The 284,721-nt window shown below is 47.4% G+C and overlaps 2 protein-coding genes across 3 annotated transcripts; one reads left to right on the forward strand and one right to left on the reverse strand.

Moving 5' to 3' along the window:
* The first annotated feature begins 11,033 nt into the window (after positions 1-11,033).
* On the forward strand, positions 11,034-19,662 carry SVIP (small VCP interacting protein). The gene is made up of 4 exons (XM_063946362.1): positions 11,034-11,208; positions 12,416-12,466; positions 13,827-13,946; positions 18,960-19,662. The coding sequence occupies exons 1-4, from the start codon at positions 11,146-11,148 to the stop codon at positions 18,972-18,974; spliced, it is 249 nt and encodes an 82-aa protein (XP_063802432.1). The 5' UTR covers positions 11,034-11,145; the 3' UTR covers positions 18,975-19,662.
* A 28,249-nt stretch (positions 19,663-47,911) lies between these two features.
* On the reverse strand, positions 47,912-233,721 carry GAS2 (growth arrest specific 2). Of its 2 annotated transcripts, XM_063946363.1 has the most exons (9): positions 233,670-233,721; positions 232,387-232,488; positions 134,200-134,360; positions 130,215-130,339; positions 121,730-121,871; positions 108,880-108,943; positions 88,255-88,402; positions 86,762-86,869; positions 47,912-52,065 (listed from the first exon to the last, which is right to left on the reverse strand). In XM_063946363.1, exons 3-9 carry the CDS (start codon positions 134,342-134,344, stop codon positions 51,847-51,849), a joined length of 951 nt encoding a protein of 316 aa, XP_063802433.1. In that variant the 5' UTR covers positions 134,345-134,360; positions 232,387-232,488; positions 233,670-233,721; the 3' UTR covers positions 47,912-51,846. The 2 variants fall into 2 exon arrangements, with proteins under 2 accessions (XP_063802433.1, XP_063802434.1); XM_063946364.1 differs by lacking the exons at positions 232,387-232,488; positions 233,670-233,721 and adding an exon at positions 227,471-227,598.
* Between the last annotated feature and the right edge of the window lie 51,000 nt (positions 233,722-284,721).

The following is a 284,721-nucleotide window of genomic DNA, read 5'->3' on the forward strand; positions in this document are numbered from 1 at the left end:
CCCCAGGGCCAGGGTGTCTCTTCTGTGGTGGCTACAAGGTGCTTACCTCCTCGAGGGCCGCAGATTCGGAATACAGGACTGGGTCCTGGTGACCACGGATGCAAGCCTCCGAGGGTGGGGGGCAGTCACTCAAGGAAGAAACTTCCAGGGGCTATGGTCAAGTCAGGAGACTTGTCTGCACATCAATATCCTGGAACTAAGGGCCATATACAACGCCCTGAGTCAAGCGGAGCCTCTGCTTCGAAACCAACCGGTGCTGATTCAGTCAGACAACATCACGGCAGTGGCCCATGTAAACTGCCAGGGCGGCACAAGAAGCAGGGTGGCAATGGCAGAAGCCACCAGGATTCTTCGGTGGGCGGAGAATCACATGCTAGCACTGTCAGCAGTGTTCATTCTGGGAGTGGACAACTGGGAAGCAGACTTCCTCAGCAGGCACGACCTCCACCCGGGAGAGTGGGGACTTCATCAAGAAGTCTTCACGCAGATTGCAAATCGATGGGAACTGCCACAGGTGGACATGATGGCGTCCCGTCTCAACAAAAAGCTAAAAAGATATTGCGCCAGGTCAAGGGACCCTCAGGCGATAGCTGTGGACGCACTAGTAACACCGTGGGTGTTCCAGTCGGTCTATGTGTTTCCTCCTCTTCCTCTCATACCAAAGGTGCTGAGAATTGTAAGAAAAAGAGGAGTAAGGACAATACTCATTGTTCCGGATTGGCCAAGAAGGACTTGGTACCTGGAATTGCAAGAAATGCTCACAGAGGACCCATGGCCTCTGCCTCTCAGACAGGACCTGTTACAACAAGGGCCCTGTCTGTTCCAAGACTTACCGCGGCTGCGTTTGACGGCATGGCGGTTGAACACCGGATCCTAGCAGAAAAGGGCATTCCGGAAGCAGTTATTCCTACGCTGATACAGGCTAGGAAGGACGTGACAGCAAAACATTATCACCGTATATGGCGAAAATATGTTGCTTGGTGTGAGGCCAGGAAGGCCCCTACAGAGGAATTCCAGCTGGGTCGATTCCTGCACTTCCTACAGTCAGGTGTGACTATGGGCCTAAAATTAGGGTCCATAAAGGTCCAGATTTCGGCCCTATCCATTTTCTTTCAAAAAGAACTGGCTTCACTGCCTGAGGTTCAGACGTTTGTTAAGGGAGTGCTGCATATTCAGCCCCCTTTTGTGCCTCCGGTGGCACCTTGGGATCTTAACGTGGTCTTGGCTTTCCTGAAATCCCACTGGTTTGAGCCACTTAAGACAGTGGAGCTAAAGTATCTCACGTGGAAAGTGGTCATGCTGTTGGCCCTAGCCTCAGCTAGGCGTGTGTCAGAATTGGCGGCTTTGTCATGTAAAAGCCCCTATCTGGTTTTCCATATGGACAGGGCAGAATTGCGAACTCGTCCGCAGTTTCTGCCAAAGGTGGTGTCATCTTTTCATCTGAACCAACCCATTGTGGTGCCTGCGGCTACTCGTGACTTGGAGGATTCCAAGTTGCTTGATGTAGTCAGGGCTTTGAAGATCTATGTTGCCAGGACGGCTGGAGTTAGGAAAACTGACTCGCTGTTTATCCTGTATGCATCCAACAAGCTGGGTGCTCCTACTTCAAAGCAAACCATTGCTCGCTGGATCTGTAACACGATTCAGCAGGCTCATTCTGCGGCTGGATTGCCGCATCCAAAATCAGTGAAAGCCCATTCCACAAGGAAGGTGGGGTCTTCTTGGGCGGCTGCCTGAGGGGTCTCGGCATTACAGCTTTGCCGAGCTGCTACTTGGTCGGGATCAAACACATTTGCAAAGTTCTACAAGTTTGATACCCTGGCTGAGGAGGACCTGGTGTTTGCCCATTCGGTGCTGCAGAGTCATCCGCACTCTCCCGCCCGTTTGGGAGCTTTGGTATAATCCCCATGGTCCTTACGGAGTCCCCAGCATCCACTAGGACGTTAGAGAAAATAAGAATTTACTCACCGGTAATTCTATTTCTCGTAGTCCGTAGTGGATGCTGGGCGCCCGTCCCAAGTGCGGACTTTCTGCAATACGTGTATATAGTTATTGCTTAACAAAGGGTTATGGTTATGTAGCATCGGTTGAGTGATGCTCAGTTGTGGTTCATACTGTTAACTGGGTAAGTTTATCACAAGTTGTACAGTGTGATTGGTGTGGCTGGTATGAGTCTTACCCTGGATTCCAAAATCCTTTCCTTGTAATGTCAGCTCTTCCGGGCACAGTTTCCTTAACTGAGGTCTGGAGGAGGGGCATAGAGGGAGGAGCCAGTGCACACCAGATAGTACTAAATCTTTCTTTAGAGTGCCCAGTCTCCTGCGGAGCCCGCTATTCCCCATGGTCCTTACGGAGTCCCCAGCATCCACTACGGACTACGAGAAATAGAATTACCGGTGAGTAAATTCTTATTTTTCTATTTGCGTCTGCTACTCTGCTCATTGTACAAGCTGCAATCCATTGGGAGCTTATTATCTGCTCTATCCGGCCATTAGCTGTAATGTGTTTCCAGACGCATCTCACCCAGGTACGACAGGAGGAGGGAGCCGCAGATTAAGCACATGCAATGAACTCTGAATAGGTCACAAAGATGCAAATGTTTACTGCTGACGCATTTTGCAAGGGTCTGTGAATAAAGCCCTTAGTCTCCGACTGCTTCATTACATCAGGAAACTTAGTTATGGATCATTTGGCTGTTCATCAGGATATGCTGTAATAGATTACTCGATTATATTCTAGACCACAGAATCTCAAACTCTGTCCTCAGGATCCCAAACAGTTCATGTTTTCCAGGTCTCCTCACAGAATCGCAAGTGAACTAATCAGCTCCACCTGTGGATCTTTTAATATGTATCAGTGAGTAATGAGTACACCTGTGCACCTGCTAGGTGATCTGGAAAACATGAACTGTGTGGGGTCCGGAGGACCGAGTTTGAGAACCACTGTTCTAAACTATGGACTCCGTGCCCCTCTGATTACACTGACAGCTTGCATTTAATCCAGCGTTCCTTTCTCTGCCTTGTTATACAACGCATGAATAATTCAAGATGGATTTTCATAAGAAAATAGACTGAATTATCCTTCAAAAATTTTTTCTCAAATCCTACAATGTATGCATGGGACAGCCGCAATATTTGGCTCTGGCTGCATTGTAATGTACCTGAATAGTAAACAGAAATCTAACTGATCAACACAAGGTCACTGTATTATATTATTATATTATGAGGAGTTGTAGATGCTGCACACTTATAGCATAGGGCCAGCGGCCTCATCTGCGGTGAGATGACCATAATAGATGATAACATTATAGAAGCCTACGCACAGCAATCCCTTCTTCTCAGCCCTTGGAGCACTACAACTCCCATCATGGCAAGATATGTGAATTTGATCATCAGATGTATGTTTTGCAATTTTCTCCATTAATAAATACCAGTTTTTGCCTTGTCACCTATGGCTTGCAATAGAAAATCATTTAATGCTGCAAAGTATTGCAGGCGCAGTGAATCCGGTGAATGCTATACCTGGCGAGGGTCGCTGTAACCAGCTTTCATCCCTTGTTGTATAGGGCGATGCCTTGTCGCTGGCTTAAATACCTTTTTCACCGTAGCACTTTGAAACAAATCCTGTATCGGGCTTTGCTGCTTAGTGCCCAAAAGTGTAATTGCTTTTTGCCACATATATTATAAACCTTGTTCCCACTGGACAACCTCACGCTATGTATTACAGCCCCGTCTGGGCTCGGTTTCTCCCCCGTCCCCTGGGCATGACTCAGAAAGCTTTGGGCAGATTTAGGCAGATTTGTTTTCCCCTTTTTCCAACCTCAACAACTATGTAAGTGCTATGTATTGTATGTTGAATTTTGTCTCTGCTCATGTGTGAAGCTGGGTACACTACACACCTTCCAACGGTGCGACCCAGTGACGCAGTGTGACGATGCATCACATCCGCTGTGCGCACTAAACAATTCGCTGTATGACGGTGCAATGTAACATTGGGGCAGATGTATTAACCTGGAGAAGGCATAAGGAAGTGATAAATCAGTGATAAGTGCAAGGTGATAAACGTACCAGCCAATCAGCTCCAATATGTAAAGTAACAGTTAGGAGCTGATTAGCTGCTGCCTTTATCACCTTGCACTTATCACTGGTTTATCACTTCTTTATGCCTTCTCCAGGTTAATACATCTGCGCCATTACATGCAGCATGTAACAACACCGCGTCGCCTGTGGAATCGTCCCGTTGGCCGTGCAGCCTCCTCAGGCCGTAACCTATATCACTGCGCTTCCGTGCGACATATGTTCCTGGTCTCATCTATAGCAATGTCCCAATCATCAGGCTGTAAGGGTTAGCTGTTCCTTTTCTTGTAATTATTTCCTTCTTTTTTAAACGTAATAATTCTGATAAAAAAAAATAAAAACCCTATGGTTAAATTGCCCCGATACTAATTATTGCATTAAAATGGTGGAAACAGCTGATATATAGGCTGCCATATCTCTTATTTATCTTCACTGCAATGGGTAAAGTTACTATAGCTTCTAAAACAGAGAATTAGTGATGTTGCCTATAGCAACCAATCAGATGCTGTCTATCATTTCTCTATTGCTATGGGCAACATCACCAAGTCTCTATTTTAGAAGCTTAAGTAAATTTACCCTATGTGTCAGCAAAACCACATCTACCACTATTACTCTAAATGAACTGGTAGGACTACAGAGCCCAGCATAGTGTCATGCCTCACACACAGCTCTGTTTTTTTATTCAATATGGACTAAACAGTGCCTGAGGTGGAATTACTGGGACCTGTAGTTCCACAGCACCTGGTGCCACAGGCTGCATAGGGCATACACAAAAGGTTGATTCTATTTCGGAGTGGGAGAAGGGACCTTCTGACGTATCTAGGGGAGGAGACACGTCACCAGGGGGAGGAGCTACGTGCGAACAGGGTACCCGAAAAGTACCCTTGCGGGCTCGCTTCGCTCGCCACGCTTCGGGCTCGGTGGCTCGCTCCGCTCCGCTCGCCACCTGATTACTAAAGGTAATAGTTGGTGGCGTGGACAGTAGAGGAACTATCCCGCTGGCCTAGCTCCTCCCCCTTGTGTCGTAACTCCTCCCCCTTACGGGAAAATAAGAATTTACTCACCGGTAATTCTATTTCTCGTAGTCCGTAGTGGATGCTGGGGACTCCGTAAGGACCATGGGGAATAGCGGCTCCGCAGGAGACTGGGCACAACTAAGAAAGATTTAGGACTACCTGGTCTGCACTGGCTCCTCCCTCTATGCCCCTCCTCCAGACCACAGTTAGGAAACTGTGCCCGGAAGAGCTGACACAATAAGGAAGGGATTTGGAATCCCGGGTAAGACTCATACCAGCCACACCAATCACACCGTACAACTCGTGATACTATACCCAGTTAACAGTATGAACAATAACTGAGCCTCACGAACAGATGGCTCATAACAACAACCCTTTAGTTAAGCAATAACTATATACAAGTATTGCAGACAATCCGCACTTGGGATGGGCGCCCAGCATCCACTACGGACTACGAGAAATAGAATTACCGGTGAGTAAATTCTTATTTTCTCTGACGTCCTAGTGGATGCTGTGGGGACTCCGTAAGGACCATGGACCATGGGGATTATACCAAAGCTCCCAAACGGGCGGGAGAGTGCGGATGACTCTGCAGCACCGAATGAGCAAACTCAAGGTCCTCCTCAGCCAGGGTATCAAACTTGTAGAATTTAGCAAATGTGTTTGAACCCGACCAAGTAGCAGCTCGGCAAAGTTGTAAAGCCGAGACCCCTCGGGCAGCCGCCCAAGAAGAGCCCACTTTCCTCGTGGAATGGGCTTTTACAGATTTAGGATGCGGCAGTCCAGCCGCAGAATGTGCAAGTTGAATCGTACTACAGATCCAGCGAGCAATAGACTGCTTTGAAGCAGGAGCACCCAACTTGTTGGGCGCATACAGGATAAATAGCGAGTCAGTTTTCCTGACTCCAGCCGTCCTGGAAACATAGATTTTCAGGGCCCTGACTACGTCCAGCAACTTGGAATCCTCCAAGTCCTTAGTAGCCGCAGGCACCACAATAGGTTGGTTCAAATGAAAAGCTGATACCACCTTAGGAAGAAATTGGGGACGAGTCCTCAATTCCGCCCTATCCATATGGAAAATCAGATAAGGGCTTTTACATGACAAAGCCGCCAATTCTGACACACGCCTGGCCGAAGCCAAGGCCAACAGCATGACCACTTTCCACGTGAGATATTTTAGTTCCACGGTTTTAAGTGGCTCAAACCAATGTGACTTAAGGAAATCCAACACCACGTTGAGATCCCAAGGTGCCACTGGAGGCACAAAAGGGAGCTGAATATGCAGCACTCCTTTAACAAACGTCTGAACTTCAGGCAGTGAAGCCAGTTCTTTTTGGAAGAAAATCGACAGAGCCGAAATCTGGACCTTAATGGAACCTAATTTGAGGCCCATAGTCACCCCTGACTGTAGGAAGTGCAGAAATCGACCCAGCTGAAATTCCTCCGTTGGGGCCCTTCTGGCCTCACACCACGCAACATATTTTCGCCATATGCAGTGATAATAGTTTGCGATCACCTCCTTCCTAGCTTTAATTAGCGCAGGGATGACTTCCTCCGGAATGCCCTTTTCTTTTAGGATTCGGTGTTCAACCGCCATGCCGTCAAACGCAGCCGCGGTAAGTCTTGGAACAGACAGGCCCCCTGCTGCAGCAGGTCCTGTCTGAGCGGCAGAGGCCATGGGTCCTCTGAGATCATTTCTTGAAGTTCTGGGTACCAAGCTCTTCTTGGCCAATCCGGAACCACAAGTATAGTTCTTACTCCTCTCCTTCTTATTATTCTCAGTACCTTGGGTATGAGAGGCAGAGGAGGGAACACATAAACCGACTGGTACACCCACGGTGTCACTAGAGCGTCCACAGCTATCGCCTGAGGGTCCCTTGACCTGGCGCAATATCTTTTTAGCTTTTTGTTGAGGCGGGACGCCATCATGTCCACCTGTGGCCTTTCCCACCGGTGTACAACCATTTGGAAGACTTCTGGATGAAGTCCCCACTCTCCCGGGTGGAGGTCGTGTCTGCTGAGAAAGTCTGCTTCCCAGTTGTCCACTCCGGGAATGAACACTGCTGACAGTGCTAACACATGATTTTCCGCCCATCGGAGAATCCTTGTGGCTTCTGCCATCGCCATCCTGCTTCTTGTGCTGCCCTGTCGGTTTACATGGGCGACCGCCGTGATGTTGTCTGACTGGATCAGCACCGGCTGGTGTTGAAGCAGGGGTCTTGCCTGACTTAGGGCATTGTAAATGGCCCTTAGTTCCAGAATATTTATGTGTAGGGAAGTCTCCTGACTCGACCATTGTCCCTGGAAGTTTCTTCCCTGTGTGACTGCCCCCCAACCTCGAAGGCTGGCATCCGTGGTCACCAGGATCCAGTCCTGTATGCCGAATCTGCGGCCCTCTAGAAGATGAGCACTCTGCAGCCACCACAGCAGCGACACCCTGGCCCTTGGAGACAGGGTTATCAGCCGATGCATCTGAAGATGCGATCCGGACCACTTGTCCAACAGATCCCACTGAAAGATCCTTGCATGGAACCTTCCGAATGGAATTGCTTCGTAAGAAGCCACCATCTTTCCCAGGACTCGCGTGCAGTGGTGCAACGACACCTGTTTTGGTTTTTGGAGGTCTCTGACTAGAGATGACAACTCCTTGGCCTTCTCCTCCGGGAGAAACACTTTTTTCTGTTCTGTGTCCAGAACCATCCCCAGGAACAGTAGACGCGTTGTAGGAACCAGCTGCGACTTTGGAATATTCAGGATCCAGCCGTGCTGTTGTAGCACTTCCCGAGCTAGTGCTACTCTGATCAACAACTGTTCCCTGGACCTCGCCTTTATAAGGAGATCGTCCAAGTACGGGATAATTAAAACTCCCTCTTTCCGAAGGAGTATCATCATTTCGGCCATTACCTTGGTAAATACCCTCGGTGCCGTGGACAGACCAAACGGCAACGTCTGGAATTGGTAATGACAGTCCTGTACCACAAATCTGAGGTACTCCTGGTGAGGAGGGTAAATGGGGACATGCAGGTAAGCATCCTTGATGTCCAGTGATACCATGTAATCCCCCTCGTCCAGGCTTGCAATCACCGCCCTGAGCGATTCCATCTTGAACTTGAACCTTCTTATATAAGTGTTCAAGGATTTTAAATTTAAAATGGGTCTCACCGAACCGTCCGGTTTCGGTACCACAAACATTGTGGAATAGTAACCCCGTCCTTGTTGAAGGAGGGGTACCTTGATTATCACCTGCTGAGAATACAGCTTGTGAATCGCCTCCAGCACTGCCTCCCTGTCCGGGGGAGCTGTCGGCAAGGCAGATTTGAGGAAACGGCGAGGGGGAGATGTCTCGAATTCCAGCTTGTACCCCTGAGATACTACTTGTAGAATCCAGGGATCCACCCGTGAGCGAGCCCACTGGTCGCTGAAGTTCTTGAGACGGGCCCCCACCGTACCTGGCTCCGCCTGTGGAGCCCCAGCGTCATGCGGTGGACTTAGAGGAAGCGGGGGAGGACTTTTGTTCCTGGGAACTGGCTGTATGTTGCAGCTTTTTCCCTCTACCTCTGCCTCTGGGCAGAAAGGACGCGCCTCTAACCCGCTTGCCTTTCTGGGGCCGAAAGGACTGTACCTGATAATACAGTGCTTTCTTTGGCTGTGAGGGAACATGGGGTAAAAATGCTGACTTCCCAGCTGTCGCTGTGGAAACGAGGTCCGAGAGACCATCCCCAAACAACTCCTCACCCTTGTAAGGCAAAACTTCCATGTGCCTTTTAGAATCTGCATCTCCTGTCCACTGCCGAGTCCACAATCCTCTCCTGGCAGAAATGGACATTGCGTTTATTTTAGATGCCAGCCGGCAAATATCCCTCTGTGCATCTCTCATGTATAAGACAGCGTCTTTAATATGCTCTACGGTTAGCAATATAGTGTCCCTGTCTAGGGTATCAATGTTTTCCGACAGGGAATCTGACCACGCAGCTGCAGCACTGCACATCCATGCTGAAGCAATAGCCGGTCTCAGTATAATTCCTGAGTGTATATATACAGACTTCAGGATAGCCTCCTGCTTTCTATCCGCAGGCTCCTTTAGGGCGGCCGTGTCCGGAGACGGTAGTGCCACCTTTTTTGACAGACGTGTGAGCGCTTTATTCACCCTAGGGGGTGTCTCCCAACGTGACCTGTCCTCTGGCGGGAAAGGGTACGCCATTAGTAACTTTTTAGAAATTACCAGTTTCTTATCGGGGGAAGCCCACGCTTCTTCACACACTTCATTTAATTCATCAGATGGGGGAAAAACCACTGGTAGCTTTTTCTCCCCAAACATAATACCCTTTTTTGTGGTACCTGGGGTAATATCAGAAATGTGCAACACATTTTTCATTGCCGTAATCATATAACGAGTGGCTCTATTGGAATGTACACTAGTCTCATCGTCGTCGACACTGGAGTCAGTGTCCGTGTCGACATCTGTGTCTGCCATCTGAGGTAGTGGGCGTTTTAGAGCCCCTGATGGCTTTTGAGACGCCTGGGCAGGCACGGGCAGAGAAGCCGGCTGTCCCACATCTGTTATGTCGTCAAACCTTTTATGTAAGGAGTTGACACTGTCGCGTAATTCCTTCCACATGTCCATCCATTCAGGTGTCGACCCCGCAGGGGGTGACATCACATTTATCGGCACCTGCTCCGCCTCCACATAAGCCTCCTCATCAAACATGTCGACACAGCCGTACCGACACACCGCACACACACAGGGAATGCTCTGACTGAGGACAGGACCCCACAAAGTCCTTTGGGGAGACAGAGAGAGAGTATGCCAGCACACACCAGAGCGCTATATAATGCAGGGATACACACTACACACAGTGATTTGTCCCCTATAGCTGCTATAATACACAGTTTGCGCCTAAATTTAGTGCCCCCCCTCTCTTTTTTACCCTATTGAGCCTGGAAACTGCAGGGGAGAGCCTTGGGAGCGTCCTTCCAGCGGAGCTGTGAGAGGAAATGGCGCCAGTGTGCTGAGGGAGATAGCCCCGCCCCCTTCTCGGCGGACTTCTCCCGCTTTTTTTAGGATATTTTTGGCAGGGGATTTTACACATATATAGTCTTGCTGACTATATTATGTGTTTATTTGCCAATATAAGGTACTCTTATTGCAGCCCAGGGCGCCCCCCCCCCCCCCCAGCGCCCTGCACCCATCAGTGACCGGAGTGTGTGGTGTGCATGGGGAGCAATGGCGCACAGCTGCAGTGCTGTGCGCTACCTTAATGAAGACCGAAGTCTTCTGCCGCCGATTTTCAGGAACATCTTCTTGCTTCTGGCTCTGCAAGGGGGACGGCGGCGCGGCTCCGGGACCGGACGACCGAGGCTGGGCCTGTGTTCGATCCCTCTGGAGCTAATGGTGTCCAGTAGCCTAAGAAGCCCAAGCTAGCTGCAAGCAGGTAGGTTCGCTTCTTCTCCCCTCAGTCCCTCGTAGCAGTGAGTCTGTTGCCAGCAGATCTCACTGAAAGTAAAAAACCTAAATATACTTTCTTTCTAAGAGCTCAGGAGAGCCCCTAGTGTGCAACCACCTCGGCCGGGCACAAAATTCTAACTGAGGTCTGGAGGAGGGGCATAGAGGGAGGAGCCAGTGCACACCAGGTAGTCCTAAATCTTTCTTAGTTGTGCCCAGTCTCCTTCGGAGCCGCTATTCCCCATGGTCCTTACGGAGTCCCCAGCATCCACTAGGACGTCAGAGAAAGGTCCCTTAGCCCACTTGATTCTAGCATCTACCATACACAAAACAGTCTAGCAGGCACAAGTGAATGCAGCAACAGCAGCCACCTCCCATGTCTCCAGTACAGGGGACATTTTCCCGTGGCTGTGAGTATACAGAACCCTGCTGTGCGGGCTACAGGAAAATGGCGGCTGCTGAGAGAAACTGGAGACACTGAGTGATCCCATTACTCCGCGCTCTAGCAGTGTGAGCGTGTTGTTGTGATTGTGCCAGGCCGCTCCCGGGGCACCAGCAGCACCAGTGCCCCCCACCCCGGATCCCTGCAGCCAGGAGGAGGCTGGGAGAGATGGGACTGTGCCTGCCATGTCTAGGGGGTGCTGCTGAGGATGTGGTGGAGACCCCTGATCCCGTGAGTGGGAAACCCCTCTTAGTGTGTTTGTCAGGGTGGGTGGGGTGCTGCTTGCCCACAGGTGGGTGGTGACTGGTGTGCCCATGGGGGCCCAGAGCTGTCAGTCCCCCATGTTACAGCCACATATTACATCCCCTGCATTATATTCTGTGTGATTGTCCTGTAATATTATTATTATTATTATTATTATATCAGCTGTGTGTTACTGACAGTGTACAGCAAGCCGTGCTATATTGTCACTGCGCTGTCATCGGATCACTGACGCGCGCACATTTACTTACATTTTATTTACGCAAATCACGTTTCTCCGGAAGGGGCGAAATTTGTGTTATTTTTATTTTAATTGCAGATGTTATCAACGTATTTATTATTATTATTATTATTATTATTATTATTATTATCCTTTATTTACGTATGTGACGTTTATAATGATACAATGTTCTATATGTGTGGAAGTTTCTGGGGAGGAGGCACAGCAGCAAAGATATTGATACATGTTCCCTTATTCATTATTATTATTATTATTATTATTGTATCCCGTTTGGAGAGAGCGCGCTATATACATACAGTTGTTATTATTCTTTGTGGGCCTGCGCGTCTATTGTTGGGTACACACCGTCACGGCTTTACGGCGGACCCACCGTCGCACCGGCCGATTCAGGTAAGTATGCACACTTACCAATCGGCCGCTTGATGCGTCGGCCAGGACACCCAGCTGAGCGGGCATTTGAATTTGCCCGCCCAGCTGTGATGTCAGCCCCTGCGGCAAGTGTACGGATGGAGCGCCCATACGCACAGCCAGAAGCACCGATATATCTTTACATGTATCAGCCATCGGCGGTGCTGCAGGGCCGGCGCAATATGTCTGTGAATTACGTCGTTCACAGTCATATCGGGCTCGCGGTATATCAGCCGTTCGATATATATCGCAGAGTGCGTTCCCAGCTTTATAAAGTACAGAATGCAAACATTGCATCGATAGTAGAGCATTGGTTATTGTAATAGTGTGTGGCATAGAAAAGTTACATTGGATAGATTAGCTTCCATTGTGTCAACCATAATAAAGTACAGAGATATGACCCCGCAGGGCTCCTGTACACCTGAGGCGGTGCACCAGGGCTGGCCGTGCCGGTATCATCACTGTGTATATGATCTTTCATTGGACTTTGATGTTTTATCACTTTTAATTCATTTTTAACTCCCACAGGACCTGAAGAGGAGACAACTGGCTGAAGCCGCAGAGAAAAGACAGATGGAAGTATGTCATTTATTTGGCAATACAAAATATCACAATAGTGTGTGTATGTATATATATATATATTAGTTACCATAATTTAATTTATATGCAAATTTCCCCTACCCCATAGGAAACAGACCGAAAAAAGCAATTTTTTTTTTCTTTGCACATACATGATAGAGATAACTGGACACCCGTAGAAGTCTGAACGCAGCCACCCCTCCTGTCTGTATGTGCAGGTAGCGCTGGTTCAGTGGTTGCTGTATAACCCAGCCTGCACTAACTATACACTTGTAGCTATAGATTCAGAGTTACCCCATGGGGGCTGGGGTGAGTTTCTGATGAACGTGGGAACCCTGCGATTCTGCCACACTTGTTACCCTCCACCCCAAGTGACCCAAACACCCTAATTCTGCATCCACAGCTCCCTCACCAGCCGCTTCCTGTACACCATTGGGAGCTTGTTATTTGTCCACAAAATACCATTAGTTTTCATTCTAGCACCCTACACCTGTGATATCCCATGCAGTTCCTGTTTCCTGCCTGGGGTGTTGCTCTCTGCACTGGTGCTTCTAGCACACTCTGGTCTGTATCTCAGCACTGTATCCTAAGAACATTCCTTCTTTGTATATAATGTGTGACTCCCAGTATTATGTACTGTATAAAATGAGTGAATCCCAGTGTAATGTGTATAATGGGTGAGTCCCAGTATTCTCCTTGTCCTATCTGACTGATGTCATTGCTAAGGGAGATGTATAGGCTCTAATTACAAGAATGACGGACCCAGATGTGTTTAGATCTCGTGAAAGTGAGTCTATTGCTTCATAGTAATAAATGGATTTTATTTCTGTAGTAATATTAAATCCCAAATATTTTGGTGCTTTGTAAGTGACATGTACATTCCCTTATTGAGAGGACAGTCTGATGTCTACTCAGAAACTCCTTACTGCATGCTTCCATAAATTTGTGACAAGCCATCCCACTTCCCCAGCCACTAACATCAGTACATAAACGTCCCTGTTACCTATAGCCTATGTTACAGAAGAAAGTCCACCCAATATCGTATATTTCTCCCAGTATGCACAGCTAGTACCTACCAGTGTATGAGACATCATGGCGGCTCCCGTTCAGCAAAGTATGAGAGGGTAAAATACATGCAAAGGTATCCTGGGGCTTGTAGTTCAGCAATAGCTGGGAAGCCATAGGTCGCCTGAATCCAGTGTATACGGGCTACATTGATACACACTATGATTGTCACTGCAGAGCTCTTATAAGTGTGGTATATGTTGGTGTTCCCCTGACATGCTGAACTATACGGTATCTAAACTTCACATGCACACGTGTGTAATCCTCATGTAACGGGGTTTCTTATCTGTGATAGTCTGCCGCTCGGGGAATTAAGAATCCCAATTCTGTGGACCACAAGAAAAAGAAGAAGGAAGAGGTTGAGAAGATGATGTCTGACACAGCCCCCCCTGGTGGTGGTGGGGGAGGACTACGGGTAGGTGGTATTCCAGATGCTGCCATTAATGGGGTCATTCAGAGTTGATCGCTAGCTGCCATTGTTCGCTGCGTAGCGATCATTGAAAAAAAGGCTAATCTGCGCATGCGTATGCACCGCAATGCGCACTCGCGTCGTACGGGTACAAAGTCCTTTGTGGTTTTGCACAAGTTCTAGTGACGATTCCAATCGAACAGCTGAACGCAAGGAGATTGACAGGGAGAGGGCGTTTCTGGGTGTCAACTGACCGTTTTCTGGGAGTGTTTGGAAAAACGCAGGCGTGGCCGGGCGTTTGCTGGGCAGGTATCTGACGTCATTACCGTGTCACTCTTCGCAGCAATAATCGCACAGGATAAGTAACTACAGGGCTGGTCTTGTTTTGCACAAAATGTGTTTGCAGGTGCTCGGCTGCACAGGCGTTCACACTCCTGCAAAGCAAAAATACACTCCCCCGTGGGCGGCGACTATGCGTTTGCACGGCTGCTAAAAACTGCTAGCGAGCGATCAACTCGGAATGACCCCCAATGTTCTAACTACACCTAATACATGAAAGAGATAGTCAGGTCTGTCCGCAGATCAGTGGGACTGGTTTATATTATGTAATACTGTGTAGAGGGAATAGTTGTGGGTTACAATAATAATATTAATCTTATAATTATTATTATTATCCTTTATTTATATGGCGCCACAAGGGTTCCGCAGCGCCCAATTACAGAGTACATATGCACATAATCAAAACAGGAAAACAGCAACTTACAGTGGAAGACAATATAGGACAAGTACAGGGTAACTAAACATAACTACACCAGTAAATGACAGAGATAAGTGTCAAGGTGGCCGAGAACTGCTGGATTTGGTGCAGCTGAAGATTATTAAAGTAAGAAAGGATAAGCACATGAGGGAAGAGGGCCCTGCTCGTGAGAGCCTACATTCTAAAGGGGAGGGGTAGACAGACAGGGGTGACACAGTTGGGGTACATAGAGAGCGTGGGACAGAGGGTTAGGATGAGATTTGGCTGGGTTTGGTGAAGAACTGGGTCTTGAGAGCCCGTTTGAAGTTCTGTAGAGAGGTGGAGAGTCTGAGGGGGATAGGTAGAGAATTCCAGAGAAAGGGAGCAGCACGTGAGAAATCTTGGAGGTAGGAGTGGGAAGAAGTAATCAGTAGGCAGGAGAGTCTGCGTGCATTAGCAGAGCGAAGAGGACGGGTGGGAGAGTAAAGGGAGATAAGATCAGAGATGTAGATGGGAGAGGAGTGGGTGAGGGCTTTGTAAGTGAGTGTGAGAAGCTTGAATTGGATTCTGAAAGGGCAGGGAAGCCAGTGAAGGTCTAGTAAGAGAGGAGAGGTGGACGTAGTGCGTTTGGTGAGGAAGGTGAGCCGGGCAGCAGCATTGAGGATAGATTGGAGTGGAGAGAGGTATCTGCCAGGGAGACCAGTCAGGAGGAGATTACAGTAGTCTAGTCTGGAAATAATCAGTGAGTGGATATTGGTTTTAGTGGCATCCTGGGTGAGAAAGGGTCTGATCCTGGAAATGTTCTGGAGATGAAAATGACAGGTTTGTGAGAGGATAATGCTGCCCCGGAAACGTAGGTGCACGCGGCTTCTCATGTGACTTTTGGCATCATCCCTATCTGGGGAAAGGGCTTTGGGCCGGGAAAGAGCGTTACTTACTCTGACTGCACTCTGCTTGGAGTGGGCCATGTCTATAATATTTCACGAGTGGACAGTGTCTTTCTCTGGGATTACCTGAATGCAGGTCCGCTTCTGCTTGTTGGCTTTTGATTAGTAACTTGTGTTGGTCACAGTTTGTGGGTATATTTTAATGGACCTGTAAACCCTTCCTAATTACTTTTCTCTTACCATTCTCCGTTCTCCCCCCGCATTCATAATAGCTACTCCTATTAAGGCAGCCAACTGGGCTTACACTCGGGGGTTCAGAACAACAAAACACTGATCATGTGCGGAATCTTAGTGCTGTCCTGGATGGTGACACTTATACATCAGATATCAGCCACAATAAAGTCCTCATTCTTTCACCTGAGGAACATAGCCAGAATCAAGCACTTAATTCCCTCAGAAGATCTGCTTACAGTCATCCATGCATTTGTATCATCACGCCTAGACTACTGCAATGCCCTCTACCTGGGTCTCCCAGCAAAATAATTGCACCACTCGCAGATGGCACAAAATGCAGCTGCCAGGCTGTTACCCAACCAGCCCCGTTCCAGCCACATAACATCCAGGGTTGGACTGGCCCACAGGGCTACAGGGGAAACCCCCTCTGGAGTGACCCCGTGCCTGAAGGCCCACCCCCTCCACTAGGGATCAGGTTATATTATAATGCACTGGACTATGGTGTATGTTCTGCAGTGTTCTGTTGTTATTAATCTGGTACATTGTCATGCTTGGCCTAGCAGTATTTACTATATTTATTTTAAGCGTCCCAGCCCACACACTCTCTAATAGTTAGCCAAGCCTTTATGGTCGCTGGCCACCCCCCCTCTGGAGACTGACCACACCCCTAAGCATGGGCCCCTACCAATGCATTTCTCCGGTGGGCTCTTCATGCTCCATTGCGATACTGATAACACACATTCTCTACTCCGATGGTGAATCGTTTTCAAGATCGGCTTACTCACTTTCAAAGCCCTACATGACCAGAGCCCAAGGTACCTGAAGCAGCTTCTGATTCCACACTGCCCCACTCGATTACTGCCATGTGTAGATGAAGGACTATTAGCAGTACCTAGCATCTCCCGGAATTCATCTGGGGGTCGAGGTTGTAGCTTTGTGGCTCTGACTCTATGGAACTCACCTCCCCGCACAGTTTGAGAGGCCCCCGCTCTAGAATCCTTCAAAAGCAGGCTTACGACGCATTTCACTAAAATCTATTGTTAATCTTGTTTTGTATTTTGTGCTGTAAACGCAAATGTAAGGCACGATGAGTTCTGTTAGGAGAAAAGTGCTATATAAATAAGATTATTATTATTCATAGTATATATCTCGCATCTATGGTCAGAACCAGAGCATCGCACACTTCCGGCTGCGGTCACAAGATGGCGCTAGAGATTTATCTGGTCAAGGTTACTGTACAATGATATAGAAAGTTGTGAGACGTTCGGTGAGATGAATGACCCGTTGCATGCCTTCCATCTGCCAGATATGGTTGTAGCTATAGATGTAACAGCTCATCTTGTTCAGGGATGTAGCCATTGTGCTAGCGCGGTGCTGTTCACCCTCGCCCACGCAGCGGATTCTGCTCATAGTTACAGGAATATTCCTCAGACACTTCACATCACAGATTGTTCTGATCATCTGGTAAAACCCTGCTCTCTTCACCCTCGGCTGTGCAGCAGGGAGCCAGGGGCTGGGAGCTGTACATTTCCACAGCCTTGCTGAAGTGCTGCTGGATATACACTAGGGGCAGTGATGAGACTTCTGTCTATGCATCATATATCCAGTGACGTCACTTACCGGTCTATCACTTAGCTAGGTAGGGTGCTCATTTTGTCAAAGGAGTTTATACCTTAATCGCAGGATTAGCCTCCCATTACCAGCAGCAAAATCTGATAGCTGACTCATATAGCTCTGCGGTAACTGGCAGACAACACTTACTGGAGGATCCTGTGGTTACCTGGTAGGGTTGGCCATCGGTAGGTTATCCATCGATGGTAGCATTGGTGGATAACCTTGATGGTGTAAAACCATCTGTAAAGGAACCATCAATGGTCTTACCCATTGATGGTTGTCCCTGCATTACTGATAACTGAACTGCGGACCAATCAGAGCCTGGGGGCATGGCTTTGCGGGTGTCAGGGGGCGGGGCTAAGCTCAGTGCCTTGACACTATGAGGGAAGAAAAATAATAATAAAATAAATACAGTAGCACTGAAGCATCAATGACGGGAAACCATCTGGTTCTCTACCATCGAAGGTAAAAGCATGCAACATCGGTCATTTACTGTACCATCGATGATTTCAAATCATCGATGGCCATCCCTACTACATGGTCATCAGCCCAGCCACCATCCATCACACCTGTACAGTGGGGTCTTCTAGCAGTGGAAAGGGTTACTTGTAATTTGGGTGCTATTATTCTTATAGTTTATAAAGTTATTATCGTACACATAAGTAAGCTGTTATAATAGCAGATAGAAGATGGTTCTACCCAAGTGAGCTTACACTCTAAGTGGTGCGCTGGGCATCTAATGCATAAGTTAGCAGGATAATAACTGAGGCTGTTTCTAGGGAGAATGCAGGTGAAGGCAGAGGTCAGTCCTTGGTGAGACTACTCCTCAGCACCATCATGTAATTCCCCGCTATCGCCATTTACTGTTTTTATGTCTGTGAGAAGACGGTTATGTGGATGGCAGGGTACAAGGCTGATCTAGACAGCAGCCAGCACTAATTGCCCCCTCCAGGCTGACCAGCAAAGGGTAATGCTTCTCTGTCTTCCATCACTGTAGAATATGCAAAAGTCTGTTTGTCCTAGATATAGGGGGACATGTACTAAGCAGTGATAAAAGTGAAGTGAGCCAGTGTAGAAGTTGCCCATGGCAACCAATCAGCTGCTCTGTATACTTTTATAGTATGCAAATTATAAATGTTATGTCAATGCTGATTGGTTGCCATGGGCAACTTCTCCACTGGCTCACTTCTCCACTTTTATCACTGCTTAGTATATGTCCCCCATAGTCTGTTGTGTACATACTACTGATTCACACACATCAGCATGGTCAGTAACTTTTACAGCAAATGTTAATGTCATGCTGTGGTTTGCCATTTCAGCTTTTTGTCCTACTGTGTGTCCTCACCCTTCATCACTGTTTATGTCCTGTGTGGGTGTGATTTCATTTTTTTTTCCAGCTGAGCATTAGAGTGAGTCTCAATGATGTCATACAGGGTTGGCACACTGGTGCCCGGTTACAGTAATGCCCAAAAGAGACCCACGTAACTGCTTAACAGTACGTTGTACAAATGTTCTATGACGCTTCTGACGGCTGTGCTTTCTCCCCAGTGGCAGGTTGGCTAATGACACTCGGGGGCAGAAGACACTTACTGATGGCAGATACGGAACATGGAGAACGTCCATTGTCAGGCTGTTGCTGTTTGCATTTGTGGATCCAGAAGAGCGTTGGTGCAGCCATGATTTCTGCACATTGTTGCTTTGCGGTCCGTTGCGGCCAACTGCGATTTGTAACGTACTGGATTGCTTGTGCTAACACGAACCTCCAATACTCACGAATGAAAGAGGAAAATTCCATTTAATAAATATGTTAGTGACTTGCAGTGATGACTGTCAATATATCCCGAAACTCAGTGAAGTTTTGTTTTGAAATGTTCCCGTCACGCAGACACACAGCAGGGCGGCCATTTTGTCAGCCAAACCAATATTCAGCAGATTGCAGCCTCTCAGTTCAGTGGGAACTAGTGACATCACTGAGGCACGAGGCACACGAGACCTCAGTGGATTGATAGGCTGAGTATTTGTTGGGCACACAGAATGGCTGCCTTTGCTTTTTCGTGGGCGACGGTTACACTGTAAGCGCCTCCGTTCTGTAGAATCACAGCGCGTCTCACTTGTAGCTGGGACAGTGCACAAATGCTCAGTGTTACAGGTCGTTATGGGGAATATTAAGCTATTGTGTGTATATAGTTATGTGCTGATGATATAAACCCTTCTGTTTAATTGTAATTATAATAAAATAACCTTTATCTGACGTACACTGAGTGACTGAATCCTTTCTAGGGAGCAGGTGTAGTGTCTCCTAATGACGCTGCCTCCGCAGTCTGTGCTGATGTGTGCAGCTCCTGGATACTTGGTGTGGTGGGTGATTGACTGTACAGTACGTGTAGGGGGTGAGGTGAAGGCAGAGACACGTCCTGAAAACGCTCATGAAACGCTCGTGTTTTCCACGCCACTCCGTGGTACATCCCGCAAACCGGCCCAAGTCTGTAAATCACTTGCTAATAAATCCTACTACTTCTGTCTGACTAGTGTCAGCTAGTATAATGTATGTATGGGCAAATACACAGTACTACTTCTGTCTAATTCCTAGTGTTGTGTATGGGTAAATGCATAGTACTACTTCTACATGACTATTATTCCCAGTGCCTGCTAGTATAATGTATGTACAGGGAAATGCACTACTTCTACATGACTATAATTCCTAGTGTCTGCTAGTATAATGTACAGTATGTACGGGGAAATGCATAGTACTACTTCTACATGACTATAATTCCCAGTGTCTGCTAGTATAATGTACAGTATGTACGGGGAAATGCATAGTACTACTTCTACATGACTATAATTCCTAGTGTCTGCTAGTATAATGTACAGTATGTACGGGGAAATGCATAGTACTACTTCTACATGACTATAATTCCTAGTGTCTGCTAGTATAATGTACAGTATGTACGGGGAAATGCATAGTACTATTTCTACATGACTATTATTCCCAGTGTCTACTAGTATAATGTATGTATGTACGGGTAAATGCATAGTACTACTACTTCTCCATGACTATAATTCCTGGTGTCTGCTAGTATAATGTATGTACGGGGAAATGCATAGTACTACTTCTCCATGACTATAATTCCTAGTGTCTGCTAGTATAATGTACAGTATGTACGGGGAAATGCATAGTACTACTTCTCCATGACTATAATTCCTAGTGTCTGCTAGTATAATGTACAGTATGTACGGGAAATGCATAGTACTACTTCTCCATGACTATAATTCCTGGTGTCTGCTAGTATAATGTATGTACGGGGAAATGCATAGTACTACTTCTCCATGACTATAATTCCTAGTGTCTGCTAGTATAATGTACAGTATGTACGGGGAAATGCATAGTACTACTTCTCCATGACTATAATTCCTGGTGTCTGCTAGTATAATGTATGTACGGGGAAATGCATAGTACTACTTCTCCATGACTATAATTCCTAGTGTCTGCTAGTATGATGTACAGTATGTACGGGGAAATGCATAGTACTACTTCTACATGACTATAATTCCTAGTGTCTGCTAGTATAATGTATGTACGGGGAAATGTATAGTACCACTTCTACATGACTATTATTCCTAGTGTCTGCTAGTATAATGTATGTACGAGGAAATGCATAGTACTACTTCTACATGACTATAATTCCTAGTGTCTGCTAGTATAATTTATGTACGGGGAAATGCATAGTACTACTTCTACATGACTATAATTCCATGATGTGTGTGCTAGTATAATTTATGTACGGGGAAATGCATAGTACTACTTCTCCATGACTATAATTCCTAGTGTCTGCTAGTATAATGTACAGTATGTACGGGGAAATGCATAGTACTACTTATACATGACTATAATTCCTGGTGTCTGCTAGTATAATGTATGTACGGGGAAATGCATAGTACTACTTCTCCATGACTATAATTCCTAGTGTCTGCTAGTATAATGTACAGTATGTACGGGGAAATGCATAGTACTACTTCTCCATGACTATAATTCCTGGTGTCTGCTAGTATAATGTATGTACGGGGAAATGCATAGTACTACTTCTACATGACTATAATTCCTGGTGTCTGCTAGTATAATTTATGTACGGGGAAATGCATAGTACTACTTCTCCATGACTATAATTCCTAGTGTCTGCTAGTATAATGTACAGTATGTACGGGGAAATGCATAGTACTACTTCTACATGACTATAATTCCTAGTGTCTGCTAGTATAATGTATATACGGGGAAATGTATAGTACCACTTCTACATGACTATTATTCCTAGTGTCTGCTAGTATAATGTATGTACAGGGAAATGCACAGTACTACTTATACATGACTATAATTCCTAGTGCATGCTAGTATAATATGTGTGGGAAAATGCACAGTACTACTTATACATGACTATAATTACTGGTGTCTGCTAGTATAATGTATGTACGGGGAAATGCATAGTACTACTTCTACATGACTATAATTCCTAGTGTCTGCTAGTATAATGTACAGTATGTACGGGTAAATGCATAGTACTACTTATACATGACTATAATTCCTGGTGTCTGCTAGTATAATGTATGTACGGGGAAATGCATAGTACTACTTCTCCATGACTATAATTCCTAGTGTCTGCTAGTATAATGTACAGTATGTACGGGGAAATGCATAGTACTACTTCTACATTACTATAATTCCTAGTGTCTGCTAGTATAATGTATGTACAGGGAAATGTATAGTACCACTTCTACATGACTATTATTCCTAGTGTCTGCTAGTATAATGTATGTACAGGGAAATGCACAGTACTACTTATACATGACTATAATTCCTAGTGCATGCTAGTATAATATGTGTGGGAAAATGCACAGTACTACTTATACATGACTATAATTCCTGGTGTCTGCTAGTATAATGTATGTACGGGGAAATGCATAGTACTACTTCTACATGACTATAATTCCTAGTGTCTGCTAGTATAATATATGTATGGGAAAATGCACAGTACTACTTATACATGACTATAATTCCTAGTGTCTGCTAGTATAATATATGTGTGGGAAAATGCACAGTACTACTTATACATGACTATAATTCCTAGTGTCTGCTAGTATAATATATGTGTGGGAAAATGCACAGTACTACTTATACATGACTATAATTCCTAGTGTCTGCTAGTATAATGTATGTACGGGGAAATGTATAGTACCACTTCTACATGACTATTATTCCTAGTGTCTGCTAGTATAATGTATGTACAGAAAAATGCACAGTACTACTTATACATGACTATAATTCCTAGTGTCTGCTAGTATAATATATGTGTGGGAAAATGCACAGTACTACTATCTATGACTATAATTCCTGGTGTCTGCTAGTATACTGTATGTACGGGGAAATGCATAGTACTACTTCTACATGACTATAATTCCTAGTGTCTGCTAGTATAATGTATGTACGGGGAAATGTATAGTACCACTTCTACATGACTATTATTCCTAGTGTCTGCTAGTATAATGTATGTACGGGGAAATGCACAGTACTACTTATACATGACTATAATTCCTAGTGTCTGCTAGTATAATATATGTGTGGGAAAATGCACAGTACTACTTCTACATTACTATAATTCCTGGTGTCTGCTAGTATACTGTATGTACGGGGAAATGCATAGTACTACTTCTACATGACTATAATTCCTAGTGTCTGCTAGTATAATGTACAGTATGTACGGGTAAATGCATAGTACTACTTCTACATGACTATAATTCCTAGTGTCTGCTAGTATAGTATATGTGTGGGGAAATGCACAGTACTACTTATACATGACTATAATTCCTAGTGTCTGCTAGTATAATATATGTGTGGGAAAATGCACAGTACTACTTATACATGACTATAATTCCTAGTGTCTGCTAGTATAATATATGTGTGGGAAAATGCACAGCACTACTTATACATGACTAGAATTCCTAGTGTCTGCTAATATAATATATGTATGGGAAAATGCACAGTACTACTTATACATGACTATAATTCCTAGTGTCTGCTAGTATAATATATGTGTGGGAAAATGCACAGTACTACTTATACATGACTATAATTCCTAGTGTCTGCTAGTATAATATATGTATGGGAAAATGCACAGTACTACTTATACATGACTATAATTCCTAGTGTCTGCTAGTATAATATATATGTGGGAAAATGCATAGTACTACTCATACATGACTTTAATTCCTAGTGTCTGCTAGTATAATGTATGAATGGGAGAATGCACGGTACTACTTATACATGACTATAATTCCTAGTATCTGCTAGTATAATATATATGTGGGAAAATGCACAGTACTACTCATACATGACTATTATTCCTAATGTCTCGTAGTATAATGTATGAATGGGAGAATGCACAGTACTACTTATACATGACTATAATTCCTAGTGTCTGCTAGTATAATATATGTATGGGAAAATGCACAGTACTACGTCTGCCTGACTGTAATTCCTAGTGTTTGCTAGTATGATGTAAGTATGGGCAGATGCACAGTACTACTTCTGCCCTGATGAAGTACTGTACTTACAGGAATAACAGATTTTCCCATTTCTCTAACGTCCTAAGTGGATGCTGGGGACTCCGTCAGGACCATGGGGAATAGCGGCTCCGCAGGAGACAGGGCACAAAAATAAAGCTTTAGGATTAGGTGGTGTGTACTGGCTCCTCCCACTATGACCCTCCTCCAAGCCTCAGTTAGGTTTTTGTGCCCGTCCGAGCAGGGTGCAATCTAGGTGGCTCTCCTAAAGAGCTGCTTAGAAAAAGTTTTTTAGGTTTTTTATTTTCAGTGAGTCCTGCTGGCAACAGGCTCACTGCATCGAGGGACTTAGGGGAGAGAATTTCAACTCACTTGCGTGCAGGATGGATTGGATTCTTAGGCTACTGGACACCATTAGCTCCAGAGGGAGTCGGAACACAGGTCTCACCCTGGGGTTCGTCCCGGAGCCGCGCCGCCGACCCCCCTTACAGATGCTGAAGATTGAAGGTCCGGAAACAGGCGGCAGAAGGCTCTTCAGTCTTCATGAAGGTAGCGCACAGCACTGCAGCTGTGCGTCATTGTTGTCACACACTTCACACCAAGCGGTCACGGAGGGTGCAGGGCGCTGCTGGGGGCGCCCTGGGCAGCAATATTTAATACCTTTATGGCAAAAGAATACATCACATATAACCATTGAGGCTATATGTATGTATTTAACCCATGCCAGATATCTAAAACTCCGGGAGAAAAGCCCGCCGAAATAGGGGGCGGGGCTTATTCTCCTCAGCACACAGCGCCATTTTCCTGCTCAGCTCCGCTGTGAGGAAGGCTCCCAGGACTCTCCCCTGCACTGCACTACAGAAACAGGGTAAAACAGAGAGGGGGGGCATTTTTTGGCGATATTTTGATATATTTAAGCTGCTATAAGGAACAACACTTATATAAGGTTGTTCCCATATATATTATAGCGCTTGGGTGTGTGCTGGCAAACTCTCCCTCTGTCTCCCCAAAGGGCTAGTGGGGTCCTGTCTTCGATAAGAGCATTCCCTGTGTGTCTGCTGTGTGTCGGTACGTGTGTGTCGACATGTATGAGGACGATGTTGGTGTGGAGGCAGAGCAATTGCCGATAATGGTGATGTCACCCCCCAGGGAGTCGACACCGGAATGGATGGCTTTGTTTATGGAATTACGTGATAATGTCAGCACATTACAAAAATCAGTTGACGACATGAGACGGCCGGCAAACCAGTTAGTACCTGCCCAGGCGTCTCAGACACCGTCAGGGGCTGTAAAGCGCCCTTTACCTCAGTCGGTCGACACAGACCCAGACACAGACACTGAATCTAGTGTCGACGGTGATGAAACAAACGTATTTTCAAGTAGGGCCACACGTTATATGATCACGGCAATGAAGGAGGCTTTGCATATCTCTGATACTGCAAGTACCACAAAAAGGGGTATTATGTGGGGGGTGAAAAAACTACCTGTAGTTTCTCTGACGTCCTAGTGGATGCTGGGAACTCCGTAAGGACCATGGGGAATAGCGGCTCCGCAGGAGACAGGGCACATCTAAAGAAAGCTTTAGGATCACCTGGTGTGCACTGGCTCCTCCCCCTATGACCCTCCTCCAAGCCTCAGTTAGATTTTCTGTGCCCGACGAGAAGGGTGCACACTAGGGGCTCTCCTGAGCTCTTTGTGAAAGTTTTAGTTTAGGTTTATTATTTTCAGTGAGACCTGCTGGCAACAGGCTCACTGCATCGAGGGACTAAGGGGAGAAGAAGCGAACTCACCTGCGTGCAGAGTGGATTGGGCTTCTTAGGCTACTGGACATTAGCTCCAGAGGGACGATCACAGGTTCAGCCTGGATGGGTCACCGGAGCCGCGCCGCCGGCCCCCTTACAGAGCCAGAAGAGCGAAGAGGTCCGGAAAAATCGGCAGCAGAAGACTTTCCTGTCTTCAGATAAAGGTAGGCGCACAGCACCGCAGCTGTGCGCCATTGCTCTCAGCACACTTCACACTCCGGTCACTGAGGGTGCAGGGCGCTGGGGGGGCAGCGCCCTGAGACGCAATAAATCGATAGAAAACCTTTTATGGCTAAAATAAATGCATCACATATAACTCCTGGGCTATATGGATGCATTTAACCCCTGCCAAAACATACAAGAAAACGGATGATAAGGACGCCGAGAAAGGGGCGGAGCCTATCTCCTCAGCACACTGGCGCCATTTTCCCTCACAGCTCAGTTGGAGGGAAGCTCCCTGGCTCTCCCCTGCAGTCACTACACTACAGAAAGGGGTTAAAAAAGAGAGGGGGGCACAAATTAGGCGCAGTATAAACAATACAGCAGCTATAAAGGGAAAAACACTTATATAAGGTTATCCCTGTATATATATAGCGCTCTGGTGTGTGCTGGCAAACTCTCCCTCTGTCTCCCCAAAGGGCTAGTGGGGTCCTGTCCTCTATCAGAGCATTCCCTGTGTGTGTGCTGTGTGTCGGTACGTTTGTGTCGACATGTATGAGGAGAAAAATGATGAGGAGACGGAGTAGAGTGTCTGTAATAGTGTTGTCACCCCCTGGGGGGTCGACACCTGAGTGGATGTACTGTTGAAATTGCGTGACAGTGTCAGCTTTGTATAAAAGACAGTGGTTGACATGAGACAGCCGGCTACTCAGCTTGTGCATGTCCAGACGTCTCATACAGGGGCTCTAAAGCGCCCGTTACCTCAGATACAGACGCCGACACGGATACTGACTCCTGTGTCGACGGTGAAGAGACAACCGTGATTTCCAATAGGGCCACACATTGCATGATTGAGGCAATGGAAAAAGTTTACACTCTTCTGATAATATAAATACCACCAAAAAAAAGGGGTATTATGTTTGGTGAGGAAAAACTTCCTGTAGTTTTCCTGAATCTGAGAAATAAAATGAGGTGTGTGATGATGCGTGGGTTTCCCCCCGATAACAATTGATAATTTCTAAAAAGTTATTGGCAGTATACCTTTTCCCGCCAGAGGTTAGGGTGCGTTGGGAAACACCCTCTAGGGGGGATAAGGCGCTCACACGCTTGTAAGAACAAGGGCTCTACCCTCTCTGGAGATGGCCGCCCTTAGGGATCCTGCTGATAGAAAGCAGGAGGGTATCCTAAAATGTATTTACACACATACTGGTGTTATACTGCGACCAGCAATCGCCTCAGCCTGGATGTGCAGTGCTGGGTTGGCGTGGTCGGATTCCCTGACTGGAAATTTGATATCCTAGATAAGGACAGTATATTATTGCCTATAGAGCAATTAAAAGATGCATTTCTATATATGCATGATGCACAGCGGAATATTTGCTGACTGGCATCAAGTATAAGTGCGTTGTCCAATTATACCAGTAAAGTGGTCAGGTGATGCGGATTCCAAACGACATTTGGAAGTATTGCCTTAAAAAAAAAAAAAAAAAAAAAAAAAGGGGATGTACCCCAGGTCGCCTCTCAAAATAAGACGCCGTATTATCAGGCGCAGTCCTGGTTGGCAAGCGGACAAAAGGGTTCCTCTTTTCTGCTCGTGACAGAGGGAGAAGAAAATGGCTGCAGAGATCAGCCAGTTCCCAGGAACAGAAACCCGTTTCCGCCTCTGCCAAGCTCTCAGTATGACGCTAGGGCTTTACAAGTTCAGGCACGGTGGGGGCCCGTTCTCAATGAATTTCAGTGCGCAGTGGGCTCACTCGCAAGTAGACCCCTGGATCCTTCAGGTAATATTTCAGGGGTACAAATTGGAATTCGAGACGTATTCCCCTCGCCGTTTCCAAAAGTCTGTTTTACCGACGTCTCCCGCTGACAGGGAGGCAGTTTTGGAAGCCATTCACAAGCTGTATTCCCAGCAGGTGATAATTAAGGTACCCCTCCTGCAACAGGGAACGGGGTATTATTCCACACTATTGTGGTACCGAAGCCAGACGGCTCGGTGAGACCGATTGTAAAATCTAAAATCTAAAATCTTTGAACACTTACATACAGAGGTTCAAATTCAAAATTGAGTCACTCAGAGCAGTGATTGCAAACCTGGAAGAAGGGGACTACATGATGTCTCGGGACATCAAGGATGCTTACCTTCTTGTCAAAATTTACCCTTCTCACCAAGGGTATCTCAGGTTATGGTACAGAACTGTCACTATCAGTTCAGACGCTGCCGTAGGGATGGTCCACGGCACCCCGGGTCTTTACTGAAGTAATGACCGTAATGATGATATTCCTTCGAAGGAAGGGAATTTTAGTTATCCTTTACTTGGACGATTCCCTGATAAGGGTGAGATCCAGGGAACAGTTGGAGATCGGTGTAGCACTACCTCAGGTAGTGTTGCGGCAGCACGATTGGATTCTCAATATTCCAAAATCGCAGCTGGTTCCGACGACTTGTCTTCTGTTCCTAGGGATGATCCTGGACACAGTCCAGAAAGAAGGTGTTTCTCCCGGAGGAGAAAGCCAGGGAGTTATCCGAGCTAGTCAGGAACCTCCTAAAACCGAACCAAGTCTCAGTGCATCAATGCACAAGGGTTCTGGGTAAAAATGGTGGCTTCCTACGAAGCAATCCCATTCGGCAGATTCCACGCAAGACTTTCCAGTGGAACCTACTGGACAAATGGTCCGGGTCGCATCTTCAGATGCTTCAGCGGATAACCCTGTCACCAGGGACAAGGGTATCCCTTCTGTGGTGGTTGCAGAGTGCTCATCTTCTAGAGGGCCGCAGATTCGGCATGCGGGACTGGGTCCTGGTGGCCACGGATGCCAGCCTGCGAGGCTGGGGAGCAGTCACACAGGGAAGGAATATCCAGGGCTTATGGTCAAGCCTGGAGACATCACTTCACATAAATGTCCTGAAGCTAAGGGCCATTTACAATGCTCTAAGCTTAGCAAGACCTCTGCTTCAAGGTCAGCCGGTGTTGATCCAGTCGGACAACATTACGGCAGTCACCCACGTAAACAGACAGGGTGCCACAAGAAGCAGGAGGGCAATGGCAGAAGCTGCAAGGATTCTTCGCGGGGCGAAAAACCATGTGATAGCACTGTCAGCAGTTTTCATTCCGGGAGTGGACAACTGGGAAGCAGTTTTCCTCAGCACGACCTCCACCCGGGAGAGTAAGGACTTCACCCAGAAGTCTTCCACATGATTATAAACCGTTGGGAAAAACTCGACAGGTATTGCGCCACGTCAAGGGACCCTCAGGCAATAGCTGTAGATGCTCTGGTAACACCGTGGGTGTACCAATCAGTGTATGGGTTCCCTCCTCTGCCTCTCATACCCAAGGTACTGAGATTGATAAGATGGAGAGGAGTAAGCACTATATTAGTGGCTCCGGATTGGCCAAGAAGGAATTGGTAACCGGAACTTCAAGAGATGCTCACGGAGGATCCGTAGCCTCTACCTCTAAGAAGGGACCTGCTCCAGCAAGGACCTTGTCTGTTCCAAGACTTACCGCGGCTGCGTTGACGGCATGGCGGTTGAACGCCGGATCCTGAAGGAAAAAGGCATTCCGGATGAAGTCATCCCTATCCTGATCAAAGCCAGGAAGGATGTAACCGCAAAACATTATCACCGCATTTGGCGAAAATATGTTGCGTGGTGCGAGGCCAGTAAGGCTCGACGGAGGAAATTCAACTGGGTCGATTCCTACATTTCCTGCAAACAGGAGTATCTATGGGCCTGAAATTGGGGTCCATTAAGGTTCAAATTTCGGCTCTGTCAATTTTCTTCCAAAAAAGAACTAGCTTCAGTCCCTGAAGTTCAGACATTTGTTAAAGGGGTACTGCATATACAGCCTCCTTTTGTGCCTTTAGTGGCACTTTTGGGATCTCCAGGTGGTTTTTGGGTTCCAAAAGTCACATTGGTTTGACACACTTAAATCTGTGGAGTTAAAATATCTCACAGAAAAAGTGGTCATGCTGTTGGCTCTGGCCTGGGCCGGGCGCGTGTCAGAATTGGTGGCTTTATCCTGTAAAAGCCCTTATCTGATTTTCCATTCGGACAGGGCGGAATTGAGGACTCGTCCTCAGTTTCTCCCTAAGGTGGTTTCAGCGTTCACCTGAACCAAACCTATTGTGGTGCCTGCGGCTACTAGGGACTTGGAGGACTCCAAGTTGCTAGACGTTGTCAGGACCCGGAAAATATATGTTTCCAGGACGGCTGGAGTCAGGAAATCTGACTCGCTGTTTATCCTCTATGCACCCAACTAGCTGGGTGCTCCTGCTTCTAAGCAGACTATTGCTCGTTGGATTTGTAGTACAATTCAGCTTGCACATTCTGTGGCAGGCCTGCCACAGCCAAAAATCTGTAAATGCCCACTCCACAAGGAAGGTGGGCTCATCTTGGGCAGCTGCCCGAGGGGTCTCGGCTTTGCAACTTTGCCGAGCAGTTACTTGGTCAGGAGCAAATACGTTTGTAAAATTCTACAAATTTGATACCCTGGCTGAGGAGGACCGGGAGTTCTCTCATTGGGGGCTGCAGAGTCATCCGCACTCTCCCGCCCGTTTGGGAGCTTTGGTATAATCCCCATGGTCCTTACGGAGTTCCCAGCATCCACTAGGACGTCAGAGAAAATAAGAATTTACTTACCGATAATTCTATTTCTCGTAGTCCGTAGTGGATGCTGGGCGCCCATCCCAAGTGCGGATTGTCTGCAATACTGGTACATAATTATTGTTACCAAAAAATTCGGGTTATTGTTGTAGTGAGCCATCTTTTCGAGAGGCTTCTCTATTATCATGCTGTTAACTGGGTTCAGATCACAAGTTGTACAGTGTGATTGGTGTGGCTGGTATGAGTCTTGCCCGGGATTCAAAATCCTTCCTTATTGTGTACGCTCGTCCGGGCACAGTATCCTAACTGAGGCTTTGGAGGAGGGTCATAGGGGGAGGAGCCAGTGCACACCAGGTGATCCTAAAGCTTTCTTTAGATGTGCCCTGTCTCCTGCGGAGCCGCTATTCCCCATGGTCCTTACGGAGTTCCCAGCATCCACTACGGACTACGAGAAATAGAATTATCGGTAAGTAAATTCTTATTTTTTCCTGAATCAGAGGAATTAAATGATGTATGTGATGAAGCGTGGGTTAACCCAGATAGAAAAGTGCTAATTTCAAAAAAGTTATTAGCATTATACCCTTTCCCGCCAGAGGTTAGGGCGCGCTGGGAAACACCCCCTAGGGTGGATAAGGTGCTCACACGCTTATCAAAACAAGTGGCGTTACCGTCTCCTGATACGGCCGCCCTCAGGGATCCAGCTGATAGGAGACTGGAAACTACCCTAAAAAGTATATACACACATACTGGTGTTATACTGCGACCAGCCATCGCCTCAGCCTGGATGTGCAGTGCTGGGGTCGTCTGGTTGGATTCCCTGACTGAAAATATTGATACCCTGGATAGGGACAGTATTTTATTGACTATAGAGCAATTAAAGGAAGCTTTCCTTTATATGCGAGATGCTCAGAGAGATATTTGCACTCTGGCATCGAGAGTAAATGCGATGTCCATATCTGCCAGAAGGAGTTTATGGACGCGACAGTGGTCAGGTGATGCGGATTCCAAACGACATATGGAAGTATTGCCGTATAAAGGGGAGGAATTATTTGGCGTCGGTCTATCGGATCTGGTGGCCACGGCAACTGCCGGAAAATCCACCTTTTTACCTCAGACCCCCTCCCAACAGAAAAAGACACCGTCTTTTCAGCCGCAGTCCTTTCGGTCCTATAAGAACAAGCGGACAAAAGGACAGTTATATCTGCCTCGGGGCAGAGGAAGGGGTAAGAGAGGGCAGCAAGCAGCCCCTGCCCAGGAACAGAAGCCCTCTCAGGGTTCTGCAAAGCCCTCAGCATGACGCTGGGGGCCTTACAAGCGGACTCAGGAGCGGTGGGGGGTCGACTCAAGAATGTCAGCGCACAGTGGGCTTGCTCACAGGTGGACCCCTGGATCCTGCAGGTAGTATCTCAGGGTTACAGGTTGGAATTCGAGAAGTCTCCCCCTCGCAGGTTCCTAAAGTCTGCTTTGCCAACGTCTCCCTCAGACAGGGCGACGGTATTGGAAGCCATTCACAAGCTGTTTTCTCAGCAGGTGATAGTCAAGGTACCCCTCCTACAACAGGGAAAGGGGTATTACTCCACGCTATTTGTGGTACCGAAGCCGGACGGCTCGGTAAGACCTATTCTAAATCTGAAACCTTTGAACCTGTACATACAAAAATTCAAGTTCAAGATGGAGTCACTCAGAGCAGTGATAGCGAATCTGGAAGAAGGGGACTTTATGGTGTCCCTGGACATGAAGGATGCTTACCTGCATGTCCCAATTTGCCCTTCACATCAAGGGTACCTCAGGTTCGTGGTGCAAAACTGTCATTATCAGTTTCAGACGCTGCCGTTTGGATTGTCCACGGCACCTCGGGTCTTTACCAAGGTAATGGCCGAAATGATGATTCTTCTGCGAAGAAGAGGCGTATTAATTATCCCTTACTTGGACGATCTCCTGATAAGGGCAAGGTCCAGAGAACAGCTGGAGGACGGAGTAGCACTAACCCGACTAGTGCTGCAACAACACGGGTGGATTCTGAATTTTCCAAAATCTCAGTTGACCCCGACGACACGTCTGCTGTTCCTGGGAATGATTCTGGACACGGTTCAGAAAAAGGTGTTTCTTCCGGAGGAGAAAGCCAGGGAGTTATCCGAACTTGTCAGGAACCTCCTAAAACCAGGGAAAGTGTCTGTGCATCAATGCACAAGAGTCCTGGGAAAGATGGTGGCTTCTTACGAAGCGATTCCATTCGGCAAATTCCACGCACGAACTTTTCAGTGGGATCTGCTGGACAAATGGTCCGGATCACATCTGCAGATGCATCAGCGGATAACCTTATCGCCACGGACAAGGGTGTCTCTTCTGTGGTGGTTGCAGAGTGCTCATCTGTTAGAGGGCCGCAGATTCGGCATACAGGACTGGGTCCTGGTGACCACGGATGCCAGTCTGAGAGGCTGGGGAGCGGTCACACAGGGAAGAAACTTCCAGGGAGTATGGTCAAGCCTGGAGATGTCTCTTCACATAAATATACTGGAGCTAAGAGCGATTTACAATGCTCTAAGTCTGGCAAAACCCCTGCTTCAGGGTCAGCCGGTGTTGATCCAGTCGGACAACATCACGGCAGTCGCCCACGTAAACAGACAGGGCGGCACAAGAAGCAGGACAGCAATGGCAGAAGCTGCAAGGATTCTTCGCTGGGCGGAAGATCATGTGATAGCACTGTCAGCAGTATTCATTCCGGGAGTGGACAACTGGGAAGCAGACTTCCTCAGCAGACACGATCTACACCCGGGAGAGTGGGGACTTCATCCAGAAGTTTTCCACATGATTGTGAACCGTTGGGAAAAACCAATGGTGGATATGATGGCGTCCCGCCTCAACAAAAAACTGGACAGGTATTGCGCCAGGTCAAGAGACCCTCAGGCAATAGCTGTGGACGCTCTGGTAACACCGTGGGTGTTCCAGTCAGTGTATGTGTTCCCTCCTCTGCCTCTCATACCAAAAGTGCTGAGAATTATACGGCAAAAGGGAGTAAGAACGATACTAGTGGCTCCGGATTGGCCAAGAAGAACTTGGTACCCGGAACTTCAAGAGATGCTCACGGAGGATCCGTGGCCTCTACCTCTAAGACGGGACCTGCTTCAACAGGGACCGTGTCTATTCTAAGACTTACCGCGGCTGCGTTTGACGGCATGGCGGTTGAACGCCGAATTCTAAGGGAAAAAGGCATTCCGGAAGAGGTCATTCCTACACTGGTAAAAGCCAGGAAGGAGGTGACTGCACAACATTATCACCGCATTTGGAGAAAATATGTTGCGTGGTGTGAGGCCAGGAAGGCCCCCACGGAGGAATTTCAACTGGGTCGATTCCTACATTTCCTGCAAACAGGATTGTCTATGGGCCTCAAATTGGGGTCCATTAAGGTTCAAATTTCGGCCCTGTCGATTTTCTTCCAGAAAGAATTGGCTTCAGTTCCTGAAGTCCAGACTTTTGTAAAAGGAGTACTACATATACAGCCCCCGGTTGTGCCCCCAGTGGCACCGTGGGATCTTAATGTAGTCTTGGATTTTCTCAAATCCCATTGGTTTGAGCCGCTCAAATCGGTGGAGTTGAAGTATCTTACATGGAAAGTAACCATGCTACTGGCCCTGGCTTCAGCCAGGAGAGTATCAGAATTGGCGGCTTTATCATATAAGAGCCCATATCTGATTTTCCATACGGACAGGGCAGAACTGCGGACGCGTCCTCATTTTCTGCCTAAGGTGGTGTCAGCGTTTCACCTGAACCAGCCTATTGTGGTGCCTGCGGCTACTAACGATTTGGAGGATTCCAAGTTGTTGGACGTGGTCCGGGCATTGAAAATATATATTTCAAGAACGGCGGGAGTCAGAAAGTCTGACTCACTGTTTATATTGTATGCACCCAACAAGATGGGTGCTCCTGCTTCTAAGCAGACGATTGCTCGTTGGATTTGTAGCACAATTCAACTTGCACATTCTGTGGCAGGCTTGCCACAACCTAAATCTGTCAAGGCCCATTCCACAAGGAAAGTGGGCTCATCCTGGGCGGCTGCCCGGGGGGTCTCGGCATTACAACTCTGCCGAGCTGCTACTTGGTCAGGGGCAAACACGTTTGCAAAATTCTACAAATTTGATACCCTGGCTGAGGAGGACCTTGAGTTCTCTCATTCGGTGCTGCAGAGTCATCCGCACTCTCCCGCCCGTTTGGGAGCTTTGGTATAATCCCCATGGTCCTGACGGAGTCCCCAGCATCCACTTAGGACGTTAGAGAAAATAAGAATTTACTTACCGATAATTCTATTTCTCGTAGTCCGTAGTGGATGCTGGGCGCCCATCCCAAGTGCGGATTGTCTGCAATACTTGTACATAGTTATTGTTACAAACAAATTCGGGTTGTTATTGTTGTGAGCCGTCTGTTCAGAGGCTCCTACGTTTGTCATACTGTTAACTGGGTTCAGATCACAAGTTATACGGTGTGATTGGTGTGGCTGGTATGAGTCTTACCCGGGATTCAATATCCTTCCTTATTGTGTACGCTCGTCCGGGCACAGTATCCTAACTGAGGCTTGGAGGAGGGTCATAGGGGGAGGAGCCAGTACACACCACCTAATCCTAAAGCTTTATTTTTGTGCCCTGTCTCCTGCGGAGCCGCTATTCCCCATGGTCCTGACGGAGTCCCCAGCATCCACTACGGACTACGAGAAATAGAATTATCGGTAAGTAAATTCTTATTTTCCTTTACATTCCCCCTACTTGAATACTACTGTAAATCTCTGTAAGTTCTGCAGTGAGGATCGGGAGCACAGAGATACCAGGACTGTCTGTGAGATCTGATGGTGTTAGTAGGTACTGACAGCCAGGGTGCACTAACACTTCCACGTGGCATATTCCCTGTAGTATTATCATCCATCAAATTCAGCATATATACATTTATTGCATATACATATATACGTTAGGAACACTTGTGGCATACATACTGATATACACTGATCAGTCTCTTGACTGATAGACACCATCCGCTGCTACGGGCGTGGATGGGTGGTCAGTCTCCCCCTCCCTTATAGAACTTCCCGGTGGTGTGACCCAGTCAGTGTTCCTGTGGTTCTAGTGGTTCAGATACTAGCAATAGGCCGTTGTGTAATGTGCTCTGATTGGCTGACTTCCTCATTATCTGAGCCCTGAGAGAGCAGGACGTAAGCTGACACATGGCGCCAGTCACGGTGCTGTGCATTATACTGGGCACCAGGCACAGGTTGGTGCATTACACTTGATGGCAGGTATGGCTCTGCATATATTTGTGTAATGTAACGGAGATGTGGCTGTCAGAGGTCTGTGAGTCCCTGGTGAATCCGTCAACATGTCAGAGGCTGTAATTCGGCCCGGACGGGGTAGAATTGGCCCAGTAAAATAACCTGAAAATTCTGCCTTTGAGGGTGACGCAAAAATAATCCGGACACAACAACAAATCAAAAATTACACTTTATCAAAATTAGCCAGACATGTAAAGAATACACTATATACTACTCAAAGCTCCGCTAACACAATGTACTAAAAACAGGAAAGAAATTAACACAATTCTTGATCATTTCAACATTTCAAATTCAGCAAAAGAATAATTTTTTGTTACCCCCCCCCCCCCCCCAGAAAATTACAGAAATATCAGAATAGGAAAGAGGTTTGTGCTTAACATAAATTATTTCTCTAACTGGAATGCAATTCGTGTCACCGTACACACAGTCCCTGTAATTGCATTAGGTCGTACAAGCTACGGCACCAACAACAAAACGAAATAAAACATACAGTAGAAGACGACATGAATGTAACACGGTGATTGTCACTCCGCGTGGATACTGATTGTCATATAATGATGCATACAATGATTACTAATGGCGATTTCCAGACTGCATTCTCCAGAGGCGTCGTGGTTTATACTGTACATTGCAGTCTACCTGCAGGCGCGAGATTCCAGTTATTTGCATATGTCAATCATAAGGTTTATTGTTTCGAGAGAGTTTCGGCAGAACTCGCCAGAGTGGTACCTAAGGCGCCTACTGATAGAGGATCCAAGTGGTGCTTCCATACAGTCCCCGTCTGAAAACCGTAGCGCCTACTTATCACAGCGCGTTGCACTTTACAAACATTTTCCAGATTTCTCTAACGTCCTAGTGGATGCTGGGGACTCCGTCAGGACCATGGGGAATAGCGGCTCCGCAGGAGACAGGGCACATCTAAAGAAAGCTTTTAGGATCACATGGTGTGTATTGGCTCCTCCCCCCATGACCCTCCTCCAAGCCTCAGTTAGGTTTTTGTGCCCGTCCGAGCAGGGTGCAATCTAGGTGGCTCTCCTAAAGAGCTGCTTAGAAAAAGTTTTTTTTAGGTTTTAAATCTCAGTGAGTCCTGCTGGCAACAGGCTCACTGCATCGAGGGACTTAGGGGAGAGATTTTCAACTCACCTGCGTGCAGGATGGATTGGAGTCTTAGGCTACTGGACATAGCTTCAGAGGGAGTCGGAACACAGGTCATCCTGGGGTTCGTCCCGGAGCCGCGCCGCCGACCCCCCTTACAGATGCTGAAGATCGGAGGTCCGGAAACAGGCGGCAGAAGACTCTTCAGTCTTCATGAAGGTAGCGCACGGCAGCTGTGCGCCATTGTTGCTACACACTTCTCACTGACCAGTCACGGAGGGTGCAGGGCGCTGCTGGGGGCGCCCTGGGCAGCAATATTAAATACCTTTAGTGGCAAAGAATACATCACATATAGCCATTAAGGCTATATGTATGTATTTAACCCAGGCCAGATTTCTCAAAACCCGGGAGAAAAGCCCGCCGGAAAAGGGGCGGAGCTTATTCTCCTCAGCACTCAGCGCCATTTTCCTGCTCAGCTCCGCTGTGAGGAAGGCTCCCAGGACTCTCCCCTGCACTGCACTACAGAAACAGGGTAACAAAGAGAAGGGGGGCATAAATTGGCGATATTTATATATTAAAAGCGCTTATAACAAAAACAACACCTTTTAGGGTTGTTTATATACATTTATAGCGCTTTTGGTGTGTGCTGGCAAACTCTCCCTCTGTCTCCCCAAAGGGCTAAGGGGGTCCTGTCTTCGATTAGAGCATTCCCTGTGTGGCTGCTGTGTGTCGGTACGTGTGTGTCGACATGTATGAGGACGATGTTGGTGTGGAGGCAGAGCAATTGCCGGTAATGGTGATGTCACCCCCTAGGGAGTCGACACCGGAATGGATGGCTTTAGTTATGGAATTACGTGATAATGTTAGTACATTACAAAAGTCAGTAGACGAAATGAGACGGCCGGAAAACCAGTCAGTACCGGCTCAGGCGTCTCAGACACCGTCAGGGGCTGTAAAACGTCCCTTACCTCAGTCAGTCGACACGGGTACCGACACAGATGAATCTAGTGTCGACGGTGAAGAAACAAACGTATTTTCCAACAGGGCCACACGTTATATGATCACGGCAATGAAGGAGGCTTTGCAGATCTCTGATACTGCTGGTACCTCAAAAAGGGGTATTATGTGGGGGGTGAAAAAACTACCTGTAGCTTTTCCAGAATCAGAGGAATTGAATGACGTGTGTGATGAAGCGTGGGTTAACCCAGATAGAAAACTGCTAATTTCTAAGAAGTTATTGGCATTATACCCTTTCCCACCAGAGGTTAGGACGCGCTGGGAAACACCCCCTAGGGTGGATAAGGCGCTCACACGTTTATCAAAGCAAGTGGCGTTGCCGTCTCCTGATACGGCCGTCCTCAAGGATCCAGCGGATAGGAGGCTGGAAACTAACCTGAAAAGTATATACACTCATACTGGTGTTATACTGCGACCGGCAATAGCCTCAGCCTGGATGTGCAGTGCTGGGGTAGTGTGGTTGGATTCCCTGACTGAAAATATTGATACCCTGGATAGGGACAGTATTTTATTGACTCTAGAGCAATTAAAGGATGCGTTTCTTTATATGCGAGATGCTCAGAGGGATATTTGTACTCTAGCATCAAGAGTAAGTGCGATGTCCATATCTGCCAGAAGAAGTTTATGGACGCAACAGTGGTCAGGTGATGCGGATTCCAAAAGGCATATGGAAGTGTTGCCATATAAAGGAGAGGAATTATTTGGGGTCGGTCTATCGGATCTGGTGGCCACGGCAACTGCCGGCAAATCCACTTTTTTACCTCAGACCCCCTCCCAACAGAAAAAGACACCGTCTTTTCAGCCGCAGTCCTTTCGCTCCTATAAAAACAAGCGAGCAAAAGGACAGTCTTATCTGCCGCGAGGCAGAGGAAAGGGTAAGAGAGGGCAGCAAGCAGCCCCTGCCCAGGACCAGAAGCCCGCCCCGGGTTCTACAAAGCCATCAGCATGATGCTGGGGCTTTACAAGCGGACTCAGGAGCGGTGGGGGGTCGACTAAAGATTTTCAGCAATCAGTGGGCTCGCTCACAGGTGGACCCGTGGATCCTGCAGATAGTATCTCAGGGTTACAGGTTGGAGTTCGAAAGGTCTCCCCCTCGCCGGTTCCTAAAGTCTGCTTTACCAACGTCTCCCTCAGAAAGGACGACGGTATTGGAAGCCATTCACAAGCTGTATTCTCAGCAGGTGATAGTCAAGGTACCCCTCCTACAACAGGGAAAGGGGTATTATTCCACACTATTTGTGGTACCGAAGCCGGACGGTTCGGTAAGACCTATTCTAAATCTGAAATCCTTGAACCTGTACATACAGAAATTCAAGTTCAAGATGGAGTCACTCAGAGCAGTGATAGCGAATCTGGAAGAAGGGGACTTCATGGTGTCCCTGGACATAAAAGATGCTTATCTGCATGTCCCAATTTACCCCTCACACCAAGGGTATCTCAGGTTCGTGATACAAGACTGTCATTATCAGTTTCAAACGCTGCCGTTTGGTTTCTCCATGGCCCCTCGGGTCTTTACCAAGGTAATGACCGAAATGATGGTTCTTCTACGAAGAAAAGGCGTATTAATTATCCCTTACTTGGACGATCTCCTGATAAGGGCAAAGTCCAGAGAACAGCTGGAAGTCGGTGTAGCACTAACCCAAGTAGTGCTTCAGCAACACGGGTGGATTCTGAATCTTCCAAAATCTCAATTGACCCCGACAACACGTCTGCTGTTCCTGGGAATGATTCTGGACACGGTTCAGAAAAAGGTGTTTCTCCCGGAGGAGAAAGCAAGGGAGTTATCCGAACTGGTCAGGAACCTCCTAAAACCAGGAACTGTGTCAGTACATCAATGCACAAGAGTCCTGGGAAAGATGGTGGCTTCTTACGAAGCAATTCCATTCGGCAGATTCCATGCACGAACATTTCAGTGGGATCTGCTGGACAAATGGTCCGGATCGCATCTGCACATGCATCAGCGGATAACACTGTCACCAAGAACAAGGTTGTCTCTCCTGTGGTGGTTGCAGAGTGCCCATCTGTTAGAGGGCCGCAGGTTCGGCATACAGGACTGGGTCCTGGTGACTACGGATGCCAGCCTACGGGGCTGGGAAGCAGTCACACAGGGAAGAAACTTCCAGGGTGTATGGTCAGACCTGGAGACGTCTCTTCACATAAATATACTGGAGCTAAGAGCGATATACAATGCTCTAAGCTTGGCAAAACCGCTGCTTCAGGGTCAGCCGGTGTTGATCCAGTCGGACAACATCACGGCAGTCGCCCACGTAAACAGACAAGGCGGCACGAGAAGCAGAAGAGCAATGACAGAAGCTGCAAGGATTCTTCGCTGGACGGAAAATCATGTCATAGCACTGTCAGCAGTGTTCATCCCGGGAGTGGACAACTGGGAAGCAGACTTCCTCAGCAGACACGACCTTCACCCGGGAGAGTGGGGACTTCATCCGGAAGTTTTCCACATGATTGTGAACCGTTGGGAAAAACCAAAGGTGGATATGATGGCGTCTCGCCTCAACAAAAAACTGGACAGATATTGCGCCAGGTCAAGAGACCCTCAGGCAATAGCTGTGGACGCTCTGGTAACACCATGGGTGTACCAGTCAGTGTATGTGTTTCCTCCTCTGCCTCTCATACCAAAGGTACTGAGAATTATTCGGAAAAGGGGAGTAAGAACAATACTAGTGGCTCCGGATTGGCCAAGAAGAACTTGGTATCCGGAACTTCAAGAGATGCTCACGGAGGATCCGTGGCCTCTACCTCTAAGAAGGGATCTGCTTCAGCAGGGACCTTGTATGTTCCAAGACTTACCGCGACTGCGTTTGACGGCATGGCGGTTGAACGCCGGATTCTAAAAGAAAAGGGCATTCCAGAGGAAGTTATTCCTACCTTGATTAAGGCTAGGAAGGAAGTGACCGCACAACATTATCACCGCATTTGGAGAAAATATGTTGCGTGGTGTGAAGCCAAGAAGGCCCCAACGGAAGAATTTCAATTGGGTCGATTCTTACATTTCCTGCAGGCAGGATTGTCTATGGGCCTCAAATTGGGGTCTATTAAAGTTCAAATTTCGGCCTTATCAATCTTCTTCCAGAAGGAATTGGCTTCAGTGCCTGAAGTACAAACTTTTGTCAAGGGTGTACTACATATACAGCCCCCGATTGTGCCCCCAGTGGCACCGTGGGATCTAAACGTAGTTTTGGATTTTCTCAAATCTCATTGGTTTGAGCCTCTCAAATCTGTAGATTTGAAGTATCTTACATGGAAAGTAACCATGCTACTGGCCCTGGCTTCAGCCAGGAGAGTTTCAGAGTTGGCGGCTTTATCGTACAAAAGCCCATATCTGATTTTCCATTCGGACAGGGCAGAACTGCGGACACGTCCTCATTTTCTCCCTAAGGTGGTTTCGGCTTTTCACTTGAACCAGCCTATTGTGGTGCCTGCGGCTACTAGCGACTTGGAGGACTCCAAGTTACTGGACGTTGTCAGAGCATTAAAAAGATATATTTCAAGGACAGCTGGAGTCAGAAAATCTGACTCGTTGTTTATATTGTATGCACCCAACAAGATGGGTGCTCCTGCGTCTAAGCAGACGATTGCGCGTTGGATCTGTAGCACAATCCAACTTGCACATTCTGTGGCAGGCCTGCCACAGCCTAAATCTGTAAAGGCCCACTCCACAAGGAAGGTGGGCTCATCTTGGGCGGCTGCCCGAGGGGTCTCGGCATTACAACTTTGCCGAGCAGCTACGTGGTCAGGGGAGAACACGTTTGTAAAATTTTACAAATTTGATACTCTGGCTAAGGAGGACCTGGAGTTCTCTCATTCGGTGCTGCAGAGTCATCCGCACTCTCCCGCCCGTTTGGGAGCTTTGGTATAATCCCCATGGTCCTGACGGAGTCCCCAGCATCCACTAGGACGTTAGAGAAAATAAGAATTTACTTACCGATAATTCTATTTCTCGGAGTCCGTAGTGGATGCTGGGGTTCCTGAAAGGACCATGGGGGATAGCGGCTCCGCAGGAGACAGGGCACAAAAAGTAAAGCTTTTCCAGATCAGGTGGTGTGCACTGGCTCCTCCCCCTATGACCCTCCTCCAGACTCCAGTTAGGTACTGTGCCCGGACGAGCGTACACAATAAGGGAGGATTTTGAATCCCGGGTAAGACTCATACCAGCCACACCAATCACACCGTACAACTTGTGATCTAAACCCAGTTAACAGTATGATAACAGAAGAGCCTCTGAAAGATGGCTCCCTAAACAATAACCCGAATTAGTTAACAATAACTATGTACAAGTATTGCAGATAATCCGCACTTGGGATGGGCGCCCAGCATCCACTACGGACTCCGAGAAATAGAATTATCGGTAAGTAAATTCTTATTTTCTCTATCGTCCTAGTGGATGCTGGGGTTCCTGAAAGGACCATGGGGATTATACCAAAGCTCCCAAACGGGTGGGAGAGTGCGGATGACTCTGCAGCACCGAATGAGAGAACTCCAGGTCCTCCTTTGCCAGGGTATCAAATTTGTAGAATTTTACAAACGTGTTCTCCCCTGACCACGTAGCTGCTCGGCAGAGTTGTAATGCCGAGACCCCTCGGGCAGCCGCCCAAGATGAGCCCACCTTCCTTGTGGAATGGGCCTTAACAGATTTAGGCTGTGGCAGGCCTGCCACAGAATGTGCAAGTTGAATTGTGTTACAAATCCAACGAGCAATCGACTGCTTAGAAGCAGGCGCACCCAACTTGTTGGGTGCATACAGTATAAACAGCGAGTCAGATTTTCTGACTCCAGCCGTCCTTGAAATGTATATTTTTAAAGCTCTGACAACGTCCAACAACTTGGAGTCCTCCAAGTCGCTTGTAGCCGCAGGCACTACAATAGGCTGGTTCAGGTGAAACGCTGATACCACCTTAGGGAGAAAATGCGGACGCGTCCGCAGCTCTGCCCTATCCGAATGGAAAATTAAATAAGGGCTTTTATAAGATAAAGCCGCCAGTTCAGATACTCTCCTGGCGGACGCCAGGGCCAGTAACATAGTCACTTTCCATGTGAGATATTTCAAATCCACATTTTTTAGTGGTTCAAACCAATGGGATTTGAGGAAATCTAAAACTACATTTAGATCCCACGGTGCCACCGGAGGCACCACAGGAGGCTGTATATGCAGTACTCCTTTGACAAAAGTCTGGACCTCAGGAACTGAGACCAATTCTTTTTGGAAGAATATTGACAGGGCCGAAATTTGAACCTTAATAGATCCCAATTTGAGACCCATAGACAATCCTGATTGCAGGAAATGTAGGAAACGACCCAGTTGAAATTCCTCCGTCGGAGCACTCCGATCCTCGCACCACGCAACATATTTCCGCCAAATGCGGTGATAATGCTTCGCGGTGACTTCCTTTCTTGCCTTAATCAAGGTAGGAATGACTTCTTCTGGAATGCCTTTTCCTTTTAGGATCTGGCGTTCAACCGCCATGCCGTCAAACGCAGCCGCGGTAAGTCTTGGAATAGACACGGTCCCTGCTGAAGCAGGTCCTGTCTTAGAGGTAGAGGCCACGGATCGTCCGTGACCATCTCTTGAAGTTCCGGGTACCAAGACCTTCTTGGCCAATCCGGAGCCACTAGTATCGTTCTTACTCCGCTTTGCCGTATGATTCTCAATACCTTTGGTATGAGAGGCAGAGGAAGAAACACATACACCGACTGGTACACCCAAGGTGTTACCAGCGCGTCCACAGCTATTGCCTGCGGATCTCTTGACCTGGCGCAATACCTGTCCAGTTTTTTGTTGAGGCGAGACGCCATCATGTCCACCATTGGTCTTTCCCAACGGTTTATTAGCATGTGGAAAACTTCTGGATGAAGTCCCCACTCTCCCGGGTGAAGATCGTGTCTGCTGAGGAAGTCTGCTTCCCAGTTGTCCACTCCCGGGATGAACACTGCTGACAGTGCTATCACGTGATTCTCCGCCCAGCGAAGGATCCTGGCAGCTTCTGCCATTGCACTCCTGCTTCTTGTGCCGCCCTGTCTGTTTACATGGGCGACTGCCGTGATGTTGTCCGACTGGATCAACACCGGTCTTCCTTGAAGCAGAGGTTCCGCCTGGCTTAGAGCATTGTAGATTGCTCTTAGTTCCAGAATGTTTATGTGAAGAGACTTTTCCAGGCTCGACCACACTCCCTGGAAGTTTCTTCCTTGTGTGACTGCTCCCCAGCCTCTCAGGCTGGCGTCCGTGGTCACCAGGATCCAATCCTGTATGCCGAATCTGCGGCCCTCCAATAGATGAGCCCTCTGCAACCACCACAGAAGAGATACCCTTGTCCTTGGAGACAGGGTTATCCGCAGGTGCATCTGAAGATGCGTGCATTGATGTACAGACACCTTTCCTGGTTTTAGGAGATTCCTGACCAGGTCGGATAACTCCTTGGCTTTTTCCTCGGGAAGAAAAACCTTTTTCTGAACCGTGTCCAGAATCATCCCTAGGAACAGCAGACGAGTTGTCGGCATTAATTTGGATTTTGGAATATTCAGAATCCATCCGTGCTGCTTTAGCACCTCTTGAGATATTGCTAATCCCATCTCTAGCTGTTCTCTGGACCTTGCCCTTATTAGGAGATCGTCCAAGTATGGGATAATTAATACGCCTTTTCTTCGAAGAAGAATCATCATCTCGGCCATTACCTTTGTAAAGACCCGAGGTGCCGTGGACAAACCAAACGGCAGCGTCTGAAACTGATAGTGACAGTTTTGTACAACGAACCTGAGGTACCCCTGGTGTGAGGGGTAAATTGGAACGTGGAGATACGCATCCTTGATGTCCAAGGATACCATAAAGTCCCCTTCTTCCAGGTTCGCTAACACTGCTCTGAGTGACTCCATCTTGAACTTGAACTTCTTTATGTACAGGTTCAAGGACTTCAGATTTAGAATAGGCCTTACCGAGCCATCCGGCTTCGGTACCACAAATAGAGTGGAATAATACCCCTTCCCTTGTTGTAGAAGAGGTACCTTGACTATCACCTGCTGAGAGTACAGCTTGTGAATGGCTTCCAAAACCGTCTCCCTTTCGGAAGGGGACGTTGGTAAAGCAGACTTCAGGAAACGGCGAGGTGCATCTGTCTCTAATTCCAACCTGTACCCCTGAGATATTATCTGCAGGATCCAGGGATCTACCTGCGAGTGAGCCCACTGCGCGCTGTAATTTTTGAGACGACCTCCCACCGTCCCCGAGTCCGCTTGAGAAGCCCCAGCGTCATGCTGAGGCTTTTGTAGAAGCCGGGGAGGGCTTCTGTTCCTGGGAAGGAGCTGCCTGTTGCTGTTTCTTCCCTCGACCTCTGCCTCGTGGCAGATATGAATAGCCCTTTGCTCTCTTATTTTTAAAGGAACGAAAGGGCTGCGGTTGAAAAGTCGGTGCCTTTTTCTGTTGGGGAGTGACTTGAGGTAGAAAGGTGGATTTCCCGGCTGTAGCCGTGGCCACCAAATCTGATAGACCGACTCCAAATAATTCCTCCCCTTTATACGGCAAAACTTCCATATGCCGTTTTGAATCCGCATCGCCTGTCCACTGTCGCGTCCATAAAGCTCTTCTGGCCGAAATGGACATAGCACTTACCCGTGATGCCAGTGTGCAGATATCCCTCTGTGCATCACGCATATAAAGAAATGCATCCTTTATTTGTTCTAACGACAGTAAAATATTGTCCCTGTCCAGGGTATCAATATTTTCAATCAGGGACTCTGACCAAACTACCCCAGCACTGCACATCCAGGCAGTCGCTATAGCTGGTCGTAGTATAACACCTGCATGTGTGTATATACTTTTTTGGATATTTTCCATCCTCCTATCTGATGGATCTTTAAGTGCGGCCGTCTCAGGAGAAGGTAACGCCACTTGTTTTGATAAGCGTGTTAGCGCCTTGTCCACCCTAGGAGGTGTTTCCCAGCGCTCCCTAACCTCTGGCGGGAAAGGGTATAATGCCAATAATTTCTTTGAAATTATCAGCTTTTTATCAGGGGCAACCCACGCTTCATCACACACGTCATTTAATTCTTCTGATTCAGGAAAAACTATAGGTAGTTTTTTCACACCCCACATAATACCCTGTTTAGTGGTACCTGTAGTATCAGCTAAATGTAACGCCTCCTTCATTGCCAAAATCATATAACGTGTGGCCCTACTGGAAAATACGGTTGATTCTTCACCACTGGAATCAGTGCCTGTGTCTGGGTCTGTGTCGACCGACTGAGGCAAAGGGCGTTTTACAGCCCCTGACGGTGTTTGAGGCGCCTGGACAGGCACTAATTGATTGTCCGGCCGCCTCATGTCGTCAAACGACTGCTTTAGCATGTTGACACTATCCCGTAATTCCATAAATAAAGGCATCCATTCTGGTGTCGACCCCCTAGGAGGTGACATCCCCATATTTGGCAATTGCTCCGCCTCCACACCAATATCGTCCTCATACATGTCGACACACACGTACCGACACACAGCAGACACACAGGGAATGCTCTAAACGAAGACAGGACCCACTAGCCCTTTGGGGAGACAGAGGGAGAGTCTGCCAGCACACACCAAAAAGCGCTATATATGACAGGGATAGCCTTATAATAAGTGCTCCCTTATAGCTGCTTTATATATATCAAGATATTGCCATTAAATTTGCCCCCCCTCTCTGTTTTACCCTGTTTCTGTAGTGCAGTGCAGGGGAGAGACCTGGGAGCCGTCCTGACCAGCGGAGCTGTGAGAGGAAATGGCGCCGTGTGCTGAGGAGATAGGCCCCGCCCCTTTTCCGGCGGGCTCGTCTCCCGCTATTTTGTGAATACAGGCAGGGGTTAAATATCTCCATATAGCCTCTGGGGGCTATATGTGAGGTATTTTTAGCCTTTATATAGGTTTACATTTGCCTCCCAGGGCGCCCCCCCCCCCCAGCGCCCTGCACCCTCAGTGACTGCGTGTGAAGTGTGCTGAGAGGAAAATGGCGCACAGCTGCAGTGCTGTGCGCTACCTTTAGAAGACTGCAGGAGTCTTCAGCCGCCGATTCTGGACCTCTTCTTACTTCAGCATCTGCAAGGGGGCCGGCGGCGCGGCTCCGGTGACCATCCAGGCTGTACCTGTGATCGTCCCTCTGGAGCTGATGTCCAGTAGCCAAGAAGCCAATCCATCCTGCACGCAGGTGAGTTCACTTCTTCTCCCCTCTGTCCCTCGTTGCAGTGATCCTGTTGCCAGCAGGAATCACTGTAAAATAAAAAACCTAAGCTAAACTTTCTCTAAGCAGCTCTTTATGAGAGCCACCTAGAATTGCACCCTTCTCGGCCGGGCACAAAAATCTAACTGGAGTCTGGAGGAGGGTCATAGGGGGAGGAGCCAGTGCACACCACCTGATCTGGAAAAGCTTTACTTTTTGTGCCCTGTCTCCTGCGGAGCCGCTATCCCCCATGGTCCTTTCAGGAACCCCAGCATCCACTAGGACGATAGAGAAAATAAGAATTTACTTACCGATAATTCTATTTCTCATAGTCCGTAGTGGATGCTGGGCGCCCATCCCAAGTGCGGATTGTCTGCAATACTTGTACATAGTTATTGTTACAAAAATCGGGTTATTATTATTGTTGTGAGCCATCTTTTCAGAGGCTACTTCGTTTGTTATCATACTGTTAACTGGGTTCAGATCACAAGTTGTACAGTGTGATTGGTGTGGCTGGTATGAGTCTTACCCGGGATTCAAGATCCTTCCTTATTGTGTACGCTCGTCCGGGCACAGTACCTAACTGAGGCTTGGAGGAGGGTCATGGGGGGAGGAGCCAGTACACACCATGTGATCCTAAAAGCTTTCTTTAGATGTGCCCTGTCTCCTGCGGAGCCGCTATTCCCCATGGTCCTGACGGAGTCCCCAGCATCCACTACGGACTATGAGAAATAGAATTATCGGTAAGTAAATTCTTATTTTTTTTCTCCAGAAAAACAGATCAGCCACATTTTGTGATCTACTAATGGTGCTTGATTGGCGGCATTATCTATTCATTATATAGTAATCCTGCTACGAATGAGAGATGGGGAAACTTTAATTGAGGCACTCCATTCAGTGGGTCCTTTATTTGTTTGATATACTATTTGTACATATAATACTAATCCACTTTTTGTAGGAAATTTGTTAGTCTCCAATAATTCTTATTTTTCTGCTGAATCTCGGCGAAAACTCTATTTCGGTTTTACTAGTTCTGTTGACTACACTGGATAGATTTAGAAATTGGGCAAACCGAGGTAGGTGTTTTTAGGTAGGTCACTGGCTATACCCTTGTGATCGTCCCATCAGTGGCCTCCTGATGTAAAACCGCAAGAGACGACCGGTTATTTACTAATGACCTGCAGCAGCCAATCAGAAATCCACTTTTCCGTATGACTAGATCATAAGCTGATTAGATGCTGGTTGCCGTTAGTTACTGCACATTTGCACTCTGTTAGTACATGTCAGCACACAGTGTTCGGTGTATGATTTACACAACATTAAAGTAAAGAACTACACATGTAACAGATTAATATAGTGGGTAATTGATACCTGCATTTAATTTTAGCAGAGGTTTTATTAAGTCCGCTGCTTTGTAACCTGTAGGTGTCACAGTTGCTGTTGCTCTCTGTGCACTGCGCATATGTGGAGATGGATCAGCGATAGCACACAGAGGATTTATTCTTATAGTGAGTGACAGCGTTTGGGGGAGGCAATGGGGGTTGGCTAGAAAAACGCAGGCGTGTCGGGACATTTTTAAGAGTATGCCAAAATCAGCCACTGGGAATTTGCAGCTGGCGAGGCCACGGCATCTTAAGAGAGCTTCTCAGTCTGAGACAGCATAGGGTGCTCAGAGGTCCACTGCTACGCCCAATGGGGGTCATTCCGAGTTGTTCGCTCGCAAGCTGCTTTTAGCAGCATTGCACGCGCTAAGCCGCCGCCTACTGGGAGTGAATCTTAGCTTCTTAAAATTGCGAACGAAAGATTTGCATTATTGCGAAAATACATCTCTGTGCAGTTTCTGAGTAGCTCGAGACTTACTCGGCATCTGCGATCAGTTCAGTGCTTGTCGTTCCTGGTTTGACGTCACAAACACACCCAGCATTCGCCCAGACACTCCTCCGTTTCTCCAGCCACTCCCGCGTTTTTCCCAGAAACGGTAGCGTTTTTTCACACACACCCATAAAACGGCCTGTTCCCGCCCAGAAACACCCACTTCCTGTCAATCACATTACGATCACCAGAACGAGGAAAAAACCGTGAGTAAAATTCCTAACTGCATAGCAAATTTACTTGGCGCAGTCGCAGTGCGGACATTGCGCATGCGCACTAAGCGGAAAATCGCTGCGATGCGAAGAAATTTACCGAGCTAACAACTCGGAATGACCCCCAATGTTCCCGCTTTTGTCCGTAAGCGGCGGATGTGTGATGCCGGCAGTGGGCCTCAATATGCGCAAGAAGGCGTCTGAATCATTAGCATATTTTTGCAATTGTACAGTGAGTGAAATCGCACCTGTGTACGTCTCCTGGTCAGGCCTCTAGTCTATGACTGACGCATCACGTAATCGTGGCATGCACAAATTGTAATGACAGTAACTGCAATTATATTCAGCTTTACACAATGCGTTATGCTGAAAGTTCTCAGCGATTTAGGATTTCGTGTTTTTATGCCATGCAGATAACTGCTCCTTTTAGAGTGTTTGTAGAATGTCATCTCCTTCCGAATATATCGTCATATGGGGCGTTAGATACAAAACTCCAACATAGATTTCATCCACCACAATTACATATGGAGAATGTTCTTCCCTTAGGAATGTGTCCCCCCCCAGATTGCGTATACTGCAATGGGAGCTGCCTCCAGCCTCTGTGATCTGTAGTTATGCTGATGGCTGAGGAGGCACTTACACCTCCAAGGCCAGCAGTGGTGTCTTCCTGGGAATAGGAACCTGGGAAAGATTGAAAGTGCATACAGGGCCGTCTTAACAGCAGTGTGGGCCCCTGGGCACAGCAATACACTGGGGCCCCTACCCATCCTCCATGGGTGTGGGTGCTATTAGCGGCAGCTTTGATGTCCCGCGGGCGGTAGGGGGTGTACTATCTTTCGCTCAGCTTGTAGGACCTGGAGCAGTAATTTCTGCTAATTACTCCTTTACTGCACAGATGGGGCGGGAGCGGGAGGGAGATCACTAATCTGTAGAAGGGGAGTTGGGCTGAATGAAGGGGCCCCGATACATGACTTCCAGGGTGGTATGGGGTGTTTAATATATAAGGGAGAGGTCGATAGTGGAGTGGGCTTAATTTTCATCATTTTCTGGTGGGGGGCAGCTTGCTTGACTGAAGATATCTCAAGTTCCTGGAAAAAGATTTCTTAGCTTTGAATGGGATTAAAATTAGAGTCTCCCACCTTTCAGGAGGTACTGGGGACACCTTTCTGGAGGTACTTGGGACTTGGGTATCAGAGTTCTGGAGCCAGAGCAACCCACCAACAAATATATAAAACTGCATATTAGGCTTGTGGAGCTGGAGCAGGGACCAGCTGCTTGAAGGCTGATATCTCTGGTTCTGGGCATAGTAGAGACAAGCTGCTAGTGTCCACCAGAAGTGGAGAGCCCCAGCTTTTGAAATGTACCATCGGAAAAACTCTAAGTCATACAGAGCCAGAGATATCTGGCTGGGAAGAGCAATTAACAGGCTTGGATGGGGACCACTGCTTTGAAGTCAGATATCTCTGGTTCCCTAGGGCCGATTTTCAAAAATCTGGTACCCCTGGAAAGAGGGGACCCTCAGCTATCAGTTTAGGGCCCTTTTACTCCTGGGGCCCTTGGGCAAGAGCCCATTGAGCCCATATGAAAAGACGGCCCTGAGTGCATATGATGAACTGCCTTTACTATGGGCAAGCCGACAAGTGTTCAGCTTGGCTTTCATTCTCCTCCAGGTTCTCCTGCCAAAATGTCACCAGCTCCGGCCAAGGTAAGCCTGAAACATGGGAACTCCCAAACATTGGCCATCTACTTTTCTACAGGCTGGAGGTAAGTGCGGCTATTTACAATGCTCTTGGGAGTTTTCTTTACATAAATTCTAAAGGCTGGTGCCAGCGGGTCCTGGGTGCTCTTTGTGTAATTCGGTTGGGTGGAAGAAGCCAAAGGCTGATAGCTAAGTAAGCCATGTATACATTGTCACTCAGGTTACTGTGACCACATGAATGTAATCAGAAGCCGGGATTATGCCTACAGCCTTCTACAACCTATACGAGTCTAGAACACAAAGCTTTTCCAAACATACTCAACAGGACTACACAGCCCGGCTCTGTAATGTACAGAAGTGATGGAAAACAGAATACTGGGGGAGATTAGAAATGTAGTGACCCACCAACAAGATGCAGAGCCGCCACAGATACAAAGATACAGATGGATAATTATTACAGAATGTAAAAAAATATTTTCTCATTTTTCCTGTCGTTTGCCGTCCCAGTAATAATCTCTAACGTGTAAGAGGGGAAGGTTCCCAATCGTCCTTATTCTAGGTACAGAAGAGAGAAGATGTTGGACAAGGTACGGTAAGAGATGAAAGGCGGTTGGGGGTGGGGGGTAGTATCCTCCTTCCTACCCTGAAGAAGATAATGGAAGCTAATAGAGTGTAGAGGCTACACTGGGAACCTGGCAATATAGCAGTGTAATATTGTATCCCTGTCAGTAACCTGATCAGGCACTATTATAGGTATAATTCAGCGGATCCTTCAGTGTTCCTCACACACACAATAAGGCATTGCTAAACATACATCATTTGTAGGAATATCTAACCCGCTGGGCACCCTTGCATGGTGCGTCTAATGCGTCCTGGCCTATGAGTGCGGCCGCTCAGGCGGAACCGCAGAAATGTTTCACTTGATCTCCTTCTTGGATTTGTAATGGGCGGAGACCACCAGATAGGTGTCGGGACTCATTTCTTTGATGGTGGGGGACTTGTTTTGGACCGGCGAGGTCTTCCCATCCACGCGTGATATCTGCAGCATTCGGCACGGGTCGTGCTTCAGCAGATAACCGGCAAACGTCTCCCATCCGCCTCCAACGCGGACCATCACGTGTTTGTTGTGGAGCATCTGCAACAGCAAAAAAAGCCACTTAGCGTGTGCAATAGATGCATCTCCTGTTACTCAACATATCAGTATTTGTCTTCTACATCAATACATTTTTACTGAAGGGTTTTATAGCATGGAGGAATGGGATGCAGGAAAAAAGAAGAGAGAAGAGGCAGATGGATGATGTGGAGACCATTCTACTTCCATCATTCCTTCTCTTCTCCATCCATAATGTATCTGTGCCAGGGGGACTCTTCAATGATCGGAGAAGAGGCCCAGGCGGTGTGGGGACATCCCTTGGCTTTCCATTGCAAAATGAAATTGAATCTTATAAGTGATATCAGACATGAGAGGAGAAAGTTCCCCAACTAATGCAATTACAATATGACCTAGAACATAGTGGTTTCAGGATGCTAGAGGGACACTGGTGGAGAAGCACCATCCAGGGTTCAGGGTCTGCTGGGGCTTAGAGCACTATAGAAACTAGGCTGAAACTGCTATCCAGGGCGTTGGATGACCTGACAGCCCTCAAGCAGGTGCATTATGGTCCCTCTTGACCACAGAGACGCCAGCAAAGTTTTGTACAGATAGGCCACGTTTGTGCAACATAGTGGGCGGTAGACCACGTCTCCGTGGAGTGATGTACTATGCATTGCTGTAATTGATGAGTCCTTTATAACTAAATGGGGTTTCTCTCCCGTATATTATTATTTTACTAAGTAAGTCTCAGATCTGATACAATAAACCAAAAAATCAGCCCACATTAATGGAAATAAAAACTCTTCTGGAGTTCACCCACCCACATAAGTGAACATTACATCTTGCAACAAGGTCATTCCATGTAAGGTCACCCAGGCCAAGACATCCACTGAGTCAGATTTTCACGATGCTTTGTACACTTGATACTACCACATAATTACAAACCCATGTAAAATATTTATTCTCTATGCCTCATATTTTTTGAGAAATAGGGGGTCAAAGCTTCTAAAAAATGCTGGGAAATGCCGCTTCTGAGGCTCCGTTTTCATGTGAGGCGTTTCCCATCGTATCACTTTGAAATGTTGACCCTTTGTAAATCAAAATATGGAGATTCCAGTAAAATAATGTTTTATCCATCGTGCCTGACTCCGAGTCATTATACATTCCTTTACTTCACACTTAACTTAAAGTGGGTTCAAAGAGCATTATCACCTTAAGGCAGATGAGTTATTGTGTCCCTTTTTTGTTTAAATTGAACCTTAACGTATACTTTAAAAGGCTATGAAAGAAAAAATAATGGGATTTTGATTGCCTGTATGAGTATTTTATTGTTTAATTAAAATGCTCTCTTTATAAATGAAAATAACCATTAGGTGTAATATATAGGCCCGTTAGGAGAGTATTTTAATATGTTTATTTATATATATATAATATGCAGATTTCTCATTACACATGGGGGGTATTCAGTTAGCCGTGATAACCTGTTCTTGCACGAAATACTGCAATTTAACCTCAAATAGCGGAAAAACCCTATTCAATTAGCAGCAATAATTTATCGGCGATAATTTTACCGCAAATTTCACTTCACCTACTCTTTAACAGGTGCAAAGTTGGGGAAAATCCCTATTTTAAGGTAAAAATGTCGGGATTTTGTTCAGAACCCCTGGGATACACCCCCCCCCTCCCCCCATGACTAATTAGGCACTTAGAAGTTTTTAATTATTTTTAATTGGCCAATAATGACATGTCATTTTTTGGGGGGAGAAAGTGCAAAGTGGTGGAATTTGGGGTTCAAAGTATGTGACAGGTATATTGGGGTGCTTTATGAGTGGGACAAGTGTTTTTAGGCTTGCAGGCGGGAGTAGTCAGCCTTCTTCCACTTTTCTTTTTAAAGTACCCTATAAAGAATCAAATATATACTTATACCCATTTTTATGTACTCCAAATTTAATGAGAGCATTTACTTTGCTAAAAAAAAATTGGTTTTATAAAAAAAAAAAATTAATATAAAAAAAAAATGCATATAACAGCCATTTGACTCAATTTAAGTCCTATTATCCTGTGTTTGGCATAGACGGAGTTCAAAAAGTCCCTCCTCCCTAAGCAAGTCTCTCCGCAGAGAATGTGTGAGAATGTGTGCTTAGTAATATGATAAGATATAATTGCTTTTAAACACTTTATTTACATGAAGTAAAACAGAATTTGTCACATACTTATCTACATTAAGTGTTGTCCCTCTCTGGCCCCCCACAGCTGCAGAGGAGATCTGCAGCCAGAGACAGTGCTTACCGCGGAGGATGAAAAAGATCGCTGTCCTTAGGGACTTCTGAATGCCTAGACAACCCCCAATATATATCACGCTGCAACTCGTCATAAAAATCACACTGGGGTATATAACAGAATGTGAAAAGGATAATGACAAGGTCTCCCCCTGGTGGTATAAATCCAAACAACCCTGGCGCTCTTCAAATAAATGTATGTGTGTTGTACCAAGAATTAAATAATGACAGCTTATCTGAATTGGGAGATAAAGAATTCCACAGGAAACTTTCTTCCTCCCCTAGAGATGCGCCCAAAAAGAGAATATATAGGACAACTGTAGTGTCAAATCTTTTTGGGAGAGTAGACAACCAGCAGCTGATGTGACTAGCTTCAGTCAACTAACGCGTTTCATCCTGACACTAACACATTATTGAATACCTTTGAAAAAGGATGAAACGCGTCAGTTGTGACTTGTTAGGGAAGCCTCAGAGAGGCCAACTATAGCTGTGCAGGAATGACAAAGTGCAGTGACTGAGACTGGGGTGAGGGTGTACCAGTCACCCATATCAGGAGCTCTGCATACAACTTGCCTGTATGGGAGGGTGGTTAGAAAGATGCCATTACTGATGAAAAACCACATTACAGAATGTCCATGCAGAGTAGGTGGGGCATTACTTCTACATTCGGGAAATAAGACACTGGGTGTAATGTCCTGCCCCGGCTAATACATCATATCCGTTACTGGCAAGATCAAGTGGAACGCGATGACTGCTTCTGGGTGCCGGTATTTCCCACACAACCCGGCAATGGTATTTTTGGAGCACCGTTGTTTAAATTAGCATTCCAGGTTGAAAAAGGGACAGGCTACTGAAACACGTCGATAAATCGGAGGTTTTAGTAGACTGCGGACCACCTTGGACTACCATTTACCCCACTGGTGTTTATTGAGGCTTTCTACACCTGGTGGACATGTCAAGACCCAGGACTTTGTTTATTTCAGTCCCATCCATCCGCTGATATCCAGTAGGAAACCAGGGGCTCCCAAGGGGGATGTACAATCCATGTTGTTGATATGTCGATGTGATTTTATATTAATGCGAATGCAATTTAATTTTAATCTATTAAATTGTGGAAATGGAAAAACAACTGTTATTTTTTTTCCTCTCTGCCTATGGGGTATATTCAATTCTTGTCGGATTTGCCGTCTTGTCGGAAAGACGTCAGTTTCTGACTTTTTCCGAATAGTGATTTGACCTGTTCAATGGGGCTGACGTTTTTCTGACAGGTCGGCAATTCCGACTTGTCGGAAAACACATGGATTGGTGGATTAGCCGCGGATCCACGTGTTTTGTCGGATTTGCGGCCAAATCTGACAGCTTTTAGTCCAGTTTTTTCGACAATGTCAGTCCGACTCTAAAAAAAGTCAGATTAACATTGTCGAGAACGGCCAAATCCTGTCGGATTTGGCCGCAAATTGAATACTGCATTGTCGGATCCTTTCCGTCGGAAAGGATCCGACATGCATTGAATACACCGCTATGTCTTCTACTCAGACATAGGCAGAGAACCCCCCCCCCCCCTGTAAACACTCGCAACATGACCGTGTTTTTGCCGTCACTCGCCGTACCCGCCATCAAACGGTCCCTGTCAGTCACTCTGCGATTAAATCCTCACCGCTAGCACCGCAATGTGTGTGCAATACTGACAGGCCATGCAAAATGCATGTGTGCTAATCTAATGTTCTATGAGAGAAGGTCAGCTCCGCTATTTCTGGAAGGCATTCTTCAGCAAGATCACATCCTATAATTGTTCTTAAGCTCCCAGAAGAATTCCATCTTAGAGCCGGGGGCTGTAATACACTTCTGCTAAATTGTGAAAATGTAATATAAATTTTCTTTTCTATATAAAAATGACATTAGACGAGAACGGCGCGCGGTATATCAGGTTAGCGGCCTTTTATCTCTCTTTATTCCAGTTCTGTTTCTCTATGAAAGTTACAAGAATTAATGCGGCAAATATAGAGTACTGTGCAAAAGTTTTAGGCAGGTGTGGGAAAAGTGCTGCAAAGTAAGAATGCTTTCAAAGAAAGTATTAATTAACAAAATGCAAAGTGAATGATCAGAAGAGAAATGTAAATCAAATCAATGTTTGGTGTGACCACCCTTTGCCTTCAAAATAGCATCAATTCTTCTAGGTACACTTGCACACAGTTTTTAAAGGAACTCGGGAGGGAGGTTGTTACAAACATCTTGGAGAACTAACCACAGATTTTCTGTGGATGTAGGCTTGCTCAAATCCTTCTGTCACTATCAGGGCTCTGTGGGGGCCATATCATCACATCCAGGACTCCTTGTTCTTCTTTACACTGAAGATAGTTCTTAATGACATTGGGGGTAATTCAGACCTGATCGTTAGGCTGCGTTTTCGTACAGCCTGCGATCAGATCTGAACTGCGCATGCACCGTAATGCGCAGGCGCGACGGGGAGTGCCGGGCAGCGACGGGACAGTGCGAAAAAAGCGATCACAAGGTGACTGACAGGAAGAAGGTGTTCATGGGTGAACTGAACGTTTTCAGGGAGTGGCTGGAAAAACGCAGGAGTGTCCAAACGTTTGCAGGGCGGGTGTCTGGCGTTAATTCTGGTTCCGGACAGGCTGAAGTGATCGCAGCGGCTGAGTAAGTCCTGGGCTGTGCAGAGACTGCACAAGATCTATTTGTACAGCTCGGCTACACATGCGTTCGCACACTTGCACAGCTAGAATACACTCCCCCCATAGGCGGCGACTATCTGATCGCAGGGCTGCAAAAATCGCTTGCTAGCAATCAGGACCCTCATTCTGAGTTGATCGCTCGCTAGCTATTTTTTGCAGAGCAGCGATCAGATAGTTGCCGCCTATAGGGGAGGGTATTTTCGCTTTGCAACTGTGCGAACGCTTGTGCAGCGGAGCGGGACGAAAAAGTTTTTTGCAGTTTCTGAGTAGCTCTGAACTTACTCAGCCGCTGCGATCACTTCAGCCTGTCCGGTCCCGGAATTGACGTCAGACACCCGCCCTGCAAACGCTTGGACACGCCTGCGTTTTCCCTACCACTCCCAGAAAACGGTCAGTTGACACCCACAAATGCCCTCTTCCTGTCAATCTCCTTGCGATCGGTTGTGCGTATGGATTCGTCCCTAGAAGCATTGCCCAACAACGATGCTGTTTGTACCCGTACGACGCGCGTGCGCATTGCGGTGCATACGCATGCGCAGTAGTAACCTGATTGCTGCGCTGCGAAAAACAGCAGCGAGCAATCAACTCGGAATGAGGGCCCAGGTCTGAATTAGGCCCATTGGCTGTATGTTTGGGGTCGTTGTTCTGCATCAGAATAAATTTGCATAATGGATAAGAAGGCAAAGTGCGGTCACACCAAATATTGATTTGATTTAGATTTTTCTTCTGTTCATTCACTTTGCATTTTGTTAATTAATAAAAATAAACTATTAACACTTCTATTTTTGAAAGCATTCTTACTTTGCAGACCTGCCTAAAACTTTTGCACAGTGCTGTACACAGCAGGGTTGTAGCTGTTTTGCATAGGTCATCGTTTCCATTCTAGATCATTGGGAAAGGAGGACGTGTGAGAACTAGACTAATATTTTTCCAAACTCACTCAATATATCAGGAAAAATCTGCAGCTCACAAGTTAATAGGTTGGAAGCAAATATGTGCAAGAGTTACAAAAAGAATACATTTCCAAATCTTCCTATTATCAGTCAGTGAATATGATTTACTTATTATTCTGGACCTGTTGTTTGACAAAATGAACGTCAGTCGTCGACATATGTCTGGGGGGGTGACATAATTACTCGTCATTAGTGCAGCTTCCCCAACGACGAGCCTCAGTGGAGCCATCAGATCCTCATAGGGCCACACAATAAATGTCAAGTGACTTATGGAAGCCCCAAGCTCGCACCTCATTACTGCCGGCATTCTCCCTCCATAGTGCGGCAAAAGCTGTTTCCATGACAACGGAATCCTGGCTACGAGCAGATATTAACATGAAAGTTGTAAACCGGTGATGGGCGACCTGATCCGCTTCAGGGGCTGCATGGGAGACCCCCTTAGGGCCTGCACAGAACCCCCTTAATCTCAGCAATTAATTAAACAAAAACATTTAATGAAAGACTCCTGTCTGTATAACATATCTGCAGCCATATTACACACGTGTTACAGCTATAACTACCGGAGCTGATCATGCCGCAGGAAGGAGCTAGGGGCCGCCAGGTGAAGGCTGGAGGGGGGGGGGGGGGGGGGGGGGGGGGGGGGGGGAGGGGCACACGCACACCTGTGGCCCTAGGCCTGCCTGCAGCACATCACTAAACATTTGTGCAAAAGTCAAACACATTATGGGGCAGATGTATTAAGCCTGGAGAAGTGATAAAGCAGTGATAAGTGGAAGGTGATAACGCACCGGCCAATCAGCTCGTAACTGTCATTTTTCAAACCCGTAATGATTGGCTGGTGCGTCATCCCCTTGACTTATCACTGCTTTATCACTTCTCCAGGCTTAATACATCTGCCCCTTTGTTCACAACACTTTATACTGTATACAGATATGCTCTGTGCGCAACAAGTCGTGTTACACATAACGCGCTAGCGCCAAGCGTCTTTTTTGGCATTTTTTTCCACGAAAATGCATCTTAGACACAAAGTAGTATAATAGGACGCATGAGCTTCTGCTGATTAAAATGATATGCGGCATGCCTATATTCTGTGTGTGACTGCGACTATATCTGCATACAAAATGTTATGCTACAGTGTTTTCCTGGAAAACACTGTAACGTGGCACTTCGGATGCAGATAGAGCCGCAGTCACACAGAATATAGGCATGCCGCATATCATTTTAATCAGCAGAAGCTGCTCGTGCATCCTATTACATTACTTTGTGTCTAATTTTTATCATACTGACTGTATCCATATACCAGTAGTATCCATATACCAACTGTATCCATATACCGATAATATCCATATACTGACAGAATCCATATAAAATTCAGCGTTATCACCACAGCCGGGGTGAATTTGTTATCCAGCCTGTGGTCTACTGGGGCAGAGACTGATGGGAATGATTAAACATTCTTTATAAAGTGCCCCATTCACATAATATACTTGCATTGTGTAATATGCAGAGTGCAGGGCTTGTGTATCACAGCACACCTATATGGGAATGCAGTTCATTTGCGGGTGGTCAGGATCCCAGCAGTCAGGATACCGACGCCGGAATCCCGTCCGCTGACAATACAGACAGCTGGAATCTGGCTCACTCGTGGGTGTCCACGACAAGCGGACTCTTTGCGCTCGCCCTGTTGCCGGCATGCTGACGGACGGTATATCATACTGAACCCCCTATATGTGCAGTGCTCAGTACTGGATCACACATACACACGTGATTACCCACACCATACACAGTCCCACACAGGCTAGGACTGGCCCACAGGGGTACAGGGGAAACCACTGGTGGGCCCCACTGCCTGGGGGCCCTCCTCCTGCTCTAAGGATCAGGTTCCAGACTGTGCACTTGAATTATACATTATACATATGTTACCTTATACTGGACTATGGTGTATTTCTACAGTGCATTATACATTATACATATGTTACCTTATACTGGACTATGGTGTATTTCTACAGTGCATTATACATTATACATATGTTACCTTATACTGGACTGTGGTGTATTTTCTACAGTGCATTATACATTATACATATGTTACCTTATACTGGACTATAGTGTATTTTCTACAGTGCATTATACATTATACATATGTTACCTTATACTGGACTATGGTGCATTCTCTACAGTGCATTATACATTATACATATGTTACCTTATACTGCACAGGACTATGGGGTATTCTCTGCAGTGCATTATACATTATACATATGTTACCTTATACTGGACTATGGTGCATTCTCTACAGTGCATTATACATATGTTACCTTATACTGGACTATGGTGCATTCTCTACAGTGCATTATACATTATACATATGTTACCTTATACTGGACTATGGTGTATTTTCTACAGTGCATTATACATATGTTACCTTATACTGGACTATAGTGTATTTTCTACAGTGCATTATACATAATACATATGTTACCTTATACTGGACTATGGTGCATTCTCTACAGTGCATTATACATATGTTACCTTATACTGGACTATGGTGCATTCTCTACAGTGCATTATACATTATACATATGTTACCTTATACTGGACTATGGTGTATTTTCTACAGTGCATTATACATATGTTACCTTATACTGGACTATAGTGTATTTTCTACAGTGAATTATACATTATACATATGTTACCTTATACTGGACTATGGTGTATTTCTACTGTGAATTATATATTATACATATGTTACCTTATACTGGACTATGGTGTATTTTCTACAGTGCATTATACATTATACATATGTTACCTTATACTGGACTATGATGTATTCTCTACAGTGCATTATACATTATACATATGTTACCTTATACTGGACTATAGTGTATTTTCTACAGTGCATTATACATTATACATATGTTACCTTATACTGGACTATGGTGTATTTTCTACAGTGCATTATACATATGTTACCTTATACTGGACTATGGTGTATTTCTACAGTGAATTATATATTATACATATGTTACCTTATACTGGACTATGGTGTATTTCTACAGTGAATTATACATTATACATATGTTACCTTATACTGGACTATGGTGTATTTCTACAGTGAATTATATATTATACATATGTTACCTTATACTGGACTATGGTGTATTTTCTACAGTGCATTATACATTATACATATGTTACCTTATACTGGACTATGGTGTATTCTCTACAGTGCATTATACATTATACATATGTTACCTTATACTGGACTATAGTGTATTTTCTACAGTGCATTATACATTATACATATGTTACCTTATACTGGACTATAGTGTATTTTCTACAGTGCATTATACATTATACATATGTTACCTTATACTGGACTATGGTGTATTTTCTACAGTGCATTATACATTATACATATGTTACCTTATACTGGACTATGGTGCATTCTCTACAGTGCATTATACATTATACATATGTTACCTTATGCTGGACTATGGTGCATTCTCTACAGTGCATTATACATTATACATATGTTACCTTATACTGGACTATGGTGTATTCTCTACAGTGCATTATACATTATACATATGTTACCTTATACTGGACTCAGTGGCGTAACTAGAAATTTTTCTCCCCCAAGCCAAAAAATTCTTCGGCGCCCCCCCCCCCTATAATTGGCACTAGGAAAGGGACAAACAAGTGCGCGCCGAATGCACCGTAATGCCTGTGACACATTCTGACACACACCGCAATGTCCGTGATACATTATGCCACACACCGTAATGCCCATTACACATTAAGTCCTACATTAAGGCTTCTAATTACTTTTAAATTACCTGCTCGTTGCCAGGGGTTTCATGCTCTTGGTTCCATGCACGGTGCCAGGGGTTTTCATGCTCAGGGTGTCATGCTCGTTGCCAGGTGTTTCATGCACTCGGTGTCATGCTCGTTGCCAGGGGTTTCATGCACTGGGTGTCATGCTCATTGCTAGGGGGTAGTGCTTGTTGCTAGGGCTGTGCTCCCAGTGCCACATATGTCCTCAGTGCCAGATATTCCCCCACGGTGCCAGGTACTCACATGCCCCCAGTGCCAAATATAGCCTCTCCCCCCAGTGCCACATATGCCCCCAGTGCCAGATATTCCCCCACAATGCCAGGTGCTCACGTGCCCCCAGTGCCAAATATAGCCCCCCATGTGCCAGGTACACATACAGTGCCATATATGCCCCCTCAGTGCCCCCCCAGTGCCATATATGCCCCCTCAGTGCCATATATGCCCCCTCATTGCCCCCCAGTGCCATATATGCCCCCTCAGTACCCCCCAGTGCCATATATGCCCCCTCAGTGCCCCCCCAGTGCCATATATGCCCCCTCAGTGCCATATATGCCCCCTCAGTGCCTCCCCAGTGCCATATATGCCCCCTCAGTGCCCCCCAGTGCCATCTATGCCCCCTCAGTGCCATATATGCCCTCAGTGCCCCCCAGTGCCATATATGCCCCCTCAGTGCCAAAAAGGGGCGTGGTTTTGTTTAAATGGGCGTGGCTTCGCATAAAGAGGCGTGGCATTGCAGGAATAGACTACCTTATACCCCAGTTTTGCAACCTGCACGCCCAGACGTTAGCCACCACAGGAAAGAAAAATAATCCTGATTCATGCCCCTTCCATTATTTGTCATTTTTCCTCCTTATAGTAATGCCCAGTATACATTATGCCACATACTGCAAAGGCCCTCAGACATTATGCCACACACAATAATGCACATGACACAATATGCACACACCGTAATGCCCCCGACACATTATGCCACACACCGTAATGTCTGTGACACATTATGACAGGAATCGCAATGCCCGTTATACATTATGCTACACACTGCAATGCCCCTGATACATTATAGCACATACCACAATGCCCATGATATAGTATACCACACACCGCAATGTCCGTGATACATTATGACACACACTGCAATGAACCTGAGACATTATACCACATACCACAATGCCCATGATATAGTATACCACACACCGCAATGTCCGTGATACATTATGACACACACCGCAATGCCCGTTATACATTATGCCACACTGCAATGACCCTGAGACATTATACCACATACCACAATGCCCGTGATATAGTATACAGACACCGTAATGCCTGACACATTATGCCACACACCGCAATGCCCATTATACATTATGCCACACACTGCAATGACCCTGACACATTATACCACATACCACAATGCCCGTGATCTAGTATACCATACACCGTAATGCCTGTGACACATACCGCAATGCCCGTTATACCCTATGCCACACTGCAATGCCCCTGAGACATTATACCACATACCACAATGCCCGTGATATAGTTTGCCACACACCGTAATGCCTGTGACACATTCTGACACACACCGCAATGTCCGTGATACATTATGCCACACACCGTAATGCCCATTACACATTAAGTCCTACATTAAGGCTTCTAATTACTTTTAAATTACCTGCTCGTTGCCAGGGGTTTCATGCTCTTGGTTCCATGCACGGTGCCAGGGGTTTTCATGCTCAGGGTGTCATGCTCGTTGCCAGGTGTTTCATGCACTCGGTGTCATGCTCGTTGCCAGGGGTTTCATGCACTGGGTGTCATGCTCATTGCTAGGGGGTAGTGCTTGTTGCTAGGGCTGTGCTCCCAGTGCCACATATGTCCTCAGTGCCAGATATTCCCCCACGGTGCCAGGTACTCACATGCCCCCAGCGCCAAATATAGCCTCTCCCCCCAGTGCCACATATGCCCCCAGTGCCAGATATTCCCCCACAATGCCAGGTGCTCACGTGCCCCCAGTGCCAAATATAGCCCCCCATGTGCCAGGTACACATACAGTGCCATATATGCCCCCTCAGTGCCCCCCCAGTGCCATATATGCCCCCTCAGTGCCATATATGCCCCCTCATTGCCCCCCAGTGCCATATATGCCCCCTCAGTACCCCCCAGTGCCATATATGCCCCCTCAGTGCCCCCCCAGTGCCATATATGCCCCCTCAGTGCCATATATGCCCCCTCAGTGCCATATATGCCCCCTCAGTGCCTCCCCAGTGCCATATATGCCCCCTCAGTGCCCCCCAGTGCCATCTATGCCCCCTCAGTGCCATATATGCCCTCAGTGCCCCCCAGTGCCATATATGCCCCCTCAGTGCCATATATGCCCCCTCAGTGCCCCCCGCAGTGCCATATATGCCCCCTCAGTGCCATATATGACCCCTCTGTGCCCCCCCAGTGCCATATATGCCCCCTCAGTGCCCCCAGTGCCATATGTGCCCCTCATTGCCACCCCAGTGCCATATATGCCCCCTCAGGCCATATATGCCCCCTCAGTGCCCCCCCCCTGTTCCATATATGCCCCCTCAGTGCCCCCCCAGTGCCATATATGCATACCTCCCGCAGTGTCCCGCAGTGGGAGGCTCCTACAGTCACTGCTCTGCATAGCAGAGCAGTAGTGAATAGACGCTGTGCGCATGCGCACAGCGTCTATTCAGCGCAGACAGTGGGAGAGAGGGCATGCCAGCAGCTCACAGAGCGCTGGGCATGCCCCCTCAGTGACGAAACGGGGGCGTGGCCCGCGATCGCGGGTCCTCCGCGAAGCCACGCCCCCTTTTCATAGGACACGCCCCCGACACGCCGGATACTCAGAGGGACACAGGAGAGGCGCACGCTGTGCCCTCCGTGTCCCTACTTCACACAGCGGGGGGCTAGTGACAACAGATTGACATGCGGACGTTCGTCCGCATGTCAATCTGCTCTAAATCAGTGGCGGCGCCCCCGCAGCCCCTCGCCCCCAAGCCACCGCGAGGGCTGCGGGGGCAGTAGTTACGCCACTGACTGGACTATGGTGCATTCTCTACAGTGCATTATACATTATACATATGTTACCTTATACTGGACTATAGTGTATTTTCTACAGTGCATTATACATTATACATATGTTACCTTTATACTGGACTATGGTGTATTTTCTACAGTGCATTATACATTATACATATGTTACCTTATACTGGACTATGGTGCATTCTCTACAGTGCATTATACATTATACATATGTTACCTTATACTGGACTATGGTGTATTTTCTACAGTGCATTATACATTATACATATGTCACCTTATACTGGACTATAGTGTATTTTCTACAGTGCATTATACATTATACATATGTCACCTTATACTGGACTATGGTGCATTCTCTACAGTGCATTATACTGTACATTATACATATGTTACCTTATACTGGACTATGGTGCATTCTCTACAGTGCATTATACATTATACATATGTTACCTTATACTGGACTATGGTGTATTTTCTACAGTGCATTATACATTATATATATGTTACCTTATACTGGACTATGGTGTATTTTCTACAGTGCATTGCTGTTATTACTCTGTTATTAATCTGGCACATTATAATGCATGCACTAGCAGTATTTACTATGTATATTTATCAAGGGTCCCAGACCATGCGCTGTAATGGTTAGCCAAGCCTCTGTGTCAGCTGGCCATACCCACTCTGGAATTGCCACACCCCTAAGCATGGACCCCTACCATTGCATATCCCCGGCGGGCCCTTCATTCCCCAGTCCGACACTGGTCCCACCTGTAACCATACTTGCCTACATTATATTTCTCCTCTCCGGGAGAAGCCCGCAGAGGAGACGCTGCAGGAGTCTTCGGGGGGCGGGGCCGGACTGTGACATCACCAAGCCCCCCCCCCCACATTGGAAAATGCTGCTATTCCCGAGTCCGCGGGAAGGGGGTAGGGCTAAAATGACGCGGTTTGCGTCATTTTAACCCCTTCCCCACCCGATGGACCCGCGAATACGGGAGAGTGTGTCTCCATCCTGCCCGCATCACTAGGGTGCGGGCAGGATGCGGGAGACCTGCCCACTCTTTCGGGGAGGCGGGGGCTACCCAAAAAAAACGGGAGCCTCCCACAGCTTCCGGGAGAGTAGGTAAGTATGCCTGTAAGTTATGTGTAAGTTAGTATAACCAGGAGAGGCGGAGTCAGGAAAACCTTTGTATAAGCACAATCCCCAGTCCTACTTCATCATTTAAATATCTTTCTGCGCAAACAAAATCTCATTTCTGGCGTCCCGCAGCTAGCGAGGCGCAGTGTGCCTGTACGACACAAAGAAGACTAATACAATATTCTAAAATGACACAGGAGTCAGCCACTGCTATTATTCACTATAAATACATTTCATTTCACATAAAGTCTTATCATTCGCTTGTTAGGATTGTCAATAAAAATTATACTTTCCGCGTCTGCACCGCCCGTACTCCGTGCAAAAACACACAAGATACGCAAATAGACGTAAGTGCAACGTAGCATCAGCCCTAACGTCACAATACAATCGCAGTTGCATAACATAAAGAGCTATAATTGTTATGCTGGAATAATCTTCCCCTCACGGCGCACTGCGTTCTGCACCCACCAGCGTCAGACCCTCCCGCACGTTTCATGTTTGTTAATTAATGCTGTCGGTAAATGGGTTCCTCCGCCGGCACAGAAAACACACCACAGGATTACAGATTGTTCTCCCTCTGATTTCATCTCATAAATAATCTACAAATCTTCGGCATACCCTTGGTTGCCATGGAAACCACTTCATCCTTAAGGCAGCGTGCAGCAAGGTTGAGCCGGCGCGCCCGCTGAGACTTTCTGCTCTTCCATCAGCCTATTAAAAAGCTAGCTCAGTGCTTGATTACATGCGTGTACGCCGCTAATTAAAATATATTCTCCAAAGCTCAGGACAGGACTGGAAGGTAATCTCTCTACCTCTGTGCATATTCTGCTATAATAATCGACTGTCTTTTATTTTAAAGTGAAGCTAGGCCTCCTATTTATGTGTGTATATTAGATATATCTTGTCTGAATTATAGACCTCACTGCAGTTCTCTACTGAAACAAAATGGCCGCCCCCTTGCACAATCATTCCAGTCATATACTATCTCACTTGATGATAGTCTATGAATCACACAAGTACCAACCTCACTGCTGGTGTTACACACAAAATGGGACTGGGGGAAGTTTATCAAACCTTCTAAAGAGGACAATTGAAGGTGGAGGTGTTGCTTATAGCCAGGGGTGCCAAGAGGGGAGCAGGTACTGATTACCCTGACACCAGCTTGCTGGAGGGGCTGCCCGGATTTGGCAATGCCCCCAGTAGCCGCTCCCCATTAAGGTCTGGAAGGCCCTGCCCATAGTCAGATTCTAGCTATCACTTTATAGAATGTCCTAGATAAATGATGCCTAGGGGGTGTGGCCTCAACATGGGTAGGTGGTGCAGGGATCGCGTCATTGTTGCCCCGCCCCTGCTATTCAATGCCCAGATTACCTGCATTGAATAGCGAGGGCGGGGCTACGATGATGCAATTCCGTGCGAATCGTGTCATCAGCCTCTGCGGACCTCCCACTTTCAAGGACGGCTGCGGGGAGGACCGGGGGGCTGGGTCCGTCGGGAGTGGCGCCGGTTCCGGGAGACTTGCGTGCTCTTCCGGGGGGCCGTGAACGCCACTAGAATTTTGGGAGCCTCCCGGCCGATCCAGGAGAATAGGCAAGTATGGGTTGCTATGGGCAACATACAGATGTAGCTGGTTATGGGTGGGACTTTATGATGTCATTTGCATCATTGAGCTCCGCCCACAGCGATGTGATGACATTGCACCCTCTCACTGCAATGGGATGCACCCGAAACATCTCGTTCTGGTACGTTATCAGGGAATTTTCCAGAATCTCTTGGTTGCCTCCCAGACATTCAGGAGAGCCGGACAGACTGACAGTTCTGGTTCGGTCACATGATCAGAAATAAGTTTACAATTCTCCGGATCACTGACTAGTTATAACATTACAGTTTCCCTATCCCCTGGACCGTACAAGGCAGGAAAGTTTTGCCGGCAAATATAACCTAATTTATGCCACCGTCTGGCTTGGACGCCGGAATCAGCGCTGACCTCATCTGCTTTGAACAAGTTCTATTTCTTCCCAAATTTGCATTAGAAATGATTTACCGGTATGTCTCTCTCAAGGTCACGTCCAGCAGAAGTGAAGAAATGTCAGTGGTAGGTGTGCCATAAAGGCCGGAGATTTGTACAGTAAATACTGGTTCTACTGAATGAGAAATAGACTGACAGTCCAACCGCCGGAGTAAACATTACGTTGCGCTGTCTCGGTAAATATTTAATGTACGAGCAAACAGGATTCTGAGACTGGGGGATGGAGGGGGCTGGACAGGTTATTCAATGACACGTCTTAGAAATAAGCGGTGAAGGCATAGAGGTGAATGAAGTAACTTGTTTAAACAGCTATTATTAAGTAGGCGCGTGGCTGCACTGCTAAAATAGCCGGAGTCTCCTCTTAGGGGAAGGATATGGCGGATACATTTAAAAGCCAAAGGTTTTTTTTACAGCAATTTTGGCTGCTGGATTTAAAGGGGCAATTACATCCAATTCAGACCTGATCACTAGCAGGCGATTTTTGCACTGCTGCGATCAGATAGTCGCCGCCTACAGGGGGAGTGTATTTTAGCTGTGCAAGTGTGCGAACGCATGTGTAGAAGATGTACAAAAAGATCTTGTGCAGTCTCTGCGCAGCCCAGGACTTACTCAGCCGCTGCGATCACATCAGCCCATCCGGGACCGGAATTGACGTCAGGAACCCTCCCTGTAAACGCTGGGACACGCCTGCGTTTTTCCAAACCACTCCCTGAAAACGGTCAGTTGCCACCCACGAACGGCTTCTTCCTGTCAATCTCCTTGCGAACGCCCGTGCGAACGGATCCTTCGCACAAACCCATCACTGAGCGGCGATCCGCTTTGTACCCGTGCGACGCGACTGCGCATTGCGGTGCATACGCATGCTCAGTTTAGACCCCCAATGCCAAATCGAGCGTGATTTGTATTGAACATGATCGTCCCTTTAAATTCAGTTGCTGAACCTACTGAAAATGTGGCGGCTTTGAAAATTGCTGCATAGTAAAGTTAGCCTGAAGGCCTCATTCTGCACAAGGTAAGGGAGCTGGCCACAAGGTGATGGGGGCTCATCCCAAAATCAGTCACTAAATACTGTAGACTAAACACGTGATTTGGCAATTCATTTCTGTGTACACAGTACTATTAAGTTACTGTTCATTTGACCACATTTAGACTTGAAGAAATCCACCTTACTGGGCAGGTGTAGTACACTTTAATTAGGATTAAGCTAAGGTACGTCTCTCTCCCAAAACGAAATTTGTCTGCTAAATACATCTCATTGCATTGGGCCATGGAGGACGTATCATTTTTCTTCATATGAACTTCTTTAGTGCTAAGGACGAGTGTGACTCATCCTTAACACTTTGAAGTATATGTTGGCGACGAATTCTACTCGTCCTTAGAACTGAAGAGGTTAAATAATGGAATAAAAATGGGTTAATTCTAGAAATCTTTAACAAAGAATATTCTGTCATATAACATAACAAAAAGTTATCCCTAAAGCTTTAACCTTCTTACAAATAAAGACAGACAATAACTGGCTAGGTCAGGGCCAGTGCAAGGTTTCTCGGCACCCTAGGCAAAAGTTCTGCCTACTGCCCCTTCCCCCTAACCAGCCTTCAGGTGAAAAGCATGCTGCTGCCCTCCCCCAACCCCAGTCTGTTGCATGGCTGCTCTCTTCTCCCCATCTCCATAGTCTTTGTGGATTCCTGCTGCTCTCACCCCCTTTCCCCTACTCTTTTAAATGTCTTCTGTTCTATCCCCTCTACCATCTGTTTGCATGCTGCTGCTCATCCACCCCAGATAGTGTGCATGCCTGCTGCTCATCTCAGCACCCGCCCCCAAAGACTGCTGCTCTCCCCCTCTTTCCTTATCAAATGCGGACAGTGCACTGTGCAGCCACCTCACCTGCAGGCTGCGATGCAGAGTTGCTTACTGAGTAGTCTGTGAAAGAGCCTGGAATGAAGAGCAGCGCCGCATGTCACCCTGCAATACAGGATCTTGGCAGTCGTGGCTACTGCAGATACGAGTGCTGGGGGGATTGCGGCGGTTGTGAGAGGTAGGACCACGCTACCTTTTTCATGCAGCTGTAACAGGCTGCCCCCTCAGGTCCCGGCGCCCCTAGGCAGCTGCCTAAAGCTGCCTAGTGGAAGCTCCGGCCCTGTAGGTAAGTGATCACCCCCTATTGATAACACTTGCAAGAATCCCCTGAGGCTGAAGCTATGGCTTCGAGTCTCCCATCTTTGTACATGTGGATGCTGCAATTTCCGCCCATGTCTCTCGTGGGTTCTACCAGGCTAGATGAGGAACGCTGGTAAAGATTATCACTGGGATTGAGGTCTTGGCTTTGACTGGTCCTCTCCAGTACTTAAGTCACTCCAATACGGCTTTTGCTGTAGGCTCTGGGCCATTGGGGGTCATTCCGAGTTGATCGCTCGCTAGCAGTTTTTAGCAGCTGTGCAAATGCTATGCCGCCGCCCACTTGGAGTGTATTGTAGCTTAGCAGAAGTGCGAACGTTTTTATCGCAGAGCGCCTGCAAAAATTTTTTGTGTAGTTTCAGAGTAGCTCAAAACCTACTCAGCGCTTGCGATCACTTCAGACTATTCAGTTCCGGATTTGACGTCACACACACGCCCAGCGTTATTCCAACAATGCCTGCGTTTTACCTGGCACGCCTGCGTTTTTCCGAACACTCCCTGAAAACGGTTAGTTGCCACCCAGAAATGCCCACTTCATGTCAATCACTCTGCGGCAACCAGTACGACTGAAAATCATTGCTAGACCCTGTGCAAAACTACATCGTTCGTTGTGCCCGTATGTCGCGCATGTGCATTGCACCGCATACGCATGCGCAGAACTGCCGTTTTTTAGCCTGATCGCTGCGCTGCGAACAAATGCAGCTAGCGATCAACTCGGAATGACCACCATTGTCCTGCTGGAATATAAATCTTAGGTCTCTTGCAGATCCCTGGACTGATCTATATCCTCACAGTCTATTTTGACACCTTTCCCAATTGCTGAGGTGGAGAAGCATACAGATTGCGTTATGCTCTGGTCAACAGCGCATCCATTTTGCACTGCAAGGGGAGTAAATACATTTATATTTTTTCCGTGCAGGGTAAATACTGGCTGCTTTTGCATGCAGTCCACAAAAGTTACACAGCTTTATTTTTACACTGCAATTTAGATTTCAGTTTGGACACACCCCACCCAAATCTAACTCTCAGGTAGCTAATTCAGATGTGGCTGGCAGCCCGGAATCAGACTATCAGTCACTAACAGTGATGTTGGGCAGCGTGCTACGTCACAGGACCCGTTAGGGCACACGCAGATGGATTCTTCATGGCCCTCATTCCGAGTCATTCGCTCTGTAAATTTCATCGCATCGCAGTGATTTTCCGCTTAGTGCGCATGCGTAATGTCCGCACTGCGACTGCGCCAAGTAATTTTGCAATGAAGATAGTATTTTTACTCACGGCTTTTTCTTCGCTCCGGCGATCGTAATGTGATTGACAGGAAATGGGTGTTACTGGGCGGAAACAGGCCGTTTTATGGGCGTGTGGGAAAAAACGCTACCGTTTCCGGAAAAAACGCGGGAGTAGCTGGAGAAACGGAGGAGTGTCTGGGCGAACGCTGGGAGTGTTTGTGACGTCAAACCAGGAACGACAAGCACTGAACTGATCGCAGATGCCGAGTAAGTCTGAAGCTACTCAGAAACTGCTACGAGGTGTGTAATCGCAATATTGCGAATACATCGTTCGCAATTTTAAGAAGCTAAGATTCATTCCCAGTAGGCGGCGGCTTAGCATGAGCAAATCTGCTAAAATCCGCTTGCGAGCGAACAACTCGGAATGACCTCCTATATGCGCAGAGTACTGATAATCAGTATTTGCATATCCCATGTGAATAAGCTCCTCTCTGCACATGTTACTTCTGCCCCACCTGCAGTGCAGCATGGTTTTGCCCAGTAGATTGCTTTTTTGCTTTACTTACAATCATGAATCAACCCTGTATCTGATGTCTGCAATCTAACTTTTCTCTCCCTCGCAGTGATTGCTGGTGGCCGCCCAAGGGCGGATCCAGAAGAAAATGATAGGGGGGGCACCATGGAAGGGGCAAGTACATTTGCGTGCGGCTTCGGTGCATGTGAGGTGGCGCTTCTTATACAATGCCCACAGTTGTAGCGCTCATTATGCAATGTCCACTGTACTGGTAGTGCCCCTTATATAGACCCCATAGTAGTGGTGCCCCTTATGCAATGCCCGTATTGCCCCCAGTAGTAATGTTGCCTGTAGTAATGCCCCCAGTCATTTAGCGCCCTAGTAGTTATGCCCCCAGTGGTAATGCCCCTGCAGTTATGACCCCAGTAGTTTACCCCCCCCCCCTTTAGTTTAGCCTCCCAGTAGTAATGCCCCCCTGTAGTTTGCCCCATTGTAGTTTAGCCCCTGTAGTTATGCCCCGCTTGTAGTTTAGCCCCCATTGGTAATGCCCCCAGTAGTTTGGCCCTTGTAGTTATCCCCCAGTAGTTTGGCCCCAGTAGTTATCCCCCAGTAGTTTGGCCCCTGTAGTTATCCCCCAGTAGTTTGGCCCCCCTGTAGTTTAGCCCCAAGTAGTAATGCCCCTTTAGTAACGCCGCCAGTAGTAATGCCCCTGTAGTTACGCCGCCAGTAGTAATGCCCCTGTAGTTACGCCGCCAGTAGTAATGCCCTCCTGTAGTATGCCCCCAGTAGTTAGCCCCTTTGTAGTTGGCCCCCAGTAATAATGACCCCCAGTAGTTTGCTCCCAGTAGATGCCCCCAGTAGTAATGTCCCCCAGTAGTTTGCCCCCAGTAGATGCCCCCCAGTAGTTTGCCCCCAGTAGATGCCCCCCAGTAATAATGTCCTCCAGTAGTTTGCCCCCAGTAGTAATGCCCTCTAGGAGTTTGCCACCAATAGATGACCCCCCAGTAGTAGTGTCCCCAGTAGATGCCCCCCAGTAATAATGCCCCCAGTAAAAATGTCCCCCAGTAGCTGCCCCCAGTAGTAATGCCTCCAATAGATGACCCCCCCAGTAGTAATGCCCCCCAGTAATAATGCCCCCAGTAGTTTGCCCCCAGTAGTAATGCCCCCCCAGTAGTAATGCCCCCTGTTGATATCCCCCCCAGTAGTAATGTCCCCCCGTAGTTTGCCCCCAGTAGATGCCCCCGCTGCACTAAGGAAGAAAAAACCATCATACTTACCGAGCCCCGTTCCCGCTTCCAGACCGCTGCAGTCCTCCTCTTGGCGTCCGCTCCTCAGCACTATGAGACGTCATGACTGACGTCTCTCCCATAGCGCACGCCGCACAGTGACAGCGCTGGAAGCCGGAGCTCAGTACTGAGCTCCTGCCTCCGGCTGCCGCTGTGCAGGGAGACGGGCGCCCACTGGTAACACAATCTCAGCGGGCGCCCGTCATCTCCCTGTGCGGCGCCGGGAGGGGACGGAGGCCACAAATGACAGGGGGGGCACGAGCCCGAGTGCCCCCCCCCCCCTGGATCTGCCACTGTGGCCGCCATATTGCAACTGAGTATCAATAAACACAATCCGTTCTGGGGAAAGGGGACTCTGAGGACCATGATGTACTGGTGTTATTAGTGTGCAGGTCTTATAGTGCAGGACAGTGTCGCAACAGCCTTAGCGTATAAAGGGCCTTTTTCAGGGTTGACAGCAAACCAAAAAAGCACACTAATGGGCAAAACCATGTGCAGTGCAGGTGGGGCAGATGTAACACGTGCAGAGAGAGTTAGATTTGGGTGGGGTGTGTTCAAACGGAAATCTAAATTGCAGTGTAAAAATAAAGCAGTCAGTATTTACCCTGCACAGAAACAAAATAACCCACCCAAATCTAACTCTCTCTGCACATGTTACATCTGCCCCACCTGCAGTGCACATGGTTTTGCCCAACTGCTTACTTTATTGGTTTGCTAACAAACGCAAAAAAATCTAAATAATCCATGCCTCTGAATTGATCAGCTCTGCTCTCACCCCGCCCGGCTGCGCCAAACCCCATCCTCATTTGCGCTTCAGCCCACACAGGTTCTGTGGCTGATTATAACCAGGTGAAATGGAGTCTTGAAGTCAGCCAGCCACAGAACCTGTGTAATTAATATGTGTCCAGAATTAAAGGGAGGAGGTGGTAACTGTAGTTCTGCAACGCCTAACAGAGTACATAAACAAATGATGAAAAGAAGAAAACAACAAGTTATAGTACAAGACAATGTAAAATGAGGTTCTCTCGCGCAGATCTAAGCATATGGCGCAATCAGAGCTGAGTTTACGCTAATCCGCTTCATAAATGACCTCCTGTGATTGAGACGTGGCACCAGTGCCCAATCCAATGTAGGTGAGAACCTAAGAACAGCAGTGAATGCATTTTGGGTTCCTGTGTTGTCTCCAGTGATCTGTTCAAAGGCGCAATTCCGCAATTCCACAGTAGGTGGCAGGTTTGTTCCAATCTCCATTTACTGTAGTTTAGTTTGCATTTGCTACAAAAGTACGAGGGGCCTATTTAGTAAAGTTCTTGTGCAGCCAATCCATCCAAAAAGTATTATTACTATTATTATTTACCAGTTATTTATATAGCGCACACATATTCCGCAGCACTTTACAGAGATTACAGAGAATATTTGGTCATTCACATCAGTCCCTGCCCCAGTGGAGCTTGCAACTCCCAGTTGCAAGAAACCCACGTTTTTTGGGGGGCATTCCCCCCCCCCCCCCCCCGCAAGAATAGTCAGATCTCTCATATTCTACTGGGCAAGATGGAGGGGCTAATCACTGGAATTGCAGCGCAGTATATAGGGGGGGGGGGGGGGGGGGGTTAATGACGCAATTCACAGAATTTTAGTGTCTCCTCTATCCGGGCTTCTGTGGGAGAGGAGATGAAATAAATCGGCCAGTATGGCTTACAATCTATATTCCCTGCAACATTTAAGCTAGGTACACAATATACAATTATCTGGCAGATCTGGCTGGTTGGAATGAGAATTTGGTAATGGATGACAGCAGATGACAATCGACCATTTGCTCCCAAACACTGGAAAACGGACAAAACCCAATGGTCATACAAATTAAATACAAATTTAACCAACTTAGTTGAACGACAGTTTTTGTCCGTTTTCCAGTGTTTGGGAGCAAATGGTCGATTGTCATTTGCTGTCATCCATTACCAACTTCTCATTCCAACCGGCCAGATCTGGCAGATAATTGTATATTGTGTACCTAGCTATACACATTAGGGTTCAATTGTTTGTCAGGAGCCAGTTAATCTACTAGTATATTTTAGGATTGTCCCATTTGTTGTGCACAGAGGAAATTCCGGATCTCTTTATTATTTACCCAGTGTCTACGCTTCCCTAGGACAGGCTCTTACTGACCCGGCAAGAGAATGTTAATAAATCAGGTAGAGAAATAATTGTTTGTTTCCATGATTATGGGAACATTGCGTGAGACTTAACAAACAGGACCCTTATTTATAAAATGTCAGTGCTTCCCCAAAGAGCTCACAATCTAAGAGTAATATAATAACTGTGATATGTGAATATGCAGGGGACATATGTGTGTGCATTAGTACAGTGTACTAGGGGACAAAGCTAAACCTTGTACACTAAGAATAGGGATCACTGATCCCTATGTCTGCAGAAAGGTAAAATAATAAGCCAATAAGCCAATAAGATACAGCATATTGGGCCTGATCGCAGCAGCAAAATTGTTCTCTAATGGGCAAAACCATGGGGGTCATTCTGACCCGTTCACTCGCTGCGTTTTAACACAGCAGAGCGAACGGGTCCCTGATGCGCATGTTCCGGTGTCATAGTGCGCCGGCACATGCCAGACGGCCGAAGGCCGTAGCAGGGATGCGATCGCCTCTGCCTGATTGACAGGCAGAGGCGATCGCTGGCCGGGAGGGGGCGGAATGGTTGCGTTTGGCTGCCGTTTCGTGGGTTTGGTCCGGCCAATGCAGACGTGGCCGGACCGAACGGGGGGGCGGGCCGCAGAGGCTGCATGATGTCACACGCAACCGCTGCAGGCCGGGGAGCAATGAGTAGCTCCCGGCCAGCACGCTAAGGCTGCGCTGGCCGGGATCTACTCTTGAAGTGCAAAGGCATCGCCGCTGTGCGATGCCTTTGCACTTCTGCGAGGGGGGGCCGGACTGACATACGGGGCGGACTAGCCCTGTGCTGGGCGTCCCCCCGCATGTCAGTGTGAATGATCGTAGCTGTGGTAAATTTAGCACAGCTACGATCAACTCGGAATCACCCCCCCCATGTTCACTGCAGGGGGGGCAGATGTAACATGTGCAGAGAGAGTTAGATTTGGGTGGGTTATTTTGTGCAGGGTAAATACTGGCTGCTTTATTTTTACACTGCAATTTAGTTTTCAGCTTGAATGCACCCCACCCAAATCTAACTCTCTCTGCACATGTTACATCTGCCCCACCTGCACTGCACATGGTTCTGCTCATTAGAGAACAATTTTGCTGCTGCGATCAGGTCTGAATTAGGCCCATTGTCTATTCTCTCTCATTGACCTGTTTACATATTGATTTAAAGAGGCTGGACGGACGGCCCTTTCTATATCCATCTGCCCCGCACCTCTCCTACCTCTGGAGGGCATCCATAGAACCCAATTTAAAGGTACTGCGGAGAATTTGCAATAGTTTTTGTCGCAGTAATGCTGCAAGAGACACGAACACCAATATTAGCGTCTCTGATTTAGGTAACGGGAGGGATTTAGGTAACGGGAGGGTCCCTCCCCTCCTTAGCTCTATGCGGGAGGCAGAATTGATTAAGACGGGGGTTGTCTAATAGACAGCGCCGGGAACAAAGCACAATTGAGCATCTTGGCCATAGCCGGGCCCAGCGCTGTTCGTCATTATCACTGGAGTCCAGATAAGATGGGAGTCAGTATATAACCCATATCTCACTGCGTCTTACATGATAAGTACAGGATAAGCAGGAGGCTTTATATGTGTAGCTTAGAGTGACAGCGCCCCGGAGGGACCGCGCCACCACCAAGTCACATTATATGACCGATTTGTAGACGGGTATCTGTGAGATCAGCATCGCATCTCTAGCATCTGACAGCCTGCTGGGCCCAAGAGGCCTTATCCCTGTAATCACTTATACCGAGGAGGCCGAAGACACGATCCGGCTTCCTGAAACAATGGTGATGAATGACGGAGGCGACATTGCAAATTGTAACCCAGCGACACTTAATAAGAAAATGTCACATCAGGGAGATGATACAGACGTATTGGAGAACACTCAGCCACGATTACCCCGTAATTCACAGCAGCTTCAGGCTGGACCTATCATAATCTCATTACCCAGCGATCGGCTGCAGAACGCACTTCATAGAGTCGCCGCGCACGACACCTCGCCGAACGGCTGCAACATGTAAATACACAGTCATTTGTAGAATCATTCTGGCTGGTCCCAATCAGGGCTGTGACCAGATTTCTGTTTTTACAGCATATTTTCTATTAAAAAGAAAAATCCTTCAGCCACAGGGAGAACATTATTCATCCAGCGCTACCGGCTAAAGGCATCTCTCCGCCCATCGGGTTACCGGTGTCCTCACCGCTCTTATCTCTGCAATCACTTTAAGGCACACATTGAAATGTAGGGGGTACGTTCCACCGGACAGTGTCTAAGTCGACATCATATGGTCGACATACATTAAGGTCAACCAGGGAAGGGCTTTGTAGCGTCGTCTGCATACAGGGAATGGCGAAAACCGCTGGCGCCACACCGTCTACGTCCACCTCTAAATCTGGCCCTTAAGGGCGCACAGTCCCCATTTTTTCTATTAAACAAAAAACTGAGACACTCCTGTGACCTTCCCGTCATTCAGTCCATGAAACAGTAATTCTATAACTGTGTGCAAATTCCAACCCTGGCCACGCCGTACATTATAATATCAGGGGGATAGGGGCTTCCCCTATAACGCACTGGACGCCGCGTCACCAGATCACGTTTACACGTACACTTTAGAAATGATAGCTTCATCCACTGACGGCATTTCCTGTCTTTTTATTATGTTTTATTAAACCCGCAGATTCCGCGGCCCCTGCCAGTGGATGCGAGTGGGGAAAGTAAGCTGCAGCTGATTTACAGAGACTATTCTCACTTTAAACTAAATCCCAGCTGTTGCAGGAAGATAATATTGAGCTATATCTAGCCCCCCTCCCCCCAACCTTCAACGTTGAAACAAGGGCGCCTTCTTCCCATTCTGTTAATTATAGGTGCACCAACTAAAAACTGCAAAGACATCTCACCCACCCACAGAATACACCCAAGAGCAAAGCGCGGATACGTACGCTCATTTCCTGCCAACAAATTGACAAAAAATAATTTCACTACAGCATTTAAATAAACTTTTTCTTCAAAAACATTTTGTGAATTAGACTTTAAAGCCGGTGTTACTCTGTAATTCCGTTTTTCAACAAAGATACAAAAAAACAGTTCTGCTTCAGATTAATAATGGCGATTAACCAGGGCCGGTTCTAGCCCTTGTGGTGCCCCGGGCGAAAATAAGGGCGTGGCTTCATACAGGGGTGTGGTCAGTTATGCCCCCTGTAGAGTCGTGCCACCATTTGTGCCCCGCGCCGCTTACAAAAAAAATTATAATAATTAATACTTTCTGTCCCCGCTCCTGAATCCCGACCGCTGCTGACCTCCGCCGGCGCCGCTCCTCTGATCTATGAGAGAGACGTCATGACGTCTCTCCCTTAGCACAGCATAGACACTAGAGGTAAATTATGACCCCTAGCGTCTATGTTCCAGTCCCACAATGCTGTGCGGTGCGCGATGATGTCATCGTGCACCGCACAGCAAAGGTCCTCTCCACGAAGGGAAACTAGACGGGTAGCGTCTAGTTTCCTTCACAGCACAGCACCAGCGGGCACTGACCAACAGTAGCGGATCTTGCCATGCGGCGGCGCCCTCCGGAAGGTGGCGCCCCGGGCAAAAATCCCGTGTGCCCGTAACAAGATCCGCTACTGCGAGTAACGTGTGCCACTAAAACGCCACAGTTGGAAGTGTTTTATCTGTAAAGAGAAGCATGCACCCCCATCCAGCCCGCGCATGTGCGGCAGATAATGCTGTCCGATCGCTAAGTAAAGGTCATACGGGTGTGGATTATTAGATGTACACTAAGAAGGTCTACAGTCAATAGGTCTACAACTAATGCTAGACATGCATTAGGTCATCAGGGTCAAAAGGTTGACGTAGAATAGGTAGACAGTAGGAAAGGTCGATAGAGTCAAAAGGTCAACATGGAAATGGTCGACACAAAAAAGGTAGTAACCTACGCTCGGCACAGGATACTATACCCAATCGTAGTCCGCGTGGATGGTAAAGTATGAAAAAGTTGTGGGAAAAAAGGAGAAAACTCCAGAAACTTGTGTCTACCATATGTGTGTTGACAGTGCTTATGGTCGACAGGTGCAAATGGTTGACACACATATGGTCAACACAACTTTTTGGGGGTTTTAAGTATCTTAATCAACTTTTTCATACTTTACCATCCACTGGATTACGATTGGGAATAGTAACCTTGCCCGAAGCTTGGAGATCAAAGCAAGCCATGCGAGGGGACGCGGTACACTAATTGGGGTTCCACCTGCTTGATGGTGAAAACGACACCAAAAAACGTAAAAATGTGGTGTAGACCTTTTTTTGTGTCGACCTTTTCTCATGTCGACCTTTTGTTTTTACCCTGTTGACCTTTCCTACTGTTGACCTTTTGTCAGGTTGATCTTTTCACCTTTTGACCCTGTCGACCTAATGACTGTAGACCTTTGTAATGTAGATCTGGTGATCCAAGCCCTTTGTGAACAGCAGGAGGGCCAGTGCCTTTGTGGGGCCCTTATCGTGTGTGGGGGCCCCAGATCTAGTATACTAGTTGCCCCATCTATAATCCAGCTCTGAGTTGCTAATCTCGGTTCAGCCTCTAATAGCTAAATCATTGTATGTAACAGCTCACCGCTTGGTAAGGCTTGGCCAGAGGGCTCATTACCCCCTTTCCTTAAATCACTCATTTCCGTGTGGACCTGTCCTCCACTACTCTGCTGTGCCAAGTGGAGGCCAACAAGACATTCCAGACCATGCTACCACATCCAAGACAAACTGGCTCGCTGATGTTCTTCAACAGCAAGGAACCACCATCGGTGGCAGAAACACCATCAGCCATAGGTCATCAATGGTTGCAAGACCATCGATGGTCTATGGCCACCCCTACATAAGGATTATCTGCTCTCCTGGGAGTCAGTAGGAACTCCCCAAAATTCAGGGTGGGTGTCCGATACAATTAAAACTTAAAAATTATAGCTTCAAATTCAGTGGAAAAAGCCATTTTTCTTCTCAAATCACTAGTGACTATAAAGCTGCATTTTCATGAATATTGGTACAGCCCAAAAATGGGTCCCCCTACTATGTGTATACGCTTGCGGGTGTCCTCCCACAGTCCAATGACATGCTGGTAGAGGTGTCCATCGCAGGGTTAACCATTGATGGTGCCACCATTGCTTAGCATCGGTGGCATGTAATCATTGAGGGAAACCATCCCCACTTGTCTTTCAGAGCGGGTGCTGGGCCATTTAAGGAATGAGCCGGGTGCTGAGTTTCTGACATCGATGGTGGGGGAACATCAGATTTCTGGCATTAATGGCAAAACAGTCAACAATTGGTGGCAAACCACACTGGTCTTGAGGAAGGCTACTGCTGAGACGAAACGCGTCGACAACATTGGGCACTGTGCAACTTCTCTCAACTCCAAAAAGCCAGCCTCTAAGGTATTTTTTCATTACCTAGTGCACTTTATGAAAATCGGATTTTTTTAATATTTTCTTGTTGGTGCAAATTTTATTTTTAACTTGACTCTCCTTCTAAGGAGTGATTGTGGTTCATCTATGTATGTGTCTTTTCCCAACTAGGGGATTATGCATTAATTAAAAATCTTTTTTTTTTTAAATGGATTGATTGGCACCATTTTTTTATTTTTGGATTTAAAACTGTCAAACTGCGCATTGGTATCCAGAAGTCCGAAACAGCTGTGGATTCAAAAGATACCTTGATAGGAACATCTTCACTTTTTGTCTTGTGAGTGTGGTACGCACCTTTATTGATACAGAAATATAGGAGAAAGATACCTTTATACACTTGACTTATTCCCACTTTAAAGTGAGTTTAGGTATGCTCTTCCATGCATACTATATGGTGAAGGACACATAAAGAGGGTGAAGAAGTCTAAAGAAACCTTTATGTGCACATATTCGTTCTTCCCAGTGTGAGTTGGGGTACGCACCTCATATAGATCCCCTATTCATGCTATCGTCTCCTTTCACTCTGATGGGATAAAGGACATTTCTATATATATAAAAAGAAAACATTGTATAAAACAATACTACACATTGTATGTTTGCTCTTTTTGTTTCCATATAATAATGACTGGACATTAATCACATCAATTGAGAACATCCGTTGAGCAATTGAGGATCAACATTCTGAACATCTTCAAGGGACGTATATGTCATATCTATTTGATGTTTATATTGGGCGCTTATACTGAGAAAAATTGTCTTTCTTTTGTTCAATTTCTGTTTTTGTGGGGTGTGGTGGCATCCTGCCACACAATTTACATTAGTTAAAGCTGCCTTGCGCACATTTCGAGTACTCTAAATTTTCTTGGTCTCCATTGTGTTAACCATCGATGGTCGATGACCATTAGTACATGTTGGTAGGTTAATTGTCTCCAAATATATTAACCCTGTGCCGGTGTGGTAAGAAGTTTAGCCTGAAAGCTCCACTGGGGCAGGGGCAGATGTGAATGATTGCAGAGTCTCTATGGAGATCTGTAGGAGGTATAGAAATAACTTGTAATAGTCAATAATTCCTACACACATTGAGAAGACCCAATGTCATGTCCTCTGTCCTTCTCTCCTGTGTCCCAGAGTAATAAACAATATTTCATCATGTAAAATAAGGTCACAAGGGCACATTAGAGTTATTCATTCCGAGACCTTCCTCTTCACCCACTGATAGTTGGTAATTTCGGAGACCCCCATTGGGCTGGCGGTGTGTTTTAATTAAATCTCCGAGTTGCAGGTCACAGCTGGGAGATTACCCTGACCCGCCCACCTCGCTGAGATTGAGTTTCAGAAGCCGGAGGTTGTCTGACAGCAACCTAAATCTCTATCCATGAAATTTATTCCTGCACTGCACAATATTAGTTTTACAGGGGAGGATCCATCTTTGTCCCTATTATATTGAGTGGTGTAGAGTACATACAACAACACAGCTATGTAACATCTCTGCCCCTATGTAGCATCAGCCGCTGGGTGTTTTGTGTCATCACTTCCTACCGTCATCATGACCCCCTCCCCCCCCCCCAATCATGACCACCCTCCATCTCCCCTCATATCATCACATCCCTCCAACTCCGTCATATAACTTACCTATGAGCAGTATTCCCCCAATTCAAATAATGGGGCAGATGTATTAACCTGGAGAAGGGATAGAGAGGTGATAAAACAGTGATAAGTGCAAGGTGATAACGCACCAGCCAATCATTACGGATTTGAAAAATGACAGTTAGGAGCTGATTGGCTGGTGCGTTATCATCTTGCACTTATCACCGCTTTATCACTTCTTCATCCCTTCTCCAGGTTAATACATCTGCCCCAATGTCCTCATCTCTCCCAGGCGGAGATAATTAGGGCATGAAATGAAAGGGAGGGTGCCGCTGTGTTGACACTGTCACCTCCCTGGAACGCCGACGGCGTCTGAAATTAGGGTACTGGACGCTGTGTTGGCACGCCTATTATTCACGCTGCAATTCACAATGGAAATGGAAATCTCAGTTACCTTGATAATTTAGGGCTTGTAGTAAAAGACGGCCTACATAATATCGGGTGTGTAAGTTACTTTACCTACCCGACTGCCCCCATGGAATTATTTAAAATTGTTGGTAACTATTTGAGTCCCGGTAGCGGGTGATCTATATGCACTTATAGCATGGGAGGAGCACATGCCTGGCTATCCTTCCCTATCATTGCCAATGCCCTCAGGAGGCACTGGGGAGAGTTATGATACGGGCAGGTAAATTCCCAAACGCTCTCAGCGTATCTCTCCTCCATTCCTGGACCTCCCGCTGCCACTGTTACTTAATGTACTATTACCCAGGGCCACAGGGAAGGGGGGGGGGGGGGGTGCAGCCTTGCTTCCTCCCATATCTTCTCAGGGGGTACCCTTGGCCAACACCCCGACGCGATTGGAAAAAATGGTTTACTTTCAATAATAAAGCATTTTCCCCTATATATCCTGTGCTGTTGCCATCCCTAACTGGTGACAGCGGTAAGCGGATCGCTGCGGTACATATATCAGTGTGATACAGACTTTTCCATGTGTTACATGGGGAAACCCTTACCGGTGATAACCAGCTTAGGGGGCCATACTACATGGGGTGAGCCCTTATCTCTGTATCTCTGGAAATTACAGGCTTAGGTGGTCATTCCGAGTTGTTCGCTCACTAGCAGTTTTTAGCAGCCGTGCAAACGCTATGCCGCCGCCCACTGGGAGTGTATTTTAGCTTAGCAGAAGTGCGAACGAAAGGATCGCAGAGCGGCGGCAAAATTTTTTTGTGCAGTTTCAGAGTAGCTTCAGACCTACTCAGCGCTCGCGATCACTTCAGACTATTCAGTTCCTGTTTTGATGTCACGAACACGCCCTGCGTTCGGACAGCCACGCCTGCGTTTTTCCGCACACTCCCTGAAAACGGTCAGTTGACACCCAGAAACGCCCACTTCCTGTCAATCACTCTGCGGCCAGCAGTGCGACTGAAAAGCTTCGCTATACCCTGTGTGAAACTACAACGTCCGATGTAATAGTACGACGCGCGTGCACATTGCGCCACATACGCATGCGCAGAAGTGCTGATTTTTTGCCTGATCGCTGCGCTGCGACCGAAAACTGCTAGTGAACAACTCGAAATGACCCCTTTATCCCGTAAAGGAAATTGACCTTCTTAGCAATAACTAAAGAAATAATAAAGTTGATTTTCTTCCTGAATAAATTCCCTACCTGCTGCCGCCGCTAACTGCCCCACGAGGCGAGATATTCACCCCCTTCTGTGGCACAGACTCACCTACATACAGCAATAACAGGCTGATTGCAAATCAGGGCATTGACGGAGAGTAACCATAAATGATGCATCACTAATAGATATGCTGCTGTTAATGTCGCGGCTCAGATTTATTTATATCCATATATTAATGTATCATCTACACCCCGAGCCTTATTAACCCATGGCCAGGCCCCTAGGTTTATCAGGTATTTCGGGCCCCCTCCGGCACTTCAGTCTTTCACCCCACTACAGCGGACGTCTGGGAAGCAGAGCTTATGCCATCAGTTACACTTTCAGTAATCACACGGACACCGGTACCCAGGTGAAATAAAGTCTGCTGACCTCTTTTATCATAACGCAGCCATTCTTCCTTTTCTTTTCTCTTTTGAAACAGCGCCTGTGTGCTATTGGTCTGCTGTCTCCCCCCCCCCCCCCCATCATCCCGCTCCATTGTCTCTAAGCAAACCTCAGCTGACTTTAAGTGTGCCTTCCTATGGCACAGGTTACAGTGCCTCACCCCAGAAAAAAAAAGATGGGCCCCTAGTCCTTGTAGGGCCCCTAGGCTTCCGCCTAGTCAGCCTTCTGGATAATGCGGCCCTTTCTACACCATCTATAGGCTACATTATGGGCTGAGTAGGCTCACTGTTTGCATAATGGGACGGAGCAGTCCATAGCCTAAACCACTGTAAATAAAAGCTCAGCAAACAACACAAAATGGAAATGGAATCTTTTTTTGTGTCAGCAATGTTGGTTTGTATTTTAATAAAGATGGCTTACACCTACACAAAGTGCCTCGTGCCTCAGTGATTTCACAGCATCCCAGCACATCTACAGGCTGCATTGTCTTTGATACCAGGTAAGCGCACAAAATGGCTGCCTACAGATTCACGGTTAAACCGAGTAGTGGAATACTAGTGTGGCGAAATCTGCATTTGTGCGTCCATTGCTTTATTGTAACCGTGTGAACGTCTTCACATTGAGCGAGCCAGCTGCCGGTGAGCTTGTGCTTATAACCTGCTAATGTACTAAACAGACATCAATATACCTCAGCTGTTGAGCTGAAAACATCACTCACTCCTAATGCCTCCGCTCTTTGCAAGTCCCCAAAGAGATATCCCAGCTCCGTTACCATGGTAACAAGAATAGGCCCCCATCTCTCAGGCTGAGTCGCTCTTGGAGACGGCCTCTGCCTGACGCCCCGACAGCCCCGGTGCAGGCAGATCGATATTCACCTTCCACATGGCACGCAGAGTATTTTCTCAGATCAAAGTCTTGTTTTCCGTATTGAATAATTAAAACGGCAAAACATCTTTAAGGTCTCACACAGAAGGCAGGTTTATATATTCTTTCCACTGGCGTTAATACAATGTCTGACTAATGCTTCGGATATGGAGCTCTGATTCCACCTCAGTGATAAAATAAAAACCTTGTCGCGTTTGTTGAATATTAATAATAATGACAGTCACAGGCACACACTGGCACATTTTCTCATTTTAAGGGGTGGACTAATAGGCTACCGATCCACTAAGAACTAATGACATCGCTGAGGCTTGAGGCACGTCTTGCCTCATGCCTTGTTGACGTCATTTGTTCCTAGGGCATTGGCAGGTTGCAATTTCTCTGATTAGTCCATCTGCTTACCAAATGAAAACGAAAACAGATACCACGGTTCCGTAATCCCTGTTATAATATCGCTTGAAGATGACAGCTCGATGATGTCACAGGAAGTGTCTCAGGCGCACACTGAGCATGCTCAAACACTCAATAAGGGAACAAGTTATTAGTTTTTTAATTATAACAATTGTGTTATGCTAGAGAAAATTGTTTGAAAATGGTAAAACAAAATATATGCTAGTCTCCCCAAAACTATACACTAGTCTCCCCCAAAACATATGCTAGTCTCCCCCAAAACATACGATAGTCTTCCCCAAAATAAACGCAGCTCTTGATTTGCTCCATTACTGAGCCTTTTACTAACAATCTTAGCTGTACCCTGGGCAGATGCCTCTGTTACCAACCCATGGAGTGGCTGAGTGGGCAATGGCTCAGTTTTTCCGTGGCTATGACGATCACATTGTTCTGGCAAGACTTGTTGGGGGAAAGAAATTTACAGTAATGGAACCAGCCTGTATGTCTAGCACTCCCCCTAGGAAAGGCGATGCAGCAAATATGGCAGCACACTAACGTATAAAGCAAATAGTACTTGGAGGCTATATAATGACACGCGTTTCACAATTTGTCTATCTCTCATTTATATTGTCATTGACCGGTTTCATGTCCTGCACAGCACAGTCATTTCCTGGGAGAAGCCGGGAACCCAGATTCACAATTTCTCAATCACAGACCCTTATTACAGCAAAGTGTACATACAATGCAAGCACAACCAAGACTTAATGACCAGGTGTATAGTCACAATACCCTAAAATAGTCCACATCTAAGTACATGTGACAACAAGCGCCAAAAGGGGATTCCTGATCTGGATATCGTCCCCCAAAACAGACATCATTCACCTCCATGAGTGAGTTTATTCCTTCCCACTCAATGTACAGAGTCTTCCACAACCCCCCCCCCCCCCCCCCCCATTCATCTTTATTAGATAAAACCTGATAAGATAAATTGATATAAATAATAAACACTTTACCCTGATAAAGAGGATCTTCTCTCCGACTTTGTATCTTCCTTGGGAGAGACGTTCCACGCAGAACTTATTGGGGCATTTGCAGGGGGGGTCCTCGGAAATGTGCTGAACCTGAGGAACACCAAGACCTTGAATATTTATTGTGTTTTATACCTGACATATATCGCTAAATGTATCATTTGGAAAGAACAAACTGATTTATATTACTCTATGGCATTCCGCACAGTCCCCATAGTAGGCTGTAGGGATGTGAAAGGTAATGAAAATGGCGTGACCACAGGAGAAATCAGTTATGTGTCTGTGGTGAACCTCTTATTGAATATGAGGAAGTTCTCAAATTAGATTTTTTTTTTTCAATTGTGACTATGATTTTTTTTTATCGCTGACGTACATGTTTATAGCAAGATATCAGTTCTCATGTTTAATTGCATGTAGTATATATTTTTGGTAATGTATCTATAGTAGTGTGCGTGTATGTTATCTTTATGATATATGGTTTAAATATACTCATCTACTTCTTCTGTCTCGAGAGCAAACACTGCTGGTCACTCTGGGGCTGGGGCCAGAGATGTGATGTCACTAGGCCCCGCCCCCACCACAGTACAAGCTGCCACAATTCACAGTTCCGTGGACAGGGGGTGGGGCTTGATGACACAGATTACATCATTACGGCGTGTCTCCCCCATACGGTCTTAATGACCCTGCCCGCTTTACTAGGAAGAGCTGTAGGATGCAGGAGAGTCGCCTGCAAATCCAGAGGTGCTGGGGACTACTCAAAAAAGTCTCCTGCAAATTCCGGGAGAGTAGCTATGTATAGACTTGTCTGAGCGGAATGAAAATATGTTATTATTAAAATGCATTGTCTTTTATATTTGTTTTATAATGAGGGTTATACAGTTCAATGTTCTTTATGTACAAAGACTAACTGTGAATTAGATCGGAGAAGTGCACCAGTGGAGAAGTTCCTCAGCATCTAACTATCATTCTATAGAATGTATGTGATAAATGCTTTCTCAAGGCTGATTGGTTTCTATTGATAATTTCTCCACTTGTTTCACCGCTTCATAGATGTTTTAAAGTATCCATGTTGCTGGAAAAGGCAGCCATTTTGTGTATGAGAATGCAGACAGGGCACCTGCCTCCATGATGTCACTAGTTCTCATATATATTGGTGTGTCTACAAAATGGCTGCCGGCAGGATTTTTGTTATCAAAATAAAGGCAAACAATTGAAATTATTTCCTTTAGGCAAATATACAATTCAATGCTATTTATATGTTACTGAGAGGTTTATTTATTACTTACCACTTGCGGAAAGCTGTACATACTGTATCACATGGTACAAAACTGAATGAGAAAGGGGTTCTCGCTGATAAATACGCCCCTACAGGCCTACATATGTAGTTTGTGAAATATAGCTATAGTGTGTATGAGGGATGAGGTGGCGCCACCTCCCTGGATGCCTCAGGTTTCAGAATGTGGCATTATATAACTTACTGCGTCATCTAGCAGCTTCCCAGCGCTTTTCTTTCCAGATGAGGACTTTGTCGGAGACGGGGATGGGGACGGGGTCGGGGTTGAAAGAGTTTCTTCCTGTTCAATCTCTTTTTCCAGCTTTATTAATCCAGGTGGCTCCACACCAAACCTGCCGACCGAGGAGAAGGGGTCACATGGTAAGTACAGAATGGTGGCCAGCATACTACTAATATACAGGGGGGTATACAAATGTTTGAAAAGTCAGTTGGATGTCTGTTTTTTTCCTATCTAATAGACAGGGAAAAAACAGACACCCAACTGACTTTTCAAACATTTGAATTCCCCCCACAGTGTACATTCTACACTTACCCAATGTTAATGTTATACACATGGGTTACACTGGATGAGACTGAGAATGCCTGGAACGAAGACATGTACTGGGGGAGGTAGAGATTACTGTAGTAAGAGGCGATACCCAGGCACATATACTACTGCTCTCTCCTGGTGTAACCCAGGCACATATACTACTGCTCTCTCCTGGTATAACCCAGGCACATATACTACTGCTCTCTCCTGGTATAACCCAGACACATATACTACTGCTCTCTCCCGGTGTAACCCAGACACATATACTACTAATGCTCTCTCCCGATGTGAGCCAGCACATATACTACTGCTCTCTCCAGGTGTAACCCAGGCACATATACTACTGTTCTCTCCCGGTGTAACCCAGACACATATACTACTGCTCTCTCCCGGTGTAACCCAGACACATATACTACTGCTCTCTCCCGGTGTAACCCAGACACATATACTACTTCCTCTCTCCCAGTGTAACCTTACCCAGGCACATATACTACTGCTCTCTCCCGGTGTAACCCAGACACATATACTACTTCCTCTCTCCCAGTGTAACCCAGGCACATATACTACTGCTCTCTCCCGATGTAACCCAGACACATATACTACTTCCTCTCTCCCAGTGTAACCCAGGCACATATACTACTGCTCTCTCCCGGTGTAACCCAGACACATATACTACTTCCTCTCTCCCAGTGTAACCCAGACACATATACTACTGCTCTCTCCCGGTGTAACCCAGGCACATATACTACTGCTCTCTCCTGGTGTAACCCAGACACATATACTACTGCTCTCTCCCGGTGTAACCCAGGCACATATACTACTGCTCTCTCCTGGTGTAACCCAGACACATATACTACTTCCTCTCTCCCAGTGTAACCCAGGCACATATACTACTGCTCTCTCCTGGTGTAACCCAGGCACATATACTACTGCTCTCTCCAGTGTAACCCAGGCACATATACTACTTCCTCTCTCCCAGTGTAACCCAGACACATATACTACTGCTCTCTCCCGGTGTAACCCAGGCACATATACTACTGCTCTCTCCCGGTGTAACCCAGACACATATACTACTTCCTCTCTCCCAGTGTAACCCAGGCACATATACTACTGCTCTCTCCCGGTGTAACCCAGACACATATACTACTTCCTCTCTCCCAGTGTAACCCAGACACATATACTACTGCTCTCTCCCGGTGTAACCCAGACACATATACTACTTCCTCTCTCCCAGTGTAACCCAGGCACATATACTACTGCTCTCTCCTGGTGTAACCCAGGCACATATACTACTGCTCTCTCCAGTGTAACCCAGGCACATATACTACTGCTCTCTCCCGGTGTAACCCAGACACATATACTACTGCTCTCTCCAGTGTAACCCAGGGGCATATACTACTGCTCTTTCCTGGTACTATTCTTGCCGAGCTGCATACATCCTGCTTATAGAGCCAGCGTTACAAGCTAAGCAGAATGCACTTTCTGTGTGACGCACTTTTTGGTTGGGATTTAGATGCATATTGCGTCCAATTCCATCCTTTATGCCCCCCTCGTGACGCACAGGTCAGGGCACTTGGCTACCTGCTTATATTGCTATCATCCAGAATTGTGTGAGCCGCGTGTTAGACGCCAGGAACAATGGAAATATATTAATAGAAAGAATAGACAGAGCTGTCGGTTTCTGCAGCCTGTGTGATGTGGTTTTCATAGGCTGGGAGGGAACAGTTACAGAGATTCCTTCTCTTTCCTGTCTGTCTGGCCGGTCCTGCAGGCTGTAAATCCTGGAATTCCCGATGGACACTTGCCCTACACCTGCACATGCTGTAGTCTGACTAATAAAATAATGTGCTGGAGAACATACAGCTTTCTGCTGCGGGATCACAGTCCCATTAAACCAGGACGATCATGAGTTACACAAGTTCTGTGGCTTACGAAAACTAGCTGAAATGCAGGCTTGAATTAAGCCAGCCACAGAACCTGTGTAACTCATGAGCAGGGCAGTAGAAAGCCTGTCTGGGCCCAGGTACTTTCATGGGGTGTGGCCTAATCACAGGAGGCGTGGCATGCACCCTAAGACAAAAAAACGGGAAAAAAAGGTATTTTAAGCTCCTCCATGGCCACACTGCAGCATACTTGCCGACATTCTGGCTGCTCTCTGCGGGAGAGAGCAGCCAGGTCGGCTCAGCAAGGGGGCAGGGGAGGACTGTGACGTGGGGAGGAGGTGGACCAGAGGCGGGGCGGGGGTGGAGCAGGGGCGGGACGGGGGCAGAGTTTCTGCGGCACATCCTTTAAGCCACGCCCCCGCTCTGTAATGCCGCGATCCCCGGCATTACACTGCAGGGGGCATGGCTATGATGACGCGATTCAGCAAGAATCGCGTCATCAACTGCCCGAACCGCCCACTTTACACACTAAGTGGGCGGACGGGCAGGGGGACCCCTGATTCCGGGAGACTTGCCTGCTCTTCCGGGGGGCCGGGAGGGTCACCCGATTTTCGGGAGCCTCCCGGCCATTCCGGGAGAGTAGGCAAGTATGCACTACAGCCCAGCACATAGCAGCATGTGCTGGGCTGAGAAGAGCTGCAGCTGCTGCTGCCAGGTAAGGTGGAGGGGCCCCCCACTGGGCTGGGCCCAGGTACTTTTAAAGGGGTGCGGCCTAATCACAGGAGGTGTGGTTATGTACCCTTAGAAAAAAATACTGGAAAAAAGGAGATTTATGGTAAGAACTTACCCTTGTTAAATCTCTTTCTGTGAGGTACACTGGATTCCACTGGGAATGACATCGGGGGTGAGTAGGATCTTGATCCGAGGCACCAACAGGCTAAAAGCTTTGACTGTTCCCAAGATGCTCAGCGCAGCCTCCTCTATAACCCCGCCTCCGTGCACAGGAGCTCAGTTTTGTCAACTAGTCCAATGCAGTAGCTGGTACCAGAGACGACAACAGTTAGTAGCCACAGACACCACATTCCCACGACAGGAGAAGGTATCAGCGGCAAATGCCATACCAACCCAAAGAAGCTAAGTGCATCAGGGTGGGCGCCTTTTGAAGCCTAGTGTACCTCGCAAAAAGAGATTTAACAACGGTAAGTTCTTACCATAAATCTCCTTTTCTGCAGTGGGGTACACTGGTATTCCACAGGGAATAACATCGGGGATGTCCTAAAGCAGTTCCTTATGGGAGGGGATGCACTGTAGTGGGCACAAGAACCCGGAGTCCAAAGGAAGCATCCTGGGAGGCGGAAGTATCGAAGGCATAGAACCTTATGAACGTGTTCACTGAGGACCACGTAGCCGCCTTGCACAATTGTTCAAGGGTCGCACCACGGCGGGCCGCCCAAGAAGGTCCAACAGACCGAGTAGAATGGGCTTTGATGGTAGCAGGAGCTGGAAGGCCAGCCTGTACATAAGCATGTGCAATCACCATTCTATTCCATCTGGCCAGGGTCTGCTTGTTAGCAGGCTAGCCACGTTTGTGAAAACCAAACTGTACAAAGAGAGAATCAGACTTCCTAATGGAGGCTGTCCTCTTCACATAAATACGGAGAGCCCGTACCACATCCAAAGACCGCTCTTTGGAGGATAAATCCGGAGAGACAAAGGCCGGAACCACAATCTCCTGGTTAAGGTGGAAAGAAGACACCACCTTAGGTAGATAACCAGGACGCGTCCGAAGAACCACCCGGTCACAGTGAAAAATCAGATAGGGGGACCTACAAGACAAGGCACCCAAATCTGAAACCCGTCTAGCAGAGGCAATAGCCAGCAGAAACAAGACCTTGAGGGAAAGCCACTTAAGGTCCGCAGATTCGAGGTTCAAACAGAGACTCTTGCAAAGCCTCCAGAACTACCGACAAATCCCAACGAGCCACAATTGGGACATAGGGAGGTTGAATCCGTAAAACACCATGAGTGAATGTATGAACATCAGGTAGAGTCGCAATTTTTCTCTGTAACCAAACCGACAAGGCAGAAATATGAACCTTGAGGGAGGCCAGTCGAAGGCCCAAGTCCAGGCCCTGTTGTAGGAAGGCCAAAAGTTTGGCCGTACTAAACTTGTAAGCGTCATGATTGTTAGATGCGCACCAAGCAAAGTAAGAATTCCAGACTCTATGGTAAATCCGAGCAGAAGCCGGTTTCCGGGCCTTCAACATAGTTTGAATGACCGCCTCAGAAAATCCTTTGGCCCTCAGTACGGAAGCTTCAAGAGCCATGCCATCAAAGCCAGTCGGACCAAATCCTGGTAAACACAAGGGCCCTGAATGAGGAGGTCTGGTCGTTGCGGAAGCAGAAGAGGACGCTCTAGCGAGAGACCCTGTAGGTCTGAGAACCAATGCCGTCTGGGCCACGCTGGAGCTATTAGAAGAAGGATTCCTCCTTCTTGCTTGAACTTCCTCACTGCTCTGAGCAGGAGTGACACCGGAGGGAACATGTACGGCAGCCGAAAGTTCCATGGAATTGTCAGTGCATCCACGAACGCCGCTTGAGGATCCCTTGTTCTTGCTCCGAAGACCGGAACCTTGTGATTGTGTCGAGACGCCATCAGGTCTACATCTGGTAGGCCCCACTTGTCAACTAGGAGTTGAAATACTTCTGGATAAAGGCTCCACTCTCCGGCGTGTATGTTCTGACAACTGAGGAAGTCCACTTCCCAGCTGGGGACCCCTGGAATGAACACTGCCGATATAGCTGGCAGATGACGTTCCGCCCATTAAAGAATCTTTGACATTTCCAATTTTCCATCATTGCCATGCAGCTTCGAGTGCCACCTTGATGATTTATGTACGCCACCGTGGTGTCTGACTGTACTTGACTGTACTTGAACAAGCCTGTTCAGTACCAGATGCTGGGCCAGTTTCAGAGCATTGAACACTGCCCGCAATTCCAGAATGTTTATCGGGAGGAGAGACTCCTCCCTGGTCCACCGACCCTGAAGAGAGTGTTGCTCCAACACCACGCCCCAACCCCTCAGACTGGCATCCGTCGTCAGAAGGAGGACCCAGTTGGAGATCCAGAAGGGATGACCCCTGCTCAATCGTTGGTCCTGCAGCCACCAGGTCAGTGACAGACAGAACTCCGGAGACAAGGAGATCATTTGAGACCTGATCCAGTGAGGCAGGCAATCCCACTTGGCAAGAATCAGTTTCTGTAGAGGGCGAAAATGAAATTGAGCATACTCCACCATGTCGAAAGCCGACACCATGAGTCCTAGTACTTGCATCGCTGAGTGTATCGACACACGCGGACGAGAGCGGAAGCAATGTATCTTGTCCTGAAGCTTCAGGACTTTCTCCTATAACAAAAACAACCTCTGGTTGTGTGTGTCTAACAACGCTCCCAGATGCACCATGATCTGGGCAGGGACCAGGGATGATTTCTTCCAGTTGATGAGCCACCCGTGGGCTTGCAGAAACTGGACCGTCAGATCCAAATGACGGAGGAGAATTTCTGGGGAATTGGCCAGGATCAGCAGGTTGTCCAGATACGTCAGGATCCGGATGCCCCGACAGCGGAGTGAAGCCGTCATAACTGCCATGAGCCATGGTCAGACCAAACTGTAAGGCCCGGAATTGGTAATGGAGATTGCCAGTAGCAAACTGCAGGTATTGCTGATGTGACATGGCAATAGGGTTATGCAAGTAAGCATCCTGTATATCCAGGGATACCATATAGTCCACTGGTTCCAAAGCCAGGACAATAGAGCGAAGGGTCTCCATACAAAACTTGGAGACCCTCACAAACTTGTTCAAAGATTTGAGGTTGAGAATGGGCCGGGAGGAACCATTCGGTTTGGGGACTAGGAACAGCGTTGAACAGTACCCCCTGCCCCTCTGAGCCAGAGACACCGGCACTACCACTCCGGTGTCCAGGAGGGATTGTACCACTAAACGGAGAGTTGTAGTCTTCACCTGATCCGAAGGGATGTCCGTCCCATCAGGCAACAGCGAGGAGGGGGACGTGTCTTGAAGGATATAGCGTATCCGTGAGTGACGACCTCCCGTACTCAAGCGTCTAAAGTGGTCTTCAACCATACCTGGGTGAACTGTAGAAGTCGACCTCCCACCCTGGGATCCCCCAGGGGGAGGCCCGCCCCGTCATGCCGCAGGCTTGTCAGATTTGGAAGCCGGCTGACGGGCAGCCCAGGCACGTTTAGGCTTGGGCTTGGTGGTTTTGGAAGTGCAAGAGTGTTTCGGATACGCCTGACCCTTTGCTTTACCCGGAGGGTGAAAGGAATAAAAGGAAGTACTCTTAGCCTTCGGGGCCGAAGGAGTAGTACTAGGTAGATATGCAGTCTTAGACAAAGCTAAAAACAGTTTAGGCGCCAATTGTTCAACAAAATACTAATATATTTAGTCGTTACTTTAGTTCCAAATCAAGCTGCAAACAACAGTCCAGCTGTATCTGTGTTCATACAGCTAAAAAATGACTGTATTGCGCTAAATTAGTCCAAGGTGCATATATAAATGAAATCACTCGTTATTATAATTATCTATTATTTATTTCAATATTATCTGTGTATAAAAAATAAATAAAAGCCTACATACAACTTTTCAGTGAGCTCACTTAAATTCTTAACTATACGTTATATACACTTGTGCACATGGATATCTCCCAAAAATACACTTTATTAAAATGTACCTTAGTACTATATTGAGAAGATCTCATATATTAACCTGCAATGCAGTGTATTAGATTAAATGAAATGCTATCAATCAGCTCTATGAAACTGATCTAATAATTAGAACACAGTCTCTTAAGAAAAACCACACGTGGGTATTCAGAAACAATGTCTCATAGTTCCAATATTTGCTTAATTAGCATGAAAAAGCAGACTAACGTCCCAATTTAGTTTATCCGGACAGTACTGGTGTATATTTCCACTACGCACAGCAGTAATTGATGACAATCTCTCACCCGTTCTTTATCAGTTGTATCTGAATGTCCCAGGGTGTAGTGAACTGGAGCCGCTTGTATACGGACGTGTGCACCGGGGACTCCAGCCGTCAGCTGTCTGCCCGCGTCTCCACTAAAGGAGACTCGCCGACGGTTCAGATGTGTGGAGTCCCGCCTGTTGTCCTTAGCTCCCCGCTCACCTGTGTTTAGCCACTGTGTCTGGTATTGCCGAACTATGCCGGAGCCACTTGTACATGGACACTTGGTTGACCGCTTATGCCGTCAGTTGGCTGGCCACGTCCTCAGTGAGGGAAATCCCAGCCGGCGGTCAGATGTATATCCGCGTCAGCCGTCCTTAGCTCCCAGCATTAGTAACGGTTCCCGGTGTGGAATGGTCACTTGTAGAATGATCAGCAGATTACCTCTAACGCGTTTCGCACCTGGGTGCTTCCTCAGAGAGTCTATATGCACCTTGGACTAATTTAGCGCAATACAGTCATTTTTTCTATTTAGATATGCAGTCTTAGCAGACGCCAAGTCAGCGACAATCTTGTTGAGATCCTCACCAAAAAGGATGTTTCCTTTAGACGGGAGCACCTCCAGGGTTTTCTTAGAGTCCAAATCCACCGACCAGGACCGCAACCAGAGAATACGGCGAGCCAAAATGGATGTCGTAGCAGCCTTGGCCACCAGAACACCTGCATCTGAAGCTGCTTCTTTAATGTAATGAGATGCCGTGACAATATAAGAGAGACATTGTCTGGCATGTTCAGAAAAATTGGACGGAAACTCAGCCTCTAATTCCTGAGCCCATGCCTCAATAGCTTCTGCGGCCCAAGTTGCCGCAATGGTGGGCCTATGCGTAGCCCCTGCAAGGGTATAGATAGCTTTTAAGCAGCCGTCCACACGCTTATCCGTCGGCTCCTTGAGAGAAGTGACGGTAGTGACAAGCAGAGCAGATGACACCACCAGCTGAGTGATTTGCGAGTCCACCGGCGGTGGCGTTTCCCAATTTTTACTCAATTCTGCCGCAAGGGGATAGCGGGCTAGCATCTTCTTGTGCAGGGTGAATTTCTTTCCTGGGTTCTCCCAGGATTCCTGACGTATGTCAACCAAGTGGTCAGAAGAAGAGAGTATTGACTGCATAGGAGAGAAAAGAGTTAAACATCTGGGGAGGGGTGGACCTAGCTGTTAGGAAAGTACAGCCTTTAAGGGGAGGAGTTGATATATATAGGGAAGGCGAGGCCATTTTAAGTCTCTTGGTGATTTGGTTTTATGCAAGACAGTGCTGCGTCTCCCTAGGAAAAGGGGGACAAAGCCTGATAATGCAGAGGAGACAAAGATCCCCTTTTGAAGGGATCTGCATCACTGGGAGAGGCACAGGCGATCCTCTGCAAATCATCTGGCTGTGAGTACTGGTTGTATTAAGGGCCAGTTAGCACAGCTTCCTGCATATGACAGGTTTTAGAAACCATTTATTGTGGTCAGTTTCCCCCTCCCCTCTGTATCGCAGCGGACACACCGCTGTGAGGCGGCCGGGATCCCTCCCGCAAAGTTTCCCCTAACAGGGAGGCGCCCTGCGGGACCTGATCGAGCGGTCCCAGCGCGCCCAGCCAGCGGGAGATCCCAATGCCGTGCGGCGGTGCACATGCCCTCAGCCGCCGGAGGCGGGGAGCAGGGGAGAGACGCGGCAGTGAGCACGCAGCTGAGGAGATTTACTCAGCTGCGGGCAGGCACTGAATGGGTGCTAATCACCAGCGGCCAGGGGGAGAGCCGCGTCCGGGACATTACCAGCGTGCGGGGAGACACTGTATGGCGCCGCTACGGGACTTGGTGTGAAACGGTCTCGTAGCGCATGCGCACACCAGAGACGCCGCAGTGTTTCCGGGCGGCTGTAGGAGAAGTTCTCCTCAGCTTTGTGTGGGGGAGAGGCCGCTCAGTACAATAGCGCGCCTCCCCATATGGTTAGAATTATTAAAAAGGTCTTAATAGTCAGCTATCTTAAATATCCCAAACGAGCGCCATTTACGGGGAAGGGATAGCCCCCCCCCCCCCTGTATAGATCAGAGGGATGTTTTATGTGTGCCAATAGCTCCCTCTAATGGCGAAAAAGTATATGCAGAAATGTGAGGATCTACTTTACAAAATAATCCTTTGGACTATTGTATGTCCAAAGGACTTCTATTATAAAGATCCTGAAAGGAATACAACGAAGCAAGCGGATACCAACTCTACCGCGTAGCTGAGTTACAGTTAAGGGTGTATATCGGCATGTCGGCTGGTGGTTTAAACGTTTTTCCCCCATTTATTTATATATATACATTTCTCATGTTCTGGATTCTATGTAAAGAAGAGAACAGTAATTCCAGCCGGATCCGATAGCCTTGCTCCGTCATCACTCACAGCCTTTCTCTTCCTAGTTAAAAGGGTGGCAGTGCTGTGAAATACCCTGGTACGGGGTTTTAACCAACATGTCTAAAGCAAGGACCCTACACCTGGAAACAGTGCTCCGCATAGGTCATGGCAAAGGACTTGGCAGATGGAATCTCCAGGTGAATCGCAAAATCACGCATGCAGCACTAGAAAAAGGCTGCGAGATTTATATATATATTCATTTATAAGCTAGGATCAGACCGGTTACGGCAGGGGAGCACGGTCGCTGCGTATTCCACGCGGGGTGCTCGGCGTGCGCCGCAGGAGGGGGCCGCCCCCCCCCCCCCCCCTTTTTTGTTTTATCTTCCACAGAGGACCGAGGTGACAGGGATTTGGCAGACTTCGTGATTGACGATGATTGGAAGGATGACGACGAAGAATCCGGGTCGGAGAGGTCGACGGCATCCGGTGAGTTGGGACAGTCTTTATCAAATTCCGCCGCGAGCTCGAGTTCGCGTAACTCTTCATCCCCCTCCTCATCCTCCTCTTGGGCATCGCAGACGTCCGACGCTGATAGTACTGCTAGGACACGGAAGGAGACTGAGAAACTTGCCAAAAGGGCGGCAAAGCAGCAGAAGAGGCGTAAGCGGCAGGCGAATGTGGGAAGAGGAGCGTAGGGCGAAGAAGAGGCGAGATCTTCCGGGGGTAGTGCGCTGCGGGTATACGGCAGTGACGCGGGGCCTGCGAGATAGCTGCCGCAAACAGATACGTAGGGGTGACTTTGTAGACTATTTGGTTTGACTAAGGCCATGAAGAAGGATTACAAAGCGGCGGCCGCTACAAAGGGCATGGGGGCGGAAGCTTCCAGGTCTTTTGATAAATGGCTGGCCGGATTGGGGTGTTTGCGGCTTGCTATTTGGAGGACAGGCCGGAAGAGCACGTCAATATCACCCGGTACCTTCATCTAGTGCACGACATGCAGCGCACATCCTGGGGTTCGGAATGGCGGCGATATGACCAAGAGTTTCGGGAGAAGCAGGACAGGTTACGGGTCATGGACTTCGCGTTCAAAGACCTGGAGGTCTGTCTCAAAGTGACCCGGGCATCCCAGCGGGAGGACGAGACCCAGGAACAGGGTACGGGGGGGCGCCGCGGGGGGTCGTCAGCGCAGGGAGCGGGCGCGGACGGGGCATTTGCCAAAACAGGCGGATTGGCCGTTCGCATGGGCGGGCGGTCTGCCCCTCGGGGGAAATGCTTCGCTTTTAACAGCGGAGCATGTTCATTGACAAACAGTGCCGTTTTCGCCACTCTTGCCAGCAGGGCGGTGGAACCCAACCAGCCTCCTCTCGTTCCAAAGGGGGACGACAGGGCAATCGGGGGAAACAACCCTACCCTAAGCAGGCCGCGAGCGGGACCGCTCAGCAGGGCACCAGCGCCAGTTAAGTTGGAAACTATGGGTAAATGGTTGGGTCTTTATCCTAATAAACGGGATGCAAATTTTTGGTTAGATGTTTTTAAGTTCGGGTTCCGCTTGCCTGTTGCAAGCGAGATGTCCGTGCGTGCGCACAGAACCTTCAATCCGCCCGAGCTTCGCCGATGGTGTTGCGGGAAAAGTGGATAGGGAGCTCAGGTTGAGCAGGATGGAGGGGCCGTTTAAGTCAATCCCGGTGGATGACTTGGTCATCTCCCCGGTTCGGGTGGTGCCAAAGAAGACTCCGGGCGCCTTTCGGCTGATTCAGCATTTTTCTTACCCGCCACGAGCGTCGGTCAGCGACGCCATACCACCGGCTCATTGCTCGGTGGTGTATCAGTCGTTCGACGAGACGCTAGGTATGGTCCGCAGCTACGGGAGCGGGGCCCTCATGGCTAAGATCGATGTTGAGTCAGCTTTTAGATTACTGCGGCATCCTGTCTATCAATTTTGGGGGAATGAAATTGACACCGTGGCGGGAGAGTGTAGCCCGCCCCAGGACGAAGTGTCAAAGCTCCGCGAAACTATTCGCCGTTTCAACGGCTCGCGTAAAGTCACGCTGCGGCAGGCTCAGTCCGTGCGGGGCATGCTGAACTTTGCTTGTCGGGTGATACCGATGGGCAGGGTTTTCTGCAGGAAGCTCGACAGAGCTGCAGCGGGGTGTGCCAGGCCGCATCATTTCGTTCGTTTGTCCTCTGAGTTAAAAAGGGATTTGGCCGTTTGGGCTTCATTCCTGGAGGAATTCAACGGGGTGAGCATATGGCAAGCGCCAGCCATTGACAGCGAGAGTTTGCAGTTTTTTACCAATGCTGCGGGTTCCTCTGGATTCGGCTGTCTTCTGTAGGGATCGTGGTGTGCGGCATCTTGGCCGGCGAAGTGGCATAGCGAAGGTCTTAAAAAGGATCTGGTGCTGCTGGAGCTTTTTTCCCATTATGGTGGCGCTGGAAGTTTGGGGCGATCGGTTGGCTAACCGCAGCATAGTGTTCAGGGAGTTAATCTGGCCGTGGTACATGCGATTAATAACCAAAGGGCGAAATCGCTGGTGGTACTACGGGTTCTTGTACAACTGCTTTTCACTTGCTTGCGTAAGAACCTATAGTTCCGGACGCAGCACGTGCTCGGGTTGGAAAACGAAATCGCAGACGCGTTGTCGCGTGGACAGTGGGAGAGATTTCGGGGGTTTGGCTCCCAAGGCCGAAGAGCAAGGTTTTCACTGTCCCGGTTATGTTTGGCAGGTGACCGTACCGGACTGAAGGGTTTAGCGTTGCGGTCAATCGCGCCGGACACGCGCAAGGTGTACGGACAGGCTTGGAGTGAGTGGGAGGAGTTTGTCCGGGGGCGGCAACATCAAGGTAAGAGCAGGCATCGGCTGTTGCTTTCTGTTAGGTGGCAGCGCTACGTCTCCGACAGGTCACGAGCAGTGGTTTCTCGGTACTTGGCAGGCATTTCTTTTTCTGCAAGCTGCGAGGCGTCCCTGACGTAACGAAAAGCGAAGTTCTGCGGAAGGCAGTGAAAGGGTGGGCGCGAGTTGCGCCGTCGCCACCAGATAGGAGGCGGCCATCGATGCGGCTTTGTTGCCGGCCGTAATAATGGCCGGAGGGCGAGTTGAGTCGTCCAGGTTTGGGACGCTTTTGTTTAGTTTGGCGTTCTCGATGGCTTTCCACGGAGCCTTTCGATTTTCTGAGTTGTTAGCGCCTTCCAAGAGAGCAGATTCGCGTTTGCTGGTCGAGGACTTGGTAGTGGGTGAGAGGTCCTGGCTGTGCAGGTTACGACGCTCCAAGACGGATCAGGTGGGGAGAGGGCGCTGGGTTACAATGGTATCAGCGCTGGAAGAGAGCGTTGCCCGGTGAGGCTGGCACTGCAATACGTGGGGGTGCGACCCGTTAAGGAGGGGTCTGGGCTGTTGCATTATGATGGGCTGCCAGTCACGAAATACCAGTTTCAATGGATGCTGAGTCGCTGTTTGGCGGGCCTGGGCCTCCCACCCACTGCTTTTGGTACCCACTCCTTTCGCATAGGCGCAGTGACGTCGGCTGCTGCGGCGGGCTACTCCAGAACGGATATACAGGCGGTGGGGCGATGGAAAGCAGCGAGTTATAGACGATATATTCGCCCCGTCGCATGAGAGGTCGGTTTGCGCTTGGTGCTTTGCGTAAAGTCGCAATGTATTATGCTGTTACAGTTCTGTGAATTTGTGGTGTTGTGCGTCTGTTGGTGTTACCCCTTTTGTTTTGTTTTTGTTTGTTATCCTACTCAGGGATTAGCTACTCGCCGTTGCTGGCATGAGTCGGCAGCGGGGGTTTGGAGTTATTTGCGATTTTTTGCCTGACTTGACGGACTGAATTCTAATCCATAATTCGGCTAATTTGGTCTAATCAGAGTCCCTCAGCAGGTCTTTACGTTTCACCTCCAGCTGAGTTATTACATGTGTTTCCCATTTTATACCCCCCCCCCCCTTCCACCCCCCCCCCCTGTTTTTATTTCGTTTAATTTTATTTGATTTTCCCCGTTTGTGTCTTTAATTGCACTTCTAAATTGGCAACGAAAAGTGGTGCAGTCGGCTAGGCCGTGACTGCTGCAACAGCGAGTCATAAAGTTTTCTTTTTTGGCAGATCCTTCAGTATAAACAATGAATAAGCCTCTTAGTAATCAATCCTACCCCTCTTTTTCCCTTCAGGATGGTTTTAAGTCAATTTGACCATTTGGGTGGTTGGCCACTCTTACATTTACTGGGCGGCCAGGTTTGTGGCCTCAGAAGGGTCTCAGGCATTGTTTGGAATACAGGGTGTCAGATGGCTCGGCTGGCGAGGAATGATGTGGGGTGAGCTGAGGAGTAGGTTAGTGAGTCAGGCCAGAGAGCATGGAGTCCCTAAGGTTTTCGTTGTCCATCTAGGGGGCAGCGACTAGGGGAAGAGGACATCCTTGGAGCTGCGGTGGGCCATGATACAGGATCTGGCAAGTGTGACCGCGCAATGGACCAATTTGTGTGTTGGTTTTTTCCATGATGGTGCCGAGATTTGTGTTGGAGGGGTGTGGCGGATGGTCGCCGGATTGATGAGGCCCGGAAAATGGTGTAAGGAGCTGTGGCACAGTGGGTGCTGTCCCACGGCGGGTAGGGTGGTCCGCCACCCGAGGATACGGTGCAGAGACAGCCACCTTTTCCGGTGCGATGGAGTACATCTATCCGAGGAGGAGATGATGTTTTTTCTGGAGGATCTAGGTTTCGCTTTGCAGGAGTTAGGGTAGGTTTCTGGTGGCGGTGCGAAAGACTTTGGGGATGAGTCTTTCGCTGTTGGCAGAAAAGAACGGCAGTTTCGTATGGTAGAGAAAACTGTAGTGTTTTACAGTTTGTTGTGGTTTAGGTGCACTCACCTCCATCGACTTATGGCCGCTTGACCACCCATCCGGGAAGGCAGCGGCAGGGCACCCAGGAGCGGTGGGTAGCCACTGTGGGGGTTGAGTTGTCACCTATTACCGGTTTATGGTAAGCTTTTAGTAAATTTATAGGATTGAGTTATTTAAGTTAATTTAGATTAAGGAGCCGTTCTTTTGGGCCGCCACCATATGCCAGATGGAGCGGCATATTAAATTAATCTCTTTTTATTACAGGTTTCCTAATGGTTAGGGACAAATAAATAGCTAGCAATTTTCTGCCAAATTCAAGTCTCAGTGTCGTTATTTCTGGTTATGATTATGAATGCTTTACTTTCAAAGAAAGGGGTCCACCAAATATCACTAAGATGTTTAGAAGAGAGTATTGACTGCATAGGAGAGAAAAGAGTTAAACATCTGGGGAGGGGTGGACCTAGCTGTTAGGAAAGTACAGCCTTTAAGGGGAGGAGTTGATATATATAGGGAAGGCGAGGCCATTTTAAGTCTCTTGGTGATTTGGTTTCCCTCCCTCCCGCCCTGGTAGTTGGAGATTGTGGCACGTGGTGCTTTGGCTCTAAGTTGTTGGCTGTTTTCGTTGGCTATTTATTGGCGGAAAAGAACGGCAGTTTCGTATGGTAGAGAAAACTGTAGTGTTTTACAGTTTGTTGTGGTTTAGGTGCACTCAACTCATCTCCATCGACTTATGGCCGCTTGACCACCCATCCGGGAAGGCAGCGGCAGGGCACCCAGGAGCGGTGGGTAGCCACTGTGGGGGTTGAGTTGTCACCTATTACCGGTTTATGGTAAGCTTTTAGTAAATTTATAGGATTGAGTTATTTAAGTTAATTTAGATTAAGGAGCCGTTCTTTTGGGCCGCCACCATATGCCAGATGGAGCGGCATATTAAATTAATCTCTTTTTATTACAGGTTTCCTAATGGTTAGGGACAAATAAATAGCTAGCAATTTTCTGCCAAATTCAAGTCTCAGTGTCGTTATTTCTGGTTATGATTATGAATGCTTTACTTTCAAAGAAAGGGGTCCACCAAATATCACTAAGATGTTTATGATATAAAACCAATTTAGTAACCTTCTGACGTTTGAACCTGTCCGGTTTCTTAGATGTAGTAGCGGGCTCAGGATCATCATCAATCTGAAGAATGAGCCTGATAGCCTCTAAGAGATCAGGAACATCCACCTGTGAAACAGATTCCCCATCAGAAACGTCATGATCAGAGTCTGTGGGGTCAGTATACACGCCATCTTCATCGGAAGAGGTATCCGGAATATGTGTGGATTGAGAGGAAGTAACAGCCCACTTAGAGAACTTCTTAGGTTTAGTCTTAGGCGGGCGAGGGTCAGGAATACGTTTATTCAAAGAGTTATTCAAGTGCTGTAACTGAGTGGACAGAGCATCTGTCCATGGCGGATTAACCGCAAGGACCATATAAGGCTGATAAGGCACAGGAGGTCCTATAGGGGGCGCAAGTCTAGTTACCAGCGTAGTCAGTAAATTAGATGTGCCCCCGTTGTTACAAACTGACTGGGGGGTACAGAACCCCCAAAACCTGAACCCTCCGCAGCCATGTTATCCTCAAATGCATCTGGGAAATCATAACCGTGCACACCGGAATCAGCCCCAGACCCATCGCCCCCTGTAGCTGACATGATATGAAAGCGTAAACCACGGGTGTCACAGTACAATATCAGCAGATATAATACCTAACACAAACCCCCCCTGCAGTGTGACAGCACAAACAGAGGATTTCTGAGGTAAAATGTGACTGAAAAACACAGAGAAAAATACAAAATATGTATATCCTGTGAAATACCAATATTATCTAATAACCCTGACGCACGGAGCCCCCTCAGGTTACAGAATATAGGGATAGCAGTAGGAGTGAGATACGCGGAGTGGAGATCACCCAGCAGCTATATGCACACACACACAGGGGTATATTTACTAAGCTCCCGATTTTGACCGAGATGCCGTTTTTTCATCAAAGTGTCATCTCGGTAATTTACTAAGCACTAATCACGGCAGTGATGAGGGCATTCGTAATTTTTTGCTAGTTCAGGTAAAAAATTACGAATGAATACACCATCGGTCAAAACGCGGCTGTTTAAGTATGAATCTCGGTCATTTACTAAGAAGTGCAAAGCAAAAAAAGAACAAACACTGCCGTGAAAAATTACAACTCGTAAAAAAGTACTAAAAAAAAACAGACCTGCTTTTTTTATTCGTGATTGGATAGGCATGCACGGATCCATGAGATCCGTGCATGTATATCAGTGGGAAGGGGTGGGAAAGTGCTTATTTTTTCAAAAAATTTTGCGTGGGGTCCCCCCTCCTAAGCATAACCTGCCTCGGGCTCTTTGAGCCGATCCTGGTTGCAGAAATATGGGGAAAAAAATGACAGGGGTTCCCCCATATTTAAGCAACCAGCATCGGGCTCTGCGCCTGGTCCTGGTCCAAAAAATACGGGGGACAAAAAGAGTAGGGGTCCCCCGTATTTTTAAAACCAGCACCGGGCTCCACTAGCTGGACAGATAATGCCACAGCCGGGGGTCACTTTTATATAGTGCCCTGCGGCCGTGGCATCAAAAATCCAACTAGTCACTCCTGGCCGGGGTACCCTGGGGGAGTGGGGACCCCTTCAATCAAGGGGTCCCCCCCCCCCAGCCACCCAAGGGCCAGGGGTGAAGCCCGAGGCTGTCCCCCCCCATCCAATGGGCTGCGGATGGGGAGGCTGATAGCCTTTGTTGTAAAAGAAAAGATATTGTTTTTAGTAGCAGTACTACAAGGCCCAGCAAGCCTCCCCCGCATGCTGGTACTTGGAGAACCACAAGTACCAGCATGCGACGGAAAAACGGGCCCGCTGGTACCTGTAGTACTACTACTAAAAAAATACCCAAAAAAAGACAAGACACACACACCGTGAAAGTATAATTTTATTACATACATACACACATACATACATACTTACCTTAAGTTCCCACGCAGGTCGGTCCTCTTCTCCAGTAGAATCCAAGGGGTACCTGTTGAAGAAATTATACTCACGAGATCCAGGGGTCCAGGCTCCTCGAGAAATCCAGGGGTAATCCACGTACTTGACAAAAAAAACAAAACGGTGTCCCGACCACGAACTGAAAGGGGACCCATGTTTGCACATGGGTCACCTTTCCACGAATGCCAGAAAGCCACTCTGACTTCTGTCTAAGTGGGTTTCTTCAGCCAATCAGGGAGCGCCACGTTGTAGCACTCTCCTGATCAGCTGTGTGCTCCTGTACTGAGTGACAGGCGGCACACGGCAGTGTTACAATGTAGCGCCTATGCGCTACATTGTAACCAATGATGGGAACTTTCTGCTCAGCGGTGACGTCACTTTAGGTCAACCGCAGGGCAGAAAGTTCCCATCATTGGTTACAATGTAGCGCATAGGCGCTACATTGTAACACTGCCGTGTGCTGCCTGTCAGTGAGGACAGGACCACACAGCTGATCAGGAGAGTGCTACAACGTGGCACTCCCTGATTGGCTGAAGAAACCCACTTAGACAGAAGTCAGAGTGGCTTTCTGGCATTCGTGGAAAGGTGACCCATGTGCAAACATGGGTCCCCTTTCAGTTCGTGGTCGGGACACCGTTTTGTTTTTTTTGTCAAGTACGTGGATTACCCCTGGATTTCTCGAGGAGCCTGGACCCCTGGATCTCGTGAGTATAATTTCTTCAACAGGTACCCCTTGGCTTCTACTGGAGAAGAGGACCGACCTGCGTGGGAACTTAAGGTAAGTATGTATGTACAGTATGTATGTGTGTATGTATGTAATAAAATTATACTTTCACGGTGTGTGTGTCTTGTCTTTTTTTGGGTATTTTTTTAGTAGTAGTACTACAGGTACCAGCGGGCCCGTTTTTCCGTCGCATGTTGGTACTTGTGGTTCTCCAAGTACCAGCATGCGGGGGAGGCTTGCTGGGCCTTGTAGTACTGCTACTAAAAACAATATCTTTTCTTTTACAACAAAGGCTATCAGCCTCCCCATCCGCAGCCCATTGGATGGGGGGGGACAGCCTCGGGCTTCACCCCTGGCCCTTGGGTGGCTGGGGGGGGACCCCTTGATTGAAGGGGTCCCCACTCCCCCAGGGTACCCCGGCCAGGGGTGACTAGTTGGATTTTTGATGCCACGGCCGCAGGGCACTATATAAAAGTGACCCCCGGCTGTGGCATTATCTGTCCAGCTAGTGGAGCCCGGTGCTGGTTTTAAAAATATGGGGGACCCCTACTCTTTTTGTCCCCCGTATTTTTGGGACCAGGACCAGGCGCAGAGCCCGATGCTGGTTGCTTAAATATGGGGGAACCCCTGTCATTTTTTCCCCCATATTTTTGCAACCAGGATCGGCTCAAAGAGCCCGAGGCTGGTTATGCTTAGGAGGGGGGACCCCACGCATTTTTTTTTATTATTTTACAGTGTTTAATTAAAAAAAAAAAAATAAATAAACCCCAGCACGGATCACACAGATCCGGCCGAGATTGATTGTAAAAAAAGTCGGCAGTATTTTGCTAATCACTGCCGTAAAAATAGGTAAAAAACCACGAATGACATCGACATCGGAAGAAAAGAAAAACCCGAATACGACAGCTTAGTAAATCCATCGTAATCAATTCAAAAAGTTGCAGTTTTACACTGTCGATGTCAGTCGTGATTGAACTTGAACATGATTCTGAAAATTACGAATCTTAGTAAATAAACCCCACAGTCACATGTACAATGCAGGAATTATGACAAACAATAAAACTGCACTGGACTAGCAATACTATTACTGAGTAAGGCTATGTATATAAACAGATATAAATATAAAGGCACAGAAAAAACTGGATGAATATCACAGGGTACTTGTACTAAATAACCCTTAATGCATGCACTTGTTCTTAACTAACACTGTCTAAACAACATGTAAAATACATAAGTGTCCTGTAAATGTACAGCGCTGATGAAACAGGCGGCTTTACAGAGGAGGCATCACCCAGCTGTCCCAGAATCAGCGCAGCTGTGTGTAATGACGCCCAAACGCTGACAGGGAGTGACGGAGACAGAGAGATGCAGCTCCAGGGTGGGAACATTTACTCTAAATGGTGCCCAGGGGCTGGGGGAGGGGCTACAGGCCAGAGCCTTATCCCCTTGCTGGACTTCACCACCGGGTGCTGCGGGTCTTAATAAAATGGATTATAGCCTAACCCGACCTGTGCCCTAGGGGTCTCTGTACGGCCACAGTGTCCATGCCAGCGCGTGCAGCCCGCCTCCTAATGGCCGAGCCAGACCGCGATTTCCAGCGGGTCCCGCCTGGGGGACCCTCTTACCTCCTCCCTGAGTGCGGCCACGCGATCCCGGAATTTTGGTTAGTGTGTGTGCCCTGAGTGAAGAACCAGAGCCTCCGCTGTAAGTACCCGGCAACCAGGGACGCGGGAGTATACAGCGCCGCCGGGGGAGTTGATGGAGCTGCAGCAGGAGATGTCAGAATGATATCTAGCGCTAGAGTGCCTTTGCTGCAGCCCTTGAAGTCTTCTATCTTCACTTTAAAAAGCTCTTCTCAGGGTTGCTGGAGCAGCCCTGCCTGTTGGCTGCCTGCACTGCAGGCACCAACTTACAAAATGAGCTCCTGTGCATGGAGGCGGGGTTATAGAGGAGGCGGCGCTGAGCATCTCGGGAACAGTCAAAGCTTTTAGCCTGTTGGTACCTCGGATCAAGATCCTACTCTACACCCCCGATGTTATTCCCTGTGGAATACCAGTGTACCCCGCTGCAGAAATTGTATTTTAAGCACCTCCATGGCCATACTGCAGCCCAGTACAGAGCAGAGTGTGCTGGGCTGAGGAAAAGAGCTGCTGCTGCTGCCAGGTAAAGGAGTGGGGCCCTGGGCCCCTACTGGACCCTCACTGGGCCCTCCATCAGACCTGGGCCCGGGTAATTTGTACCCCCCCTATCTCGGCACCACTGCTGTCGGATGGCTCACAGGAACTCGTACTGTGGGTTCTCACTGCCACATCTGTCCACAATATGTTCATGAATGCTCGCACTGGCTGCTCCGTATCACTGAGATTATTGTTACAAGGAAGGAAGAAAGAATCACAGTCAGATATGTAAGAGATCTCCCTTTTGTGCGGCGAATCCTGCTCACCTGGCTGCAATCCTGCCCAGCTCCAGCAGGCATAGGCACACCTCCCGGGGCTGCTTGTGGAGCACTAGGAAGGAAGGACACACAGTCATTACAATTGTACACAAGGACTATCTAGCCACATGGCGCAAATATCACAAGCGAGCTGTAATCCGCAGCAACCAATCACATCCTGCGCTGATCAGGGAAGCCTTTTACTGACACATTTTGCAATTTGCTCGTGTACATAATATTTTACTGACACATTGTTTTTTTTGTAACTGAATTTCTCTAAATCGTTAGTTACTGCTGTATGCAATAAAGCAATGTCCTATATATTTACTTGCCACTCATTTTTCTGTCTTACTGACGGCCACATTTTTGGTTACTGGTAATGCATGTTACTGTAAGAGTCTGCTGTATTGTGCTCCGTGCAGTATTTTAATGGCACAAGAGCAGTAATGCATTGTTGTGTTGTTTATTAATACTCGTTAGTCGCACCGTAAACGCTGACACTTACAGGGATGGATGCTGATGCAAAATGCCAAGCGAGTTTATGCAAATAGCCTACAAGCTCTGTCCATCATGTACATTCATGAGGCTGTATGTACTGAGCGCCCATATACGCCGTAACACCGATTGGTGCTTCCTTATGCGCAACTGCCAGTCGCACCATTGAAAATCCCACCAGCCGTATGGCAGGTGCAGTTTCTGTGTCTGACCATATCCTCCTATGGCTGCGGCTGCATGCCTGCCAACGCAGCTGCTGGCACTGACACCCCCACCCCACCACCCCATAGTCCCATAACCCTGAGATGCCCGTTTGCCTACACTCCTAGCCCCTCCCAGTCACTGCCCATCACTTTTCCTTTCTGATACCGCCTGAATCGGCGGCACCGCCACCTTTGTCCCTACTCTGTGTGACGCAGGCGCCGTAGCGGTCATCAGAAATTTCTGCACATGTGCAGTTGCAAATAATCGCTCAACTACATGAACATCGGCGCTGTGTGTGAATCGCGAGCGGCCATGAATTAGGAGCACTTCTGTTAGTCCAAATTCTCTGTCTGATGTTAAGCGTTATTCATCGGCCTAAACCCTGCAAATGGAAACAAATAAATGCAAAAATAAAACAAACAAAAATATTTAAAAACCTTTGCACATGGGGCCTGATTGATGTCTGTAATAAAGCAAAAAAGCAAGTAACTGGGCAAAACCATGCTGCAATGCAGGTGGGGCAGATGTAACATGTGCAGAGAGGGTTAGATTTGGGTGGGGGGTGTTCAAACTGAAATCTAAATTGCAGTGTAAAAATAAAGCTGCCTAACGTGTGTGGGCTGCATGCAAAAGCAGACAGTATTTACCCTGCACAGAAAACATATATTTATTTGCTCCCCTTGCATGGCAACAGAGTTGGTTTCTTTTTTAACAAAGTCGTGTAATGTGTGTGCATTTGTCTGCTCTACATTTTCCCTCACGCTCTGTGAAGCGCCGTTAATGCTGATTACTATCATGTACCCTATTCGTACACAGCACAGAAATATAAGAAGTCCTGTAAATGAGGACAGAGAAAGTCGGGATCAGATGGTTGCTGGGGGTTACTGCGCATTTGTGCTACTTGTAAATGTTGATGAAATAATTCAGATTGAAAGACAATGCCATGTGATGCATGAGATGGGATTGGGTCATCCGGCAGCCGCGTGACCCCGGACACACCTACTGAACGGCCTCCATTGCTATGTTTCCATGCATGTGAGGTAACGCTGCCAGGCGTCATGTGTGTTACACACGTATGTGCTTTACATGGATGATCTGGTTACTCTAGGTGATGACACTTACTGAACAGCACTTGGGCGTGGATATAAATAAAGCCAGTGATAGTGAATGGTGAAATGCGTGAAAACCGTGAGAATTAGCAGCGGGAAGAGCCGCGTATGGGCCCATTACTTGCATTTGCAATCAGATGGTTACATCCATTACACTCCGTCTGTCGTCGTTTCCAGGCAGATGGGTGTCGTCTACAAGGATTATATAATACACGTTACTTCACGTCTCCTCCGCTGCGCTGGGCTGTGAGTCAGACTGAGTACCGCAGGTGTGCCACACTCACACTCAGTACTGGCACTCTGGCCCGGCTTGGTCATATCACATTCATTGAGGGCCACATTAACCCTACAGTATGAGGGGCCACAGACACATGACATGGAAATGTCAGGGCTAAACTCCCCTCGTGGTGCCAATTCACATCTACGATCAGACTCTCTGATATGTGGCGGGACGCCCAGCACAGGGCTAGTCCGCCCCGCATGTCAGACCCCCCCCCCCCCCCTGCAAGGGTGCAAAAGCATTGCACAGCAGCGATGCTTTTGCCCCCGCTGAGTAGCTCCCTACCAGCGCAGCTCCTGCACAGCCTAGCTGCACTGGCAGGTGGCTAACCCCTGCGTTCCGGGTTGCGTGTGACGTCACGCAGCCACCGTGGCCCGCCCCTGCAACGGTCCGGACATGTCTGCGTTGTCCAGACTAACGGCGATCTAGCGCCGCTGGCACACCCTCTCCCGCCCCACGACGGCCTCTGCCTGTCAATCAGGTAGAGGCGATCGCAGCCCTGAGATGCTTTTAGCACATCACTGGGCTCCCGGGGTGCGCGGGTGCACCCCGCAAAGGGCTTCAGACTGCGATCGCTGCCGCGATCCAGTCTGAATTACCCCCCATGTCCCCAGCGACTCTGTAGGTTTAAATGCATTTTTATATGAAATAAAGCTAATTTATTCTTTTTTTAGAGAGGCGGAGTTTGGGAATTGTGCAGGGATGGGGAATTGTGGGTGCAGCATTATTTGTGTGATTAGGATTATTGGATGTCTATTAGTGATCCGCTTCCCCCGGTCATAACCTAAGTTATGTTATTAAGGGGCTTAATTACATCCCAATTTACAATGCGGTAATGAAAAGGAACACTTGCATGTAATATTATTGGGGCGCTGCTACAGACGCTCTGAATAAGCCACAACCTGGCAAATGCCTAGATATATAATTATACTGTAGCTCTCACTTTAATTCCGAGTTCAGACCGAGCGCACGCACATTGGGGGATGGATGGAGGAGATTTTGGAGGATCCCTCTCCTAAACAAAATGCCAAAGAGGAGCCCATAGGCTACTGTAGGCTAACGCCATCTGAAGAGCTTGGTGGATAGGTTTCTAAGGGGGGACTGCTGGTGAGGTCAGGAATGGGGGGAGCGCGGCAGATGTCGGAGATACTTACCTTTTATGGGGATCCTCTGAAAATTGAAATTTCAGGGTGTTTCCCACAGAATAATCTTAGTAACTATGCCCCTGAATACCATTTCTTGTAATCCCATTTTACTGCTATGAGAGGCATTTGCATGCTAGTTTAATGATAGGCTGCAATGTGTTATCAGGAAATAAGGAAAGGTGAATATTTTCCCCATGACTCAGCATTTAGCAGTCCGTCACCCGCACTCTGTAATGTTACCCGTAAAGTTATGCAATGTTCGGTGTTTGGGAATTGAACGTTTGGCAGATAAAGTCCAGTCTGTCAGCTGAGCTGGACGCCTATAACACATCATGCATAAAATCTGGGACAGAAAGCCCATTGTGTGCCGGGCCATTAGCCGAGACTAGATTGTTGTCTGCGCGCTAAACTTCTTCTCATGCCATTAAGTGAAATACACTTGAGAGGGTTCTCCACCTTCATACAACTTTATAGTCTGTGTGCACGCTCCTATAAGTTTTACTGAATCACTGGCTCTGCAGCTTCCCCTTGTACTGTCCAGCCTGTGGCTATATACATACAATATATTATATACACAACTGAAACGTAGATGTGGAGTCGGGAGGAAAAATCAAGGCATTTAGTATAAGTGAAGGGAGGACATTATAAACCAAAACATTATAATAATCTGAAGGTGAAGAAGCCCTTTAAATGTGCATACAGATGACGCCAATTAAGGTAATGACGTTACGTTGATGATGTGTGAAGAGATTACACTTGCTAGGACCAAACACAACCAATTAGACACTGAAGTCGGTCACCTAACTTATACAAGACTGATTCCATGGGTTATTAAAAATGTAAGCTATAGAATAAATGCTTGTTGTGACACTAATGCATTCATGTAAAAATGGATATTTTGACTGCACAACCTTTTGTTCTCCCTTACCACCACCGCAAAGGTCAGTGCACACAACACCACTCCGCCCCCTTCCCTCCCCCCTCCACTTGTGACATCTCTGAATAAGGCAGGAATACATATGCAAAAGTATAATGGGAGCAGCACATTTGTCCCTGGTCCTATGGCTGATTAGGTTATTTGCCCTATGCGGTAGTGCCGAGAGGAAGGGGGAGCAGGTACTACATGCCCAGGCCTGATGGAGGGGCCCAGTGAGGGCCAAGTCCCCCCCCCCTTCCTCTTGCCAGGAAACAGCAGCTGCAGGTCTACTCCTCAGCTCAGTCAGGGAGGCGCTAAAGTACTATTTGTTCAGTTTTTTTTCTAAGTGTGCATGGCCACACCTCTCGTGGTTAGGCCACACCCCATGAAAAGTACCTGGGGCCGGCCAAGCTCTCTGCTGCCCTGGCTCTATGTGTGGTGTTGCTCTATATAAGAGAATGAGCCAACGAAATGCTGAGGTAAATTTTTTGCGTTTACAACAATTACATGAAATTAACTATGAGAAGAGTCATTAAATATGTATTATTTTCCTATTTTTGCTGTGTTTTTGTTTTTTCTATTTAATGCTTGGGGAAAAAAAACTTTTTTTTCCAAAGGAAAACCCCAAAAACAAAACAAATATACCTACTTTCAGTCTCCGCCTGAAAGACAATAATTTTTTTTTTTAATGCAATATTTTTATTGGAAAGATGTCGAATAAAACAATACAGACCAAAAAGGAAATGATAATACAAGACAAATTCAGAATAACGTACAGGATATCCCGTGGGACATACAATAACAAGGAACATCAACAATAAAAATGTCGACAACAATTTTCTGTAGAAAAGAGTAAGTAGAAAAGAGAAAAGAAAAGAGAAGAAAAGGGAAGAAAAGAAGAGGAAAGAGAAGAAGAGGAGGGGGGGGGGGGGGGGGGGGAACCACTACGGAAGGTTTCCGGGACGTACCATATCATGAGGGTAACAATCACAGTCAGCATATCTACACAGAGTAAACAGTTGAACATCCTTCCAGAAGCAGAAGCAGTACAACTCCAATACAATATGTCACATCTGAGTAATAGGAGTATTAGTGTAAGAAGACCATGGTTCCCAAATCCTCATATATTTATCAGACCTATTCCGTAGGGAAGCCGTGATTTTCTCCATCGTGGAGATGTACCATACTTTGGACAACAGCATGCCCATAGGGGGAGCAGTGGACTTTTTCCAGCATTTAGCAATCACACATCCGGCGTCATGAAGGATTTGGAGTACAAGGTTATTCACAATACTACTGAAATTAGGTAGTGGAAGGACCAGCAGAGCCGTCCAAGGGCCCAACGTTACCCGGGAGCAGAAGACAGAACCAATAAGGCTCTCCACCCGGTCCCAAAAGGGACGGATTCTGGGACAGGACCACCAAATGTGTTTAATATCTCCTATTTGGCCACATTCTCGCCCTGGGGAAAATTCTGTGAAGCGTAGCTGGTACTAAATACCACCTGGTGTATACTTTATAGGAATTTTCCTTTATCAGAGAGGAAATTGAAGACTGTGCGACATTTTGCCTTATGATTTCCCAAGAGTCTTCCCCAGGAGGGGGCCCAAGTCCTGTTCCCATTTGCTTTCATGAGACAGGGTATCAGTTGATTTCAATGAGCGTAATAGACCGTAAAGTATGGAGATGATACCCTGTCGCATGGGAGAATAAACACAGAGTCGTTCAAAAGGGGTAAGTTGGCGAACGACCTTAGAGCTTGGGAGGGAACTTAAGAAAGAGCGGAGTTGTAAATACTTGTACATTACAGGTTGGGTGATACCATATTTGTCCCTCAAAGAATCTAAAGAACGCCAGGAATTGCCATCAATAAAGTCGAAGACCAGTCCTGGTCGCGGGTTCAGATAAAACCATGAGTGAGAACGTAAAGTGGAGCCGGGAGGGAAGTCCCGGTTATCCCAAATAGAGGTGATGGGAGACGGGAATGTAGAGACCACTAATCTGTTTCATAGAGGTGGGTGTTGGTGAATATGTAATATTTGGTGGAACTATCCTTTACTGATCACATGCACATCCTATGGGATGGATTCCGGCTCACAGCCAGCCTGAAATAACTCTCAGAATTGGATTTCCTGTGGAATGCGCAGCATCTGAGATCTATAAGGTTCTTATAATCTAGTTTCTTATAGAACAACCAGTAAAAGAGTTCTAGAGCCCCGTCAACATTCCCAGCTCCTGATCTGCTGTTTTTACAGATGATTAATGAGTCTTATGGCAATAGATTCATTCATTACTGAATATTCACCTTTCGCTTAGGGTAAAAATAGCAGCCGGGATGCTGACTTCATGGTTTGGTTGTTGCAGGCAGCTCTCAGGCTAATAAATTAATGAGGCTCAGTCCTCTGCCTCCTCCGTGGTTTCGGCAACAGAGAGGGGTTAAGATTGGAGCACAGACAGCAGAGAGGCCTCTCAGGCCAATGACATTTAGCCATTCAAGCCAATTCACCAAGGGTATGAGGAAGACAGGATCTGATAATAGACTCTTCAGAGAGAGAAAGGTCAGCTCATGTTAGCAGAGAGAGGTGCTGGGAAAGGTAAGAACATCATTATTGAAAGGCCCATATCAGATTTTCTATTACGGTTTCCAAAGGGAGCAGCTAACGTCTTACTGGCACATTCATGCTCTATTTGGTTTTATGGAAGTATTAAAGCTGCGCTTCCAAGGAATCTGAAACATCGCCCCAACCGGAGCCCCAGGTGCATCCATTTTTCTTGGCGTGTTTCTGGTTGGCCTTTTAGCACCAGACATAAGCCAGGGCTATGTAATGCTGCATTAGTGTGAGGACCAATCAGAATCTGCAAACATGGAGACTGAGGCATCTGACACCTCACACCTCCGGTACCATTTTTAAAGTGGTGAATGAAAATGTTCTGCTCAGTTGGTGGTATTAGTGCAGGTTTACCTGTGTAATGTGACAATCGCAAGCTAGATGGCGCTAGTACTCCTATGGTGGAGTTAGGGAAAGAAAAGTGTGATCACTTCTATCAGTAACTCCGCCTGGGGCTGTGACACCAGACTGACGGAATAATTCTCTAGAATCAGGCTGACACGGGTACAAGCAGCCCCCCCCCCCGTTGCCATAGAGATAGATGTGCTCAATGGTACTGCTGCACTCTTGTGAGTGCAGCAGTAGAGGTTTGTTAACCTCCTGTGACAATGGAGACACTATGAAGATAACAGTAACTGTGCTGATCCAGGTGTAGCTGAACAGTACGTGCACAAGGAGCTGTGCAGAGGTGCAAACTTCTGTGCCAAGGTCAGGACAGGCATCAATCAAGGAGTGTCAGACTTTGTGCAGTGGTCAGGACAGGCATCAAACAAGGAGTGTCAGTCTTAATGCAGTGGTCAGGACAGGCATCAAACAAGGAGGATCAGACTTTATGCAGTGGTCAGGACAGGCATCAAACAAGGAGGGTCAGACTTTGTGCAGTGGTCAGGACAGGCATTGGACAAGGAGGATCAGAGTGTGGGCAGAGGTTAGGACAGGTGGCAGGGACAGAACAGCGCATCATTGGGCCCTGGCAATGTGTTCTCATTTAACGGGCCCTCCGTCTATACTCTCATTAGAATAGAATGGGGGCTTCTTCTGAGCAGTCACCTAATGTATCCAGGCAAAGGTCAGGGCAACAAAAGCCTGACTGGTCTAAAAGCAAGACCTGAACAACCAGGGACCTACAGTACAGGCTACACCTATAACCGGTAGTGGGAGACAAGCTGGTTGCACTAATGTTGGTGTAGGCAACCAGTTGGCTTGCTCCCTATAAAATCATCCTGCATCCAGTTTGCTGATAAGTAATCACAGCCTACCTTACCCACCTGGCCGTGGGCATTACTGAGCGGCCTATGGGGAGGGGCAGCCAGCAAGGATGCAGATATGCTAACATTAGCAGTTTGTCCCCTGGGAACTGGCTTCCATGAGGACTGTTACAGTGACCAGTTAGATACTGGAGGTTGTGCTGTTTCCCGCTTGTACTACGCCAAGTGACCACGGGGAGACCAGCTAAGGAGGGACTTTAGGGTGCAAGGACTGCGATTCTGGTGTCATGGCATTATAGTGACAGCGGCACATTTGTTGGAGAGCATCAAAGAAGTTGGATAGTTCCCTGCTCTGGTTGGAACCCATGTAAACTAAAAAAACTTTGGGCCTCATTTAGAACTTGACTCATATTTGTATCCCAAACATATGCGTAGAAATATGGACTCAAGAGTAATAATAACATGCATCGCTTCATATCGAGATACACCCAACTTAAAGTGCAGCAATATGTCTACATCAGGCAACTAAATGCTTAGTTACCTATACCCTAAAGCAGGGCTGGCCAAACCGGTCCTCGAGATCTACCAACAGTTCATGTTTTCCAGGCCTCCTGGAGATCTGTAGAATTGTCAGTTAGGAATGAATGCAGCACATCTTAATTACTAATGACTACACCTGTGCACCAGCTAGGTTGTCTGGAAAATGTGAACTGTTGATAGATCTCGAGGACTGCATACCTCCCAACATGACCCTCTCCAGGAGGGACAGAATGCTCTGCTCCTGGACTTCCCTCTTAATTTATGATAGCCATCACCTGTGCTGAAACACCTTTCTTATCCATTAACCTGTATGAAACAGGAGCCGGCAATCATAAGTTAAGAGAAAAGTCCAGAAGTAGAGCATTGTGTCCCTCCTGGAGAGGGTCATGTTGGGAGGTATGGGACTGGTTTGGCCAGCCCTGCCCTAAAGCATAATTACATCCAATGTCCAAACTCTTCTGCAACACGTCACCTGCGCCCAGTAGAATAAAGTAAGAAGCGCGGCAATTGCAGTCTCCCCGGTACCAGGTGCAGGATGGGGGCCTAACCAAAAGGGGTGTAGAACTTCCTGCAGAGCCATGTAACATTTATAAAGGGTAAGAAGTAGTGCTAAAGCAGTTGTGCTAAAGTAGTGCTAAAGCAGTTGTCTTTAATTCCCATGTCCCACGCGTGGACAGGATAAGCACTCAGTGCAGTACATCATACTGGGCTACTTTTTGGACCTTGCCTTCGAAAAATTGCAACCTCGCGCAATGGAGTGAGGCCTAATAGTGGAAATCGCATTATCGTGACCCCACCCAATTCGCAAGAAGGAGAAGCAGCACCCGGGAGGGATATCAGGATGATAGATCGACAATGTATCGTTCGACGGTCAATATGCTGACACCATATGGCCGACATGCATTTGGTCTGCAAGTACAAAGACATAGACAGATGAAACGGAAAGGTCGAAATGTAAAAGGTTGACCGTGCTTAAGGTCTACAGGTACAAAAGGTTTATTGTTTCAAAATGTCAACATAAAAAAGGGTCGACATATACGGTCGACACGTGTTTGGGGGGTATTTCACATGTTTGCTCAACATTTGCTTGATTTACTATCCACGTAGACATTCATTGGGAATAGTAACCTGTGGCGAGCGAAGCATAACATAAAATATACAAAATTCTGGGGTCCGATATGATATACCGGTAGACGGGATGCCGGCTGTGAGTATACCGACAGCGACATCCTGTCTGCCAAATACCGGCAGAGAGTCCCCTTGCGGGCCCGGTGGGGAGCTTCACTCGCCACAGGTTTATTCCCATTCGTTTGGTGGCGTTGGACCCACCAACCAAGAGGGAATTAAGGGTGGGTGTCGGTTTGCCGGCCGTCGGCAAACAGCCGGCTGTTGGGATTCTGGCATCGTTCTCCTGAACGCCGGGATTTTTTTTTTTGCATCCCAAATGCTGTACATTCTGGCAGAGTGTGCTGTGAATGCTCCATGTTTTACTTTTCCAGTCACCGCAGTTCCGCTGTACGTGCGTTTTATTATACGTGACCCATATTCCTAAACATAAAACCTTTAGGGAATAAACCATGATCCTAAATTGTCATTACTGTAGCACAGCACATAGTGACCTCTATATAAAGGCATACAACAGGTTTCTATGACAATGGCCCTGGAGAATCCCTGACACCCTCGTCTTAGAGCTGTGAGGCGCGGATGAAAGTGTGACTGCGCCAGTCAAGCTCTATGAGGTCTGACAAGATAGGGAGAAGAGTGAAGTCTTATCCCATGGAGCCCTGACCGCTCTATCAGAGGGCTTTGTTACTCTGGAGCAGATCAGATCAGCCAGGCGATTCTCCGAGCCGCGTCCACAAAGAGGGAGGAAAGAAGACACTGCCTATCTCATGTCAGGCAGGAGAAGGACAGAAGCCTTTTCATACACTGCACCCATTTATTCCCTTATCCCGTCTCCCGTTATCTAACGTCGGCCCAAAATATCAATTCTTTATTTGTCAGTCTGAAAGGCAGTCATGTGTCTGGCAGCGTGATCAGCCCCGATAGTGGCACCTAGCCATCAAAGCCAAATTATGCTCAATATAGAAGAATCCCTCTTAGGAAAAAGCTATTTATATAATATTTAACATTCATATATATTTGGCTTTTTTTGGGGGGGGGAGGGTTTAAGGGGGGGGGGGGGGGCGGTGGCATTCCTCTAATCCCACTCTCCTTTGTAGCTTTCTCTACCACATGTACACACACACAAACACACATTCACGAGAGGGTTAAATTTTTGTTGGGATCCAGTATATTTTTGGATTGTGGGAGCTAACCGGAGCACCTGGAGGACCCAGGCAAGCACTGGGAGAACATACAAACTCTGCACAGTTAGGGCCATGGTGGGAATTGAGCCTATGACCTCAGTGCTGTGATCCAGTAATGCTATCCAATACACCGTCCCCCAAATGGGTGGTCTTGTCCTGGTCGGGAATCCCCCCTTCCTGTGCTGCTGCAACTTTTCCTGCTTTTCTCTCTCGCTTTACTGGAGTACTGTGGACTTGTATATTCCATTGGTTACAGTGAGGAGAGCCCTATTTGTTTTACATGTGTCGGACAGGACTGATTAGGGATCATTTGTGGTAATCTAGTAGATGAAATACAATATAATGCAGACTGTGTTCAGCTGGAGATCCCAAACTCAAAGCTGCTAACAAATAATACAATGGTTTGAAATAAGTCGATCTTATTGCCTTATGGATGAAATAAAGCACATGAATATTATTTAAATGCATCTACATTTCTACAACAAGGAAGGTCACCACTTCCAGGTTTCCACTGGTCAGGTCTGTGGTATAACGGCAAATCCATTACACTGAATCAGACTTGTAGGGAGCGCTGTGAACTTGTTTCACCGTAAATTCATATAAGCGCAAGGTATCAAAAGTGTTATACAACATCACCATTCTTATAATATGGATTACGTTAAGGCTTCAGCCACATTAATGTTCCAGTAGATCTTTTACAATGTCCCCCTGCCCTCTCTTTCAGCAAAGATTTCCGTAATGCAACCACATTTCTTATTTGTCCTTCAACAAATCATTATCTCTCTGGAAGGAAAACAAACATGGCTGCCAGACACAGACACAGGGTCTCATGCTCTCAGTATCACGGGTAGGAGGCGGAGGATGATACAATAAACACAAAGCTCAGAGGGGTAGTCAAATGCCTCCGCTGACTACATCTTGTGCCATGTGACAATAGTTGCCACGGTAGTCACGTAACACTGTTCAAAAGCTGCAGAATTATCAGTCATTAGTAGCAGTCTGAAGAAACAAACCGAGGGGAAAAAACTGAGTACCAGGCTGCTTCTTATAGCCTGCCACAGTGCTTTAACAATGGTATCCTATCATCATCATGGGGGGGATAGGCTGCGACAGTGTCTAGTTAGACAATATGGTCAACATGCATTTGGTGACAGGTACTAGAGGTCAACAGATCGAGGGTCGAGGGTACATGTTTGTACTGATGGTCGTCTCATAACATGGACTATACAAGATGTGGCCTAAAAAAAACAAAAAATCTTGTGTCAATCATTTTTGTGTCGACCAGCTTCAAGAAGGAACTGAGGAACATCCTAAGGACGCCCCAGGTAGCCCTGTAGTGGCGACAGGTGGCTCTCTAGGCTGCAGGTTACCACTCCAGGTACCCTGTTACCCAAATGCTGGTGCCACGAGCAATAGTGCCACCCCTCTGTGTAGCGGACCACTTACCAACCCCTAGTTTAGGCTCTGAGTGCTAGCTTCTACAGGGGCCCAGGAGTGCCACACCACCACGATCACACCTTTCAGGTGCGCAAATTCGGCAGTGCGCAGCATAATTATGTGCGCAACAAGGGGGCGTAGACGAGCATTGCCCCGCCTGAAGTCTTAGCGGCCGTGTGTGCATAACACTGCATAGCCACAATTCCGCCTATACGACCCTCGCTGACCTTTGCCCTGTTACTGCCCGGTTTCGCTTGCTTACAAGTGGAGATGCGGCTGCAATGCGTTCTCCTCTGCAACGTGCACGCCTGTTTATGGAGCACGCATTCATCTCCGCAGCGGCCCCCTGTGTCTTCACTGTCTGACGGTCTGAGGCAACTCTACTATGACGCTTTACAAAATTCAAAATATATTTTTGGTCAAACTCAGATAAAATCTCATCCACAGACTAATAAAGCATGAGAACTTTCACTATACCCTACTGGAACAAGCAGGGATATTGGTCATTGTAATAACAGCATCAGTCATAACGCCAGTGGCTGGAATTGCTATGTTAGTTACTATGCGTTACACACAAAGGTTTTGTAGTTGTGCAGATGATACATACCGAGTCCTTCCGACTCGAACAGACACGTCTCCCCAACGCCTATCCTCCTGCACCAGGACAGGAAGTTTGCCGTGTTGTCTCTTGCAAAGAAGGAGCCAGATGGGGCGTTGGATCGGTACGGAATCCTCCTGGATGGCAGGTCCTGCAGAAACAGGCATAGCTGTGAGACATGAATATAATTCCCCTACCGCATGGCTACAAAGGAGCTTTTATGCTACACACAAGTGTGGCTCCATCAGCACGGTGATAAGGTACCAACCAATCAGCTCCTAACTGTCATTTTTTAAACACAGCCTGTAACATGACCGTTAGGAGCTGGTTGGTTGGTACTTTATCACCGTGCAAATTATCACTCTCCAAAGCTTTATAAATCTGGACCTTACTATTTTGTACTTGACAAAAGGTGTTAGGTGGTTAGCCTTCCTACAGACTTGGTCCCTAACTTGGTCCCTAGACCTTCATTGTTACAAGACCCACTTATTACCTGTGCCCTTTAGTGTGAATATCTGTTGCCCAGTGGCGGATCCAGCAGGGGGGCGATGAGGGCGATCGCCCCCCGTAACACAGCCACCCAGCCCAGCCCACTTGTTCCTGCGGGCAGCAGAGGTCAGGGGAGCTGCGTTGCCTGACCCGAATTGCCTCCTTACTGGATATCGCACTCTGGACTGTGTCTAACCTGTCAAAGTCTGGTTACATATTTACTGCTTACTTACCGCACCATTTCAAGGGTGGTTACCATGAAGCCATATTAACAGGTGAGAAGCTTACTTGCTTTTGGTTACTTTCTACCTGCTACCATATCACTGTGACACTCTGCTACTGGAATTCAGGTTATTAAAAATCCACGGTTAACTCTAGTATCCAATGTATACTTGGTGGAAATAATAAATATTTCCGTGTTGTGATATTTATTAAAACAGGAAAACTTAATAACCTTATAACTAATGGGATTACATATGGTTTACCGGCGGACGGAATGAGTCAGAGTCACGAGTGGGAATAGCCCTGGTGCGCCGGGATGCTGGCTGTCGGGATTTCAACGTCGTTATCCGAAACACCGGGATGCCAACAGCGAGCATTTTAACTGTATAAATAGGAAGTTTAATGAACCAATGCCTTAAGAATAATCACAGTGCAATGCTGGTATCCCCTCACAGGAAAGGTCTGCTTTAAATGCTGTCTCGTCTGGCTATCCGGTGTTTGCAGCACATAAGATAATGAATGGCTGCACTGTTGCCACAAATGCTGTGTGAGCAAATGGCCTTTGCTGGTAACAGCAGATAATTAGTCTTTTTAAACAGAAAACTATAGGAATTTCCACAGCTGTACAGGAAAGCACCATACGAGCAGCAATAGGAGAGAGCCGCCTGCTGGGCAAACAACAGAATACAAATTGATTGATTGATTGATTGATTGATTTTATTTGACCTGGAAATGACTTTAAAGTTTGAGTAACTTTGGGGTCTATTTATGAAGCAGTGAAAAGAGTGGAGAAGTGAGCCTGTGGAGAAGTTGCCCACGGCAACCAATCAGCTGCTCCGCACAACTGTATAGTATGCAAATAAAAAATGTCACTTCAATGCTGATTGGTTACCATGGGCAACTTCTCCACTGGCTCACTTCTCCACACTTTTCACTGCTTCATGAATAGATCCCTTTATTTTACAAATCAACACAAACGAAACTGATATTTGCTTTAATAAAAAAAAAAATGGCTATATGTGTGAGATAATTAAATTAAGCTCTTAAAAGAATTCCTGGCACGCATTGTTATCTTAATAACGCGGTCTCTCTCTGATCAGGGCGAGAGCCGTAGACTCTGGCAGAATAATTAGCTTTCCATGTGGCGAGAGCGGATTGTGTTGACACAAGTGTAAAATATCCAGCGTTTGCTCTGAAGCAGGGGTGCCCGCAGACCCCGCGCTCAAATATCAGGCAAATGGTTCCCCTGCCGCCATCCCCGTGCAATGTTGTCTCGCTGATGGCGATGGATTGCGGTTTTATGCAGGATGTGAGTGTGAGAGTAAAACACATGATGTCACTCTGTAACAATCCCGTCAGGTTCGCTTGGCTTTAAGCTCTTGGGGTTCTCGGCTTCGCCGCTGTTGTGAAATCAGAGAAAGAAATACTTATAGCGTTTGCTTTTTTTTCCAAATAAATTGGCTGAATGGGATTAGCTGGAAACTGTTTAACACTTTGCTGACAGTGTAATATATCCAGTGACTCAGTATGAGTGGAGTAAAATCCCAAAGATTACCCGTGGCCAAATTACAGCGGTGCCAGGGCTGTATTTACCATAGAGGCCAATTAGACCCTACCCAGGGGCAGTAAAGGCTTTACGTTTATTTTATTTCATTTGTCTATTTTTGTTTCCAGCTCTGGGTCGAATTCAGACCTCATCGCAGCAGCAAAATTGTTCTCTAATGGGCAAAACCATGTGGGGCAGATGTAACATGTGCAGAGAGAGTTAGATTCGGTTGTGGTGTGTTCAAACTGAAATCTAAACGGCAGTGTAAAAATAAAGCAGCCAGTATTTACCCTGCACAAAAACAAAATAACCCACCCAAATCTAACTCTCTCTGCACATGTTACATCTGCCCCACCTGCAGTGCACATGGTTTTGCCCATTAGAGAACAATTTTGCTGCTGCAATAAGGTCTGAATTAGGTCCTCAGTCTTTACCAACTAAGCTAATGGAGGGGGGTGTTGGATAGAGGGTCCTGAGTACATACATATCACCACAGTAATTGGGAGGGGGATTCACTCACCATATACATAGGGGAGAATCTATCTATGCTCCTAATCCATCATTGGGGTTAAAGATTTGTCTAGTTCTACAGCAGCTCCAGTGCTACAGATTGTCTAACCCCAGTGGGTTTTAACTGCCAGTCTTCATGTACTCCAACAGGTCATGTTTTCAGGATTTCTGTCAGCGTAAGCAGGTGGGAGAATTACTGACCAAGCAAAACAGATAAAGTCCCCCTTGCATGATTAAAGGAATCCTGAGAACATGACCTGCCTGCGGTTCTTGAGGACTGGAGTTGAAAAGCCCTGGATTGGACAAATACATTTTGAAGTTCATAAGAGATTTAGAGGGACAGTGGAGAAGTTGCTCCATCAACCAATCAGCAGCTCTGTATCATTTATAGTATGCAAATGATAGATGTTACTTCAGTGCTGATTGGTTGCCATGGGCAACTTCTCCACTGGCTCACTTCTCCGCTCTTATCACTGCTTAGTAAATGTCCCCCTTATTTCTATTTTATTCTTCTATACATGTCAATGATACAGCTTACTCTACTAATGAGGGGTGACATCACTAATCTCCAAATATGAGTGATGATGTCACTACTCAATTGTAAGCAATGATGTCACTATACTCCAAATATAAGTGCTGATGTCACTGCTCATTACAAATAATATGTATACTACCTACTGTATGTACTTTCTTAATCAGAAAACAAATGAGGACATTGAGAAGGTGATCTGCATTTCCTATGACCTTACTCTACATCTACAATTATATAATTTTAATTTTGCACCATCGCCTCCATGGAGAGTGACCGCCATCTTCCTATATACTCCATAACACCCGCCTGACTGCTCGTCTCTCTCTCTCCAGTCCCATCTTAGTCCAGCGCGTCTCCTAATTACTATGATGGGTTCATGTTGGCTTACATAGCTCCATCATCTGACCTATATTCTCTCCCCCAATTCATAGCTGGAATGCATTCCCTAGATTCCACAGCTATCACATGATCTCTGAAAGCCAATCATCTGCCTCCTTATGAAGCTTTCTTAATTATTTTTTAATTTGCCAACACGGACGGCTATGTTTCCTGTGCCAGCTGCCACTGAGATAACCTGCACTCATTTCCCATGGAGGGAGGAGGGGGTGCAGGTTGTACACCCTTCCTCCTCTGATCCCAGATGTGCTGCAGACGCTATGGGGTGTATTTACTAAGCCTTGGATCAAGGTAAAGTGGACGGAGGTAAAGGGGTCGATTCATGAGGCAGTGAAAAGAGTGGAGAAGTGAGTCATGGCAACCAATCAGCTGCTCTGTATAATTTTCTAGTATGCAAATTATAAATGTTACTTTAATGCTGATTGGTTGCCATGGGCAACTTTCCACTGGTTCACTTCTCCACATGTCACAGGCTTCATGAATAGACCCAAAAGTACCATCCAGTCAGCTCGTAACTGTCATTTTTCAAACTTAGCCTGTGACATGACAGTAAGGAGCTGATTGGCTGGTACTTTATCTCCGTCAACTTTACCTCCACCCAAGGCTTAGTAAATAGACCCCTATGTCGCCTCCCTGCATTGGGCGGAAAGGGTCACATGATGCAGAAAGGGTCAGGTGGTACAGCAAAGATTGCGTGATGCAGAAGTTGGCTGCTCTGGGAAAGTCTCAACATCAGTTCCATATGCCACTCAGTTCTCCCCCACATGCCACTCAGATCTCCTTATGTGCCACTCACTCCCCCACATGCCACTCAGATCTCTTTATGTGCCACTCACTCCCCCACATGCCACTCAGATCTCCGTATATGCCACTCACTCCCCCACATACCACACAGATCTACCCCATAAGCCACTCATTCCCCCATATTCCACTCAGATCTCCCCCAAATGCCACTCACTTCCACACATGCCACTCAGATCTACCCCATATGCCACTCACTCCCCCACATACCACACAGATCTACCCCATAAAGCCACTCATTCCCCCATATTCCACTCAGATCTCCCCCAAATGCCACTCACTTCCACACATGCCACTCAGATCTCCCACACATACAACTCACTTCCCACATGCCACTCAGATCTCCCCCACATACAACTCACTTCCCACATGCCACTCAGATCTCCCCTACATGCCATTCACTTCATCATATGCCACTCACTTTCCCACATGCTACTCTGATGTTCCCCACATGCCACTCACTTCCCCTCATGCCACTCAGATCTTCCCCACATGCCACACAGATCTCCCCCATAGACCACTAACTTCCTCACATGCCACTCACTTCATCACATGCCACTCACTTCCCCACATGCCACTCATATCTCTCCCACATGCCACTCACTTCCCACATGCTACTCAAATAGTCCCTACATGCCACTCACTTCCCCTCATGCCACTCAGATCTTCCCCACATGCCACACAGATCTCCCCCATAGACTACTAACTTCCTCACATGCCACTCACTTCCCCACATGCCACTCATATCTCTCCCACATGCCACTCACTTCCCACATGCCACTCAGATCTCCCACACATACAACTCACTCCCCCACATGCCACTCAGATCTCCTTATATGGCACTCACTCCCCCACATGCCACACAGATCTCCACCACATGCCACATATCTCCCCTATATGCCAATCAGATCTCCACCACATTCCACAGGGCTCCCCCACATGCCACACAGATCTCCTCCATAGACCACTAACTTCCCCACACGCCACTCAGTTCATCACATGCCATTCACTACCCCACATGCCATCAGATCTCCCCCATATGTCCCTAACTTCCTCACATACCACTCTCACATGCCACTAAGATCTCCTCCACATGACACTCATGTCTCCTCCCCATGTCACCGACTTCCCCACATGCCACTCAGATTTCCCCCATATGCCACTAACTTCCCCACGTGCCACTCATACACCCCAAATGCCACTCAGACCTCCCCTACATACCACTCAGATCTCCCCCACATTCCACTCACTTCCCCACATGCCACTCATACCTCTCACATGACAATTAACCATTCCCCACATGCCACTCATTCATTCCCCACATATGCCACTCAGACCTCCCCCACATGCCACTCATACATCCCTCACATGCCACTGAGATCTCCTCCACATGCCACTCAGATCTCCTCCCCATGTCACCCACTTCCACACATGACACTAAGACCTCCCCCACATTCCATGCAGACCTCATCACATCACAGTATTTAGAAAGGGATGGAAGCTGCGCTCACAGGGAAGGGGTACCAGAAAGTGCTGCTGAACCTGAAGGCGTCCTACCTCCTTTAGTGGAATGATGATTGGAAAGGTTAGCGCACTGATTGGTGATTATAAGGGTAAATAGAATAGGTGTTGATAGTCTGGGTGAGATTTGTAAATACCATACATATGTGTGTGAATAATGATCAATCTGAGAGGATAAGTACCATATGCTTTATTCGTGTGTGCGATGTCCAAGGCAGTATATAAGCTGTCCTTATATCAGCAACCTCTTAATATTATTAGTAGTTCCTTAAAGTTGTTTGTACACCACTGTCAGGTGTGTCCTGCAGACTACCCTTTACCAGTATACCTTCCTATTGGTATACACGATAGACCCCAGCTCAGGTGAATGTCAGGTGTACCCTGCGGGTCACCTTTACCATAGGAGTGGTGAGTGCCTATGTTCCCTCTGAGGCAGGGTGTCAGATGGTACTTGGCAGTGTATGATCAGTGCGGCGTCCCGCCTGTCATCAAACCTCTGTGTGTAGCGCTGAGGTGTGGGGTAGTGGGCTGTGTATCCTTACACTTACCGCCGGGGGCAGGTGTTGTGCCTGCCGCCGGTGAGCCGCGTCTCTGCTTTCCCCACCTCAGGCTGTCCGTCCTCGGTGTCCTCTGTCTCCTTCGCTACGTGCGCTGCCTAGCGGCCGCCGGTCTCCTCCGTCTCCTCCTTGTCTGTGTCCCGTCCTGCTGTTTCCGGGTTCGCGCGTCACGTTCAATGTCACGTGAGCGCTCTGTTTGTGCACAGTTGAAAGTGCCGTATTCCCTTCTCCGGCCGGAGAGGGGAATCTGTGAATCTATGAGTGAGTGTGGTATCAATGGGACTCATTGATACCACACTCACTCATTGATTCACAGATTCCCCTCTCCGGCCGGAGAAGGGAATACGGCACTTTCAACTGTGCACAAACAGAGCGCTCACGTGACAATGAACGTGACGCGCGAACCCGGAAACAGCAGGACGGGACACAGACAAGGAGGAGACGGAGGAGACCGGCGGCCGCTAGGCAGCGCACGTAGCGAAGGAGACAGAGGACACCGAGGACGGACAGCCTGAGGTGGGGAAAGCAGAGACGCGGCTCACCGGCGGCAGGCACAACACCTGCCCCCGGCGGTAAGTGTAAGGATACACAGCCCACTACCCCACACCTCAGCGCTACACACAGAGGTTTGATGACAGGCGGGACGCCGCACTGATCATACACTGCCAAGTACCATCTGACACCCTGCCTCAGAGGGAACATAGGCACTCACCACTCCTATGGTAAAGGTGACCCGCAGGGTACACCTGACATTCACCTGAGCTGGGGTCTATCGTGTATACCAATAGGAAGGTATACTGGTAAAGGGTAGTCTGCAGGACACACCTGACAGTGGTGTACAAACAACTTTAAGGAACTACTAATAATATTAAGAGGTTGCTGATATAAGGACAGCTTATATACTGCCTTGGACATCGCACACACGAATAAAGCATATGGTACTTATCCTCTCAGATTGATCATTATTCACACACATATGTATGGTATTTACAAATCTCACCCAGACTATCAACACCTATTCTATTTACCCTTATAATCACCAATCAGTGCGCTAACCTTTCCAATCCTCATCACATCACAGTCTGACCTCCCCAGCTGCACACTAATAATGCACAATATATTGTGTGCGTTTTTTACATCTTCTCAGTTGCATTTCATTATATGACTATGCTCTGAATAATGCAGTATACAGTATGTGTCCTCTCTTTATTGCTTTTCTATTTCATTTTCAGCAGATACTAATCTTGAATGACCAGATGAGTGACGACAAGGTGACACAATTATTCTGCGTATCTCCAAGACCTATTAAATGGACATTATACTTAGGAGTTTTCATCTCAAAGAACCGTCCAATTCCTCGTTGCTTCCTCTTTGCTGTGCTTGTCATTGATGCCTGGTGACGGCATACATGGGATAGCTTAGGGATCAGCAGACCCTCTGCAAGCTGTATAACCATGTGCTGACCTTGGATACGACACAGAACTCAGAATACAGCTGCATGCGATGCACTATGCTGTCTATATCTAAGAACAGACACAAACAAGTAACCTTGGCTAGACTGTATGACACTCTTGGTGATGACACGTAGAAGGAGGAAAAATAAGGCAATGCAAAAATAAAGTCACAGAAGTTCACACACAACCCAATAAATTATAGTTAACCGAAGATTGAAAGTCGCTTTAAACACAAATACTGTTCTGTGTGTGATGCATGAGCTCCTGAACTGCTACTGGATAATAAATAAACCATGATAGGTACAGTACACAGTATTTTCCCATTAATAAGCCATCTGGGTTCTTCTACTACAAATTCTCATTTTTTAATCGTTCCACAAGTTTAGGTTTAAACCAACATATCACTTGGACTCTGCGCCAGGTTTCCCACCCCCAGGGTAACATGGGGGACTAGTGACTCACTCACCTTCTCAGTCTTCTTGGTGTCCAGGTGCTTCTCCCTAAATTTATTCTGTAGAGTTTCCGCAAGTTCACAGAGTAATGCCCCATTATCCAGCTTCTCCATAAACGCCTCCGCCGTTACCTCCTTCCCTGTCACAGGCGTAGGGATAGATATATTAGGCAGTCATACAGTAAAACATGATCCATCAATAAGTTCTGCCTAAAATATTGTGTTCCAACCCAAGACTGAACGGTTGGGCGTCCACACCCTCTAGAGAACAAGCAGCGGAAGTGACATCACAGAATATTTCCCCATGATGTCACTGTTTCTTGGTGAATTGATGGCGGTCTCTTCTAAGTACAGGTCACAGGTGTAGTTTAAATATTCTGTATTTATTTGGGGGTTGGACCCCTTATACTTCCTACAGTTATATTTTACAGATTAGTTTCCCAACCTGCCCAGAACTCTGCAGAACATCACACTGTTCCAGGTATCCCTTGACAAATATAATTTTATTTCCCTCAAAGCATCTCATACCATACAGCAAATATAGACCCAAACAGGCCCAATCTGACACCTGAAGATGCCCATTTCACTTCCACTGCCCTCTCTATACCAGCATATGCGGCATATCCTTTAGCCAGTTCTCCAGTGCCCTTACACAACCTCCTCCAATACCCCTCCCAGTTACCTGGCACCATAGTGCCTCATACAGGTGAGAAAGGCTAAACCTGGTAATGATCGAATTACACCATTACCCCATTCCTCCACTGTGCAGCAAGATAATGGGGAAGGAAAATGAGTTTTCGCTGTTCCCAGTTCCTCTATTGCAACCTCCACTGGTCCGCTCCTCATAGGCAGGATGGTGGTGGAGGAACATGGTGATTGGGTCATTCACTGACCAATGAGAGCACCCCTCCACTTACTGTACATCACCACGAGGAGCCCAGGTATTTGCATTATTATGACCCTTGCTTCTTAAAACACTGCAGATCATATGGAAACTCACTTCCTGAAAATACTTTCTTGCAGGACCAGATGTCCTGTATATTCTTCATTATTTGCATTACTGCCCAGTTGTACTGTATAAAACATTTATCAGCTTTGTAAGATGCAGTTTGCTTGGCACGTTACATACAATGCACTAAAGTTTTTATATATTCACATCTTTTCTTCTTTGCTAGACTCTTGGAGAATTACTTTTTTCACGAACATCTGTATTCAATGAAAAATATATTAGGTGTCAGCTTTCAATTCTCCATACTTTATGGCTGCAAAAGGTTGTACGTTGTTTCTAAAACAGAGCCCTGACATATTTTACAGTTCAGCTATATTAGCTCAAATGAGGATACTGTGCGGCCGCATGAAAGCTGCTTTTTTTCTCTCGTTCAAATGGAAAATCCATTAAGACCCTTAAGCGTTTCTTGCAAGGAGCCTGTCCCTATGAGGGCACTCTGTGAATGAGAGGACGGAGCAAGTTCATATCATGGGTTATATCTCATTGGTCACTGAGAATCACCGTTCTGCCGACAAATGTGTTTACAAACAAAACAAAAACTATTGGGTACAAAAATCCCAAATGATGTATAATAAAATTATATATTTTTTAAAATTTTTTAAAAGATACAAACAGAAATGGGAATATGACTACTCACAGATATGATAGGTAATTACCAACTGACCACTTGCCTGGCACCGTCGCATGTGATGCAATCGGAGCCAGAAGTGCTTGAGCTGGCAAGGTTGCATCATATGCGTCCGCCCTGCCCCGCTGTGTGCCCCAGCTTCAGATTAGGACACAGGTTCTCAAACTCGGTCCTCAGGACCCCACACGGTGCATGTTTTGCAGGTCTCATCACAAAATCACAAGTGAAATAATTAGCTCCACCTGTGGACCTTTTAAAATGTGTCAGTGAGTAATTAATACACCTGTACACTTGCTGGGTTACCTGCAAAACATGCACTGTGTGGGGTCCTGAGGACCGAGTTTGAGAACCACTGGATTAGGAGATCCGTTCTGCACAAGCACAGAGCGGATCTCCTCTGGCTCTCCGGATCCCCTGCAGTGATGCGGCTGTCTGTGATCGTCGACATCACTGCCGATATAGCTCCACATACAGCCGTGCGACCGGCATTCTGGAGCGCATGTGCCGGGGATTAAAGTGCGGAGAGGGGAACTCCTCGCCCAGCACAATTTGATTGATCTCTGCAAGTACAAAGATCAGCTACAGCAGTGGGGTCTGATCATCAGTCCCACCTGACACACGCTCCGCTCTGCATGTGGTGGAGGAAGGGAGGGTGTATGCCCATGGGATGGGGCGCAGGGTACTCCCCTGGGGATCTATCACCAGTGGGGGTGGGGGAGGGGTAAAATAAAGATATATGATGCTGGAGGGGGGAGATGGGGTAAAATAATATTACAAAAAACACATTGCTCACAGGGTAAGGGGGGGGGGGTGCAAAAAAGGGTCTTTTTACAGGGAGGAGGTTGGTTTATAAAACATGGATTTTTTTAATACTAAGGGAGTGTGGGGGTGCCATTATTAGGATTTAAGACGACTGGGGGGTCTATTGGTGATGGTGGTGGGAAGTTATTTTCTAATGGGGACCTATGGACACGAGTGGGGGCGAGGGGTGCAAAAAAAACTCCCTAGATATTTTTTTTTTAAATATCTAAATATATTATTAAACATACTTTTTAAACTTTATTAAGTAATAAAAAAAAACTGACAATTTCTGAGCGGTTTTGTGGGGGGGGGGGGGGCGGGGATCATTTAAGTGGCTACATTATATCTGCTAGACCTCAGGTCATTGGAGATCTTAGACCGGTTAGCTTGGAAATTGGGCAGCCAGGTTGGAGTAGTGCCATTCATAACCTCTAATTGGATTCCGACAATAAAAAGTAACTATAGTCTGTATTAGTGTCCATGTGGTAGGGAATATAGGGGGAGATAATCAAGCTGAGTACAGAGTGGAGAGGTGGAGAAGTCGGCCAGAGCAACCAATCAGAGTTGAGGTAGCACTTATCAATTTACAGTATAAAATGATCACTGCGGGTCCGGTAACTCACTGTCTTGGTGTAATACACTCTTTGGACTTAAAACTGTTTTGTGAACACGATTCTCCTAATATTACTCAGCAGTTCTCTCAGGCTATGTTACACAGGCAGTGACTGGGGGGGAAGGTAATAAGACCCACACGCCATCTTGCTTGTCTCCATCTTCCCTTGACCAGGCAACATTTTAATGAGCAGACGGTAGTTACCGCTGCAATCTAAGCTGTTTAGCGCCTGGGGCAAGAAGGAAAGCTGACACTCCTTAGCCCTGAACTGTGACCTAAATAGCCTAAATAATTATTATCCTGCTTTCTGCTTTGCACCCTGGGCAGTTGCCCCTCACCCATAGCCCTGGTTACAGCCCAGGTAGTAATTCTGCTTATAGAGCCTGACTCAGACGTGGTTATTCTTTCGATTGCTGTTGCTGTCTTTTACCGTTTGCAGTCGCGACTATATGCTAATATGTCATGGAAGCCATACTGAGTAAGGGCATGCCAGAGTTCCTGCAGTGGATAGCTTTATCAGCTAGAACAGGCAGAACGGTAGATCTTGTGCTATGGAGCTACATAATGAAAACATCCAGATTAAGGACCATTCTCCTGGTTCTGTCATATTCTGTGTTACTAACGTCAGGCAACCTAACATACAGTAACTCTTCTTTCCTGAGGAATAGTCCCAGTTCTCTACCTCCATCTATTCCCACCAGTCCATCATCCCACACCCAGGAAGAAGGGGCAGAACCTTTGGTTTTTCTCTATCACACATACACAGTTTTATTGCAATCCCTTCATGGCCTCTCCATTATTGGGCAGTATTATTGTTTTGGCCTTTGTAAGACTTTATTGTAGCGAGGAACCGTACTATCCATCAGCTGCATTACTTTATATACTTTACGTCTGTCAATTATCCAATTGCAAAGAAACATTTGGTGAAATAGCTGTACTCATCTCTTACCCAGCATGTTGGTCAGCCATAAAGCCAGGTCTTCCTTCATGGGCAGCAGGTTGGCCTCATGCCTGATGGCCAGCCATTGGCTGTATTGGTGCATGTCCGAGAGGCCAGGTCCGCGAGGTGCGGGACTCAATGTAGGGCACATCATGGCTACGTGTGAGCGTCTACAACAGAATACAATGAACACAAACAGTCAAACTAGATAGTAGCTAGCTGGTAACATCTAGAGAACCTTGGTCATTGAGTCAGAGCCGGCCCTAACCAATATGATGCCCTAGGCAAGATTTTGGCTGGTGCCCCCTAGCACCACCGCTGGTTCCGCCTCTGACCTTGTACCCCCTATATTTTAAATAGGAACAGTTTGCCCATTTGGCGCACAGCCCAAAAAGGGGTGTGTTTTTGCTGCCAAGGGGCATGGCCACGCAATAATCCCAGTTCCAATTACGCCACACAGTACTGCAACATTATTCACATATGATCATGCGATAGTGTCCATAATTCATATTACATCCCACAGTAGTATCACTCAACCTTTAACGTTACTCCTCACAGTAGAGCCCCTTATTCACATTACATCACACTGAATTGCTCCTTATTCACATTACACCACACCATAGTGCTCTTTATTCACATTAGACGACACAGTAGTGCCATTTCTGTACGCAACGCCACATAATAGAGCACCTTATACGCATAATGCCACACATTAGTAATGCATTTACACACATTCCACACAGTAATGCCCCTTACACATATGAGACACATTAATGTCCTTATAAACATAATGCACCTTACACATTTTGACAACCTTTATTAATGCCCTTTTACACATAATGTCCTTTACACATATGCCACACATTATTAATGCCCTTATACACATAATGACACACATAGTGCCCCCTACACATTTGCTGCACATTATTAGTGCCCCTATACACATAATGACACACATACAGTAGTGCCCTGTTACACATATGCCGCACATTATTAATGCCCTTGTACACATAATGACACACATAGTGCCCCTTACACATATGTTGCACATTATTAATGCATTTTACATGACACACATAATGCTCCTTACACATATTCCGAACACTACTGCACAACCAACCCACTCACATGCACACATCACTCACACTGCCACTAACACTGTGACCTCTGCCTCTGCTTGGATACAGATGTGTCCTCATAAATATTGCCTCAATGCTAATGTCGGGCACACCTTTTTTTATGAAAATGCATCTTATTTGCATTGCTATGTGGCTAGGATGCACAAGCAACTTCTGCTGATTAAAATGATATGCAGCATGCCTATATACTGTGTGAGACTGTGGCTGTTTCTGCATATGAATTGCTACACACAGAATATAGGCATGCCGCATATCATTTTAATCAGCAGAAGCTGCTGATGCCCCTAGGCATATCAAATGCCCTAGGCAATTGCCTAGTTTGCCTATGCCTATGGCCGGCTCTGCATTGAGTTTATGTCAGTAACTGCGAGGGGAAGGGGGGTGGGGGCTAGAGATCGTCAGTTTGAAAGGTAAATCCATCCAGCACAATATTTTCATTTTTAAGTAACACTTTAATGAAAGCAAACACGCATGTTACAGGGGGTGGTCTTCTGTTTGCCGGCGGTCGGGCTCCCGGCGCTCAGTATACCGGCGCCGGGAGCCCGACAGCCGGCATACCGACAATTATTTTCCCTCGTGGGGGTCCATGACCCCCATAGAGGGAGAATAAAATAGTGTGGCGCGCGTAGCGCGCCACCGTGCCCGTAGCGTGGCGAGCGCAGCGAGCCCGCAAGGGGCTCATTTGCGCTCGCCAAGCTGTCGGTAAGCCGGCGGTCGGGCTCCCGGCGCCGGGATGCTGGTCGCCGGGAGCCCGACCGCCGGCCAGCCGTAGTGAACCCGTTACAGGTCATTACCATAGACATGTTCCAACCTATAGAGGTAACAAATGCACAACTAAGTAAGATTTAATAAACCGCAAAATGTAAATGAGCATTTACACAGCTCTGTGTGACATGATATTAAGCCGACCATACCTACCAAGGTCACCGGTTGTTTCATGTCATCCTTTGGCACCACACGTTGTGATTATAATTCACTGGCGGGAGGTGAATGGCTGGGGAGGCACAGATGGGGATGGGTCTGAATGCTGGGAGCCTGTCTCACCCCCTACTCACTGTAACTCTCCCCTCACTACACCAATGAGTCTCCTACCTGCATCCCTGTGTTTTCTCTTGCTGCTGCTGACGGAGCTCCGACTACAGTGCACTTCCTGGTCACATGACACATCCATGTGCCCATCAATGCACAAAGCACGCCCCCACACTCACAGACACGCCTCTATTGGCTCCCTTTCTGTGCAGCGTTACTGCCCGTGGTGTGGCTCCGCCCCCAGCTCTGCACAGTAGTGTCTGACTGTAGAACCGAGGCAGAGCTGTTTCCGCCTCATCTCTCGTCTCCCCGCAGCTGCTGAGTCTGAGCTATAAACAGCATTACACTAAACAAAGAATATATTTATGTTATAAGTATCTTCTTTGTATTCTAATCGTTTTTATATAAAATCTCAGGAGTTTGATAGGGAGTATGACAGTGGAGGCTCTGCCTACCCTGCCTACCTTGACTGCACGTCCCTGTTTATTACAGGTAGCTTGTATACAACTCATGTAATGAGCAATAGGGCCTCATTCTGGGTCGCACAGTCAGTCTGCCGATGTCAGTGGAGCAATTATGTTCTTCTGAGCATGCGTCTGTGTTGAGTGACATGGTGCAGGACAGTAGTCTCCTGCTTAGCTCCTATGAGAGACCTTGCTAATACTTGCATATAAAGCTGTTCCAGCGTCACTGCACCGCTACCCGTTTGCAGTATAAACTTACCAGCTTTTGAGATCTATGAATCCCTATTCAAGCTCCACTCCATCATCAGAGTACATGTAACAGTGAGTACGGCTGTGCCTGCTCTTTCTATCTATAAACCAACACCGCTGGTTAAGTAACTGGGCCGTTCATAGTTGGAGCCATCCGCTGGTGTGTGTCTACTCGTATCTCTGCCATATCAACACCTACAGACACATAATTTCCAACAGGAGCATACGAGAGGTTATACAGGTGACCTTATATACATATTTCAGTGCCTTTGTAGTAGTTGATGCTTCTACTTTAACTTCTTCACACATTTTAATTCAGTCAAATAATGTGTCAGTGAAAAACTTCAGTAATCAACAGTAAAAAAACATTCCTTCATCTGCTCAGCAGCTTTTTCACTTTTATATTAGATCGAATTACAGAAGTTCCACTATAAGTCAGTTTTTATTTTTAATGGAAAAAAAGTAATGATATTAATTTACTGTGGACTACCATTAGTGTGACCTGGAGGTAAGGGCAGCCAGGGTGAAAACATCAATTTGAGGTTCAGGGTCAACACCCGTAATTGCATTTACTGATATCAGTAGTTATCAGACATTTGTGTCCATCAGTAAGAATAACAGATTAGTAACGTCACAAACTTGTCATGTTCTCCCACCTACACACAGAACTGACTAAGCCAAGGATTGTGCAACCGGATGGTCCAGAGCGCATCACTTTCCTTCCCCCGTCACTTTTATTCAGATACTATGACTAGACGTTTATGATATCTTACAACATGACAAGTGTCAGTAAAAATATATACAGGTTGAGTATCCCTTATCCAAAATGCTTGGGACCAGAGGTATTTTGGATATGGGATTTTTCCGTATTTTGGAATAATTGCATACCATAATGAGATATCATGGCGATGGGACCCAAGTCTAAGCACAGAATGCATTTATGTCTCATATGCACCTTATACACACAGCCTGAAGGTCATTTTAGCAAAAATTTTTTATAACTTTGTGCATTAAACAAAGTGTGTCTACATTCACACAATTCATTTATGTTTCTTATACACCTTATACACACAGCCTGAAGGTCATTTAATACAATATTTTTTTTTTTTGCAAATAGATTTTTATTGAAGTTTCAAAAAGAAAATAAAAGATACAGAAACAGCTCAATAGCATCTAGTAACATCAGAGATACAACATCTGGAGATATTCAACACCGTGTATAATAGAGAGACCTGTAAAGGGAATATCACTTTTCCATTTACATAACATATCTCCCAGAGAGAAAAGAAACAAGAGAAAGAAAAAAAAAAAAAAAACATAAACATTACATGAATTACAACTTCTTGAGGCAAAAAGGAAAAGAATAGAGGTAGGAGAGGAAAGAAGGATAGCGGGAGAAGGAGAGAAAGACAAAGGGATAAAGAGTAGCGTCACTCTCGGAGTAGAGGAATAAAATTAAAGATTTCGTAGGCGGACAAGATTTAGGGCGGGGGGGGGGGGGTATCTCTCTTCCTATACTAAGGAGCTTTAATCGTAACTTATAACAGGTGGCTGCTGGAGATAAAAAAGGGGGAGGTATCTCTTAAAGAGAAGATTTGTAATGGGTTGTCGCTTTATATTCCAGCCATGGGCTCCAAGTAGCAGTGAAGGATGTGTTTCTCATTTCCAAAGACAAAATGAGGTCCTCCATTGCCATATAGTGATCTAGGCGGGCTGTCCACTCTTTCATAGTGGGGGACACTATTGATTTCCAGTGAACTGGGATCACTGCCTTAGAGGCACTCAAAATATGGCGAAGTAGTGATTTCTTGAGGTGATATCTAGGTGTACGCGTAAGATTTAAGAGCCAAAAACTAGGGCAAAAGGGTAAGTCCTCACCGAGAATAATGCTCGCTGTCTCCACCACCTTGTGCCAATACGGTTGCAAGAGAGAGCATTCCCACCATATATGTAGTGGGGTGCCCACTGCTGTCCCGCATCTCCAACATGTGTTGGGTACTCCAGGGTAGATTTTCGCAAGGAGATTTGGGCATCTATACCACCTTGTAAGTACTTTGTAATGAGTCTCCAAGACTAACACATTGGTAGTTAATGAGAAAGTGTTTTTAAAAATATCTTCCCAATCATCTGTGGTCACCAAACCCCCGAGGTCTAATTCCCAATCCTTGACAAATTTAGGTTGGGAGGAAAATCTGTGGTTCAATATCCATTTGTAAAACGTAGAAAGAGTGTGCCTAGGGTATGTGTGGGAGAGACACATCTGCTCAAACAAAGTCAGTGCTCGTATACCTTTCCCAGAAGAGCAAAAAGTCTTTAGATAATGTTTAATCTGGAGATATCTCCAGATTTCTTTATTGGGTAGATTCCATTTAGTTTGCAGTTCGGGAAAAGGTATTATGCCAGATGTGTCCAACAGTTGGTTAGTTCTCAGGATGCCCCTTTCCTGCCATGAACAAAACGACAGGGAGTGGCATCCCGGGGGAAACTCAGGATTCCCAAACAACGGTGAAAGTGGGGAGGGATGCGCTGAAACATGAGGAAGGGAGCGTAAAAGACGCCAACACGAAAAGATGGGACCAGCCAGCGGGTGCATTACCTGGGGGACTTTAGAAAGCCAAGGGGAGTTCGAGCTAAGAGAAGGAAGAGAGGCCAGTTCAATGTCTACCCATTGTTTCCTGTGGAGTTCACTACTCCACTCCATTACTCTCGTAAGAAGTACTGCATGGTAGTAGGACAAAAAATGAGGAAGCTGGAGGCCTCCCTGGTGTTTCCGTCTAAAGAGAATCTCGTGCTTAAATCGGGGTTTTCGTCCCGCCCAAATGTAGTCTCTAATCTTTCGTTGCAGTAAGACAAACCATGATCGAGGAACAGCAACAGGTAGAGTTTGTAGCAGGTATAGAATTCTGGGTAAAATATTCATTTTGATTACTGCTATTCTGCCTGTCCATGAAATTTTTTTCCCACCCCATTTGGAGAGGTCAGATTGAAGTTTTGATAAGAGTGGGGGGAAATTCAATTGATAGATCTGGGAAAGATCCCTATGTAGTATTACTCCTAAATATTTTAATTGTGTTGGATGCCATGCAAAGGGCGAGGTAGATTGTAGTACTTGGAGACTGGTCTGATCTAGTGTTAAATTCAATGCTGTAGATTTAGATAAATTAATTTTAAAATTGGAGAGAGTTCCAAAGCGTTTAAATTCTTTAAGAAGGTTGGGTATAGAGGTCAGAGGGTTAGAAATCACTGCAAGGAGGTCATCCGCAAACAAGGCCAGCTTGTATTCCGTCTTTCCCACCTGCATCCCTGTGATGTTAACATTCTGGCGAATGGCCCTCGCCAGGGTCTCCATGCAAAGCACAAAAATAAGTGGTGACAAAGGGCACCCCTGACGAGTGCCATTCCGTATCTGGAACGGGTCCGACAGTTCTCCATTGATACGAACCCGAGCTGCGGGTCCAGAGTACAGGGCCCTAATTCTCTGGAGGCCCACCAGGCCCAAGCCCATGTGTTCCAGCACCCCCAACAGGAAATCCCAGTCAACTCTGTCGAACGCTTTTTCTGCGTCTGTTGAGAGGAGAATGGAAGGGGATTTACAAGTTGATGCATAATAAATTAAGTCCAGAACCTTCGTGGTGTTATCCCTGGCCTCGCGGCCTGGAACAAAACCCACCTGGTCCGAGTGTATCAGTTTTGGGAGGAAGAGTTTTAAACGATTCGCCATTAATTTGGCGAAGAGCTTCAAGTCTACATTTAACAGGGAAATGGGCCTATAACTGGAACATTGGGTCGGATCCTTGCCCTCCTTATGGATTACTGTGATATGTGCGAGCATAGACTGGGGAGAGAAGGAGGACTGGTCTGAAATCTGATTAAAAGCTCTAAGCATCAGAGGCAGCAAAACTTCTCCAAATGTCTTATAATAGGCTAAAGAGAAGCCATCAGGGCCCGGACTCCTGCCATTAGGGGTGGTTTTGATAGCTTCTTCGAGCTCTGTCAGAGTGTAGGGGTCCTCAAGTGACTCGACTTCTTCAGGTGTAAGTGTGGGGAAATCAATTTCACGTAGGAACTCTGCAATAGAGGCCTTTCGGAAGGGGTCAGATTCGACCTCCGTAGAGCCTCTTAGATTGTATAACTGGGTATAATAATGTCGGAAGGCTGCTGCTATCTCTGTCGTGGTGTGTTGTGTTGTTCCAGTATGCGATTTTACTTTAGGTATAAAAGATGCCGCTCGTTGAGCTTGGAGAGCCCGCGCCAGCAGCTTCCCAGGCTTATTCCCCCATAGAAAAAAACGACTACGGCATTTTCTAGCCTCTAATTTCAGTCTATGGGACATAAGCGAGTCCAATTCCTTCCGAGCCGTTAGTAGAGATTGAAGGTTATCGTCTGACATGGTGGATTTATGGAGAAGTTCTAAGGCTTGAATTTTTTGTAACAAGGCCTCCCGCGCCGCCATGTGTTGTTTCTTCCTATGGGCGCCCAGTTGAATGAGTTTTCCCCTTATTACGCATTTGTGGGCCTCCCAGACTACCACTTTGGAGATCTCCTCTGTGTCGTTAACAGCAATATAGTCAGCTATAGCCTCCCTGATCTGCTGTTGGCAACAGGGATCCTGGATGATCATCTCGTTTAATCTCCACGTGTAAGAATTCGGGTGAGCAGGGGACAGGCGGACCCCCAAAGAGACAGGAGCGTGATCTGTCCAGGATATGTTGCCCAGAGCAGAAGCCTCAGCCAGGTGCAAAAATCTATGCGGGATAAATAAGTAGTCAATCCTAGTGTAAGTGTTGTGAGGGTGTGAATAAAAGGTGAAATCACGAGTAGAGGGGTGTTGTATCCTCCAGACATCAATGAGTTGAAAGTTATGTAGAGTCCTCCGGACCCTACGATGTAGTTTATCCGAATACCTAGGGGAGGGGTTGGAGGAATCTACTCGGGGCTCCAAAGACCAGTTTAAATCCCCGCCAAAGAGCAAAATCCCATTAATGTGGGGTTGGGCTAGGGTGAGGACTCTATCCAAAAAGCCTGGCTGTGCCTTGTTAGGGGCATAGACATTAAGGAATGTGAGAGCTCTAGTGGCAATAGTGCAATTTATAAGCAAGGCCCTGCCGGGGACAAGTTGATGGCAAACAACATCAGCAAGGGTAACATGTTTGGCAAACAATATCGCTACACCCAAAGTCTTACCGTCAGCGTTATTGGAGAAATACCCTGTAGGGAAGTCTCGATTCCTGAGAGAGGGGGCCGCCCCCTCTTTAAAATGAGTTTCTTGCACAAAGGCAACGTCTGCTTTTTCGACTTTCAATTCTCGCAAGGCCCTTGACCGTCTCTCAGGAATGTTGAGTCCCCGGGCGTTAATAGAAACCACTTTTAGTAGCGCCATTTATCCGTTCCAAAGAGAGATATTGAATCTGGTCTTACAGAGGTCCCAGCAGCAGAGAGTAGGGTTTGGACGTTGGTGAGTCTAGGTAATTCTGGAAGGGAAGAGAGAACCAAATAGAGAGAAGGGGAAAAAGAAGAGGACAGAGGAAGAACAACAAGACAGAAAAGCATAACACTATAGAACAAATAAACAAGTAAAGACATAACACCGCTCCCGGTGATACGAACAACGGGGACAGTGTTCCCATCGATCGTTCCGGGACCAAACATTGCGGTGCAAATGGGGTAACAAGGGAGGAACGGATCCACCCTCCAACACGAACCGCATCTTTGGAACACAATTAGCGACCACAATATTATGAACATTGCATATCACAATAATAGGAACAGTACGTTACCCGAACTATGTTAAAGCAGTAGAGACCGTGGCAGAGTTGCTTAATCCCCACTCTATACGGGAAATTAAAATGTCTAGGTCCCACGAGAATAATGGGACTATCAAATATAGAGACGGGGATCCAAGAGGCCTCACGCCCTTCGACTGCAAGATGCCACAAGGTGCCACAAGGGAGGAAGTCTTCATGGAGGTGCAATAGTCCCTCCCATGGGGTCACGACATAATGAAGCAGTCCTCTTTGTGCCAATCAATCTCGCGTAGCGAGAAAAAGTTGCCACTCTAAGGGTGGGGTGATCAGGTCTTCGCAGCCGAGGAGGAAGATGAGGGGGACGGAAGGGAGCGGTTCCGTTTCTGTGCTGCTGAAGGAGATCCCACTGTTTGGAAAGGTATGTCAACCCGAGGGGGTTGGGGGGGGCGAATCCTCGAACATACGGATTGCCACTCGGGGACCTGCACAGGGTCAATAGATAGGGTGGAGCAGAAGAGGGCGACATCCTCGGGGGTCCGAATCGTGGCAGACCGACCTTCATTGGTTGCTGTAATGCTGAATGGAAATCCCCATCTATATTTGATATTGCTTTTACGGAGGGCATCAGTTAAGGGCTTTAATTGACGTCTAGACTGTAAGGTGTGACGAGAAAGATCTTGGAAAACCTGGATAGGTGAGCCATTGAAGTCTAGGTCTCCGGCGTTCCGGAGTTTCCTAATTATCTCGTCTTTTTGGCTATAGTAGTGAAGACGGCAAATAATGTCTCTTGGTCGTTCGGACTGCAGGCCCCTGGGGCGCAGCGCTCTGTGTGCCCTGTCGAAGACAATGGGGGCGTTTGGGTCGGTTTCCAGGACTGCACCGAAAATCTTGTTGAGGACATCTGGGATGCTTTGCTGTGGTATGTCTTCAGGGATGCCCCTCACCCGCAGGTTGTTCCTGCGACCCCTGTTGTCTATATCATCAAGATGGTCGTGCAGGCTCTGAATCTCCTCCGCCTGGAGTCTGATAGTATCCACCAATGCGTGTTGAAAAGCGTTGGATTCATCACCCCTAGTCTCCAATGTTTCGATACGAGAGCCCAGCTGAGTCAGGTCAGACCGAAGTGAGGACACCTCAGAGTGGACCACGTCCCGAAGTTTACTTTCCAAAGATGTGAAGTCTGCCTTAGTGGGCAAGGTCTGTAAGAGGTTGAGGACTTTCTGCATATCTTGCTGTCCAGCGGAGTTCCTATCTGGTGTAGTCACCCTGGTTTCGCCTTGCGTCTCCGACCTCTCGGATTGAGCCGGGGAGGAAGGCGTCGATGGAGTCGACATATCTGTATCTTTCCGGAGATTGAGATATCTCCTTAGGTCTGAGCGGGGGGTAACTTCAGACTGACAAGCAGAGGTTTTCACTCCCCTACGTTTCCTGCGACTCATGGGTAATAGGAAGGGGATAGGAGCGTCGGATCCTGCACGACTAGAGCTGGAGCAGGGGTATTGGGCGGCTCAGTACCACAGATCACACCTTTATCACTCCCTCGGTCCCATATCCCAAAGCTAGGGGCTGATATTCACAGATCACTACGTCGCCACAATGTAGAAGAGAGTGTCAGGTGTAATGGTGGGTACGTACGGAAGATAGCATGGTTACGGGCATGTCGGAGTGGTTGCGTTATCGTGTCGGGTCTAGCGGAAGACTATAGAATCAACGAGACAGATCCGTGGTCGTTTTGGTGGTAGTACGTGTCAGAAGGTGTCAGCCATCACTCCTCGAGACGGCCTTACATGACTGCCGGAGGAGGCATCTATTTCCGTTGGGGTGGGGACATGATGGTCACACGGCGGTGACCACTTGTAGGCAAGTTGTTTTGTTATAATACAGGCAAGTGTGACAGAGGGGGAGGTGAGATTCAATAAGGACCCACAAGGGGGAGCTTCAGTTCCCTATGTCAGGCAAAGAGCGTGTAGTCAGGTTTAATTCCTCTCATATAACTAGTGAAGTGGCTGGAATTCTGTGCCAACAGCACCTGTCACCAACACTAGAGGTGCTAGCAGGGCAGGGAATCTCCACAGGACAGCGTCTCTCAGTGTGGGCACCTTTCCAGGAATAAAGATGGCGCCGCCAGGCTCCTATCTCCCAATGCCTGTATTCTTACTCTGTGTGGGCACCTTTCCAGGAGTTAAGATGGCGCCGCCAGGCTCCTAATTTCCAGTGCCTGTATGACTGCCTCATGCAGCCCCAGCCTGCGGAAAAAGCTCGGTGGTGGTAGTGGTGGGTGTCCCAGCAGCTTATATGGGGCCTCAGACGGCGTGCGGCGAGTGCTGGAGGCAGCGGCGGCCGCGTCCGGTCCCGGGAGCGGCACCACGTGATCGGCGCCGCGCTCTCCTGCTCACGGAGTTACATGCCGGGCCCGCGGGGAGCCGCCGCTCGTAGCAGCCCAGCAGGGGGGAGACTCACAGAGGCAAGGAGAGGTGAGTGGGGGCTCCAGGAATGGAGGGGATATCTCCGGCGAGGTTCTCCGCCGCAGGGCACCGCACTTCCCATTTAATACAATATTTTTAATAACTTTGTGTATTAAACAAAGTTTGTGTACATTGAGCCATCAAAAAACAAAAGTTTCACTATCTCACTCTCACTACAAAAAGTCTGTATTTCGGAATATTTCGTATTTTGGATATTTGGATATGGGATACTCAACCTGTATATATTTTGTCAGTAAACATTATTCACAAGGGCTGGGAAACCTGCTATGGTTGTCAGATAAGTTCTGGGGAGCAGCAAAAGGTTAAACTCACCCTACCACAGCTGCACCCCATTTCCCCCAGTGGGTGCACTGTGTCAGGGATACATGTGTGCCCCCCATGTTACTAGGGCATGGTCAATAAGGGCCAAACCTATCTGGGACCCTGTAAACCGAATTTACACTGAAGCCACACTGGTGGGAGACTGACCCATCAAAGGGGTACTAAACATCAGCTCCTGACACTTCAGGTACTAGCACTATGCATCCAAATGGTTGGCCAGACTCCATCCAAAGTGTAATTCATCCCAGAGCACTGGACCGTAACATAAACTCCTGCTGCGATAATCTAAGAATGACTCCACAGCTATCTACATGGGCAGTGATTAGACTCGTTTGTGGCATTAGAAGTCTAAGCTTCCTCCTTGTATGTACCAAGAAGCCACCAGTGTGGGGGACCAGCGTCAGGTTAAAAGCACAATGGTCAGAGGCTTAGGGGGTTTGACATTCCTGAAGATCTGAGATGTTTGGCCTTTTGGAAGCCTTGGCTGCCAGGACTGGCTGGGGGTTAAAGTCCCCTTCCAGCTGACCAGGAAGATGAAGACGGATCTGGAAGTCTAGGACTATGGGGGTCATTCAGACCTGATCGCACGCTAGGTTTTTTTCGCTGCGCTGCGATCAGGTCTAAACTGCGCATGCCTATGCACCGCAATGCGCATGCGTGTCTTACAGGTACAAAGCGGATCGTTGCTGAGCGATGGATTTAATGAAGAATCCATTTGCACAGCCGGTTGCAAGGAGATTGACAGGAAGAAGGCGTTTGTGGTTGGCAACTGAACGTTTTCTGGGAGTGGTTGGAAAAACGCAGGCGTGTCCAAGCGTTTGCAGGGCGGGTGTCTGACGTCAGTTCTGGGCCCGGACAGGATGAAGTGATCGCAGTGGCTGAGTAAGTCCTGGGCAACTCAGAAACTGTACAAAACTTTTTTGCACTGCTCGGCTGCACATGCGTTCGCAGACTTGCAAAGCTGCAATACACTCCCCTATAGGCGGCGACTATCTGAACGCAGTGCTGCAAAAAGTAGCTAGCAAGTGATCAGGTCTGAATTAGGCCCTATGACCGGCTAAAGACTGATCCCTTGAGATTTGGGATCAGGCTGGTGTGGTTGCTGTTAACGCCCCCATTGGACTGCTGAGGCTCTGAAGCTGAGAAGAGGGATAGAGATTGAGTATCCTCTCTCCTCCTATCACAATCCATCGAGTCCCGGGGATGGTGAAAGCCAACTTGTACTGGATGTAGTAAGATCGAGTAGAGCCGGAAGACATTGGGCCTAATTTACACACAATTCTGAAAACGGACGCTCTTAAACGCTCTTAGGACTTTTTGCAAACTGCGCAGGCGACATCCACAACTTACAGCAGCTGTGAGCGAGTCGTACACATCTCAGTCGCTTCTCACTTACAACTGAATGTGCGTTACTGTGCGGCAGCAGGGAGGTCGCACGCAAGAGAAGCATCCCGTAGTCATGTCGTGGTCGTGTAGCCAGAGTTGCAACCCACTATAAGTTGTGTGTATGGCGTGTGCCCTCTATTTTCAGTCACATCTGCTGTACCAGGCACGGTGGGCGTGTGCAGCCAGTAAGCCGGCCATAGGCATAGGCAAACTAGGCAATTGCCTAGGGCATCTGATATGTCTAGGGGCACCAGCAGCTTCTGCTGATTAAAATGATATGTGGCATGCCTGTATTCTGTGTGTAGCATTTCATATGCAGATACAGCCACAGTCTCACACAGTATATAGGCATGCTGCATATCCTTTTAATCAGCAGAAGCTGCTTGTGCATACTAGCGACATAACAATGCAAATAAGATGCATTTTAATTTAAAAAAGGTGCCCGACGTTAGCATTGAGGCAAGATTTATGAGGACACATCTGTATCCAAGCAGAGGCAGAGGTCACAGTGTTAGTAGCAGTGTGAGTGCTGTGTGCATGTGAGTGGGTTGGTTGTGCAGTAGTGTTCAGAATATGTGTAAGGAGCATTATGTGTGTCATGTAAAAATGCATTAATAATGTGCAACATATGCGTAAGGGGCACTATGTGTGTCATTATGTGTATAAAGGCATTAATATTGTGCAGCATATGTGTAACAGGGCACTACTGTATGTGTGTCATTATGTGTATAGGGGCACTAATAATGTGCAGCAAATGTGTAGCTGGCACTATGTGTGTCATTATGTGTATAAGGGCATTAATAATGTGCAGCATATGTGTAACAGGGCACTACTGTATGTGTGTCATTATGTGTATAGAGGCACTAATAATGTGCAGCAAATGTGTAGGGGGCACTATGTGTGTCATTATGTGTATAAGGGCATTAATAATGTGCAGCATATGTGTAACAGGGTACTACTGTGTGTGTCATTATGTGTATAGGGGCACTAATAATATGCAGCACATGTGTAGGGGGCACTATGTGTGTCATTATGTGTATAAGGGCATTAATAATGTGCAGCATATGTGTAACAGGGCACTACTGTATGTGTGTCATTATGTGTATAGAGGCACTAATAATGTGCAGCAAATGTGTAGGGGGCACTATGTGTGTCATTATGTGTATAAGGGCATTAATAATGTGCGGCATATGTGTAAGGGACATTGGGGGTTATTCCGAGTTGTTCGCTCGTTGCCGATTTTTGCAACGGAGCGATTAAGGCAAAAATGCGCATGCGCATGGTACGCAGTGCGCATGCGCTAAGTATATTAGCTGAAAACTTAGTAGATTTACTCACGTCCGAACTAAGAATTTTCATCGTTGAAGTGATCGGAGTGTGATTGACAGGAAGTGGGTGTTTCTTGGCGGAAACTGACCGTTTTTTGGGAGTGTGCAAAAAAACGCAGGCGTGCCAGGATAAAACGCGGGAGTGTCTGGAGAAACGGGGGAGTGGCTGGCCGAACGCAGGGCGTGTTTGTGACGTCAAACCAGGAACGAAATGGGCTGAGCTGATCGCAGTTTAGGAGTAAGTCTCGAGCTATTCAGAAATTGCTAATAATTTTCTTTTTGCAATTCTGCTAATCTTTCGTTCGCAATTCTGCTATGCTAAGATACACTCCCAGAGGGCGGCGGCCTAGCGTGTGCAATGCTGGTAAAATCTGCTAGCGAGCGAACAACTCGGAATGAGGGCCCTTATGTGTAAAAGGGCATTAATAAAGGTTGTCATAATGTGTAAGACGCATTATGTTTATAAGGACATTAATGATGTGTCTCATATATGTAACGGGCATTACTGTGTTGAATTATGTGTATAAATGCATTACTAATGTGTGGCATTATGTGTATAAGGTGCTCTACTATGTGGCGTTGCGTATAGGGCATTACTGTGTCGTCTAATGTGAATAAAGAGCAATAGGGTGTGATGTAATGTAAATAAGGAGCAATTCAGTGTGATGTAATGTGAATAAGGAGCTCTACTGTGAGGAGTAATGTTTATAAGGTAAAGTGATACTATTGTGGGATGTAATGTGAATTATGGACACTATCGCATGATCAAATGTGAATAAAGTTGCAGTACTGTGTGGTGTAATTTGAATTGGGGTACTTTTGTGTGGCCATGCCCCTTGCCAGCAAAAACACACCCCTTTTTTGGCTGTGCGCCAAATGTGCGAACTGTTCCTATTTAAAATATAAAGGGTACAAACACCAAAATAAGGACTGTTATGGGTGAGGGGTGATGGTGCTGGGAAAGAGGTGCAAGGTCAGAGGCGGAACCAGCGGTGGTGCTAGGGGGCACCAGCCAAAATCTTGCCTAGGGCATCATATTGGTTAGGACCGGCTCTGAGCCAGTTACTAGTGACAGCGGCTGCTCTTGCGTTCACAATACTGGGAGGTGTGATAGACAAAGACAAGCAATACACACTATATGGCATTCTCTGTTTGAACCATTAATAACAACATTTGCTGCCTGAAATGTGGGAGATTGGGTCATCTCTCATATGTTGCCTGATTCTGGGTTGGTCAAGGTGGAAATACGTACAGTTCTGCATGCGCTATAGAAAGATATTGACAACTCTGTTAGCGCCGGACAAGGAGAACATACAAGAAGTACATATGTACGTACATACACGATAGGGATATGTTCCCTCTGCATGTGATGTAGAGCAAGAATATTAGAACCCTGCTGGCTGAGACAGGAACTGCATGAATCATGCATACTGGACTATACAGGTTGAGACTGCACACAGTAAAAGTACAAGTTGAATCAGCAGGCAGGAAAATGCAGGTTTGAGATTGCACGTAGGGATATGCAGGCTGAAGTGTTGCAGGCAGGCATGTAGGCTGAAGCAGAGCGGCACACTTGGACACTGGTGCAGTGGAAGTGACTGAACTTCAGACTATTCAGGCTAGTTGTATTGCTGGTAGCAGACAGGACACTGGAGCAATGAATGAGTGCTGATTGCAGCAGGGAGAACTGGAGAAGGATCCTGCTGCTGAGTAGTTCAGCGCTGGACACAGGACTGATAGTAGTAGAAGACTCTGTTGCAGTACACTGGGGAGGAACTAGAACAATTAGAAGCAAGCTCAGGAACCAGAGAACAGCTTCTGACACAGGGACCAGGAGTAGTTTCAAGACAAGTTGTACTGGCACTGGACAAGTGCAAGTGAGAGGTTTATAAAGAGGGATCTGAATGTTCATAGGCTGACTGGGTCATGTGAGCGCTGTAGCTGGAGTCTAACTGGATGATCATCTGATGAATCCAATATGGCTGCGCACATGTTACTGGAAGATCTGTAGGAACAGAGATGCTACTGAGGAATATGCTGCTGGATAAGTGCAAGTGACTGCAATAGGTGAGTGCCAGAGGGGTACGTGAAGCTAAAACCCCCCCGATATGCGACAAGCATAAGGAAGTAAATATGGAAAAGCGGACTGCAGATGCGTTAAGCTCAGAATCAGACACTATTGGTTGGGCAAAGTTACAGCTCAGGCACAGGAAGAAGCATTGTGTAACAAGCAAGAAGCATTCCATGTAAAGGACTTCTCCCCTGGAACTATACTGACAACACCGAGATCACCTCACACTTGCCGACTTTCTGGGTGCCCACTCAGTCGTCACAACAAGGGGTGTGGCATCAGCATAGGTGGGAGGTGTGGGGACATGGAGGCACGATCGCATCCCTGCCCCGCTATACAATGCCCAGATTAAATTGGGGGTGGGGCTACAATGACGCATTTCAGCGTGAATGCATCATTACCCCACCTACTTTTGCTCGGTAAGTGGGCAGCGGCGGGGGTGTGCAGGCAGCTGCGGGTGGGTGGAGGCCGCTTCCTGGAGACTTGCCCGCTTTTCTGGGTGGCCTGTAGTGCCACACAATTTTTGGGAGCCTCCCAGCCGTTTCGGGAGAAAAGGCAAGTATGCATCACCAACACACAACTAACGTGAGGAAAGGCGCATAGTCACATAGAACACCACTAGTTCAGAAGAAGCATTTCTTGATAGCCCCCTCTCCCCCTGATATACAGTACTGTGCCAAAGTTTTAGGCAGGTGTGGAATTCATGCTGCAACGTAAGAATGCTTTCAAAATACAAGTGTTAATATAGTTTATTTTTATCAATTAACAAAATGCAAAGTGAAGGAACAGACGAGAAAATAAATCAGATCTATATTTGGTGTGACCGCTCTTTGCCTTCAAAACAGCATCAATTCAATTCTTCTAGGTACACTTGCACACAGTTTCTGAAGGAACTCGGCAGGGAGGTTGTTACAAACATCTTGGAGAACTAACCACAGATCTTCTGTGGATGTAGCTTGCTCAGATCCTTCTGTCTCTTCATGTAATCCCAGACAGACTCGATGATGTTGAGATCAGGGCTCTGTGGAGGCCATATCTTCACTTCCAGGACTTCTTGTTCTAAGATAGTTCTTAATGACATTGGCTGTTGGGAGGTTGGGGTCGTTGTCCTGCTGAAGAATAAATTGGAGCAAATCAGACGCCTCCCTGATGGTATTGCATGATGGATAAGTACCTGCATGTATTGCTCAACATTGAGGACACCATTAAGACCAAAATCCTAACTCCATTTGTTGAAATGCAGCCCCAAACTTGCAAGGAACTTCCACCATGCTTCCCTGTTGCCTGCAGACACTCATTATTGTACCGCTCTCCAGCCCTTCTGTGAACAATCTGCCGTCTGTTACAGCCAAATACTTCACATTTTGACTCATCCGCCCAGAGCACCTGCTGCCGTGTTTCTGTACCCCAGTTCCTATGTTTTCCTGCAAAGAGTCGCTTGCTCTTGTTTCCACATCAAATATATGGCTTTTTAGACGCAATACTTCCATGAAGATCACTTCTGGGCAGACTTCTCCGAACACTAGATGGGTGTACTTGGTTCCCACTGGTTTCACCCAGTTCTGAGCTGATGGCACTGATGGATATTTTCTGATTTGGGGGGGAAGAAAGCATGATGTGTCTTTCATCTGATGCACTAAGTTTCCTTGGCCAACCACTGGTCTATGGTCCTCAATGTTGCCCGTTGCTTTGTGCTTCAATGCCGAGATAAACAGGCAACACCATCAGGGAGGCGTCTGATAGGCTCCAAAGCTATTCTTCAGCAGGACAACAACCCAGAACATATAGTCAATGTCATTAAGAACTATTTTCAGCGTAAAGAAGAACAAGGAGTCCTGGAAGTGATGATATGGCCTCTTCAGAGCCCTGATCTCAACATCATCGAGTCTGTCTTGGATTACATGAAGAGACAGAAAGATTTGAGCAAGTCTACATCCACAGAAGATCTGTTGTTAGGTCTCCAAAATGTCTGGAACAACCTCCATGCCGAGGTTGTGTGCAAGTGTACCTAGAAGAATTGATGCTGTTTTGAAAGCAGAGGGTGGTCGACTTACTTTGCAGCATTTTATCCACACCTGCCTAAAATGTTTGGACAGTACTGTATATTGGGCCTAATTCAGACCTGATCGTACATGTGTGAAAAAATGCACATCTAAGATCAAAATCTCTGACATGAGGCGAGACGCCCAGCACAGGGCTAGTCCACCCCGCATGCCAGGCCCTACCCCCCACCCCCACGCAGATGTGCGACAGCATCGCACAGCGGCAATACTTTTGCACCTGCTGAGTAGCTCTCTGCCTACGCACTCTACCCATGTTTAGGGTCGCCGCTGACACCCCCTGCGACCAACTCTGCTTGTCAATCAGGCAGAGGCGATTGCACCAGTTCTGGCCCATTGTGTCCCCTCTTGTATATTCCTCTCCTCTTCCACAACACACAAGACCAGCACCAGTGCTCCTTTCTGGAATTTACACCAGCATGCTGAGACAGTGAGGTGCGCTCATAGTACTCTGTTACCAGTGCAGAGTGCGGTGCTCTCATAGTACTCTGTTACCAGTGCAGAGTGCGGTGCTGTCATAGTACTCTGTTACCAGAGCAGAGTGCGGTGCGCTCATAGTACTCTGTTACCAGTGCAGAGTGCGGTGCTCTCATAGTACACTGTTACCAGAGCAGAGTGCGGTGCGCTCATAGTACTCTGTTACCAGTGCATAGTGCGGTGCGCTCATAGTACTCTGTTACCAGTGCATAGTGCGGTGCGCTCATAGTACTCTGTTACCAGTGCATAGTGCGGTGCGCTCATAGTACTCTGTTACCAGTGCATAGTGCGGTGCGCTCATAGTACTCTGTTACCAGTGCATAGTGCGGTGCGCTCATAGTACTCTGTTACCAGTGCAGAGTGCGGTGCTCTCATAGTACACTGTTACCAGAGCAGAGTGCGGTGCGCTCATAGTACTCTGTTACCAGTGCAGAGTGCGGTGCTCTCATAGTACACTGTTACCAGTGCATAGTGCGGTGCGCTCATAGTACTCTGTTACCAGTGCATAGTGCGGTGCGCTCATAGTACTCTGTTACCAGTGCATAGTGCGGTGCGCTCATAGTACTCTGTTACCAGTGCATAGTGCGGTGCGCTCATAGTACTCTGTTACCAGCGCAGAGTGCGGTGCTCTCATAGTACACTGTTACCAGAGCAGAGTGCGGTGCGCTCATAGTACTCTGTTACCAGTGCATAGTGCGGTGCGCTCATAGTACACTGTTACCAGTGCAGAGTGCGGTGCTCTCATAGTACACTGTTACCAGTGCAGAGTGCGGTGCGCTCATAGTACACCATTACCAGTGCAGAGTGCGGTGCTCTCATAGTACACTGTTACCAGTGCAGAGTGCGGTGCGCTCATAGTACACCATTACCAGTGCAGAGTGCGGTGCGCTCATAGTACTCTGTTACCAGTGCATAGTGCGGTGCGCTCATAGTACTCTGTTACCAGTGCAGAGTGCGGTGCGCTCATAGTACACTGTTACCAGTGCAGAGTGCGGTGCGCTCATAGTACTCTGTTACCAGTGCAGAGTGCGGTGCGCTCATAGTACTCTGTTACCAGTGCAGAGTGCGGTGCTCTCATAGTACACTGTTACCAGTGCAGAGTCCGATGCTCTCATAGTACACTGTTACCAGTGCAGAGTGCGGTGCTCTCATAGTACACTGTTACCAGTGCAGAGTGCGGTGCGCTCATAGTACTCTGTTACCAGTGCATAGTGCGGTGCGCTCATAGTACACCGTTACCAGTGCAGAGTGCGGTGCTCTCATAGTACACTGTTACCAGTGCAGAGTGCGGTGCGCTCATAGTACTCTGTTACCAGTGCATAGTGCGGTGCGCTCATAGTACACCGTTACCAGTGCAGAGTGCGGTGCTCTCATAGTACACTGTTACCAGTGCAGAGTGCGGTGCTCTCATAGTACACTGTTACCAGTGCAGAGTGCGGTGCTCTCATAGTACTCTGTTACCAGTGCATAGTGCGGTGCGCTCATAGTACACTGTTACCAGTGCAGAGTCCGGTGCTCTCATAGTACACTGTTACCAGTGCAGAGTCCGGTGCTCTCATAGTACACTGTTACCAGTGCAGAGTGCGGTGCTCTCATAGTACACTGTTACCAGTGCAGAGTGCGGTGCTCTCATAGTACACTGTTACCAGTGCAGAGTGCGGTGCTCTCATAGTACACCATTACCAGTGCAGAGTGCGGTGCTCTCATAGTACACTGTTACCAGTGCAGAGTGCGGTGCTCTCATAGTACACTGTTACCAGTGCAGAGTGCGGTGCTCTCATAGTACACCATTACCAGTGCAGAGTGCGGTGCTCTCATAGTACACCATTACCAGTGCAGAGTGCGGTGCTCTCATAGTACACTGTTACCAGTGCAGAGTGCGGTGCGCTCATAGTACACTGTTACCAGTGCAGAGTGCGGTGCGCTCATAGTACACTGTTACCAGTGCAGAGTGCGGTGCTCTCATAGTACACTGTTACCAGTGCAGAGTGCGGTGCTCTCATAGTACACTGTTACCAGTGCAGAGTGCGGTGCTCTCATAGTACACTGTTACCAGTGCAGAGTGCGGTGCTCTCATAGTACACTGTTACCAGTGCAGAGTGCGGTGCGCTCATAGTACTCTGTTACCAGTGCATAGTGCGGTGCGCTCATAGCACTCTGTTACCAGTGCATAGTGCGGTGCGCTCATAGTACACTGTTACCAGTGCAGAGTGCGGTGCTCTCATAGTACACTGTTACCAGTGCAGAGTGCGGTGCGCTCATAGTACTCTGTTACCAGTGCAGAGTGCGGTGCTCTCATAGTACACTGTTACCAGTGCAGAGTGCGGTGCGCTCATAGTACTCTGTTACCAGTGCAGAGTGCGGTGCTCTCATAGTACACCATTACCAGTGCAGAGTGCGGTGCTCTCATAGTACACTGTTACCAGTGCAGAGTGCGGTGCTCTCATAGTACACTGTTACCAGTGCAGAGTGCGGTGCGCTCATAGTACTCTGTTACCAGTGCATAGTGCGGTGCGCTCATAGTACTCTGTTACCAGTGCAGAGTGCGGTGCTCTCATAGTACACTGTTACCAGTGCAGAGTGCGGTGCTCTCATAGTACACTGTTACCAGTGCAGAGTGCGGTGCTCTCATAGTACACCGTTACCAGTGCAGAGTGCGGTGCTCTCATATTACACCGTTACCAGTGCAGAGTGCGGTGCTCTCATAGTACACTGTTACCAGTGCAGAGTGCGGTGCTCTCATATTACACTGTTACCAGAGCAGAGTGCGGTGCTCGCAGCCACTGCTGTACATCAGAGCCATGTTCTGCTGCCATACTGCCACCCTGTTTCTGACACCCTCCACTTTACTTGTGGCCACAGTTGCTTATAAACGCTACATGTGTGCCAGGGTTGTATCCTGTGTTACCCTGACCCAGCATTATACCCTGTGTTACCCTGACCCTTACCCAGCATTATACCCTGTGTTACCCTGACCCTGATCCAGCATTATATCCTGTGTTACCCTGACCCTGACCCGGCATTATATCCTGTGTTACCCTGACCCAGCATTATACTCTGTGTTACCCTGACCCAGCATTATACCCTGTGTTACCCTGACCCAGCATTATGTCCTGTGTTACCCTGACCCCGACCCGGCACTATACCCTGTGTTACCCTGACCCAGCATTATACCCTTTGTTACCCTGATCCAGCATTATATCCTGTGTTACCCTGACCCAGCATTATACCCTGTGTTACCCTGACCCAGCATTATACCCTGTGTTACACTGACCCTGATCCAGCATTATACCCTGTGTTACGCTGACCCAGCATTATACTCTGTGTTACCCTGACCCAGCAATATACCCTGTGTTACCCTAACCCAGCATTATACTCTGTGTTACCCTGACCCAGCACTATACCCTGTGTTACCCTGACCCGGCATTATATCCTGTGTTACCCTGACACAGCATTATACCCTGTGTTACCCTGACCCTGATCCAGCATTATACCCTGTGTTACCCTGACCCTGACCCAGTATTATATCCTGTGTTACCCTGACCCAAACCCAGCATTATACCATGTGTTACACTAACTCAGCGTTATACCCTGTGTTACACTGACCCAGCATTATACCCTGTGTTACCCTGACCCTGAATTATACCCTGTGTTACCCTGACCCAGCATTATACCCTATGTTACCAAGACCCTGAGCCAGCATTATATCCTGTGTTACCCTGACCCAGCATTATACCCTGTGTTACCCTGACCCAACATTATACTCTGTGTTACCCTGACCCTGAGCCAGCATTATATCCTGTGTTACCCTGACCCTGACCCGGCATTATATCCTGTGTTACCCAGCATTATACCCTGTTACCCTGACCCAGCATTATACCCTGTGTTACCCTGACCCAGCATTATACCCTGTGTTACCCTGACCCTGAGCTGGCATTATACCCTGTGTTACCCTGACCCTGGACCAGCATTATTTCCTGTGTTACCCTGACCCTGAGCTGGCATTATACCCTGTGTTACCCTGACCCTGGGCCAGCATTATATCCTGTGTTACCCTGACCCTGACCCAGCATTATATCCTGTGTTACCCTGACCCTGACCCAGCATTATATTCTGTATTACTCTGACCCTGACCCAGCATTATATCCTGTGTTACCCTGACCCTGAGCCAGCATTATACCCTGTGTTACCCTGTCCCAGAATTATACCCTTTGTTACCCTGACCCAGCATTATACCCTGTGTTACCCTGACCCTTACCCAGCATTATACCCTGTGTTACCCTGACCTAGCATTATACCCTGTGTTACCCTGACCCAGCATTATACCCTGTGTTACCCTGACCCAGCATTATGTCCTGTGTTACCCTGACCCCGACCCGGCACTATACCCTGTGTTACCCTGACCCAGCATTATACCCTTTGTTACCCTGACCCAGCATTATATCCTGTGTTACCCTGACCCAGCATTATACCCTGTGTTACACTGACCCTGATCCAGCATTATACCCTGTGTTACGCTGACCCAGCATTATACTCTGTGTTACCCTGACCCAGCAATATACCCTGTGTTACCCTAACCCAGCATTATACTCTGTGTTACCCTGACCCAGCACTATACCCTGTGTTACCCTGACCCGGCATTATATCCTGTGTTACCCTGACACAGCATTATACCCTGTGTTACCCTGACCCTGATACAGCATTATACCCTGTTTTACCCTGACCCTGACCCAGTATTATATCCTGTGTTACCCTGACCCAAACCCAGCATTATACCATGTGTTACACTAACTCAGCGTTATACCCTGTGTTACACTGACCCAGCATTATACCCTGTGTTACCCTGACCCTGAATTATACCCTGTGTTTCCCTGACCCAGCATTATACCCTGACCCAGCATTATATCCTGTGTTACCCTGACCAAGCATTATACCCTGTGTTACCCTGACCCAGCATTATACCCTATGTTACCCTGACCCTGAGCCAGCATTATATCCTGTGTTACCCTGACCCAGCATTATATCCTGTGTTACCCTCACCCAGCATTATATCCTGTGTTACCCTGACCCTGACCCAGCATTATATTCTGTATTACTCTGACCCTGACCCAGCATTATATCCTGTGTTACCCTGACCCTGAGCCAGCATTATATCCTGTTACCCTGACCCAGCATTATACCCTGTGTTACCCTGTCCCAGAATTATACCCTTTGTTACCCTGACCCTGACCAAGCATGATATCCTGTGTTACCCTGACCCTGAGCCGGCATTATACCCTGTGTTATCCATTCCTGACCCAGCATTATACCCTGTGTTACCCTGACCCTGACCCAGCATTATATCCTGTGTTACTCTGACCCTGACCCAGCATTATATCCTGTGTTACTCTGACCCTGGCCCAGCATTATACCCTGTGTTACCCTAGCCCAGCATTATATCCTGTGTTACCCTGACCCTGACCCAGCATTATACCCTGTTACCCTGACCCTGGCCCAGCATTATATCCTGTGTTACCCTGACCCTGACCCAGCATTATATCCTGTGTTACCCTGACCCAGCATTATATCCTGTGTTACCCTGACCCAGCATTATATCCTATGAAACCCTGACCCGGCATTATACCCTGTGTTACCCTGACCCCCCATTATATCTTGTATTACCCTGATCCTTACCCAGCATTATACCCTGTGTTACACTGACCTTGACCCAGCATTATATCCTGTGTTACCCTGACACTGACCCAGCATTATATCCTGTGTTACCCTGACCCTGATCCAGCATTATATCCTGTATTACCCTGACCCTGACCCAGCATTATATCCTGTGTTACCCTGACCCAGCATTATATCCTGTTACCAGTGCAGAGTGCGGTGCGCTCATAGTACACCATTACCAGTGCAGAGTGCGGTGCGCTCATAGTACTCTGTTACCAGTGCATAGTGCGGTGCGCTCATAGTACACCGTTACCAGCGCAGAGTGCGGTGCTCTCATAGTACACCGTTACCAGTGCAGAGTGCGGTGCTCTCATAGTACACTGTTACCAGTGCAGAGTCCGGTGCTCTCATAGTACACTGTTACCAGTGCAGAGTCCGGTGCTCTCATAGTACACTGTTACCAGTGCAGAGTGCGGTGCTCTCATAGGTGGTCATTCCGAGTTATTAGCTCGGTATTTTTTTTCGCATCGCAGCGATTTTCCGCTTATTGCGCATGCGCAATGTTCGCACTGCGACTGCGCCAAGTAAAATTGCTATGCAGTTAGGATTTTTACTCACCGCATTACGAGGTTTTTTCTTCGTTCTGGTGATCGTAATGTGATTGACAGGAAGTGGGTGTTTCTGGGCGGAAACTGGCCGTTTTATGGGCGTGTGCGAAAAAACGCTACCGTTTCTGGGAAAAACGCGGGAGTGGCTGGAGAAACGGAGGAGTGTCTGGGCGAACGCTGGGTGTGTTTGTGACGTCAAACCAGGAACGACAAGCACTGAACTGATCGTACTGGAAGAGTAAGTCTCGAGTTACTCAGAAACTGCACAGAGAAGTCTTTTCGCAATATTGCAAATCTTTCGTTCGCAATTTTAAGAAGCTAAGATTCACTCCCAGTAGGCGGTGGCTTAGCGTGTGCAAAGCTGCTAAAAGCAGCTTGCGAGCGAACATGAATGACCACCATAGTACACTGTTACCAGTGCAGAGTGCGGTGCTCTCATAGTACACTGTTACCAGTGCAGAGTGCGGTGCGCTCATAGTACTCTGTTACCAGTGCAGAGTGCGGTGCTCTCATAGTACACTGTTACCAGTGCAGAGTGCGGTGCTCTCATAGTACACTGTTACCAGTGCAGAGTGCGGTGCTCTCATAGTACACTGTTACCAGTGCAGAGTGCGGTGCGCTCATAGTACTCTGTTACCAGTGCATAGTGCGGTGCGCTCATAGTACACTGTTACCAGTGCAGAGTGCGGTGCTCTCATAGTACACTGTTACCAGTGCAGAGTGCGGTGCGCTCATAGTACTCTGTTACCAGTGCAGAGTGCGGTGCTCTCATAGTACACTGTTACCAGTGCAGAGTGCGGTGCGCTCATAGTACTCTGTTACCAGTGCAGAGTGCGGTGCTCTCATAGTACACCATTACCAGTGCAGAGTGCGGTGCTCTCATAGTACACTGTTACCAGTGCAGAGTGCGGTGCGCTCATAGTACTCTGTTACCAGTGCATAGTGCGGTGCGCTCATAGTACTCTGTTACCAGTGCAGAGTGCGGTGCTCTCATAGTACACTGTTACCAGTGCAGAGTGCGGTGCTCTCATAGTACACTGTTACCAGTGCAGAGTGCGGTGCTCTCATAGTACACTGTTACCAGTGCAGAGTGCGGTGCTCTCATAGTACACCGTTACCAGTGCAGAGTGCGGTGCTCTCATATTACACCGTTACCAGTGCAGAGTGCGGTGCTCTCATAGTACACTGTTACCAGTGCAGAGTGCGGTGCTCTCATATTACACCGTTACCAGTGCAGAGTGCGGTGCTCTCATAGTACACTGTTACCAGTGCAGAGTGCGGTGCTCTCATAGTACACTGTTACCAGTGCAGAGTGCGGTGCTCTCATAGTACACTGTTACCAGTGCAGAGTGCGGTGCTCTCATATTACACCGTTACCAGTGCAGAGTGCGGTGCTCTCATAGTACACTGTTACCAGTGCAGAGTGCGGTGCTCTCATAGTACACCGTTACCAGTGCAGAGTGCGGTGCTCTCATAGTACACTGTTACCAGTGCAGAGTGCGGTGCTCTCATAGTACACTGTTACCAGTGCAGAGTGCGGTGCTCTCATATTACACCGTTACCAGTGCAGAGTGCGGTGCTCTCATAGTACACCGTTACCAGTGCAGAGTGCGGTGCTCTCATATTACACCGTTACCAGTGCAGAGTGCGGTGCTCTCATAGTACACTGTTACCAGTGCAGAGTGCGGTGCTCTCATATTACACTGTTACCAGAGCAGAGTGCGGTGCTCGCAGCCACTGCTGTACATCAGAGCCATGTTCTGCTGCCATACTGCCGCCCTGTGTCTGACACCCTCCACTTTACTTGTGGCCACAGTTTCTTATAAACGCTACATGTGTGCCAGGGTTGTATCCTGTGTTACCCTGACCCAGCATTATACCCTGTGTTACCCTGACCCTTACCCAGCATTATACCCTGTGTTACCCTGACCCTGATCCAGCATTATATCCTGTGTTACCCTGACCCTGACCCGGCATTATATCCTGTGTTACCCTGACCCAGCATTATACTCTGTGTTACCCTGACCCAGCATTATACCCTGTGATACCCTGACCCAGCATTATGTCCTGTGTTACCCTGACCCCGACCCGGCACTATACCCTGTGTTACCCTGACCCAGCATTATACCCTTTGTTACCCTGATCCAGCATTATATCCTGTGTTACCCTGACCCAGCATTATACCCTGTGTTACCCTGACCCAGCATTATACCCTGTGTTACACTGACCCTGATCCAGCATTATACCCTGTGTTACGCTGACCCAGCATTATACTCTGTGTTACCCTGACCCAGCAATATACCCTGTGTTACCCTAACCCAGCATTATACTCTGTGTTACCCTGACCCAGCACTATACCCTGTGTTACCCTGACCCGGCATTATATCCTGTGTTACCCTGACACAGCATTATACCCTGTGTTACCCTGACCCTGATCCAGCATTATACCCTGTGTTACCCTGACCCTGACCCAGTATTATATCCTGTGTTACCCTGACCCAAACCCAGCATTATACCATGTGTTACACTAACTCAGCGTTATACCCTGTGTTACACTGACCCAGCATTATACCCTGTGTTACCCTGACCCTGAATTATACCCTGTGTTACCCTGACCCAGCATTATACCCTATGTTACCCAGACCCTGAGCCAGCATTATATCCTGTGTTACCCTGACCCAGCATTATACCCTGTGTTACCCTGACCCAACATTATACTCTGTGTTACCCTGACCCTGAGCCAGCATTATATCCTGTGTTACCCTGACCCTGACCCGGCATTATATCCTGTGTTACCCAGCATTATACCCTGTTACCCTGACCCAGCATTATACCCTGTGTTACCCTGACCCAGCATTATACCCTGTGTTACCCTGACCCTGAGCTGGCATTATACCCTGTGTTACCCTGACCCTGGGCCAGCATTATTTCCTGTGTTACCCTGACCCTGAGCTGGCATTATACCCTGTGTTACCCTGACCCTGGGCCAGCATTATATCCTGTGTTACCCTGACCCTGACCCAGCATTATATCCTGTGTTACCCTGACCCTGACCCAGCATTATATTCTGTATTACTCTGACCCTGACCCAGCATTATATCCTGTGTTACCCTGACCCTGAGCCAGCATTATACCCTGTGTTACCCTGTCCCAGAATTATACCCTTTGTTACCCTGACCCAGCATTATACCCTGTGTTACCCTGACCCTTACCCAGCATTATACCCTGTGTTACCCTGACCTAGCATTATACCCTGTGTTACCCTGACCCAGCATTATACCCTGTGTTACCCTGACCCAGCATTATGTCCTGTGTTACCCTGACCCCGACCCGGCACTATACCCTGTGTTACCCTGACCCAGCATTATACCCTTTGTTACCCTGACCCAGCATTATATCCTGTGTTACCCTGACCCAGCATTATACCCTGTGTTACACTGACCCTGATCCAGCATTATACCCTGTGTTACGCTGACCCAGCATTATACTCTGTGTTACCCTGACCCAGCAATATACCCTGTGTTACCCTAACCCAGCATTATACTCTGTGTTACCCTGACCCAGCACTATACCCTGTGTTACCCTGACCCGGCATTATATCCTGTGTTACCCTGACACAGCATTATACCCTGTGTTACCCTGACCCTGATACAGCATTATACCCTGTTTTACCCTGACCCTGACCCAGTATTATATCCTGTGTTACCCTGACCCAAACCCAGCATTATACCATGTGTTACACTAACTCAGCGTTATACCCTGTGTTACACTGACCCAGCATTATACCCTGTGTTACCCTGACCCTGAATTATACCCTGTGTTTCCCTGACCCAGCATTATACCCTGACCCTGACCCAGCATTATATCCTGTGTTACCCTGACCAAGCATTATACCCTGTGTTACCCTGACCCAGCATTATACCCTATGTTACCCTGACCCTGAGCCAGCATTATATCCAGTGTTACCCTGACCCAGCATTATATCCTGTGTTACCCTGACCCAGCATTATATCCTGTGTTACCCTGACCCTGACCCAGCATTATATTCTGTATTACTCTGACCCTGACCCAGCATTATATCCTGTGTTACCCTGACCCTGAGCCAGCATTATATCCTGTTACCCTGACCCAGCATTATACCCTGTGTTACCCTGTCCCAGAATTATACCCTTTGTTACCCTGACCCTGACCAAGCATGATATCCTGTGTTACCCTGACCCTGAGCCGGCATTATACCCTGTGTTATCCATTCCTGACCCAGCATTATACCCTGTGTTACCCTGACCCTGACCCAGCATTATATCCTGTGTTACTCTGACCCTGACCCAGCATTATATCCTGTGTTACTCTGACCCTGGCCCAGCATTATACCCTGTGTTACCCTAGCCCAGCATTATATCCTGTGTTACCCTGACCCTGACCCAGCATTATACCGTTACCCTGACCCTGGCCCAGCATTATATCCTGTGTTACCCTGACCCTGACCCAGCATTATATCCTGTGTTACCCTGACCCAGCATTATATCCTGTGTTACCCTGACCCAGCATTATATCCTATGAAACCCTGACCCGGCATTATACCCTGTGTTACCCTGACCCCCCATTATATCTTGTATTACCCTGATCCTTACCCAGCATTATACCCTGTGTTACACTGACCTTGACCCAGCATTATATCCTGTGTTACCCTGACACTGACCCAGCATTATATCCTGTGTTACCCTGACCCTGATCCAGCATTATATCCTGTATTACCCTGACCCTGACCCAGCATTATATCCTGTGTTACCCTGACCCAGCATTATATCCTGTGTTACCCTGACCCTGACCCAGCATTATATCCTGTGTTACCCTGACCCAGCATTATATCCTGTGTTACCCTGACCCAGCATTATATCCTGTGTTACCCTGACCCAGCATTATATCCTGTGTTACCCTGACCCAGCATTATATCCTGTGTTACCCTGACCCTGACCCAGCATTATATCCTGTGTTACCCTGACCCTGACCCAGCATTATATCCTGTGTTACCCTGACCCTGCATTATATCCTGTGTTACTCTGACCCTGACCCAGCAGTATATCCTGTGTTACCCTGACCCAGCATTATATCCTGTGTTACCCTGACCCTGACCCAGCAATATACCCTGTGTTACACTGACCCTGACCCAGCATTATACCCTGTGTTACCCTGACCCTGCATTATATCCTGTGTTTATCTGACCCTGACCCAGCATTATGTCTTGTGTTACCCTGACCCAGCATTGTACCCTGTGTTACCCTGACCCTGACCCAGTATTGTATCCTGTGTTACCCTGACCCAGCATTATATCCTGTATTACCCTGATCCTTACCCAGCATTATACCCTGTGTTACTCTGACCCTGACCCAGCATTATATCCTGTGTTACCCTGACCCTGACCCAGCATTATATCCTGTGTTACCCTGACACTGACCCAGCATTATATCCTGTGTTACCCTGACCCTGACCCAGCATTATATCCTGTGTTACCCTGACCCAGCATTATATCCTGTTACCCTGACCCAGCATTATATCCTGTGTTACTCTGACCCTGACCCAGCATTATATCCTGTGTTACCCTGACCCTGACCCAGCATTATACCCTTGTCAAAGTCAGAAAAATATCTCTATGCACACTACAATATTTGCACCTCATACAGGTCCGCGCTGCGCATGCGTGCGCTCTCCCGTACGTGCGCATACTCACAGTCGCGGGCACCCGCAGGCGCACGGTATGCGTATTTACGGTAGAGTTTATGTGATCGTAGCGTGCGACTCAATCGTTACATATTTTCACTATATAATGTATTTTGTAGATCATGGTCCCTTTGATAGATTCTGAAAGTTTAGTTAACATAGCATGTTCCTGAACAGAGAGATCCCTCTTTGTATTGTACGAAGGGTCTAACAGGGGTCATACAGTGGTGTTTGGTACCCATCGGAAGAGTATTTAATTAGAAATATTCCGGTGTTGGTTTGGAGCGGATTAATCGCTCGTGCGAATAGTTATGGACATAAGAAGTTTATGTCCATTTACTATTATTTGTTCTTATTTAGTCATGCGGCGGGAAACCCAGTATCCCACCCACCTGAACAGTTGGAAGCAGTCACAGCCCACCTGTATGAATCAACCTATGACCTTTTGTTATAATGCGAAGCCGAATTCCTGTGTCCAATGAACAATGAGATTGTAGGGACCATTGAATTGTATTGTGTGTGGGGCATAAATAGGCAGGCCGACCATATCCAGTTCACTCTCTTCAACGGTTCTCATTGCTGATAATCGGGAGCTGGATATCGAGGCGCATGCGATCGTTTCCCCTTGTGCGTAAGTGTTTCTCCGCAACTATATTGATCTTCTTGTTATTGTGGGCCAATTTCTCTCTCTCTCTTCTCCTCTTTCTCTCTCATTTTCTCTTAAATAGTAATTGTATTATATTTCCTGTGTAGTTATCTGGTTAGGTAGTCTATGTTATATTGTAGTGTATGATTTGTATTTGTATTAATTCTTTTGCAAGTATATCATTCATAATATATATATATTAGGCGTTGGACCCTAAGCCCAGGTATCTGTGTATTTCTTATAGTGTTAAGTATTCTCAGAGCGTCGGTGACGCTAGAACAGCTTTAAAGGTAATAAGGTTATACTGTGTTGCATTTACACTCTATCATTACACTAAGGTTTTACTGCACAATACACTGTTTATGGTTTAGATACAAAGGTTTAACATTGTGAGCGTCAGCGCCGCTGGTGATCTCCTCGTGGTCCCGAGCGTCCGCTACGCTATAGCGAATCATTACATTAGTCAGCAGCCAATAGCGTGCCTGCCTGTGATCTCTTGGCCGTGAGCGAACGTGACGCTTGAGCGTCTCGACTACGGCTAAGCGATTGTTACGCAACGTGCGTACCCTTACGGTACTTCATACGTAGATAGCGTACAGTGTTCTTAGACCTCATAAAGGGTATTATATAAGATAAATATCTAGCTTTATCAATTGCGGGCTCGTCCTGTCCTTCACACATCTGCACTAGGTAATTTCAGCAGACATTATCCAGCAGCAAAGGGCGGGAGATCATATTCCTCGTAGTGCTGTTTGGATAAGCGTCTGCTTCTCTTAGTAAAGGGTGCTGAAGGAATCCGGGAACCGGAGGTAAGAACAACACGCTAGTCTCTTTTAAAACTGTTTATTTTTCTGTCTTGCGTACACACGCACGCACACATATATATCTGCATTTCTTTTTTTCATTTGTGTATTTTCGTATATCACTCTCCTGTTTGCCAGTTTTATAGTTGATAAACGTGCTAAGAGAGATTTGCTGCTATTTTTTAGTTTAAGAGTAAAAAGGTAATATAGTTAAAGTATAGACAAACACAGCTGTGCCTGAGAGACAAGGCGAAGTCAGTGTGGTGCGCGGTAGATGATAAAGGATCATCTACATTGATAAACGTATAAATTGTGTTACGGTGGATCTTTGCTTTGCGTACACGTGTCTCTAACAAAGGACTGAGACTTGCGTTCGCAACCCAAGGGCCGACGCACGCAGCGTATATTACGCAACGGAGCGTACGGGTATGCCCACGTAACTCAAATCACAAGTGTTAATTTTTTTTTCAACGCAATAAATAGCGCAACGCGGTAAATAACGCAAGGCGATAAATCGCGCAAATCTATTTTAACATTCGAAATTTAAATTAATAGATCCTTCTCCTAATTTGTAACACATCTGGTCTAAAGAGAAATTTCTGCGCAGAAATAGAAATAGAAACAAAAGTGTATATGTGGTGAGTGAGTGTTTATTTTTACAATTTTTGAGGTTGAACCACAAGAAAAGTCGAGTTCTCGTGAGGTACATGCGTGTAAGTGACGTACATGGTGGCTAGGGAGGCATCCCTGGTTAAAACATACAATTTGAGCATTAGAGTGTAGCAGACCAGGAGGTCATACTGTAACAGACCAGGAGGTCATAGCAGACCAGCAGGTTCAGGTACAGCAGACAAGGAAGTCCGCTATACAGTCCACAGGCACAACACCAAGAAAGGGTTGGTGCAACACCCATATAGGCCATACAAGCTCTGGCTGAAGGAATTCGCAGCCGTAATTTTCGATTCCACTGGTCGCTCCGTACATAAGATTAGTTGCTTATGTGCTGAACGATTGTACCGCACGTAATTGTGTGCATTAGTAAACCTGACCGGTACTATTTGTGTACGAAGGTCATAAACGCTATTTGTACATTCTAACGTGATTTGTGTAATTTTTTTTTATTTTAAGGGAGGTTCGCTGCTCACTCAGGAACTATCCAACAACCAATAGTTACTGGAAAGAGTAAGTGTTCTTCGGATCACCCTCACAGGTTCCAGTAAATAGAGGTTCAGGTCGCAGGGGCCCTGGGTCGAGTACGCCAGCACCATATCGGTGTGATCAGGTCGTATTGGTCGGCGTGGGCGAGTGAGTGGGGTACTCGGTAAACCGCCACCGTCAGCCTATTTTGAACATTTTGGTTTGCGTAAGGGTTGGCTGAATAAAGCAACACCTTCGAACTATGGGGGCCACTTGTTCAGGTAGGGGGCGATCAACCTCGGTTCGGGTTGATTCAGTAAACCGACCAGTCGGGTCGGCAAGGTACGTAATGTGTGAGAAATACGGAAGTCACACAGAAGCTTTATGTGATGAATGGGAGAGAATGACAGTACATGACGGGGAGAAATTCCCAAGAGTAGGTAGCTTCAGCACAGAAGTGTTAACGAATTTAAGGAGAAGGATATGTCTCATTAAATCAGCCAAGAGACGAATCAAACATTACGATTATTTACAGTTGTGGCAACAGGAGGGTGACATACAGAGAGGATTGGCTCAGGCGGCGGGATCTGGCTCGATCAGAAAACTGATAGCCACGGCCCCACCGCCACCATATATATCGGGAGAAAAATTGGTTGCGGAGAATGACGCATTAAGGTGTAACAAACAAACACTTAGCAACTGTGTAAATGTTAAAGATAATGTTAACCAATTAACCAATGCAAGTATTAACCCGTGCAAGTTGTACCCTGTTTTGAACTTTCCTCAGGAGTGTGATCAAGAGGACGAATCGGCAACAATTTCAGCGCTCTCTCTAGCAGCCACCATAGCAGAGACCACAGTAGGCACAGCTCCACCCCCGAGATTAGTAACAAAGGCCCCTAGCGGAGGGATAGGTGAGGTCGTATCAACGGGTAAGTACGGCACCATACACTATGCTGAAACTATCTCACCACAGCCTGTAGAATCTACACAGAATGAGGTTGTTAGAGTTAATCCTGTTAAGGTAATAGTAGTTCCAAATGGGAAAACAGACACTTCAGGAGTCACTCCTGTTAGGAACATTGCCATGTACAGCCCATTTTCCCGAATGGAATTAAGGACCATAGTGTCGGAATTCCCTGACCCTAGAAAAGACTTAGTAGCCAGCCAAAAATACATCAGAGACCTAGGTAACACTGTAGAGCCCAACAATAAAGACTGGCAGATATTGCTGAGAGCATGTTTACCCTCCAATGTCGACGCAGCTCAATTTTTAGCTGACTGTGGATTAGATCAGGATGTACCTCTTACAGAAGTGTACAACAAAGACAATGTAAAAAGAATAAGTTTACAGTTAAAGGAGTATTTCCCAGCCGTAGTTAAATGGAACAAAATATTCTCCATTAAACAGAAGGAGTCAGAAACAGCTGCAGAGTATTTTCACAGAGCATTATCAGAAATGGCAAAATACACAGGCATAGAGGACATTAAAACAAACATAAACCATCGAGAAGTAGCAGTATCGGTACTGATGGATGGTTTAAAAGAGTCATTGAAGACTAGGGTACAGACCACACAACCATGTTGGCGAGGTCTGTCTGTGGCTACTTTGAGAGAGGCTGCTATTGATCACGATAGGAACATCACCAGACACAGGGAACAACAAGGTGATAAGTTAATGGCAGTAAGTATACAGGCCCTGACCACAAGGCAGCCTTTGTTTATATCACCAAACCCTGTGGGTAAGTCAAATGTGGTTACTTGTTATTCTTGTCATAAACAGGGACACATGGCACGAGATTGTAGAGTGAAGAATTCACGAAACTCATACCAACCCCCTAGACAACGACACGACACACGACATTGGGATCAGGGTCCGCAGAAACAGACTTATGAGCCACATGCAGGGGAAACAAAAAGATATCCCCCGAACAGAGACTGGCAAGCCTCTGGTAGCTCCCAATTAACTCCATCACAAGTAGTTGCTGCCAGCGGGATTCAGGGAGGTCACCATACCCAATAGGGGTGTGGCCATACCTGTAATCTGCAGCCAGTAAAATTGATTGCAAGCCTTGGAAGTGAACCAGAAATTGCAATCAATGTAGCTGGTAAATCATTAAACTTTCTTGTAGACACAGGGGCGGCCAAATCAGTGATAAATTCGACAGTGGGCATGAGAACCACTGGTAAGACAATTCCAGCCATAGGGGTAACGGGAGTAGTCCAGCACTACCCTGTTAGCAAACCAGCCGAGATTACAGTAGGGCCTTTACATACCAAGCATTCCTTTTTGCTGGCTGCATCGGCACCGACTAATCTCCTGGGAAGAGACTTACTGTGTAAAATGGGGTGCGTCATTTATTGTACTCCTGAAGGTGTATTCTTGGACATACCTGAGAATCACGCTCAGGAAGTACGAGACATGTTAGACTCCCCATCAAAATTAATGTCACATACCATTATGACAAATAGGACTCCCTCCCAAGTAGAAGAAATGACATCTCAGATACCAGAGTCACTTTGGACTAAAGATGGACAGGACACTGGATTAATGGCAAACGTAGCTCCGGTAGTTGTACAAGTAAAAGATGGTAGGATAGCTCCAAAAATCCCACAGTACCCTCTGAAGCCAGAGGTGGAGTTAGGAGTGTATCCCGTAATAGAGCGCTTGCTACAACAGGGCATTCTGGTAAGAACGTCCAGCACTGCCAATAGTCCCATCTTCCCTGTTAAAAAGAGTGGGGGGAGGGGTTACCGGCTAGTGCAGGATCTAAGGGGGATTAACAAAATAGTTGAGAGTCAGTTCCCCGTAGTGCCAAATCCAGCTGTCATCCTAATGCAAATCCCTCCCACTGCGAAATTTTTCACTGTTATTGACCTCTGCTCCGCTTTCTTTTCGGTACCTCTGCACCCTGACAGTCAATATTTGTTTGCATTTACATACAGAGGAGTCCAATACACATGGACTCGATTACCACAAGGATTCATAGATAGCCCAAGTATATTTTCCCAGGCTTTGCATGATTGTTTACAGTCTTTCCAACCAGTGAGTGGATCAGTATTAATACAGTACGTGGATGATCTACTACTGTGTTCTGATTCATTGGAAGCATCCCTGAAGGATACGAAACAGCTCCTGTTTCATCTTTCAGACACAGGACACAAGGTTTCCAAAGACAAGTTGCAATTATGCCAAACTAAGGTAAAATATTTGGGACACTGTCTAACACAAGGATTGAGACACCTGACCGCTGATAGAATTCAAGCAATTAGAGACATGACTCTGCCACAAACCCAGCAGCAGATCAGAACATTTTTAGGAATGTGTGGGTATTGCCGTAACTGGATCCCAGGGTTTTCCATTCTAGCGTTACCCTTGCAGGAGATGGTCTCCTCAAACAAACCTGATCGGATATCGCATACAGACGAGTCTGAGACAGCATTTGAGAGACTTAAACAGTGCCTAACGCAGGCACCAGCATTGGGTATGCCAGACTATGGGAAACCCTTTGAACTATACGGAACAGAAAGTGCTGGTTGCGCGGCAGGCGTACTAACCCAAAAGCACGGTGATGCCAGCAGGCCGGTAGCATATTACAGCGCTCAGCTAGATACGGTAGCGCGATCCCTCCCCACATGCTTGCGAAGCGTTGCTGCGATAGCATTGCTAGTAACGAAAAGCGAAGACGTCGTGCTAGGTCACAACCTCACAATTCATACACCACATGCAGTGTCAGCCTTGTTAAATTCTGCCCAAACCAGACACGTCTCATCAGCGCGGTTTACAAGATGGGAATTGGCACTAATGGCCCCCTGTCACGATCCGGGTATCTGGACGCCATTACTTACCCTTCAGATGCCTCCTAAGGCTGGCTCAGCATTCCAGGACCGGATCCCGCTGTTTCTGAGTTTCCACATGCAGAATGTCAGAGTGGTGATTTCATCAGCCGCGGCCTCCGCTGTGCCCGCGTGGTTAAATGTGCGCTTGTCAGTCTGGCGTCTCCTGTCTCCTGTGGCCGGCGTCGCCATTACTGTTTCAATTCTCACATGGATTACAAACCAAACTTCCCTCCAAGTGTCTGCATGGGCGCAGCCATCTTGGTTTTTGTCATCTGATCATTTCCACCAATCTGCTGTCTGTATTGTTGATTTGCATAATTGCCTAGCCAACCCCTTCCTTGCTGCAGGTATAAGTAAGCTGTGCCTGAACAAGGAAGGCGTCAGTGCTTTGGTTGTCTAACCTAGTTCCAGTTTGTCTCTCTCCTGTGGTTGTCTTCCAGGTTCCAGCTCCTGTCTCCAGACTTCTGCTATAGAGACCCGCACCAGCATTCCATCTGCGGTGTAGCCTGACTCTCCGATCCATTCTGGACTCACCTGTTTCCAGCTACAGCAATCACCTGCTTCCAGCCGAGCTTCCAGCAGTGTACAACTTCTCTTAAAGGGCCGGTGTCCTTTCTGCAGTTTACCACTCTCCACCGGTATTATTATTTCATCGCTCTCAAGTCAATCACCTGCTTCCAGCCCAGCTTCCAGCAGTGTACAGCTTCCCTTAAAGGGCCGGTGTCCTTTCTGCAGTTTACCACTCTCCACCGGTATTATTATTTCATCGCTCTCAAGTTCGTTTATTATTTAACTGGTTCCAGCCAGTATCCACTCCGTACCAACAACAGTCTGGTTCCAGCCAGTATCCACAGCAGCCGTTTTACCTTCAGCAGCCCAGCCTTTCCTGGAACACCAGCTGGTACGATCCTGGGTTCTCTCCATTGCTACAGTCAGGCCTGGTAAGGACTTTCCAACTAGAAGATTATTAGAACTGTCTCACACTACCAGTGCCTGTGGCCCTTGCCACCCTGTAGTACCCAGGAACTGTATTATTGCCCTGCTGACTTTTATGTTTTCTTATTTTCTGCTGTGTTACGGAGTTTGTCATAATAAACATCATTGACTTTTATCCTGGTTGTCGTGGTCACGCCTTCGGGCAGTTATTCTACATGTTACTTACATGTCTAGGGGTCTGATACAACCTCCCAGGTTCCGTTACATCTCAGCCCCTACAACTGAGGTTGCCTCCCGTCAACTCAGGCCCTCAGTTGTGACAGTAAGCACTGACCTAATGAATCCAGCCGGAGACCAGGATCAAGCGGCCAGGCCGATGCAAGAACTGGCAGCCCGACTTGAACATCAGGAGGCTGCACAGGGCCACATCATCCGCTGTCTCCAGGATCTCTCCACACGGCTGGATGGGATTCAAACGACCCTCCGTGGACCTGGCACGTCCGGTGCGTCCACTACAGTGACACCAGCTGTAACCCCACCCACCTTACCCATTTCCAGTCCACATCTTCATCTTCCAACGCCAGCAAAATTTGATGGATCTCCAAGGTTCTGCAGGGGATTTCTCAATCAATGTGAAATCCACTTTGAGCTTCTACCTGGCAATTTCTTCAGTGACCGTACCAAAATTGCCTATATCATCTCCCTTCTCAGTGGCTCAGCCCTTGACTGGGCATCACCTTTATGGGAGAAGTCTGATCCCCTGCTATCCTCCTATACTGACTTTGTAGCTACATTCAGGCGCATCTTCGACGAGCCAGGCCGGATAACATCTGCTTCATCTGAGATTCTTCGTTTACGCCAGGGAACACGTACCGTGGGACAGTATCTTATACAGTTTAAAATCCTGGCATCCGAACTGGCATGGAACGACGAGGCCCTGTATGCTGCATTCTGGCATGGCTTATCAGAACGCATCAAGGATGAGTTAGCTACCAGAGACTTGCCCTCTAAGTTGGATGAGCTAATTTCTCTTTGCACGAAGGTTGATCTACGTTTTAGAGAGAGAGCAACCGAGCGAGGAAGATCATCTACTCCTAAATCTTCTGCTCCTCCTTCTCGTCAACCATCTCCATCCAAGGATGAGCCTATGCAAATTAGTCGTTCCCGTCTATCTCCTGCTGAGCGCCGAAAACGTCTCTCTGAGTCTCTCTGTCTCTACTGTGCAGCTCCGTCGCACACTATCAATGCCTGTCCCAAACGTCCGGGACTCCAGATCCTAGTTCGCCAAGGAGAGGGCCGGCTAGGAGTGATGATCTCCTCTCCATCTCCTCATGACTGTAACCTCCCAGTGTCGCTCCAAATTGCTCAACGTTACAGGAACGTCATTGCCCTCCTTGATTCCGGAGCAGCTGGGAATTTCATAACCGAAGCTTATGTTAAACGGTGGTCCCTACCCACCGAGAGACTGTCCTCGTCCATCTCTTTGACTGCCGTGGATGGCAGCAAGATTTTTGACGCAGTCATTTCCTTAAGGACTCTTCCAGTTCGTCTGAGAGTGGGAGTTCTTCATTCTGAGTATATTTCTTTTTTAGTGATTCCAAGAGCCACACATCCAGTGGTTTTAGGCCTTCCATGGCTCCGTCTCCACAACCCATCAATTGACTGGACGACTACGCAAATACTGGCATGGGGTCCCTCCTGTGCTGGGACTTGTTTAGCCAAAGTTCTTCCTGTTTGTTCTTCCTTCCCCAGGTCAACTGATGTTCCGCCTCCTCCATATCAAGACTTCACGGATGTGTTCAGTAAAGCCTCTGCTGATATCCTTCCTCCTCATAGAGAATGGGACTGCCCAATCGACCTCATTCCAGGGAAGGTTCCACCGCGAGGCCGAACTTATCCGTTGTCTCTGCCCGAGACACACTCCATGGAAGAGTACATCAAAGAGAACCTGGCGAAGGGTTTCATCCGACCATCTTCTTCTCCAGCCGGCGCAGGCTTCTTCTTCGTTAAGAAGAAAGACGGTGGTCTGCGTCCGTGCATCGACTACAGGGGTCTGAACGACATTACCGTCAAGAACCGATACCCTTTACCCCTGATTACTGAGCTCTTTGATAGAGTTAGTGGTGCAACCATTTTCACAAAGCTGGACTTGAGGGGTGCCTACAATCTCATCCGAATCCGTGAGGGTGACGAGTGGAAGACCGCCTTTAACACCCGTGACGGACATTATGAGTACCTCGTCATGCCCTTCGGATTGAGCAACGCTCCAGCAGTCTTCCAGCACTTCGTGAATGAGATCTTCAGGGACATCTTGTACCGCCATGTCGTGGTTTATCTAGACGACATCCTCATCTTTGCTAATAATCTCGAAGATCATCGTTTCTGGGTAAAAGAGGTTCTTTCCCGTCTCCGTGTCAATCACCTCTATTGTAAATTGGAGAAGTGTGTGTTTGAAGTTAAAACCATTCCGTTTCTAGGTTACATTGTGTCCGGTTCCGGACTAGAGATGGATCCTGAGAAACTCCAAGCAATCCAGAATTGGCCTATACCCTTAAGCCTCAAAGGGGTCCAGAGGTTCTTAGGGTTCGCCAATTATTATAGAAAATTTATACGAGACTTTTCCACCATTGTGGCGCCTATCACTGCATTAACCAAGAAAGGTGCTAATCCGTCCAAGTGGTCCGAGGAAGCTACACAGGCCTTTCACCTTCTGAAGCAACGGTTCATCTCTGCACCAGTTCTGAAACAGCCTGACACCGACTCTCCTTTTATCTTAGAGGTAGATGCCTCCTCCGTTGGAGTAGGAGCAGTGTTATCCCAGAAGGCCAAAGATGGACATCTACATCCTTGCAGTTTCTTCTCCCGGAAGTTCTCCCCAGCTGAGCGCAACTATGCCATTGGCGATCAGGAGTTGCTAGCCATCAAGCTCGCTCTGGAGGAGTGGAGATACCTGTTGGAGGGAGCTTCCCACTCAATCACCATACTTACCGACCACAAAAATCTTTTATATCTCAAAGGCGCACAATGTCTCAACCCTCGTCAGGCCAGATGGGCACTTTTCTTTTCCAGATTTGACTTTAAACTCCAGTTCTGTCCGGGTTCTCAGAATCGTAAGGCCGATGCCCTTTCCCGCTCATGGGAGCAAGAAAATGAGTCCGAGTCTGCAGACAAGCATCCTATTATTAATCCGTTGGCATTCTCCACGGTAGGGATGGACTCTACGCCTCCACCAGGGAAAAGTTTTGTTAAGCCAGTTCTAAGGAAGAAGCTCATGCATTGGGCCCATGCTTCCCGTTTTGCTGGACATACAGGCATTCAGAAAACCCTTGAATTTATTTCTAGGTCCTACTGGTGGCCAACTCTGAAAAAGGACGTTATGGAATTTATTGCCTCCTGCCCAAAGTGTGCCCAACACAAAGTCTCCCGCCAGTCGCCTGCGGGGCAACTGGTTCCATTATCTGTTCCCCGTCGACCATGGACCCATTTGTCGATGGACTTTGTTTCCGATCTACCTATCTGCAACAAGTTTAATACCATCTGGGTGGTAGTTGACCGGTTCACCAAGATGGCACATTTCATCCCTCTCACCGGTCTTCCGTCAGCTTCCAAGTTGGCTCAAGTGTTTATACAAGAGATCTTCCGACTTCACGGTCTTCCTGAAGAGATCATCTCGGATCGTGGAGTACAATTTGTAGCCAAATTTTGGCGAAGTTTGTGTCAAGCCCTCCAAGTCAAGTTAAAGTTTTCCACGGCTTACCATCCTCAGACCAATGGTCAAACCGAGAGGGTGAATCAGGACTTGGAGGCCTTCCTCCGTATATATGTGTCTTCCTCTCAAGATGACTGGGTTCAACTCCTTCCTTGGGCCGAGTTCAGCCACAACAATCAATACCATTCCTCATCTTCTTCTACACCATTCTTCATTAATTATGGATTCCACCCTAAAGTCCCAGAATTCCAACCGCTTCCCGCAACTTCTGTTCCAGCAGTGGATGTCACCTTGCGTCAGTTTTCAAATAACTGGAAGAACGTCCGCGCAGCCCTGCTTAAAGCCTCATTCAGGTATAAAAAGTTTGCCGATAGGAAGCGTAGAGCGGTTCCTGCTCTCAAGGTGGGTGATCGTGTGTGGTTGTCCACGAAGAATTTGAGGTTGAGAGTTCCCAGCATGAAATTTGCACCTCGCTACATCGGACCCTTCAAGATTGAACAAGTCATCAATCCTGTTGCCTACAGGTTACAGTTACCATCCTTCTTGAAAATACCCAGGACATTTCATGTTTCTTTGTTGAAACCGCTGATCCTGAATCGGTTTCATTCCGCACTTCCTCCAGCTCCCAAAGTTCAGACTCAACGGGGAGTCGAGTACGAGGTGGCCAAGATTTTGGACTCACGTTTCCGCTACGGTCAGTTACAATACCTCATTGACTGGAAGGGCTATGGTCCTGAAGAACGCTCTTGGACCAATGCCTCAGACGTCCATGCTCCTGCCTTGGTCCGAAATTTCCACGCAAAGTTTCCTTTAAAGCCTAAGAAGTGTCCTGGGGCCACTCCTAAAGGGGGGGGTGCTGTCACGATCCGGGTATCTGGACGCCATTACTTACCCTTCAGATGCCTCCTAAGGCTGGCTCAGCATTCCAGGACCGGATCCCGCTGTTTCTGAGTTTCCACATGCAGAATGTCAGAGTGGTGATTTCATCAGCCGCGGCCTCCGCTGTGCCCGCGTGGTTAAATGTGCGCTTGTCAGTCTGGCGTCTCCTGTCTCCTGTGGCCGGCGTCGCCATTACTGTTTCAATTCTCACATGGATTACAAACCAAACTTCCCTCCAAGTGTCTGCATGGGCGCAGCCATCTTGGTTTTTGTCATCTGATCATTTCCACCAATCTGCTGTCTGTATTGTTGATTTGCATAATTGCCTAGCCAACCCCTTCCTTGCTGCAGGTATAAGTAAGCTGTGCCTGAACAAGGAAGGCGTCAGTGCTTTGGTTGTCTAACCTAGTTCCAGTTTGTCTCTCTCCTGTGGTTGTCTTCCAGGTTCCAGCTCCTGTCTCCAGACTTCTGCTATAGAGACCCGCACCAGCATTCCATCTGCGGTGTAGCCTGACTCTCCGATCCATTCTGGACTCACCTGTTTCCAGCTACAGCAATCACCTGCTTCCAGCCGAGCTTCCAGCAGTGTACAACTTCTCTTAAAGGGCCGGTGTCCTTTCTGCAGTTTACCACTCTCCACCGGTATTATTATTTCATCGCTCTCAAGTCAATCACCTGCTTCCAGCCCAGCTTCCAGCAGTGTACAGCTTCCCTTAAAGGGCCGGTGTCCTTTCTGCAGTTTACCACTCTCCACCGGTATTATTATTTCATCGCTCTCAAGTTCGTTTATTATTTAACTGGTTCCAGCCAGTATCCACTCCGTACCAACAACAGTCTGGTTCCAGCCAGTATCCACAGCAGCCGTTTTACCTTCAGCAGCCCAGCCTTTCCTGGAACACCAGCTGGTACGATCCTGGGTTCTCTCCATTGCTACAGTCAGGCCTGGTAAGGACTTTCCAACTAGAAGATTATTAGAACTGTCTCACACTACCAGTGCCTGTGGCCCTTGCCACCCTGTAGTACCCAGGAACTGTATTATTGCCCTGCTGACTTTTATGTTTTCTTATTTTCTGCTGTGTTACGGAGTTTGTCATAATAAACATCATTGACTTTTATCCTGGTTGTCGTGGTCACGCCTTCGGGCAGTTATTCTACATGTTACTTACATGTCTAGGGGTCTGATACAACCTCCCAGGTTCCGTTACATCTCAGCCCCTACAACTGAGGTTGCCTCCCGTCAACTCAGGCCCTCAGTTGTGACACCCCCGTAAACATCACCATAAGGAGATGCAGTGCATTAAATCCTGCAACATATCTCCCAGGTGTGCCTGGACAGGCACAAAGGGTGGAGGATGAGAGTGGTGGGGAAGGAGAATTTAATACAAAGGAAGACACACATGATTGTATGGAATATTTGACCCAAAATTTTACCGCAAGGCCTGACATCAGTGACAACCCACTGGAAGATGTAGAACTTACGTTCTACACGGACGGTAGTTGTCATAGACAGTCAGACTCGGGAGACTTGTGTACTGGATACGCAGTCGTAGATGACCAAGGCACCTTTGAAGCGGAACCGCTAGGCCCACCTCACTCAGCCCAGGTTGCTGAACTGGTCGCCCTAACCAGAGCATGTGAATTGGCTAAGGGCAAATCAGCCAATATCTACACCGATTCTAGATACGCATTCGGGGTAGTCCATGATTTCGGAGCCCTATGGCGCCTCAGAAATTTCATGACGGCAGCTGGTACACCGGTAGCGCATGCAGCTCACATAAAAAGGCTTCTAACAGCGATACAGGAACCCGACAGAGTGGCTGTTATCAAATGTAAAGCACACACATATAGCCAAGACCCAGTATCACTTGGTAACAGCCGAGCAGACGAAGCTGCTAAATTAGCAGCTGCTACCCCCAGACAGACAGACACCACACAACTGATGGTATTTAATACCATCAACACACAGAAGTTGTGTGAGATGCAAAATTTGTGTTCCACACAGGAAAAGGCAGTCTGGAAGGCAAAAGGATATGGTCAGGAGTCCTCAGGACTCTGGACGGATGGACACGGTAAACCAGTGGCCCCCAGAGCATACCTTCCATGTTTAGCTGAGGCAGCTCACGGGCTGACTCATCTGGGCAAGGAAGGGATGTGCAAGTTGGTAAGAGCATATTGGTGTGCCCCAGGATTTTCATCTCATGCGAGTAAAAGGGCAATGTCATGCCTTACCTGTCTGAGAAAGAACATCGGAAAGGCAATACCTACAGAACCATCTCATATCCCACCTGCCGGCGGCCCTTTCCAGGTAATACAGATTGACTTTATTCAATTACCCCCTTGTCGGAATTTGAAATATGTACTTGTTTGTATAGATGTTTTCTCAAATTGGGTCTAAGCATTTCCAGCGGCCACAAATACCGCTATGTTTACTGCTAAGAAAATTGTGCAGGAATTTGTATGTAGATATGGTATCCCTAGAATTATCGAAAGTGATAGGGGTACCCATTTTACAGGTGATGTCTTCCAAGGAATGTGTAAATTGATGGGAATTGATAGCAAGCTGCACACTCCATACCGTCCACAGGCGAGTGCGAAAGTGGAAAGAGTGAACAGCACTATTAAAAATAAACTGAGTAAAGTGATGGCAGAGACAGGATTGACATGGCCAGAAGCTTTACCCATTGTACTGTACAGCATCAGAACCACTCCCAGGTCCCCTCTTAATCTGTCTCCCTTTGAAATCTTGTTTGGTCGACAACCGCATGTTATGATTAACCCTCAGGATGATTTGAAGTGTAACAATGAAGTGACTGTAAAATACTTGATTAACATGAGTAAACAGTTAAGGAATCAAAATGATAATCTGAAGTTAGTGATTCCTGATTTACCAGATAGTAATTGTCATGACATTGAACCTGGGGATTATGTAATGATACGGAATTTTCTACGCTCAGGTTGCCTTATTGACAGATGGGAAGGACCATACCAGGTCTTATTGACTAGCACTACAGCATTGAAGGTTGCTGAGAGAGAGACTTGGGTTCATTCGTCCCACTGTAAAAAGGTTGCTGATCCAGAGAGGCCCCGTGATAAGGAACAGACGGTAGAGGTTGTATCACTGGAGTGTCTGTTCCAGGAGGATTGAGGCGGCACCTGAGCATTGAAAATCACAAGACCAAAAGCAGTTGTCGATCCCCTGTTCCCTTTTATTGTTTTTCTCCAACTTCCCATCCCCTCTCCCTCAAATTATTTTTTCCCCCTTCTCATTCTTCTCCGTTTCCTCCTACAAGATGGACTTGCCCCAAGAGACTGTGATCCGGATTTTCCTGTTGACCATGATGTTGACCAGAGCAGTCTGATCCGGCGAGAGTACCATGGAGGTCGAGAGAGGTTCTGGAATGGGTTCTGATGACAGAGATGGAGGCGTAGTTTTCCAAGAACAACATAATCAACAAGCAAAGGCGAGTATCAGAAAACGATCCGATAGCATTGACCATAGAAGGAATTGTGAAGGATTGTTAGCTGAAGAAAACTGTATCTGTCGGCTCTGTAACAATGTCATTGAGGATGGGTGCATAAAGAAATGCCAATCCAGTTTTAATATCCATATGGACCGGCATCCATTGAGTGACTATCACTCCTTAGTGGGTAGTGTGTTAAATAAAACAGATTGTTGGGTATGCTCTCAAGTACCTCAAGGTCATAGCAAATCAGGGCTAGTACCATTTCCTTTAACGTTAGGGGAAGTACTTGAGTTAAGTGGTGGGAGACCGGTGGACAGGAGGTTTAATATCTCCAGCCCTCCTAGTTTGAAGCTCCACCAATACCATGTGGATAGGTCCCTATTATGTTTTAACATCTCCAATCCCCGAAAGCCGGGAAATTGGGAAGTGTCATGGAGTAATCAAACCATGACCTTTTCGCATAGAGTAGATAGAATGCCTACAGATACAGAGCTTATACGCCACATAGCCAGTAGAGGAAAATCTTTCCGGTATAGGTATACCTTAGGAAATAGGATTACGAGAGTTGGAGAGGTATCACCAGGATACTGTGCACATATCGTACAACCTGATACGTGTACTAAGCAGATGGAAGAATTAGGGTTAGGAGATTTCACATGGAAGGTGTGTAATATGGTTATGTCCTACTCCGTCCCATATGTTCTCCCCGATGATGCATATTTCATATGCGGGAGAAAGGCGTATAAGTGGCTTGCCCCAAACTCTGAAGGATTGTGTTATATTGGAAAAGTACTGCCTGAAGTAATGACTGTATCACATGACAAAATGAAAGACATACACCGTGTTGCCCAAACTCCTTATACTCACACCCATTACGAGCACGTAGTTAAACGGCACCTGATAGAAAGAACAGAGCATCCGGCCTCTGACATGATCCATGAATCCACCGGGATTCAGTTTCTAATCGCGTTAGATATCACTCGCACCGCTAGAGGAGTGTTGAATTATAAATACATATCTGCGCTCGCCAATTTGTTAGATAATATCACTGAAATGTATGATGACACGTTTAGGTATACTGGAAGAGAACTTCAGGCTTATAAAACAGAACTGGTACAGCATAGAATGGTTCTTAATTACCTCACAGCAGTGACAGGCGGATATTGTGTCACACTGGCAACACAATACGGCGTGAAATGTTGCACATATATTACGAATAGCACCGAGGACCCGGTCGAGGTCATAGACCAAAAGATGGACGATATTCTCCAACTGAAGTGGGAATTTCGCAGGAGACACAATCTCACTCTTGCTGCTGTAGGTAATGAGCTGACTGGTTGGGTGTCATGGTTGAACCCGCAAAATTGGTTCTCTGGTTTAGGAGACTGGGCTCAAGGAGTCATAATGGATGTTGGGAAGTTTCTCCTATGTATCTTAGGTGTTATCATAATGATTGGTTTGATATTTAGATGCGGTCAGGCTTTAATGAGGTGCAATCATCGTACTAGGGTAATGAGTTTAAGGAGTGAGGAAACTGTAATTCCAATGGACTTGATTTATGACCCAACGATAGACACAATGATGTGATGAAAATGCGATTTCTACGGTCCGTTTCTTTCACCTGTTTTTCCGTTTTCTCCAAGGTAAAAAGACCCACTTGGACGAGGAATTTGATGAGCCGATATACAGACAACAGATGGATTAAAGAAGAAGTTTTGACAACCTGATACACAGATTTTTGATGAACTATGCCATGGATCCCCAGTTTCCCTAGAAATTTTAAAATCACGCTAGCCCAACACTTTTGTAAATCTATGGACATTGACAGCTTATGCTCGCACCTTATGGGCAAAAGCACAAAGAAGACTGCATTCAACAGACACCAAACAAGACCTCAATCGACGAATGTACATTTACCCGACATAGAATACCACCGCATTTACCGTAATTCTGTCTTTTCTTCATTTCTACAACCCTCAGGTAATGACACACATAGTCGATAGGGAATACAGGCACAGATATCAGCAATCACATATCTCCCCCATTCATGTATCATCAACTAAAATGTGCTCCCCCATTTTGTTACAACCAAAGCCGAAAAGAGCTCGGTAAAGTTTGACAGCCCATCCACAGACCCGTACCACGGGATAAGAAGGAATTCAAATGTATACTTCGCAATACCTCGAAGCTTGATTCAAAACACGTACGGCACGATGATACATGACCCCCAAGCACGGATTCATACACACATGCTTCTGCTATCTCACTAGGTCATACCCTCTTCACACCTTCTCCTCTCTCCTCCCCTACCCAACCATGTAAATGTATTAACCCCTGACATATATTTTTCTCTTTTTGAAATGTTTTAGAAGGTGGCAGTTATTGTTGACTGCCAAAGGGTGGACTGTCAAAGTCAGAAAAATATCTCTATGCACACTACCATATTTGCACCTCACACATTGTCCGTGCTGCGCATGCGTACGCTCTCCCGTACGTGCGCATACTCACAGTCGCGGGCACCCGCAGGCGCACGGTATGCGTATTTACGGTAGAGTTTATGTGATCGTAGCGTGCGACTCAATCGTTACATATTTTCACTATATAATGTATTTTGTAGATCATGGTCCCTTTGATAGATTCTGAAAGTTTAGTTAACATAGCATGTTCCTGAACAGAGAGATCCCTCTTTGTATTGTACGAAGGGTCTAACAGGGGTCATACAGTGGTGTTTGGTACCCATCGGAAGAGTATTTAAATAGCAATATTCCGGTGTTGGTTTGGAGCGGATTAATCGCTCGTGCGAATAGTTATGGACATAAGAAGTTTATGTCCATTTACTATTATTTGTTCTTATTTAGTCATGCGGCGGGAAACCCAGTATCCCACCCACCTGAACAGTTGGAAGCAGTCACAGCCCACCTGTATGAATCAACCTATGACCTTTTGTTATAATGCGAAGCCGAATTCCTGTGTCCAATGAACAATGAGATTGTAGGGACCATTGAATTGTATTGTGTGTGGGGCATAAATAGGCAGGCCGACCATATCCAGTTCACTCTCTTCAACGGTTCTCATTGCTGATAATCGGGAGCTGGATATCGAGGCGCATGCGATCGTTTCCCCTTGTGCGTAAGTGTTTCTCCGCAACTATATTGATCTTCTTGTTATTGTGGGCCAATTTCTCTCTCTCTCTCTCTTCTCCTCTTTCTCTCTCATTTTCTCTTAAATAGTAATTGTATTATATTTCCTGTGTAGTTATCTGGTTAGGTAGTCTATGTTATATTGTAGTGTATGATTTGTATTTGTATTAATTCTTTTGCAAGTATATCATTCATAATATATATATATTAGGCGTTGGACCCTAAGCCCAGGTATCTGTGTATTTCTTATAGTGTTAAGTATTCTCAGAGCGTCGGTGACGCTAGAACAGCTTTAAAGGTAATAAGGTTATACTGTGTTGCATTTACACTCTATCATTACACTAAGGTTTTACTGCACAATACACTGTTTATGGTTTAGATACAAAGGTTTAACATTGTGAGCGTCAGCGCCGCTGGTGATCTCCTCGTGGTCCCGAGCGTCCGCTACGCTATAGCGAATCATTACGTTAGTCAGCAGCCAATAGCGTGCCTGCCTGTGATCTCTTGGCCGTGAGCGAACGTGACGCTTGAGCGTCTCGACTACGGCTAAGCGATTGTTACGCAACGAGCGTACCCTTACGGTACTTCATACGTAGATAGCGTACAGTGTTCTTAGACCTCATAAAGGGTATTATATAAGATAAATATCTAGCTTTATCACCCTGTGTTACCCTGACCCAGCATTATACCCTTTGTTACCCTGACCCAGCATTATATCGTGTGTTACCCTGACCCAGCATTATATCATGTATTTACTCTGACCCTGACCCAGCATTATATCCTGTGTAACCCTGACCCTGACCCAGCATTATATCCTGTGTTACCCTGACACTGACCCAGCATTATATCCTGTGTTACCCTGACCCAGCATTATACCCTTTGTTACCCTGACCCAGCATTATATCCTGTGTTACCCTGACCCAGCATTATACCCTTTGTTACCCTGACCCTGCATTATATCCTGTGTTACCCTGACCCTGACCTAGCATTATACCCTGTGTTACCCTGACCCAGCATTATATCCTGTGTTACTCTGACCCTGACCCAGCATTATATCCTGTGTTACTCTGACCCTGACATAGCATTATATCCTGTGTTACTCTGACCCTGACCCAGCATTATATCCTGTGTTACCCTGACACTGACCCAGCATTATATCCTGTGTTACCCCGACCCAGCATTATATCCTGTGTTACCTAGTGATGAGCGGGTTCGGTTCCTCGGAATCCGAACCCCCCCCGAACTTCAGCCTTTTTACACGGATCCGAGGCAGACTCGGATCTTCCCGCCTTGCTCGGCTAACCCGAGCGCGCCCGAACGTCATCATCCCGCTGTCGGATTCTCGCGAGGCTCGTATTCTATCGCGAGACTCGGATTCTATATAAGGAGCCGCGCGTCGCCGCCATTTTCACACGTGCATTGAGATTCATAGGGAGAGGACGTGGCTGGCGTCCTCTCCATTTAGATTAGAAGAGAGAGAGTGAGAGTGAGACACTTGATTTACTGGACCTTAGGAGTACTCAGAGAGTGCAGAGTTTACTAGTGACTGACCAGTGACCACCAGTGCAGTTTTATTATATTATTATTTAATATAATCCGTTCTCTGCCTGAAAAAAAACGATACACAGTGACACAGTAACAGTATACCATATCTGTGCTCAGCCTCAGTGTGCTGCATCATCTATGTATATCTGACTGTGCTGAGTGCTCACTGCTCACACAGCTTAATTGTGGGGGAGACTGGGGAGCAGTTATAGCAGGAGTACATATATTTAACAGTGCACACTTTTGCTGCCAGAGTGCCACTGCCAGTGTGACTGACCAGTGACCACTGTCTGACCACCAGTATATTGTGATTGTCTGCCTGAAAAAGTTAAACACTCGTCGTGTGGTGTTTTTATTCTATAAACGCATTCTGCTGACAGTGTCCAGCAGGTCCGTCATTAATTATATAATATATACCTGTCCGGCTGCAGTAGTGATATATATATATATTTTTTATATCATTATCATCCAGTCCATATTAGCAGCAGACGCAGTACGGTAGTCCACGGCTGTAGCTACCTCTGTGTCGGCAGTCGCTCGTCCATCCATAATTGTATACCACCTACCTGTGGTGTTTTTTTTCTTCTATCTTCTTGATACTACTAGTAGCTTACTTTAGGAGTCTGCAGTGCTGCTGACAGTGTCCAGCAGGTCCGTCATTATATAATATATACCTGTCCGGCTGCAGTAGTGATATATATATATATTTTTTATATCATTATCATCCAGTCTATATTAGCAGCAGACGCAGTACGGTAGTCCACGGCTGTAGCTACCTCTGTGTCGGCAGTCGCTCGTCCATCCATAATTGTATACCACCTACCTGTGGTGTTTTGTTTTTTTCTATCTTCTTGATACTACTAGTAGCTTACTTTAGGAGTCTGCAGTGCTGCTGACAGTGTCCAGCAGGTCCGTCATTATATAATATATACCTGTCCGGCTGCAGTAGTGATATATATATATATATTTTATATCATTATCATCCAGTCTATATTAGCAGCAGACGCAGTACGGTAGTCCACGGCTGTAGCTACCTCTGTGTCGGCAGTCGCTCGTCCATCCATAATTGTATACCACCTACCTGTGGTGTTTTTTTTTTTTCTATCTTCTTGATACTACTAGTAGCTTACTTTAGGAGTCTGCAGTGCTGCTGACAGTGTCCAGCAGGTCCGTCATTATATAATATATACCTGTCCGGCTGCAGTAGTGATATATATATATTTTTTATATCATTATCATCCAGTCTATATTAGCAGCAGACGCAGTATGGTAGTCCACGGCTGTAGCTACCTCTGTGTCGGCAGTCGCTCGTCCATCCATAATTGTATACCACCTACCTGTGGTGTTTTTTTTTTCTCTATCTTCTTGATACTACTAGTAGCTTACTTTAGGAGTCTGCAGTGCTGCTGACAGTGTCCAGCAGGTCCGTCATTATATAATATATACCTGTCCGGCTGCAGTAGTGATACATATATATTTTTTATATCATTATCATCCAGTCTATATTAGCAGCAGACGCAGTACGGTAGTCCACGGCTGTAGCTACCTCTGTGTCGGCAGTCGCTCGTCCATCCATAAGTATACTAGTATCCATCCATCTTCATTGTTTACCTGAGGTGCCTTTTAGTTGTGCCTATTAAAATATGGAGAACAAAAATGTTGAGGTTCCAAAAATAGGGAAAGATCAAGATCCACTTCCACCTCGTGCTGAAGCTGCTGCCACTAGTCATGGCCGAGACGATGAAATGCCAGCAACGTCGTCTGCCAAGGCCGATGCCCAATGTCATAGTACAGAGCATGTAAAATCCAAAACACCAAATATCAGTAAAAAAAGGACTCAAAAATCTAAAATAAAATTGTCAGAGGAGAAGCGTAAACTTGCCAATATGCCATTTACCACACGGAGTGGCAAGGAACGCTGAGGCCCTGGCCTATGTTCATGGCTAGTGGTTCAGCTTCACATGAGGATGGAAGCACTCAGCCTCTCGCTAGAAAAATGAAAAGACTCAAGCTGGCAAAAGCACAGCTAAGAACTGTGCGTTCTTCGAAATCACAAATCCACAAGGAGAGTCCAATTGTGTCGTTTGCGATGCCTGACCTTCCCAACACTGGACGTGAAGAGCATGCGCCTTCCACCATTTGCACGCCCCCTGCAAGTGCTGGAAGGAGCACCCGCAGTCCAGTTCCTGATAGTCAGATTGAAGATGTCAGTGTTGAAGTACACCAGGATGAGGAGGATATGGGTGTTGCTGGCGCTGGGGAGGAAATTGACCAGGAGGATTCTGATGGTGAGGTGGTTTGTTTAAGTCAGGCACCCGGGGAGACACCTGTTGTCCGTGGGAGGAATAGGGCCATTGACATGCCTGGTGAAAATACCAAAAAAATCAGCTCTTCGGTGTGGAAGTATTTCAACAGAAATGCGGACAACATTTGTCAAGCCGTGTGTTGCCTTTGTCAAGCTGTAATAAGTAGGGGTAAGGACGTTAACCACCTCGGAACATCCTCCCTTATACGTCACCTGCAGCGCATTCATCATAAGTCAGTGACAAGTTCAAAAACTTTGGGCGACAGCGGAAGCAGTCCACTGACCAGTAAATCCCTTCCTCTTGTAACCAAGCTCACGCAAACCACCCCACCAACTCCCTCAGTGTCAATTTCCTCCTTCCCCAGGAATGCCAATAGTCCTGCAGGCCATGTCACTGGCAATTCTGACGAGTCCTCTCCTGCCTGGGATTCCTCCGATGCATCCTTGCGTGTAACGCCTACTGCTGCTGGCGCTGCTGTTGTTGCTGCTGGGAGTCGATGGTCATCCCAGAGGGGAAGTCGTACTCGTAAGACCACTTTTACTACTTCCACCAAGCAATTGACTGTCCAACAGTCCTTTGCGAGGAAGATGAAATATCACAGCAGTCATCCTGCTGCAAAGCGGATAACTGAGGCCTTGGCATCCTGGGCGGTGAGAAACGTGGTTCCGGTATCCATCATTACTGCAGAGGCAACTAGAGACTTGTTGGAGGTACTGTGTCCCCGGTACCAAATACCATCTAGGTTCCATTTCTCTAGGCAGGCGATACCGAAAATGTACACAGACCTCAGAAAAAGACTCACCAGTGTCCTAAAAAATGCAGTTGTACCCAATGTCCACTTAAACACGGACATGTGGACAAGTGGAGCAGGGCAGGCTCAGGACTATATGACTGTGACAGCCCACTGGGTAGATGTATGGACTCCCGCCGCAAGAACAGCAGCGGCGGCACCAGTAGCAGCATCTCGCAAACGCCAACTCTTTCCTAGGCAGGCTACTATCACCGCTTTCCAGAATACGCACACAGCTAAAAACCTCTTACGGCAACTGTGGAAGATCATCGCAGAATGGCTTACCCCAATTGGACTCTCCTGTGGATTTGTGGCATCGGACAACGCCAGCAATATTGTGTGTGCATTAAATATGGGCAAATTCCAGCACGTCCCATGTTTTGCACATACCTTGAATTTGGTGGTGCAGAATTATTTAAAAAACGAGAGGGGCGTGCAAGAGATGCTGTCGGTGGCCAGAAGAATTGCGGGACACTTTCGGCGTACAGGCACCACGTACAGAAGACTGGAGCACCACCAAAAACGCCTGAACCTGCCCTGCCATCATCTGAAGCAAGAAGTGGTAACGAGGTGGAATTCAACCCTCTATATGCTTCAGAGGTTGGAGGAGCAGCAAAAGGCCATTCAAGCCTATACAACTGAGCACGATATAGGAGGTGGAATGCACCTGTCTCAAGCGCAGTGGAGAATGATTTCAACGTTGTGCAAGGTTCTGCAACCTTTTGAACTTGCCACACGTGAAGTCAGTTCAGACACTGCCAGCCTGAGTCAGGTCATTCCCCTCATCAGGCTTTTGCAGAAGAAGCTGGAGACATTGAAGGAGGAGCTAACACAGAGCGATTCCGCTAGGCATGTGGGACTTGTGGATGGAGCCCTTAATTCGCTTAACAAGGATTCACGGGTGGTCAATCTGTTGAAATCAGAGCACTACATTTTGGCCACCGTGCTCGATCCTAGATTTAAAACCTACCTTGGATCTCTCTTTCCGGCAGACACAAGTCTGCTGGGGTTCAAAGAACTGCTGGTGACAAAATTGTCAAGTCAAGCGGAACGCGACCTGTCAACATCTCCTCCTTCACATTCTCCCGCAACTGTGGGTGCGAGGAAAAGGCTCAGAATTCCGAGCCCACCCGCTGGCGGTGATGCAGGGCAGTCTGGAGCGACTGCTGATGCTGACATCTGGTCCGGACTGAAGGACCTGACAACGATTACGGACATGTCGTCTACTGTCACTGCATATGATTCTCTCCCCATTGAAAGAATGGTGGAGGATTATATGAGTGACCGCATCCAAGTAGGCACGTCAGACAGTCCGTACTTATACTGGCAGGAAAAAGAGGCAATTTGGAGGCCCTTGCACAAACTGGCTTTATTCTACCTAAGTTGCCCTTACACAAGTGTGTACTCCGAAAGAGTGTTTAGTGCCGCCGCTCACCTTGTCAGCAAAAGGCGTACGAGGTTACATCCAGAAAATGTGGAGAAGATGATGTTCATTAAAATGAATTATAATCAATTCCTCCGTGGAGACATTGACCAGCAGCAATTGCCTCCACAAAGTACACAGGGAGCTGAGATGGTGGATTCCAGTGGGGACGAATTGATAATCTGTGAGGAGGGGGATGTACACGGTGATATATCGGAGGATGATGATGAGGTGGACATCTTGCCTCTGTAGAGCCAGTTTGTGCAAGGAGAGATTAATTGCTTCTTTTTTGGTGGGGGTCCAAACCAACCCGTCATTTCAGTCACAGTCGTGTGGCAGACCCTGTCACTGAAATGATGGGTTGGTTAAAGTGTGCATGTCCTGTTTATACAACATAAGGGTGGGTGGGAGGGCCCAAGGACAATTCCATCTTGCACCTCTTTTTTCTTTCATTTTTCTTTGCGTCATGTGCTGTTTGGGGGGTGTTTTTTGGGAGGGCCATCCTGCGTGACACTGCAGTGCCACTCCTAGATGGGCCAGGTGTTTGTGTCGGCCACTAGGGTCGCTTAGCTTACTCACACAGCTACCTCATTGCGCCTCTTTTTTTTCTTCTTTGCGTCATGTGCTGCTGTTTGGGGAGTGTTTTTTGGAAGGGCCATCCTGCGTGACACTGCAGTGCCACTCCTAGATGGGCCAGGTGTTTGTGTCGGCCACTAGGGTCGCTTAGCTTACTCACACAGCTACCTCATTGCGCCTCTTTTTTTCTTTGCGTCATGTGCTGTTTGGGGAAAGTTTTTTGGAAGGGCCATCCTGCGTGACACTGCAGTGCCACTCCTAGATGGGCCAGGTGTTTGTGTCGGCCACTAGGGTCGCTTAGCTTACTCACACAGCTACCTCATTGCGCCTCTTTTTTTCTTTGCGTCATGTGCTGTTTGGGGAGTGTTTTTTGGAAGGGCCATCCTGCGTGACACTGCAGTGCCACTCCTAGATGGGCCAGGTGTTTGTGTCGGCCACTAGGGTCGCTTAGCTTACTCACACAGCTACCTCATTGCGCCTCTTTTTTTCTTTGCGTCATGTGCTGTTTGGGGAGTGTTTTTTGGAAGGGCCATCCTGCGTGACACTGCAGTGCCTCTCCTAGATGGGCCAGGTGTTTGTGTCGGCCACTAGGGTCGCTTAGCTTACTCACACAGCTACCTCATTGCGCCTCTTTTTTTCTTTGCGTCATGTGCTGTTTGGGGAGTGTTTTTTGGAAGGGCCATCCTGCGTGACACTGCAGTGCCACTCCTAGATGGGCCAGGTGTTTGTGTCGGCCACTAGGGTCGCTTAGCTTACTCACACAGCTACCTCATTGCGCCTCTTTTTTTCTTTGCGTCATGTGCTGTTTGGGGAGTGTTTTTTGGAAGGGCCATCCTGCGTGACACTGCAGTGCCACTCCTAGATGGGCCAGGTGTTTGTGTCGGCCACTAGGGTCGCTTAGCTTACTCACACAGCTACCTCATTGCGCCTCTTTTTTTCTTTGCGTCATGTGCTGTTTGGGGAGTGTTTTTTGGAAGGGCCATCCTGCGTGACACTGCAGTGCCACTCCTAGATGGGCCAGGTGTTTGTGTCGGCCACTAGGGTCGCTTAGCTTAGCCATCCAGCGACCTCGGTGCAAATTTTAGGACTAAAAATAATATTGTGAGGTGTGAGGTGTTCAGAATAGACTGAAAATGAGTGGAAATTATGGTTATTGAGGTTAATAATACTTTGGGATCAAAATGAACCCCAAATTCTATGATTTAAGCTGTTTTTTAGGGTTTTTTGAAAAAAACACCCGAATCCAAAACACACCCGAATCCGACAAAAAAAATTCGGTGAGGTTTTGCCAAAACGCGTTCGAACCCAAAACACGGCCGCGGAACCGAACCCAAAACCAAAACACAAAACCCGAAAAATTTCCGGTGCTCATCACTAGTGTTACCCTGACCCAGCATTATACCCTGTGTTACACTGACCCAGCATTATATCCTGTGTTACACTGACCCTGAGCCAGCATTATATCCTGTGTTACCCTGACCCTGAGCCAGCATTATATCCTGTGTTACTCTGACCCTGACCCAGCATTATATCCTGTGTTACCCTGACCCAGCATTATACCCTTTGTTACCCTGACCCTGACCCAGCATTATATCCTGTGTTACCCTGACCCAGCATTATATCATGTGTTACTCTGACCCTGACCCAGCATTATATCCTGTGTTACCCTGACCCTGACCCAGCATTTTATCCTGTGTTACCCTGACACTGACCCAGCATTATATCCTGTGTTACACTGACCCAGCATTATACCCTTTGTTACCCTGACCCTGACCCAGCATTATATCCTGTGTTACCCTGACCCTGACCCAGCATTATATCCTGTGTTACCCTGACACTGACCCAGCATTATATCCTGTGTTACAAATGAACAAACGGAGTATCTGGCGCTCGTGCGTGTGGATATTCGGGTGCGTTTGGGCAGCAACTTGTTATTGGAGTAGCTCTAGAAACTCCACATAATTAACAGTGATACAAGAAATTTCACAAGTGCGCCCATTACAATTATATGGTTAATGACTGATTATTAATGCACTCTGAACAGGTGATGTTTTCTATTGTGGTGCTGACAATAAACAATACCAATACACAGTAACTAATAAGAAAAAATGTGTGTATTTATTTTCTGCAGTGACAACGTCTGCTGTATGCAGAGAGAGGGGGGGGGGGGGGGGGTCCGGGAAGGGGATGGGAAAGAGTAATATTGGTGCTTTGGATACGGCAGTAACCTTCAAGTATATAGGAACACCCTCAGATGGGTGTGCTGGTGCTTCACTTCTAGAGGTTGCGTCCCACCTAAGTAGTGGAATAGTGTCCTTGATTGAAATGTGGATAGTCTAGAGCCAATAACAATAATGACAAGTAGAATGTCTTGTTGATAAGAATGGAGTCCAGTAGATGAGGCGTGGGGTACCCCTGAGTGACCACTTGCAGTGCGGGGACTGGGACAGAGCTAGTGCTTAAGGTAATGAGGACTCCGGACAAACCGTGTCCCCTTTATGTCCTGATCTACCCCGATGTCGCTCTAATGAGCGCACCGCGATTCTCTGGACGACAGGGGATCGGTTGTTTGTCTTGGAGAGAGAGAAGGACACTGCTTCTAGCCCTATAGGGCTATCCGCTTTGCCTTTTCCTCTCGAAGGCCAACACTGGCCGATACGCGTTGGAGCAGCATCATCAAAACAATCTCAATAAGCCAAGGACATTCATATCAGAGCCGCACACTAAAGAGTAAGAGGAGGAGGAAAGTACGTGGAGAGAGCCGATAATCATCGAGACCTCACTGCGGTCACGTGATCGGGACAACCCGGAAGTGAGGGAGGACGCCGGACGCAGCCGAAGCAGAGACATCGGAGGAGACCGCGGGCGGAGGGAAAGAAGACAGAGCAGCAGCGATCAGGTAAGGGACTCTGTAGGAGAGGAAAAGAGAATCGCGGTGCGCTCATTAGAGCGACATCGGGGTAGATCAGGACATAAAGGGGACATGGTTTGTCCGGAGTCCTCATTTCCTTAAGCACTAGCTCTGTCCCAGTCCCCGCACTGCAAGTGGTCACTCAGGGGTACCCCACGCCTCATCTACTGGACTCCATTCTTATCAACAAGACATTCTACTTATCATTATTGTTATTGGCTCTAGACTATCCACATTTCAATCAAGGACACTATTCCACTACTTAGGTGGGACGCCACCTCTAGAAGTGGAGCACCAGCACACCCATCTGAGGGTGTTCCTATATACTTGAAGGTTACTGCCGTATCCAAAGCACCAATATTACTCTTTATATCCTGTGTTACCCTGACCCTGACCCAGCATTATATCCTGTGTTACCCTGACCCTGACCCAGCATTATATCCTGTGTTACTCTGACCCTGACCCAGCATTATACCCTGTGTTACCCTGACCCTGACCCAGCATTATATCCTGTGTTACCCTGACCCAGCATTATATCCTGTGTTACACTGACCCTGACCCAGCATTATATCCTGTGTTACCCTGACCCAGCATTATATCCTGTGTTACCCTGACCCAGCATTATATCCTGTGTTACCCTGACCCTGACCCAGCATTATACCCTGTGTTACACTGACCCTGACCCAGCATTATACCCTGTGTTACCCTGACCCAGCATTACATCCTGTGTTACCCTGACCCAGCATTATACCCTGTGTTACCCTGACCCAGCATTATATCCTGTGTTACACTGACCCTAACCCAGCATTATACTCTGTGTTACCCTGACCCTGACCCAGCATTATATCCTGTGTTACCCTGACCCAGCATTATATCCTGTGTTACCCTGACCCAGCATTATACCCTGTGTTACCCTGACCCTGAGCCAGCATTATACCCTGTGTTACCCTGACCCTGACCCAGCATTATATCCTGTGTTACCCTGACCCTGACCCAGCATTATATTCTGTGTTACCCTGACCCAGCATTATACCCTGTGTTACCCTGACCCTGAGCCAGCATTATACCCTGTGTTACCCTGATCCTGACCCAGCATTATATCCTGTGTTACCCTGACCCAGCATTATATCCTGTGTTACCCTGACCCTGACCCGGCATTATATCCTGTGTTACTCTGACCCAGCATTATACCAGGTGTTACCCTGACCCTGACCCAGCATTATATCCTGTGTTACCCTGACCCTGACCCAGCATTATATCCTGTGTTACCCTGACCCTGACCCAGCATTATATCCTGTTACCCTGACCCAGCATTATATCCTGTGTTACCCTGACCCTGACCCAGCATTATACCCTGTGTTATCCTGACCCTGACCCAGCATTATATCCTGTGTTACCCTGACCCAGCATTATATCCTGTTACCCTGACCCAGCATTATATCCTGTTACCCTGACCCTGACCCAGCATTATATCCTGTGTTACTCTGACCCAGCATTATACCAGGTGTTACCCTGACCCAGCATTATATCCTGTGTTACCCTGACCCTGACCCAGCATTATATCCTGTGTTACACTGACCCAGCATTATACCCTGTGTTACCCTGACCCTGACCCAGCATTATATCCTGTTACCCTGACCCAGCATTATACCCTGTGTTACCCTGACCCAGCATCATATCCTGTGTTACCCTGACCTAGCATTATACCCTGTGTTACCCTGACCCTGACCCAGCATTATACCCTGTGTTACCCTGACCCTGACCCAGCATTATATCCTGTTACCCTGACCCAGCATTATACCCTGTGTTACCCTGACCCAGCATCATATCCTGTGTTACCCTGACCTAGCATTATACCCTGTGTTACCCTGACCCTGACCCAGCATTATATCCTGTGTTACCCTGACCCAGCATTATATCCTGTGTTAAAAAAGATTGTGCAGTTTCTGAGTAGCTTCAGACCTACTCAGGGCTTGCGATCACTTCAGACCATTCAGTTCCGGATCTGTCGTCACAAACACGCCCTGCGTTCGGCCAGCCACGCCTGCGTTTTTTCTGGCACGCCTGCGTTTTTTGGAACACTCCCTGAAAACGATCAGTTGACACCCAGAAACGCCCCTTTTCATGTCAATCATTCTGCGGCTACCATTGCGACTGAAAAGCGTCGCTAGACCATGTGTAAAAATACATTGCCCGTTGTGAAAGTACGTCGCGCATGCGCACTGCGTCGCATACACATGCGCAGAAGTGCCGCTTTTTCACTTAATCGCTGCGCTGCGAACATTTTTTACTAGCGATCAACTCGGAATGACCCCCTATATCTTATGGGTAAACTCAGGCGTGATATTCCAGTCTATGTTTCATGACACAGTAGCTGATTTCTATCCTTCTGTATGTATTGTATTCATCACATTTTTCTAAATTAAATGTTGTTTTTTATTAAATGAAGCTATTAAATAACGTGCTAAACGCCTTCTAAAACCCTGCCATTAAAAATATATCTAATTAAAAACAGAACTGAAGACTATAAATTTATCCGTCCAGTATCAATCTAACAAAAAAATTGAATTTCTACAAATTTATATGAATTTCCAAGTGTTACCATTTAACGCAATTAAATATATTTTCTTAGAAACATTTAATAGAATGATGTCAAAACTGGTCTTTGTGATATAATACGATACAATATCCAGCAAACAATACATTTACCAACACACAAACAGCGGCAGACAATTCCCAGCCACAATAAAACGTTTACTCTTCCTATAATGTAACAATAGTCTGCTACTATATTCTCCAGGCAATATGGAAAGACACAACCAACGCAGATCTCAGGTATCATGGGAAAAGAAGGCGAGAAGACCCCCTTACCTCGTCCCTCTTCAGGAAGACTGTCTAGCCCCCAGTCCCCGGGAGCACATGAAAGTCCTGTAACTTCTTGCAAGCACCGTGCTATCTGTATCACCATCCACCAGTCCTCCTCTGTTACAGGAGAGAGACATCTCGGATTGAGAGAGCCATTGTCAGATGAAGAATTTTAGAACAGGATGGTTTACACTGTACCTAATGGTATGTAACACTTTCAACAAACTGCAGGGGTGCATTCCTCCCCCCCTCGCCCAGGCTGAACAGTGAGCTTCTTATTTGACTACAGAGGGAACCTTCTGTTTTTAGGGCGAGTTCGGAGCACAGGGCAGTTCTTGTGTTTTGCCAGCAAAGTCATTTAAACTATCTGCTGATTTCCAAATAATCATTTGCTTTAAAAACAATTATGGCAGAATCTGGGTCACCCGTTGTAACTGACTCTCCGCTGGCTCTTTGTGCGCCCGGGAGAGAGACGGAATTCATCAAACAGAGAGTTTTTTTATTTTCGTCTTCTTTTTGTGGGACGCTGAACTAGTTTGATGGTTGAATAAAACTTGTCATCGTATAATTCTCTCGGCATAGTCCGCAGAATATGGTTTCACGTGAGTAGCCAGCTTCCCACTGCCGTTACAGTAACCAGAAGATGAGCTTAGTGTCAGGAGTCCATGGTTTTGTGCAAGGCCTGACTGCGTGGGGTTATTCTGTATTATACGTACTTCACCAGATGTCCAGAGTTTGTCTACTTTGATAGAAATTAGATGACATGTTGCTCTGCTGGGATTGAGGAACTATAAGTCCCAGCATGGTCCACCAACAGCATGAGATGTAGGTAACCTAGTTTTCTTGCAGTAATGATCCAGTAATGGGACCCAGCATCCATAGCAACTAGTTCCCGCAGAGCTATTGATGACATTATTATATAGAAAAGAAATCAATATGAATTACACGCACAACATCTGGGAGCGGTGACACCACATAATGTTGCAGCGTACGAGGGGAAGTGTGTTATCATGTGGGTTGTATATAATCAGAGAGTGTCTGTACAACTTTATTCCCACCTAACTCCCGCTTTTCTAACCTATCTGCCGTGACGTAGACGAGATACTGGGAATTATATCCAGCATGCAGAATGACAGAAGTTGCGCTGTGCGCTTGTCACGCCCATAGACACACAATGAGAACACATGCACACAAAAGCACGTACACAATGATGTTACAGTGATATAGAAGAACAGGTACTTCATTGAGAAGTAGTAGTGTGCATTTTAATTAGAATAGAGACTATAATAATTGCATACAGAGCAAGGGAAGTAACACTGGGCAGTTTTTCATACATACAAAATAAGGACAGATACTAAATGAAGAATTGTGTCAGACACATACAACTAGAGAAGTATTTCCATGTATGCACACATACAATAGATGCTGAGGAGTGTATCATACATGTAGAACTAGAGAAGGGACACTGTGTAGTTACACATATAGAATACTGATTGAGTTACATGATTATCCTATGATTTGGTTACACACATGGGGGGCTACATCAGACATGATCCGCACGCCCAGCTGGGTCACTCCCATCCCACATAGCCAGGGTCAGTGACAGGCAGCAGCAAGACATAGCCAGGGTCAGTGACAGGCAGCAGCAAGTCATAGCCAGGGACAGGCAGCAGCAAGTCATAGCCAGGGTCAGGGACAGGCAGCAACAAGTCATAGCCAGAGTCAGGGATAGGCAGAAGCAAGTCATAGCCTGGGTCAGGGACAGGCAGCAGTAAGGAATATCCAGGGTTAGGGACAGGCAGAAGCAAGTCAAAGCCTGGGTCAGTGACAGGCAGAAGTAAGGCATAGCCTGGGTTATTGACAGGCAGAAGCAAGTCATAGCCTGGGTCAGTGACAGACAGCGGCAAGACATAGCCAGGGTCAGGGACAGGCAGCAGCAAGTCATAGCCAGGGTCAGGGACAGGCAGCAGCAAGTCATAGCCAGGGTCAGGGACAGGCAGCAACAAGTCATAGCCAGAGTCAGGGACAGGCAGAAGCAAGTCATAGCCTGGGTCAGGGACAGGCAGCAGCAAGACATAGCCAGGGTCAGGGACAGGCAGCAGCAAGTCATAGCCAGGGTCAGGGACAGGCTGCAGCAAGACATAGCCAGAGTCAGGGACAGGCAGAAGCAAGTCATAGCCAGGGTCAGGGACAGGCAGCAGCAAGACATAGCCAGAGTCAGGGACAGGCAGAAGCAAGCCATAGCCAGGGTCAGGGACAGGCAGCAACAAGTCATAGCCAGGGTCAGGGACAGGCAGCAGCAAGTCATAGTCTGGGTCAGGGACAGGCAGCAGTAAGAAATAGCCAGGGTAAGTGACAGGCAGCAGCAAGTCATAGCCAGGGTCAGTGACAGGCAGAAGCAAGTCATAGCCAGGGTCAGTGACAGGCAGAAGCAACTCATAGCCTGGGTCAGTGACAGGCAGCAGCAACTCATAGCCTGGGTCAGGGACAGGCAGCAGCAACTCATAGCCTGGGTCAGTGACAGGCAAAAGCAAGTCATAGCCTGGGTCAGGGACAGGCAGCAGCAACTCATAGCCTGGGTCAGTGACAGGCAGAAGCAAGTCATAGCCTGGGTCAGTGACAGGGAGCAGCAACTCATAGCCTGGGTCAGGGACAGGCAAGGGTCAGTGACAGGCAGCAGCAAGGCATAGCCAGGTTCAGTGTCAGACAGCAGTAAGTCATAGCCTGGGTTAGAGGCAGGCAGCAGTGAAGCGTGTTCAAGTCAGGGGTAGGCAGCAGTGCAGCATGGCCTTGGTCAGGGGCAGGCGGCATTGAAGCATAGTCTGGGTTGGGTCAGGCTGCAATGAAGCAGGAACATGCAGCAGTAATGCATAACATGGGTTAGGGGCAGGCAGCAGTGAAGCATAGTCTGGGTCAGGGGCATGCAGCAGTGAAGCATAGTCTGGGTCAGGAACATGCAGCAGTGATGCATAATATGGGTCAGGTGCAGGCAATGATGAAGCATAGTCTGCGTCAGTGACAGACATCAGTGAAGCATAGTCTGGGTAAGGGACAGGCAGTGATGAAGCATAGTCTGGGTCAGGGGCAGGCAGCAGTGAAGCATTGTCTGGGGCAGGGGCAGGCAGTAGTGAAGCATAGTCAGTGAAGCATAGCCTGGGTCATGGGCAGGCAGCAGTGAAGCATAGTCTGGGTCAGGCAGCAGTGAAGCATAGTCTGGGTCAGGGGTAGGCAGCAGTGAAGCATAGTCTGGGTCGGGGGCAGGCAGCAGTGAAGCATAGTCTGGGTCAGGAAGCAGTGAAGCATAGTCTGGGTTAGGGGCAGACAGCAGTGAAGCATAGTCTGGGTCAGGGGCAGGCAGCAGTGAAGCATAGCTTGGGTCAGGGGCAGGCAGCAGTGAAGCATAGTCTGGGTCAGGGGCAGGCAGCAGTGAAGCATAGTTTGAGTCAGGGGCAAGCAGCAGTGAAGCATAGTCTGGGTCAGGAACATGCAGCAGTGATGCATAATATGGGTCAGGGGCAGGCAATGGTGAAACATAGTCTGCGTCAGTGACAGACAGCAATGAAGCATTGTCTGGGTCAGGGGCAGGCAACAGTGAAGCATAGTCTGCGTCAGTGACAGGCAGCAGTGAAGCATAGTCAGTGAAGCATAGCCTGGGTCATGGGCAGGCAGTAGTGAAGCATAGTCTGGGCCAGGGGCATGCAGCAGTGAAGCATAGTCTGGGTCAGGGGCAGGCAACAGTGAAGCATAGTCTGGGCCAGGGACAGACAGCAGTGAAGCATAGTCTGGGACAGGCAGCAGTGAAGCATGGTCTGAGTAAGGGACAGGCAGCAGTGAAGCATGGTCTGAGTCAGGGACAGGCAGCAGTGAAGCATGGTCTTGGTCAGGGGCAGGCAGCAGTGAAGCATAGTCTGGGTCAGGGGCAGGCAGCAGTGAAGCATGGTCTGGCTCAGGGGTAGGCAGCAGTGAATCATGGTCTGAATAAGGGACAGGCAGCAGTGAAGCATGGTCTGGGTAAGGGACAGGCAGCAGTGAAACATGGTCTGGGTAAGGGACAGGCAGCAGTGAAGCATGGTCTGGCTCATGGGTAGGCAGCAGTGAAGCATGGTCTGAGTGAGGGACAGGTAGCAGTGAAGCATGGTCTGGGTAAGGGACAGGCAGCAGTGAAGTATGGTCTGGGCAAGGGACAGGCAGCAGTGAAGCATGGTCTGGGTCAAGGGCAGGCAGCAGTGACGAATGGTCTGAATAAGGGACAGGCAACAGTGAAGCATGGTCTGAATAAGGGACAGGCAGCAGTGAAGCATGGTCTGGGTAAGGGACAGGCAGCAGTGAAGCATGGTCTGGCTCAGGGGTAGGCAGCAGTGAAGCATGGTCTGAGTAAGGGACAGGTAGCAGTGAAGCATGGTCTGGGTAAGGGACAGGCAGCAGTGAAGCATGGTCTGGGTAAGGGACAGGTAGCAGTGAAGCATGGTCTGAGTAAGGGACAGGCAGCAGTGAAGCATGGTCTGAATAAGGGACAGGCAGCAGTGAAGCATGGTCTGGGTAAGGGACAGGCAGCAGTGAAACATGGTCTGGGTTAGGGACAGGTAGCAGTGAAGCATGCTCTGGGTAAGGGACAGGCAGCAGTGAAACATGGTCTGGGTTAGGGACAGGTAGCAGTGAAGCATGGTCTGGGTAAGGGACAGGTAGCAGTGAAGCATGGTCTGGGTAAGGGAATGGTAGCAGTGAAGCATGGTCTGGGTAAGGGACAGGCAGCAGTGAAACATGGTCTGGGTAAGGGACAGGCAGCAGTGAAACATAATCTGAGGCTGGCAGATATAAAGCAAATCCAGGAAACAGAAAAACCAATAGAGATTTGACAAAACTCCTATGTGTCCTTGATGGAGGTGAGGAGGACATGTCTTATTATACCTTCATAACTACTTCCGGAGATACCTGCCACAGTCAGCTGTCCCAAACTCGTGTAATGTTTGGCTAAATATTGAAAATGATCCTTGTTGAACATGTGAATGATGGCACTGTGTGATCTACAAGTGGCATGTCGGCAGTACAGTATGTGGCCTGGCACTTTGTGATCTACAAGTGGCATGTCGGCAGTACAGTATGTGGCCTGGCACTGTGTGATCTACAAGTAGCATGTCGGCAGTACAGTATGTGGCCTGGCACTGTGTGATCTACAAGTGGCGTGCCGGCAGTACAGTATGTGGCCTGGCACTGTGTGATCTACAAGTGGCGTGCCGGCAGTACAGTATGTGGCCTGGCACTGTGTGATCTACAAGTGGGGTGTCGGCAGTACAGTATGTGGCCTGGCACTATGTGATCTACAAGTGGCGTGCCGGCAGTACAGTATGTGGCCTGGCACTGTGTGATCTACAAGTGGCATGTCGGCAGTACAGTATGTGGCATGGCACTGTGTGATCTACAAGTAGCATGTCGGCAGTACAGTACGTTGTCTGGCACTGTGTGATCTACAAGTGGCGTGCCGGCAGTACAGTATGTGGCCTGGCACTGTGTGATTACAAGTGACATGTCGGCAGTAGAGATGAGCGGGTTCGGTTTCTCTGAATCCGAACCCGCCAGAACTTCATGTTTTTTTTCACGGGTCCGAGCGACTCGGATCTTCCCGCCTTGCTCGGTTAACCCGAGCGCGCCCGAACGTCATCATGACGCTGTCGGATTCTCGCGAGGCTCGGATTCTATCGCGAGACTCGGATTCTATATAAGGAGCCGCGCGTCGCCGCCATTTTCACACGTGCATTGAGATTGATAGGGAGAGGACGTGGCTGGCGTCCTCTCCATTTAGATTATAAGAGACTGAGAGAGATTTACTGGAGCTGACTAGGAGGAGTACTGTTACTGTAGAAGTGTAGAGACTGAGTGGAGAGAGTTTACTAGTGAGGACAGTGCAGTTTACTTTATAATCCGTTCTCTGCCTGAAAAAAGCGATACACAGCACACAGTGACTCAGTCACATACCATATCTGTGTGCACTGCTCAGGCTCAGGCCAGTGTGCTGCATCATCTATTATCTATATATAATATTATATATATCTGTCTGACTGCTCAGCTCACACAGCTTATAATTGTGGGGGAGACTGGGGAGCACTACTGCAGTGCCAGTTATAGGTTATAGCAGGAGCCAGTAGTACATAATATATTATATAGTGAGTGACCACCAGACACACAGTGCAGTTTATTTAATATATCCGTTCTCTGCCTGAAAAAAGCGATACACACAGTGACTCAGTCAGTCACATACCATATCTGTGTGCACTGCTCAGGCTCAGGCCAGTGTGCTGCATCATCTATTATCTATATATAATATTATATATATCTGTCTGACTGCTCAGCTCACACAGCTTATAATTGTGGGGGAGACTGGGGAGCACTACTGCAGTGCCAGTTATAGGTTATAGCAGGAGCCAGGAGTACATAATATATTATATAGTGAGTGACCACCAGACACACAGTGCAGTTTATTTAATATATCCGTTCTCTGCCTGAAAAAAGCGATACACACAGTGACTCAGTCAGTCACATACCATATCTGTGTGCACTGCTCAGGCTCAGGCCAGTGTGCTGCATCATCTATATATATTATATATCTGTCTGACTGCTCAGCTCACACAGCTTATAATTGTGGGGGAGACTGGGGAGCACTACTGCAGTGCCAGTTATAGGTTATAGCAGGAGCCAGGAGTACATATTATATTAAAATTAAACAGTGCACACTTTTGCTGCAGGAGTGCCACTGCCAGTGTGACTGACCAGTGACCTGACCACACTGACCACCAGTATAGTTAGTAGTATACTTATATTGTGATTGCCTGAAAAAGTTAAACACTCGTCGTGTGACTTCACTTGTGTGTTTTTTTTTTTTTTTATTCTATAAAAATAAAACTCATTCTGCTGACAGACAGTGTCCAGCAGGTCCGTCATTATATAATATATAATATATACCTGTCCGGCTGCAGTAGTGATATATATATATTTTTTATATCATTTATCATCCAGTCGCAGCAGACACAGTACGGTAGTTCACGGCTGTGGCTACCTCTGTGTCTCTGCACTCGGCAGGCAGTCCGTCCATAATTGTAATACCACCTAACCGTGGATTTTTTTCATTCTTCTTTATACATACATAGTTACATAGACATCTTCTCTTTATCAACCAGTCTATATTAGCTGCAGACACAGTACAGTACGGTAGTTCACGGCTGTGGCTACCTCTGTGTCTGCACTCGGCAGGCAGTCCGTCCATAATTGTATACCACCTAACCGTGGTTTTTTTTCATTCTTCTTTATACATACATAGTTACATAGACATCTTCTCTTTATCAACCAGTCTATATTAGCTGCAGACACAGTACAGTACGGTAGTTCATGGCTGTGGCTACCTCTGTGTCTGCACTCGGCAGTCCGTCCGTCCATAATTGTATACCACCTAACCGTGGATTTTTTTCAGTCTTCTTTATACATACATAGTTACATAGACATCTTCTCTTTATCAACCAGTCTATATTAGCTGCAGACACAGTACAGTACGGTAGTTCACGGCTGTGGCTACCTCTGTGTCTGCAGTCGGCAGGCAGTCCATAATTGTATACTAGTATCCATCTCCATTGTTTACCTGAGGTGCCTTTTAGTTGTGCCTATTAAAATATGGAGAACAAAAATGTTGAGGTTCCAAAATTAGGGAAAGATCAAGATCCACTTCCACCTCGTGCTGAAGCTGCTGCCACTAGTCATGGCCGAGACGATGAAATGCCAGCAACGTCGTCTGCCAAGGCCGATGCCCAATGTCATAGTACAGAGCATGTCAAATCCAAAACACCAAATATCAGAAAAAAAAGGACTCCAAAACCTAAAATAAAATTGTCGGAGGAGAAGCGTAAACTTGCCAATATGCCATTTACCACACGGAGTGGCAAGGAACGGCTGAGGCCCTGGCCTATGTTCATGGCTAGTGGTTCAGGTTCACATGAGGATGGAAGCACTCAGCCTCTCGCTAGAAAAATGAAAAGACTCAAGCTGGCAAAAGCAGCACAGCAAAGAACTGTGCATTCTTCGAAATCCCAAATCCACAAGGAGAGTCCAATTGTGTCGGTTGCGATGCCTGACCTTCCCAACACTGGACGTGAAGAGCATGCGCCTTCCACCATTTGCACGCCCCCTGTAAGTGCTGGAAGGAGCACCCGCAGTCCAGTTCCTGATAGTCAGATTGAAGATGTCAGTGTTGAAGTACACCAGGATGAGGAGGATATGGGTGTTGCTGGCGCTGGGGAGGAAATTGACCAGGAGGATTCTGATGGTGAGGTGGTTTGTTTAAGTCAGGCACCCGGGGAGACACCTGTTGTCCGTGGGAGGAATATGGCCGTTGACATGCCAGGTGAAAATACCAAAAAAATCAGCTCTTCGGTGTGGAGGTATTTCACCAGAAATGCGGACAACAGGTGTCAAGCCGTGTGTTCCCTTTGTCAAGCTGTAATAAGTAGGGGTAAGGACGTTAACCACCTCGGAACATCCTCCCTTATACGTCACCTGCAGCGCATTCATAATAAGTCAGTGACAAGTTCAAAAACTTTGCGTGACAGCGGAAGCAGTCCACTGACCAGTAAATCCCTTCCTCTTGTAACCAAGCTCACGCAAACCACCCCACCAACTCCCTCAGTGTCAATTTCCTCCTTCCCCAGGAATGCCAATAGTCCTGCAGGCCATGTCACTGGCAATTCTGACGAGTCCTCTCCTGCCTGGGATTCCTCCGATGCATCCTTGCGTGTAACGCCTACTGCTGCTGGCGCTGCTGTTGTTGCCGCTGGGAGTCGATGGTCATCCCAGAGGGGAAGTCGTAAGCCCACTTGTACTACTTCCAGTAAGCAATTGACTGTTCAACAGTCCTTTGCGAGGAAGATGAAATATCACAGCAGTCATCCTACTGCAAAGCGGATAACTGAGGCCTTGACAACTATGTTGGTGTTAGACGTGCGTCCGGTATCCGCCGTTAGTTCACAGGGAACTAGACAATTTATTGAGGCAGTGTGCCCCCGTTACCAAATACCATCTAGGTTCCACTTCTCTAGGCAGGCGATACCGAGAATGTACACGGACGTCAGAAAAAGACTCACCAGTGTCCTAAAAAATGCAGTTGTACCCAATGTCCACTTAACCACGGACATGTGGACAAGTGGAGCAGGGCAGGGTCAGGACTATATGACTGTGACAGCCCACTGGGTAGATGTATGGACTCCCGCCGCAAGAACAGCAGCGGCGGCACCAGTAGCAGCATCTCGCAAACGCCAACTCTTTCCTAGGCAGGCTACGCTTTGTATCACCGCTTTCCAGAATACGCACACAGCTGAAAACCTCTTACGGCAACTGAGGAAGATCATCGCGGAATGGCTTACCCCAATTGGACTCTCCTGTGGATTTGTGGCATCGGACAACGCCAGCAATATTGTGTGTGCATTAAATATGGGCAAATTCCAGCACGTCCCATGTTTTGCACATACCTTGAATTTGGTGGTGCAGAATTTTTTAAAAAACGACAGGGGCGTGCAAGAGATGCTGTCGGTGGCCAGAAGAATTGCGGGACACTTTCGGCGTACAGGCACCACGTACAGAAGACTGGAGCACCACCAAAAACTACTGAACCTGCCCTGCCATCATCTGAAGCAAGAAGTGGTAACGAGGTGGAATTCAACCCTCTATATGCTTCAGAGGTTGGAGGAGCAGCAAAAGGCCATTCAAGCCTATACAATTGAGCACGATATAGGAGGTGGAATGCACCTGTCTCAAGTGCAGTGGAGAATGATTTCAACGTTGTGCAAGGTTCTGATGCCCTTTGAACTTGCCACACGTGAAGTCAGTTCAGACACTGCCAGCCTGAGTCAGGTCATTCCCCTCATCAGGCTTTTGCAGAAGAAGCTGGAGGCATTGAAGAAGGAGCTAAAAGGGAGCGATTCCGCTAGGCATGTGGGACTTGTGGATGCAGCCCTTAATTCGCTTAACAAGGATTCACGGGTGGTCAATCTGTTGAAATCAGAGCACTACATTTTGGCCACCGTGCTCGATCCTAGATTTAAAGCCTACCTTGGATCTCTCTTTCCGGCAGACACAAGTCTGCTGGGGTTGAAAGACCTGCTGGTGACAAAATTGTCAAGTCAAGCGGAACGCGACCTGTCAACATCTCCTCCTTCACATTCTCCCGCAACTGGGGGTGCGAGGAAAAGGCTCAGAATTCCGAGCCCACCCGCTGGCGGTGATGCAGGGCAGTCTGGAGCGACTGCTGATGCTGACATCTGGTCCGGACTGAAGGACCTGACAACGATTACGGACATGTCGTCTACTGTCACTGCATATGATTCTCTCAACATTGATAGAATGGTGGAGGATTATATGAGTGACCGCATCCAAGTAGGCACGTCACACAGTCCGTACTTATACTGGCAGGAAAAAGAGGCAATTTGGAGGCCCTTGCACAAACTGGCTTTATTCTACCTAAGTTGCCCTCCCACAAGTGTGTACTCCGAAAGAGTGTTTAGTGCCGCCGCTCACCTTGTCAGCAATCGGCGTACAAGGTTACATCCAGAAAATGTGGAGAAGATGATGTTCATTAAAATGAATTATAATCAATTCCTCCGCGGAGACATTGACCAGCAGCAATTGCCTCCACAAAGTACACAGGGAGCTGAGATGGTGGATTCCAGTGGGGACGAATTGATAATCTGTGAGGAGGGGGATGTACACGGTGATATATCGGAGGGTGAAGATGAGGTGGACATCTTGCCTCTGTAGAGCCAGTTTGTGCAAGGAGAGATTAATTGCTTCTTTTTTGGGGGGGGTCCAAACCAACCCGTCATATCAGTCACAGTCGTGTGGCAGACCCTGTCACTGAAATGATGGGTTGGTTAAAGTGTGCATGTCCTGTTTTGTTTATACAACATAAGGGTGGGTGGGAGGGCCCAAGGACAATTCCATCTTGCACCTCTTTTTTCTTTTCTTTTTCTTTGCATCATGTGCTGATTGGGGAGGGTTTTTTGGAAGGGACATCCTGCATGACACTGCAGTGCCACTCCTAGATGGGCCCGGTGTTTGTGTCGGCCACTAGGGTCGCTAATCTTACTCACACAGTCAGCTACCTCATTGCGCCTCTTTTTTTCTTTGCGTCATGTGCTGTTTGGGGAGGGTTTTTTGGAAGGGACATCCTGCGTGACACTGCAGTGCCACTCCTAGATGGGCCCGGTGTTTGTGTCGGCCACTAGGGTCGCTAATCTTACTCACACAGCTACCTCATTGCGCCTCTTTTTTTCTTTGCGTCATGTGCTGTTTGGGGAGGGTTTTTTGGAAGGGACATCCTGCGTGACACTGCAGTGCCACTCCTAGATGGGCCCGGTGTTTGTGTCGGCCACTAGGGTCGCTAATCTTACTCACACAGCTACCTCATTGCGCCTCTTTTTTTCTTTGCGTCATGTGCTGTTTGGGGAGGGTTTTTTGGAAGGGCCATCCTGCGTGACACTGCAGTGCCACTCCTAGATGGGCCCGGTGTTTGTGTCGGCCACTAGGGTCGCTAATCTTACTCACACAGCTACCTCATTGCGCCTCTTTTTTTCTTTGCGTCATGTGCTGTTTGGGGAGGGTTTTTTGGAAGGGCCATCCTGCGTGACACTGCAGTGCCACTCCTAGATGGGCCCGGTGTTTGTGTCGGCCACTAGGGTCGCTAATCTTACTCACACAGCTACCTCATTGCGCCTCTTTTTTTCTTTGCGTCATGTGCTGTTTGGGGAGGGTTTTTTGGAAGGGACATCCTGCGTGACACTGCAGTGCCACTCCTAGATGGGCCCGGTGTTTGTGTCGGCCACTAGGGTCGCTTATCTTACTCACACAGCGACCTCGGTGCAAATTTTAGGACTAAAAATAATATTGTGAGGTGTGAGGTATTCAGAATAGACTGAAAATGAGTGTAAATTATGGTTTTTGAGGTTAATAATACTTTGGGATCAAAATGACCCCCAAATTCTATGATTTAAGCTGTTTTTTAGTGTTTTTTGAAAAAAACACCCGAATCCAAAACACACCCGAATCCGACAAAAAAAATTCGGTGAGGTTTTGCCAAAACGCGTTCGAACCCAAAACACGGCCGCGGAACCGAACCCAAAACCAAAACACAAAACCCGAAAAATTTCAGGCGCTCATCTCTAGTCGGCAGTACAGTATGCAGCCTGGCACTGTGTGATCTACAAGTGGCGTGCCGGCAGAACAGTATGTGGCCTGGCACTGTGTGATCTACAAGTGACATGCCGGCAATACAGTATGTGGCCTGGCACTGTGTGATCTACAAGTAGCATGTCGGCAGTACAGTATGTGGCCTGGCACTGTGTGATCTACAAGTGGCATGTCGGCAGTACAGTATGTGGCCTGGCACTGTGTGATCTACAAGTGGCGTGCCGGCAGTACAGTATGTGGCCTGGCACTGTGTGATCTACAAGTGGCGTGCCGGCAGAACAGTATGTGGCCTGGCACTGTGTGATCTACAAGTAGCATGTCGGCAGTACAGTATGTGGCCTGGCACTGTGTGATCTACAAGTGGCATGTCGGCAGTACAGTATGTGGCCTGGCACTGTGTGATCTACAAGTGGCATGTCGGCAGTACAGTATGTGGCCTGGCACTGTGTGATCTACAAGTGGCGTGCCGGCAGTACAGTATGTGGCCTGGCACTGTGTGATCTACAAGTAGCATGTCGGCAGTACAGTATGTGGCCTGGCACTGTGTGATCTACAAGTGGCGTGCCGGCAGTACAGTATGTGGCCTGGCACTGTGTCATCTACAAGTAGCATGTCGGCAGTACAGTATGTGGCCTGGCACTGTGTGATCTACAAGTAGCATGTCGGCAGTACAGTATGTGGCCTGGCACTGTGTGATCTACAAGTGGCGTGTCGGCAGTACAGTATGTGGCCTGGCACTGTGTGATCTACAAGTGGCGTGCCGGCAGAACAGTATGTGGCCTGGCACTGTGTGATCTACAAGTGGCATGTCGGCAGTACAGTATGTCGCCTGGCACTGTGTGATCTACAAGTGGCATGTCGGCAGTACAGTATGTGGCCTGGCACTGTGTGATCTACAAGTGGCGTGCCGGCAGTACAGTATGTGGCCTGGCACTGTGTGATCTACAAGCGGCGTGTCGGCAGTACAGTATGTGGCCTGGCACTGTGTGATCTACAAGTGGCGTGTCGGCAGTACAGTATGTGGCCTGGCACTGTGTGATCTACAAGTGGCGTGTCGGCAGTACAGTATGTGGCCTGGCACTGTGTGATCTACAAGTGGCGTGTCGGCAGTACAGTATGTGGCCTGGCACTGTGTGATCTACAAATGGCATGCCGGCAGTACAGTATGTGGCCTGGCACTGTGTGATCTACAAGTGGCGTGCCGGCAGTACAGTATGTGGCCTGGCACTGTGTGATCTGCAAGTAGCATGTCGGCAGTACAGTATGTGGCCTGGCACTGTGTGATCTACAAGTGGCGTGCCGGCAGAACAGTATGTGGCCTGGCACTGTGTGATCTACAAGTGGCGTGCCGGCAGTACAGTATGTGGCCTGGCACTGTGTCATCTACAAGTAGCATGTCGGCAGTACAGTATGTGGCATGGCACTGTGTGATCTACAAGTGGCGTGTTGGCAGTACAGTATGTGGCCTGGCACTGTGTGATCTACAAGTGGCGTGCCGGCAGTACAGTATGTGGCCTGGCACTGTGTGATCTACAAGTGGGGTGTCGGCAGTACAGTATGTGGCCTGGCACTGTGTGATCTACAAGTGGCGTGCCGGCAGTACAGTATGTGGCCTGGCACTGTGTCATCTACAAGTAGCATGTCGGCAGTACAGTATGTGGCATGGCACTGTGTGATCTACAAGTGGCGTGTTGGCAGTACAGTATGTGGCCTGGCACTGTGTGATCTACAAGTGGCGTGCCGGCAGTACAGTATGTGGCCTGGCACTGTGTGATCTACAAGTGGGGTGTCGGCAGTACAGTATGTGGCCTGGCACTATGTGATCTACAAGTGGCGTGCCGGCAGTACAGTATGTGGCCTGGCACTGTGTCATCTACAAGTAGCATGTCGGCAGTACAGTCTGTGGCCTGGCACTGTGTGATCTACAAGTAGCATGTCGGCAGTACAGTATGTGGCCTGGCACTGTGTGATCTACAAGTGGCGTGTCGGCAGTACAGTATGTGGCCTGGCACTGTGTGATCTACAAGTGGCGTGCCGGCAGAACAGTATGTGGCCTGGCACTGTGTGATCTACAAGTGGCATGTCGGCAGTACAGTATGTGGCCTGGCACTGTGTGATCTACAAGTGGCATGTCGGCAGTACAGTATGTGGCCTGGCACTGTGTGATCTACAAGTGACGTGCCGGCAGTACAGTATGTGGCCTGGCACTGTGTGATCTACAAGTGGCATGTCGGCAGTACAGTATGTGGCCTGGCACTGTGTGATCTACAAGTGGCATGTCGGCAGTACAGTATGTGGCCTGGCACTGTGTGATCTACAAGTGGCGTGCCGGCAGAACATTATGTGGCCTGGCACTGTGTGATCTACAAGTAGCATGTCGGCAGTACAGTATGTGGCCTGGCACTGTGTGATCTACAAGTGGCGTGCCGGCAGAACAGTTATACAATCATGGTTACAATTGTACTGTCGGAGTGTGTGAAACGCTTTGTGTACTCTCTGTAGAACACTCAAACCATATAAATGAGAGATAATTATAATAACCTATACATGGAGTTTTAAATAAGTTATGACCGCGTCACTTTAAGAAGGGCGCTGTCTTATGGTTATAATGATGTGATAAAGTAATTTTCCGCAGATAAGTACTCTCCATTAACCTCTGCATCTGCCATTACATGGTACTATAGTACATCAATACAGTCATACCGTGCTAATGGGTCTCCTCACAGCAGAGCTGCAGTATACAGTATGACAGTATATACAGTGCTCATTATATGTCAGTCTGAGACCACATCTCGGGATTGGTCAGGATTCCGTACGCAGTATAACATGACGCCGCACTTAGTATGTCAGGAAACGCATTAATCAGCCGCTAACCGAAAACACAAGAGGATGAGATAAAAATAATTTATACCTAAGAACGCTGAGCGTCCATTTTATCCCATTGCATTCAATGAATACTTAAGAGAAAGGCTCATTACTGGTGCACAAGTTCTTACAGGCATAGTAGAATATATTTTACTTTATTCTTTCCCCTTTCCCACCTATCCCTCGCTGTTATACACCAGGGCCCCTATGGCATCTAGGTTGTATTAATGTCATACATTACAATTGCCAACATGACAAAATAATAATAATTATTGCCCCATAATGAGTAAGTCAGTGTTACCTCTCTAAGAGAAACGATTCTGTGATAGGCCAGGTAGCACGAGGCAGATGCAGGATAATCTATGTCGCCTGTCAGGAGCAAGCCACAAAAATCTAAAAGGATATTTTTCTTGTGGTTTGTCTCACGGTTTAAAACCATTTATTTAAACCTGGGAAAATTTGGAATTGCAGTTTCCTTGTTAGCGTTCCTTATTTTACTGTGCTTTATGGGGGTAATTCAGACCTGATCGCAGCAGCAAATTTGTTAGCAGTTGGGCAAAACCATGCTGCACTGCAGGTGGGGCAGGTGTAACTTGTGCAGAGAGAGTTAGATTTGGGTGGGGTGTGTTCAAACTGAAATCTAAATTGCAGTGTATAAATAAAGCACCCAGCAGGGGTTAAAGTGAGCCGGAATGATGCGGAACGCAGTTCCACCTCCTCCGGCTCACCTAACCCGATGTGTGCCAGCGCCATAGGGAGATGCCGGGCGCCTGCTAAGATTGTGTTACCAGCGGGCGCCCGGCTCTTTCTCCACAGCGGAAGCCGACGGCAGGAGCTCACTACTGAGCTCCGGCGTCCGGCTCTGTCAGTGCGCGCTATGGGAGAGACGTCATGACGTCTCTCCCATAGTGCCGAGGAGCGGACGCCAGGAGGATCACAGCGGTCGGAAGCGGGAGCGGGGCTTGGTAAGTATGGTGATTTGTTTTGTTTTAAACAGATGTGTGAGTGTATTAGCAGCGCGTCTACTGGGGGCAAATTACAGGGAGGCAAACTACTGGGGGGGGCAAGCTACTGGGGGCAAACTGCAAGAGGGAAAACTACAAGGGGGCAAGCTATTGGGGGCAAACTACAGGGGGGCATAACTACAGGGGCTCTTTACTACTGGAGGCATTACTTCAAGGGGGCATTACTACTGGGGGCATAACTACAGGGGCTAAACTATTGGTGGCATTACTACTTGGGGCAAACTACATGGGGCTAAACTACAGGGGCTAACTACAAGGGGGCAAACTACTGAGGGCAAACTACTGGGGCAAACTACGGGGAGCGCATTACTACTGGGGGCATTACTACTGGGGGCAGAACTACAGGGGCTAAACAACTGGGGACATTACTACTTCGGCGCTAAACTACGGGGGGGCATTACTACTGGGGAGCATTACTACAGGGGCTAAACTAGCGGGGGCATTACTACTTGGGGGCATTACTACTGGGGGCAAACAACATGGGGCTAAACTACAGGGGCTAAACTACTGGTGGCATTACCACTGGGGGCTAAACTACTGGGGGCATAACTACTGGGGCTAAACTACAGGGGGCTAAATGACTGGGGGCATTATTACAGGCGACATTACTACTGGGGGCAATACTACACAGGGGCATTACCATTAAGGGCATTACTACTGGGGGCACTACTAATGAGGGCATTGTAAAGGGGGCACTTCATAAGGGGCACTACTACTGGGGGCATTGCATAAGGGGCACCACTACTATGGGCTCTATATAAGGGGCACTACCACTGTGGGCACTACCAGTACAGTTGACATTGCATAAGGAGCATTACTACTGTGGGTATTAGGTGTATTAGGGGTGCTACTACTGTGGGCATTATGTGTATTAGGGGTGCTACTACTGTGGGCAGTATGTGTATTAGGGGTGCTACTACTGTGGGCATTATGTGTATTAGGGGTGCTACTACTGTGGGCAGTATGTGTATTAGGGGTGCTACTACTGTGGGCATTATGTGTATTAGGGGTGCTACTACTGTGGGCATTATTACTATTGTGTAACTACGCACCTTTCTGTTTGAGACCACGCCCCTTTTTGGGACGGCACGTCCCTATGGCATGCGCAATACCTTTATTGCATGGGCGCCGGGGAGAGGGGGGGTGAGTTCCACCATCTCTCCAGGACCACTTTAAGCACTGGCAGCCAGTATTTACCCTGCACGGAAACAATATACCCCACCGATATCTAACTCTCTCTACAAATGTTATATCTGCCCCCCTCCCCCTGCAGTGCACATGGGCCCTCATTCCAAGTTGCGATCATCTTCCCTGACATGCGGGGGGGATGCTCAGCACAGGGCTAGTCCGCCCCGCATGTCAGACCCCCTTCGATGCTTTTGTACTTGCTGAGTATCTCCCAGTCTGCGCAGCTGCTGCGGCTGGCCGGGAGTTACTTGACGCTGCCCGGGTCGCAGCGGCTGTGTGTGACGTAACGCAGTGGCTGCGGCCCGCCCCCCCCCCCCCCCCACACACACAATCCGGCCACACCTGCGTTGGCCGAACTGCGCCCCAAAAATGGCGGCCAATCGCTGCCGTGCCAGCCCCTCCCACCCAGCGACCGCCTCTGCTTGTCAATCAGGCAGAGGCGATCGCTAGGCAATGACGTCCGTCGGCCATCTGACATGCGTCGGCACACTGCGGAGCCAGAACATGCGCAGTTCTGACCTGAACGCTGCGCTGCAAAGAACTGCAGTGAGCATTCAGGTTAGAATGACCCCCATGGTTTTGCCCAACTGCTAACAAATTTGCTGCTACGATCAGGTCTGAATTAGGCCCTTAACAGGACTTATTGCTGCCTGTGAGAATACGCCCAATGTACCCTGAATGGCACAGGAGTAAGAGTCAGGGAAAATATGCCCAAAGTAATGTGTTCCAGCTTAGTTCATGACTCCTCATATTCTGTGATGTCAGCTGTCTCCCATTCTGTGATGTCAGCTGTCTCCCATTCTGTGATGTCAGCTGTCTCCCATTCTGTGATGTCAGCTGTCTCCCATTCTGTGATGTCAGCTGTCTCCCATTCTGTGATGTCAACTTTCTCCCATACTCTGATGCATAGCCAGATTAAGAGGGGGATGCAGGGCATACTGTACCCTGGGCCCCCCTCTGTCAGGGGGCCCCCCAGGCCAGAGCATATTGACATCACTAGCTTTCCCTCTTATACAGCAGCAGAACCAGACAGCCAGAATGTGAGCAGGGCAGAATACAGTGCAGGCAGAGACACAGGAATATCATGTTTCATGAACTATCAATGGAACTCTCCAACAAAAGGAGAAATAGGAGGGTGGAGAGAGCTGTAAGTGACACAGGGTGGGATCCCTGTGTCACTTACAGCTTTCTCCACACCTGGGTGGGAGCCCTGTGTAACTTACCTAATGAGGGTCTAAATAGACACACACACACACACACACACACACACACACACACACACACACACACACACACACACACACACACACAGAGTCCTCCTGAGTCCTGTCCCAGTGTGTAAGTAGTACAGAGGCTGCTGCTATTTTTGCATGTGACAAGGTAAATTATACATTTTATTATTCTATGTGTATTTTAAGGTTGGTTAAGTTGTCTTTGTTACACTACAAGAACATTTTATAAAATAGTTGTATTTCAATTAGGTAGAGCTATAAACAGTACCCAGGCATTATTAAACTATTAATTTAAATCTAGTATACACCATTGGGCTAAATGTCATATACACAATCCATACATCCCACCATGACCCATTCCAGGAGGGACACAATGCTCTCTGCCTGGACTTCCTTCTTAAGTTATGATTGCAATCACCTGTGTTGAAATACCTTTCTTATCAATTAAATAGTTTAACACAGGTGACGCCAATCTTATATTAAGTGGGAAGTCCATGTAAAGAGCATGTTGTCCCTCCTGGAAGGGGTCATGTCGGGAGGTATACACAATCTTATACACAACACTCCCCACCTTCCACTGGGGCCCCCCTGTCTAAAGTGCCCCGGGCACCCCCTAGGCTTAATCCGGCCCTGCTCTGATGTCAGCTGTCTCCCATTCTGTGATGTCAGCTGTCTCCCATTCTGTGATGTCAACTTTCTCCCATACTCTGATGTCAGCTGTCTCCCATACTGTGATGTCAGCTGTCTCCCATTCTGAGATGTCAGCTGTCTCCCATTCTGTGATGTCAGCTGTCTCCAATACTGTGATGTCAGCTGTCTCCCATACTGTGATGTCAGCTGTCTCCCATACTGTGATGTCAACTGTCTCCCATACTCTGATGTCAGCTGTCTCCCATACTCTGATGTCAGCTGTCTCCCATTCTGTGATGTCAGCTGTCTCCCATACTGTGATGTCAGCTGTCTCCCATACTGTGATGTCAACTGTCTCCCATACTCTGATGTCAGCTGTCTCCCATTCTGGGATGTCAGCTATCTCCCATTCTGAGATGTCAGCTGTCTCCCATTCTGTGATGTCAGCTGTCTCCCATTCTGTGATGTCAGCTGTCTCCCATACTGTGATGTCAGCTGTCTCCCATTCTGTGATGTCAGCTGTCTCCCATTCTGTGATGTCAACTTTCTCCCATACTCTGATGTCAGCTGTCTCCCATTCTGTGATGTCAGCTGTCTCCCATTCTGTGATGTCAACTTTCTCCCATACTCTGATGTCAGCTGTCTCCCATACTGTGATGTCAGCTGTCTCCCATTCTGAGATGTCAGCTGTCTCCCATTCTGTGATGTCAGCTGTCTCCAATACTGTGATGTCAGCTGTCTCCCATACTGTGATGTCAGCTGTCTCCCATACTGTGATGTCAACTGTCTCCCATACTCTGATGTCAGCTGTCTCCCATACTCTGATGTCAGCTGTCTCCCATTCTGTGATGTCAGCTGTCTCCCATACTGTGATGTCAGCTGTCTCCCATACTGTGATGTCAACTGTCTCCCATACTCTGATGTCAGCTGTCTCCCATTCTGGGATGTCAGCTATCTCCCATTCTGAGATGTCAGCTGTCTCCCATTCTGTGATGTCAGCTGTCTCCCATACTGTGATGTCAGCTGTCTCCCATTCTGTGATATCAGCTGTCTCCCATTCTGTGATGTCAACTTTCTCCAATACTGTGATGTCAGCTGTCTCCCATACTGTGATGTCAGCTGTCTCCCATTCTGTGATGTCAGCTGTCTCCCATTCTGAGATGTCAGCTGTCTCCCATACTGTGATGTCAGCTGTCTCCCATTCTGTGATGTCAACTTTCTCCCATACTGTGATGTCAACTGTCTCCCATACTGTGATGTCAGCTGTCTCCCATACTGTATGTCAGCTGTCTCCCATTATGTGATGTCAGCTGTCTCCTATTCTGTGATGTCAACTTTCTCCCATACTGTGATGTCAGCTATCTCCCATTCTGAGATGTCAGCTGTCTCCCATTCTGGGATGTCAGCTGTCTCCCATTCTGAGATGTCAGCTGTCTCCCATACTGTGATGTCAGCTGTCTCCCATTCTGGGATGTCAGCTGTCTCCCATTCTGGGATGTCAGCTGTCTCCCATTCTGGGATGTCAGCTGTCTCCCATTCTGGGATGTCAGCTGTCTCCCATTCTGAGATGTCAGCTGTCTCCCATTCTGAGATGTCAGCTGTCTCCCATTCTGAGATGTCAGCTGTCTCCCATTCTGAGATGTCAGCTGTCTCCCATTCTGTGATGTCAGCGGTCTCCCATACTGTAATGTTAGCTGTCGCCTATTCTGTGATGTCAGCTGTCTCCCATACTCTGATGTCAGCTGTCTCCCATACTGTGATGTTAGCTGTCTCCCATTATGTGATGTCAGCTGTCTCCCATACTGTGATGTCAGCTGTCTCCCATACTCTGATGTCAGCTGTCTCCCATACTGTGATGTCAGCTGTCTCCCATACTGTGATGTCAGCTGTCTCCCATACTGTGATGTCAGCTGTCTCCCATACTGTGATGTCAGCTGTCTCCCATACTGTGATGTCAACTGTCTCCCATTATGTGATGTCAGCTGTCTCCCATACTGTGATGTCAGCAATCTCTCATTCTGTGATGTCAGTAGAAAATGTTTGCTGAAGGTATATGAATGGCTAATTCTTCCCCTTCCCAACATGACCCCTCATATCTTTGTGAGGAAGGGATGTCCATCGACCATCGATAATTCAAAATCATCGATTATCTATGACCAATGTTGAATACTTTTATTATCAATGGGGGAGAACCAGATGGTTTCCCACCATCGATGATGCACAAGCAATGACAATTTTTTTTACAAAGTGCTGGGATTAGGAGTTTAGCTCCGCCCCCAACAATCTCATGAAGCTCCGCTCCTGGCTCTCATTGGCCCACAGCTTACTGAATTGTAAAGCAGACATGACCATTGGTGGGTGAAACCATCGATGGTTCCCTTGCAGATGGTTTCACACCATTGAGGTTACCCATCAATGGTACCATCGATGGTGACCATGAATGGGTAACCCACCGATGACCGTCTCTATAGTTAGGTACATATTCTTTTCACAGTAGAGACAGATTTTGGGGAAATTGATCAAATGTTGGAGACAGATAACGATGCAGAAAGATAAAGTACCAACCAATTAGTTCCTGCCAAACACATCATGTAACATGGCAGCTGCAGGCTGATTGGTTGGTACTTAGGGGCAGATTTATTAAGCCTTGAAAAGTGATAAAGTGGAAGGTGATAACGCACCAGCCAAACAGCTCCTAACTGTCATTTTTCAAACCCAGCCTGTAACATGGCCGTTAGGAGCTGATTGGCTGGTGCATTATCACCTTCCACTTTATCACTTCACCAGGCTTAATAAATCTGCCCCTTTAGGGGTCTATAGCCCACATTCTGAGTTGATCGCTAGCTGCTTTCGGTCGCAGCGCGGCGATCAGGCTAAAATTCGGCATTTTTACGCATGCGTATGGGCCGCAGTGCACACGTGCGAAGTACTTTCACACAAAACTATGCAGTTTTACACAAGGTCTTGCGGCGCTTTTCAGTCGCACTGCCGATCGCTGAGTGATTGACAGGAAAGGGGTGTTTCTGGGAGGTAACTGGCCGTTTTCCGGGAGTGTTCTAAAAAACGCAGGCGTGCCAGATGAAAACGCAGGCGTGCCTGGGGAAATGGGGGAGTGGCTGGCCGAACGCAGGGCGTGTTTGTGACATCAAAGCAGGAACTAAACAGTCTGCAGTGATCGCAAGGTAGGAGTAGGTCTGGAGCTACTCCGAAACTGCAGGAAAAGATTTGACAGCAATTCTGCTAACCTTTCGTTCGCACTTCTGCTAAGCTAAGATACACTCCCAAAGAGCGGCGGCCTAGCGTGTGCAATGCTGCTAAAAGCAGCTAGCGAGCGAACAACTCGTACGAAGACTTGGAGAGAGATAAAGTACCAGTCAACTAGCTCCTAGCTGTCATTTTTAAAAACAGCCTGTAACATGGCAGTTAGCAGCGGATTGGCTGGTGCACTTTATCTCTCTCCAAGGCTTAGTAAACACAGTACACCCCTTAATCAATTGGTTCAATCCCAATAGTGTGATCAGAAGTCTATCAGTGTGATCAGATGTGCTCTAGGCTTTTATTCTTTTTTATCTTGCAATTTCAGTCCATATACATGCAAAGGTAGAAATAAATGTATATCGTGTATATATATATATATATATATATATATATATATATATACATAGAAAGATATATATATATATATATATATAGATAGATAGATAGATAGATAGATAGATAGATAGATAGATAGATAGATAGATAGATAGATAGATAGATACTTTTTTCCAACCATTCATTTGGGTTCAGTAGTTGTCTAAATTATGTGACAGTAAGTTTTGTGAGTTAAGCATTTTGGGAGGTAAAATAAAATAAAAGTAGATTCTTTCCTGGAGAAACCAGGAGGCATGGTAGGCTTAGCCAGTGGGAAGCACACAGGAAACAGAAGTGTAAGTGCGAGCAAATGTATTAAGTAGAGATGAGCGGGTTCGGTTTCTCTGAATCCGAACCCGCACGAACTTCATGTTTTTTTTCACGGGTCCGAGCGACTCGGATCTTCCCGCCTTGCTCGGTTAACCCGAGCGCGCCCGAACGTCATCATGACGCTGTCGGATTCTCGCGAGACTCGGATTCTATATAAGGAGCCGCGCGTCGCCGCCATTTTCACACGTGCATTGAGATTGATAGGGAGAGGACGTGGCTGGCGTCCTCTCCATTTAGATTAGGAGAGAGAGAGAGAGATTGACCTGAGGCTGATACTGTAGAAGAGAGTGCAGAGTTTAGTGACTGACCACAGTGACCACCAGCAGTGCAGTTGTTTTATTTAATATATCCGTTCTCTGCCTGAAAAAAACGGTACACACAGTGACTCAGTCACATACCATATCTGTGTGCACTGCTCAGCCCAGTGTGCTGCATGCCTGCATCATCTATGTATATATTATATATCTGACTGTGCTCAGCTCACACAGCTTATAATTGTGGGGGAGACTGGGGAGCACTGCAGTGCCAGTTATAGGTTATAGCAGGAGCCAGGAGTACAAGACAGTCACATACCATATCTGTGTGCACTGCTCAGCCCAGTGTGCTGCATCATCTATGTATATATTATATATCTGACTGTGCTCAGCTCACACAGCTTATAATTGTGGGGGAGACTGGGGAGCACTGCAGTGCCAGTTATAGGTTATAGCAGGAGCCAGGAGTACATATTATATTAAAATTAAACAGTGCACACTTTTGCTGCAGGAGTGCCACTGCCAGTGTGACTGACCAGTGACCTGACCACACTGACCACCAGTATAGTTAGTAGTATACTATATTGTGATTGCCTGAAAAAGTTAAACACTCGTCGTGTGACTTCACTTGTGTGGTGTTTTTTTTTTTATTCTATAAAAAACTCATTCTGCTGACAGACAGTGTCCAGCAGGTCCGTCATTATATAATATATATACCTGTCCGGCTGCAGTAGTGATATATATATATTTTTTATATCATTATTTATCATCCAGTCGCAGCAGACACAGTACGGTAGTTCACGGCTGTAGCTACCTCTGTGTCGGCACTCGGCAGTCCATCCATAATTGTATACCACCTACCCGTGGTTTTTTTTTCTTTCTTCTTTATACATACATACTACTACATCTCTTTATCAACCAGTCTATATTAGCAGCAGACACAGTACAGTACGGTAGTTCACGGCTGTGGCTACCTCTGTGTCGGCACTCGGCAGTCCGTCCATAATTGTATACCACCTAACCGTGGTTTTTTTTTTCTTTCTTCTTTATACATACATACTACGACATCTCTTTATCAACCAGTCTATATTAGCAGCAGACACAGTACAGTACGGTAGTTCACGGCTGTGGCTACCTCTGTGTCGGCACTCGGCAGTCCGTCCATAATTGTATACCACCTAACCGTGGTTTTTTTTTCTTTCTTCTTCATACATACATACTACGACATCTCTTTATCAACCAGTCTATATTAGCAGCAGACACAGTACAGTACGGTAGTTCACGGCTGTGGCTACCTCTGTGTCGGCACTCGGCAGTCCGTCCATAATTGTATACCACCTAAGCGTGGTTTTTTTTTCTTTCTTCTTTATACATACATACTACTACATCTCTTTATCAACCAGTCTATATTAGCAGCAGACACAGTACAGTACGGTAGTTCACGGCTGTGGCTACCTCTGTGTCGGCACTCGGCAGTCCGTCCATAATTGTATACCACCTAACCGTGGTTTTTTTTTCTTTCTTCTTCATACATACATACTACGACATCTCTTTATCAACCAGTCTATATTAGCAGCAGACACAGTACAGTACGGTAGTTCACGGCTGTGGCTACCTCTGTGTCGGCACTCGGCAGTCCGTCCATAATTGTATACCACCTACCCGTGGGTTTTTTTTCTTTCTTCTTTATACATACATACTACTACATCTCTTTATCAACCAGTCTATATTAGCAGCAGACACAGTACAGTACGGTAGTTCACGGCTGTGGCTACCTTTGTGTCGGCACTCGGCAGTCCGTCCATAATTGTATACCACCTACCCGTGGTTTTTTTTTTCTTCTTCATACATACATACTACGACATCTCTTTATCAACCAGTCTATATTAGCAGCAGACACAGTACAGTACGGTAGTTCACGGCTGTGGCTACCTCTGTGTCGGCACTCGGCAGTCCGTCCATAATTGTATACCACCTAACCGTGGTTTTTTTTCCTTTCTTCTTCATACATACATACTACGACATCTCTTTATCAACCAGTCTATATTAGCAGCAGACACAGTACGGTAGTTCACGGCTGTAGCTACCTCTGTGTCGGCACTCGGCAGTCCGTCCATAATTGTATACTAGTATCCATCCATCTCCATTGTTTACCTGAGGTGCCTTTTAGTTGTGCCTATTAAAATATGGAGAACAAAAATGTTGAGGTTCCAAAATTAGGGAAAGATCAAGATCCACTTCCACCTCGTGCTGAAGCTGCTGCCACTAGTCATGGCCGAGACGATGAAATGCCAGCAACGTCGTCTGCCAAGGCCGATGCCCAATGTCATAGTACAGAGCATGTCAAATCCAAAACACCAAATATCAGTAAAAAAAGGACTCCAAAACCTAAAATAAAATTGTCGGAGGAGAAGCGTAAACTTGCCAATATGCCATTTACCACACGGAGTGGCAAGGAACGGCTGAGGCCCTGGCCTATGTTCATGGCTAGTGGTTCAGCTTCACATGAGGATGGAGGCACTCAGCCTCTCGCTAGAAAAATGAAAAGACTCAAGCTGGCAAAAGCAGTAGCACCGCAAAGAACTGTGCGTTCTTCGAAATCCCAAATCTACAAGGAGAGTCCAATTGTGTCGGTTGCGATGCCTGACCTTCCCAACACTGGACGTGAAGAGCATGCGCCTTCCACCATTTGCACGCCCCCTGCAAGTGCTGGAAGGAGCACCCGCAGTCCAGTTCCTGATAGTCAGATTGAAGATGTCAGTGTTGAAGTACACCAGGATGAGGAGGATATGGGTGTTGCTGGCGCTGGGGAGGAAATTGACCAGGAGGATTCTGATGGTGAGGTGGTTTGTTTAAGTCAGGCACCCGGGGAGACACCTGTTGTCCGTGGGAGGAATATGGCCGTTGACATGCCTGGTGAAAATACCAAAAAAATCAGCTCTTCGGTGTGGAACTATTTCAACAGAAATGCGGACAACAGGTGTCAAGCCGTGTGTTCCCTTTGTCAAGCTGTAATAAGTAGGGGTAAGGACGTTAACCACCTCGGAACATCCTCCCTTATACGTCACCTGCAGCGCATTCATAATAAGTCAGTGACAAGTTCAAAAACTTTGGGTGACAGCGGAAGCAGTCCACTGACCAGTAAATCCCTTCCTCTTGTAACCAAGCTCACGCAAACCACCCCACCAACTCCCTCAGTGTCAATTTCCTCCTTCCCCAGGAATGCCAATAGTCCTGCAGGCAATGTCACTGGCAATTCTGACGAGTCCTCTCCTGCCTGGGATTCCTCCGATGCATCCTTGCGTGTAACGCCTACTGCTGCTGGCGCTGCTGTTGTTGCTGCTGGGAGTCGATGGTCATCCCAGAGGGGAAGTCGTAAGCCCACTTGTACTACTTCCAGTAAGCAATTGACTGTTCAACAGTCCTTTGCGAGGAAGATGAAATATCACAGCAGTCATCCTGCTGCAAAGCGGATAACTGAGGCCTTGACAACTATGTTGGTGTTAGACGTGCGTCCGGTATCCGCCGTTAGTTCACAGGGAACTAGACAATTTATTGAGGCAGTGTGCCCCCGTTACCAAATACCATCTAGGTTCCACTTCTCTAGGCAGGCGATACCGAGAATGTACACGGACGTCAGAAAAAGACTCACCAGTGTCCTAAAAAATGCAGTTGTACCCAATGTCCACTTAACCACGGACATGTGGACAAGTGGAGCAGGGCAGGGTCAGGACTATATGACTGTGACAGCCCACTGGGTAGATGTATGGACTCCCGCCGCAAGAACAGCAGCGGCGGCACCAGTAGCAGCATCTCGCAAACGCCAACTCTTTCCTAGGCAGGCTACGCTTTGTATCACCGGTTTCCAGAATACGCACACAGCTGAAAACCTCTTACGGCAACTGAGGAAGATCATCGCGGAATGGCTTACCCCAATTGGACTCTCCTGTGGATTTGTGGCATCGGACAACGCCAGCAATATTGTGTGTGCATTAAATATGGGCAAATTCCAGCACGTCCCATGTTTTGCACATACCTTGAATTTGGTGGTGCAGAATTATTTAAAAAACGACAGGGGCGTGCAAGAGATGCTGTCGGTGGCCAGAAAAATTGCGGGACACTTTCGGCGTACAGGCACCACGTACAGAAGACTGGAGCACCACCAAAAACTACTGAACCTGCCCTGCCATCATCTGAAGCAAGAAGTGGTAACGAGGTGGAATTCAACCCTCTATATGCTTCAGAGGTTGGAGGAGCAGCAAAAGGCCATTCAAGCCTATACAATTGAGCACGATATAGGAGGTGGAATGCACCTGTCTCAAGCGCAGTGGAGAATGATTTCAACGTTGTGCAAGGTTCTGATGCCCTTTGAACTTGCCACACGTGAAGTCAGTTCAGACACTGCCAGCCTGAGTCAGGTCATTCCCCTCATCAGGCTTTTGCAGAAGAAGCTGGAGACATTGAAGGAGGAGCTAACACGGAGCGATTCCGCTAGGCATGTGGGACTTGTGGATGGAGCCCTTAATTCGCTTAACAAGGATTCACGGGTGGTCAATCTGTTGAAATCAGAGCACTACATTTTGGCCACCGTGCTCGATCCTAGATTTAAAGCCTACCTTGGATCTCTCTTTCCGGCAGACACAAGTCTGCTGGGGTTGAAAGACCTGCTGGTGAGAAAATTGTCAAGTCAAGCGGAACGCGACCTGTCAACATCTCCTCCTTCACATTCTCCCGCAACTGGGGGTGCGAGGAAAAGGCTCAGAATTCCGAGCCCACCCGCTGGCGGTGATGCAGGGCAGTCTGGAGCGACTGCTGATGCTGACATCTGGTCCGGACTGAAGGACCTGACAACGATTACGGACATGTCGTCTACTGTCACTGCATATGATTCTCTCACCATTGAAAGAATGGTGGAGGATTATATGAGTGACCGCATCCAAGTAGGCACGTCACACAGTCCATACTTATACTGGCAGGAAAAAGAGGCAATTTGGAGGCCATTGCACAAACTGGCTTTATTCTACCTAAGTTGCCCTCCCACAAGTGTGTACTCCGAAAGAGTGTTTAGTGCCGCCGCTCACCTTGTCAGCAATCGGCGTACGAGGTTACATCCAGAAAATGTGGAGAAGATGATGTTCATTAAAATGAATTATAATCAATTCCTCCGCGGAGACATTGACCAGCAGCAATTGCCTCCACAAAGTACACAGGGAGCTGAGATGGTGGATTCCAGTGGGGACGAATTGATAATCTGTGAGGAGGGGGATGTACACGGTGATATATCGGAGGGTGATGATGAGGTGGACATCTTGCCTCTGTAGAGCCAGTTTGTGCAAGGAGAGATTAATTGCTTCTTTTTTGGGGGGGGTCCAAACCAACCCGTCATATCAGTCACAGTCGTGTGGCAGACCCTGTCACTGAAATGATGGGTTGGTTAAAGTGTGCATGTCCTGTTTTGTTTATACAACATAAGGGTGGGTGGGAGGGCCCAAGGACAATTCCATCTTGCACCTCTTTTTTCTTTTATTTTTCTTTGCGTCATGTGCTGTTTGGGGAGGGTTTTTTGGAAGGGACATCCTGCGTGACACTGCAGTGCCACTCCTAAATGGGCCCGGTGTTTGTGTCGGCCACTAGGGTCGCTAATCTTACTCACACAGTCAGCTACCTCATTGCGCCTCTTTTTTTCTTTGCGTCATGTGCTGATTGGGGAGGGTTTTTTGGAAGGGACATCCTGCGTGACACTGCAGTGCCACTCCTAAATGGGCCCGGTGTTTGTGTCGGCCACTAGGGTCGCTAATCTTACTCACACAGTCAGCTACCTCATTGCGCCTCTTTTTTTCTTTGCGTCATGTGCTGATTGGGGAGGGTTTTTTGGAAGGGACATCCTGCGTGACACTGCAGTGCCACTCCTTAATGGGCCCGGTGTTTGTGTCGGCCACTAGGGTCGCTAATCTTACTCACACAGTCAGCTACCTCATTGCGCCTCTTTTTTTCTTTGCGTCATGTGCTGATTGGGGAGGGTTTTTTGGAAGGGACATCCTGCGTGACACTGCAGTGCCACTCCTAAATGGGCCCGGTGTTTGTGTCGGCCACTAGGGTCGCTTATCTTACTCACACAGTCAGCTACCTCATTGCACCTCTTTTTTTCTTTGCGTCATGTGCTGATTGGGGAGGGTTTTTTGGAAGGGACATCCTGCGTGACACTGCAGTGCCACTCCTAGATGGGCCAGGTGTTTGTGTCGGCCACTAGTGTCGCTTAGCTTAGTCATCCAGCGACCTTGGTGCAAATTTTAGGACTAAAAATAATATTGTGAGGTGTGAGGTATTCAGAATAGACTGAAAATGAGTGGAAATTATGGTTTTTGAGGTTAATAATAATATGGGATCAAAATGACCCCCAAATTCTATGATTTAAGCTGTTTTTTAGTGTTTTTTTAAAAAAACACCCGAATCCAAAACACACCCGAATCCGACAAAAAAAATTCGGTGAGGTTTTGCCAAAACGCGGTCGAACCCAAAACACGGCCGCGGAACCGAACCAAAAACCAAAACACAAAACCCGAAAAATTTCAGGCGCTCATCTCTAGTATTAAGTAGTGCGGGTGACATCACAGCCCAACCTTTCCGCACCTCGCCTGCTCAAGTTATACTGAGTCTAGACAGCCAATCAGAAGCCATTATTAATGTTACAGTACCTGACGTGGGCGGGGCTTATAATGACAGGTACTGATGTGCTGTGATACGTCCTGCCCCTGCCAGGTAGGATAAATCACCTTCCTGCTATTTCTTCCCTTCACCCATGGTGATAGAATCCCACAATATACTGGTGAGGGGTTTCCAGCTACCGTCACTGGAGGTCACTCCAAATCTCTCCAGTTGCCCAGTCTCTGCATTTCATGTTCAAGATTCATCTAATTTACATCCAAGCACCTTTCCATTTCCCAGCAGCCCTCGGTAGACAGTATTAAATAATGGTGCAGGATGTTTATTTTCCTATGCACACCGGACTTCCTGTCTGTACTACAGTATGTTGAAAGACAACACAAACAACTCTATTAGTAAACTAGAGAAAATAAGTCAGTAGCCTAGTACACTTCTTGTGTTGTGTTGTTGCATGACATTGCTATCTAGGAACCTATTCTATATGCCCCCTGCCCAGCTGTATCACTCTCCCCTGCCCGCCTCGCGGTCTCTGTATAGCGCTCACCCTGTGAGTTACATTACCACCTTTACCTTATTACCTATAATCCGCGCATTCATTACTTTCCAGGAGGTAAAGAAAAAATACATAAACAAAATAAAATGTAGCGCAATAAATACAGGTGACAGGTGCACAAAACACGTCTCAGCGAAACCTGCAAACAGACTCTAATAACGCGCTATATGTATATTTATTTCCCCCGTTACAGTATGAAAGGCGACCTTTCCAGTCATTCTCCTTCCTAGCGCGCAGCCAGCTTTGTACAGAACTTGCTACCGGTCTGGATTTGGCAGCTCTCGTTGGGGCCGCAATGTTTATTTTACCATGTACCTGTCCGCTAACATCCCTGTTAGGGAGACGCTAAAGCTGTTTCATCCACAAACTGACACATTCCACGGAATGACGGGCAGCGGAGATTCTGGCCAGGCTCTAGACAGCCGGGAAAACACACAAGCCCTCTCCAAAGAGAGAAAAAATATAACACAAACAACAACAACAATGAAGATATTCATCAGCGGCGGCGGCCTCTCCGTCCAATTACCCACAGTATTCCTGCAAGAGGCTCGTCTCCTACTCTGCAAACAGAGCACCAAGAACAATCAGCATTAAATACGTTTTATCTATAAGGCGACGGCGATGATTACAAGTACATTTGTGCATCAACAGCGTAATAGCCATCCGCTGATTATTAAGTGGCCCAACTAAATAACAACAAAAGTACCTATAAAATAACAAGGATAAAATATAATATAACCCATGCAATGCTGGGAAAAAAAAAAAAACTTTACACGTCTATAACGGCTGCAAAAGGTTAACGGCTCGGCTTGAAATATTTAGACTTTTTACTGCTGGACCGGCAATGAACTGTAAAGCGATGCATTCCAGATTTCAATAAGCAGCTATGTGTTCCCTCCTGCCTGTGCAGACATTAGGAAATGAAGCCACATACAGGGGTCTGGCTTACACATGTTCTCGGCTCGCTCCGCAATATGACTTACCCAGATCTATTTTCTCAGCTACTTGCAGGTTCTTCGGACACCCTGGGTAATGGTCTCAGCACCAGGATTGCAGGCCTGCACCTTCTCATGGTACTCAGAAGACTTAGGTGACTTCTGCAGGAGAAGGTTCTGCGTGAGGGGGGGGGGGGGGGGGGGGGGGGAGCGGTGATCAGCCTGCGAGAGGAAAGTGGATATGGGGTACTATTAAAGAGCAGGATACCTAGGTGCTCCCTAAGATATTGGATTACACTTTGTCCTTGGCTTTTACTTCCAGTCAATTTTTCCCCCCTCCTTTACACTGAGTACTGTACAACTGGAAAATAATACAGTCTGGCTTATTAATGCATCCCAGGATCAATTGCCGTGCAGTATTGTAACCATGTGCTTGTTCTTACTGCAAAACTAGCGCTACAAGAGCCTGGTGTTAAAGGGCCACTAAACTGAGAATACAATGCACGTTATTATTTTATATACACAAACTATTAGCAACTCTCACACAATGGAAATCAGAGCGTTTCCAGGACTTAGCAAAGCTGCAGATTTTAGAATTTAACATTTGTGGTCTGGGGGAAAATATTTCTCCTAAGCACAGCAGACTCTCCCCCTCTATAGGACACTGCAGTCAGCTACTTTTCTATGTGAAATGATTGCTCATATGGCCTAATTCAGACTGGAATGCTGCAGCGGCTGATGCCCGGTGTAGTGTACGAATGTGCAGAAGCCGCACTGTGCGTGCGCACACAGTGGGATGCAACGTCAAACAGGCAGATGTGGTCACGAGCCGCGGCGACTGCGTGACATCACACGCAGCCGCTGCTACCCAAAACATGGTCGGTAGCTACCTGCCTTCGCGGCTAGGCTGCATAGGCAGGGAGCTACTGGGCAGGTGCTTTTGCCCGTGTGCCGGGGGAAGGTGGTAGAGCCTGGTATGTGGGGCGGACTAGCCCTGTGCTGGGCGTCCCCCGCATGTCAGAGATTTTGATCATAGATGTGTGTTGTTTCACCGCTCCCCCCTCTCGGAATCACCCCCTTAGACAAGATATTGCATTCTGCTGGCTAAACACATATCATGTACTATTGCTGTTCTTCTGTGTACATTGTTGTGAATTTTATTGTACCAATTTTTGCATACAGTATCTGTCTATTGCAGGTATTTGGGACTGGGTGCGGTGTACACATGACAAGGTGGAATGGTAAAGTCAGATGTGGGTTGTTCCACACACGGTTGTGGCATAGCAAGCCACCCTCAATCCCTTTCCCCCAAAACATCCCTTTAATGTCATGTGCACTTGCCACTGGTACATGTGACGCTAAGGGGTGTCACTTAGTGAGACTTATCGCCCACCCTTCCCTGAACCATGACAAAAGCAATCATGAGAGCCTCTTATCTCAAAAAATATATTATCTACAATTATTTGCAGAGTAAAGCTATATTGGAAACTTTGTTTTAACAATGTAGAATTCTAGCCTGAGATGGAGTATATTAAAATATTTGGAAGCAGGGCCTGTGTGCATGTTCCCAAAGAAAAAACACCTGTAATACATGGTTTGAAAAACCCCACATCCTAAGCCAGAGTCATGGAAGGAGATACATACACTGCCTGCGCAAGAGAAGCAGAGGTACTGTAGGGTAACGTTGCCACAAAAGATAAAAAGGGCCTGAGTGGAACTGCAAGCATATTTGGGTAAGCAGATCTGCTCGCATCAGACATTTGCTCCTGCTTCCGGAGAGGAAGGATGGGGGTGTGAAAGTGTGTTCTAACAGGAAGTACCCGTATTAATTGCGGGAACCTGAGTCCTGTTGTAAAGAATGCTGATGATGGCGGTCGCCAGAATTAGCTAGCTGCTTCTTATTGGCTAATTGTCAGTTCCCTTCTGAAGTGGATAGGTGCTTTCTACATTGATCACACATCTATTATATGACTTTGTGAGTCTGTGTGAGAACAACATTTTGCTACTTTCATTTATTTGCCAAAAAATTATGTTGTTCCTGCCATAATATAGATGTTCTATTTATGCAACGGAAGCATAACAAAACAGCGACTGCATTTAGTGATCAAAGCAAAGGTTGTTTGTGCTAATGACCTGGTTGGGTGTAGGTGTACCTGCGTGTAAGGTCGCCTGGCAATAATGAATGCTCATGTTTGGGGCTGCCATGTATCTGTGGATAAATAGGAGATGGAAACTTTCTACTGGGGCTAAAGTCAGCGCAATCCTCCTGAAGCATTATAGGACACCAGTGGATACATTCTAGCATAATCTGGATAAGGAGATACCAGCAAGAGATGATCTACATGTATATGGTTTGTATCCATCACTGCGTCTCCCTCTGCGATCATATCTGTAGCAGCATCAACGCGTTTCAGAGATGTCTCAAGATATCTCGAGAGTTGTCTCTCAATTTGGATATATTTTTGTATGTGCTATTATCATGTAGCATAACAATGAGCAATTATATCTATATCTATGACCCAGAGTGGGTGCTATTATAAAGTAGCGTTTAAGGACCACCATTATCAGAGTAGCCTCGCCGAGGCCTGGTGGCTTAACCATATCTTTGCAAATATATGCAACTAAGATCTCTGAATTTTTTATTACCATGTAGTGCTCAAGTCTTACTGCTGGTATGTTTTGGTGTGCTGGTGAAAACCACAGGCATCTCTGAAACGCGTTGATGCTGCTACCTGTAGGATCGCAGAGGAAGACACAGCGACGGACCCTTGAGCTTGAGGCTGCAACCAGACCATCCACTCTGAAACCACCTGGGACGTTTCAGATCAAGAAACTCGAGAGGGCACGATACCTGCTACTCTACCTATTTTTGCTTTCCAGATTTTATCTGTCCCAATTTGAGCAGTTTTTTCTTTTTTTTTGTTATATTAAAAAATTGTTACTGTATCGGAGTTTCTTTTTCTCCTTTGTATGCATTTCACTTATAAGAGGAGGACGGTCAAATATACAGTGACGATTGGAACCTAAAAGGTCTGGACGGGGCATATGCAGCGGGAGAGACATATTACAAAAGAAACCTTTATGTGAATGCTCCAAGCTGTTTATATGTGGGTGCCCCCTGATTGGCTCGTTGTTGCCTTGAGAGACCTGAGGTTATCCGACACTACCAAAGTGAACGAGCATCAGGACTTGTGTATTGTGGGTACGTTTATAGGAAGATACTTTGTGTTCTGCACAGAAATGTTATTATATCAGCCCGCATTACATTTGGGTGTAGATATTGAATATTTAATTCTGATTGATTTATATGGGAAGTGTTGGAGAGCCCAGCGCTGAGATCCACCACTTTTGCTTTATTATGGATATGTTTTGAGCTGGTGACTCCAATGATCGCACGTCATCGAGGGGTTCCATATTGAAGTTAGGGGATAGATGAACGTCCTGGTGAAGAAAGCGTTATCTACATTACAATCTACAGGGGCAGAACACGATTCGGCAGGATGTCCTGGCCAGGAGATCGCTTGTATGGAGCAACTGGTAGAGGACCTTAGAAAGCCCACAGCTTAGCCATCGGGGGAAACGTGATGCCAGTGCCGGAATAACAACAGGGCAGCCGGGGAGGTATTCCAGGGGCACCGGCACATAAAAGGTCCCCACATATAGCTACATTAGCAGTGGGGGGGGGGGGGGGGGGCATACAGTGCGTTCAACACATTGTCGTCAGTTTTATTGGTAGGGGCCCCCACAAGTTACTTGGCCTGGTGCCAACTCAACCTTAATCCAGGTCTGCATGATGCCTTCCTAAATGTGAGATTGACGGCGGAGAACTGGCACTTTCGCAAGGTCACTAGATCAAAGCTTGGAGACCCCGCAGCAGAAGCCATCATGGGGGGCTGTTAGTGTAGTGTTTAATAATATCCCTGGTCCTTCTGACTACGACAGCTGTATGTGTCCTCTACTATTATAACGTTTAAGCACAGACCCGGTCTAGAACCCGGCCGATGTCTGCTACTGCAGTATAAAAAGCAATTTGTGTATGGTGCTTGTTAATGAATAAAATAAATGTCCTGGGCAGTGCCCTCAATTATTCGCTGGAGGTCGGATATGTTTTGTCCGTTGAGTGTGGCAGACATAGCATAAGTCCAGTTATGGCACCAAAACCTCAGGACAAAAGCAGGATGCATTATAGAAGGTGACGTTCTGTGTATCAGCACTGCATGGTATTTGTAGGGCCCAGTGTGGCGTGTTACCGTCCTCTGCACATACCTGTGTATATGCGGCATCAGAACAGAGGCTGAAGTACATATACCTGCAGTATACGCTTATTCCCAAATAGCCGTCCTATTTTTATTACTTTTATTAATGTCACTTTTTTTCCCCATGAGCAAAGTAAAACATATGGGGGGTGTCATTCCGAGTTGATCGCTCGCTAGTAGTTTTTAGCAGCCATGCAAACGCATTGTCGCTGCCCACTGGGGAGTGTATTTTAGCTTTGCAGAAGTGCGAACGCCTGTGCAGCAGAGCGCCTGCAAAATCTTTTTGTGCAATACAAGACCAGACCTGTAGTTACTTATCTTGTACGTTGATTCTAACGAAGGAGGGACGGCTTTTGACGTCACACACTCAGCGAACGCCCAGCCACGCCTGCATTTTCCCCGACACACCTGCGTTTTTCTAAGCACTCCCTGAAAACGGTCAGTTGACACCCAGAAATGCCTTCTTTCTGTCAGTCTCCTTGCGGCCGCCAGTGCGATTGGAATCGTCGCTAGAACCAGTGCAAAACCACAATGGACTTTGTACCCATACAACGTGCGTGCGCATTGCGGTGCCTACGCTTGCGCAGATTAGCCATTTTTTACACTGATCGCTGCGCAGCTAACAACGGCAGCTAGCGATCAACTCAGAATGACCCCCATGGACACAAGCCATCCGGAGGACGGGTCCTCATTTACTGTTGTACTTACCTGTACTGCTATGAGTGTGTGTGACTTGCCATTATGCTGCATTGTGACCTCTCCAGCCCCCTGGTGGCCACATGACGGTAGTACACCTTTGGTACGGATCACCTGTCAGTCACAAAGGTAATGAAAAGAGAATACAGGTGTTAGGTGAGGCCGGCGGCTGTCACTGATGTAGCTCATCCTGTATGCGCGTTTCACTTTTGTGGCAAAGGAGCCCGCACCCCATTACACTGGGCATGTTCTAGTTAATATTATTTTGTATTAATGATGTGCTTGTGATAAGTTCTAGTGGGGCCTATTCATTAAGCAGAGCTGTCTCATAAGTGGCACATTTAACGACCAGGTCTTTTTGATAAATGCCCAATCCATGAGCTGGGCTGCTGACCTGTAATATGCTGATCTGGGGTGTCAGGCTGTGGAAGTGTAGCTGAGTGGGTGAGGTGATTAGGAAATATATATATTGTATGATCAGGGTCAGTGCTACCATTAGGCCAGCATAGGGGGAGCCAGGGTTTGTTTGCACTTAACTCAATCAATAATCCATAATGTCACTCATTCACTGTCTTTATTTACCCCGTGGTGCTCCACACAGGCACACACTGAGCACCATTTGCTGAAGACGCAGGGCAAGAGGCGGGCAGTGGCTGATGAGAGATGTCAGACGAAGGGGAGGGGGGGGGGGGCGCATCGTTAACGACATTGAGTGTACGCACTGGACCAAATTGTAAAAGATCTCGCTTAGATCGGCCGTTCCGAGCGAGATCTTTTACTTTCTCGTCTAGTGTGTATGGGGTGTAACACTGGAGAAATCAGAGATTCTATGTGGTCGGAGGCTTACCACAATTGAATTAGCTTTTTGTCGCCATGTAACTCCATCTTATGATGGCTTTATCATATACCCGTCTATGGGAGAGTGTATGGGAGAGTGAGGAGCCGGAGAGGGCGTGCGTATACTCAAAGAACCCCTCGCCGTCTGCTTTAAGCTGCCGGTAAGGAGGAGAAATCCCTAGCACAGTAGCGGGGGGTTTCACCAGGGTTCCGAGAAGAGGCCAGCAATGAGGAATTGCAACGCAACTTAGGAGTTCAGCCAATCAGCTCCTAACTGTCATTTTTCAAACTCGGCCTGTTACATGGCAGTTAGGAGCTGGTTGTTAGGTACTTTATCTCTCTCCAAGGCTTAGTAAATAGACCCCTAAATATGTATTGCCGCCATAAACAGTGATTCAGATTTTAGGTTTTACCCTTTACTGTGATTGGATGACAGACATACGGAGAGGTATACTCACACACCACTCGTCATTGTCAGATAACCTACTCTCGCTATGTCCTGCAGTCATGTAATGAAAGTAAAATGTGTTTCACTACATCTAGTTGCACTGAGTACACACGGTAGCACTGAACAATCAGGCAGCGAGTCCGGCGTCCGGTCATATGTTAGTGTAAATGCGTTGCTTAGCAACACTGAGTGCAATACACCTAAACCTGGGCCGACCTGTTCTGCAGGGAATGTCCTGACTCTGCAAATTAATAATCAGCATGTTTCATTGCTTAGTAATTAAAATAAGAAAGTGACAGTGTGCCACCGAGTGAGTAGTAAATCATTTTCAAGTGCAGGTTTACCTCGTAGACTGGTACAGGCATAGCAACTAATCAGATGCTAGCTTTCATTAGTCTGACTGCACTTAATTGCGAGAAGCTGATTCTGGGTTGCTGTGGGTTACAGCACATCATGTGCTTTTTGCAACACTTGCGTATTTCGGCCCTCATTCCGAGTTGATCGCTCGCAAGGCGATTTTAGCAGAGTTGCTCACGCTAAGCCGCCGCCTACTGGGAGTGAATCTTAGCATCTTAAAATTGCGACCGAAGTAATCGCAATATTGCGATTACACACCTCGTAGCAGTTTCTGAGTAGCTCCAGACTTACTCGGCATCTGCGATCAGTTCAGTGCTTGTCGTTCCTGGTTTGACGTCACAAACACACCCAGCGTTCGCCCAGACACTCCTCCGTTTCTCCGGCCACTCCTGCGTTTTTTCCGGAAACGGTAGCGTTTTTTCCCACACGCCCATAAAACGGCCTGTTTCCGCCCAGTAACACCCATTTCCTGTCAATCACATTACGATCGCCAGAACGATGAAAAAGCCGTGAGTAAAATTCCTAAGTGCATAGCAAATTTACTTGGCGCAGTCGCAGTGCGAACATTGCGCATGCGCACTAAGCGGAAAATCGCTGCGATGCGATGAAATTTACCGAGCGAACAACTCGGAATGAGGGCCTTCATTTGGAGCAGAAGGGATGGATAAGTGCAGAGGCATGTGGTCACAATTTGTAGAATCCCGGCAGGGCCGTAACTAGGGTGATGCGGATGGTGCTGGGCACACAGCACATATGTGCTGTGGGTAGAGATCTGGCCGCATCCACCCGTGATTGCCTATGCACTATCCACTGCCTGCTGTAATGTATGTAGTGGTGCGCACGGCATCTTCTCTGCCAGGTGCATCGCTACACATATTACACTGCAGCTGCCCATCTGTGTCCTCTACCCCCCCCCCCCCCCCCCAGCTCCCATGTCTGACCTGTAGGAAACACGCAGAAACAGAAAGCCAGCAGAGGACCACCATCAGACTAAGAGGAGCCAGCTGCCACTCCCCAGGCATCCTCTGCCTCCGACTGCCTTCCTCTTCTATCTGTCACCCACTGCCATCCCCGCTACCTATTGCCTTCCCCTGTCACCCTCTGTCTCTCCCTAGTCACCCTCTGCCATCCCCTGTCAAGCACTGCCTCCTCCTGTCTCCCTCTGTCTCTCACTAGTCATCCTCTGCCATCCCCTGTCACCATCTGCCATCTCCTGTCACCCACTACCATCCCCGTCACCCACTGCCTGACCTGCCAACCTATGCCTCTCCTTTTTCATCCTTTGCCATTCCCATCTTCCACATCATCATCACTCACTGCCTCCCCTTGCCACCCTCTACCTCCCTATCAACCTATGCTTCCCTCTCCCTAGTCACCACCTGCCTCTCCTTAGTTACCCTCTGCCATCACCCCTGTCACCCTCTGTCACGTCTCTGGCACCCTCTGCCACCACCTGTCACCCTCTACCATCCTGTCACCCTCTGCCTCTCTCTAGTCACCCTCTTTCTCTCCCTATTCACCCTCTGCCACACCCATCACCATCTGCCTCCCGTCACCTACTACCTCTCCCTAGTCACCCTCTATCTCTCCCTATCACCCACTGCCTCCCCCATCTCCCACTGCGTCTCCCTGCCACCCTCTGACTCCCAGTCACCCTCTGCCACCACTGCCATGCACTGCCTCCTCCCTGTTACCAACTGCCTCCCTGCCACCCCCAAAGCCTTCACAGTAGGTATAAACTTAACATATGCACAAATTTATTAAAAAACACATGCAGGGCAGGAACTCCGAAAGGAGCTCGTTTCTGTTTTGTGCCTGCACAATGCTACTGTGCATGTACGGTCTGCTGACCATACATATGTGGCAGCCATTCTGTGGTAACTTGCTGGGATTCTGTAATAATGGTCCTGTATTCATTTTTATTGTCTGATGAGGTCCCAGAGCAAAATAGTTTGAGAACCCCTGTTTTATATTAAACATATGATATGGCGCCATATCATTTATTAAGATAATAAGAATTTACTTACCGATAATTCTATTTCTCATAGTCCGTAGTGGATGCTGGGAACTCCGTAAGGACCATGGGGAATAGCGGCTCCGCAGGAGACTGGGCACAAATAGAAAGCTTTAGTACTACCTGGTGTGCACTGGCTCCTCCCCCTATGACCCTCCTCCAAGCCTCAGTTAGGATACTGTGCCCGGACGAGCGTACACAATAAGGAAGGATTTTGAATCCCGGGTAAGACTCATACCAGCCACACCAATCACACCGTATAACTTGTGATCTGAACCCAGTTTACAGTATGATAAACAGAGGAGCCTCTAGAAAAGATGGCTCACTACAACAATAACCCGATTTAGTTAACAATAACTATGTACAAGTATTGCAGACAATCCGCACTTGGGATGGGCGCCCAGCATCCACTACGGACTATGAGAAATAGAATTATCGGTAAGTAAATTCTTATTTTCTCTTACGTCCTAGTGGATGCTGGGAACTCCGTAAGGACCATGGGGATTATACCAAAGCTCCCAAACGGGCGGGAGAGTGCGGATGACTCTGCAGCACCGAATGAGAGAACTCCAGGTCCTCCTCAGCCAGGGTATCAAATTTGTAGAATTTAGCAAACGTGTTTGCCCCTGACCAAGTAGCTGCTCAGCAAAGTTGTAAAGCCGAGACCCCTCGGGCGGCCGCCCAAGATGAGCCCACTTTCCATGTGGAATGGGCTTTTACAGATTTTGGCTGTGGCAAGCCTGCCACAGAATGTGCAAGCTGAATTGTACTACAAATCCAACGAGCAATAGTCTGCTTAGAAGCAGGAGCACCCAGCTTGTTGGGTGCATACAGGATAAACAGCGAGTCAGATTTTCTGACTCCAGCCGTCCTGGAAACGTATATTTTCAGGGCCCTGACTACGTCCAGCAACTTGGAGTCCTCCAAGTCCCTAGTAGCCGCAGGTACCACAATAGGCTGATTCAGGTGAAACGCTGAAACCACCTTAGGGAGAAATTGAGGACGAGTCCTCAATTCTGCCCTATCCGTATGAAAAATTAGGTAAGGGCTTTTATAGGATAAAGCCGCCAATTCTGACACGCGCCTGGCTGAAGCCAGGGCCAATAGCATTACCACTTTCCATGTGAGATATTTTAAGTCCACAGTGGTGAGTGGTTCAAACCAATGTGATTTTAGGAACCCCAAAACCACATTGAGATCCCAAGGTGCCACTGGAGGCACAAAAGGAGGCTGTATATGCAGCACCCCTTTGACAAACGTCTGAACTTCAGGAACTGAAGCCAGTTCTTTTTGGAAGAAGATCGACAGGGCCGAAATTTGAACCTTAATGGACCCTAATTTTAGGCCCATAGACAGTCCTGTTTGCAGGAAATGCAGGAAACGACCCAGTTGAAATTCCTCTGTAGGGGCCTTCCTGGCCTCGCACCACGCAACATATTTACGCCAAATACGGTGATAATGCTGCACGGTTACATCCTTCCTGGCTTTGATCAGGGTAGGGATGACTTCATCCGGAATGCCTTTTTCCTTCAGGATCCGGCGTTCAACCGCCATGCCGTCAAACGCAGCCGCGGTAAGTCTTGGAACAGACAGGGTCCCTGCTGGAGCAGGTCCCTTCGTAGAGGTAGAGGCCACGGGTCCTCCGTGAGCATCTCTTGAAGTTACGGGTACCAAGTCCTTCTTGGCCAATCCGGAGCCACGAGTATAGTCCTTACTCCTCTCCTTCTTATGCTTCTCAGTACCTTGGGTATGAGAGGCAGAGGAGGGAACACATACACTGACTGGTACACCCACGGTGTTACCAGAGCGTCCACAGCTATTGCCTGAGGGTCTCGTGACCTGGCGCAATACCTGTCTAGTTTTTTGTTGAGGCGTGACGCCATCATGTCCACCTTTGGTTTTTCCCAACGGTTCACAATCATGTGGAAGACTTCTGGGTGAAGTCCCCACTCTCCCGGGTGGAGGTCGTGCCTGCTGAGGAAGTCTGCTTCCCAGTTGTCCACTCCCGGAATGAACACTGCTGACAGTGCTATCACATGATTTTCCGCCCAGCGAAGAATCCTTGCAACTTCTGCCATTGCCCTCCTGCTTCTTGTGCCGCCCTGTCTGTTTACGTGGGCGACTGCCGTGATGTTGTCTGACTGAATCAGCACCGGCTGACCTTGAAGCAGAGGTCGTGCTAGGCTTAGAGCATTGTAGATGGCCCTTAGCTCCAGGATATTTATGTGAAGTGATGTCTCCAGGCTTGACCACAAGCCCTGGAAATTTCTTCCTTGTGTGACTGCTCCCCAGCCTCTCAGGCTGGCATCCGTGGTCACCAGGACCCAGTCCTGAATGCCGAATCTGCGGCCCTCTAGAAGATGAGCACTCTGCAACCACCACAGAAGAGACACCCTTGTCCTTGGGGACAGGGTTATCCGTTGATGCATCTGAAGATGCGATCCGGACCATTTGTCCAGCAGATCCCACTGGAACGTTCTTGCGTGGAATCTGCCGAATGGAATCGCTTCGTAGGAAGCTACCATCTTTCCCAAGACTCTTGTGCATTGATGCACTGAGACTTGCCCTGGTTTCAGGAGGTTTCTGACCAGTTCGGATAACTCCCTGGCTTTCTCCTCCGGAAGGAACACCTTTTTCTGGACTGTGTCCAGAATCATCCCTAGGAACAGAAGACGTGTTGTCGGAATCAGCTGCGATTTTGGGATATTTAGAATCCAGCCGTGCTGCCGTAGCACTACTTGAGATAGGGCTACTCCGACTACTAACTGTTCTCTGGATCTTGCTCTTATCAGGAGATCGTCCAAGTAAGGGATAATTAAAACGCCTTTTCTTCGAAGAAGAATCATCATTTCGGCCATTACCTTGGTAAAGACCCGAGGTGCCGTGGATAATCCAAACGGCAGCGTCTGAAACTGATAGTGACAGTTTTGTACCACAAACCTGAGGTACCCTTGATGAGAAGGGTAAATGGGGACATGGAGGGAGGCATCTTTGATGTCCTGAGACACCATATAGTCCCCCTCTTCCAGGATCGCGATCACTGCCCTGAGTGACTCCATCTTGAATTTGAACCTCTGTATGTAAGTGTTCAAAGTCTTCAGATTTAAAATTGGTCTCACCGAGCCGTCCGGCTTCGGTACCACAAACAGCGTGGAATAATACCCCTTCCCTTGTTGCAGGAGGGGTACCTTGATTATCACCTGCTGGGAATACAGCTTGTGAACTGCCTCCAATACTGCCTCCCTGTCGGAGGGAGACGTTGGTAAAGCAGACTTCAGGAACCGGCGAGGGGGAGACGTCTCGAACTCCAATTTGTACCCCTGAGATACTACTTGCAGGATCCAGGGGTCCACTTGCGAGTGAGCCCACTGCGCGCTGAAATTCTTGAGACGGGCCCCCACCGTGCCTGAGTCCGCTTGTAAGGCCCCAGCGTCATGCTGAGGACTTGGCAGAAGCGGGGGAGGGCTTTTGTTCCTGGGAAGTGGCTGTCTGTTGCAGTCTTTTTCCCCTTCCTCTGCCCCGGGGCAGAAAAGAGGAACCTTTTGCTCGCTTGCCCTTATGGGGACGAAAGGACTGAGCCGGATAAGACGGCGTCTTTTTATGTTGAGAGGCTACCTGGGGTAAAAATGTGGATTTCCCAGCAGTTGCCGTGGCCACCAGGTCCGATAGACCGACCCCAAATAACTCCTCCCCTTTATAAGGCAATATTTCCATATGCCGTTTAGAGTCCGCATCACCTGACCACTGTCGCGTCCATAATCCTCTTCTGGCAGAAATGGACAGCGCACTCACTCTTGAAGCCAGAGTGGAAATATCCCTCTGTGCATCTCGCATATATAGAAATGCATCCTTTAAATGCTCTATAGTTAATAATATACTGTCCCTATCCAGGGTATCAATATTTTCAGTCAGGGAATCCGACCAAGCCACCCCAGCACTGCACATCCAGGCTGAGGCGATTGCTGGTCGCAGTATAACACCAGTATGTGTGTATATACTTTTAAGGATATTCTCCAGTTTTCTGTCACCTGGTTCCTTGAGGGCGGCCGTATCAGGAGACGGTAACGCCACTTGTTTTGATAAGCGTGTGAGCGCTTTATCCACTCTAGGGGGTGTTTCCCAACGCGCCCTAACCTCTGGCGGGAAAGGGTATAATGCCAATAACTTTTTAGAAATTATCAGTTTTTTATCGGGGGAAACCCACGCTTCATCACACACCTCATTTAACTCATCTGATTCAGGAAAAACTACAGGTAGTTTTTTCACACCCCACATAATAGTAATACCCTTTTTAGTGGTACTTGCAGTATCAGAAATGTTTAACACCTCTCTCATTGCCGTGATCATGTAACGTGTGGCCCTACTGGAAGTCACGTTTGTCTCCTCACCGTCGACACTGGAGTCAGTATCCGTGTCGACGTCAGTATCCACCACCTGAGGTAACGGCCTTTTTAGAGACCCTGATGGTTTTTGAGACGCCTGGACAGGGACTAGCTGATTAGTCGGCTGTCTCATGTCATCAACCGTCTTTTGTAAGGAGCTGACACTGTCACGTAAATCCTTCCATAAAGCCATCCACTCAGGTGTCGACTCCTTAGGGGGTGACATCTCTATTATAGGCAATTGCCCCGCCTCCACATCATTTTCCTCCTCATACATGTCGACACAACGTACCGACACACAGCACACGCACAGGGAATGCTCTGATAGAGGACAGGACCCCACTAGCCCTTTGGGGAGACAGAGGGAGAGTATGCCAGCACACACCAGAGCGCTATATATAGAGTGTTATATAAGTGTTTCTCCCTTATAGCTGCTGTATTGTTAATAACCAGCCAATTAGTGCCCCCCTCTCTTTTTTACCCTGTTTCTGTAGTGCAGGACTGCAGGGGAGAGTCAGGGAGACGTCCTTCCAGCGGAGCTGTGAGGGAAAATGGCGCCTGTGTGCTGAGGAGATAGGCCGCCGAGAAGGGGGCGGAGCCTTTCTCCCGCTTTTTGTGAAAATCTGGCAGGGGTTAAAATTCATCCATATAGCCCAGGAGCTATATGTGATGTATTTTTAGCCAGCCAAGGTGTTTCTATTGCTGCTCAGGGTGCCCCCCCCTAGCGCCCTGCACCCTCAGTGACCGGAGTGTGAAGTGTGCTGAGAAGCAATGGCGCACAGCTGCAGTGCTGTGCGCTACCTTGTGGAAGACAGGATGTCTTCTGCCGCCGATTTGCCGGACTCTTCTTGCTTCTGGCTCTGTAAGGGGGCCGGCGGCGCGGCTCTGGGACCGAGCTCCAAGGCTGGGCCTGTGAGCGGTCCCTCTGGAGCTAATGGTGTCCAGTAGCCAAGAAGCCCAATCCACTCTGCACGCAGGTGAGTTCGCTTCTTCTCCCCTTAGTCCCTCGATGCAGTGAGCCTGTTGCCAGCAGGTCTCACTGAAAATAAAAAACCTAAACTAAAACTTTCACTAAGAAGCTCAGGAGAGCCCCTAGTGTGCACCCTTCTCGTTCGGGCACAAAAATCTAACTGAGGCTTGGAGGAGGGTCATAGGGGGAGGAGCCAGTGCACACCAGGTAGTACTAAAGCTTTCTATTTGTGCCCAGTCTCCTGCGGAGCCGCTATTCCCCATGGTCCTTACGGAGTTCCCAGCATCCACTAGGACGTCAGAGAAAAATGGGTTATATTTCATACAGCTTTTCTATTCAAGGTAAAATAAGAGTACCCAGAGGCAGCCATTTTGTTTGTTGAAGCAGTGTACATGAGCAAACATAACTTCAGTTTGAAAGGCAATATCATGGAGGCAGCCTGAATACAGTGCCCAGAATAAGACTGTAACTAGAACTGTGTGGGACCCATAGCAAAATTTAGAATTGGTCCATAAAGTTCCTGCCACAGACATCGGCAGCCCATCCACCTGACTCTCCTCCACTGTGCGTCACTCTGCAGAGTGGAGGGAACCATCAGAGTGTCTTACCGTCTCTGCAGACTTTCATTCTGGAGCTGTCTCACGCCCACGGCCTTCAAATGCCTTGTGGTGCTGACAGACACCCAGCAGGGAGCTCATTAAGCTCCCCGCAGGCTGTGCACACACCGCTATATGACAGAAGGGAGCACGGCCTGGACCAGCTGCTACTTTCGTAGTTACACCAATGCCTCAATACCTAGACAATTGTTAAATAATATCTCGTTTTGCCGAGATATATCTATTCAATAAAGCAAAAAGGACTTAAAAATAAATAACTTAAAATAATTGAACTAAATCATGTTGTTGCGTACGTACAGCCATATAATGGGAGAGTAAACATTATATTATGATACAGTAAAGGAGGGGGGGAATAATAATATGATAATGAGATTCATGGACACCGACTCGGAATAAAACTGACTGCGCCCAGATTTAATTACCGCCAGGTCCTTGTTGTGTCCCCAAGCACACATAAATAGGGAATTCACTTCTAGGTTTGTATTTGTAATTAATGTAAATGAGCGAGGTAGAGGCCATTGATTTCTCCCAGGAATTAATTGGACATGATCAATCAGTGCATCAGAAGTGTGCCAGCTAGGTCATTCATCAGATCGTTAATGTCATCCTAGGCTGGCGCGGCCTTTCAGCTGGGGGAAGACGGAGTGCCCTTAGGGAGAGAGGTGCAGATCATTACACCGGTGACAATTAATTTGTGTTCTGCTGCCTTCAAGACTCATTATTCTTCACACGGCTGCAGTGACCGCTCGGTCTACAGAACTGCAGGACACAGGCCGGCGGTGTGACTGTGTAATTCTGGATGTGTTAACGGCTAAAAACATCTCCAGCAACATATAAAGCAAGAAAGTCCTTGAGTTCTTGTGTGTATGAGCCTTGTGTTTCACATCAGTCATGCATTAGGAAAGCACGGCGCACTTATGCAAATTGAGAAGCACGGCTGCCAAACAGGTTTTTGCGCTGAGCCTCCTCAATTGGAAACATGTTCCAGTGCAAGCATCCATATTATGTATGTGGATTATCATTTCATGAGGAACTAGTGACATCATTGGGGCTCTATAGTGATAGCTGCATTCTCCTGAATATGTGGTTAGGAACAAAATGGCCACCCCCAGCTGCGTGTAGGTGCAGTTTGGAGGCCATGGTAGATAGTTTCCTGGTAACAGGATTACCTTAATGTCCTGAGGGACAACACGCTTTATTTTGGGCAGTCATGCAGATAGCCGGGCACAGCCATTTTCTAAATAGATAAGACGTCAAAGAACTAATAAATAACGTGTTGTATGTCTGACAAATCCAGGAAGGACTTGTTGCCCATAGTAACCAATCAGATTCCAGCTATCTTTTCTGGTCTTTTATGGGCAACAATTCCTCTTTTCTTGAACTAGATAAAATCTAGAATCTGATTGGTTGCTATGGGTAACACCCACACATTTCTTATACTTGAAAAATGAAAGCTAAAATTTGATTGGTTGTTATGGGTATCACTCACACATTTCCTGTACTAGATAAATGATAGCTGGAATCTGATTGGTTACTATGGGTAACACCAACACATTTCCTGTCCTGGCTAAATGATAGATGAAATCTGCTTGCTATGGGCAATGCCTCCATTTTTCCTTTTTACAAGTTTTAGTCAATTTACCCCCAACATTTATTTGTAGAGATGTTTTTTTAAACTTTATTTCTGATTTTAAACCTTCCCATTGGTTAGTGGAGTGTACATGTAGAATATGTTGCTACGTATATATGTTGCTACGTATATTTGTCTTGCTATGTATATGTGTTGCTATATGTGTTGCTATGTATACATGTGTTGCTACGTATATGTGTTGCTACATACATGTGCAGCTTTGTATGTGTTGTTACGTATATGAGTTGCTACGTACAGTATATGTGTTGCTGCATACATGTGTAGCTTTGTATGTGTTGTTACGTATATGTGTTGCTACATACATGTGTAGCTTTGTATGTGTTGTTACGTATGTGTTGCTATGTATATGTGTTGCTACGTATATGTGTTGCTACATACATGTGTAGCTTTGTATGTGTTGTTACGTATATGTGTTGCTATGTATATGTGTTGCTACATATACATTTTTTCATCTATATGGTAAATTTTCATAAATATTTGATTTTCTATCATTTTACATTTGATTTGACATTTCCGACAGGAATATTGCTTTATAATGCAGTCAATGGGGGGAATTCAAATGTTTGAAAAGTCGGTTGGGTGTCTGTTTATTCCTGTCTATTAGATAGGAGAAAACAGACACCCAACTGACTTTTCAAACAATTGAATATCCCCCAATGTCTTTAGTACACAATGTTCTGCTGTTCCACTGATTATGCTCTAGAACCCCCTCCACCCTGTAATAACGCTCAGTAAAGTGTCGCCGGCTCTGCCCGCTTCATCTCGCAGCCGGAACAGTGACACAAATTGCAGGTGACTAACAGGAGCAATTTGCAGCCGGTACATGAAACCCTCCAGTAGGCAGCAGATATATTGGTAGACAAGCTGTGACTGCAGTAACTGGTATATGGAGAGAGCTGGTGTTTCTCTGTGTAATCTGCCGCTCTGGGTCATTGCTCTGCAGCTAATTGCTCCCAGGGGGGGGGGGGGGCAGCTTTTGTTTCCATTCACAAGAAGCATTTTTATCCGATCCCCGTGCTTGATGGAAGAATGGGACTGAAATATCTTTCTATTGTGTACAATGGCCCTCATTCCGAGTCGTTCGCTCGTTCTTTTTTTTCGCATCGCAGTGAAAGTCAGCTTAGAGCGCATGCGCAATGTTCGCACTGCGACTGCGCTAAGTAATTCTGCTATGAAGAAAGGATTTTTACTCACGGCTTTTTGTTTGCACCGGCGAACGTAGTGTGATTGACAGGAAATGGGTGTTACTGGGCGGAAACACGGCGTTTTATGGGCGTGTGGCTGAAAACGCTACCGTTTCCGGAAAAAACGCAGGAGTGGCCGGAGAAACGGGGGAGTGTCTGGGCGAACGCTGGGAGTGTTTGTGACGTCAAACCGGGAACGACAAGCACTGAACTGATCGCACAGGCAGAGTAAGTCTGGAGCTACTCTAAAACTGCTAAGTTTTTTTTGTTCGCAATATTGCGTAAACTTCGTTCGCACTTTTAAGATGCTAAGATACACTCCCAGTAGGCGTAGACTAAGCGTGTGTAACTCTGCTAAATTCGCCTTGCGACCGATCAACTCGGAATGAGGGCCAATATGCATGAACAACCTACCCTAAATCACATATTTGTATAGTTTAGGAGACTATACTGTTGTGTGTGTGTGTGTGTGTGTGTGTGTGTGTGTGTGTGTATTTATGCATATACTGTGTATGTATATATATATATATATATATACATATTTCGGGGATACACAATGCAATCCTCTCTAAATACACCCCTTTATCTCTCTCTTTATATATATATATATTTCTCTAACGTCCTTGAGGATGCTGGGACTCCGTAAGGACCATGGGGAATAGACAGGCTCCACAGGAGATAGGGCACTTTAAGAAAGCTTTGGACTCTGGGTGTGCACTGGCTCCTCCCTCTATGCCCCTCCTACAGACCTCAGTTTTACACTGTGCCCAGAGCAGAATGGGTGCACTGCAGAGAGCTCTCCTGAGTTCTCTGCCTAGAAGCATTTTTGTTTGGATTTTTTTTTCTACTTTTTACAGGGAGCACTGCTGGCAACAGGCTCCCTGCATCGAGGGACTGAGGAGAGAGGAGCAGACCTTCTTGTCTAAGATAGGCTCTGCTTCCTCGGCTACTGGACACCATTAGCTCCAGTGGGGGTGAACGCAGGTTCTTACTGGGCGTCCACCCCCGGAGCCGCGCCACCGTTCTCCTCACAGAGCTAGAAGAACGAAGTCAGAAGACGTCAGGCGGCAGAAGCCTTCAGCTTCACTGAGGTAACGCACAGCACCGCAGCTGTGCGTCATTGCTCCCATACACCTCACATACTCCGTTCACTGTAAGGGTGCAGGGTGCAGGGCACAGGGGGGGCGCCCTGGGCAGCAATATAACACCTCTAAGATGGCAAAAGACAATGTACATGTACAGGTGGGCACTGTACATGTATATAAAAGAGCCCCCGCCATATTTTAATAAGTTTGAGCGGGACAGAAGCCCTCCGCCGATGGGGCGGGGCTTCTCCCTCAGCACTCACCAGCGCCATTTTCTCTCCACAGCACCGCTGAGAGGAAGCTCCCCGGACTCTCCCCTGCTTACACACAGTGAAGGGGTGTTTGAAAGAGAGGGGGGGGGGGGGGCACATAATTGGCAGATATCATATTGTACAGCGCGGCTGGGAGAAAAACATTTTGTGTTGGTCTCCAGGATCATTGCGCTGGGGTGTGTGCTGGCATACTCTCTCTCTGTCTCTCCAAAGGGCCTTGAAGGGGATACTGTCTTCAGTAAAGAGGTTCCCTGTGTGTGTCAAGTGTGTCGGTACGCATGTGTCGACATGTTTGACGAGGAAGGCTTGCTTAATGTGGAGGGGGAGTGCTTGAATGTCATGTCGCCGTCGGCAATGCCGACACCGGAATGGGTGGATATGCTGAATGTCTTGAATGCAAATGTCAATCTATTGCATAAAAGGTTAGACAAGGCTGAAGCTAGGGATCAGTCAGGTAGCCAGTCCATGCCTGTCCCTGTGGCGCCAGGACCTTCGGGGTCTCAGAAGGGCACCATTTCCCAGATCGATGACACAGATACCGACACGGATACTGACTCTAGTGTCGATTATGAAGATGCAAAATTACAGCCGAGGGTGGCAAAAGGTATTCGGTACATGATTATTGCCATTAAAGAGGTTTTGCATATTACTGAGGAACCCCCTGTCCCTGACACGAGGGTACACATGTATAAAGGGAAAAAGCCTGAGGTCACCTTTCCGTCCTCATTTGAACTGAGTGAATTGTGTGAAAAGGCTTGGGAGTCTCCGGATAGGAGACCACAAGTTCCCAAAAGGATTCTTATGGCGTATCCTTTTCCACAAACGGATAGGATACGATGGGAATCTTCGCCTAAAGTAGACAAGGCGCTGACACGCTTGTCCAAAAAGGTGGCACTGCCTTCTCAGGATACGGCTTCTCTCAAGGATCCTGCTGATTGCAGGCAGGAAATTACCATGAAGCACATTTACACTCATTCAGGTACTATTGTTAGACCGGTTATGGCGTCGGCCTGGGTTTGTAGTGCTGTGGTGGCATGGGCAGATTCCTTATCTACGGAGATTGACACCTTAGATAGGGATGCCATTCTAATGACCATAGAGCATATCAGAGATGCTGCCTTGTATATGAGAGATGCTCAAAGAGACATTTGTTTATTAAGCTCCAGAATAAATGCTATGTCTATTTCTGCTAGGCGGCTCTTGTGGACCCGACAGTGGACGGGGGACGCCGATTCTAAGCGGCATATGGAGTCCTTGCCTTACAAAGGGGAGGAGTTGTTGGAGACGGCCTCTCGGACCTTGTCTCTACTGCTACGGCTGGTAAGTCGAATTTCTTACCCTATGTCCCCCCGCAGCATACAAAAAGGGCACCTCATTATTAAATGCAGTCCTTTCGTTCCCATAAAAACAAAAAGGTACGGGGATCGTCCTTTGTTGCCAGAGGGAAAGGCAGGGGAAAGAAGCTGCACACAGCTAGTTCTCAAGAGCAGAAGTCCTCCCCTGCGTCTGCAAAGTCCACCGCATGACGCTGGGGCTTCCCGGGGGGAGGCAGATCTAGTGGGGGCTCGTCTTCGGTTTTTCAGCCACGTCTGGGTTCACTCGCAGGTGAATCCCTGGGCATTAGAGATTGTTTCTCAGGGATAGAGGCTGGAATTCGAAGACTTGCCTCCTCGCCGGTTTTTCAAATCGGCTCTGCCGGCTTCCCCGTCAGAGAGGGAGCTAGTGTTGGCAGCAATCCAGAAATTGTATATTCAACAGGTGATCGTCACAGTTCCTCATCTCCAGCAAGGAGAGGGATATCATACCTCCCAACTTCTTGGTTTTCTAAAGAGGGACACAAACGAAAAGGGGGCGTGGCCTACGAAAAGGGGCGTGGTTTCGTGGAGGACCCGTGATCGCGAGCCACGCCCCGTTTTCGTCACTGAGGCGACGCACAGCATCTATTCACCGCTGCTCTGCTAAGCAGGGCAGCGAGACACAGAGCCTCCCAACTGTCGTCGTCCCCCCCCCCCACCGCGGGACACTGCGGCCCGCGGGTGGGACAGCGGGACAGTCCCCAAAAAACGGGACTGTCCCGCGAAAATCGGGACAGTTGGGAGGTATGGGATATTACTCAACCCTGTTTGTGGTCCCGAAACCGGACGGTTCGGTCAGACACATTTTAAACCTAAAATCTCTGAACCTGTACTTGAAGAGGTTCAAGTTCAAAATGGAATCACTCAGGGCGGTCATCGCCAGCTTGGAGGGGGGGGGTTGGATGGTGTCCCTGGACATAAAGGATGCTTACCTTCATGTTCCGATATTCCCCCCTCATCAGGCGTTCCTGAGATTTGCAGTGCAGGACTGTCACTACCAATTTCAGACGTTGCCGTTTGGGCTTTCCACGGCCCCGAGAATTTTCACCAAGGTAATGGCGGAAATGATGGTGCTCCTGCGCAGGCAGGGTGTCACAATTATCCCATACTTGGACGATCTCCTCATAAAGGCGAGATCTCGGGAGAAGTTGCTGGACAGCGTATCTCTGTCCATGAAGACGTTGCAGTTACACAGCTGGATTCTCAATATACCGAAGTCCCAGCTAGTCCCTGCAACGCGTCTGACCTTTTTGGGCCTGATTCTAGACACGGATCAGAAAAAGGTTTTTCTTCCGATCGAAAAGGTTCAGGAGCTCATAGCCCTGGTCAGGGCCCTATTAAAACCAAAACAGGTTTCAGTGCATCATTGCACGCGGGTCCTGGGGAAGATGGTGGCTTCATATGAGGCCATCCCTTTTGGCAGGTTAAATGCAAGGACTTTTCAATGGGACCTCTTGGACAAGTGGTCGGGGTCCCATTTACAAATGCATCAAAGGATCACCCTGTCTCCCAGGACCAGGGTATCTCTCCTGTGGTGGCTGCACAGTGCTCACCTACTGGAGGGTCGCAGGTTCGGCATTCAGGACTGGGTCCTGGTGACTACGGACGCAAGCCTCCGAGGCTGGGGAGCAGTCACACTGGGAAGAAATTTCCAAGGTCTCTGGTCAAATCTGGTCAAGACTTGTCTCCACATCAACGTCCTGGAGTTGAGGGCCATATACAACGCCCTGCGTCAAGCGGAGAAATTGCTTCGGGAAAAAACGGTTCTGATTCAGTCAGACAATATCACGGCAGTGGCTCATATAAACCGCCAAGGCGGAACAAGGAGCAGAGTGGCCATGGCGGAAGCGACCAGGATCCTACGCTGGGCGGAAGGCCATGTTAGCGCGCTGTCAGCAGTGTTCATCCCGGGGGTGGACAACTGGGAGGCGGACTTCCTCAGCAGGCACGACCTGCATCCGGGAGAGTGGGGACTTCATCAAGAAGTCTTCGCACAGATCACGGATCGGTGGGGACTGCCTCAAATAGACATGATGGCATCCCGTCTCAACAAAAAGCTAAGGCAGTATTGCGCCAGGTCAAGGGACCCTCAGGCGGTAGCGGTAGACGCTCTGGTGACACCTTGGGTGTTCAGATTGGTCTATGTGTTTCCTCCTCTTCCTCTCATACCCAAAGTCTTGAGAATAATAAGAATAAGCAGGGTCAGAACAATCCTCATTGTTCCAGACTGGCCACGGAGGACTTGGTATCCGGAGCTGCAAGAGTTGCTCACAGAAGATCCGTGGCCTCTTCCTCTAAGGCAGGACCTGCTGCCGCAGGGGCCCTGTCTGTTCCAAGACTTACCGCGGCTGCGTTTGACGGCATGGCGGTTGAACGCCGGATCCTAGCAGAAAAAGGGATTCCGGAGGAGGTCATTCCTACCCTGATCAAGGCTAGAAAAGACGTGACGTTAAAACATTATCACTGTATATGGCGAAAATATGTTTCTTGGTGTGAGGCCAGAGCTGCTCCTACGGAGGAGTTCCATTTGGGCCGTCTGCTTCATTTCCTTCAAACAGGAGTGACTTTGGGCCTAAAATTAGGGTCCATAAAGGTCCAAATTTTTGTGAAGGGGGTGCTGCATATTCAGCCTCCCATTGTGCCTCCGGTGGCGCCTTGGGATCTTAACATGGTGTTACGTTTCCTCAAGTCACCTTGGTTTGAACCACTCAAAACTGGAGTTGAAATACCTCACGTGGAAAGTGGTCATGTTATTGGCATTAGCTTTGGCTAGACATGTTTCAGAATTGGCGGCTTTATCACATAAAAGCCCATACTTGGTTTTTCACGTGGATAGGGCAGAGTTGAGGACTCGTCCTCAATTTCTGCCAAAAGTGGTCTCATCTTTTCATATGAACCAACCTATTGTCGTGCCTGTGGCTACACATGACTTGGAGGATTCTGAGTCCCTGGATGTGGTCAGGGCTTTGAAGATTTATGTGACCAGAATGGCTAGAATCAGGAAGACTGAAGCTCTGTTTGTTCTGTATGCAGCCAACAAGGTTGGCGCTCCTGCTTCAAAGCAGACTATTGCTCGCTGGATCTGTAACACGATTCAGCAGGCGCATTCTACGGCAGGATTGCCATTACCGAAATCGGTTAAGGCCCATTCCACTAGGAAAGTGGGCTCTTCTTGGGCGGCTGCCCGAGGGGTCTCGGCATTACAGTTGTGCCGAGCAGCTACTTGGTCGGGGTCTAACACCTTTGCAAAGTTCTATAAGTTTGATACCCTGGCTGAGGAGGACCTCCTGTTTGCTCAATCGGTGCTGCAGAGTCATCCGCACTCTCCCGCCCGTTTGGGAGCTTTGGCATAATCCCCATGGTCCTTACGGAGTCCCAGCATCCTCAAGGACGTTAGAGAAAATAAGATTTTACTTACCGGTAAATCTATTTCTCGTAGTCCGTAGAGGATGCTGGGCGCCCGTCCCAAGTGCGGACTTCTTCTGCAAGACTTGTATATAGTTATTGCTTACTTAAGGGTTATGTTATAGTTTATCGGTTGAACCGAGGCTATGTTGTTGTTCATACTGTTGACTGGGTTGTGTATCACAAGTTATACGGTGTGATTGGTGTGGCTGGTATGGATCTCGTCCTTAGATTTACAAAAATCCTTCCTCGTACTGTCCATCTCCTCTGGGCACAGTTTCCCTAACTGAGGTCTGGAGGAGGGGCATAGAGGGAGGAGCCAGTGCACACCCAGAGTCCAAAGCTTTCTTAAAGTGCCCTATCTCCTGCGGAGCCCGTCTATTCCCCATGGTCCTTACGGAGTCCCGGCATCCTCTACGGACTACGAGAAATAGATTTACCGGTAAGTAAATTCTTATTTCTCTGACGTCCTAGTGGATGCTGGGAACTCCGTAAGGACCATGGGGAATAGCGGCTCCGCAGGAGACTGGGCACAAAAAGTAAAAGCTTTAGACTAGCTGGTGTGCACTGGCTCCTCCCCCTATGACCCTCCTCCAAGCCTCAGTTAGATTTTTGTGCCCGAACGAGAAGGGTGCAAGCTAGGTGGCTCTCCTGAGCTGCTTAGAAGTAAAAGTTTAAATAGGTTTTTTATTTTCAGTGAGTCCTGCTGGCAACAGGCTCACTGCATCGTGGGACTAAGGGGAGAAGAAGCGAACTCACCTGACTGCAGAGTGGATTGGGCTTCTTGGCTACTGGACATTAGCTCCAGAGGGACGATCACAGGTTCAGCCTGGATGGGTCCCGGAGCTGCGCCGCCGGCCCCCTTACAGAGCCAGAAGAGCGAAGAGGTCCGGAGAAAGCGGCGGCAGAAGACGTTCCTGTCTTCAAATAAGGTAGCGCACAGCACTGCAGCTGTGCGCCATTGCTCTCAGCACACTTCACACTCCGGTCACTGAGGGTGCAGGGCGCTGGGGGGGAGCGCCCTGAGACGCAATAAAAACGATATAAAAAAACCTTATATGGCTAAAAAAAATGCATCACATATAGCTCCTGGGCTATATGGATGCATTTATCCCCTGCCAGTTTCCGGAAAAAAGCGGGAGAAAAGGCCGCCGTGAAGGGGGCGGAGCCTTTCTCCTCAGCACACAAGCGCCATTTTCTTTCACAGCTCCGCTGGAAGGACGGCTCCCTGACTCTCCCCTGCAGTCCTGCACTACAGAAACAGGGTAAAACAGAGAGGGGGGCACTATTGGCAGCTAATATATAAATACAGCAGCTATAACAGGGAGTAACACTTATATAAGGTTATCCCTGTATATATATATAGCGCTCTGGTGTGTGCTGGCAAACTCTCCCTCTGTCTCCCCAAAGGGCTAGTGGGGTCCTGTCCTCTATCAGAGCATTCCCTGTGTGTGTGCTGGGTGTCGGTACGATTGTGTCGACATGTATGAGGAGGAAAATGATGTGGAAGCAGAGCAATTGCCTGTGTTAGTGATGTCACCCCCTAGGGAGTCGACACCTGACTGGATGGTAGTAATTAAAGAATTACGTGACAATGTCAGCACTTTGCAAAAAAAAACTGTTGACGACATGAGACAGCCGACAAATCAATTAGTGCCTGTTCAGGCGTCTCAGACACCGTCAGGGGCGCTAAAACGCCCGTTACCTCAGATGGTCGACACAGACCCTGACACGGATACTGAATCCAGTGTCGACGGTGACGAGACAAACGTAATGTCCAGTAGGGCCACACGTTACATGATCACGGCAATGAAGGAGGCATTGAACATTTCTGACACTACAAGTACCACAAAAAAGGGTATTATGTGGGGTGTGAAAAAACTACCAGTGGTTTTTCCTGAGTCAGATGAATTAAATGAGGTGTGTGATAAAGCGTGGGTTTCCCCCGATAAATAACTGCTGATTTCTAATAAATTATTGGCACTATACCCTTTCCCGCCAGAGGTTAGGGCACGTTGGGAAACACCCCCTAGGGTAGATAAGGCGCTCACACGCTTATCAAAACAAGTGGCGTTACCGTCTCCTGATACGGCCGCTCTCAAGGAACCAGCTGATAGAAGGCTGGAAAATATCTTAAAAGGTATATACACACATACCGGTGTTATACTGCGACCAGCGATCGCCTCAGCCTGGATGTGCAGCGCTGGAGTGGCTTGGTCGGATTCCCTGACTGAAAATATTGATACCCTGGATAGGGACAGTATATTATTAACTATAGAGCATTTAAAGGATGCATTACTATATATGCGAGATGCACAGAGGGATATTTGCACCCTGGCATCTAGAGTAAGTGCGATGTCCATTTCTGCCAGAAGAACGTTATGGACGCGACAGTGGTCAGGTGATGCGGATTCCAAACGACATATGGAAGTATTGCCGTATAAAGGGGAGGAGTTATTTGGGGTCGGTCTATCGGACCTGGTGGCCACAGCAACGGCTGGAAAATCCACCTTTTTACCCCAGGTCACCTCTCAGCAGAAAAAGACACCGTCTTTTCAAACCCAGTCCTTTCGTCCCTATAAGGACAAGAGGGAAAAAGGCTGCTCGTTCCTGCCCCGGGGCAGAGGAAGGGGAAAAAGACTGCACCATGCAGCCTCTTCCCAGGAGCAGAAGCCCTCCCCCGCTTCTGCCAAGTCCTCAGCATGACGCTGGGGCTCTGCAAGCAGACTCGGGCACGGTGGGGGGCCGTCTCAAGAATTTCAGCGCGCAGTGGGCTCACTCGCAAGTGGACCCCTGGATCCTGCAGGTAGTATCACAGGGGTACAAATTGGAATTCGAGACGTCTCCCCCTCGCCGGTTCCTGAAGTCTGCTCTACCAACGTCTCCCTCCGACAGGGAGGCAGTATTGGAAGCTATTCACAAGCTGTATTCCCAGCAGGTGATAATCAAGGTACCCCTCCTACAACAGGGAAAGGGGTATTATTCCACGCTGTTTGTGGTACCGAAGCCGGACGGCTCGGTGAGACCAATTTTAAATCTAAAATCTTTGAACACTTACATAGAAAGGTTCAAATTCAAGATGGAGTCACTCAGAGCAGTGATAGCGAACCTGGAAGAAGGGGACTATATGGTATCTCTAGACATCAAGGATGCTTATCTCCATGTCCCAATCTACCCTTCTCACCAAGGGTACCTCAGGTTTGTGATACAAAACTGTCATTATCAGTTTCAGACGCTGCCGTTTGGATTGTCCACGGCACCACGGGTCTTTACCAAGGTAATGGCCGAAATGATGATTCTTCTTCGAAGAAAAGGCGTATTAATTATCCCTTACTTGGACGATCTCCTGATAAGGGCAAGGTCCAGGGAACAGTTAGAGGTCGGAGTAGCACTATCTCAGGTAGTGCTACGTCAGCACGGGTGGATTCTAAATATCCCAAAATCACAGCTGATTCCAACAACACGTCTACTGTTCCTAGGGATGATTCTGGACACAGTCCAGAAAAAGGTGTTTCTCCCGGAGGAGAAGGCCAGGGAGTTATCCGAGCTAGTCAGGAACCTCCTAAAACCAGGACAAGTGTCAGTGCATCAGTGCACGAGAGTCCTGGGAAAAATGGTGGCTTCTTACGAAGCGATTCCATTCGGAAGATTCCATGCAAGACATAAATATCCTAGAGCTAAGGGCCATTTACAATGCCCTAAGTCAAGCAAGGCCTCTGCTTCAGGGTCAACCGGTATTGATCCAGTCGGACAACATCACGGCTGTCGCCCACGTAAACAGACAGGGCGGCACAAGAAGCAGGAGGGCAATGGCAGAAGCTGCAAGGATTCTCCGCTGGGCGGAAAATCATGTGATAGCACTGTCAGCAGTGTTCATTCCGGGAGTGGACAACTGGGAAGCAGACTTCCTCAGCAGACACGACCTCCACCCGGGGGAGTGGGGACTTCATCCAGAAGTCTTCCAAGTGATTGTAAACCGTTGGAAAAAACCAAAGGTGGACATGATGGCGTCCCGTCTCAACAAGAAACTGGACAGATATTGCGCCAGGTCAAGGGACCCTCAGGCAATAGCGGTGGACGCTCTGGTAACTCCATGGGTGTTCCAGTCGGTATATGTGTTCCCTCCTCTTCCTCTCATACCAAAAGTACTGAGAATCATAAGAAGGAGAGGAGTAAGAACGATACTCGTGGCTCCGGATTGGCCAAGAAGAACTTGGTACCCGGAGTTGCAAGAGATGCTCACGGAGGACCCGTGGCCTCTACCTCTAAGGAAGGACCTGCTCCAGCAGGGACCTTGTCTGTTCCAAGACTTACCGCGGCTGCGTTTGACGGCATGGCGGTTGAACGCCGGATCCTGAAGGAAAAAGGCATTCCAGATGAAGTCATCCCTACCCTGATCAAGGCCAGGAAGGATGTAACTGCAAAACATTATCATCGCATTTGGCGAAAATATGTTGCGTGGTGTGAGGCCAAGAAGGCCCCTACGGAGGAATTTCAACTGGGTCGTTTCCTACATTTCCTGCAAGCAGGATTGTCTATGGGCCTAAAATTAGGATCCATTAAGGTTCAAATTTCGGCCCTGTTGATCTTCTTCCAGAAGGAACTGGCTTCAGTGCCTGAAGTTCAGACGTTTGTCAAAGGGGTACTGCATATACAGCCTCCTTTTGTGCCTCCAGTGGCACCTTGGGATCTCAATGTAGTTTTAGGGTTCCTAAAATCACATTGGTTTGAACCACTTGCCACAGTGGATTTGAAATATCTCACATGGAAAGTGGTAATGCTGTTGGCCCTGGCTTCAGCCAGGCGCGTATCAGAATTGGCGGCTTTATCCTATAAAAGCCCTTACCTGATATTTCATTCGGATAGGGCGGAATTGAGGACTCGTCCTCAATTTCTCCCTAAGGTGGTTTCAGCGTTTCACATGAATCAACCTATTGTGGTACCTGTGGCTACTAGGGACTTGGAGGACTCCAGGTTGCTGGATGTAGTCAGGGCCCTGAAAATATATGTTTCCAGGACGGCTGGAGTCAGAAAATCTGACTCGCTGTTTATACTGTATGCACCCAACAAGCTGGGTGCTCCTGCTTCTAAGCAGACGATTGCTCGTTGGATTTGTAGTACAATTCAACTTGCACATTCTGTGGCAGGCCTGCCACAGCCAAAATCTGTAAAAGCCCATTCCACAAGGAAGGTGGGCTCATCTTGGGCGGCTGCCCGAGGGGTCTCGGCTTTACAACTTTGCCGAGCAGCTACTTGGTCAGGGGCAAACACGTTTGCTAAATTCTACAAATTTGATACCCTGGCTGAGGAGGACCTGGAGTTCTCTCATTCGGTGCTGCAGAGTCATCCGCACTCTCCCGCCCGTTTGGGAGCTTTGGTATAATCCCCATGGTCCTTACGGAGTTCCCAGCATCCACTAGGACGTCAGAGAAAATAAGAATTTACTTACCGATAATTCTATTTCTCATAGTCCGTAGTGGATGCTGGGCGCCCATCCCAAGTGCGGATTGTCTGCAATACTTGTATATAGTTATTGTTACAAACAAATCGGGTTGTTTATTGTTGGAAGCCATCTTTTCAGAGGCTCCTACGGTTATCATACTGTTAACTGGGTTCAGATCACGAGTTGTACGGTGTGATTGGTGTGGCTGGTATGAGTCTTACCCGGGATTCAAGATCCTTCCTTATTATGTACGCTCGTCCGGGCACAGTATCTTAACTGAGGCTTGGAGGAGGGTCATAGGGGGAGGAGCCAGTGCACACCAGCTAGTCTAAAGCTTTTACTTTTTGTGCCCAGTCTCCTGCGGAGCCGCTATTCCCCATGGTCCTTACGGAGTTCCCAGCATCCACTACGGACTATGAGAAATAGAATTATCGGTAAGTAAATTCTTATTTTTATATATATATATATATATATTTATATATATATACACACACTGCTGTTAGCTAGGTCCAAAAATAAATACTCTTCCAAACAATTAATCGGGGGCGCTACCACTCGCATCCCATTACACCAGCAATACAAATGACCACATATATAGTTAATAACAATTTATTAAAAAGCACAATTTGCTATTAGAGATAACCCTTTGAAATGCACAGATTAGTGTCAAAGATGAAATGAAGGGTATTCTTCTCTCTTCAACCCTGACGCGTTTCGTCCTTTACGGACTTCTTCAGAGGGAAGGTCAAAATAGCTGGTAAAGACATATACAGATTTATAAATACGTCATCTACATAAAAAGTTCATACAATATACAGTTGATAAAGAATAATGGAGGAGAATGATGAAGATTAAAGTAAACATAAGATCAATAGATCGTGCCATTAGCACATCCATATTACATTACACAACAAACAATTTGATTACAGATGAAACAATAAGGGCGTAATTAAAAAAATATCATAATTGATCCACCCAAAATTTCCTTTAATACTATGTTTTAATATCCCATAAAGGTACATACCTAAAATGTTAAATCCAAAAATGACAATCAGAGGAAACGCCAATTCTATTGGATCATGTGACAATACAAATTTGTTGAAAAGCTCTACAAAATAATTTTACATAGTCGTGATTGCAATCCAGACAAGTAGAATAAATACACATATGTACTCCTTATTTTACTTACTCATAAAAAAGGACCTCTGTCAACAGTACAACAAGGGTCCAAATGATTAAGAACAAATGAATGGGTAACCTAGATAAAAAGAATATTTATTATAACAAAAAAATAAAAAATAAAAAAAATAAAATAAAGAAGGTCCGAATAGACTCAAACATACATACCCACTTTGGGTGAAATTTGATAGAGAAAAAAACCTCCACAGAAGATAATCCTACAATCAGTGTAATTAATTAATTAGGATAATATAACCTAACCAGTGAATAATTTAAACCATTATTATGTGCAATACTTACAGGTTCACATATGCTCCTGTGCTCTCCCACAGTGCAAGTGACAGGTGCACCAGCGAAAGGGCTTTATATACCCTACACCCTGCTTACCTCATTTCCTGGATTATTCATCCAATGAGGGACGATGTGATAGAATATAATGATTTATAACTGGATAAATTGTCCTCAATGGATGTAATATATGTGTTCACACCATATCCTTACCAAAATGATCATTTAATATAAGCTAATGTGTGTATCTTTAATATAATCCAGTTTAAACTGTGAATAATGAATGACAGGAAGTGACATCATTTCCGTCCATAAATACTTTTATTACAAAGTGAACTCACTAATAACCAAGACTCTATAAATCCCTAACAACTAATAATGGTCGGGACATCCCACTACCCCAACCCAAATAGATTTAAAACTTTTCGGTGCTTCATATAGCCCCGGAGCTACGGGCTTTAACCGTGCGCTCCAGCGCTTCCAACGGTGTAACGCACCCGCCGGATATGACGTCCGCGCTCCACACACAAGCAAGGTGGAGCGCAAAACCGTCATAGCACCATGTGTGCTACCAAGGATGGTGGCCGGAAGTGACGCGTGCGCTCCACTTGAACCCGCAGTGGAACGCAAAAGGCGCTTTGTACTTAAATCACATATTGGGTTACTAAACCTATTCTATCGTGCAGTAACTAACCCTGTGAATTAGCAATCTTTCCATATGCCTGTATGTTAAAGTGCCTTATGACACCATCTTAAGGTACATATCCCTATAAACATGAATATCTGTACTTCCCCATGCAAGTACCCCTGTAAGCATAGAGTCATGCAGACACCTACAGTGTTAATTAGATTATAATACTAGCCTAGAAAATTAGTATGTCTATGTGGCCATATCATAATAACCAGAGACTCCCTAAAATAATAATAAAAAAATATATAAAATATATATATATATAAAGCTAAAAATAAATATAAATAAAGTAAAAATATAATTAAATAAAATATAACTAAATAAATATAATAAAAAATGATAAATAAATATAAATAATATACCTAAAATTACCCGCGTGGGAATATAATATATATATTACAAAAGGAGTACATATTTGTATTACTTCTTTACAAAAACAGAGTAATCATATAATGCAAAGAGCAAAAAACTAGCTCATAGCATGATGAGTACATCACTGGTTTCAAAAAGCATTAAAGAAAAGACACAATATCTAGCCCCTCATTCAGTCCTCTCGGGGACAGAGTGTTAAGGGTGTATATCCAGAAGGTTTCCCTTCGGGATAATACCAAATCCCTATTGCCTCCCCTACTATGAGGTTTGATAACTTCCAGTATAGTAAAACTCAAGCCCTTAACTTCAGAATTATGTGCTTCGTTAAAGTGTTTGGGAAGATTATGAGAAATTACTCTATTTTTTATACTTCGCAAATGCTCTTGAATTCTGAGCTTAACCTGTCTCTTAGTTTTTCCTATGTACGACAAGCCACAAGGGCAATCTATCTTGTAAACTACATACTCAGTCAAGCACGTCACCTTGTCCTGAAGTTTATATAGTCGAGCATTATCCAATTTAATCTGAAATTGAAGTCTTGACATATGTTTACAACATATACAATGTTGGCAAGGGAAACATCCCCCACTCAAACCTAATTGTGGTAAACCATGAAGATTATCTACCTTAATTGGCTTCAACTGACTAGGTGCCAGTATGTTCTTCAAATTGTTGGCCTTCTATATACCATATTAGGTTTTTTAGGGAGGCTAGGGCCCAATATGGGGTCTTTTAAGAGTATACCCCTGTGATTTTCAATCACTTTTCTAAATCTTCCTGCATCACGATAATATTGCGTAATGAAGGGTCTATTGTACTGTTGAGAACAATTAGCTGTAACCACTTTATCCTGAATCAATTCCTCTCGATTACGAAGAGAGGCCTTAAGTCTAGCATCATCAATGGATGCAGGGTTATAACCTCGTTCCAAGAATCTATTCTTTAAAAGCTCGGTTTGTGACCAATAGTCCTCTAAACTACTACAGTTCCTTCTAATTCTTAAAAATTGAGAATATGGCACCCCCTCCTTCCATACAGAATGATGACAACTGGATTTGGGGATGTAACTGTTAGCATCGACTGCCTTAAAAAAGGTTCTGGTGATGACTTTACCAGACCTAGATCCTTCTAGTTCTAAATCAAGGTACTCAATAGAGTTCCTATCGAATTTGTGCGTAAACTTGAGGTTGACATCATTGATATTCAGATAAGAAATAAATTCTGTAATACTGAGATCGTCACCTTGCCAGATGAATAGGAGGTCATCAATATATCTACGGTAATATTTAATGTTGTCTTTGTAATAAGATGAACTGTAAATGTATTTCTCCTCCCACTCACTCATGAAAATGTTAGCGTAAGAGGGCGCAAATTTAGTGCCCATGGCTGTCCCCTGTTTTTGGAGAAAAAGGGAGCCATCAAACTCGAAGAAATTGTGCTCCAATATAAACTTAATACATTCTAGAATAAAAGAGGTTTCCTCAGGAGATTTAGTAAGGTCATTACTTAATACTTTATTGACGGCATCAATGCCATTCTCGTGGGGGATAGAGGAGTACAATGCCTGGGCATCTACTGTAATCCAACAATCACCTTCAGTCCAAATGTAATCGTCTAATAATCTGAGAACATTAGCAGAATCTTTCAGATATGACTTTGATTTTTTTACATAAGGTTGTAATTTGATGTCAATGTAATGAGAGACATTAGCAGTAAGGGAATCTACCCCTCCAATGATTGGACGTCCAGGAGGGTGGTCTCTACTTTTGTGGACCTTGGGCAACTGATAAAAGACCGGTAATGTTGGCTGTTTAGTATTTAAGTATTCAAGTTCCTCCTTACAGATTAGTTTAGAACTATGGGCTTTATACAGTAACTTTTGTAGGGATTCCTGGAATTCAACCAATGGACTATAGTCCAATTTCTCGTAAGTATTGGTATCTCTTAGAATCTTATAGTCCTCATCTGTATAGGAAGAACGATCTAACAATACAACAGATCCCCCTTTATCTGCGGCCTTCACAATAAGATTTTGATCCTTTTTAATTCCTTTGATGGCTTTGATCTCATAAGTACTTATTCTTTATCAACTGTATATTGTATGAACTTTTTATGTAGATGACGTATTTATAAATCTGTATATGTCTTTACCAGCTATTTTGACCTTCCCTCTGAAGAAGTCCGTAAAGAACGAAACGCGTCAGGGTTGAAGAGAGAAGAATACCCTTCATTTCATCTTTGACACTAATCTGTGCATTTGAAAGGGTTATCTCTAATAGCAAATTGTGCTTTTTAATAAATTGTTATTAACTATATATGTGGTCATTTGTATTGCTCATATATATATATATATATATATATATATATATATATATATATTCTGAGGGGGCCCCAGAGATATCACTGTACTGGGCCCCAAGCTTTCTGTTGCCAGCCCTGTCCCTCAGTACTGTAACAGATGCCCCCTATGTACCCATGGTAATTCTGACACTGCAAATCCCTATTTCACATTTCAGTAATGCCTCCGTGCAGGGACATTGGGAATTTACATGAAGCACCACCTCAATTAATAATAACTACAATAATTGGAGCCTTAATTACAACTCAATTAAGCGACAGGAGTAAGTGAATCAGGGACCTTTGTTATTACAGTATATGACATTTTATTACATGACATTTGCAGTGTCCCGCAGTGGGGGGGGGGGGGGGGGGGGGGGAGAGAAGTGGCAGTTGGGAGACTCCTGTCACTGCTGCTCTGTTTAGCAGAGCAGTGGTGAACAGACGCATGCGCACAGCGTCTATTCACAGGAGACAGAGGGAGAGGGGGCATGCCAGCAGCTCACAGAGCACTGGGCATGCCCCCTCTGTGATGGTAAAAGGAAGCGTGACTCGCGATTGCATCTCTGCCATGAGAACACACCCCGTTTATATAGGCCACTCCCCCTTTTGGGTGGGTGCGGCCTATACGAAAGGGGGCCGCGCCCGCCCGAAATCTTGAAAGAATAGGGAGGTATGCCTTTTTGCATCTGGAGGAAAGTATCAGTTGCATTGCGGGAAGTAGCTCACCTTCAGGAAGTAGCGCCCAGTTGGTAGATTCTCACAGGTGACGCCACCATGACACACTGAGCTATGCACACAGCGGTATAAATGAGCAGTAATACCTATGTGACACCATGCAGCGGAATTTGTACTGCAAGGCCACAGGCGTACAGGTTTGTCCGTAGCACTTAATCACTGAGTCACTTGTGAGATGACAACAAGTCCTCACATGAATAGAAATCATACAGTCCTATAAAGGTTACAGTCCAATTAGGGCCCTGATCAGTTTGTGAACCTGGAACGGAACAGAGATGATAATCAACAAAAGCAGGTTATCATATCATTAAATACTATTAGTTCTGTAAAATACAAAGGGGGTTATTTTGTGGTGAATTCCCTGAAAGCGGCATTTTCGTTGGATACCTGTGTGGTCTAAAGAATTTGGGATAAAGGAACCTTCTGTGTGATCTAGTGAATATGTGATGAAGGAACCTTCTGTGTGATCTAATGAATTTGGGATGAAGGAGACTTCTGCGTGATCTAATGTATTTGGGATGAAGGAACCTTCTGCATGATCTAATGAATTTGGGGTGAAGGAACCTTCTGCGTGTTCTAATGAATTTGGGATGAAGGAACCTTCTGCATGATCTAATGAATTTGGGATGAAGGTACCCTCTGTGTGATCTAATGAATTTGGGATGAATGTACCGTCTGTGTGATCTAATGAAACTGGAATGAAGGAACATTCTGTGAGATATAATAAATTTGGAATGATGGAACCTTCTGTGTGATCTAGTGAATGTGGGATGAAGGAACCGTCTGTGTGATTTAATGTGTCTAAGTCGAAAAATATTATAATACACACAGCACGTAGTAACCACACACACATGCCCGCTGCGCGTGCACTTGTTCCGCCGTGCGTGTACATATCCGCAATTTGCGTATGATCACTCTCGCGGTCCTGCGCGTGGTATGGGTATTTACGGCAGAGTTTGTGAACGCATAGAGGGTTATCAAAACATTACATATTTAACCCAAATAGTGCACATTGTACACATAGCCCCCCTGCACCACATCAGCAAGTATCAACAGTTTAAATGATTCCAGGACTAAGGGATTCACCTTTGCATGATAGGAAGGGACAGACTAAGGTTATAAGGTGATATCTAGTATCCAGCTGTAGGGTATTTTAAGGGTAACATTCCGGTGTTGGTTAGAGGAAGATCGCATGTTCCTGCGTATAGTTATGTGCAGAAGTAGAATATAGATATAAACTGTATTTACTGTATATTATGTATGCGGCGGGAATCCAGAGGAGACCACCCACAAGAGCAGTTGGGAAAGACATCGCCCACCTTTTCAAATCAACCTATGACCTCTCCTGTAGTGTAAAGATGCATCTCTGTGTCCAATAGACAAAGGGATTACAGTAACCATTGTATTGTTTATGGAAGTAGTGTTTAAAAAGCCTGTTGCTGCCTGGCCGGTCAGAAGACTCTGAACGCTATCTACCTGATGAGCGGAGGACTGGTCCAGGTTGCGCAAGCGAATATTCTCACGTATGTACAATTGACTGTAGCCATTTTACTCTGTTGTATTTTGTAGTGTATAAATTGTACTGTTATCCCCTTTCAGACATATACGCTGAGGTTTCGGAGCCCAGTGTTTAACTACAAATCGGTGTTGTGTCCTCTTTTCCCTGCTAGGGTTTAAAGCGTATTACATTACCTAACTGTATAAGGTTTAAGTGTATTGATAAGGTGTGTACGCACTGCGGGTACTTTATACCGTCAGTGCCGCGTAAGGTTTAAGGTGTAACATCATTGCAGTGCTTTGCGGCACAAGGTTTAGAGTGTAATAATATCATTGCATTGCATTACGAATAAGGTTTAAAGTTTATCAAAAGTGTGTGCGTGCGTTATGTGTACGTTGTACCCCCAGCGCGGTGTTTGTACGCTAAGCGCGTACAAGGTACGGGACTCTGTACACAAATAGCGTACAAAGTGCGTAGCGTGTGTATTAAGTCTAGCGGCCGCAGCGGCTCCATGGTAAAAGTGTATTTAGAGATATAGCTTTATGGTTTAAGATAATATCGACATTATCAAATGAAACTGGAATGAAGGAACATTCTGTGCGATCTAATGAATTTGGAATGAAGGAATCTTCTGTGTGATCTAGTGAATGTGGGATGAAGGAACCTTCTGCGTGATCTAATGAATTTGGTATGAAAGTACCGTTTATGGGATCTAATGAAACTGGGATGAAGGAACCTTCTGTGTGAGCTAATGAATTTGGGATGAAGGAACCTTCTGCATTATCTAATGAATTTGGGATGAAGGAACCTTCTGCATGATCTAATGAATTTGGGATGAAGGTACCATCTGTGTGATCTAATGAAACTGGAATGAAGGAACATTCTGTGCAATGTAATAAATTTGGAATGAAGGAACCTTCTGTGTGATCTAGTGAATGTGGGATGAAGGAACCGTCTGTGTGATCTAATGAAACTGGAATGAAGGAACATTCTGTGCAATCTAATGAATTTGGAATGAAGAAACCTTCTGTGTGATCTAGGGCATGTGGAATGAAGGAACCTTCTGTGTAGTCTAGTGAATGTGGGATGAAGGAATCTTCTGTGTGATCTAGTGAATGTGGGATGAAGGAACCTTCTGTGTGATCTAGTGAATGTGGGATGAAGGAATCTTCTGCGTGATCTAATGAATTTGGGATGAAGGTACAGTCTATGTGATCTAATGAAATTGGGATGAAGGAACCTTCTGTGTGAGCTAATTAATTTGGGATGAAGCAACCTTCTGTGTGATCTAATGAATTTGGAATGAAGGACCTTCTGTGTGATCTAATGAATTTTGCATGAAGGAACCTTCTGCGTGATCTAATGAATTTGGTATGAAGGTACCGTTTATGGGATCTAATGAAACTGGGATGAAGGAACCTTCTGTGTGAGCTAATGAATTTGGGATGAAGGAACCTTCTGCATTATCTAATGAATTTGGGATGAAGGAACCTTCTGCATGATCTAATGAATTTGGGATGAAGGTACCCTCTGTGTGATCTAATGAATTTGGGATGAAGGTACCATCTGTGTGATCTAATGAAACTGGAATGAAGGAACGTTCTGTGCAATGTAATAGATTTGAAATGAAGGAACCTTCTGTGTGATCTAGTGAATGTGGGATGAAGGAACCGTCTGTGTGATCTAATGAAACTGGAATGAAGGAACATTCTGTGCAATCTAATGAATTTGGAATGAAGAAACCTTCTGTGTGATCTAGGGCATGTGGAATGAAGGAACCTTCTGTGTAGTCTAGTGAATGTGGGATGAAGGAATCTTCTGTGTGATCTAGTGAATGTGGGATGAAGGAACCTTCTGTGTGATCTAGTGAATGTGGGATGAAGGAATCTTCTGCGTGATGTAATGAATTTGGGATGAAGGTACAGTCTATGTGATCTAATGAAACTGGGATGAAGGAACCTTCTCTGTGAGCTAATTAATTTGGGATGAAGCAACCTTCTGTGTGATCTAATGAATTTGGAATGAAGGACCTTCTGTGTGATCTAATGAATTTTGCATGAAGGAACCTTCTGCGTGATCTAATGAATTTGGTATGAAGGTACCGTTTATGGGATCTAATGAAACTGGGATGAAGGAACCTTCTGTGTGAGCTAATGAATTTGGGATGAAGGAACCTTCTGCATTATCTAATGAATTTGGGATGAAGGAACCTTCTGCATGATCTAATAAATTTGGGATGAAGGTACCCTCTGTGTGATCTAATGAATTTGGGATGAAGGTACCATCTGTGTGATCTAATGAAACTGGAATGAAGGAACATTCTGTGCAATGTAATAAATTTGGAATGAAGGAACTTTCTGTGTGATCTAATGAATTTGGGAAGAAGGAACCTTCAGTATGATCTAATGAATTTGGGATGAAGGAACCTTCTGTGGGATGTAATGAATTTTGAATGAAGGAACCTTCTGTGGGATCTAATCAACATGGGATGAAGGAATGTTCTGTGTGATCTAGTGAATTTGGGATGAGAGAACGTTCTCTGTGATCTAATGAATTTGGATGAAGGAACCTTCTGTGTGATCTAATGAATTTAGGATGAAGGAACCTTCTGTTAGATCTAAAGTATTTGAGATGAAGAAACCTTCTGTGTGATCTAACAAATGTAGGTTGAAGGAACCTTCTGTGTGATCTAATGAATGTGGGATGAAGGAACCTTTTGGGTCATCTAAAGAATTTGGGATGAAGGAACCTTCTGTATGATCTGTGTGATCTAATGAATTTGAGATGAAGGAACCTTCTGTAAGATCTAATGAAACTCTCATGAAGGGCTGTTTTCTAGAAATAACAGGCTTTTCTGTGTCTTCTGGTATACTAGGGGTGAGGATGTTCTGTCTATGTTCATAAACTGGTGCTGATGGGATTTCTATTTATAAAAACAGAAACTCGTTGTGACAGGTTGTGATCAGGCATTAAATGTTGGCCTTCAGGTATTAGACCACAAAGACGTCAATCTCTACGATTTATTAACTGATTGCATATATAACTTTTAAAATGAATGAATGACTTAATACTAAACATAATTACATTCACATATCACCAAACTAGATTAATAATAATATCATTAAATAGAATCCGTCACTCTACACTGTAAATGTATTATACATTTCCAAGGAATTATTCTGCACCCATCTATCTGCATATATTGTAGAGTAAAAATAGTCCTGCCAATGTGATTAGAAAAATTAAATTCTCCCTCTGCATAATAACATCTTATAATGTCTCAGTGACAGCGTTATAGCTGGTTTTGTGTAGTAATTAGTGATGCACTTTCTAATGATTTCCTAACAATGCTTGATATTTGCATTACTATGGTATGATGATTGCTGCAAATCTGCTAATGGTTTCCCTCAATATTACATATTAGTGGTTATATATCTGAGTCAAAAGCTACTTCTCAATATATTGAGTAATAATATATGTCCGACATAAGCGATCCAAATGATTTCTGTGTTGTCTTTTATGCAGTTTAACAATTAGGGTTATGACGGTAGTAACTCCATTTGTCACTTACAAGGGAAATCATTTGACGTGACCGTGTACGGGTCATGTACAAACATGCAAATGATGATTTATGACATAACATATACCAACTTTTGCAGGAATGCGTCCAGTTCCGCTAGTGACTACGTGAGGTTACGAGCCAAGATGGCGTGACCGGTTTACTGGGAGCAGTTCCAATGAACTGAAAGTGTCTGTGCACCTTAAATTACACTTCATGGGCAAAGAGAGAAGTAGCGTGAGGCCACATTTGTGTGGGTTGGGAATGATAATTTTTTTGACTGAGTAAAATACAACAGAGCTTCATCATGAAGCTTGGTGATCATTATCATGGGGGTAATTCTGAGTTGATCGCAGCAGAAACTTTGTTAGCAGTTGGGCAAAACCATGTGCACTGCAGGGGAGGCAGATATAACATGTGCAGAGAGAGTTAGATTTGGGTGGGGTGTGTTCAATCTGCAATCTAAATTGCAGTGTAAAAATAAAGTAGGCAGTATTTACCCCGCACAGATACAAAATAACCCACCCAAATCTAACTCTCTCTGCAAATGTTATATCTGCCCCCCCCCCCCTTCCCTGCAGTGCACATGGTTTTGCCCAACTGCTAAAAAAATTCCTGCTGCGATCAATTTGGAATTACCCCCCATGTCATGTTAGGAAGAGCTGTCAGTCTACAGTGAATAATACCTGAACTGTGCAGATTTGTCTGTAATGTGCATGAAAATTGTGCTCAGACAGCAACATCTATGATGTGTAACTGGGAGTGGTCAACGGGACTGTAGGTCTGTGTGATAGGAGGAACATCTGGACTTCATTTGTGCGGAATGTCAGCGAAATATTACAGATGTATCCCTGTATGTTCTGTTTTCCTGTGGACAGAGGGCTTATTACAGCATTTGTAGCTATTATGTGATGGTATAAACTCTCCCCCACAGTATCTTACAGTCTTGTCATTGCTGTGGATATAAATCCATCACAGGGTGTAGATCAATGGATCAACAATGTTATGGTCGACATCAAATGGTCGACATGCATTAAGTCGAAAGGTACAAAAGATTGACAGATAAAGGGTCGACAGTGTTTAAGATCGACAGGTACACATAAAAATGGTTGACACACAAATGGTCAACATATTTTTTGAGTGTTTTGGGCCAAATCTTGTATATGTCATGTCATGTGACCGCCATCTGTACTAACGTATACCCTCGCAGGCTCGCTTCGTTCACCATGCTTTGCTCGCCGCGCTTCGGGCAAGGTTGCTCACCTCCGCTGCGCTCGCCACAGGTTACTATTCCAAATACATGTCCACGTGGATAGTACATCAAGCAAATGTTGAGAAAAAATTTGAAAAACCCAATAAACGGGTGTCAACCATTGCCGTGTCGACTCCTTGCCGACAGCCAAACACTCCAGAACATGAAGCCTGCACAGATCAGTGAGATATGTGTTGTGCTTCTCTGTATAAATGTAAAAAAAATGGTTAAAAATCAGAAACACAATGTCGTGGAGCGCCCGCTGATTGGCTGTTGGAGCGCTTGCTGATTGGCTGTTGGAGCGCTCGCTGATTGGCTGTGAGCGGCCAGACTGTCAATCAAATAGTTCCCTTATTGACTTCAATGATGGGAACCGCTAGGCTTGCTGGGACTTGTAGTCCCTTATGTAAAAGAAGATATTATTTAACAAGTGAAACTCACTGAATGGGCTATCAACTCGGCACCCAGAGCCTAGGGGTGCCGGGGACAGCCCCAGGCTTCAGCCTTAGCCTTTGGTGCCCCGGAGCGAGGGGGGGGGGATTTAATAAACCCCAGCCTGGGATGACTAGCTAGGGGGGATGAATGCTTCGTTCACTGGGACCAATATAAGCGTGTCTCCTGGCTGTGGTATTATCACTCTGCTAATGGAGCCCGGAGCTGGTTTTAAAAAAACGGGGTACCCTTATGTCTTTTTTTCCCCACTGTATTCTTTATGTCGGGACTGGTCCAAGAGCCGGTGCTGGTTATTGTAATACAGGGGAACCTACACAATTTCCCCCCTGTATTTATGGAACCAGGACCGTCTCAAAGAGCCTGGGGCTGTTTATGCTTGTTGTGCCATTTTTTTATTCTGATTTTTAACCATTTAATGACATTTCCACAGAGAAGCACTGGTCAAAAGTGCAGCAGCCATGGTCAAAAAAAATATTCACTTGCAAAATGGCCACCACACATGGGCAGTAGGGCGCCATGTTTCCGGAGACCTGCATATACCAGAGTCTACTGCACCGTGAAGAGGAAGGGGCCCACTCTTAGTATGCCCATGGTCCCCTCCTCTGTTAAAACGCCCCTAGACATCATTAATGTCGGCACCTGCGGAATTTGACATTAACAGAATGTCGTCACTGGATATATTGACAGTTTGGGTTACCATTAGGGTTGGGGTCAGGGTTAGAATAACAGTAAATGGTCTTAAACATCTTAGTGATATTTGGTGGACCCCTTTCTTTGAAAGTAAAGCATTCATAACCTAGAACCAGAAATAACGACACTGAGACTTGAATTTTGGCAGAAAATTGCTAGCTATTTATTTGTCCCTATCCATTAGGAAACCTGTAATAAAGAAATTAATTTAATATGCCGCTCCAGCTGGCATATGGTGGCGGCCCAAAAGAACGGCTCAATTAATCTGAATTAACCTTAAATAACTAACCCTATAAATTTACTAAAACTTACTATAAACCGGTAATAGGTGACAACTCAACCCCCACAGTGACTACCCACCGCTCCTGGGTGCCCTGCCGCTGCCTTCCCGGACGGGTGGTCAAGCGGCCATAAGTCGATGGAGGTGAGTGCACCTAAACCACAACAAACTGTAAAAACACTACAGTTTTCCCTACAATACAAAACTGCCGTTCTTTTCCGCCAATAAATAGCCAACGAAAACAGCCAACAACTTAAAGCCAAAGCACCACGTGCCACAAATTCTTAATACCAGGGCGGGGAGGGTGGGAAAGCAAATCACCAAGAGACTTAAGATGGCCTCGCCTTCCCTATATATAGCAAACCCTCCCCCTAAAGAAGGCTGTACTTTCCTCACAGCTGGGTCCACCCCTCCCCAGATGTTTAACTCTTTCCTCTCCTATACAGTCAATACTCTCTCCTAAACATCTTAGTGATATTTGGTGGACCCCTTTCTTTGAAAGTAAAGCATTCATAACCTAGAACCAGAAATAACGACACTGAGACTTGAATTTTGGCAGAAAATTGCTAGCTATTTATTTGTCCCTATCCATTAGGAAACCTGTAATAAAGAAATTAATTTAATATGCCGCTCCAGCTGGCATATGGTGGCGGCCCAAAAGAACGGCTCAATTAATCTGAATTAACCTTAAATAACTAACCCTATAAATTTACTAAAACTTACTATAAACCGGTAATAGGTGACAACTCAACCCCCACAGTGACTACCCACCGCTCCTGGGTGCCCTGCCGCTGCCTTCCCGGACGGGTGGTCAAGCGGCCATAAGTCGATGGAGGTGAGTGCACCTAAACCACAACAAACTGTAAAAACACTACAGTTTTCCCTACAATACAAAACTGTCGTTCTTTTCGCCAACAGCGAAAGACTCATCCCCAAAGTCTTTCGCACCGCCACCATAAACCTACCCTAACTCCTGCAAAGCGAAACCTAGATCCTCCAGAAAAAACATCATCCCCTCATTGGATAGATGTACTCCATCGCGCCGGAAAAGGTGGCTGTCTCTGAACCGTATCCTCGGGTGGCGAACCACCCTCCCACCGTGGGACAGCACCCACTTTGCCACCGTTCCGTTCACCTTTTTCCGGGCCTCATCAATCTGGCGACCATCCCGCCACACCCCTCCAACACAATCTTGGCACCATCATGGAAAAAACCAACACACAATTGGTCCATGCCGCGGTCACACTTGCCAGATCCTGTATCATGGCCCACCGCAGATCCAAGGATGTCCTCTTCCCCAGGTCGTTGCCACCTAGATGGACAACCAAAACCCTAGGGACTCCATGCTTGCTGGCCTGACTCACTAACCTACTCCTCAGCTCACCCCACATCATTCCTCGCCAGCCAAGCCATCTGACACCCTGTGTTCCTAGCAATGCCTGAGACCCTTCCGAGGCCACAAACCTGGCCGCCCAGTAAATGTAAGAGTGGCCAACCACCCAAATGGGCAAATAGTCTTCGAACCATCCTGAAGGGAAAAAGAGGGGTAGAATTGATTACTAAGAGGCTTATTAATTGTTTATACTGAAGGATCTGCCAAAAAAGAAAACTTTAGATCTCGCCATTGCAGCAGTCACGGCCTAGCCGACTGCACCATGTTCCGTTGCCAATTTAAAGCGCAATTAAAGACACAAAGGGGAAAGATCAAATAAAACAAATGAAATAAAAAGGGGGGGGGGGAGGGGAGGGGGGGGGGGGTATAAAATGGGAAACACATGTAATAACTCAGCTGGAGGTGAAACGTAAAGACCTGCTGAGGGACTCTGATTAGACCAAATTAGCCGAATTATAGATTAGAATTCAGTCCGTCAAGTCAGGCAAAAAATCGCAAATAACTCCAAACCCCCGCTGCCGACTCATGCCAGCAACGGCGAGTAGCTAATCCCTGAGTAGGATAAAAAAGGGGGAACACCAACAGACGCACAACACCATAAAATCACAGAACTGGAACAACATAATACATTGCCATTTAAACAAAGCACCAAGCGCAAACCGACCTCTCATGTGACGGGGCGAATATATCGTCTGTAACTTGACGACTTCCATCGCCCCACCGCCTGGATTTCAGTTCTGGAGCAACCCGCCGCAGCAGCCGACGTCGCTGCGCCTATGCGAAAGGAATGGGTACCGAAAGCAGTGGGTGGGAGGCCCAAGCCCGCCAAACTACGACTCAGCATCCAACGAAACTGGTATTTCGTGACTGGCAGCCCATCATAATGCAACAGCCAAGACCCCTCCTTAACGGGTCGCACCACCACATATTGCCTTGCCAGACCAACTGGGCAAACGCTCTCCTCTAGCGCTGGAACCATTGTAACCCAGCGCCCTCTCCCCACTTGATCCGTCTTGGAGCGTCGCAACCTGCACAGCAAGGACCTCTCACCCACTACCACGTCCCCGACCAGCATGCGCGAATCTGCTTTCTTGGAAGGCGCTACCAACTCAGAAACTCGAAAGGCCCCGTGGTACGCCATTAGAACGCCAAACTGAACAAAAGCGTCTCAAAGCTGGACGACGCGACTCGCCCTACCGCCTTGATGACGGCCGGCAACAACGCCGCATCGATGGGCCGCCTCCTATCCGGTGGCGACGGCGCAACTCGCGCCCACCCTTTCATTGCCTTCCGCAGAACCTCGCTTTTTGTTACGTCAGGGACGCCTCGCAGCTTGCAGAAAAATGAGATGCCTGCCAAATACCGCGATACCACTGCTCGTGACCTACCGGAGACGTAAAGCTGCCACATAAAAGAAAGCATCAGCCGATGCCTGCTCTTACCTTGATGCTGACGCCCTTGGACAAACTCCTCCCATTCACTCCAAGCTTGTCCGTAAGCCTTGAGCGTGGCCGGCGCGATTGACCGCAACGCTAGACCCTCCAGTCCGGCCCGATCACCTGCCAAACATAACCAGGACAGTGAAAACCTTGCTCTTCGGCCTCAGGTGCCAAATCCCAAAATCTCTCCCACTGTCCACGCGACAACGCGTCTGCGATTCCGTTTTCCAAACCGGGCACGTGTTGCGCCCGGAACCATAGGTTCCTACGCAAGCACGTCAAAAGCAATTGTCCGAGCACCCGCAGCACCACTAGCGATTTCGCCCTCTGGTTATTAATCGCATGCACCACGCCCAGATTATCGCACCTGAACACTATGCTGCGGTTAGCCAACCGATCGCCCCAAACTTCCAACGCTACCATAATGGGAAAAAGCTCCAGCAGCACCAGATCTCTTGTAAGACCCTCGCTATGCCAGTTTCCCGGCCAAGATGCCGCACACCACGATCCCTCCAAAAAACAACCGAATCCAGAGGCACCTGCAGCATCGGTAAAAAGCTGCAAACTCTCGCTGTCAACGGCTGGCGCTTGCCATATGCTCACCCCGTTGAAATCCTCCAGGAACGAAGCCCAGACGGCCAAATCCCTTTTTAATTCAGAGGACAATCGAACGAAATGATGCGGCCTGGCACACCCCGCCGTTGCCCTTTCGAGCTTTCGGCAGAAAACCCTGCCCATCGGTATTACCCGACAAGCAAAGTTCAGCATGCCCAGCAAGGACTGCGCCTGCCGCAGCGTGACTTTACGCGAGCCGTTGAAACGGCAAATAGTTTCGCGGAGCTTTGACACTTTGTCCTGGGGCAGGCGACACTCTCCCGCCACGGTGTCAATTTCAATCCCCAAAAATGATAGGCAGGAGGCCGGACCCTCCGTTTTATCCCTGGCTACCGGGACACCGAAGTGGTAAAAAAGAGCCCGCGTGCTAAACAGCAAGTCGCCGCACCTTGTGTCATTAGCCGGTCCCGCACACAGGAAATCATCGAGGTAATGTGCAACCCCGTGACCGCCTGACGTCGACTCCACGCACCAATGAAGAAAAGTGCTAAAGCGCTCGAAAAACGAGCATGAAACGGAACATCCCATCGGCAGACATTTGTCGATGAAATACTCCGCCCCAATCCGGAAACCCATAAAACGGAATGAGTCCGGATGCAATGGCAGTAATCTAAAAGCTGACTCAACATCAATCTTAGCCATGAGGGCCCCGCTTCCGTAGCCGCGGACCATCTCCAGCGCCTCGTCAAATGACTGATACACCACCGAGCAATAGGCCGGTGGTATTGCGTCGTTGACCGATGCCCCTGGCGGGTAAGAAAGATGCTGAATGAGCCGAAAAGATCCTGGAGTCTTCTTTGGTACCACCCCGACCGGGGAGATGACCAAGTCATCCACCGGGGGTGACTTAAACGGCCCCTCCATCCTACCCAACCTGACCTCCTTATCCACTTTCTCCCGTAACACCGTCGGCAAGGCTCGGGCAGACTGAAGGTTCCTGTGCGCGCGGACGGACACTTCGCTTGCAACAGGCAAGCGAAAACCGAACTGAAAACCGTCTAACAAAAATTTTGCATCCCTTTTATTGGGATACAGACCCAACCATTTACCCATCGTTTCCAACTTAACTGGCGTTGGTGCTCTGCTGAGCGGTCCCGCTCGCGGCCTGCTTCGAGTAAGCCTGCTTTCCCCGGTTTCCCTGTCGCCCCCCTTTGAAACAAGAGGAGGCTGGGTGTGCTCCTCCACACTGCTGGCAGGAGTGACGAAACCGACACTGCTTGCCATAGGAACATGTTCCGCTGTTAAAAGCGAAGCATTTCCCCCGAGGGGCAGACCGCCCGCCCACGCGGACGGCCAATCCGCCTGTCCTGGCAAACCCTCCGTCCGCGCCCGCCCCCCTGGGCTGATGACCCCGCGCGACGCCCACCTGTTCCCTGTTTCTGGGGCTCCTCCCCCTGCTGGGATGCCCGGGTCACTTTGAGCCAGACCTCCACATCTTTGAACCCAAAATCCATGACCCGCAGCCCGTCCTGTTTCTCCCGAAACTCTTGGTCATACTGCCGCCATTCCGAGCCCGAGGACGTGCGCTGCATGTCGTGGACGAGATGCAGGTACCGGATAATATTCATGTGCTCTTCCGGCCTATCCTCCAAATAGCATGCCGCAAACACCCAGAAACCGGCCAACCAATTATCAAAAGACCGGAAAACCTCTGTCCCCATGCCCGTCTTAGCGGCCGCCGCTTTGTAGTCCTTCTTCATGGCCTTAGTCAAGACGAATAAGTAACGAAGTCACCCCTACGTATCTTCTTGCGGCAGCTGTCTCGCAGCCCCCGCATAACCGCGGTGTACTCGCAGCGCACTACCCCCGGCATATCGCGCCGCTTCTTCGCCCTACGCTCTTCCTCACTAAGTCGCGTGCGCCGCTTACGCCTCTTCTGCTGTTTCGCTGCCCGCTTGGCCAATTTCTCGGCCTCCCTCCTTGCTCTAGCAGTACTGTCCGCGTTGGACGCTTGCGACGCCAAAGAAGAGGAAGAGGAGGAAGACGAAGAGCTATGCGAACTCGAGCTCGTGGGGGAACTTGATATATCCTGTACCAACTCACCGGATGCCATCGACCTCTCCGACCCGCAATCTTCATCCTCCTCAGCCCAATCCTCGTCCTCCACGAAATCTGCCAAGTCCCCTTCTTCTCGGCCCTCTGTGGAAGACAAAACAGAAGAGGGCCCGGCCCATGCTTGCGGCGCACGCCGGGCCCCCCGTGCGGAAAACGCAGTGAGTGCGCACCCCTGCTGCTCCCGGTCCGTCCCCAGCTCCAGCTCCGCAGCGGCGGCCCCCCAGCTCCCGGCAGGCTCGTGCCACCCGCCGGGCCGCCGAGGCCCTCCGCTTGCCAGACGCCCTGCCTCCCGCAGACTGGCCGAGATCAGCCATCGACCTAGGGGGGGCCACTGCAGCTAACGGCCCCAGAGCCTCTACCACCGTGGCCAGCGCCGACGCTATGGCCCCAGGAGGATCCCGCCTACCGCGACCGTTGTCGACAGCGCCCGAAGGACGACCGGTCCCTGGGTGGGAGCGAGCCCGCGCCCGGCGACCGGCCGATGTGACCCGGGGACCCGGCCCCCGCTGTTCCGACGTGAAGGCTGGGGCCCTCCGGCCGGACCATCCGTCCCCCTCTTCTGATCCTTCGTCCTCTTGCCCCGACGAAGCAGAAACATCCCCCGGTCCCGGGGAGGACCCGCTGTCGTGCGCAGCGGCCTGAGCCGCGGCCCTGCGGCCGCTGACCCATTCCCTATCTCTCCCGCGGGACCCGCTGCGACCCGCCTCTGTGGGGCTGGTCGCCACAGGAAACCGCGGTGCACCCGCGCGTGTTTCCCTGCGCGTCACATGACCCGCGGAGTGCCCACGCGCATACCGCTCCCGGCTACCCCTTTCAGCTCCTGCCGCGCCTCCCTCTCTTTGAGCCATATTTCTGCGCCCAGCGCTGCCTACCAGAGGCACACGCTGCACCCCCCTTTTGGGCCCCCTCCCCCTGCCGGATTCCGGCATCCGGGGAGCCGAGCTGAGTGCCTGATGCTGTGGTGGCGCCGCTGCGCGCGCACCGTGCGCGGCCGGCGCCGTCCGGAGCGAGCGTGGGCGCGCGCGCACCCCGTGCGCGCGCCCCACCTCCTCCCGCCATCGGGCTCCCGGACTGCGACTCCTCCTCGGCCGCCGCGCGAGGCTCCTGCACAGGCCCCGCGCGGCGACCGCCAGCTCCCCTACTCGACGTCCCCCCCTGCCCGGCACTAACACTCAGCCGCGGCAAGGGAGGAGGGCTAGGCCCTGCATGCACCGGGCGCCCCCCGCGGCGCGCCCGCCGCGCGCCCGACATGATCTCGGGCCCGGCGGCTCCCGGCGGGGACGGCCGCCGCCCGCTACTTCCCGAGCGGCCTGACTGGACCCCAGGTCCCCTATGCCGCCCTCGCCCGGCCGGTGTAACCGCCTCGGCTGCCGGCGGCGAGCCCGACCGGGCCCCGCTTGCGCTGCCCGCGGCCGTGTCTGCAGAGGCCCCGAGGGACGGAGCCCCGTCCCCCCTGCTGCCCTCTGCAATCTCAGGGCCCGCTCGACCGTCTGACCCACGGTACCGAGCCGGGGCCCTAAGCACACGACGGGGGCGAGCAGCCATAACAGGAGTAACAAGAAGTAGGAGAGGGGAAGCACAACACTGGGGTAGGGTTTTCTAATATACTGCCTTGCAGCTAATAAAAGAACAAAATCGTCTGCAATGCAGTACTCACCAAAGCAAATCACCAAGAGACTTAAGATGGCCTCGCCTTCCCTATATATAGCAAACCCTCCCCCTAAAGAAGGCTGTACTTTCCTCACAGCTGGGTCCACCCCTCCCCAGATGTTTAACTCTTTCCTCTCCTATACAGTCAATACTCTCTCCATATCAGCATTTCAGGTGGCATCAGGGTCGGAATAAGAGCCATATGAGCTTAGGGCTGAAACTGATCTTGGGACTATTGTGAGAAACGTAGCAGGTGTGACCAGTGTTGTGTGGGTGTGACCAGTGGTGTGTGGGTGTGGCCAGTGTTGCGTGGGTGTGGCCAGTGTTGTGTGGGTGTGGTCTGTCTGTTTGTCCCATTGTTACTCTGGCTCTGGGTGGCATGGACGCCAGAGTGTGAGGCCATTTTACTTTTTTACCCAGTATGACATTATACAGTGGGTCATGACCTAAAGATAAACTAAACTCCACAAATACTGTATGTTGTTAAACAGAAGCACTCTCCATGGTACCAACTCGCTGAGTAATAGAGTAATTATAAGGACGGTTGCACATTTTGCAGCATGAAAGGCTCTGTCACTTGTCCTCAGTGATGTCATACATGAGAATTACAAACGATCGCTTTAGGTTAGCTCTGACAGAATATTGGGCCTAATTCAGACCTGATCGCAGCAGCAAATTTGTTCTCTAATGGGTAAAACCATGTGCGCTGCAGAGAGAGTTAGATTTGGGTGGGGTGTGTTCACACTGAAATCTAAACTGCAGTGTAAAAATAGAGCAGCCAGTATTTACCCTGCACAGAAACAAAATAACCCACCCAAATCGAACTCTCTCTGCACATGTTACATCTCCCCCCCCCCCCCCCCCCCCACACACACACTTCCTGCAGTGCACATGGTTTTGCCTACCAGAGAAAGGTTTTGCTGCTGCGATTAAGGTCTGAATAAGTCCTATAATGCTGACGTGTACATACAGAGGGGGTTGCACACACTCACGAGGCTGCTGCATTAAAGTCAATGGAATCTCTGTTCAGTACTCGACAACTCCAGTAATGAAATATACTGAAGTGATAATTACGTATAATGAGGGGTCAAATATTTGACATCTGGGAAAATGGAGACATGGGAACCAACTACCCGTACGACGTTCCAAGAGCAAAGCATTTCATAGTGTGCAACTGCAAATAAAAACCCTATAACCAATGCACTTATACAAATAAAAAATAAGGGGGCACATCAGGAGAGGAGGGGCCTGTGTGCAGTCTCCGTCCTGGCCCCTCCTCTCTCGCTGTCTGAATAGTCTAGTGCGCATGCGCAGGTGTCTGGGAAAATGGCGAGATGCCCATATATCCTTTCATTTTTCTACTGTGCATGCGTGAAACTTGGGTAAATGGGTTCACTTTTTCTTTAAAGGGGAAATCATTTACAAGGCAAAACCATACCTTGTAAATGGTTGCCCCTTTAAAACCCCCCATCTGAGATGGGCCAGCATCCTGCACTTATGGCAAACTTGGCCCCTATTATATCTGTCCCTTACACTGTAACATTGTGTTGCGGTACCTAAGAGTCTACGGGTGATATCCTATTCGCAGCTGCAATTTACTGCTGCTGATAGGATCGCAGGGGGCTATCCTACTGTATTAGCCCCAGTGTCGGCGTCCTGCTCCCCCAGTGCCGGCACTTATCAGGCATAATGCCCAATAAGCGGCCCGTCAGACCCGCGATAATACATGTGTCCGGGAACTTATTCCAGATTCCATTTGTTATTGGCCAATAGCGGGACATTCTTCGGCTGAAAAAAAAAACAGGCTTTAATAGGATAGTCCTAAAACCGCGATTTCCGCCCATTTTATTCTGACCAAAAACTAACGGGGCTAATAGGATACCCCCCCTTCCAGGTCATCTATTTAAAAAAAATGTAAGGGAAATGTTTTTTATTTTGTAAAGGTGGGCAGCTCAAGAAGAAGATAATCGCCACCAAGACTGACCCCATAGACAGGGCCGGCGCTACCCACTCAGCAAAGGGATGCAAAGCAGGGAGGCACCTTGCAGGAGAGGCACTCTCCCTGCTCTGCATCCCTGTGCTGTCGCTCCTCCGGTCCCCCCTGCTGCTGCCGACTGCTGCCCATGTCACACTGTGTGACAGGCACCGGCGCTGGCAGCTTCAAGGCAAGCCTCCAGTCCTCCCCCACTTGACTGTGTTTGTCAGAAAGGGGGTGGGGCCTCATGGAGCAGAGTGGGAGGAGCTTCATGGGGCGGAGCTACAAGTAAAGTACTGTAGGGCCTGCAGCATGAAGCCTCCTCTCACCTCCCCTCCCCTGTGACAGTGCAGTGGCAGTAAGGGACCCAAAAGTGGGCGGAGCGATACGGGAACAGGCTACAGAACCCTGCTACACAGGAGGATGAGCTGCTACATCTCCGGCCTGCCAGACTTCTTTAGGTGTGTGTGTGTATATATTTACAGCATCTGTGTATATGTATGTGTGACTGTGTATGTGTGTAATGTATGTACAGTATGTATGTGTGTGTGTGCAGTATGTGTATGTGTGGCATAATATGTGTAAGCGTCACTGGTACAGGGGGTGTTACGTGTGTAAGCGTCACTGGCACAGAGGGCGTTACGTGTGAGATCTTCGCTGGTACAGGGGGTGTTACGTGTGTAAGCGTCATGGGTACAGGGGGCGTTGTGTGTGAAAGCGTCACTGGTACAGGGGGCGCTACTTGTGTAAGCGTCACTGGTACAGGGGGCATTACATGTGAGGGTGTCACTGGTACAGCGGGCGTTACATGTGAGGGTGTCACTGGTACAGGGGTGTTTCGTTTGTAAACGTCACTGGTACAGGGGGCGTTACGTGTGGGAGTGTCAGTAGTACAGCGGGCGTTACATGTGAGAGTGTCACTGGTACAGGGGGCGTTACGTGTGGGAGTGTCAGTAGTACAGCAGGCATTACATGTGAGAGTGTCACTGGTACAGGGGTCGTTACGTGTGGGAGTGTCAGTAGTACAGCAGGCATTACATGTGAGAGTGTCACTAGTACAGGAGCGTTATGTGTGTAAGCGTCACTGGTACAGGGGGCGTTACATGTGAGGGTGTCACTGGTACAGGGGTCGTTACGTGTGGGAGTGTCAGTAGTACAGCGGGCGTTACATGTGAGAGTGTCACTGGTACAGGGGTCGTTACGTGTGGGAGTGTCAGTAGTACAGCAGGCATTACATGTGAGAGTGTCACTAGTACAGGAGCGTTATGTGTGTAAGCGTCACTGGTACAGGGGGCGTTACATGTGAGGGTGTCACTGGTACAGGGGTCGTTACGTGTGGGAGTGTCAGTAGTACAGCAGGCATTACATGTGAGAGTGTCACTGGTACAGGGAGCGTTACGTGTGGGAGTGTCAGTAGTACAGCAGGCATTACATGTGAGAGTGTCACTAGTACAGGAGCGTTATGTGTGTAAGCGTCACTGGTACAGGGGGCGTTACATGTGAGGGTGTCACTGGTACAGGGGTCGTTACGTGTGGGAGTGTCAGTAGTACAGCAGGCATTACATGTGAGAGTGTCACTAGTACAGGAGCGTTATGTGTGTAAGCGTCACTGGTACAGGGGGCGTTACATGTGAGGGTGTCACTGGTACAGGAGCGTTACGTGTGGGAGTGTCAGTAGTACAGCAGGCATTACATGTGAGAGTGTCACTGGTACAGGGAGCGTTACGTGTGGGAGTGTCAGTAGTACAGCAGGCATTACATGTGAGGGTGTCACTGGTACAGGAGCGTTACGTGTGGGAGTGTCAGTAGTACAGCAGGCATTACATGTGAGTGTCACTGGTACAGGGGGCGTTACGTGTGGGAGTGTCACTGGTACAGGGAGCGTTACGTGTGGGAGTGTCAGTAGTACAGCAGGCATTACATGTGAGAGTGTCACTGGTACAGGAGCGTTACGTGTGGGAGTGTCAGTAGTACAGCAGGCATTACATGTGAGAGTGTCACTGGTACAGGAGCGTTACGTGTGGGAGTGTCAGTAGTACAGCAGGCATTACATGTGAGAGTGTCACTGGTACAGGGGGCGTTACGTGTGGGAGTGTCACTGGTACAGGAGCGTTACGTGTGGGAGTGTCAGTAGTACAGCAGGCATTACATGTGAGGGTGTCACTGGTACAGGAGCGTTACGTGTGGGAGTGTCAGTAGTACAGCAGGCATTACATGTGAGGGTGTCACTGGTACAGGAGCGTTACGTGTGGGAGTGTCAGTAGTACAGCAGGCATTACATGTGAGAGTGTCACTGGTACAGGAGCGTTACGTGTGGGAGTGTCAGTAGTACAGCAGGCATTACATGTGAGAGTGTCACTGGTACAGGAGCGTTACGTGTGGGAGTGTCAGTAGTACAGCAGGCATTACATGTGAGAGTGTCACTGGTACAGGGGGCGTTACGTGTGGGAGTGTCAGTAGTACAGCAGGCATTACATGTGAGAGTGTCACTGGTACAGGGGGCGTTACGTGTGTAAGCATCACTACTACAGGGGGCGTCTTGTATAAGCATCAGTGCTGCAGGGGGTGTTACGTGTGTAAGCGTCACTACTACAGGGTTCATTGTGTGTATAGCGTCACTGCTATAGGGGGCTTTATGTGCGCTGTTCCTTTGTAAAGTATGGGAGGGTGCAAATTTATCGTTTGCAGGGGGGCGCCGAACACCCTAGCACCGGCCCTGCCCATAGAGGAACTTATTCGAATATGCGTCACCGGTCTTTAGGTCGACACTCATTAGGTCGACATGGTCACTAGGTTGACATGGCAAAGGTCGACACATGAACAGGTCAACATGGGTTTTTCACTTCTTTTTTTTTTTTTTACTTTTTCCTACTTGGGGCGGGATGTATTAAGATACATCGCCGCCCCTCGCCGCTTATCGCAGCAATGTTGATCACATATGTACTAAAATATGCAATCAATATCACAATGTGGTGACGGAGGCCCCCCGTGATACCTGTGAGGTCTGCGTGGGGTCTCCATCACCTCCCCGGGATCTTCACACTGCCTGGACGCTGGGAAGTAGCAGCAGGCTGCCCCCGGCACCTCCTCCTCCCCCCTGCAGCCGGAAGGTCCTCCAGCTGCGTTGATAGGGGGAGGAGGAGACTACCGTCCGGTACCAGGGCTGCCTAGAAGAAGGTATGCCGGTGGGGAGGGGGGCGGCGTCTGCGGCAGAGGCGGCGGTTGCGGCGGTCGGCGATAAGAAGCCCATAGGCTTCTATAGGGTATCGCCATCCAGAGATGGCGATACCCTGGACTGCGAAAAACCGGCGGTAGGATCTTAGTACATTTGAAAATGCGGTAAAACCCCTGTTTTCGGGGGTGTTACCGCATTTTTCCTTTAGTACATCCCGCCCTTTGTGATACATGTGGACTATGATTGGGAATAGTAACCTGTGCTGAGTGGAGCGAGGCACCCTGCCTGTTTGCTCACCATGCAAGGGGACACGGTACATATACCTGGGGTTCCCGGTCACTTTACGAAGAAAACAACAAAATGTTTTTTTTTTTAATTATTGTGTCGACCTTTTCCGATGTCAAACTAATGACCGCGTCGACCTATTTCATGTGTCGACCTAGTCACTGTCGACCAATAGTGTTCGACCTAGTTACTGTCAACCCAACGATCCACTCCCCAGAATATGGCATAAGTAGGGATGAAGACATCAACGGAACCTGAGGGGCAGATATATTTATTATTTATTAGCAGTTTCTTATATAGCGCAGCCAATTCCGTTGCGCTTTACAATTGGAAATAACAATGATATAACAACACTGGGTAATAACAGACAGTCATAGAGGTAGGAGGGCCCTGCACACAAGCTTACAATCTATAGGGAAATAGGCATTGATACACAAGGATAGATGCTACCTGTTACATAATGGTCCACCAGATTGCAAAGGTTCTTGGTGGGCTGTATGGCTATATGAGTAGATGTATTAACTTGGAGAAGGCATAAGGAAGTGATAAACCAGTGATAAGTGCAAGGTGATAAACGCACCAGCCAATCAGCTCCTAACTGTTAATTTACATATTGAAGCTGATTGGCTGGTGTGTTTATCACCTTGCACTTATCACTGGTTTATCACTTCCTTATGCCTTCTCCAGGTCAATACATCTGCCTGTCAAACCGTATCACAATAATTATACACTACCAGGGATATCATACAAAGTATTAATAGTTGTAAACAGTGTGGCAATAAGAGAGGTTTATAGACGCAGTGTGACTTTGTTATAAATTCCTTGTTTGCGTGTAATATAAATGGCGCGGCTCTGTATAATTCAGGGCTTTTTGGTTGTCATGTTTTTTTTTCTGTGTTTGTTGTATTATTTTGCAGATTCGGTGGTAATTAAATAGATATTTTATGTTCTCGTCAAAGGCATCATTTTCCCCTAGTATTCCTCCTGTCGTCCTAATTGCTTTTTGCACCATTTTGCCCGAGAGAAATATATTGTTGCAATATTCTATGTACTGGTAAGTAAAGATGAATGTGTTTCTGCTGCGTAATGTGCTGCCGGGAGCCGCAGCCTGGCAGGGTGAGAGGACTCCTAGTGGGGGCTATTCTCTGGGCTGAATGTCTGCGGCAGGTTTCAGCATTACAATAGCCCTAAGCTTGTCAAAGAAACGTTATTAAAAAAGGGTCTTGCCTTTCAGCCCCAGCGCTCAATAGGAATAAAAATGCAATACTGTGGGGATTGGCTTTTCTATTTAGTCATGTCATTTGGCATTGTGCCTGCAGCTAAAAATGTGATACCATCTGTTATACTAACTAATGGCACTCGCTTCCCAGTCTCTCTGCTAGTTTTATATATGTTTCTAAGTAACGTTTGCAGCTTCCATTAAAGTAAAAAAAAATTAAAGTAAATCACAGTGCAATTCCACATATATTTTGTGCATGTATGTAGTCTATCTATCTATCTATCTCTCTATCTATCTATCTATCTATCTATCTATCTATCTATCTATCTATCTATCTATCTATCTATCTATCTAATCTCTTTAGCTATCTCTTTATCTATCTGTCTGTCTGTCTATCTATCTATCTATCTATCTATCTATCTATCTATCTATCTATCTATCTGTCTGTCTGTCTGTCTGTCTGTCTGTCTGTCTGTCTGTCTGTCGATCGGTCGGTCTGTCGGTCTGTCTGTCTCCCTAATCTATTTTATCTAATCTATCTATCTCCCTAATCTATTTTATCTAATCTCTCTCTCTCTCTCTCTCTCTCTCTCTCTCTCTCTGTCTCTGTCTCTCTCTATCTCTCTATCTAATCTATCTATCTATCTATCTATCTATCTATCTATCTATCGCCCTAATCTATTTATCTAATCTATCTAACTATCATCTATCTATCTATCTATCTATCTATCTATCTATCTATCTATCTATCTATCTCCCTAATCTATTTATCTAATCTATCTAACTAACTATCATCTCTCTCTCTCTCTCTCTCTCTCTCTCTCTCTCTCTCTCTCTCTCTCTATCTGTCTCTCTATCTCTCTATCTATCTATCTATCTATCTATCTATCTATCTATCTATCTATCTATCTATCTATCTATCTATCTGTCTGTCTGTCTGTCTATCTATCTATCTGTCTGTCTGTCTGTCTGTCTGTCTGTCTGTCTGTCTATCTGTCTGTCTGTCTGTCTATCTAATCTATCTATCTATCTATCTATCTATCTATCTATCTATCTATCTATCTATCTATCTATCTATCTATCTATCTATCTATCTATCTATCTATCTATCTATCTCCCTAATCTATCTATCTCCCTAATCTTTTTTATCTAATCTATCTATCTATCTATCTATCTATCTATCT

Source organism: Pseudophryne corroboree, chromosome 11 (genome assembly GCF_028390025.1).
Source record: "Pseudophryne corroboree isolate aPseCor3 chromosome 11, aPseCor3.hap2, whole genome shotgun sequence".
Lineage (NCBI taxonomy): Eukaryota > Metazoa > Chordata > Amphibia > Anura > Myobatrachidae > Pseudophryne > Pseudophryne corroboree.

Coding starts and splice junctions, on each gene's coding strand:
- SVIP (XM_063946362.1), top strand. CDS start 11,146: ATGGGACTGTGCCTGCCATGTCTAGGGGGTGCTGCTGAGGATGTGGTG. Junction 11,209..12,415: donor TGGTGGAGACCCCTGATCCC/GTGAGTGGGAAA, acceptor TAACTCCCACAG/GACCTGAAGAGGAGACAACT. Junction 12,467..13,826: donor CAGAGAAAAGACAGATGGAA/GTATGTCATTTA, acceptor TATCTGTGATAG/TCTGCCGCTCGGGGAATTAA.
- GAS2 (XM_063946363.1), bottom strand. CDS start 134,344: ATGATGTGCCCTACATTGAGTCCCGCACCTCGCGGACCTGGCCTCTCG. Junction 121,872..130,214: donor ACACCAAGAAGACTGAGAAG/GTGAGTGAGTCA, acceptor CTGTTTCTGCAG/GACCTGCCATCCAGGAGGAT. Junction 86,870..88,254: donor GGAAGCTGCTAGATGACGCA/GTAAGTTATATA, acceptor GGTGTTCCTCAG/GTTCAGCACATTTCCGAGGA.